The following is a 283715-nucleotide window of genomic DNA, read 5'->3' on the forward strand; positions in this document are numbered from 1 at the left end:
ACTAGATAACGAGCATCGTTTCACTCACAGGAAATAGGAAATGGTGAGTTGTGTTTGGTTTTGAAGCGATACACAAGAAACATTCTTGTGAACGTGGGTGCATTTAAACCCGGAGGAAAACAACAGCAGGCCGGGACCATGCTGGGGCACGGAGCGGGGCCGCCGGTGCTGGGGGCTGCAGCAGAGGGGGCTCCGGCCCCACACTATGGGACAGCAGGGGGTCAGCTGTGTCCCGGGGGGCAGCCGGTGACTTAGTTTGGAGTGGTATTTCCATCCTTGTTGGTCCTGACCTGACCCCAGAGGCCGCTGGCAGCAAAAGTGAATCGGGCGCCAGGGTGTGCGGGTGCTTGGGCCTGCTTCTGTCACGTAGAGCTGTGCCCGTGCCACTGCTCTTACTATTAAACCTTTTTTTTTAATATGCAAAGAAACATAAGATGAGTAAATGTCCTAGCTGTTGCACCTTCCCAAGCAAGTGAAAACAAGAAGGATGACCCAGGTGGGGCTCCTGTGCCGGCGCAGCTGCCCGGACAGCGCTGCTCCGTGGGGGGAGCCCAGCCGCTGCTGCCCCCTGTGTGCCCAGGAACCTGCCAGCACCTTGCAAACACAGAGGGGGACGAAAAGTTTAAATTATTGCACCAGCTCTGCAAATAAAACCAGGGCTGTGTGAAAGCTGGGGCCTGGCAGCAGCACTTCCTTTCTTGCTTGCCTTCCCTCTGCACTGCTGAAAATGTATGCGAAGAAATTCCAGTGGGGCCTTTTGGTTTGTGGCTTCACAAAACCTCATATTTCATCCCCAAGGTGTTGTTTCAATAAGAATAAATTACGGGCACATAAAGACTGTAAGTTTTTAAACTTCTAAATCAAGATTTGCTGCTTTTGTGCACTGCCACCTCTTTGCTTGGAGTCCCCTTCTCTGAACCAGAAGGGAAAAGCTGCAAGATGCAGTCCTGGCAAAAAGAGACGTCCTTCTGGGTATTTGTGTGCCCCACTTGCAGAAGTGTGCAGCTGCTGAGGTGGAGAAATGCTGACCTAGGTGCCACAGGACCAGGACTTGGGCTGCACCATGTTTTCATCAGGGGCTCCCTGGACACCGGGGGTGGCTGCTCTGCAGGGCGAGCACCCAGCAGTGCCCTCAGCAGTGGGACCTCTGCTGTGGGGATGCTTGTGCCACTTCTGTCCGCTTTAGTCCCACAAACCCTTCCACGCCTACGAGCAGCTCCGGGATGTGTACGGGTGTTTGCATGATGAAGGTTTGCCTTTGTTCTGAAATGTCAGTCAATAAAAGAATTAGAGAACAGTTGGGAGGAAATGCTCTAATGATTAAAAGCCATTTTTAGCTCATACCTGGGAAACCACAAGCTCGTAGCTTCACACAGACCAGAAGCTGCTTACAAATCATCTTTGCAATCAGTGCCTCTTTCCCTTCACTTGATGCTCATCTCCTGTCAGTGCACGGCCATGGCTGCGGTTGCACTTTGTTTGATGTGTTTCAGAAACAGCAGCTCTGAGTTCACAAAGTCAGAAGTCTGCCTTACGCCGAGCTGGGAGATTCGATTAAAAAAACAAAAACAAAAACAAAAACAAAAACAAAAAAACTAAGCCCCATCTGCCTGCAGCAGGGCTGGCACACCCTGAAGCGCTACGCTCCCTGCAGCACTCCTGGCTCCTGTAGTTCAAGTTGTTGCTGCTGCCAGCCTGGGCTTCGGCTCTCCCAGGGCCTTGCAGCAGCTTCCAGCAGCACGGCGAGCACCACGTCCCCAGGATGGGCCGGATCCAGCGCTTCCTGGCGAGGCTGAAGCTGTCAGAGCCCCAGGTGACTTGTGAGCGCCTTCTCTCCCTTCGGACCAGGCGTCACACCTGGGGCTGTGGTGAGCGGTGCTGCTGCTCAGCCTGTGAGCACATCGTTTTCTCCGGCTCCACGGCAGGTTGGTGACAGCTGCCTGGTTTCCACCAGCGTGAGCTCACACAGAAATCATCGCGAGAACTGAAAACAGGGGAAATGGCTGTGGAAGCGTTTGGTCTCTAGGAAATACTTCAGAAAGCCTGCTTGACTTGAGGTGGTGGTGTTCAGAGCAGCCACTGTCAGGGACTGGGTGTTCTTGAAGCGCTGGCTCGATGCACAGATAGAGGCAACCGCATCTCCCGCCCCATCGGCTGGGCTGGGCGAGCTCAGCACTGCTCAGCACCAGGACCAGGTGCACGGAGCAGAGCAGGGCTGCGGTTGGGTTGGTTCTGTAACCAAGCTCAGGGGCTGAGCAGCTCTGTTCCCCACTGGAGGCTCTGGGGCTCAGCCCTGCAAAGCACCCGGGCTTCCTTCGGCAGTGCTGTGTCCGTTCCACCTTTCTCCTACACATTTGGAAGATCAAACTCTTCATGTGTCTCTGAGGAGATGGCCAAGATATCTATGTGCTCAAAATAAGGATTTTCAAACCCATGCTGGTGTTGTAAGAAAAACGCCCTGGGCTGTTAATCTGTAGGTAACGTTGCCGGTTAGTCAAACACTTGACCCATGTATTTTCTGAATGTAAAGTCGCACTGGTCTGCAATTTGGCTTTAATTTTTCTCACGTCATTATTCACTGATCTCTTCCTTTGTAGTTGGTTCTTTGCAGGTTATTTCCCGTGCAACACTTTTCCATTTCTACCACACCAGGCCAAACTTTGAGGACAGACACGTTAAGTGCTGGGCACGGGGGCAGCCTCTGTAAGCAAAGTGACACAAACATTTTCTGGTGCCAAAAAGAAACAAAGCAGAGAGGCTACACCCACAACAGCCAGAAAGGACACAAACCCATTTTTTTGCTGCTGCCTCAACCGCTTCAGCTCGCCAGGGTCCCCAGCAGCGAGCATCCCCTGCAAGCAGCAGTGTCGTGGGCAGGTGCTGAGGGTGCCGCGGGGGGAGCCGGGTCTGATGGCATCCAGCTGGGCGAGCCGGGCATCAGCTGCAGCCCACAGCCCGAGAAGGCTGAGGAAGAGCATTGAGTGCTCGACAGGGAGGGGTTGTTTCCTCGAAAACAGCTTGCCTTTATTTAAAACGCTTTTATTAAAAAATGTACGTGTTAAAATACCCCGAGTGAAATTGAAAACAGAGTCCGTGTTTTCGCTGCTGCACAGTGAGCTGATGGGATGTCCTTGTGAGGGGGGCAGAAAAATAGAAGTGCCCTCGTCTCCTTGGCTTGTTACTCGTGGTAAGTACAAGTTATTTCAGCCACTTTTATAACCGGGGGCAGAGGGACCCCGTGGCTCCCCATCCTGACCTTGCAGCCCCTTTGCCACCGTGCCTTGCGAGAGGTGGAGGGCCCGGCAGCACCGCCTGCTCCCTGCTGCACCCCGGCCCCAGGACAAATGCTGCACGTGGAGGGGCTGGGCTGAGCAGGGCCCCAGATGCCCAGAGCTTGAGGGATGTTGGAACGACTGCCCCCAAAGTGTGAGAAAGAAAAACCTGCGGATGTTCTTCATGCAAAGGGAAGTCACAGAGCTCTTCTCTGAGCTGGCAGAAGACCAGCGTCTGAAGGGCAAGGAGACCTTTGCAAATGAAAGGTCACTGAGGAGAGGAAAAAGAGAGAGAGCTGATTCTTGCTGCTGCTGCTGTTTGCACGGCAGCTCTGGGAGCAGCGAGCAGCGAGCACCCAGCAGCCGGAGCCTCCTGAGGGTGGCTGAGCAGCATCGAGAGCGGCTCTGGGGGAAAGGGGCAGCACGGGGCAGGACTGGTGCACTTCAAGCCCCGGGTGATTCAGTGTGTTTGGGAACAAGGTCTGTACAAACCCTTATTTTAACCCAAAGATACTTTGTGGGGATCCTGTGCCCTGGGGCTGCTCTGAGTCACCCTGCGGTGCCCGCACACCCGAAACATGGGGAGTGCAGCACATCAAGGCAAGTCGTTGCTGACTTCCATTCTTAGCAACGTTTTCCCCTGGAAGCCACCAGCATCGCTCACCTGCGTCCCTGTGTTCCTGGAATACGCGGGCAGCGAGGACCTGGGGGTCTGGCTGGGGGCTTCCCGTGGAGGCAGCGGGCAATCCCTGCTCATTCCCAAGGGATTGATCCCATTCTTTTCCAGCTGCTTGTTGCAGGCCTGCAGCTCAATGTCTGAGCCTGGCTGGGATTTGCATGTAGAAGCCAGTATCAAAATCCCATTAAAATGAGGTGGCAACGAAGGTGGGATTTTACTGTCAAGAGCTATTTTTTGTTGTCGTAACAGAGATCTGCCCCGGCAGCGAAGCAGTGCTTGTAGAAACCATTTGGAGCTGGCAATGATGCTTTTTTAAACAGTGTCTTCCACTAGAGGTGTTCTGTGGTGAAGCAGCCACCACTTCTGCGAGTGTCAGGCATGAGCAGAACCTTTCATGTGATGTGGATTGTTTCTAAACTCCTGAGATGTTGCATTATTATATCGACCAAGTGTAACTTGAACAGCTTTCCATATAAGTAATGGCCACAGTGCAAATAGTTAATACCTAACATTGCATTTTAATGCATTTTAATTCAAATAAGGAAATGCTGTCGTTATTGGGGAGCTGCAGAAACAGAAGGGGGCCTCGTAAGGACGTGTTCTGCAGAACTGAGAGGTTCGGCTGAGTAACAATGGGACAAGGGACGTTTCCGATGAGTGATTTGAGTCCTGGCTAGATCACAGAACAAAGAAGTCGCTCGAACTTCTGGAAACTGCACTCTGCTTTCTGCTGGATTTCCAGCCCGCAGAGCAGAGCCGGCAGCACGGGACAGCCCCGCGGGGACAGGGAGCAGGCGCCGCGCTGAGACCCTCCGGCCGCGGCGTGGTGTGGGGACGCTGCACGGCCACGTCCTGCTGCTGGTCCCTGCTGCAGCATGGCATTCAGCTGGGAAACTGCGGTAAGTTCATCTTTGTTGCATTTTATGAGCCTTTTCTGGGAGGGAAGACTGGACTGCACAGGAAGCTGAGGCAAGGCAATGACCACTGCGTGCGCTCTCAGCTCCTGCTGCTCTGCCACCGCAGCCTCACCGCAGGTTTTTATCAGAGGGAGGTCTCTCTCTCGCTGCATCACACCTCTCTCTTTTCTATTTTCTAGCTAATAAGCCTTCCTTTATAACTTCTCAAAAGCTAAAATACTTTGTAAACGCCTCTCAGCCTAGACTGTAAGTGACTGCTCCATGTAGCACCTTGTCACCAAAGCAAAGCCAACAGGTAAGTGTATTTCCACTACACCACTCGGAGATTGCCAGGGGCATTGAGGCGGCCTTCCTTCTGGCCGGTGGGGATGCGATTTGCACCAGCCACGAGGTTTTTTCACCGTTCAGTTGAAATACGCGATTTTTGGAAGGCAGCGTTTAAGCTGAGGAAGAACCACTGGTTTTACACAGTGAAATCGCAGGGGGACGGTGGCTTTGCCAAGAGCACGCTGCCTGGATTTACGGAGGGGATGCAGGTGTGCAGCACCCACAGGTGTGGGCTGGGGCTGAGCACCGCTGATCCGCTGGGACGCCTCGTGTGTCCCCAGGAGAGCGGCCGGGAGGTGACAGGGGTGGCATTTTCACAGAGAGCCGAGGGGGAGGGAGGCAGGGACAGGACGCTCCCACCCCTCTGCTCCGTCTGTGCGCCCGGCCAGGCCCCACAGGCGGGGAGGGCCCTGCTGGGCGCTGTCCTGCACGGAGCATTCAGGCCCCGTCGTGAGGGCGGGGAAGAAACGTTCATAACGAGCTATAAAACGTTAAAAACCTCGCATGCGAAGCGTATCACAGATCAAATATGCTTCAGGACACGAGAGCCCAGCACTTATGGAAGTTGTTAGAATTAAGATTGTGCTGCTGCCAAGAACATTAGATCCAGATTTTTTTTTATTATTTTTTTTTTATTTTTTTCCATCGCCTTTGAGAATACTCAGAGCGTTGTGCTTGAAAAGCCTCAAAGTCTGGATGAAGATTCAAATAACTTAGGAAATTGGATATGGAGAAATGGGGCGATTTCAGGATTGTTTCTGAGCGGAATTAGGCGGGGTTTCTGCAGAGCCCAAGTCTTCTGAAAATGAATTCTTTTATACCTTTCGCACGTGGTTACTGCCAATGGCAGCCATGGTTCTAGTCTGCGGATTACTGATGGAGCGTTAACGCAGACAAATGATTTAATGCTTGACATTTCTGCCCTTGACTTTTTTTTTTTAGTAAGGTATTTTTTAATGATTTTTCCGTTCTGTATGGTGGTTACTATTGCTATTGTTAGAGAAAGGTATGGTGCCTTTTAATAAGAACATGCTCGTTGCCCACTGCAGCTCATTGCATTCATGACTCAAGGATGTGGCTAACAGCTCTATCTTTAAAGGGGAAAAAAAAAGCTTAAAATATTTCAGCTGTGATAAATAGGTACTTTAACCTCAGTGTCTGTCCTGTTTCCTCACTCTTTGATAAAGTCATGGGAAAGAAGAAATAATTTCAGTGCTGAAGGTGTCTGGCTGTGCCTTTGGGTAAAATCCCGTGGGTTAGGTGTGTGCAAGTCTTCTCCCTACCATCACTTCAGCAGGTACTTTCAGATGGCCACGGTGGTAAATGGTTTTGACAATCATTCTAAAACAGGCCTCTTCATTTTTCCATAGAATCAGTGACCTTAAGAGCAACCTGCATCAGAGTCTTCGTTTTTAGCATCTCTGCCCAGCTTTGGTTGTTTTATTATGGGATACATTCTCCAATTAAGACGTTAAATCCAGACGCGGCGCGGTGGGGCAGAATTAATTTTTTGCTTGGTTAAATGCTTCTTGGTTCTTTTACCCTGTAGAAGCCTGTGGGATGCCGGGCACGGCCCTGATCTTGAGGGTTTGTGGCTGGCCGGAGGCTGGGGCCATCTCTGTCCCCAGGGACCTTTCCCTCACCCCAAGTGTGAGGCCAGCCCTGCTCAGTGGGTGCGAACCACAGGCAGCCTCAGTGAAAGTCCTCCTCGGTTATAGTTCTATCTAATGGGTTTTAGATGACATGAGAAAGAAAACGAAGGCCCAGTTTTCCTGCTAAATCCCATGGTTTGTGCGTCTACGCAAATGCCGGGTCTGAGTCCCTTCGGTTTGCTGTTTGCTCCGCTCTCGGCTGACCACTGTGAGATGGTGATGTGGGGTGCCCAGAGCAAGTGTAGGGACAGCAGGAAGGGAGGGCTGGGCTGCTCGTATAATTTGCACCAGAAGTCTGATTCATCTGTTGGAACAGAAACTTGCAGTATTACTTCTTTCCACTTAAAGTTCCTGGGAGGGATGTGAGAGCTCTCTGCAGTGCTTCATGAGTGTTACGTGTTTCAGCTGCTGTCGTGCACTGCTTGTAGGGGTTGATAATGCAAGGCAGGAGCTGGGGTAGGACAGGAACTACTGGGATAAAAGTGCTGAACAGGGATAAAAAGTGCACGGGATGCCCAGAAAGGTGGTGGAGCCTCCGTCCTTGGGGATCTCCCAAACCTGCGTGTCCCAACACCTGCCACAGCAGGGGTGAGAGGGGAGAGCAGCCCGGCCTTTGCACTTGCCCTGGTCCAACTTCATGAGGTCCCTCTCGGCCCAACCCTCCAGCCTGTGCAGGTCCCTCTGAACGGCAGCACAGCCCCCTGGGGTGTCAGCCACTCCGTCCCATTGTCCAGGTGACTGATGAATAAGATGAACGGGAAAATTCGGATGACACACACTTCCCACGTGTGATCTGGAAATCACACACAGAATTTCTCTGGAAATAAGGTGGTGCTGAAACAGAATGTGAAACTACTGCAAATTACGGGGTAGGTCACCTTAAATTTCTCCTCTGCAATTCTGAATGAAATTTTATTAGTTTGCAAGTTGAGGTTAAGTCGCTGAGTGTTGTCCTTGAGTAATGAGCTGGGATTTCACTGCTTTCCCTATCCGGAGTCACGGAGCTTTTCTGTGCTTTGCAGCTTGGATGGTCTACGAGCAAAGCAAGGCCCAGTTCTCACAAAGAAGTAGTCATTTCCACTATACAAATCACTCTTGTTCATGGGGGAAGAAGTCAAATACTGACTGTCATGAGCTAGAGCTACCCTAGGCTGTGTCAGACCCTGGTGGATGGGAAGGTTTGCGTGCAGGAAGCACCCACGTGCATCATGCAAGGCAGAACAAATGCTTCCATAAAGAAGGAACTGCTGCTACGTACCCAATATAAATGGTTAAGGTTTAATTCTGGCTTGTTTTCCCTTTCTTGGTGCAGGGGCTGCAGGTGTATGCATTGAGAAGTAAATATCTGTACAGAGATAATGAGTTCGAGCTATGAGTGGGCAGTGGGTGCCTGTGGTTTTACCTCTTTACAAACTTAAAACAAAAATGAGTCATGCTGGGGATGCTATGGGACTTTCTGATAAGGTCAATGGAATATCATAATACTATCGTTTCAGAGGTAAGCCCAAGCACCATGTCCAGAATTTTGAAAATTAAATTAAATTAAGTTAAAACTAATGTCTTGGAGGAGCTGCTGGGGCAGGCTGGGTGCTCTGAGGAAAAACCCAGACCTAGCTCAGCAAACCTGACCATAGGAGATAATAAATTTACGGTCTCCACTATGAACTCCTTAAAATCGTGGACTCCCCCAGAATAAATGTCTTACTGATAAAAACAAGTTTCTTCTGTCATCCATGGTTCATACATTGACTGGTGCACACTGTCTGTGTTTCTGTCAGGTTTGTGATTCTTAGAAAAGGACTTGGAAATTAATGCCAACAGATTCTGCTAATATGGATCACTGAGTGTGAAATGGGTATGAACCAGTGAAAAGTATTTGAACAGACTGGCTCCAGGCGCTTTTGAGGATTCATTCTGTTTTTTCTCATGGTGTTGGACAGGAATATTTATTTCATCTCTAGGGTTTGTGAAGCTAAACTAAGTGCTCTTCAATTGCTTTTTTTTTTTTTTTTAACAGTTATTGTCAATGTACAGTTCAATTTCAGCTTCCAAACATCACTGTGATGTGGGTGTTCCCAAAGTGCTCATCTTGCATTGGATGCAGAAGGATGCAGACAGCTAAACTGAGACCCTCCAATCCCATCCCAAACATTTTAACCTGGAGATGCCTGATGGTTCGAGGTTTTCCAAGCACACTAGAAAAATACTTATGTTTGGAATGAAGCCTGGCAATTCAACAGGTTCTCTGTCCGTGTACAATACACGCTGTGTCTGTCCTTCTCACCATCACTCAGTAAGCTACAAAAATCAGTTCTGACATCCCCCTCTAGACTAGATACTGGTTAGTGATTAAGGCTTTATGGGAAATGGTGTAAACCTTCTGGTTTGTGTCTGCATATGAATTTTCTATATTTTTACATGTGTGATAAATCCTACTTCCATTATGAGTCATTTCCATCATTGTTAGTGACTTGAACACATATCCTTGTCCAAAACTCATAGAAGCTGGGTAGGCCATGAGTGCCAGAGGGGTGAAGCATGTTCGATGGCAGCAAACGTCTAAGCACCAAGATAAGCTTTACCTAGCCAACAGGTATTTGCACTGTTTCTGGGTTAGAAGACCATTCAGTGACTCAGTCACGTTTTGTCGCAGTAATTCTGAATCCTACCTCAGCCTTTTGTTAGAAGAGCTGCGGGTTATTAACTGATGCCAGCTAGCTCCTCTACGGTACGTGCCAGTTGTCTTTTGGCTCGTTGTCATGGCAAACTGCGTTTCTACCCAGATTTAGAGATGTCAGCAGTCTGGGTTCCCCGTGTTCCTCAAGTCTTGAGGACAAAACCCTTAAGCTCTGGTGTCTGCAGTTCGCACTGGTTCAGTGCTGCCTGTGTGCTCAGGAACAGAGGCATCAGGCAAGCAGCCTTCGAGAGACCGATGCCATTCACAGCCTCTTCTGTCTGGTGTCTTCCCATTGGTATTGCAGTCAGGGAGCGCTGATACTGCTGCGAGCAGAACTGCTCCTTGCCACTTGTTTGAGCCTAGGTAGCCTGCATTTTATTTTATTGTTTAAAATTCTGTTTTATGTCTCTTCCTAAGACTTTGCTATCGGCAGAGAAACAAATATCTCTGTCAGAAAAACAGCATCTGGCACCTGATTTGTACTGAGTTACGCAGAGCTATGCAAGGACTCATGCATGGGATATCATGCTCTGTCTTTCCAAAGCATGTGAGTCATCACAGTTCTGGATCTAGTCATAAACCGTATGAACGCTGCATACTGAAGAGATGTGAAAAATCCTAAGCAAAATCTATTCGGTATGCAGATGACACATGAAGCCGCTACACGTATCTGGTCAGATTCACGTTAAAGCGTATTGTAAAGAACAATTAAAAGTGATTACTTCAGTGCTGGGTGAGGTCTAGCAGGTTGTGTCCGTACCGGGTGCCGTGTCCCTTCCCTCCTGGGCACCCCCTGGATGAGTTTGCAAAGCCCCCGCTCTCCGCGGGACTGCCCTGCGGGGCTGTGCTGGGTCCCATCAATCCCCGCTGGGCACCACAGACCCGAACCCCCCACACCCGCTGTGGGATCGCTTCCCAGCCCTGGCTAAAGCGTGTGAACACTTCTTCTGTCCCTACGTGCCGAAACCCACGAGCCTCATGCCTTTCTCTGCATCCCTGGTGACACAACTCAATTGCATGTTTGGTGACCGAATGATACAAATGACGACACTGGGCTGAGCTTGGCATGAAAGGTTTTTATTGCTATGTACAATTTAAAATCACCCACTCGCATTAACACTTACTATGGATTCTAGTTTGTAAGAGGCATCTCTTGCTCCCCATCCCCAGCTGGCCCCAGCGCTGCCCAGGGGACCCTCTCCTCGGGCCACCCCTTGCGGTACCTCCGCAGGCGAGGGCAGGTGCAGTTCTTGGTGTACAGATCCACCTCGTTTCTCACAGTGCTGGTGCAATTGACCGCCTCGTTGACCCATTGCAAGAATTCTTTCATATTACATTTAAATTTTGAGAAATCTGCTTCCATATCTGCGCAGTCATTTTCATGGTTTGTTTTTTTCTAAGGAAAAAGAGTAGATGCTGGTTGATACAAGAGTTACGGAACAGTTCCACCCAAATGCTGCACGTTCTCCAGGACCTCCCCAACTCCCTGGTACAGAGCTAGAAGCAGGCCAGCTGTCGTTCACTGGCCTCAGATAATTTCACCTTGCAGATTTAAGACAGGTCAGAGCATTTCACCCGTAATATCCAATTTCCCTTATAATATCCAAATCCTGGAGACACAAAGGGAGCCCAGGATGCGCTGTGTGGTCCCAGCAGCATCCCAGCCTGCTTGTTCTTACCACAGAGGTTTCAGCTGCAGCAGTGTGGAGTTCAGCATCTGGGTATCGGTTTCATCTGCAACTTGCAGGCATTAAGCAAACTGATGCATATCTGTTTTTCTTCCAAAAAGAAGCCTGTGGCTCTGTTTCAGGTCAGCAATTACAGCCACTTTGAGAACACATGTGAAATCTATTTTCCATCACCTTATTTTCTCTGTCTTTCTCTCTTTTTGCACCTAATAAATCATCATCATTACTGCAGGTCTAAATATTAATATTATCTGTATAAGAATGAGTTTGTGCGTGATAGACAAACCTTGATATCCTTCCATGGAGCTACAGCTGGTCCAAAATTAAAAAGGAAGAACAATTTCTTGGCTACCAGACCTCAAAATATTGAGTTAGAGTTTACCAAAAAGTGAGCAAGAAATTATGTGACAGGTGACATGTTACTGAAAAACTTCCGCTAATTCTCTCTAATTCCTTCAGGGGAAGTAACTTTTGGGGAACGTTGGTGGCAATGTCTTCTCAGCATATCCATAGACTTAACTAAAGGCCTTATCCGCCATCATATGTGAAAACTGGTGCAATCCAAGGGCTGCGGCAGCCTTGCCTGGCTGGGAAAGATCCGCTGTTTGCAGTGGCTGGGATTGCTTTGCAAGTGTCCAAGAGAACTAACGAGACGTTGAAAAAAATCCCCAAGTGGATAAATCCCCAACCTGGATAAACTGATAACTGCAGGAAAATGTTTGAAACTAAAATCAAATAAATAGCGAAAGCTTACCTTCAGAATTGAACAGATTTTTTCAAGCTCGCTCATATCTCTTTGAACTATGGTCATACACACAGATATGTTCAGTCTGTTTAGCTCGTGAATGAACTTGTCGATGTTCCGGTGTGCACAGTTTTTGCTCTAGGAGAAAAAGGGAGAGTAAATGGTGTTCTAGTTTACAGAAAGAAGAAGAAAGGAACAGTTAATAAACCATATTAAATAAATCAACTATAATTTTCTCTGGAAATCTTAACTTATTCTATCTGATTTCTTTTTCGTACCTTTTTAAGAAGTCATATTATATGTGCAGTATTCGTAACTATTACAACCACAAACTTTGCAATAAAAGTGCTCCAGTTTCTGCTAGTGGTGAATTTGACAACATTTCAAATTTGATCCAATTCCATTGAAATCAGAGAGAGTTTTTTGTTTGTTTGTTTTCCTTAGATATAGGATGTTTACAGATAGCTGTTTTGAGCATTTTCCCTTGTATTGCATCAGTTAGTGAACAGATCTTACAAACATCAACAGAAATTTCTCCTGAAAAGCATTACAAAGAACTTAGAAAACTGAGGAAAGGCATACCATTTGTAACTGAGAGCAGTTAGGACTAGCCACATTCAAGCAATCTTTTAAAAATAGGACGTGGTGTGTTCAGAAAGCAAGAGGAGAGCTGCTGACTTGAAGAGGAAAGGCTGTCCCCTGAGCCAGCCGGGGCTCTTCCCATCAACGGCGGCTCTGTGCCCCTCTTAGAACAAATTTTTGGGTTCAGATCCCCCTTCCCATTCCCTCACGGCTCCCAGAACCACGGCTCTTTGCCAGCCCAGCAATCCCTCTCTTAGCTGCTATTTTACATGTTGCCTTTAAATGTCCTCAGACCTCTCCGCTCAGCGGTTATACTTTAAGCTTATAATCCATGAGTCTCTTTGGAGATTCCAACTGAAAATAACAGAATAAGAAACAGCAGCTTCTTACCTTTAAGCTAGTCGGCGTGGTGAGATATCCCTGAAAAAGACAGAAATCAGTGTGTTACGAATTTTAAATCATCTCAAAAAGCAAGCCTGGTGTGGGGGAAGCAGAAAATGATTTACATTTAAAGATGTTTTTTCAGCATCCAGTAAGCAAATTATTTCCTCAATTATTGAAGTTTTATTGATCTTCTGCAGAAATGGCATTGCCTTCGGAGGAATAAAGTAACTGGATGCCCTACAGCTGAGTAGTAACAAGACCATGTAAAAATACATTTTAAAGGTGTTGTATCTGGGAGCTCAAGTTTGGTCTGAAATGTGCCTCGAGTTCAAGCTCCTCTCCCTTGGCAGATGCTAAGCTCACTTATATAGAGAAGCTTAGTTAAGGGCAGGATGTGATTACTATCTTATCTCAGTTATGAATCAATAAAATAGGAAATAGACAACAACTTGAGCTGTCGAATTAGCGACATATCTCATTTGAGAAGCATTTATGATTAGTGTTCCAGCAAACTTCCTAAAGGCTCTAACTCCAGGGCAACGTTTCCATGCAAGGAAGAGCGATGTACAAGGGCACTAATGACGTGCAAGGGCACTAACGATGTGCAAGTTAGTGTAAAACTTACTAACGTCTGAGGAAGCTGGAGTAACACAGCCATAAAGACCATCGTTTCTTGTCGGAGGAGACTGCGTCCTATATTGCCGTGAATTACTGCAGCTTACTTCTTTCAGTGCCCCCGTGGTTAGCATCTGCTGAGGATGGAGCCCACAGGAGCGAGGTGATCCCTGCATCTCTCAGCATGACCCTGTCGGGAGTGTGGGAGCAAGGGTGCACACTGATGTACAGCACTGCCTTGCAAAACATTTTCTGTGGGAAATATCTTTTCTGTGACCTGACAACAAAGCAGAAGGTGGTTTGTTCATCATAATTACTAAGAGTGATGACTGGACCTTATCCTGACGTCATTAATTTTTTTTGACAGTGCCGCATAAATCTTCATTCTCAGCTGTCAACTGCAGCTTATCGTTCTGGGGGAAACCTTCATCGCTTCTCTCATCGCACTTGGGCCCTTCGCAGGAGCAGTGAGGTGCTTGTTTTTATGTGAATATGTGAGCGAGGGGGGGGAAAGGGACCAAAACCCAAGCGGAACACCACAGGCACCCGCCCAGGGGCGCTTGGGGTGGGATGCAGCAGGAGGGGGACGAGCTCTCCCCGCTCCCCTGTGGGCTGCGGCTCCTCAGCACAGCCAGCTAAGGGTGGGGTAACCACATGAGAGAGGGCACTTCCAGATAACTTGGTGTTTGAGGAGCAATATCATGAGAGCAATTGCAGAAGCAGGGCTTAGATAACACTGAGATAATGCGACTCTAAAGTAAAAAAAATAAACAAAAAAAAATAAATCTAATTGTTCCATGATGGGTTGCAATGAATATGGTTCATACAAGAAGTATCACCCGAGGGAGGTCTCGGTGAGGAATCACTTCTGGCCGTCAGGAAGCAGTGTGAAAAGTGAAATTATTAACCACCAGATTTTGGGCCAAGCGTACCTGGTGGTCTGGTAGTCTGCGTCTGCCTGGGGACACCGCGCGGCTCGTGCTGCCCCACCTTCTTGTTTGCTTGTTAGCAGCTCTGACTTCAGCAGAAAGCTGCAAGGAAGGCATTTGACAATGCCAGAAAGAAATAGGCTTGGCAAGTGCTGCTTGGACGGGGTTAGCAAGGAGCCAGGCTCTCAGCTGCAGCGCATCAGCCCAGAGCTTTGCAAATATCCGCATCAGCCTGTGCCAGCTGAAGGTCTGGCCCAAATATTTCCCACATGTTCCAGTTTCTTCTCTAAATCTGTTTGATTTTCAGAGATGGTATTTCACGTAAAGTGCCTGATGATGTGCAGAAGTGGCAGGTTGGTTTTACCGGGTTTCATTAGGCAAAACTTTTCTGTTGGGCGAGGCACACGTTTCATTTTGAAGTCCTATGAATGCAATACGAAAGTTTGGGACAGGGTGGTGTTTCGAGTCCTTTGTCGGGACGTTTTGCAGTGCCCCTACTATAAACACGCACCTGCGTGTTACCTTTGTCCCCGTTGCTTCGCCGCTCGCTTAAGGTGCCTGGTTTGCAGAGCAGGCCGTCCCCCGCTTCCAGCACTGTGTGGAAGGCTCTTGTACAAACACCCACCTGGGGGACAATCGCCAGAGCTGCGCTGCCCAGTCCTGCTTGGCTTCCCCTCTCTAACAAAGACCCTGATTCATTCTCTTAAAATGTAAGCTTTTAGGATTGAACTGCTCGTGCAACGGCTCCCTGGTGTCCAGGCCCCTCGCTCCCCAGTGGTGCTGGTGGGACACCAGGGAGCCTTTGGGACCGGCAGGCTCTTGTCCAACAGCACGTAGAGGTGGTTAAAGTGAGTCAAGGAAAGCAACGTTTAAACGCGCTAAACCGGCACGTAAAACCAGTGAAACCAGTATCTCCTTTTCTCCGACGTGAGGCTCAGCATCTCCCGGGGCTGCAGGCAGGGAGCCCACCCCCGTTTTGTCCCGCGGGGGGTGTCCCAGCCCGGCCCGGAGCCGCCCCCCCGCGCCGGGCCGCCTGGCCGGGGCTGCCCCCTAGGGGCGGCCGGGGGCAAGGAAGGAGCCGCCCGAAGGGGGGGGGGGGGCCGGGTTCGGGGCCCCCCGCCAGCCCCAGCACCGCCCGGAGCCCCCGGGGCCGCGGCTTTATCGCAGGTGAGTGCGAGCCCGTGCAAAGGCTGGGGAACAGGCTGAGCTCTTGGCCGTGTCCCCCCCCGCATCCCGCGGGGTGCTGGCCCCTCTCGGAGCAGCCTCTCCCTCCCTGGAAGGCTGGAAATATTATATATATATTTTTTTGCATGCAATTGTAAAAAACATCTTTTTGCAACCATGGCTCTTTGCACCCAATTGTAAAAATCAGATCGCCTTTTTGCAACCCGGTGTCTTTGCTAATGCTTATGTAGTCTGTGATCTCCCCCCCCCCAGCCTCTCCCACGGCACCGCTGCTAAGATTTATTCCTCGTTTAGCCCCGGTGCATTTGGCTGCTCCCTGAAGACAGCACCCCAGCAAACAGCGAGGTGCTGGGCTGTGAGCCGGCCACGCAGAGCGTGCAGCCTGTCCGGCTCCTCAGCCGGCTGCACGCCTAAACTGGGGCTGGGGGACAAGTCCCCCCGGGGCTGCTCTTGGGCACCATCCCATACACCCATATACCCGCTGTCTGACTCCCCCTCACAGGCTGTAAAGCCACTGACACCTTGAGCCTCTTTTTCTAAGCATACAGGATTTTTGTGGGTACTGGTTAATGATTTATCCTTAAATATTTGGGGGAGGCAGGGTGATGATGACTGAACCTACTGTTTTCACCCTGTTCACACAATGAATACCGTGTCTGCCCTTCCCCAGCCCCGAAGGAACTTCTCTCCAGGTGTTATTAAAAATACTAGCTAATTCCTCAAACATGTCAGCTCCCTTAAGTGACTGCTGCGGGTTCTGGCGGGGACTCCCCTGCCCCTCCAACCTGCCCTTTGCTGAGGTCTGCATGGGATCGGGGATCCCGCAGGCACAGCACGGCTCCTACAGTCGCTGCTGTGGGCTAAATCCTCTGTGAATCAGGGCTCCTAGGGGAACTTTCTTCCAGGTGCACGGCGAAACCTGCAGAAGCAGGTGGTGATGACGGGCCAGGATCGTGAAATTCCAGCCGGAGAATCCCCTCGGAGGGGAAGGCTGCCTGGGGATGCGGGCACAGCCGCGGGCTGGTGCTGTGCCTCCCTTCCCACCCTGCCCCAAACGAGGTCTGCGCTGCCCCTTCGCTTCCTTCTGCGTGGGCGAATCTCCCTGCGATCGGAATATCCACCGGAGGGGAAAGGCGAGGTGCTGCAGTGAGCTGTCTGCCACGAAGTGAGAGCAAAGGAAGGAAGAACCAAAACCACGACCCACTATTTAGGCGCTACGTTTACCCTGATTTGAAAACAAAAGTGGTGTTACGTGGTGTCTGGACCTCCTCGTAAGCTGCTACACAGAGCAATTAATCATCTCTACAGTTTCTGTGTAGTTTTGGGTATAATACCCTCCCGAAACTGCCAGAACCTCACCATTAGAAGACCCCGATCAGACCAGTCTAACATGTTTGGACTGAATCTTCCTTAAATCACCATAAAACATCACAAATGAAATGATGATAGTTACACAGTTGTGCAAGAGTTTTATTTTGCATAGATTCTCTTAGAGTTCGATTACATTCATAGAGTTCTGCATAAAAATTTCCCAATTTTTTAACTGCGTGCTGTCTTGGCAGCACACAGGTCTGTTCAAACAGCCATATCTCCACAATTTGCACCTCTCATTTTTTTACATTTTAAAGCGATTGTCACTGCCTTGGTAACAGTAATGTTCCTCACTTTGGTTAAGATAAACACTTTAGCATAATTTAAGGAGTAAAAGTTGCATCCTTGCACAAGACTCTCCCCTGACTATTACCATAGACTCTTCTAAAAAGATGCAAAACCGCACTGAAGGCATCTGGAAACATCGGGCTTCCCTTCGGCAGCTTATACCATCCTCACAAGACTCAGCAGAAATCACCTTTGTGTTCACAAGGCGAGAGGGGCTGAGCCTGGAGGTGGAAATCCAACTTCGTGAGGGTCTGCTGGGGCCAGACGGCTCCGAGAGCACTCGGATGCAGCTGGGAAAGGTGCAAAAGAAATAAAGGTGCGAGGGAAAGGAGGCGGTGCCCACGGAGCCCTCCGCACACACCAATAAATAAGGGTTTCCTGAGTTAAATAATTATTGCATTTCTGCATTACAAAAATAAATAACGGGACATTTCTGCAAATAAATAGAATAAATAAATATGAATAGATACAGGAATAAATAACGGCTCCCAGTAGCCTTGCTCACTAGAGTGAGGATACTCAAACGAGGACACGCAAAGCTGGGGTCTCCCACCAGGCTGGACCAGGGGCACTTCAATCCTCTTTGAAGACTGTGCTGGTTTCTCCTAGTGGCCATAGTGGTTCAGGAACCTCAATAAATATTCCAAATTACTGTAAAAGTCCTTTTCTTCTGGCTCCCACTCATGTTCCTGGGGGGAAAAGAGAGGAAGAAGAGTTTAAGAAACATAATTTGGGCACACAAGATGCATTTTGTTTCTTGACTGTAGTTTTTTTAAATACTTTTTGAAAAAATAATTTTAAGTCCATGAAAGCACCGAACCTGGAGGCAGCTGCATGCTTTAACCATGCACACATTTCACTGCAACTTGGACAAACACTGGGATATCTTTTACAGTAATCTAAGCACCATAAAACAGTGAGCAGAAAGTCCATCCCAAGCGTACCATCCGCCCGTAGCATGTCTTCCCGGCAGCGTGGATGCTCCGCAGTTCCTGAGCAATTTGTCTCTCCATCGGCGTCTCTCTGCGGCTTTCCAGGACTTTAATAAATTCCTCCAGATAGGTGATGGCGCTCCCTTCCCACTCCTCCCTGGGAGTTATGTTGTTCTGCAATAACAAACCTCGGTCATTCCTGCTCTTTCTTTACTGTATCACTGGTGCAAGAAGCATCCCACTAATGGAGCTGAAATGCTGATTACATGAAATGACGTAACCCAGCGGGACGCCTCTTTTGATGGCAGAAGAGCCTGCCAAAGGATGGGCTTTGACAACCACCGGATCCCCCTTCTGTCTCAAAAAGCACACAAGCCACACCACCAGCGACCGGCACTGCAACGTGAGCCGAAAAGCAATCTTACCGGAGGCGAGATTTCTCTGTTGCCCTGCAAGAGATTGATAAAAACCACATTAGCAGATGCGCTACCAGAACAAAAAGCCGGCCGTGCGGCGAAAAGCAAGCGGAACGGAGGTAACCTGTAGCTTCTCAACGTTGCTGATGGTTTCCAGCAGGAGGGAGCTGGCAACGCAGGCTGGCCCCGTGGCCGGCGGCACGGGGACCGAGGCACCCAGCGCCCAGCAGCTCAGCACCAGGCAGAGCAGCGGCAGCATTGTGGTGAGGCGCCGTGCTCCCCGTCTTGGCTGGGGACGGCTGGCTCCTGGCTTCCTTTTATACGTGCACCGTGCGAGGAAATGATTAATAGCTCACCGCAAATATGCTCAAACCGAAGGCGAGAAGTCACCTGTAGAGTGGAAGTTGTTACTTTCTTATCTGACGGGGGAAACTACATGTTTCTAAAATAAAGATCCCCCGTAATTCAGTGGGCACTATGTAGTTCAGAAGTTTGAGGCTAATATGGTTTCAGATACTGGAAAAGCCTTATGATGCTAGAAGGATTAGTAGCAGATAAACCAGGGCTACCTAGACACCACCCAGATCTTCACATTTACATTTTCTCTCCTTGATGTTATAGCTCATCTTCACTTTTACCTTAATAAATGCTTCTGCCTCGTTCGGTATCGTTGTCCTAAGGAACCCGTGGCTGACCCAGTGGTGCCACGCTCACATCCAAATGACAAAATGAGAGCCCTCCAGAGACCCTGCGGCTGCTCTGTGAGCCAGGTGCTCTCCGGAGGATGTGAATCCATCCGGCTGGCACTTCCCTGTGCCCTGTCCACAGGAGGTTTGGGCGAGGGTCACCCCGTGTTGATGTGCCCGGCACTGCGTGCCCCCGCTCAGGGCGCACGGGTCCTGCATGTCAGTCCCGCAGCAGTTTTTCCACCTAACTGGCAACTTTTTTAGCGTGTGTTTGGTTGGATGCTTCAGGTCCTTCTGTCATTTTGCTGGTTGTTTTCTGGGGAAAGCAAGCGGTTGTCCCTGCCGCTGCCCACTGCAGAGCACTGCCAAGCCCGCGGCCGGGAGCTGGAGGAGCCCTTCTGGAGGCAGAGGCGTGGTGCGGAGCAGACTCTGCTCCCCTCCCGCACGCCCTGCCTCTGCTGGCACAGGGATCGTGGCAGTTTTCCTGCCTTGCCGGACTCCCCCCGATGTTCCCGGCTTTCCCTGCAGTCAGCAGAGCAGTCTTACCCCAGAGCTGAGGCCGGGCCACCGTGCGTTATTGCGGTGGTGACCGGAGGAAGGCCAGCTGTGCCTTGTGCTGTCAGTGAACGAGCATCAATTCAGTCCAATTGCAGGTGCACAGGGGGGAACACCTGTCCCCACTGTTCTTATCTGGTTTCTTAAAGAAAACCCCGTTCCTCTGATTTTATTGAATTTGGGGATAAGATGAGCACAGCGTCCTGGGCCCCTGAGTACCACACTCAGTGGAAACCAGAACTGCCCCCGGGGCTCAGACCCTCGCCCCCGTCTGTTCCCTTCCTAGAGAGCGGGTGGCCCAGGGCTCCGCGCATCCCTGGCCCTGCTGAGGCCGGGGAGAGAAAGCAGAGTAAGGAGTGCTTTAAAGGGGCCTAACGGGTCGCAGGTATTGCGTGGACGAGTGCACTTTCTGGTGCTGTACATCGCAGCCAGTTTCAAATCACGCGGAAAAAAATCTCATCCCTTGGAAGAGGCGGGGGGAATCAGGGCTGAGGCTAAACTTCCTATCAGTGAGCACCAGCGAATTAGTTTTTTTCTCACAGCTGGCTGAAGAAATGAGAATCTCTGTAGGAAGAGCAGAAGGGAAAGGAGTAGGCAGTATGGACTTTTACCGCTGGAAAAAAAACAGAACTGCTGCGTTGGAACCCCACCTTGTTCTCTTTATTCTTTTTATAGCAGCTAATGACAGGCAAATGTGTTCTTAGATTGCAGCCAGGATGGAAAAAAAAAAAAAAAAGCTGATAAAATCAGAAAGGAGGATGGAACTTGTGGTGTGCTCATGTACGTACGCTGATCAGTTGGTCTCTAACACACTGACTCATTTGCAACCAGTCAGAACTGAAACCGCTGTGACCACTCTGCTCATCTCATGGCAGGATCGGCGCTGACCTTTCTTTCCTTTCCTGCAGCGAGGGGATAGCTGCGGTGGGATGCCGCCGGGGCCCGGGGAGTTCCCGGGCGCACCTCTGGCCGCCTCCGCCAAAAAATCCGAGGAAGACTTGCGCGAGCGAGATGTGAGCTCCGATATGACTCCGCTGACATGATTTCACTGGGAAGAGCCATCCGAAGTATCCCCGTCCTCGTCGGACACCGAATTGAATTGACGAGCAGAAAATGGGTTGGCCCGTTAAGGAGTAACTGAAAGCCTAACAGAAAACTAACCGAGCAAATTTAAAAAAATAAAAAATTACAAAGAAATTAACTGAAAGCTAACGGGAGTTGTCAGGTTTCTGAGTGTGCAGGGATGGTGGCCTCCATTTTTGTGAGCCGGGCTCTGTGCGACTGGCGTGCAGTGTCAGGGCGGTGACGGTGCAGGCTGCTCCTCCGAGCAAAATTCACCCTGCGAAGGGTTTGCTGGAGAGCCTCCGGGTCAGCACCACGTGTGTGGTCGTTATGTGCTCGGCACCACGTATAGACTGCTCCAGTAGGAGTTAAGCCAGCTGAAGGGTGATGGATTGTCATACCAGGGGAAAGCAGCCTTTTTGAAGTGATTTTACTCATTTATGCCACTTCATCTCAAAATGATTTTCTTGCTCTCCCTGCTCGATGAGAAGATTGATCAATGGCCCCTTTCAGTCCTCTGACTATCCTCTTCGCGCTTGTGTCAAGCTTGTGCCTATGCATCCTTGCGCAACCTGGAAATGTTTTTATTTCTCCCCAAATCCTCGCCCCTGCAATATTTATAGCCTTCAGTGGCTCTCGTGCATAGCTAGGCAGAGCAAACCAACAGCTCCTCAGTCATGATGCGCTCCCCATTCCCTTCCTTTGCCCGTTCCTGTGTCTCTTCCAGACTGAACTAATCCTGAATGTGGGAGGCTGAAATACATTTTTAACATTTGTAGAGCTCTTTGCGGACCAGCATCAACACCTCCTCGTCTCAGCACTGGAAGGAGTTAAGAGTGTTACATCTCTGTGGTCTGCCTCTGCAGAAGGAAGGAAACCGTGCTTCTCCAAGCAGTGCGGGGCAGTACCAAACGCTGCTCAGAAGCAGCAGAAAGGAAAGTTGCTGCTGCTGGGGGCTGCGCTCAGCCAGTGCATCTGCAGCAGATGCGCAGCTCTGCTCCCCGGCCCCAGGACATTCCTTTCACATTTCGTACTCTGGCTGTGGTCGCTGGTTCACGTCCAGCCGTCTGGACAGTGGGCTGCTGTCCCTGGAAAGCGGCCCTCGGAGCGCGGGTCCGAGCTGGGCTGATCACCGAGCAGGGGCCGTGCATTTGGGAACAGTCCCTGGGCACAGGAGGACCGTTTGGTTAATTAAAAAAAGATCTCCACGGGTTTTATTACTTCCTCTGCAGTTACTCAAAAAAATACCTGTGAGTCACAGTGGCATGTCCTTCCTTCACAGGGCCAGCAGAGTATTATACAGATGAATGGGCTCAGAAATGAGTCCCAGGCCAGCTCACTGGTCACATCGCAGCCTCCAGACCCCCTGCCTCTGTTCTTTGCAGGCTCTGCCAGGGCAGACTCTGTCTTAAGGGGGATTTAGCAGGCTCGGCTGCTCTCGGACTCATGGGCTTTTTTGTAGCTCACCAACTTTGGGAAAGCAAGGAAAACCTCCCTGCTCGCTCGAAGAGGTGTTGTACCAGAGAGCCACGGTGATTTCCTTACTTTTCAAGCAAAACTAGAGGTAAGTTCTGAGTTTCATAGGATCCTAGAACGACAGAATTGTTCGGGTTGGCAGGGACCTTGAAGCCACCCAGTGCCACCCCCTGCCCTGGTCGCGCCCCCTGCCCCCAGCCCCCCCCAGCCTGGCCGTGGGCACTGCCAGGGACGGGGCAGCCCCAGCTCCCGGGGGCAGCCTGTTCGGTGCCTCGTCACCCTCGATCATTTCTCTGTGAAATTCCAAAAAAAAACCAAACAGCTGTCTTTTCTGCCACAAGAGATTTCCTGGGCATTCCCTGTGCCTGTCCAGCCCTGGGACTGTGGGGTGCTGCACGTGGGCCGACAGACATTAGTGCATGCATGCGTCCGCCCCCGGCCCTGACAGCAGAAGCCGGGGCACACCCCTCTCGAGCAAGCCAAAACCCAAAAACCTCAGCCATCAACACAAAATACCCGCTCCTATTTTCTGTTAGGAAACGCGCCTGCGATTTCTAAAATCCTCCATCCACGGAGAAGTAATTAAGGGACGTCCCTGAGCTTGAGTTCACGGTGTCAGTCCTCCCGAGCTCCCCAAGACCCCGTGTGCGTCGGGGGAGCAGCCGTGGCCCCACGCCTCCCGCATCCTTTTAGCTGCTGCCTATCAGATGTGTGCGGTGGCTTTGGCAGCTGCCGGAGAGCAGGCAAACAGCCAGGCCGTGCTCAGCAGCGGTGATTCACTGCCTGAGAAGGCACCCGTCTGAAACCGTGCGCGGCCGAGAGAAATGCAGATGATCAATCCAAACAATTTGTAATGGGTGTTTTCAGGCGCATCGTCCCACCCGCTGACCATCTCAGATTTGGCGCTGGGGAGCGGGTCACCAGGAAGGGACGATTAGTTTTTCGGTTGCAAAACCACCTCATATTACTGAGAAAGGAATTGTGTTCCGAACGCGGCTGTTTGCGTGAAAGCACGATCGTGTTCTGCAGAAAATAAAAACAGTTTGCGAATCCCGATAAATGACTAATGAGAACTGAAGAACAAAAATAAAGCTAGTTAATGAGGGAAAATGAGTAATCCACCAAATACTTCAAGAAAAAAAGCGGGGAAATTACCCTTGAAGAGTATTAATCCAGATTTAGCTGCTGACTACAACTTGACGGAGTGCAGGCTGCCTTCACCTCGCCATGAATGCATCACCGCCATCTCCACTGGGACAGTGATGCCACTTCTCACGTCCATCTGGCTTATCCTTGGGGCGAAGAAATGATGTCCCTCGAAGCGGTGCTCAAACAGGAGAGGAGAGAGGAGAGGGAAGGAGCACGGGAGCAGCGGATCCATGTGCAAGGTGCTTTCCGACGGCTCTGTGCCCGGGGAGCCTCTGGCAGGAGCACGCTTGCACTGCCCCGGGCGATGGGGATCTGCTCCTGCCTGGGGAATTGGGGAACCCGGGTCCCGAGCTGCAAAGTGTGGCCTCGAGGTTGTGCCTGGGTCGGGACCCTGCAAGGAACGGCACTGCCGTGAGTAATTTCTTGCTTATCAGAGAGTGCCCCACATCGCTCACACCTACAAATCCTAAAAGTCGAGTGTGCCTCTGCTCATGCGGCCTGCCCCACTGCCCCGCTCTCTTCCCCACCGGAGCACAGGCACTCGCCTTTCCTGCTGCTGATGGGAGTAAGCGGCAAAAGTTGTACAATAAAAGACTGCTTCCTCTGTGAGCAAGTCTGCAGCTGCTTAGCTAAGATTTGGAGCTCCGCAGCAGCTTAGCTAAGGTTTGAAGGCATGTGTGTTTTATTGTGCTGCGATGATGCAAGATTCTTATCAGCGTGTTAAAACAATGATGCAGCAGTCGTGGTAACCAAGCGCCGGTGCCAGTGCCAGCACTGTCGTGCCAGGGACGTGAGTGTGCCACCGTCTTGAACCTGGGCATTCCCTGCACCCCTGTTTGCACACCGCTCCGCTGGTAGGCTCAGCCGTATTCGGGTTATTTACGAGCTGCGGTGTGGGATCAGAGATAAGGGCAGGGCTCTCGGAAATGACCGCAAAATCGGCCTTTCCCTCAGGCTGCCGAGGGGCTGGGGCGCCTCTGAGCCCAGCGGGGCAGCGAGGAGGACGCTGAGCACCCCGGGGAGCACCGCAGGCCCCAGAGGAGCGCCCACCGCTGGGTACGGCCGCGGCGCTGCCCCGGCTGTCTGCTGGCTCTGCTTTGTCTGGAGCCAGCCCAGCACTGGCGCTGTTATTAACGCTTCGCTTTTCCCTTTTGTGTTTGTCAGAGTTTCCTGGACTGCTGTGCTGAGAAAGCTGAGCGTTAGTAATGTTTTCTGCTTCGAACACTGACTTTTTCCTCCTTTTCATGCTCCTGCGATTCCGTGACTTCCCATTTGTCTGAAAAGTGAATTTAAGGTTTAACGTAAAATAAGTAAGTGTAATTTCAGATAACGTATGTCAACGATTAAACACTTCATTGCTAGCAAAAACCGATGACACCTGGTAGCAGCAGGACTCTCTTCAGGGCACCTCTCGCTATCCCCTGAACTTCTGTGGCACCGGCAAGGCCCCCGAGGGCCGGGGCGTCTGCTGTGGGTGGGGGGCTCGGGGAGGAGGCTGGGGCTGGGGCCGCCCTGCAGCTCCTGCGGGAAAAGCCCGGCACCAGCACCAGCACCAGCACCAGCACCCTGGACATGGGGCTTGCCTGGGGGGCTGCAGGGGGTGTGTGTGCGGGGGTGTGTTCCCCATGGCCACCACGCAGAGCTGTCAGCGGGGAAAAATAGTAATAAAAAATTGAAATAATAATAATAATGATATATATATATAATATTAAAGGTTATATATACCATATATCATATAGCATATATAGTATATTATATATCATATATAATATATTATGTATTATATATTATATATTATATATTATATATTGTGCATTATGCATTATACATTACTTATATATATATAAAACATATATATATATATAATTTATTCTTATTTATTTATTTATTTTTTCTGCGCTTGCTTCCGCCGCGGTGGCTGTGGTTCTGAGGCTTTGGGGGAGTTTTCTGGCCTCTCAGCCCCCCCGTGGCCACGGAAAGCTCCCTCCCCCCTGCCAGCTGCGGGCCCGGCTTTGCGGAGCACCCGGCGGGTGGCCGCAGCCCCGGGGAGCCCCCGGCCCTTGTCCGCTCCCCGGCGCTGTTCAGGAAGAAAGGCAACGGCACAGGTGCTGAGTTCTGGAAGGTTTATTTCTGTAAAGATCCACCAGCTTTCATGAAGGGTTACAAACAGTTAGTGAAGGTGAAGGCAACGCATGCAACGCGTGGCGCGCGTCCTCACAGCCCAGCCGGAGCAGTGGCATTCCTCTCGAATATCATTTTATTAAATATTAACTTGTAGAACCTAAACACAGCGCACACACCTTTTAAGTACTTCCCATAGCCATGGATACTCAAACAATTTGAAAAACAGGTATTACCAAATTCTTCTCAATAGTCAGCTCACAGGGGATGTGGGAAACACCTCGTGTCAGCCGGACAGCTGCTGAGGAACAGCAACCAAGGCTGCCGGAGAAGTGTTTCCATTTGTATTGTCCAGAATGTGGTTAGATTTGGGTGACACCACTTGCTTAGTCAAAAATAAACCACGCAGTAGTTTAAGCCATCGGGTCAAAATGTCAAGGGAGGAGCAGGTGGGGGCGCAAACCTCGGCCTCCTCCAGTCCGGGGCTGCTGCAGGGGTCCGGAGGCCCCTGGGGGTCTGTCCCCATCCCCGTCCCCATCCCACAGGGTGGCTTTGCCCTGGCTCCGAGAGCACTTGGGCGATGCTGAGCCCAGGGGATGCGGCTGGGGATGGTGTGACAGAGAAATAGGGTGAGAGGGAAAGGAAGGGGCATCCACAGAGCCCTCCTCACACACTGATAACAAATAGGTTCCTAAAGAATGTACTTAAATACATCAACATCACAATAAATATATCAAAATATCCGCAAATTATAAATAAATAAATAAATAAATAGATAAGCAAACAAACAAGTTTTTCCTTATGGACCAACACAATGTCAGTTAAACTATTAGGACTATATAAAATATTTAAGTCTTATTTAAAATACCTCAGTCTTTTAACTGAGCAACCCGTTTCATCATTAGAGAGAACATCTGCTCTCATAATGTCATTTATATATATAAAAATATATAAATATACATACGATGTATACCTCTGTCTATAAACATTCCATAGGCATATTCCTGAGAATAAGTTAATAATAGAATCACATTTTCATTTGCTGTAGAGTTATGGGTCTTCATTTCTTCTTGGGTTTGGTGTAGTCCTTCTGGTCCGGCTCACTTTAAATTTTCCCGTTGAGGTGTAGCAAGAAATCTTCAAGTGTTTTCACGAATTTATGTCTTAGTACTTTTGCAGTCTTGCATTTTTCATTAATATCCTTAAAAATAAAAATAAAATAAGAGCACAATTTAGTAACCTGAATAGGAGCATCACATTTAACTCTGTGCTGTTTGATGCATCCATTTCTTTCAAACGCTCACAGAGTGCATTTCGGGGGCTCAGGGAGCCAGCCCCTGGAGCTCAGGGCCCCACGACGTCGTGCAGGTGACAGCCGATCGGGCACCTGCTAAGGATGCCCCGAGCTGCTGCAGTTACCATTCACATCTGGTTGTTTTTCATATCATTATCTTTCATACAATTAAGATTATAGAGGTGAAAATAGCGGCATATGCTTCCTTAGGGGAGAGTGCTTTAAGGAAGAAAGCAGACATCTTTACACCCTTCCTCTTAATTATCAGGTGAGATTCCCAGCGCCTACTGCAGCCAAAGCAGTGCCCGTCCCAGAAGCTGCGTCCCCCAGGGGTGCTCTTACTGGGAGCCATAACTGAATGCTCTGCTGTTGGGTAGCACTAAGTCAAACTTACTTCGGAGAAGAAGATTTTGCACTCGTAAAGTCTGGACAGTTGGGTGATGGTGTTTTTGTTCTTCGTCTCATTTTCTTTCAAGGACACCATGAATACATTCAGGCTGTCGTGCACGCATTTCTGCATTTGAAAGAATTGCACATGGTTATCTTCAACAGCCGTGTGATAAGTCAGTACCACATACGTAACACATCATATCCTGGGGATTTAGATACCCAAGAAAAATGCTAACCTACCGAAATTAAAAGCTGCATTTTCAAACACAACCCCTGATTTTCTATTCAGCAATTTAATGGACACCAAACTTAGAAAACCAAAGTAAAAGCTATAACTTTTGTTTGAAAAGTGTTAAATAAAAAAATGTAATAGTAATAATAATAATAATAAAAAAACCACGCTGCCTTCGGCAGGAGCTGCAGGTGCCATTGCAACCTGGACATGTGAAACCTGCAAGTGTCCAACAGGGTGAATATGCCTCAGGGGAAAGGAAAGGAAAGTCAACCCTGAGTTAGGAACGTATTTCTTGCTATCATATCTCCTTGAAAATTAAATGGAATTGTCTCAATGAAATACAAATAATTATTGCTACTGGTCAGTATTTTAAACCTTTCTCCCTGAAAGCCAGAGGGATGCTCTTTGCCTCCTGTTAAATTAAATTAGGAGGTGGGCTCCTTCCTCACACTTGTGCTGCTCGTCTCCTCTGTAAAAAGCTCCTTTCCATGAGACTGCAGGAGAACACAGCTCAGGGAATTAATGGGTCTGTATGGGGTACAGACCAAATAGTAACTTCGAACTAAGATGATGGGTTCAGAGCAGAGAGGAGGCCAGTGCCCACTGCGAGCCATCTGAAGGACAGTAGCAGGGGCAGCAGCTTTCTGTAAGCTCTTGCAGCCACTTTGCGCTTCCCTGGATTTCTGGAGCAATCTCGGTGCTATCACAGTTGTGAAGTGGAAAAGAAACTTGGGGATTTGAGACAAAAATTTTAAATAGAAGAGATGTATGCAGGTTCTTACCTTAGGATCCGTAGGTCCAACAGAGAAATCCTGACCAAGAGAAAATGAAAATTAGCAACTTTCAAACAAATCGTGGAATAGAAAGCAGCCGGGTGCAAGCCACTAGGTGTAACTTACTGTTACTTCTATCTCTGTTCCATTCTTCACGCTATCGAGAAGTTCTTTGATGATGGATCCGCTGGAGCAGTGGTCCGGCTGCGAGGGTGCTGCGGTGCTGGTGGACCTGGTTATCGGCATCGGTGCAGAGCTGCAGAGCACCCCCAGAGTCAGCAGAGCCACGAGCTGGGCCAGCATTGCGAAGTCAGTTCTGCACTTCGGCTTGGTGAACTGTGTGTGGCTCTGCCCTTGGCTTCCCTTATATACACAGTGCTGGCTGGAGGAAATGATTAATATCTCACCACAAACATGCTCATGCTAAAGGGGAGGCGGGGAAGATTTACCTGAAGAATGGAATCTGCTGGTTATTCAAATGATTAAGTCTGCGTACTTTCTTTATCAGGAGCAATCTTGGTGTAGAAATCTGTATCTGAGCCCCTTCTGTACTTCCAAGGCGAGCTGTACAACAACTCGAATGTAGATGAAGTAGATATTTGTATACTGGTGTGAAGTTAGGAGAGGATCTGCTCACAGATCGCAGATAGACATGTATACACACAAGTGCAGGTGGTGGAGAACTAAAACTCATGCTATGTTAAATCTTCAGCACTTTTAGAAGTTTGAAGCTGAAGTAAAGAAAATACACAGATTCTCCCAGAAAGCTAGGGTTATAGTGCTCAACCCTGCAATGTTTATGTTTTTTAAGATGCCTCTTAAAACTACCACAACTGTTCAGTGCAGTTTCTACAGGGAATTCTGTGAACGAAGTCTGGAATATATTAGCAACTGGAAGCATTTTCAAAATCGGGAGTATAAGTTCAGCTTGACTCTGCATCAGGCTGCCCACCAGCCAGAGGTACCGAGGTTCGCAGGGTTCTTAGGAAAGGCACCGCAGCATCAGGGCAGGTTTCACAGCTGGCTGAGCTGACAGAGCAACCGGGAAAGTCTGCGTAAGTAAAGGTTGTTACCTGATACCAAAATCCCAGCTCCTTCTGACACGTGCGATCCTACCATCCAGATCCCGCTGCCAGGACCCAGTGCCCCCTTCAGCCAGGCAGGCAGGGAGCTTTTCCCTGACACTGCAGGGAAAGCGGCAAGCAGATCCCATTAAATATGGGCAGAGCTGCCAACGCACCGGACAAGCTAATTGTGAATCTCACAGGGAGAAACTTGATAAACAATGATTCAGAAGCCTTCTGGACTGTGAACACAAAACAACCGTCTTTTGTAAGAACAGCTGTCCCCGAGGTCGACTTTAAAGGAGGATCTGCCATGGGCGCAGCAGTCCTGGCAAGGACCTGATCTGGTCCTGGGCTCCGTGGGACAACGGGCAGCAAGCAGTAGCTGTCCGCGTGTCACTGAAGGTCTGGAAATGCAGTCTCTGTATCAGAGTGTTATCAGGATATTTTTTACTTCCTGGGCTATTGAAAATGTACTTGCGGGTGCTGGGTGAGGTTATGGACTTCTCCTGGGAAGGCAACGCAGTCCCGTGGTGTTTTCCCTGTCCTGAGCTCACATCCAGAGCAAGAAGCAGGAGTACGCGCTCTGACATCCACTTTTTTCTTTAGGGTGTACTTTGCTCTTTCATCTGGTACTGCTAATTAAAATCATGATGAGTGCAAGAGCCAGAGCAGAGTCCTAGAGCAGGGGCTGTGCAGAGACTTGCAAGCTGATGGGGAATTGTTGCATATCTCCTGTTTTGAGAACTTATGTATATGTATGCCTAATACTGGAGTTTCACTTATTTTCCCCTGGTTTGCTTATGAGAGTATGATGTAGTCTTGAGCAACAATTTCAATATTTATTTTTTTTCTACTAACCAAAGGAAAATCCAAAGAGTGTACTGTTTTTCTCAAACATTATAATTTGACATGATCTGCTTTGCCCTTTTTTCTTTATTACCCTCCAGAAACCGAAAGAGGTTTTAAAATCAGCTTGTCCCATGGACAAGCTGTGGTGTTATTCCGGATGGACCATAAGGAAGGGGATCTTTGGGGTGAGCAATGCTCGCTTCTTAGCCTATGTGTGGGTACTTTGTTGACCTGCAGGTCAGGTAACTGAATGCTCCCTCTTGGTGTAGCTCCTGTGTTACCTGGTATGTTCAAGTCACACATAAATTTTGCATTTTTCAGTTTCTAAGATGTATTTTGTTAACATCATTAAATACATTTATCTCCTGAGGTGTCAACCCTGCTGTAACAATCTGCTTTTCTCCCTTTGTAGCATGAAAAAAATTACACCAGGACAAGCACTTTGTAGGCAACACTGGGACATTGCACAGCCTTTAAAAATGTAAAATTAGAAGGAAAAGGAGAGAGCATGTCTCCCAGGGCAGCACATTATCAAATCACAGTGTCAGTACACTTTCTTCCATCCACCTCAGAATTCCATCATATCTATAGGGTTTCAACTAAGGGGTAGTTTCCAGCAGTGAGCAATGGATTCCTCATAATTTTATTAATATTTTGGCCTCGACAATTCTTTCCACATTCCTGCCATAAACAATGACACTCCTCTGGTAATTCCCCAGCTTTTTAGTGCAGCTGTCAGGGTCATGAATATTTCAGGATTTTTTTTTGGTGTTCTGGACATTTTTTCAGGCAGAGGCAGTGGCTCCTGTGTGCAGGCGAGGGCTGAGGGCTGGCTGAAAGCTTGGGTAGGATAAAGGGATCATGCAGAGGTAAATGAATGGTTTGGGAAGAAAACCAGCAGGTGTAAACTGTATTGGTAAAATACATAAAATGCATCAAGTGATTTACAGCAGGCCAGCATAAAGCAGTTACTCGCACTGTCCTGCAATCAAGACACTTGCCAGAAAAAAAACATAAACCAGTGTTAAACTCCGGGATTAAAATCTGAGATAAATACCAGGACTATGAGTTTGATGATTACTATATTGGACTCAATCTAGATTATTAGAGTAAGCAAATAGCTGCGATGAAGAGGTTATGGAAAAGCAGTGTCGCCGTCTGGCGTCACCATCATCATTCTGAAGGAAGTGCTTCATCAGGAAAAGGCTTTTGCGTTACAGGAGTGAGACACTTAGGTTTCCAGGGAAATGAAGGACAGAATAAATCTCTGTCATGGCTTACTTCTGTGCAGCCTGCTGATATGTCCCAGAGGGAGCACGTGCACATTTACAAAATGTAAAACATGAAACAAACAAAACGCACACAGGAACACAACAGGCAAGCATTGCTGATATTTGCAATCCTTTGGTGCTGCTTGGCCATTATGTATTTGTTCTTTTGATCATTTGCTTCTGTAGGTGTCACACCTCATGCCTTGCTGCTCTGCAAGCTCCTTGCCATTCTCCTGTCCCCATCCTGTGTTTACCTTTCTCCACTCCCAGGAATATCCACAGTTCTCCGGGTTTTCCAGGTTTGTTGGCAACCAGCCGCTGTCATTGCAGAGAGCCTTAGGAACTAAAATAAGGAATTGCACCACCTCTCGCAGACCAAGCTATGGCAATCTTATCTAAATATTTTTTTTCCTACAAAAGACAAAGACAACTAGTGTATTTTCTTGACCAAATCTCCTACGTACATCCTGGTTTACAGAATCTTTGCTCCAAATTCTGCAATAGATGAGTAAGAACAGCCGTGTGTTGGTGGTAAAGGAAGAGCCTCAAAAAACATAACCCAGTTACAGAGGGCTACATGGTCAACATATAGATTATCACCTACAAATAAATCTGATAGGTTGTCCTGTGAGATGTGTAGTATTTGTAGTTAAAGCCTTTAACTTCAAACAGCAATAATGTTTTGTAAAATAGTGAGCATCCGACCACGGTACGAACTTTTGCTATGTATGAAGCTACAGATTCCTTACAAAATAACGTACCAGTCTGTTCTGTGAAACCTGCTAAAAAAAAAATCCTTTCTAGGAAATAACAAACCTGTGGCAAACTTCTGGTATTGACCTATACTGGGGAGGGGGGCAGAGGAGGATTTATGCACAGTCATCGTTGGACTTGACGTCAGTACCTGCGCTTTTTCTGCGTGCTCAGCCAGAGGTGCCTGCAGACGGGGAGGACATTCAATGGACTGCGGCAGCACAGGCTGGGGATGCTGCGGGGGCAGCAGTGGGTGCAGGGGGCCAGCACCCACTGCAGCCTGGGGACGGGGGTGCAGCGGGACTGGGACTGTCACTTTGTGCCACAAACCACAACTGATGAGCAAAGTCAGAAGGGCTTTTCCGGTCCTGCAGTGGTGCCAGACGACACAGGGGAAGGAAAGATGGCCTCTCTTCTGACTCCAAACTGAATTTCATGCTTACAAGATGAAATTAATTTCTCTGAAATTAGCATATTGAACTAGTTCCATGCTATCAGTATAGCATGAGCAGAGTATATACTGAAGAAAACCCTAATGTTTCAGTACATAACCCAAGTCCCAGGTGGGGCCTCCCCACAGCTGTCATCATTCTCCATGACAAGCAATCATGTAGGAAGGTGTTTGCTTTCCTCTGTGGTGATGGTGTGACTGGAAACTAGATGACAAAACAGATGAATTAAGGGGTAATGTACTGCACCCACTGCAGCACAGATCTTCTGAGAGATTGAATTACCCTGACATTCAGCATCCCATTAAGGTGAGCTGAAGATTTAATTGGCTTTTTGGGTGCTGTCTTTCTGGAGTGAGCTTCTGCAAGAGGGTAGATTTCTCCCATGCTCAGTAATCTCAATTCTATTGCTCTTCTTCCAATGACTTTTTTCAAAATGTACATATTTTGCACATTTTGCAAATAGCAAATGTATGTTTTCTCCTGGAACTGTCAAGACCTGCTATTGGGTGATCTCGATTAAATAATCCTGTTAATTATGTTTGACCAACCAAACTCCCGAGGGAATAAAAGAGTACCAGAAATATCCATGTTGGAAAACTGATTTATGTTACACAGATTTTGTTCCCAGTCCTCTACGGAAGGTTTACAGAGGCCTCGTCACAAAAACCACAGGTGCGGTTAGCAAGTGCTTTTCTGTACCCTCCGCAAAATCTTTGCGAGGTCTTATCTGTGTATTGCAACGCGTTGATGAGTGCTTTAACAGTCAGTTCTGGTGGGTCCCCAGATTCCCATCTCTGAAGTGGGCCTTTGGGAACGGGCCCTTCCGAGCCGTGTGGCAGCCTGCAGGCTGCGGCGGCTGCAAGGCCGCGGGCCGAGCCAGCCTCCCGCTGGGCCGCAGCCTCTCGCGCTCCTGCGCTGGCCGTCAGACCGTCAGCTGGTTTGGGGCGAGGGTAGGCACATTTATTCAGCGCCTAAAAATACAAAACACAGCCTCAGGTGTGGTAGATGGGTTGGTGTGGGTCTCCCAAAGCCCAGAGGAGGTTTTCAACATTTTGAAAGTAGTTATATGCAGGGGGTACAGTGAGGGCTTCTGTTTATAAATACTTTCCGTGACACGAGTTTGAGATGGCTGCATTGGCACTACCTGCATGCAAGGCATTTCCCATAGAACTGGGGAAAAATATAAGCCCCTCATCATGATAAGCCCCCAAACACGAATCAGTGAAGCTCCATGAGCTAGATCTGGCAGACAAGACTGATTTTACTGTAGCAAGTTGTCTGGGCAAAAACATTGGGATATTTTACGTAATAAACATGAAAAAACCCAAACTGACGATGAGAGTCTGATGATCATCAGACCAGTGTCAACAATTTTTTTCCAAATCCATCCTGATGTTGAAGGAAGTAGCCTCAGGCGCACCGGGCCTCAAGTGGCAGTGGGAAGGGAATGGAAACTCCTCGTTCCCGGCGGTGGTGAGCCGATGATTCTGGGCTGATGGCAGGAGGCAGCTGGTGGTTTCTGTTTCCAAGGAAGGATGCCGCCTATGCACAGTAACTGCAAAGAGAATGGAACTTCATTTTTTTTTCTACAAAACTAAGAAAGAAACTATTGTCATAAATCCAAATTTGATGATTTGATCCTTGCTGCCAAGGGTTTTACCTATGTATCTTTCACAATTTCGTAACAGTCTGGGATACAGCTGATCTGGTAACTGTTTAAACAAATATTACCTTTTCCTGTTGTCTGTGTAATGAATCCTTTACTGGATGACCACTTTTTATACATTATTGCTAATAAGAACTAAGTTAAACACTTAAAAACAAGGAAATGCTAAAATGAAATTTGCTTTTGCAGCCCTGAATTGGTCTCATTATGTCAGGCTTTCTAACTTTCTTCAGTTCTATTTCATACAATTTTTCCCATGAAAGGTTTGTTCGGCCTCATGTTTGCTCAGGCTGGACTTATTGGCCTGCAGCAATTGTCCTGTCTTAGCATTTTCTAACTTTTAAGTGGTTGCTTTGCAACCTTAATAATCCTTTTAGGCAGCTTTTCCCTAACTAATTTTGAGGGTTTTATCAAGTAAAACAGAAATCCCAGGCACAAAACCTTGCTGAGTCACAGTTCACTCTATGGTTAGGAACTGGGTGAACTGCACTATATAAGGTCATAGAGACTTCAAACGAAAGGTCGTTTTTATGTTTTCAGTCTTACTAAGCAACTTTTTTTTTTCCTTAGGCCTATTTTTAGAAACAACTACCTTGTCTGACATCTTTAAGATAACCACTCAGTCAAGGTGGAAAATTTCAGCCTGGAGGTTACATGTTGGTAAATCTACCGGCAAAGAAGTAACAGGCAGCGCATGAGGCTCACCGAAAAAGGGAAAAGGTGCATCTTTTGAAATTGTGTTATGAGAGATCTTCACACATGCTAAAACCGGTGGGATTCAGTACCTTGGAAAAAATGCCTCTGGTTGCGTGGGAGCTGGTGACATGCACCTAGCACGTAGGCTGATGCGTCCCCATCCCTCCTGGGGCACCTGCTGCTCTTGGGCATGGTGCAGGTGCACGGCTGCACACAAACCAACTGAGTTTGGCACACGTTGCAGAAAAGGGCAGGGTATGGGAGTTTAGTCCTTAAAATAAATGATATCTTTAATGTGTTATTTTTTGTTATTTTATTGTTATTTTTAGATATAGTTCTAGGCTAAATTATGAAAGAAATATCACTTTTCAAGCTATATCACATAAGTTTCTTACTTTTTATCCATCTTTTTCATGGAAATCTCTGGCAAAATCAAAATAACTTTCTGGAACACAGATCCTATAAGGAGCGGCTGAGGGAACTGGGGTTGTTTAGTCTGGAGAAGAGGAGGCTCAGAGGAGACCTTATTGCTCTCTACAACTACCTGAAAGGAAGTTGTGGGGAGCTGTGGGTCGGCCTCTTCTCACAGATAACTAGTGATAGGACTAGAGAGAATGGCCTCAAGTTGCACCAGGGGAGGTTTAGGTTGGAAATTACGAGATGTTTCTTCTCAGAAAGAGCAGTCAGGCATTGGAACGGGTTGCCCAGGGAGGTGGTGGCGTCACTGTCCCTGTTCAAGGAAAGGTTGGACGTGGTGCCTGGGGACATGGTTTAGTGGGTGACATTGGTGGTAGGGGGTGGTTGGAGCAGATGATCTAGGAGGTCTTTTCCAACCTTAATTATTCTCTGATTCTGTGATTTTATGATTCTTCTCACTTAAAGGTAGCCTCCAGAGAATGACAAACATCTTCAGACCTGTATTTCCCTGGTTTTAATTAAATTAAGGTAACTTAGCTACTATTTCCAACTTTGTGAACTGGTCAGTATACAATGAGAGTCCCATTTACTTTAATATTTTCCCTTTTCTGACTGCTAGAAAATAGAAATCACATTTGTCTAATTCAAGCAGCTAACTGAAAAGCAGCATAAGTTATACGGGGTAAATCATCATGGTTCCACCACTGTTTTGTATTGCAGTTGTCAAAACCATGAGTGAAACCAAAAACAGAAGTCGCTGTGAGGCAGCAAAACCCAATCTCATCCCCCGGGTCACGTTTCGCCGTCCCACCTGGAGCGAGGCTGCGGTGGCTGCACTCCGGCTGCTGCGCGGCTGCGGGCAGAACCCTCTTGGGCAGGAGTTTCTCCACGATCGGCGATGCCTCACCAAGAAAAACACCGGGAGCCAGACGTTAGAGAACCCTGAATGAAGTTTGTGGAGCAAAGCGTCTCAAATTGCCCCCTGGATCCACAGTAGCTGCAAGATCCTTCCTGTGAGTTTAATCACATCCTGACATACCCGTATCAGCTGAGAGCAACGTCACTGTTTAGAGTCGCTGTGCTATTTTTAGGCAATGAAGGGACAATTTGTCTGTCACCACTTCAAACAACATTTTTTCTCTGTGACTCTGATATTGTTTGTCCCACCGAGCCATGGAGACGGTCGCACACAGCCTGTGCCCGTGGCAGAGCGCTGGAGAGTCCACGCTGCGTGGCAGCACCCCGCAGCCGCCAGCGGGCTGACGGCAACGGCACAGTGCTGAGAAATCAAAGCCAGTCATGCTCAGGGCATTCAAAGGAGAAAGAAAGGGGAGATTTGACGCTGCTGTGAGGATTTCAGCCTGTTTTTCCCCACCTGGGTGCGGAGAAATAGGTATCTCACTCGATCGTCTAATAAAATACAGCGTTTCATTTTTTTCCACCTGTGGGAAAAGAGATTTAGGTTGGGGCTGTAACGGTGTCATTTGAAAGCAAGCAGCAGGCAGTGCCTTTATCACCGTTGGCCAGAAGTGTCATAGGAAACACAACATCCTTCCTGCTGCTGTGCCGCTTGTTGGCAGCTCCAGCTGCTTTCCCTTTCGTCTGGGGAGAGAGGAAAACATCTCCCTGTAGGGAAAGCCTTGTCCTGGCTTAGGAGAAGGTCTCGAGGTCTCTAGCGTGCCTGAAGACAGCTGCTTTAGCATCCAGGAGGTGTTTTCAGAACACTAACATAAATGGAAATCAAAGCCTTCTATGCATTTCTTAGACCACTTGATTTTCCAGCACACCTATATCATCCGTCCTTAAACTCAGCACTGCAATGTTTCCCTTATGCTCAACCACACAAACGCAGCTCAGGCATGTTTCTACTTGCTGACTATGAAAGCCCCAAAAATCTGTATCAATAGCTACATCATAACATCGTCATGTATTTGTGCAGGCATGTGAAAATAGAAATACTATCTGAAACTCTCTGGGCCACCTGGGAGAAAGGCGTAATCCCAGAATTTACCTGCTCGTGTTTCTGCTTTTCTTTCATAGAGAGTAGACAAAAATAACTCTTTTTTTTTTTTCCCCCTGTTAATTTTGTCCATTTTCATTTCACTAACCAACTTCCTCCTTTTGGTTCCGTTATTTCAAACTCTGCTCAAATCGGCCTAATGCTGTATCGCTATTTCCTCTTCCAAGAAAATCATCACCAATAAGTGTGTGGATAAGCACAGCCCCGTGGGATAATTTAGGTCACTGCTGAAGCCCAAGAAACGGGAGCGGAGAAGAGCTTAATTTTGAGGTTTCTCACAACTCCACAGTCAGTTCAGTGTCCACGTAGGTACCAGTCTGTTCGTGTTTCCACTCTCTGAGCCCATGGTTTTCAGAAATGATTACTACTGCTTCTGCAGTGGTCTCCAGTTTGGGAGGTATAACCTGAGACACTTTCTGAAATTACGGATTATACTGAAACTGACACAAGCAATATCTGAGTGCCTGCAACTCTGCTTTCACTTAGAGCATCACTGTATTTGTGCTTACAGACTTGCAGGTGGACAGCCAGGTTTCAGAAATGTGACCATGCATTTTGGAGCTCTACACAAAATAGCTGTTTCATTTTAAAATGACTCGATGATGGGCTATTGGCTCACGTCTTACTGGCTCACTGACCACTGTGAATTTCTGTGTGGTTGTAACTTCACTATGCTCACCAGCTCAACAGAAATATTCCTGAGGTCATTAATGAAGTGAATTAAGTGTCTGTTGTATATAGTAAATGCAATAGCTTCTTGCATGTAATTCAATATGAATGTCTAAATGTAATTAATGAGCATGAGATGGCTCTCAGCTTTTTGAGCTACTACTATAGAACATACTAACTTTACCAAAGAACATAAAAGACTAGATGAACCAGGCAGATCAAAGGTCAATCATGACCCAGTGTGCTATGAGCAGCAGTGGATATTTAAGGAAAATGGTGTGAGATACAGAGTGCACAGAAAGGTCTTTCCTCATGATGTCTTCCTGACAGATGGCCCTTGGTGATATAAGAAGACTCTGAGACAAATATTACACCTGATCGTTGTATTTAATGCCACAAACAATGTTATTTTCTGAAAATTTAACACTTTTTTGAACCTAAGCATAGATTTTCTTCCCAAGATCGTGGGCAGAGTAAGACTTATGTAGAGCCCCTTGCTGTTTTTAGTGAGGCTGTGTTCCCACGTCCATGTCTATGCTTACCAAGACTGAGATTTCTGTGCTGCTTGCTTCCCCAGTCACTCATCATCGCTTAGATGGCTGGACTTGATGATCTGATGGCTAGACTTGATCTTGAAGATCTTTTCCAACCTGGGTGATTCGGTGATTCGAACATAGCAAAATCGTCCTAGAACATTTCCTACTCAGCTTCAGAGAGTATTTGATATCACTGCATGCTTTCTGACATTACATCCAGATGACATTACGCAATGCAGGTCCTTTGTACTGTTAATTCTGGCTTTAAATCCTGCTGATGACACATGCTGCTGTGAGTAGTTCTTCTAAAGTAATTATATCATACAATGACATTTTCCCTTTAGTTTGACTGAAGTCAGTCAAACTCGTTATCTCTGGTTTTGTTTATGTTCTCTTTTTACACATTCAGTTCTCCATCCATGCATTGAGGTAAGGATTCATTTCTATTACATTTGTATTGTTAGACCATACAGTGCATTTTATTCCACTGCAAGATATATTCTTTGATTCCAAACAGTAACGAAAGATTTCACAGCCATTTTTGCTGTTATGTTGCTAACAGTGATCTGTTCTTTCCAGGTGGCACAAATGGACTCCATGCTGATGCTCTTACAGTGCTTCTAGAGTGACCACCAAGTTCAGATTCAGCCTTGATATTCATATCTCATTTATCTTCAATTTTGAACAGGTTTCTAAGTTCTTAACCTTGTTATTACAAAGCTTATGTGACCTATCCCTTCTATCATCTAATTAAACCAACATAAACAAACAGCTGGCAGTCACTCGTAGCAAGTAGAGAAACAGCACAAAAAGCCCCAGTAAATATCTCGTTGTCTGCAATGAAAATGCTACGGGCTCTTGTTTAAAAGATGCTCCATTTCGGTACAACCTAAATATATTAAATCGTGAATAAATGTGTGAAAGAAATAGTAATAAGAAGTCATATAAAAAGCATTTCAGCCTGCACCTTCAGTGGGCTATTTCTGCAGCGCTTTTGACTTCTGCTGCTTTTACTGGCATTGGCTCAGTCCCCAGCGCTGTGTGTCTGCTTGAGCTCTAACAGCAGATGGCAGCTTACTCAAAAATAGAGGGGCAAAAAGGATTACTACAGGAGAAAACAAAGCAGAAAGATCACTGGCACGCTCTGCCAGCTTGCTGCTGTTGGCAAGGTCACATCATTGATCAACAGCAAAATTCAGCCATGAGGGATCTCTGTGCTTGCCTAGGCTGGGGAAGTAAAGTGCTTTGCTTCTCTGTGTAGCATTTACAGCATAAAAGGAGCCTGGTCGCTTTTTAAATAATACGATCGACACTTCATCGAGTCACCAGCGTATATGACCTGTCACTTTACAGTCACAGCACAAGCTCATTGCCTGCACAATGCTGCAAACACTGATGTCAACAGATCTGCCTCAGCTCCCTGTTCACCCTCCTCTTGAGATTCCTCCATGGCCTGATGAAGAAGGGAAAGAGAAGCAAGGGTAATTTAACAGTTAGAATAAAATTGTTATACTCCTATGAGTCCTTCACCTTAAACCTGTGACAAAATAAATAAATAAATAAATATGTAAATATTATTCTTTAAAACTCCACTTCAACTTGAGTTACAATACTGTCAGAAGGTGGCACTTTCACATGGGCTAAGGCATTAGATTTGTCATTTCTTTACTCAAGAGGTGCGACCCATTAGCCACAACCCAAATCACCATATCTGTGTTTCTCCATTATCCAAATCCAAGGAGAATTAATCTAACAGAGGCACAAAGGTCATTGCAATGTATGTTTGTATTTGTACAAGGGAGTTGATGCTTTACTGCCAGACAGAGGTGTAACATAATTTGCTTCAAGAGAATTAATCCTTACTGACCACAGCAAAAGTGAGATAAAAGTGTGTTCCTGTTCATTGACAGGAGTCTTCTGGATTCAAGCTGTAAGTATGTCCTCTAAGCCAGAAGAAGTTAAGCTGAATATCTCTTTTTTTGCCTTATGTGATTGCAGCATAGCTGGCACGAAGGGTTACGAGATTAAACAACTGTTCTGTCCAACTCTGATATCTTAATTTGTTCCGGAAAACCCACAATAGTACTACTTGTTTTCTCATTTCTCACTGTAATGTAGGAAGAGCAGGACTAGAATGTATTGTTCTCAAAAAGCTCTTGTAAGTTTTGACTTTGTTTTTGTAGCTGGAGCCCTCTGAATGGGCATCTGCTCTCTCCTTGCATAACCCTACCAGAAGTAGCTCAGAGAGTTCATGATAATGAAGGCATGTGAACAGAAACAAATCAATAAAGGAGGGCATTGCATCACTTCTAGTCTGATACCTGCTGGTGTTTTTGTGTCCTCAGAATGAAATAATCTATTTTTCTTAGTTTGCATAGACAATCCACTGACTTTTCCTGTGAATAGTTAAGTAGTGGTTTTGTCTCTAGCCTTTTTCTTGCAGCCAGGAAGATTTTTGTCACTACAGTCATCCATCTCAGCTAACAGTTGTGCATAGGTTAAAGAAAATGAAATTGAGGAGAGATATTAGAAATTGTCCCTTGGTAAATTGCTTCAGAGTCCAAGAATTACAATTTGTGTGCATACGTGTATTTACCAAATTAAATGTCTTTACTGTGAAAGTTTAACAGATAAAAGTCAGTTAATTAACGCTGTTACAATATCAGGTGGGACCCTCATTATACCAAGCAGAGCCAAAGGTTTAGAGACAGCCTTTTTCTGCAGAAAGTTCGTACCCGTCACAGCCGCAGGGGCACTAACAGGCTTTGATGGCCCTGACCAGCCTCAGCTGGGCCTCTGCCCACACCCTACCCATGGACCCAGCCCATTTAAGCTCAGCCTTGGGGTCTTCACGGTTTCTGCTTGTGTTGCAGAAGCGCTGCTCTCCAGCTCAGCTGCAGCCATACCTCTTCCTGACCGTGCATCTTGGTGATTTGGACCCTAACCTGTGGATGGACTTCCTGACTTGGCCTCAGACCTGCTTCATCACCCTGGCTGCTGAGGCCCCTGCCCTTCAGCTGCGTTGAGTGTGGCTCCTGGCTTGTAGGGAGCAGCTCCCCCTTGCTCTATTCTGACAGTAAGTCTGCTCTTGCCATTGAGACTGCTTCTGTTGGTGTGCATCATAGCTTAAGCAAAAGCTGTCAACAAATCCAAAAGTTTTCAATCAAAATTGTTAATAAAAAGCTTGGGGGCGCTTTGGATATCTATGTAGCGTGTAGAGGAAGTCTTTGCTCTGTTGACTTGGGGGATGATTTACATTTGAGTTCAAGGGGCTGATCTTATCTCTTCATCTAGCAAAAATGCTCTTCTTAAATGTTCAAGGTCACAAAAATAAGGGCAGTGGGCACCATACAGTGTGGTTATATAGCTTTTAGCAGCACTTTGTGCTGTTCTTTTGGCTATGGTATACAAAACAGAGTTACTGCTCTGTCAATCCCATCGCTTCTCCCTGACTCGGGCTGCCAACTAGCACAGCTCCGCGTGCTGTGCCCGTAGCAAACGCACCATCTGCCCGCCCCAACCCTGTGCCGCTCTCCAGCTCTGCCCAAATTCCTCCCTACGAGGTGACCGCGGGTCAACACAGCAGGGGCTCAGCCGTACTCCCTTCCACAGGTGGGAAGGAAAACCGGCTGGAGAAGGGCCGGGCCCAGGAGCGGGAGCAGCAGAGGGGGGCAGAGCCGAGCCCCGGGGTGGGCGCGGGGCCGGGCGCTGCCGCTGTCCGTGGTGCTGCAGCGGCGGGGGGCGGCTCCTGCGCCGCGGGGGGAGCCGAAGCTGTCGGCGATTCAGCGAGCCCAGCAGGAAAGTGCTGTAGCCCTTTCCACAGGTACGTGTATTGTTTTTTGTTTTTTCCCCCAGAAAGTCTGAGAGGCGTAGTTCTAGAAAGCGGAAGCCAAGCAACGGGCTCGGATGAGGTCCTGAGCCAGCCGATGTAGACTCACCCGTGTCATTGGTAGCAGGTGGAGGTAAAGCAAATATCTCAACTTCAAGAAAAGACATGATGAGATGGTTCACACCTTTCTAGCTCTGGGAGGAGGTGATCATAAGATGGAAAGCTACAGGCTTTTCGGGTTCCCCTGTTAACAAAATGACTTGTTCCTGAATTGACTCACAAAAGCCTTCTCATGCTTTTAGATATGGCAAAATTGGGTGATGTTGTGGATTCCTCTTCTCCACAGTTTGCTTTAAGGTATAGATTAAAATCTGTGGCTTCCCTCTTCATGTGAGCAGTAGCCCTGCCAGTAATAATGTGAACTGGCTGACCAGTTCACCAATAAAAAACAGACAATGGATCAAGGTGAAAACAAGGTGTAAAAACCACCTTGCAAACCAAGGTAAATGAAGGGGGAGGGAAAAAAAGTCCCTGCCCAGGAACAGAAAGCAGGGAGGTCCGAACAGCAACATAAGGAGAGGGAGTTTCTACTTAATAAATCTGGGACATTTTGGAGCAGGGCATCTTATGGTTTGATATTAGACTAGCTTGCTTGGCAAGGGGTGATATAAAGCTCCAGAGAAACACTGAGACATGATCGGAATACCGTCAAACATCTTTTGAACCAACAGAAAAGGGAAGCTGAAATAGCATCCTGAATAGCATCTTTACTTAGCAGATTCTTGCATTGATTGCCTCAACGAATGTTGAATTATACAAGGGCAACATGATCTCATAATTCTGCAATGATACAGAAAAGAGGGCATGATTACCATCACAAGAAACCAGAAGGGCAGACAGCTGATACTGAAATGTGGGGGAGTGCTGAGTCACTGCATTAGGTGCTGCCATAGTAACTATTTACCAGCTGGTTGGGGATGAGGAGAGACTGAAAAACCTGAAATAGAAATTTAACAAGTTGCAGCTTGAAATATTACACGTCTTTAAAAACAAAACTTATCAGAATGGAACACTTTCTAAGAAACTTTTTTGTATTAACTTTACTTGGGGGCAACTAAATTACATCAGATTATTGAACGGGCACAGAAGAGTATCAAAAAATAAGAAATAGATGATATCTTCTCTTTTAGACTACTGTTGTTGCACCTAATTGTGTGAACAAGTAGGAAGCACTTTGAATTTGTTTATTCACAGGGATTTGGCATAGTTTATATTTTCTACAACCCAGACCAAGCTGTGATGGAACAGAGTAGAAGTATCTTCTGGTAGCGACAGGTTTTGGAATGAATTTGAAAACTTAACATAGTTTAGGGAGGAATGTAAGCACAAAGGCCCTGGTTGATCTTTTCTGATGTTGCTCTCTGGTGTGGATATTAAGAAGATTGTTGTTGGTCTGTTACTGGTTTAAATCTCCTGATGGTGTAAGGTATGGCCTCTGCTGCAGAGAGACGGCTCTGTGGTGTTGTAGCAATTTTGAACACTTCTGTGACTCATGAGTTCTGAGTAAGATTGAGTGACTTCTCACTGCGGAAAATTTCGGCATCATGACAGGTGTCTGTCACTGACACCTCTAGAAACAAAATCTCCATTGCTATCATCCCAATGAGGGACACGATGAGTGAGAGCACTAAAATGGGCTGCTACGGGGGTGTGAGCAACTTCTGAAAATGACCTCAGATAGACCTTGTGATCAGTTGGGCTAAGTTTGCCCTGGGATCTAGTGTACAGAGAAGCAGAAATCTACTAAAGGCTTAAAATATAAGTCAAGAATTAGAAGAGGGTTTACGCGCACAGAGGCAGGAAGCTTGTGGTGAAACACAGGATGTCACCAGTTTTTTTTAAATCTACATAGAGATCGGAGGAGCTGCTGCGGGAACTGATGAGGTCAGGAAAGCTCTTCCTTGCTTGCAGGGCACAGGCGGACACCCTGTGGGTGCCCGGAGGTCCAGGTGGTAGCTGTTGTGTCAGTGATCCTCACTTCTCTGCTAGGAGGAGGAAAGGAGTTTTCAGGACCCAGTGTACGACTGTATGCGCAAATCTCTTTGCTGTGAAGCTTAGCGGAGTTCTGGGAGCTGGTGGACTTCAACCAGTTCCTACTGCTCCCTCCACTTCCCTAAAGTAGTAGTATTTAAAAGATTCAATTGCCTGAAAAGCCAAAGGATCCCATGGGATTAGGATGACTTAATTTGTCCTATCCATCAGCTCCAGTGTTGCCATTTCTGGGCTCCTGCAAACTTCCATTAGCTAGAAGCAGGGCTCAGCAAATGACACTGGTGGTTTGGGGGAAGTCTGGGCTTTTTCAGACATAGTGGCTGTGAGATTTTGGTTGCTTGCTGAAAACAAGATGTGCTGTCAGTCTTCAAGCACACAAAACTTGCTGCAGGGAGGAAGGTACAAAGTGGGGTAGAAAACGTTCTTCCTTATCTAGAAATAAGATATCAGCAAGAGGCTAGACAAAAGCTCTTAACTAAAATAGACTGTTTAGCAGTAGAGATGATTTTCCAAGTCCAGTTTTATAGCTGTTTTGTTTGATTTTGACACCAGGTGTAACTGAAGTCACAACTGTTGCAGTCTGCAGCAATGTTTACCATGAGACCTGTAGTCTGAGGAAACAGATACAGTTGTCTTCAGTTCCCAATGCACTTGTTAGCACACTTAATGATGTCTTTTTGCTTTGAGACCAAAGATCTTGGAAGCCCACTTTACTTGAGCAATTGGATGTAGCAATTTCCTAACAGGTTTCAAGAGTGGGCAGCGGTGACACCAATGCAAGTGACATCAGTTTAGTCTTTCGTATGCAGGATTTTTTTTAAAGTCCTTTTCACAGTGAATCAGAAACCACCCTTGAAAAGTGTCTTCTCCCTTCAAATGGAAATTCTTCACTTTTGTCAGCTCCATTCTCACCTTAAAGAAAATCAAAGGTTTTTATCTTCAAAAGGAAGTGTCTGCCCTGGACAGCTATAATCAGTGCTGAACAAGTGCTAATTCCTCATACGTGCAGGGATTTCCTTGGTGTACCTTGCTACGTGCTCACAAAGAGTTAAGCAGCTGCACATCACAGCTTTGAGCAAGCAGTTCTGCCTGCCTTGCAGATCTGCCATGTTAGGCTCTCAGAAGGCCGAAGAACAAGGCTATGGTGCCTGTTCTTCTCCGTGCCGTTCCTGACCCACTTTTACCCCCCTGGTGCTGTGATTACCGGGGGACGTAACATTGGAGTCACTGCTGGCGCAGCCGTTGTAAAGCCTTTTTCTACAAAGCCTTTCTACCATGGAGCCCAGATTAATTTTCTACTACCAGCTTGTTGGGGAAAAGGTGGAATCCATAAGAACATAAATCTGCTGTCTCCCCGCACCCCCCTCGCGTTATTTGCCATCACTAGTGCGTTTTATCTCCGTTCGTGCACAGCCGTTCCCTGCGTTTTAAGGCGTTAGAATATCTGGGGCGATGCTCAGCCGTCTCCTAGGCACTGGAGCTGGAGGTATTTCGCTCTTTCTGCTGGGCAGGGCTTTCAGGACCGCTCCTGTGCAGCAGAGATTCCCTCGGCCCAGGAAGGGGAAGCACCAGCCATGGCGAAATTTCCCCCCCCCTTCCTCTCCCCTCCCCTGATGCTCTTTGCGCGTTCGGGCAGGGAAGGGATGCTCCGGCCCGGCAGCCTCAGCCTTGGCAAGACGAAGCCGGAGGGTTCGCCGGGATGGGGAGAGGAGGAGGAGGAGAAGGAGGGGGGGGCTGCTAAAAATACCGCCCTGTGCCGGGGGAGCGCGCCGGGCCGGGCTGCGCTGCGCAGTGAGCGCGCCGCAGTGCGCGGAGCGGGGAGCGCCGCAGGCATGCTCGGCCCGCTGCTGGGCTCCGCCGGCTCCGGCTGCCTGCTGCTGGGTGAGTGCCCCCGCCGCTATCGCGACAGGGCCGGGCTGTCGCGACATCCTCGCGGGGGGCTGCGCGCTGCTTGGGGGGGGGGGGATGGCTCCGGGGATGGGGAAGCGCGATGGGGGCTCGGCCGGGCTCCCTGCTTCATCCCCCCCCCAGCAGCCCCCAGGTTTATGTCCCTGGGCTGCCTGCAGAGGGGTGCTCGGTCCGGTGATTTATTTGGAGTGGGGCTGGGAAATAGGGCAGCGTGCGTGGGTGTGCTCCCGTGGGTGCGTGTGCTCGTGGCTGTGTCCGTGTGCTCGTGGATGCGCGTGCATGCTCGTGCGCTGTACCCGCTGGGCAAGGGGGCTGGATTCAAATCCCATTGTCTGTGGGCAGGCAACGGTGCTTCGAAGCGTGTCTGGGCTAGAAAACGACTGCTGGTCTGAGATAGGTGCTTCTCTGTCAGGCGTTAAGGGGTTCGGCTTTAAGCGGTCTGCTGCACTCGTTCAGGTTTGGGTGCTTTGAATCTGGGAGTGCCTTTTCCAAGGGAAGGTGAGGTTCAATGCCCGTGCTGTTTCCCCTTTGTCCAACAGCTTTCCTCTAAACAAGCAGACTACCAAGGGGAAGAAGTACAAAAGGGAAAATGATTTTTAAAGACAGCGTCTTCGCATTATTAGGTAAATATTCTGCTGGGTAGCACCAAGAATGGAAAACATACAGCGATTGTTTATGTGCATGTCTGCTTGCTGCTTCTGACTCTGAAAAGGGATGTTTCACCCTGGAAAAAATAGGGACCCTAGTATCGCTGGCCTGCATTTTGTCTTTGAAAATATCCTGGCAGCTCCCATAAAGTCGGTGGGCTTACAGCTGCTTATATCAGCAGCTTGAATCAGCTGCTTTCGAGCTGTGGCAAAACTCATGCAGCGCTAATTTTGCCCAAAGGGAATTAGATGGGTGAATCAGAAAGCAGGACTCGGCTGGGAGGCTGCAAGGCAAGTGTTTGTTACAGTATTTTGGGCCCAGGGCCCCAGGGACTGTTCGGAGCTCCATTACCAGCTCCGGCAGGCTTGTTTATGACAACAGGAGGAGAGCGGGGCGGGCTGGGGACGCGTCTCGTGGGCCAGCACCTGCTCCCAGGCCTCCGCGTGCACCCTGCGGCATTGATCCCAGCGTGTCCCCGTGCCTCCCGTCTCGGTGCTCGCTCTGCTGCATCCCAACGCGTCTCCCTCACGTCTCCTGCTGTCCCAAAGCGTTCGTCCATTCGGGCACTGCCCTGGCTCATGGCCTCCCTTAATTCTTTTCCCATTTGATTTTAGTGTGGGTGGGGACTTCAGCCTAATGTTGTGATCTACAGAATAGGTGTCTTTGGAAGACAGGTGCGTTGCTATTGCCTCTGGTAGACACAGCACAAGTCACCTAAGGGAGACGGATCCCGTTGGCCCAGGGGGGCCCCATCCGACCCGGCAGTGCCACGTTTGCTCAGCTGCATGCTCTGGCTGCTGCTCTTGCTCGTGGTCCTGGTCTTCTGGTGGCTCCATCCCGTAGGCACCGCTCCGTGCTGCCAAGGAAACGTGGTGGCTGTGCCGATTTGCTGAGTGAGGTGCTCTTGGGTGGCCATCACAGCCCAGCCCAGCACTCTGGGTTATTTTAAGTGAATTTCTTGCATCTTTACAAGGCTTTTGAGTAGTTGAGGATGGGTCTGTAATGCTCACCTCAGTGAAATAATGGTGTAAGTCTGAGAAGGACAAAGACAGCTGTTTCCTAATGCGCAGACGAGCTCTGTTACCTGGCTTGGCAAAAGAGCAAACAAACCCAACAACAACCTCTGCCCCAGGGAGCTGCACCTGGGGCTGGTTTGGCTGAAGCATGACGAGGTTACAGCTGAGTCCCCTGCTCCTCTCCCCTTGAGTAAAAATAGGGAATCCCAGAGACTTCCCCGCTCTTTTCTTCCCTCCACACTTCATGCGACTGCATCCCTGCGCCAGCCCCGCCGCTCAGCATGAAGGGGGGCCCTGTGCTCCCCTGGCTCCTGCTGGTCAAGCGGGACCTGCGGAGGCACGAGGAGGAGGCTCTGCCCCGCCACCGCCGCTACATCCCAAAATATTTGTCAGTGCGTGTTTGCGAAGGAAGCAGAAGGTTGATGTGGTGCTGCAAGAGACTTGTACGGTCCCGCTTCTAAATCCGGTTCTTGCACTGTGACTCCGGAGTCCTTGAGGATGCCCTGAAATGTAGGTCCTGGGGTAAGGAATGTTTCCTGCTCTGCTTTGTGTGGGAAACGGAGCAGATGCCCAGGGCTGCTCAGACCAACCCATGGAGTGCTGGCTGCTACAGGGGAGGCAAACCCTCTGTTATTTGATGGGATATATTTAGTTGCTTTTATTCTCCATCTCTCTATTACTTTTCCATTTGAAGAGTTGCTAGATACCATCAAAAGGAAAGAGGAAATGTTTCTGGATTTCTCTGCCTGCTTGCGGGGGGAAGGCAGCGCACAGCAATTTTTCTCTGCTGCTCTGGACTAATCTGGACATTGATTTGATTTTTGTCTGCACTCTACCATGGATATAACAAATATTTCCAAGTAATGAAAAGAGGAGGAAAGCTTTGAAGACAGATGGTAAGCTGAATTAACTGAATACCCGTGGATGTAGGAAAGCTGACTTGGGAGCAAGCCAGGGACAAAGAAATACCACATCGCACCAGTAAGGGTACAACTGCCGTGGTTTTCGCGTCACTAAACGCTGCAAAGCACCACTGGGTTTAAACCTTTCCTGTTTATTACATTTCCATGAGGAATTTGAGAGGAATATCAGCATCTTCCTTCCTCCACAGTACACCATTTCAAGCAGTGCCTGCAGCGACCTGGCGGCAGGTCAGGGCAAGAGAGAGAAGTGGCAGGACACAGGCACACACCTCTGCGCTGGCTGCATGGCACCGAGCACGGCTCTGTTCCCGTGGCTTTCATCTCGGCTTTGCTAGATTAGTCCTCCACGCAGACCCAAACAAAACGATTGGCTTAATCACCTTCTTTTTTTATCATCAAGGAAGAAGAAAGAAGAGCATCTATTAATACAATTTTTATTTTTAAGTGCTCTGCATGCGCTCCTTTGGCGGTGGATCAATACAAGTAATGAGGTTTTCTCATGGCTGCTCTTTATGTCCCTCGCGCTGCTGAGCGAAGCCAAAGCCCTGCAGGCCCCTGGAGCCAGGGCCCGAGCTGTCCCCGCTGCCGTTTGTGCAGGGCTGCAGGCAGCGGGCGCATGGGGAGCGATGTGCTCTGTGCTCTGCTGCTGCCCTCGGCCCTCCGGAGAAGGTCCTGGTGTCCAAACTGCTTCGGCCTCTCTCCTCCCCTCCCTCTGAACAAGGGCTGGCAGTGCCTGTGAACCCAGATGCTCTCTGACCCTGGGAGTAGGTCAGATGCAGCGGAGTAAGGTGTGCCAGAGAGCACCTGGCTTTGTGCTGTGGATTAATAGGCTCGAATTTTATCTCTCAGATCCACAAAACCCCACCTTAAGAGTTGGATTCCTCACGCTTCTTTCTGAGCTGTCCTGTAGCTTGCTGTGAGCCCAGCCTGGCTCCCAAGGGACTTTTCTTTCCAGACGTGCTGATTCCGAGTCCTTGCAAATCCTTCTTCTGGAGCCTCCGAGGAACTGAGCGTTGTTTCCCTACAGCGTGACACAGGTAGATGTTTTGCTGGGCTCGGATTGATTGCCATCGCGTGCTATCAGCGCTTACTGATGACAAGTCGCTCACTGTGTCGAATCCTCCTCTCACTGTAAACATTGTCACAGAGCCTTCAAGGTGACCCGCGGCCGGTGGGGAAGGAGGTGAGGCCAGGGGAGGCCAGAGGAAGGAGGAATTCTGGCTTTTTGTTTGTTTCATACGCTCTGTATATAGATAAAATTGTTTAACCTTTGGACTGGAGACTGCGCGATGGAAATCTTGGTGGCTGGTGATGAGGAGGGTAAGGCAGGGAGGACGAGTGGGGATTTTTAGCCCGGAGAGAACTTCGGAGCCGCGTGGGCAGCCGTGCCCCTGCTCATCCCGCAGGGCCCGGTGCTGGTCACCGAGCTCCGGGGCCGCGCTTTGCCCACCCGCGGGGTTTTACGGGCAGTGATGCTGCTGCGGGGTGTAGCAGGTGCCTTGGAAAATCCAGTCCGTCTCAAAACGCAACCCCTGCTTGGTGGGGGCTGTTAGCCAGCAGGGTGCTTGTCAGTCTTGCCCCCTGTGTGGTGCACCGCTTTCCGAAATGTGGAAAGAAGATAAATCCAACCATCTTGTCCAAGCCCATCTTCCTTTGCACCACAGGAAGCTTCTCAAAGAGACGTATCGTTCAGTGGAAAACACCATCTCATCGGGAAAACCCCAGCGAAGGGAAGAAAAGTTTTTTTACATCTAGATCTCTGTGCGATGGTGTTGCAAGAATGCAGCTCACATTTCCATTTGCTCAACCGTGTGGCTGCTGTGGTGTAGATACAATCTGAAGACAGGCCACACCACAGGGAAGCAGTTTCCACTTCACTACTGCTAAGTAACACTGCAAAATCAGTGTAAGGTGGGTTGGCCTCGGTGAGGTCAAGGCGACCCAGGGATGTCTGGGTTTCATTATTTGGCTTTTCTCCCCCGGGCCAGCGGTGTCGTTCGGCACAGGGACCAACAGTCCCTGCCCAGCAGAGCAACTGTTCTAGGCACTGAAATCTAAGCTTCAACCCAGTTTTGCTTGTGACCAGTCCAGATGCTGCCTCACTGGGTGCCAGAGCAGCAGCTGATCCGTTTGTTTTCCCCGGTGTTTCCTTCCCAGCCAACAGCCCAACCTCCTCTCTGACACCATTGCCCCTGTGGCAGCTCTGTCCCCATCCTGCCGGCTCCTGGGGCTGGGCCCCCTCCTCCGGACAGCTTTACCCTTTGGAAAGGATGGGGTTTGTTGGATGGAAAGCCTCGCAGCCTTTCTTCCCTGGGCTGGGCGAGCCAAGCCACTGTGCTTTTTCCTGGCTGAGAGAAGGGGCTGAAGTGGCCTTTGCTTCCCCTGGGGAGCCGTGGGGGGCCGAATTGCCCCAGGGGAGGATGCGCCAGGGTCTCCCCGTGGCCTCCAGAGCAATGGCCAGCTCCTCTCCCAGGCTGCCGAACCCTTCGGATCGGCTCCACTGGCAGGGCGGGTGTTGCTGCTGCTAAGCGGGGAGTCGAGACCAATGACTGCGGGGGTCTTGCAGCCCTAGCAGCGCTCCTGTTTGGAAAATTCGAAAAAAAATATCAAACCCTTGATGCGGTTGGGGATGGAGGCCCTGCCTGGGATGGGATGGGACAGCCACATCGTGTCGCCCGTGGCTGCTAGGTGGCACCACGCGAGAGCTGCCGTACATCCATTTGGCTGGCGTGCTGACATGACCAAGCTGATTAATGCCTTTTTTCTTTTTTTTCCTCTCCTTTGGAAACATATCTGGGAAGAGAGCAAACCATTATTTTGTTGATTTAAATGACTTAGTCTGAGCTATGTTTGCACTGAAATAACAAATGATGTGAATGATCGTCTTTTTTTTGCAGAATTTTGTATAGACCAGTATTTAGGTATAACAAGTGGAATGAACATTATTTAGATATCTTTTGAAGATTGTTTTTAATGATGGAGGAAAAAAAGACATATCAGAATCCCTCTTGAAATTCTAAATATGTTTTAGCTTGTATGTCCAGTAAAGTTCAGTTTTAGGCAAAACCGTTATTTGTAACTGGAGATGAGCTCATGCAAGGTCGCTTTTATTCTGCAAAATGTTCTCCTAACTCCTGCTGGCTGCTTGTGAAGGGTCGCCTGCCTTGTACCGGCAGCCTGACGAACACGAAACCTTCACGAAGCGACTTCCATTGCGCCCATTTGGCGCTGTTGGAGGGCCCCTCCCCGGCACACCCCACGTCGCCGCCGTGGGCGCTGGGGCGGTTTTATGAAATAATTTCATTTTTGGCCCCGGCCTCTGCTTGGCCGTGGTGGGACGGGGTCAGGGGCCAGTTGGGGACGCGGGGTGAGCGATCCCCAGTGACCTCGGCGCTGCGTGGTGCCCCGGCCTTCGTCTGGAGCTGCCTCAAAGCGGGGTTTGTGCGCGGCCTCCTCCTGGCTGCCGCTCCCGGCGGCCGCAGAGGCCAAGCAAATCCCTTCAGCTGAGAGGCTGCTGAGGGTGGTGTGATGCTGTGACCTGCCAGCAACAATTCAGGCCTGTGTTTCGCTTGGGAAAAAGCATTTGCATATCCTCTATTCACTTTATTTGGTTAAACACATTTGAAAAGGCAAAAGCTCCCAGCCATTGAGACGGAGGAAGGGGCTGAGGGTGAGGCCCCCCCCCTCCGCCTTAACTCTTTGAAGCCTTGCTCTGGGCAGAGCAAGGAGGGCAAGAAACAGCGATGTCAGAGAGAGAGACATCTTAAAACATCCAGAAAGGAGGCTGTGAAGGCTGGAAAGGGGAAAGTGCTGGTGAAGGGGAAGAGCCCGGCAGCAAGGAGGTTGCAGAACTCCCCCGTGTCTCTGAATTGTAAATTCGCCTGTGTGCATCTGTAGAGATTTGGGGAGAGTCTGCCGAAATCGGCACGAACTGAAATGTCTTCGGAATGACTTGAAAATATCTGTGAAAATAGGAGCGTTTGGATAAAAGCAAGTTGCACTCATATCAGGAAGGCAAACCTAGGGCATGCTCTGGGGTGTGAAAATCGGAAAGCAGAACTGACTAGAAACAAAACCACAGCTAGACTAATTGCTGTTTAAATTAAAGTTTAAATAATCTCCCCAAACTAAATCAACAGCAAAGATCCTGAAATGTAAACCGAGAGTTTTAAAACATTCAAACAGTAAAACCGCCTGCTATTACTACCAAAAGAAAAGCGATCATTTCAGCGAAGTATTTAATTTTGGGTATCCAGGAACACCTCCGAGCACAGCCCAGCCACAGATTTCTCAAAAGCCTCCCTTGTGGTGATGGCCACGCACCCTTTTCCCTCACCTCCCGGTGCGGTGCTGGGCAGCAGCCCCGTGCACCAGGGCAGGATCCGTGCCGTGCCCACCGTGCTCAGCCACAAAATGGAGGCTCCACTTCTGGGTGCCTGGAAGATTTTCCTTGGGTGGCAGCTGGGGAGAGCTGCATCAGCAACCAAACCGTCATCGTGGGTTTATTTTTTTCCCTTGCCACTCGTCAGCACCGTTGCAGTGTAAGGAAACTGAGGGCTGGTAGGAGAAGAGTCAGAAACACTGGTCTGGTAGGCTCATGTTAGTACCCCTCATTATTGAATTGATCCTCTGTTCATACAGCATTTCTCCTTCTTGCTGCTCTTTGTAAGTGGTCAGAAATACATACTGCACAATCAATATGAGCATAACGTCTGACCAGAAGTCATAGGAAGGAAAAAGAGTCTGCAAAATAGCAAAATATAAAGTTGCAGTCTCCCAGTTGGACATGACTGTCATTATTATAATCAGCAGCTGTTTTCTGCACTTACTTCATGGTCAGGGCAGCATTTTCCATGGATGGGCCTTAAGGAATCTCCAGTGCTGTTGGCAGGTTTGTGCTCAGGAACCGAAGCTATTGCTCTGGGCTAGAGGAACGTCCTGAAAGACCAAGTAGCAGATATTGGGGGGTTATCCTCATCGTCTCAAAGTGCTGTGTGGGATGAAAGGAGCAGCGGCTGCAACTCTGGCTGTGGTTTCCTGGTGTGCAGCCTCGGTTAGCTGCTCGGTCGGCGCTGCATCCTCCTGGCCATAAGCATCGCTTGGTTCAAAACTCAACCTTAATCTGTATTTCCCATTAACTTTGATAAAGTGTAAAAACGTAGAGAAATTCAATAAGTTTCTCTTCGACAATACTTCTCTTTCATGTTGTGTTCAGTCACAAGCACTAAAAGCACTGGGACTTAATGATATCACTTTTTTTTTATTTTTTTTCTGGACAGGTCGGGTGTCAGCCAAAACACATAACAGTCCTTTGAAGCCTTTCCATTGATTTTACTGGTAGTTGGATCTCTCTGAGCTTTACCCTGAGCAGTAATCAGCACAAGAGGTGAAGTCTTATTTCCTTTGTACCTGCAGAGTACAGACACCCCTGCTACTTAACTTGCTAAGGTGACGGCCAGCTTTTGGCAGCTTCTACAGGAGCAGAAGCTGCCTGGCTCCTGGTTTGAAGCTCCAAGCACTCTGCAGCTCCAGCTGCCTGGCTGGGGCTGGGAGCTCAGCCCCAGTGCTCAGCACCCAGCTCAACTGGGCCCCGCTAACGTGCCTACAGCAGGCCCTTGGCCTCTGAGCTGCAGCACCATCAGCTCCCACAGCAAACCCCGCGTTTGGGTGAACTGCGAGCTTTCCTCAGTGGCCCATCCGAAAAAGGGAAGACAACCGTATTGCCCTAAAACACTCTCCTGATTGCTCTGCTCCATAAATCGCTTGGTGGAAAACGATGGGGCTGCTCACAGCCTGAGCTGTTTGACTACAAACTCCTGTCCGGCTGTAGCTCATAAGGAACGAGGGGCAAGGACCGGAGCTGGTGAAAATTGCTGAGCTCCCATGAAGGCAGCGATGTGATGCTGATTTACACCAGCAGGCCATTTAGGCTGGCACTCCCAGCCTTGCTCTGGCAATTTGATAAATTAAGCCTGATTGCAGAATAGCCACAGCCGAACCGAACGCATGATGTTTGACTTGCTTGCCCAAAATCTCATTAAATATCTGTGCCCCTTCATTCATGAATGCTTGGAGTTCTTTGAGAACTCTGCAGAGAGGCAGTCTTGGTGAATTGTGAAGCTTTTCTTTTGTTATCAGCGTAACATAACAGAACCTGTTTGGGTCTCAGATGCTGTTTTTTGCTTTGTGCTTAATATGTTGGCCATAGTTTTATTCCCTTACTGTTTTATTGATTCATGTGGTTCACATTTATTCTACTATGGCTCTGAAGTCTTTAATTTAGTGGACTAGGACTGGCAGCACAGACTTCAACATTGTCAGGCACTGTAAAAATTCATTTTGTGATGGGATTTCTCAGAGAAACTAAAAAAAAAAAAAAAAGGATGCTGCTTTTCATTTTAAACCAAGCACTCGCAGGAAGGCTTTGTAGTTTTATACCCAAAAACCTTGCCTGGATTCCGCTAGGAGCCGTAAAGCTTTTGGGAGGTCTGACAAATGGACGTGTCCAAACCCCGCAGCCCCCAGCACCGGGGGGGAGCCTTGCAGCGGGCGAGCTCCGCGCACCCTCCCGCAGCCGGGCTGAGGATCCCAGCTCCAGACCTCCAGTGCCTCAAGGGTTACAGGCGGGCGCTGCCGCCGCGCTAATACGGACTAAGCTGATATTAGCCAAGCTTAACTTCTTTCGGCAGTTTGCAGATGGGAAGGGGGTGGGACGTCCTGGAGTCAGCAGTTCTTCAACAAGTACGTGTACGGGCGCGCTGGCGGCGGCAGCCCCAACCATGAGCTGACTGCCTGGGAAGGGAGCGAAGGACGGCCGGCCTGCTGCCGCTGGTGAGTCTGCTGTTGTTGCTGCTGCTGCTGCTTGGTCGCGACGTGTCGGCTCTACGTGCAGCTGGCTCCGGCCCTGCGAGCACCCCGAGGGGCTGCAAGCAGCATGGGGGAAGCCCCTGCTTGGTTTGGGGTGCGCGGAGCTCTGGGTGCTGAGCAAAACAAAACCACAAAAATGGGGCTGAGCAAAACAAAAAATGGGCTGCGGAGAGGGAGCGGGCGCTGCTGCTGCTGGAAGCGGTGCTTTGGGCTGCGCTGCTCGGGGCTGCTCCGGGGGAGAGCCCGGTGGTGCTGCCAGCAGGATGGGGATGAAGCACAAGTGGCCAAAAGGGTTTGTGGCTTTTGCAGCTTCCTGTTTTCTCAGATGTTCCGAAGAGCCTTAGAGGGGGAAAAAGCTGCAGCCCCAGCCCTGGCTGAATTTCACAGCCCCGTGCGGGCTGGGAGCTGCAGCCACAGGAGCGGCGGTGGCTTCTCCATCCAGCCCGGGGCTCCAGCCCTGCGCCTCAGAGCACCTCGTGGGTGCAGCGCTGCCCCGGCCACGTGCTGGGGACAAGGTCATTTAACGCGGGGGTGCTGGTTCCTGGGGCTGCCTGGGAGGGCTCAGCTGGAGCCATCGGTTTGGGCTTTATTCCCCAAAGCTCCTGGCCCCAGCGCGGGCGTCAGGGCTTGCTTTGAATAGCAGGAGACCAGCGAGCTTGTTTCATTGTGTCTGACACCCTGCGTGTTTCTAGGCTATGTGTGCATTGAGTTGTTACCACCCTGAGTTCAAGGCAGGCTCTCTGTGTCGCTCGTTGCTGGCTGTGGGTCTGTCCGTGCTGCCCTGGCTGTGGGGGAAGCTGGCCGGGATCTCCTGGTGCAGGCGGCGATGTGTGTCTTTGCCAAAGCTTTGTAGGGACCGCGGGTTGAAAGTGTTAAATTTATGCACGATCCATAACAAAATGCTGAGGCTTCACACTGCCTTCAAGCACACAAACGTGTGAGCGCCCCATCTGAGAAGCCTGCCAACGTGTGGGGTCATTGGGGTGCTCCCTGGAGGTTAAGCACAGAACGTGCAAACCTTACCTGTGGAGGAGATACCCCTTGCTGCGTTGCTTTGGTGTGTGCCTGCCCCTGGTGCCTGCCATTGATGTGGCGATGGGGACGGGCTGGGGATGTGAGGAGGCTGCTGCCAGGGGCTTGGGGATGTTCCTGGAGGGCAGAGGGCCCCCCCTGCTCCTGGAGGATTACAGCGTGGCGGGACGGTACCACTGCCGTGCCTGTGTGCAGCTGCAGGGCATCCTCAAAACCTGCCCAGACCCGGTTATTTGCCGTTTTATGGCGCAGTGAGATCACTACCTAACGCAGTGGCAATTTCTACAGAGAACGGCCAGTTTTTACTGACCTCGCGCGCAAGAGAGGAACCAAGGCAATGTTCCTTTAATGGCACCGTGATACCCTCCTGTGCAGAAACCATGCAGAGATTATTTCGAGAAGCTCTGGCTGGTTGCAGGCACTGTGTGGTGGTGATGCCCGCGGGGGCTGGCGAGGGGCCCAGGCAGGCGGGCAGGATGCAGCAGCTCCGTGCAGCAGGCGAGGCCGTGCCGTGCCGTGCCCGCTCCTCCTGCCTGCCCCAGCCGTGGTGGTGCAAAGCCTCCCCGTCTGCCAGTTGCTTGCCTTCGGGTCTTTTGGCAAGTGACTCCCTTAAGCCTTGTTCTCTTGCCCCTTCCTCCACTGCCGGGTTGCCAGAGGAGGTCTGCGTGACTTGCAAAGCCACCTCCAGCTGCTGGTTGGTTCGGGATAAAGCTGGCATGGTTCCGGCACTCCTGTTGCACAAGCAGGGGGGCAGGATGCAACCCTCCTCTCTTTGGGTGCGCTTTGGGGTCTTTGCTCCTTCCCCTGTGCACACACAGGGCCCTTCAGAAAGCTCTGCAATTTGCAGGGCACTTGGTTGGTAATTAACCTGTTCTAATTATAGACGGCTTACTGGGAAGGATACAACTGTATTTATTATAGTTGGATCATGACACGACTGTTACTTTTTTAAGCTGCCATTTTCAGTGTAGTTTTCTAGCTTCAGGTTCCAGTGACAGCCACGGCGCTGGCTTCGGGGGTGCCTGCTTGGCACAACACGCGGGGGCTTTCGGTCTGTCCATGTGCGTCTGTCCTTACTGTGTTGGCAGGTCGGTCAGTTCGGGAGCTCTTGTAGCTGTAATATTGGCTTAAAGAGCATTGCTACTGATAATAAGCGCTGTGCTGAGCTATTATATGGCAGGTCTCCTGCAGCAGCAGGTGCAGCTCTGTGGCACAGTGGGCGCGGGCAGCATCCTACGGGCAGCCCCAAGCCCAGCTCCGGGAGCACGCAGCGTGCAGGTGACCGCGCTTCACGGCTGCAGCTCAGCTGAGCCCTTCTGCACGGGCTTCCTACAGGACTTTCAGTATTACAGAAGGAGACACGAAATTAGGAGTCAGTTTCAGTGCAGACTGAGCTGACAGTGAGGCTCACGCCTTGCTGAGAAGCGCTGTACAAAACACTTCTGCCTGTCTCCATCCCCTGCAGGACTAACGCCGAGCATGCCATTGCGCTCCCTTCAGCGTCACAGAAGGTCTTTTGTTGGAAGCCTGTTTAGGTTTCTGCGTCACTTTGGGTGCTGTGCTGCCAGGGCTGCCATACTTGCCCAAATATAGCGTGGTGGCCATGCAGGGCACTTATTTTGGGATTCAGAAAATGCTGTCAGCTGGTGCCTGGGGGGCAGGAGGATGTCTCTGTAAGGCGGAGGAGAGCACCCACCTGTGGGGGGGGAGCCCCGTGGCACATCCAGCAGGTTTGGATCCCCCAGCCCCTGTGCAAGCAGAGCACACGCCAGGAGAGCAGCCCGAGCCAGCTCCTGCCTCCTGGCCTCCCTTCACCCCTCGTGTCACTGCTGCCAGCCTCGCACACGTCGATCGTGAGGGTCCGGCCACGGGGAGCGGGGTCTGCAGGAGCACAGAAGTGATGCCCCTGGGTTAGGCTTGGAAATGTGGGTGCGGCTGAGGTAAACAGCACTGCTGCAAATTACAGCCTCCACCCAGCAATTAAAGGTGAGCTCTTCATTAAAAACAAAGAAACCAGAGCACTGAAGTAGGAATTAGCAAGGTCTGGAGCTGAACGTCCCCAGGGCAGCCGCGTGATGGGTGCTGCAGCTGGAGCCCGTGAGCCTGTGCAGTGCCCTGCGCCGTGCTGGGAAACAATTTGGCTTACTGAGGTCCTTAGCTGGAACGGGGCCTCTAAAGGCAGCGCTAAGGTTTGCTTAAATCCAGTCGATGTTTGCAGGCGAATAGCAAAACTTCTCCTGGCAGTGAGCCGTCAGGCTGTGTGCAGAGAGCCACCTCCGTCTTCCCTGCTCTGCAGAGCTGCCTGCCGCGGGTGCAGAAGGCTTTTCCCTCCCTATTCAGTGCTTCTCTTTGTGCTCTGCCCCAGATAACTATTTTTATGCAATTATTTAAGCTGTTTGTTCTCTGCCTGCCACGCGGCATCCAAGCACCATGTAGCATGCAGGACAATCAAGCATCAATGCCACTCAAAAATAAAAAGCAAAACAAGTCTCCTTCACAAGAAACAGGATTTACAAACAACCGGGGTGCTCAGGGAGGGTTTGCAGACTCTCTGGAACCGGCTTCCAGGACTGAAGGCCAGCCCTGGCAGGAGCAGCACGCGGTGCGGTGCCGGGACAGGAGACAGCCCTGCACCAAACAGGGGCTGCAGGCAGGGCGCAGCGGCGCGAGCCCCAGCAAACCCCCACGGAACCCGTTGGCACCGCCAGCTCTTCCAGGTGCCCCTGCCCCTGGCACCTCCACGGTGCTGAGAGGGAGCAGGTGGGCTATGGGGTGCAATTTCACCCAGTGAAATTACGGGTGAGGATTTCTGGTGTTTGCCCCGAGCGCAGGCAGGAGACCAAGGAGCCAGAAACACACCCAGCTTTTGGGCTTGTGTTTGTCCTGGCCGGATTGGGGGGAGCCGCCTGAGCCCGCATGGGGTGAGCGCGCAGCCGCCGCGCTGGCACAAGAGGGTCAGGACATTGTGATGGGGACAGAAACAGGCCAGGCACCGCTGAGCTTTGTCCCCTGAAAGCCCAGGCTGGGGCTCTCGGCCTGGCCGGCAGAGCCCTGTGGCTGCAGCACGTCGCCGCGCGACGAGGCGGAGGGCACTTCAGCAGGGAGGCAAGCTGCTTCCTCGCCATGCCTTCGGGTCTGGTAGGCTTGAGAGGCAAGAGCTCTGAGCCGATGAGCTTTCCCCTTCTGGTGGGAATCTTGAAATATTCGCAGGGCTTCCTAGCGCTTCCCCGTCAGAGCGGTGGCGGATTGGGACCAGCATCGCGGCCTCAGCCTTCCTGTACGCGTCAGTCGCGGTGGCTCCAGAGCACCGCTGCGCCGGGCTGCTCGCGGTGCCAGACGTATTTTTAGGCCGGTTCCCATCTGTGAGCTGTTCCCGAGCGCGGCGGGGAGGTGAGCAGTGGAGGACGAAGCTTTCCGGGGTGGGTTTGGCGTTGGTGGCAAATAGGTGGCACGGACACAGAGGGACGAGGCCGCGGGGCGCTGCTGGCTGGCGGTGGGCTTTGCTCTCTGCGGCGTTACGGGCGTGTAAAGTAAGATCTCCACACAGCCTCTGAATTATTCATCGAGTAATTTCTCTTGGCAAGTGACTGGTATGCTGTAGATATTTTAGATACTTTAAATACTTCTGTTTATGCTGTGATTATTGTGCTCCTTCTGTAAAATTGGCCTGTCAGGACATTGAGCCCCTTGTTAGCATTTTTCCCTTTTTAGCGGATGGTTGCAAGGACCTTGTGTCTTGCAAATGCGTTTCAATGCAAATGCATTTCTCAGCAGGGCCGGGAGCGGGAGGCCAGTGCCGCTCCTGCGGGTTGCCTGGAGATTTGTGTCCTTTGTCTGCGCCTGTCCTTTGGCGCTGGGTGCGAGGAGGCTGGTGGCACGGCGGGACTGGGCGCTGCCACCGGCGACGTCCCCAGCAGCGCGGTGCTGCGCGGGGTGCTGCGGAGGAGCTGTGCCGCTCGGGCACCAGGTCCTTGGTGAGGAGGAGTTTGCTCAGGAACACAGTGCAGGAGCGTGAGACGTCTCTGCAGGAGCACCAGCAGCACTAGCGTGAAGCATCACTCCCCCAAAGTGATATATGTGATACACGTGTGTATGTGCGTATATATACATACAAACGCATCCATATGTGCATTAGAAAGTCCTTTGGAAGCCCTGTGTTGGAAGCAGGCTTTCTGCACGCAGCGTGTTCCTGCCCACCTCCCCTAGGAACCTGCCCCCTGACACCACCAGCCCGGACTCACGCCCGGCCCCGTGCTGCCCCGCTCCCCTTCGTCCGTCCGCGTCCTCTCCCCGCAGTAACCAAAGGTCACGCGAAAGCATCGCCGGTTCCCTCGCCGTGAACTTTATTTGCCTTATTCCTCTCAGCAGACCAAGGAGGCTTGGCCTGGATGCGACGCCCCCTTTCCGAGGCAGATAACTGCTGTGCTGGCTGCGGGCTGGCCCCGTGGCTCCCCCAGCCCCGCTCCATCCATCTGGCCCCCGGGGTGCAGCGAGTCCCCGCCGGCTCTGCGGCACGAAAGCGATTGGGGCTGAAGAGGCTTGCGTACCATCGAAACGTCAGTCTTTAATAGTCCTGCTGGCAGGAGGCCAGCCGAGCAGATTGGACGTGTCTGATTCCCAAAGGGAGGGGAGAGGGACGTTTTTCATCTAGTAAAAATAAGACTTGCATCTTGCTTCTCTTTCATTTCTTGCTCTCTGGGTGCTGCTCCAGTGTCCCTGGAGAGATGCTGCACCTCGCCAGCACTGCATCCCTCTCCTCCTTTGTTCGCTAGCAATGGAAATAGGTGTCCAAAGCAAATCCGTACTCTGCATCAGTTGCCTCTTGCTTCTTATGCTGAGTCCCAGTGTAATAATCCCCCCCCACACACCCCCAAATTGACTTTTTTCCATTTTGAATCTTGACTCAATGAGCTGTAATGCAACCATGAGGGCTGGTACTTTTGCTTTGATTCTGGAAAGAAATATATCTTTGTGATTTGACCCTGCAAAGAATTAGGTGTAGCCTAAGTAAAACATGGTAATTGTGTTTTATGTATCTGGGAGTCAACAGTTTTGCTCACAGTTGGAAAAATCACGTGCACAGTTGGAAAAGCACGTGCAAGAGCTTGTTTTGATCTGGTTTTGGCGGGTTGGAGGCATTTTTTTTAACAGAAAGCACAGTTTTGATGATAATATAGAGTCCCAAGGATCAAAGCAATGGTACATCACGAGGAAGCCACAAGGAGCTGGCTTCAGTGTGATCTGTCTGAAGGCGAGGCAGAAGCCTTGCAGTGGAACATGCCGCTGCCCAGGAGCAGAAGCAGGTAACATCTAAGGAAGTTTTAGGTAGTATTAACCTTGCACTGGCTGATAATCCCACTCAGCTTCTGCTGCGTGCCTCCTTGTTCAGAGCTTTTGCCGCTGACCCTGTTTTGGGATCAGAAATCTCAGTCTGGGGCCCGTGGAGCCGGAACGAGGGGCAAGGCAGCTTTCAGAGCACAGAAATCTTGTGCCGCTCCACTGGAGGGAGGTTCCTCTACGTCTGCCTCCTGGGACTGGGACAGCTGAGATCCTGGAGACTCCGTGTCCTCGGAGAAAGAGGGCAGCTGCTGGTGCCACGGCCCCAGGCAGCTCCCGGGGAGGGAGCAGCTGAGCCGCAGCCAGCCCCGGCCGGTCCTGTGCAGCCGCGTGCAAATGGCCTTTTATTTGTGCTCGGATAGAGGGAGAGCCATAGAAGCTTTGTCTGGTTTCCAGCACAAAACAGGTCATCCCGCCCCCGTTCCCACCTGCTGGGGATGCGTGGTGGGCCGGCAGGTGAGGGCATCTTGTGAGGAGCTCTCCTTCCCAAGCAGGCAGCGGGGTGATGGCACAGCCTGCACGGGTGCGGGCGCTCGGCTGCGTGGGGTGAGCAAAGCTTCCCCGTGTGCACGCTGTGCACGCCGCGGGGGTCTGAGCCTGTTCCCACGCGGGTTCGTGCCGCTAAATCTCCGGTTACAGAATCGCTTCCAGCAGGAACGGGATCAAAACCGAATCGCACAATGGTGCCGTTTGTATCTTGCATGCCAGAAAAATATTTCGGAATCGCCGCCGTGGTGCCTGCCGCTCACAAAGCCGGCTGGCAGTTCGGAGCACAGCGCCTCTTCTAGCTGGCCGGAGACTCGCTGCAGGAGCCCTTTTCACCCCGACCCACGCGCTGCTCTGGAGGTGTCAGGCACGCCGTGCAGTCTGGCCAGCCCCAATCAGGCACAGCGCTTAACTCCTAGCAAGTAACCCGCGTTTTTCCCATTTCAAAACCTTTTTTTTTTTTTCCCATGTTTGTGTCTCTTTTCTCTGCCCTGGGGCTGTTCCACAAGCCCAGTGGTGATGCGGTATGGGGCAAATGTCCGCGTTGGTGCTTCCATGTGCCACTTTGACGCTCCCGGGGCTGCTTTCCGTAGCTCCCCGGTGGGTGAGAGGCGCCAGCACACAGCCCAAGCAGCCAGGGCTCGTTGCAGGGCGGGGGATTCACCGCAGGTGACAGAAATGGGGCAGAACTGCCAGGGAGGGGGTGCGGAGGGCATCCTGCTGCGGAGACCAGGGTGACTGCAGAGGCTGTTCGCGGTGCGCTCGGGTGTGTGATGCTACCTTGCTGGTGGGAAACCAGACCCAGGGTCCGTGCTGATTTTTTCATTAATATTTTTTTTACTACTATTTTTAATTACATGATTTATAGGAGAAATACAAGCGGGGGAGGCACAACCTGCCCTGGCAGCAGGGTGCCCCAGCAGCGCGGCTCCTCTCAGACATGCCCGGGCCCCTCTCCTGGCCCCGTCCCGAGGCAGGTTCGCTGCCTCGAGCCCATCAAGTACGGGCTCATCGTGAGGCACCTGGGGATGGAAAATCAAGATTAACTGTTGCAAAAGCCAAGCTGGGTGAGCTTTGTAGTGCCAAAATCAGCTGTGTTTGGAAACTGGGGTCAGTGCATGAAGCTACAGGTCTCAGGCTGGATGGGAGGAACCAGAGGTACGGGGGTCTCCCCTGGACAGCTTAAGCTTTCTCCTAGGAGCAGGGTCCTGCCTTCAGTTTCTGTATTTAGTCTTCACTGAACTTAGATTATTAAATGAAAATAGGAGAATACAAGCAGACGACTTTGTGGCCCTACTTGCCACACTAACATCTCTATTTAGCTCTCCCAGGGATCCTAGCACTCTTGCTGCTGCATTAGGAAGAAAACAAAGTGAATATCTGCATTCACGTGTATTTTCTGTTAATTCCTGTTAGTGGCATCTCCATCACTGTGGCGTCCTCTGAGATGCCCTGCAGTGAACTTAGTGAGTCCCTAACAAGACGCACTTACCCATTTTTTTAGCCGGGAAGGTTCTACAAATCCTTGCAGACATTGTGGCTGCAGGAATTCCTGTGCTCCCAGGGAAAATGGGCCAGCAGCATCCTTCAGCAGGGAGAAACAAACTTCTGTCTCGCAGTCAAATTTATTTATTAAATCTAGCCGATATGGTTATGAATGAGGAACTCTGGCATGTGTGTGATTTGCTGTGCAACAAAAACTTGGGGTCAGCAGGAAATAATGGCCCAAGTAGGGACTGAGCAGAAGGCAGCAGAGTCTGGCACAAGCGGGCAGAAAAAATAAACGCACCGCGAGCGTTTGGCTGAGGTAAACGTGCTGATTTTCCCCCGTAGCTCCCGGCAGTGGGTGGAAGGAGCGCAGCTGAGGTGCTGTCCCCGTGGGCCACGAGCAGCTTTGGCTGCTGCAGCACGATTTATGGCACCGCGGGGCAGGTGCTGCCAGCAGCGCCCTGCTTGTGGCACACGTGGGGCTGCGCTGTCCCTACCACCGCCTCTAAGGGAGAGAGAACAGGATCACAGGGTGGGATGGGTTGGCAGGAACCTTAAAGAGCACCTAATTCCTTCCCCAGCCCAGGCTGCCCAAGCCCCATCCAGCCTGGCTGTGGGCACTGCCAGGAATGGGGCAGCCACAGCTCCTCTGGGCAGCCTGTTCAGTGCCTCGTCACCCTCACGGTGAATATTTTTTTTCCTTACGTTTAATCCAAGTCTCCCCTCATTTCGTTTAAAGCCCTTTTATGTTCTGTGCAAACCCCGACTGCGCTGTGCCCTTCTCTTTGCTCAAGCCGAATACCTGCCGGTAATCGTAAGTGATTCTTGTTTCTGTATTAAAGCATCCTGTCTTTTCCAGAGCTGAAAAGCACATTTCTGATGTCTTTAGATATCTTTTTTTCCCAAATCCAGGTACTGATGTAAATCTCACCCTAACATATGTCAGAGGGGTGCGAAGTTGGTGAGGGAAGGTGTGATCACACGTCCTCCATTACCCGTATTATAACAGAAATACTTGTGTTCTGGTGTGCTACCAGATCTGGCTGCCAACACTTGTTCTTTTTACTACAACCCTGGCTCTCACGATGCTCTTGCCGGTGCTGTGAGCTCCCAGTGTCCGTCGGTGCCCTGTACTGGGATGGATGTGCAGGAGGGCCTGGCCCTGGTGCACCCCATCGCCCCCGTGCTGCCACTGCTTCCCCATTCCCCGGAGCTTTCCACCTTTAGCTTGGCTGCACAGGTGCTTGCAAATCACCGCTCCCAGGCTGGTGCGGATGGAGTCTTCTCAAGATTTCAGCGTAACCAGCAACCGTGGCAAACTGGGCGGCTAACTTTGGTGGGAGAGATTGTGTTTCTGGGAGCAGGCAGTTTTAAGTGGGACTGGCCGAAATGCTTTTGCACAAATGGCTGATTCATTAGTAAATGAAGAGCTCCCTCACTTTTTGTAGCCTGCTAGCGATGTTGTGTTTTGCAAGCTGCTTTTCATAACCTGGTGTGGAGAAGTACCGTGAGGGGAGAGACCGGCGCTCCACCTCGGTTCATCCTGCTGTTGTTGCAGCCAGGTTGATTTGTACCAGATGAGCAGATTTCTGGAGAGATGCTCAAAGCTCGGGAGAAAATGACACCCTGGGTGTAACAGAAACATCACTGAGATGCTGCTTTATCTGCTGTGATCATTGCAATTGGTCCTGGAGGGGCTGGGGGGGGAGCTGGGCAGCTGCAGGATCTGGCCCGTGGGGAGGACTGGGCCAGAGCCCACAGAAGGGAGAGATGCTGCTCCCACCTTTAGCCCAATTGGCAAGGTTAGCTGTTCTCTCTGTCTTTTTGCTCTACAAAATTGAAAACTTCCCCCACAGCCCGGTGCAGGGGGGGCCCATTTGCGGGCTGGCACAAGGCAGCCTCCGGAGCTCACTCGGCATGAATACGGGGAAGGGCTGCGAGCGGGTAGTCCTGACCTTCAGCATGTCCCAGACACTGTTCCCAGGAGGAAAAAAGCTGGTTTGTGTTAACGTCAGTGGTGCTTTTGTGCGGGGGGCCCCGGGCCCCGTGGGGGCGAAGCCCCTCCATTCATCACTCGGTGTCTCTGCGAGCTGGAGCGAGACCAGAGGGCGAGGGGAAGGGGCTGCCCGGGTTCCCGTGGCAGAAAAGCTTTTTCTTTAAGATCTTGACTGCTGGTAAAGTCATAAATAGCGCTGTGGGGCTTAACAGGAAACCTTAACTGTTTGGATCCCCCCCCCCCCGCAGCATCTGCTTGGCTTGTCTCTCGCAGGGCTGGCAGTTGCTACAGGCTCCCTGGCAGGGAGCTGATACAGGGCTGTTACTGCACATACAAGTTATTTAAAATGCCTCGTGTTTACCCAGCACCCCACCACCAGTCCCCGGAGCACGGCCTCGCCCGGCCGAGCCGCCCTCCTTGTACCCGCAGCAAAGCCACACGGGCAGGTACGAAGGGAGCAGGCGGGGGACAGCAAAGTACTGCTGTCCTGTGCCCCAAAACTTGTCCCCTCGCCTGCCTGCCACCAGCTGAGGTGTGATCCTCTCCCATGCCAGGGCTGTGCCCGAGGGGGGGCCCTGGCATGGGCCCCCCAGTCCCTGCGGAGCAGCCGGGGCGGTGCAGGGTGGAACCCGGCGGTGCCTGGGCCCAGCCTGATACCCGGCGCTCCCTTATCCCCAGCCGGCACTCCCGGGTGGTTTTTTTTCCAGGAAACTTTGAAGCGATGCTGTGAAACTCTCTTTGGCTCGAATCACCTATAATTTAGCCTGACATAAACCATAAGGAGCTCGAAGCTGAGAATGCGAAGCTGGCACAAACGAAGAAAGCGGTGTTTGGGAGCGTGTCTGCACAGCGTTTTGTGCTCCGAGGCGCGCTGGCTGTGCCCTGCTCTGCGTGTGCCGGTGGCTGGAGGTGGCACCGCATGGCCCGACCCCAACGTCCTGTGCAGGACGGCTCGGCTCCCCGAGCTACGCTCCTAGCTGGGTCCTGCTGCAGTAACCACGTGGCTGTGCTGCCGGTGCTCAGGTGTCCTTTAGAGATCTCGCAGGGATGTTCCCTCTCCTCTCGCACCTCTTCCGTGGACGCTGTTCTCCTCACGTTAATTATTTTCTGGCGGGCAGCCCCACGAGGCGGCAGAGCGGTGCGTTGGCAGCGCCTGAAGAGGCTCCCCTCTTGGCTCTTGCAGAGTTTGCCGTGTCGCTCGTGGAGAAGATGCAAGCTCAGGAAATCCTGCGGAGCCTGCGGCTCCCCGAGTTCGACGACCTCAGCCAGTTTTTCCGCAACCTGCCCACCACAGCGCTGGTGGGCATCGGTGCCTTCGCGGCCGTCGTGGCCTACTGGTTCGCCAGCCGGCCCAAGGCCGTGAAGCCGCCCTGCGACCTGCGGATGCAGTCGGAGGAGGTCGAGGTGAGGCTGGGGCGGCACGGGGGAGGCTGGATTTCACCCGGGGTTTGCAAGGGGGGACGTCCAGGCAGCACTTCTGTGCTCTGCGGGCGATGGAGCCCTGGCACAGTACCCAGAGGGGTGCTGGGGTTTTCTCCTCGGCCTCCAGCAGCCTTCTGGCCGTGGGTTGGGGGAATGGGGCCAGGCCAGAGGCACCCAGAGGTGCCTCCAGCCTCCACCAGGCCCGGGGCTGGGACCCCAGCGGGTGCTGGGAGGTGCTTTTGTTCATTTTGAGCTCTCCAACCTCATCCAGAAATCAGCAGCGTTGTGTGCTGGGCCAAGGATTATTTCACTCCTTAATTCACCTTTTTCTGTAAAGTGAAAAACTAGAATCCAGCCCACTAATCTATTCACTTAAATTTTCAGTAACATTTTGATCTTAACTTTGCTTTACCTCCAATGACTGAAAATTACAGCAGCACATTTACAGGGACACATCCACAACCCGTTGTCCCTACAAGAGTGTTAAGAGCTCTCGGTCAGCTCCTCTTCTTGTGCTGGCTGCTCTGAGTTCTGCAATAATGAGAAGATATACCCAGATCCATGGGTGAGGCTGAGGAGTTATTAATTTTCATGCTTTTAAGAGGCTTTAAAGTTTAATGAAGCTGCTCCGTTTTAAGGAGGAGAAATATTTCTGAAAATTGTTTCAACTTAAATTCATGTCTGAAACTCTAAGATAATTCAAAGTCTTCTCCTGTGTCCCCTGTGAAACCTTACTGTCTTTAATTCCATCAACTTTTTAAAAGGGCAGGAGGAATTTAGATTCTCCCAGAAAGTTTACCCTTGTGGATGGGTCTTTACCGAGCCTCCCTTCCTACTCGCAGCGCTGTCCCTGTTCAATTGCTGTCTGACAGCGATGGTGGCATCTGTTCGTCCGTCCTGCCCCACCTCTGGGAGTCACTAGGAACTGCTCCCTGTCTTTTCCCTCCTTATCTGGCTGCCTGTGGCGTCAGCCCTGGTTTTATCTTCCTGCCGTTATCTCCTGGTGGCCTGAGCTTGCTTTATGTCCTTCCTTTTGGTCTGGATGTCCTTGACAAGGTGCCCGTGGTTCTGGGGACCTGCAGAGCCTGGAGCGATCGCTCCCCCCAGGGTGTCCCCACTCCATCATCCTCACCAGCCCAAACGTCTCAGCCCCATCCAGCATAATTTGAGCCAATAGTTTTTATTTTATTTTATTTTATTTATTTTTTAATTTTAATTTTAATTTTTTTATTTTTTATTTTTATTTTATTATTTTTTATTTTTATTTAATTTTATTTTCCCCCATGTTATCTGGAGATTTAGAACTCCTCCTTGGATCTCTTTGGGAAATAGCAGCCACCTCCTCTGGTGATGAGCAGGGTCGTGTTCTCGTCCCTGGGATGCGGTTCCCCATGTTACATGGGTGCTGTGGTTCACGTTACACCTCTCTGGCACCCTTGGGTGCCAGGGCAGGAACACAGCAATGGATGCAGAGGCACCGTCAGGCGGTGCTGAGGGCTGTGTCGTGTCGTGGTGCCATGTCGTCTGTCACGCAGGGCCTGGACGGGGCGCGCCGGTCGGTGATCGGGGACAGCCCGCAGCTGCTGACGCACTACTACGACGATGCCAGGACCATGTACGAGGTCTTCAGGAGGGGATTCAGCATCTCCGGTGAGAGTATGGTGGTGGGGAGGCAGGGAAAGGGGGGGAGCCTCAGAGCTTGTGGGAGGCCCAAAAAGGCTAGAGGCCTAATGAGAGTATGAGGCCCCAACGTTTTGGTCACTGAAAGACTACAGAGGCCCAAAACGTGGGAGGCCAAGAATGATTTTAAAGCCCAAATAGTGTAGGAAGGGGAAAAATTGTGGGAGGCCCACGGAGACTGTTGGAGGCTAGAAGAGTGTAGAGTCCCGAGGAGCTGGAGGTGTAAAAGGTCAGAAGGGTGCCCCCACATCTGGGTGCAGTTTTGCTCCTATCCCACTCCTCCCTGCCTTTTGCAGCACTGTTATCCGTGGGAGCTGGGCCACGAGGGCCGCAGCGCTTACCTGGCCCTAGGTGCCCAAGGAGCTTCAATGTCTCTTCTACCGATAACTGAATAACTGATTTACAAAGTAATCATTAGGGATCTGTAATCAGGGTTACTGTCTGCAACGTGCGTTATTTTGCATTTAACGCCATTGAATTTCACTGTTCAGTCTCACGAGGTCTTTTTGCTGCCACTGGCAGACAACTTAATGCCCTGAGTTTTGCTCCGTCAGCAAAGCTCATCATACATGATTAATTTCCAGAACGTTTCTGGATATATTAAATGAGACAGATCTAGGTGTAGATCTGTGGACCCCAACAGAGCTCAGCTGCAAAAGCTGCCATTTATTTCTGCCCGTTGCTGCCCTTTCATCAATTATCCATCCAGGTTACATGTCACTCCACAATGGGGCAGGGCAAGGGGCTGTGCCCAAAGCTCTTGGGAAAGCGGGCTGTGGTGTTTCGGTCCATCACACCTTGCCATGAGCGATGGTACCACCAGAGAGCTCTCACACAGAGGGGGGATGAATTTCCCACTCCAAAAAGCCAGGAGGACTTCACTGCTATATCATAACCACTCGTGTCTGCTGCTTGCGATGTCCCGCCTTGCTGAACACACCGGTGTCATTACCGCATTGTTATTTTTGGTACCACCGAAAACCTCAGCAGAACGCAAATATTCCACCCCATGAGACAGAGGTAAATCAGTAACTCAGTAGGTGCACAGAGGGGTGGATTTTGTGCAGAAAGTACAGTCAGCCGATGAATTAAACTTCTCAAGTACTCCTCCTGTCACATAGCGCCGTGTATTGTCTTGCCCGTCTTCCAGAGTGGCTGTGTTAAAAATAGCAGTTTTCACTTTGAAGCCATGATATCAAAAGGCAACGAAAGCTTCAGGAGCTGGCATTCGGGCCGATGGTGCTCACTGTGAGCTTTGTCCCAGCAGCGAGAGCCGAGCCCGGTACCGATGGCTTTGTTCTCCCAGGGCTCTGCTGCAGCCCCACGACACTGGGCACCAGCTCCAGCTCTGTCCCCTAACTCCGCCGTCTCTGCTTGTGTCTTGCAGAAAACGGCCCCTGCCTGGGGTTCAGGAAGCCCAAGCAGCCGTACCAGTGGCTGTCATACAGAGAGGTGAGCTGGAAGTGAGCCCCCCCTGGAGCCTCGTCCCCTGGCACTCTCGCCCTTCGCGGCAGAGGAACGGGTGAACAGGCGCCGCAGGCTAGCAATAAAGTAAAAAATTGGGCTTTTAGACAGCCAATGCAGTAATGTGAGAGCCTGCCCGCACAGCTAAGCCTTCTCTTCAATTGCTGCTGCTTGTGTTCCTCTTTTTTGTGTACCTTTTTCTCTCCAACTTCCAGGTGGCAGAAAGAGCAGAAGCTCTGGGCTCGGGGCTGCTGCAGCAGGGCTGCAAGCCATCCACCAAGCAGTTCATCGGGGTCTTTGCTCAAAACCGCCCAGAGGTGAGATTTGTTTTAACTCGATGCTGTTTTACTAATGTTCTTGTCTTGTGAGCTTGCTTTATGTCTGAAGCTCACTCTCAAGTGTGTTAAGTCTGCTCCCACTGCCCCCTTCTCACCTCTGTGCTTTGATGCCCTTCGGCAGTGGATCATTTCCGAGCTGGCTTGCTACACCTACTCCATGGTGGTGGTTCCCCTCTATGACACCTTGGGTCCCGGAGCCATTCGTTACATCGTCAACACAGGTAAAAACAAAATTAACGTAATCTTCTCAGAAACCGGCTTTGTTGCTTGGAATGGTCCGTTTCCTTCTGCTTTCCGAAAGATGGGTGGTTTCACTCACCAAGTATTTTGAAGTCACTTGGAGAGGTTTTGGGGGGGCCGCCGTGCCCCCACACCAGGTCAGGGCTGCTCCCCATGCTTCCCATGCCTGGTTGTGCTCAGCTGTGGGGGGAATCGCTGTGGGGCTCCCCACTGCTGCACTTCCTCACGTTTTGCCTCCTGGATTTCCTAGCCCACATGGTGTGCAATTTTGGCATTTTGAACTGAATCCCAGAATACTCCTTGGTGTCAGCTACAGCTTCGGCTTTGATTTATGTTAGCTAAAATTGCAATGGTTTTCTAAGAGAAATATGTTATATTCTGGGAGCTCTGATGTGAACCTAAAGTGAGTACTAACGTTGACATGATGTTAGCTATGAGGAAGCAGCCAGTCTTGTGTTAAAAAAAGATTTACCGAAAACAACTTGTTTGGCTGCTTTCCTTCCAGCTGACATTTCCACAGTCATTTGTGACAAACCTGAAAAAGCCAGAACGCTCCTCGACCACGTGGAGAGGAGAGAAACGCCGGGTCTCAGCTCCATCATCCTGATGGACCCATTCGAGAAGGAGCTGATGGAGAGGGGAAGGCGCTGTGGGGTCCGCATCCAGACCATGCAGGAGGTGGAGGTAAGCCTGGTTTCCCACTCCTTCTCATACACTTTGTATTTTCTGCACAGAGGCAGTAAAAAATGCTGGGACTTGTGAACTGCATGAGAGGTTAAGCAGCTGGGGCTCGTGGCTGTTAATATTGATGCGTGGCTCAGTGCAGTTCCTCATAGTATTATCCCTTATTGACAGGATAGCCAATATTTTAAACTTCTCTACTCAAATAAGACATCAGCTGCTCCTTGAGCCTGGTTGAGACACAGTCCTCCTCCATGTAGGCCTACATCCTCACACTTCTTATGAAACAGCCTGGCTCCAGCTCAACCAGCCCAAGCACTGCTTGAATCCAGGGATATCTTTGCAGTTAACGCAAGAAACTTTGGACACAAAGGGTGACCTAAGTGCTAGCCACAAAGATTTCTGCTCTGGCTCACGCTCTCCCTTAGTGGTTTGCAGATTATTAGCTAGTGGGTTACACCACATGAATTGTAGTGGAAATCATTTTTGTTACTGTAATCTCTTTCAGGACTGCGGCCGGGAGAGTCGACATGCGCCTGTGGTGAGTGCTCTCATGCTGGCTTTCCCACTCAGGATTGCACTGGCCATGGCAAACTCATTTCACCTAACAAACGAGGGGCAAGCTTGCTCTGGGCAGACGCAGGCGTGCGTGGGTCAGGGCAGTGTGCTGTAACCCCCCCTTTGCAGAGGCAGCCGGGGAGCTCAGGGGCTGGCAGTGCTGTACACTGGAGATGTGCGGTGTTTGCTTCATATGCTCCGTCTGGGACTCTTAAATGAGATAATTCATCCTTGCTGAACCTGTTAGCAGGACAGTAATTAAATGCCAGTGTTAAGCCACGCTAATTCCACTGCCTTACCCCGGTGGCACCGGTGGGACGTGTTTGCAGCACTGGCTTTGTGGCGAGGTGCCTTTCACTCAGAAACAGTACTTGGCAATATTTCTGCGGGATCTTTTTGGAAAACTGCATTGATATTTTCACCGAGGGTGCTCACACTCTTACAAAGCTTTCAGAAGAGGCTTCTAATTTTCAGGCCATTTATTTAATCATTGGTGACCCAAAATGGCACGCACGGTGGTGCTGAGAACGCAGAGATGCTACTGGGAATGTGAGCCCTCAGCGGCTTCAGCTAGCTGTCCCCTCTTGTGGCTAACCACACTTTTCCAGCATTTATCTGGAAGTCGGTGAACTAAATTTTCCCAGACACCCACGGGTATTGACAGTGCCTTTAAAAATGCTAGTGGCAGGGTGGAGATGGTGGCTAGATGATCACAAGTAGGAAAAAAAAAAAAAGAAAAAGAAAAAAAAAAGCACATTTTTAGAATGCTGAAATATCAGTTATGGCTGATATCAAAACCCTAGGAATAGCAAACACTGTTACTGTCTCCTGTGTGACCGTATTTCTAACAAATACTCTTACTGACATCAGGCACAATACAGATACCTCAGCTTTTTAAGGAGGTGGAATTTTTGCGCTAAGAAGTATTGGTGCGTATTCTGAGATGCAAACCTTCCATCGAAGTCTTGTTATGCTAAAGCACAACCTTAAAGCAGATGGAGCAAATCATCAGGGAGGAATGGGGTCTGTGTCAATTGAAGATACCTGATAAAAGAGATTTGCCAAGGGCAAGGAAAGCATTTTATGGCAGAGCTGAAGTATAATTGGTTTGATCTTTATGTTTATACAATGACAACATTCTAGCACTGTCCCTTGCGCATTTGATTGATATGATTTTCTTTTTTTTCTCATGTTTCTAGCCTCCTCGACCAGAAGATCTATCAATTGTCTGTTTTACTAGCGGCACTACAGGTAAGGAATGGGCATTCTATTCATGAAATAATAGATCATTAAATTCGTTATTAATACCACATTAATATGTGCAAACATGCTACTATACTGACATGACAATGATATTTGTATGTATTTTAATATTTGAGAATATCTACGCTTCCATAGATTGCAGCTGGAATTCCCTGACATACACTTGGGCAGTACGATTTTGCGGTTGTCCGCAAATCTGCCCATGTTTCTGCCTCCCGTTTTGCAGTGCAGATACGAGGCACTTGGCTGGAGGATATTTATCTTCTGCAGACATTGAAAAAGAGAAATGCTCGTCCAGAGCTTTCCGTTTTTCTCCTAAACACACTGTCATCCCTGGCCAAGCCCTGGTGCTGGTGTGCTGCCGGCCCGTCCTGGCGGAGGACAAGCAGCTCGTTCTCCTGCTCAGGGCAGACGCGGGACTTTCTCCTCTCTCCACACCCCGGTTTTCTTGCAGCTTGCAGGAACTTCCTTCTCTCAAGAAGTCAAACTCGTTAACACCCACCAACAAGTTACACAGGCAGACAGAGGGACAGCAGAGCTCAGATACACGAGGCGTGAGCGCTTGGGAGAGCGCGTTTCCATTACCCGCAGGGAAGGACTGGGCTCTAGGGACTCAGGAGCAGCTCTTCCAGGTTCCCTGGGATCTCAGGACTGCCTGGTGCTTGGTCCTGCCGCAGAGCACCCTGGATTTGGCCCCGCTGGTTTAGGAGGCGGGAGGTGCTGTTTGACACCTGCAGAGCCCGAAGCATTGCCTACCTCTGGGAGAAGATCAGTATCGCAGTCAGGTAAGTGGCCTTTATCAAGTACAACCCCTTGCTGCTCAGTTTGTGTTAAAAAGCTGTGTTTGCTTTTGCATTCATACATCATTTTCAGTTTACTTGGAGGGTTTTTGAGATCTGTGCATTTCGGGCTGCACAATGCAGTGCACGGTGCGAAAGGAGCCTGACTGCCCAGCCTCGGCTGTGGGAACCTAACAAGAGAGGGCTGATGTTAAAGTCCAGATGAATTACTTTTTCAAGTTGCATCTTTTTATTGATATTTTATTTTCTAAGTTAGACTTTATTCTAATTAAATTTAAAAAACAAAACCCCTTTTCTAGTTGCAGTACAGTCATGGGCCAGTTTCTGGCTTTGTGCTTTTCCTAGGACTGTGCCTGAGGTTACAGAAATGGGACAGCCAGGGAGCCCCTTGCTTTCTCGCACCCAAACCCCAGTTTGCAGGCCATCTGCAGACTAAACTCTCCCAGAGCAATGGGAAGCTTTGTGAAGCACCACCCCATCCCCTGCTGCTGGAAGGCTTTGCACGTCACCTTCTGTTTTTTTCCAGGGCTTGTATCAATGCTCTGACCCATTTTCCATGCTATGTTTTGGTTGTAAAATGCCTGGCTTTTATATAGACCATGTTAGGACATTTTTAATGACCAGATTTAGAATTTTATTCCAAGAAACATGTTCCCAAGGTCTTTTTCAATGCTGAAGGGTTCCAAGTATACTTGTGTGACATGAAACCAATCTTTGTTGTAGAGTTTGTAATGTGGACATTGTGGAGTTGGGAACAATTTTAGCTGTTTATCAAAAAATAAAAATAAAAGTAAAATAAAATACCAGAAGTGGATTTGAACGCATGCTTTTCTTTCATTGCTAGGCCCATCTGGCCACACGCCTCCTCACGGAGAAGGGAGACACTGAGACCTCCGAGCTGGGAGCACAAGATGGACTCTCATTGTTGCACCAAAAAATCATTGGCACTCACAGACAGACCAAAGGTGCACAGATGCCCCCAAAACACCAGGATACAATTTTGCATGCCGGCTGCTCCAGAAAAGCCATTTCCACAAGGACTTTCCTGTAACTGGTTGGATAAAAATTGCTTCCCAGCTACGCTGCCTGGCAGTGGAGGGTCCCTGGGGGAGGAAGGCGCCTGCGTCCCAAGATGCTGATGGAGCACAGCACCGAGACAGTGCTGGAGGTGCTATTGGAAAAGACCCATTTAGCAATGTGGAAAAAGTTTCTTCATTGTCAAATTGGCAAAGCAGCTTGGCACTGAGATAAAGAGAAGCTGCCATACCGACCATTACCCGACCGGGATCGCCGTGCTCCCATTTCCATCACAGGACGGACAAGCTGTGTCTTTATGAGGAAGCTCAAGCTTAAGAGCAGTGTCAGAGATGGGGCTTGGACTTTTAAGAAAGAACAAGCAGTGCCATTAAGTCTTTTCTTCCAGAAGTGGTCATTCTGGGAAAAGGCTCGTGGCAAGGGGCGCCTATTCTCTTAACTCCCAAACAGCCAGAGGAACTAAAGAGGGTGAAAATTCACAGGAATCCCCTGGCCCAGAAGGCTCCCCCTCCCTGGCGGCAGCACAGTCTGCTCTGGATTTCTCCTGATGAAGAGCCCGGGGTCTCAAGCACCCGAGGAATCTCCCAAGGAGCCTGCGGAGCTGTGTCAGGGCGCAGGAGGGCCGAACTGCCAGAGTTGCAGTTTGTGACCGCCCGTTAGCAAAACCAGAGAAATTCCCACAGCAGCGCTGAGCGCGCCTGCGGGCAAAGAGATGCTTGCACCCACTGGGGCTGAGCAAGCACAGACGCAGCCAGAACACCACGAGCAATTTCTGGGCGGTCAGCGTGCATGTACAACGGGCGCTTGGTTCGAGGAGTTTTGAGGGCTGCTGGACCCCCGCGTGCACCCAGCTGTGAAAATGAGAGCCTCAAAGCCCAACCTGGCGAGCCTGTGTGCAGGGCGCTGGGGTGGGAGCTGTTGGCAGAAACGCCGGCTCCAGCTCCTCCTGGGAGCGTTGGAGGAAGACGGATGTACGCGAGACCAAACAGCCTCCTGTGCGCTGTGTTCAGCTGTAAGGATCCGGGACTGAATTATTCAAAGGCACTTGGAACACCGAGTACGGATTTTTTGTAAACTGTATTGTGTTCAAAATGCCCTGCAATAAATGTGTGCAATAATCATTATTTTCCCTTGGGTCTTTATTTAACTATTGCAGTGCCGGGTGTGAAGCAGCGTCAGTGAGGCTGCGGGGCACAGGGCTCAGCGCTGCCAGGAGCCAGACGCAAATTCTGGCTGACTTACAGTTTTCCGAGGCTGCTGTATCCGTCATTAGCAGCATCGCAAAGCTCCTGGCACGCGTCCCCGTGCGCGCCGTGCCGGGGCCACGCAGGGTGCCTGCAGCTGAAGCTCCTCGCTCTGCTTCCGCCCGGTGCAGCAGGAGCTGGGCTGCAGCAGCGCGATCAAATTAAAGCAATCTGCTTAAAAACACGCTGCAGAGGGAGGGTGATTCTGTAATCTTTATTTAAGCTGAGCTATTCCTTCTTTTCTGAAGTAAACCCTTTGAGGGTGATGCAAAGCGACAGTGCTGGGACAGGAGGGCACAGTGCTGCGGGCAGGGCCCTGTGGATGGAGCCCTCGCTCGTGTGCGCACCTCGCTTCTGAGACACCTTGTTCGGTGTCTCCAATAGAAATATTCATGTTACGCTGTGTTTGCAGTATCACGTTAATAATTTCTGAATCTTGCAATAATTGCCTTTGGTAAATGTTACTGCACATGAATGACTGAAAATTACACAAGTTTTAAAGTCCATTTAAAATTAATATTTTAACAATTTCCTTTTTTTATTTTTTTAAAGCTTTTGGAAATGAACTGCTGGCTTTTAAAATCACCCTCTCTGTTTCCTTTCAGGAAACCCCAAAGGTGCTATGCTGACTCATGGGAACGTGGTTGCCGATTTTTCGGGCTTTTTGAAAGTGACGGAGGTGAATACCCTGACTTAGAGAATGTCGCCGTGTGCGGAGCGTGGGGGTTGAGCGGTGTCCCTGCAAGGGCTGGGAATGTGCCCCTGCGGATAACAGGCCAAATTTCCCTTACTTGGGGCCAAATTCACAGCAGTGGGAGCACGTCTGAGCTTGCAGTGCTGACGGGCATTACATCGCCATGCTACCAGCACGGGCTCCCTGGGGCTGCACGGTGCAAAGTGCTGCAGAGGAGCAATGCTGGCTCCTGCAAATCCTGCACAGCTGTGACCGCTGCCTGAGAGAGCAGCGTCCACTTCTGGGGATGCCCGTGCAATGTCCCAGTCTTTATTTGAAAGCTTTCTGCATATTGTGTATGTGTATGGGAACTTAAATATTTATTGATTTATTTATTTTTACCAGAATGGTCAATTTAATATTAAAGTATACTTTAGTTTTAGATATACATTTAAAAACAAAAACAAAAAACAAAACAGCACTGGTCAAGTACATGTATAATACGGTTCATGCAACATGTAAAGTTCTGTTTAGAAACAGTATATGAAGCACATTTGCTTTAGCAAAACATATAAAGAATTATATGCAGCTTGTACCTATCAAATATAAAGAATCTAGTTTTTCATAGTAAACAGGCAGTTCTGTAAAGCAGCAGGGCACACGTGGGATGCACAATTTATCACAGCGTACCCCTTGTTTGTTTTATGGTTGCTGCTAGAAATACTGCAGCCTGATTATCTTAATCCTCGAGTTTTCTGAGATTTCCAGGCCACCGCTGTAAGGAAACTTGGACACATGACATGAAAAATCCCCCTGAGCTCCCATGTTCGAGCACTCGCAGGGCGGTGACTCCGGTAACTTGTCGTACGAAATGTCACTGTGTTCGCTGCAGCGAGCCCTCGGGGTTCGCAGTGCGGAGCTTTGGCTGGCTTCGGAGGCAGCGAGATGCACAAGTGGAAGCTGATGCCTGGATGTCTCTGAGACTCAAAGGGCAGGAGCGTTTATTTTGGAAGATAACCACTTTACAGGGAGCTGAGGGAACTTGGCGTCTTCCAGGACTGGCTCACAGAGATGGATTCAGTGTTCAGTGACGGCAGTGGGTTTCTTTGATTAATCTCGAAGGTATCAGATTCAGACGTAAGTCTGGTGTGTGTGGCTGTCAACCCAAAGCTTCGGGCACCAGGGCATTGCTGGCCTCGGTGCAAACGCCCGCAGCCAACCCGCACGGGAAGGGCAATTTCTGACCGCAGCAACGAAGTCGAGAGAAGTGCTAAACACTTGACAGCGGTATCAGGTAGTGAAATACGGATACCAAAAGCTAAGGGGCTTACATATTTTTGTGCTGATTTTGCTTAGTACAGCGGTTTTCATAAATGGGGGGAAAAAAAAAAAGTGAAGTTAGAGCTTTATTGTAACGCTACCCTCAAAAGCCATGAAGCTGTTTTCATTTTATCTGTTTAACTGGACAGCTGTGCCAACTGTGAAATACTAGTAAATGTCATCGTTTCGGTCCAATTTCAAAACAAACCATTTATTGTCTGGGCACTTAAAGCAGTGCAAAAAGAGCAGCATAGCTAGTGATGCTAATGGTTTTACATTACTGCGCGTGCAGAAAATGAGGCCAATTTGAAATAACGTATAAATAGATCTGCAGGTCAGATTGACACACAATACAAATCGGGATGCTGAAAACACCCAGGTGGTCAATCCTGTTTGACTCCACTAGGTAATGGTCGGGAGAGCGTACCCAAAGCTGACTTGCCCAGATTTAACCTCAGTAAAACATCTCCCGAGGAAGGAAGTGGTGCTCCTCCGTCCACCGCCGTGTCCCAGGCCACGGAGTATCGATTCCGTCACAGCAGGGGAGATGCAAAGTGGGTATAAACTGCTAATACCAGGAGCCAAAAGCTTTTATACCCATTTTCCACTAACCACTGGCCTTGGTGCAAGTCAGTGGGTAATCAAGCTTTCAGTTTTTCTAATCCATAATGTTATGGCAAGCGTTAGCCTTGGAAATGCAGGCAGACAGGTTGCTTTCCTTCGGGGCATGGACCAAGTAAGGCTCTTGTGGCCACTGCTTAGTCCAGCCTCTGAGACAGAATTAAAACCTTGGCAAACCAAAGGCTTTGGTTACGTTTTTTTTTTTACTGCATAACTTTTTTGCCTTCCTTTTCCCTACTGCACCTGTCTGTGGGGCAGTGATAATGCACTTAAAATCACATTTCAATCGATAAAATGAAGAGAAACACTAACAGAAATCGTTAATTTCTGCAGCTAAGTGATCCAACATATCCTGCCTCAAATCAATGATTAACCTAAGGCGGGGTGGGGGGGGTGGAGAATCTTTTCTCTTTGACTGTAATAATGCTGGGAATCTCTGACGGGCTCTGTGCCACGTGGAAATATGGTGTGTCCACGGAGCCCTGCTGATTTCGGGGAGGCTCCAGCAGGTCTGCACACAGCCGAGAGTGCAAACCGTGGCCTGGGCACCTCGTGGCAGACAGCGAGCTGTGTGGACACGGTGTGCCTTCGCCGTGGAGAGCCTCTCCGCTGCCCTCTGTGTACATCTCCGTGCTCTGTACTCCTCCCGCTAACGTAGCTCACTGACGCTGTGGCTTTAACGCTTCACTTCGTGCGCTGCTCCCTTCCTCTCTCGATGATCTGTACCCTTTTGCTCCTCTGGTGCCATTTTTCTTTTTACCGTTTTATGACTTTCTTGTTGTCTTCCTGTCAGTGTTTCTTTCCTTTCTGTCTCCCATGCCCTTCACCTGCAGAAAGTGATCTTTCCGAGACAGGACGATGTGCTCATCTCCTTCCTGCCTCTGGCTCACATGTTTGAAAGAGTTATACAGGTAAGAAACTGCCTGAACTGACGAGGCCTCGTGGGGCTCCTTGTGCTTTCTTCCAGAGTCAGTGGTCTCCCACTTGTGAGGATGTACACATTTCCTATTTGCCTTTAGCACACATGTTTGAGAGAATGGTACAGGTAAGGTCCTAGCGTCAGTGGAAATCGCCTTTTTCCACACCAAAAAGTAAATAAAATACTAAATAACCAGCGATATCTCATAGCACTAAAAAAGCTTGTACTCCAGAAGTGCCACGTGGTAACGCCGGGGCCGGAGCGGTGCCGGGAGCGTTTCCCAAGCTTTGGGTTTGGGAAACGGCCCTTTGTCAGCGGGCAGCAGCCGCCTGCAGCCTGGCAAAGCGCTCTAGGGTCAGCGATGGTGGGAGCAAAACCAATTCTGCACCATCATTTTCGCCAGCCTGCAGAACTGGCTTCTTGCATCTCTTTCTGAAAAGACAAGTGAAATTTGTGCTGTGGTTGGTGTGCTGCGCAGGTCAGATGAGAGGAGCACATCAGCCCTACAGCCTGAAAAGCTGGGGGCTGAAAACCGATGCAGTGTGTGAGCAGGGGACTGGATTCAGCTGCGGCTCTGTATTTTCTTAGGGAGGGCTGTTCTGGGCTGGAAGCATGCTTTCTAGTCAGACAGGCATCCGAATATGAGCCTTCCGCTTCTTAGTAATGTGCCAGAAATAATATATTCTGCCATGTTAACACACCTGCAAATTGGAACTGAAAGCCCACGAAAGATTTGGGGAATTACAGCCGGCATATTTTTGCTTGAAAGCCTAATTTTAAGAGGCAAGTTGGTCAGTATGCCACCGCTACTCAGGCAAACCTCGTTGCCAGCTAATAAGAATGTAATTATTAAAAAGTCATCTGATGGGGTAAAAAAATAAAAACCTTTGAAATCACCTACCTTCACAGGATGCTGCCAGATGGAAAGGGGCAGCCCTGCAAAGCATGCAGCTCAAAGGAGAAACAAGGAAGGTTTATCCTCTCTGCTGAAAAAGCTCATTAATATAAAGATTTTTCAGAAGGGCTAAGAAATTATTCCCAAAATTATTCCGCACAACAAACACCATATCAGCTTCCCTGGTTTTAGCCAGCATTATTAGTTCGTGGAACTTACAGTTAAAATTAGACAGATCTGTTCGTTAGAGGTTTCTGCTAGTCATCTCGTCACTCACAATTCCCAGTGAGCCCGCAGTGATGTTATAATCCTTTTTTTTTTATTTTTATTCACATGCCTGTGCAGTGTAGTACGCGATTTGGCAGCGCGATGCCTGTTAAACCCACATCACACGTACGAAATTCCTGTGGTTTGGGTCCGCGGGGAGGGAGCCTCTCGCTGGCTGACAGCGCAGCGAGAGCACTCCGCTCAGCGTGGCAGGCTGTTGGGCGCAGCACAGAAAAACTGAGGTGTCTCTTAAGGCACGTTTAGCCACTTTGGCTGCCTGGGGAGCGGAGCGCTCCAGCGGGAGCTGATGCTCTCACCGTGCCCTTCCAGCCTCGTGGGATGGTGCACAGCTCAGTGGGGCTGGGCTCAGCTCCCGGCACCGTGGGTGCCTGGCCGAGGACGTACAAGCAGGACAGGGATGCTCATCCCTAAATGCACTCGAGTGGGTGCACAAGCCGTGTCCTTCCAGTTTTAGCAAGGCAGTTACTGGCTACCAGGGCTGCCCTTCCGCTGCCAGCTGGCTCATCACAGCTCTACTGCCCGTCCAGCTCTTCTCTCATCTGATGAAAAAGTGGCCTCTTTTCTTGCCAAATACGAAACTTCTGGATCTATGCGAGCAAAGCACCTTTTAAGAAGTGGGCGCCTATTTCTGGGATACAGGATCAGGCACTGTATTGCTAACGTAGTCTATATCGTTATGTTTAAACAAAACTAAAGCATTAACATCTAAAATCCGTCTGCTGCTCACTATGTTTCACAATGTTTCTTAATAATTTCTTTACCGACATTAGGTCTTCGTGCTGTGAGCTGCAGGGGTAGGTCCAGGCTTCAGGGGTGAAGTCCGGACCCGGGTCTGACCCTACCTCAGGCTGCTCCAGGGAAAACCCCTTTCCCAAAGCTTCGGCTCCTTGCTCTTCCAGACAGTGGCAAATTTGGTGGATGCCGAAATTCTGATAAGTGCCCAGAACTGTGTGTACATTTCCATTCAGTGCAAAATTGTCTGTAAAGTTTATATATGCTTCTAAAGCACCATTTTTGCCACGCTGGAGAGCAGAATTTCAGGAAGGGCATTTCTACGTTTGGGAGGGATGCTGTACCACGGGAAGTAAAAGCAAAGAGGTTACATGGGGTCTTTTTTCTTCCCGTCACAGTCCGTAGTGTACTGCCACGGGGGGCGGATTGGGTTCTTCCAAGGAGACATCCGCCTCTTATCTGACGACATGAAAGCTCTGCGTCCCACCATCTTCCCCGTCGTGCCGCGGCTGTTAAACAGGATGTACGACAAGGTGAGCTTAATTTTGTTCTTCTTGTAATAACGAAGTTTATGTCCCTCTAGGGCATATCTGAAAGAATTCCCTCGGTCCTGGGGATATCCTGAGCAGGTTATGCCGTTCCTGCCTTATTGCAAACAGGTTCTTACCTCGTGTAAGTGATAGAGCTGCTCCGATCTGTGGGTCTGTGTTATGTGGTGTGGCACAGACTGCAGACGTGTCGATAAGAAACCCCTCTGTGTTAGACCCTTGCCCTGCTCTCTCTGAGGTTGCCAGTGGCACTGACAGAGAAGAGGCGATTTCTGGGCAGGGCAACACCAGTCAAACCTGCACGCACTAAGACGCTTCGTGCCTGTCGACAGGCTTTGGAACTAGAATCTTTCTGGTGGCAACGACAGCTTAGAATTGGGAACTGCAAAATGATGAGGAGGATTTAGGCAGTGTAAACATGAGGTTGGCTTCTGGATCCAGAATTTCTTTAAAACAAAGAGATGGTCTTGAAAACTCTGTTAGAAAGATGTCTGGTTATCATCTTCTCTGTTTGAGCAGCAGGGAATATTTCTTCCTCGGAAGATTTATCCTTTAAAGATGGGCTTAAAGCACAAGCTACTGGGCTGACTTTCCCCCACAGTCAGGCATGTTAGATCAGAGTTCGGGTACCTCCTTCCCTACCCCCAGCAAAGCCACAGTGCCATCTTATTTAACCGTATTTCTGACGTTCCTGTACCCTGCTGGCACCAGCAGAGCCGTGTAGCTGTAACTGTGCGAGCAGGTGCTGATGGCACTGAGGGACGTGGTTTAGTGACGGGACTCAGTAGGTCAGGTTGGTGCTGGGCCCCCTGACCCTGAAGGTCTTGTCCTACCTTGATGGCCCTGTCATGCTTTCTCCCTCCCGCCGCCCAGATCTTCAGCCAGGCAGACACCTCTCTGAAGCGCTGGATTCTGGAGTTTGCCGCCAAGCGGAAAAAAGCAGAAGTCCGAAATGGGATCATCAGAAACGACAGCCTGTGGGACAAGCTGTTCTTCAACAAAATACAGGTGAGGAATTTCCAAAGTAATTCTTAAGTCAAAGAACTGTCATTTCTTCTGGCAACGACTGGCTTTCCTTGAAGTTGGTGTGATCTTCTTGTCTGCAGCAAGCTGGGGCCAATTGCTGCTCGCTGGCAAATTGCAGACTGAAAATTTGAGTAGAAAAAGGACGCGAAGCATAGTTTGTTGTTCCGTTAACTTTTGCTACGTTTCTGTTTTTGCTTATATATTTATTCTGAAGTCTGAAGCTGTGTTTAAGGCACAGCATGATGCCAGAGCCTGCATTCGGACAGGCGATGGACTCAGTAGCGCTGCTCTCGGGGCGTTTTGCTCTTCCTTCTTTATTTGGGCTCTGCCCGTGCCCCAAAGGTGAAGGGTTTCTCCCCTCTCACACCCTACAAGGGGTGGGGGGGACGATGGCATTCAGCTGCTCCTGTCTCCTCCCAGAGGGGACGAAACTCAGGGAGGTGGTCAGGAGGGGGAAGGAGGAGTGACTGATCAAAGGGATGTGGCTCCAAAGACCTCTGTGAATTCTTTACAGATAACAATTGGATTTAGGGATGGGTTTCAGCTGGGCATATTGATAACGGCTTGTTTTCCTAGGAAAACAAGAATAAGGGTGTAGAGAAAAATGCACGTGTAAATCTTGATTTAACAAGAGGGGAAAGAAATCAGACTGCCCTGCTGCATGCCATACACCCCCTTGGTAATTAAGATAAAATAAAATAGCTTTAAACCAGGTTTTCCAGGCCCTGTACTGCTCTGGGAGGCTCTGATTACTTCATTTTTAATTGGATAACTTATCTGAAGATACGCCACTTTATTTTTAACTGCAGAAACTGACTGTGTCTTTCATCTGCGGATTAGATGACGGCAGCTTGCAGAGAACAGGGCTCATGGTGCTGAGGGCAGTGGGGCCGCAGGGTGCTCTGGGAGCTGGGGAGCCCCGGCACCAGTCCAGAGCTGCGTTGTCTTGTGCTTGCTTCGTTTTACTCTTAGAAAAAGAAAAGGAAATGAAGTGGGGGGGAGAAGTAAAAGTTGACATGGGAGTGGGTGTAGTAACCTTCACAAGGATTGGAAAGTCACCTGCCTTAAAAAGGGAGAGCGTTATTTTAAATGGCTCGAGAGCCTGCCTGTTTGCCATGGTGGGGTGTAAATAAGCAAAGAAAAGCATCGTGGGGCAGAGCCTGCTCTTTGCCCCGGGGTTACCCGGAGCCAGAGGCGTTCCCAGGGCAGGAGCAGCTCCTGTGAGGGCACAAGGGATGCTCGTCCCCAGCACTGGACGGATTTGACAGAGCAAGAGCTGTGTCTTTGGCATTATTTCTGCCTGAAGGGCAAAGTTACTGCTTTTAAGATTTAGCCGGCTTTTTATTCCTGAGGCAAGATTCAGGGTCAGTTCACATTTCCATAGCGCGGCTGAATCTGGTCTAGAGGGAGCAGAAGTGGGGCCATTGTGTGCAAGCTCTGCATGAGAAATATGCCCAGTTTTTGCCATCTGTACTGATCTGTGATGTATTTCTGATTTCATTGTCTGGTGTTGAGCAGGCGAGCCTCGGCGGCTGTGTCCGCATGATAGTGACCGGCGCTGCCCCTGCCTCTCCCACCGTCCTGGGCTTCCTGCGGGCGGCCCTCGGGTGCCAGGTGAGCCGGGGGTGCCCGTGGGGAGCTGGGTTGGGACCTCAGGACTGCCAGCATCTGTCACGACAGCAGGGTTTGCAGCCTCAACAGCCTGGTGTCCCTGCGGCGGCGGGGCAGCAGGGGACAGCCGGTGGCCTCAGGCAGGCAGGCGCTGCTGTCACTGCAGGCAGCTGCCAGCACAAAGCATCAAGTCATCCCACCTGTCCCAGCATTTGGTTGACTGTGCAATTAAGCAGGCCCGTGCATGTGCTAGGAACTTCATGAGGTTTGTTCTATATATAAACGGGGAATGGTAATCTTCAGGTGGCCATGTAACCCAGTTCAGATCTCCTCTGCACTATTTCTCTCTGACTGGGAAGCCCCAGGCAACTAAAAGGCCTCATTCAAGAGCCTAAAACCAAGTGTAAAAAAATTAAAAGGTGTATTTTCAAAATGTCCCAGAAACATAGCACTTTATTCCCCATCAACAGCTCCCTCTTGCAGAGTAACATCCTTCTTGGCTTAAAAGCTAATTGCTGAACTTGTCTTCACGCTATTTTCAGCTCTACGCAGCCATGGTGATTGATAGTAAAGTAGAGGTAATTTTGTATTCAGTAGGGGCCAGGGAAAGCATCCGTGTGTTAAAGCTGTGCCTGTGCATTGCAGCGGGCAGGGCTGGTTCACAGGACAGTTCCTAGCACTGTTCTGCAGCAGCGCAACCGCACACGCTACTTCAAAGGTGCCTGTTTCTTTGCCAGGTCTATGAAGGTTACGGCCAAACAGAGTGCACAGCTGGGTGCACCTTCACCACCCCAGGTGACTGGACGTCAGGTAGCTATTTTCTTCCACCTTTTCCAAATTATTTCTGCATACAGATGCAATTCCTGCAAGAAAATCAAGTGTATCTACAACCATGCAAGCAACTACTAATGAAATGCAAATAAAACATATGTAAGAGAGCTGACAAGTGACTTGCAGTCTTTGATTTTCAGGTCACGTAGGAGCCCCTTTGCCCTGCAACTTAATCAGACTGAAGGATGTGGAAGAGCTGAATTATTTTGCTTCCAAAGGAGAAGGAGAGGTAGCAACTCACATTTTTCTATAAAATTCTCACTAGTTAACCCCTTATTAAGTCACAGTGTGGTTACAGAAGCATTTTACCTTTTCAAGGTGTACGGTTGCAGATTTATTGCATGTTACATGAGGGTAGGAAAACATCAATTCACCAGCAGAGCAGCAAAGCATTCATTAGCAAAGGGCCACAACAGTACTTGCAGCCAATGTCATGCCTGATTACTTTAAAAGCTAAGACTGAATTAATTAGTTCAGCTAGGAAGAGCTGAATTGCTGTGATTTCTACATTGCTGTTGTTTTTATATATTGCATAGAAATTAAATTTAATGTTTTTTGTTTGTTTTTAACTGCAAGCCGAGTGAAAATAAACTTTAAACAAATCAGTTTTGCATTCCTTGCTTCATATATCCACTAGTCTGAAAAACATTCATAGGTAATTTTATAACTCAATATATTTTAGTTTCATGGAGCGCAGACATTAAATCGACCTTTAAAATATTTCAATATCAGTGAATTACTATTTAGCTTGTTAGCAATTACAGCAGAATAATAAAATAATTTATTAGCATCTCTGACTGTTTCGCAGATATGTGTGAAAGGACCGAATGTTTTCAAGGGTTATCTGAAAGATGAGGAGAAGACGACTGAAGCACTGGACCAGGAGGGCTGGCTTCACACTGGAGACATTGGGAAATGGTTACCTGTGCGTACTGACCAGCTGCTTGTTCTCATGTCAATCTTACTATCCCACATAAATTTTCAAGTACTGAAGTTTCCAAGTAGATCTGTCTTTACAAAGGATTAAGCTTATTTTTTCAGAATAATTTCAATGCATCAGTGAAGCATTTTCTGATAATTTAAACAGCACTGTTTAGAGCAAACTGTTTACCAGTTACTGGGAGCTGTCATTTCTTTCTCCTAACAGAATGGGACTCTTAAAATTATTGACCGGAAAAAGCATATATTTAAACTTGCTCAGGGAGAATATATTGCACCGGAGAAGATAGAGAATATCTATATCCGTAGTGACCCTGTTGCCCAGATCTATGTCCATGGAGACAGCCTGCAGGTAAAAACGAGTTTTTCGGAAAATCTTACTTTATTCCTTGTAAATATTAGTCAGAGGGCTGGGCGTGAATGGGGGGACAGCGTGGGTGTGTTACACCACACTTCTGCCCTGATGTCTCTTCAGTCCTGGGGCTGAACAGGAGCTGAGCTGCTGGCGTTACCCTAAGCAGCTCGGGGGATGTTGTGGCCAAAAATCACACCCTTAAATTAGCTTTGGTGTCACCTTTCGGGTCTCTAAAGCCCTTCTTTGCCATGCTGAGGATGGTAAGCCAGATGAAGACTAAGCCACCACTGCCTGCCTGTTTTGACCAATCTCATCCCAAGACTGGCCAATTTGTGGCCAATCTTTTTTGTTCCCTCCTTCCAAATTACATTCCTGTCCGCTGGTTACAGCTGCATATGCAGCAAAGATGGCTTATGTGCGTATTTGTACAAACATGTACAGCCCCTGAAACCATCACAACTCATCCCTCTGGACAGATTGCCCTCAGAGGTGAGGCCTCCCTTGGCCTCGCAGGTTGCCCGAGACTCCCGGGCCCACCAAGTGCCTGTGTACAAATGGCATGGGCTATATTCTGCTCTGACTTATGTGTGAAAAGTGTCAGTAATTTAATTAATGTCCAAGTAGAACACAAACCCAAGTGAAGGTGTTAATTTTTTTTGGCAAATACAGGAACAGTCACGGAGAACCATTCTACCTGAGAAAAAGACACAGACATCAAAATGCACCTCACTACAACATGACAGCAAATTACTGATGTAATTGGTCAAGAAGTGATACACACTCAGCAAATTTAACCCGTTTATGTATTCACTTCAGCATGGTGCCTTAAATGTGGCTCAGCCTTTGCCTGAAACTGCTGCTCTCTTTCACCTGCAGGCCTTTCTGGTGGGAATTGTGGTGCCAGACTCTGAAGTTATGCCAGGCTGGGCAAAGAAAAGAGGGTTTGATGGAACATACTCAGAACTCTGTAAAAACAAGGTTTGTTTTTGTATCTGTCTGCAGTCCGGCCTTGTGCCGCTGTGTGTAACCTCGTCAGAGGTGGTCTCTGCTACTGGTGGTGGCAGTAGCCAGAACTGTCCTGTCACGGGAAGCCAGCCCTGAGGGAGCCATCTTCTAGGCAGGGCTGACCCGGACGCAGTGCTGTGGGCCTGGGGGGAGCCCAGTGTCTGCCTGGCAGGGAGCAGTACAGCAGCCCGAGAAGCTGTGCTTGTGTAGATGTTAACGAAGGATCCCAGCCTTGCTCCAATACTGGCTCACCGAGCCAGGTCACAGCACCGAACACCGGTGCTGCTGGGTCACCCCACACGTGTCCGTGGGGAGTAATTCTGCCTCCGAATCTGGCAAGTGGCTGTAGGATTGCAGATTTAACGTCCACCCCTCAGCCCTTCTCTGTGGGGAAGTACTAGCCAGACATTTCCTACTGAGGAAGGAGTTAACATCGCCGCACTTAGTTTTGTTTGTACCTTGCTTTATTAGAGTATTCGCTAATTATGTGCTGTCAGTAAGGCACTTAACTTTTCTCAGAAACATGTTTAATGATGAACAATGGCGTTAACTGCGTGTAAGGTTGTTTCTGATATTTCATGGGGAATTTGTGTGTTTTAACCCAGGAACTGAAGCAAGCAATAATGGAAGACATGGTACGGTTAGGTAAGGAGAGTGGACTTCACTCCTTTGAGCAGGTAAAATGAAACAATTAATACATTATTCACTGTGGTCAGACAGGCGATTGATTGGTCTATGTATGTTGAACAGGAGATTTGTTAGCATTTGTTGTGTTATTGCATATTCTTCCTGTAGCTGGCACACAAGGTCTTTTGAAAAAGAGGTTTAACGCTGACAAGCTGTATTTGTTCCCTTGAAAAATATATGTGCCACGGTTCTGACTTCTACTCATGCTTGACATTTGAATTAAATTTAGAGAAAGTTGTGGGTGCAGAGGTAAAAATCCAACCCAGGTACATGGGTCATGTCTCCAGTCTGATAGGCGGGATTCAAGATGAATACCTGGAGGACTCTGATTCTTCTCCCACTGTAAGAAAATGGGGCTGTAATTGCCTTTTTTATAATTGCCATAGGAAATGCTGCTGTTTTGTTTATTTTCAGCCTGTGCACTAATCGTTTTCTGATGCTTGTGTAAATATTCCTGCAAAAGAGCCACAAACACTTCAGGAGAGATGTGAAATCAATAATGAAATATATAGCATTAAAAATACAGTAAAAAGAAAATAAAATAAATGTAAATAACATATTTCTGTTAAAATAATGAATATCTTAATCAATACATATAAGTAGCAAGGGGCTTTTTGCTTTTGTGTAGTCTTTTTCTGGGTGGTGACTCCAATGAGTAATTCACCATATCTGAGTGAAGCAGAAGCAACATTAAACATAAACTTGTTATTCTTCATTTCCCTGTTACACACGAAAATGAAATGATATTAAAAAGAAATGAATTCTAAAAGGAAATTCAATATAAACATGGTTTACAGCGCACATTTGTCTGTGGCAATAAGTCTGGTTTGCTCCTGCTGTGGCATTCACAGTACGAAATATTCTCAAGCCATCTACTCTATCAGCATTTTGCAGCTCATAAAGTAGTGGGGAAAGCCTGGCCATCTTTCCTAAAATTAAGAAGAAATGTTGCGCACTTCAAAACTAAAGGGCTTCAAAATTAGATCTTTGTTGCTATAGGTAATTTTAAAACCCACCCTTGAGCCAGATAGTATGGCCAGTGATCTTGTACGAGGGGATCCCCTACATGTAGAAGAGCCACTCTCTTCTCTCTGTCCGCAGCACCGGGGTCCTGAGCTGGGACCTTGGGCTGTGAAAGGACAGCTCTGGCTTCTGTAGCCAGCCATCTCCAGGGTGCAGGCTCTCTGAAATTGGTTGCAGCAAACGGAAGAAGCACTAATTGTATCAACGCTGATTATGGGAAGGATGTCCCTGGGGAAGGCACTGGTCAACAAAGCTTACAGGGGAAAAAATGAATCACGTAACCTAAAAGGGATTTTAAAACCGATCCTCAATCTATATTCCTGCAACTCCCAAGCTATCAAAATGCAAGACAGCCCAGTTGGGAAATCAACAAAGCAGCAGATGGCTGGGGAATTTGTCTGAACTCAGTGGCTTGTGACCAGCCACGCAGCAGCTTTCTGCTTGCTCCCACGAGCTGGATCCTACCAGCACTGCAGGCTCCCTGCTGAACTCAGCCACCGAGGGCAGCCCTGTGGCATTGTTTGCCTGGGAAGGGAGACTTCACATCGCTTTAATTAGCCTGTAGGACACCATCAATTCGTTTCCTTTGGAGACAATCCTCATGCACACTCCTTGTGCCTGCAAAGCTGCGCAGTAATTTTGCAAGACCACATCAGTGGTGCTTGCTTTCTTTGCAGTTTGCTTTGCTCTTCAGAAAGGTGATGTTCCTTAGCATGACGTTTCTTCTCCTTCCCTCTCCTTTCTTGCGTAGTTTTTCAGCTGAGTGAAGCTGCAGTCACGATGTCACGTGTGGCAATGCTGTCCCTGGTGCTCTGCCTCCCCAAGTTTTGGCTTTGGTTTCATGCAGAAAAGAGGTTTATGTGCTCCATTTTTCAGTGCGTCCCTTCCAGGGGGCAGGCCAGTGCAGGCACAGGCCAGGTGTGGTGGCAGGATTGGGTGTCCCCACCTGGGCACTTGAGGGAAATCCTGGGGGCCTGTCGAAGTGTCCTGGGAATGCAGGAGGGGTGGAGGTGACCTCTGCAAGGCTGCTGCAGGCAGCCACGTTCACCGAGTGTGGTGCCTGGGATCTCTGCTACAAATATATCCCTTTTTTTGTTCCAGGTAAAAGCCATTTACATTCACTCTGATATGTTCTCAGTACAAAACGGTTTGTTGACACCAACGTTAAAGGCTAAGAGACCAGAACTGAGAGATTACTTCAAAAAACAAATAGAAGAGCTATATTCCAGCATCTCCATCTGAAACCACAGGAAGAATCTTCTGAATAATGGACTTTGTAGCAATATTAGAGTAATACTGAAAAGTACAGAGCCAGAATGACACAGCCGAAACGGATAAGCATCTGAATCTTACATTTGAGCCTTTTGTTTTAGGATTTCACCACTAACCATATTTTCCCTTTTCCTTCTTTTTTTCATCAGGTGTGATACAATTTTTACTCTATGTACACAGTAGGGCACTACCAAGAATTATGCTAAGTTGTCACAAAATATACAGCAATTTCAATCCATGACCAAGTAAATTATGGAAACTTATCATATTAATAACTACAAATATTTCAAATTAAACTAGGGAAAACTTCAGGTATGTCTGTTGATATTTGATTGTATATAACCTAACACGTTAGAGACTAAAATTGTGCATAATTCAATAATGTGGTCTACCTCAAGCTGTCAGTGATTGATGGTGAAAGCCTGTTTTCCCTGATCTGGAACTTCAAGCTGGATATTGGTTTATATATTAAGTGATAGTTTTTATATTTTCCAGGATGTAAATTACATCGATTTGATTTAATCATTAATGATCTAACAACCAGAATAGAAATAGGAACAAATCTCCTGGTATTTGTACTTAGCAGGCCTATTAGTATATTACACCTAAGGGATTAATATTACCTTGAGATTATAAGAACACTCTAGCAAGCGGTAGGGTAGAAGTCCCCCTGTTCCTCTCCATCCGAACCCAGCCCACCAACGGCATGCTGACTTCTCCCCAGGGCCTCCTCCAGCTCAGCCCTCGTGGGCATCCCAGCGACTCAAAGGATGCTGGAGCGCCGCTGGCTCTGCGGAGCTGAACAAAGCAAAAAAGCCTGCACAAGGGCCAGCGCAGTGAGCTCACATTAACCCATGTGCTCTCGGTCCCTAATTTATTACTTTACATGCTGCTAATACTGCATAGTCTGGTCGGGCCAGCTGCCTTTCAGAACAGCACTACAGAAATGGAGCGCGAGGCAAGAGCTGCGATCCTGAGCGGGGCTGAGCAAAGCAGGTTTGTTCGGGAGAACGGCCAGCTGGGGGTGTAGCCGTGGAGGGCATCCTCCGGCACGCTGGGGATGAGGAACACTGCTGCAAGAGCCATTTTGGTTGCAAAGTGATGCGGCGTGGTAGAGCCCTGGATGTGGCTGCAGAAAGGGCTGCTAGGAAAACATCCCCACATTCTGATGCCTCAGTTCCCATTGACATCGCTGCCAGTGGCCTCTCTGGAAAAGGCAGCCAATTTCGGGATGAAGCCTTGGATTCACCACCAGCCGCAGCCTTTGGAAGGTCCCCATGGAACAGGAATGGATGCTGGAGCTCTCTTCTGGTGTAAAGCACAGTACAAAGCAGTCAGAAAAGCGTAACGTCAGGTACTGTGAATATTGGGACTGTTGACGGCTTCCTCCTGTGACAGGGTCCTACACATATCCGTGTATGTTAATAGCTGCTGTTTGTTGCACCAGAGCGTGCTAGCATGGAGCTGTGCCTGCTAGATCTTCCTTGCTAGGACAGTGAGAGCGCACATTTTTTCTCTTAGACTGGAATCCATTGTAGGCTTTTGAAGCTAAAAGATTAAATTATTAATCTGAATTATCTCATTTTCCCTCTGAAATTCCATTGCATGCTTTAAAAATTAACTAAATTGAGTTAATGAGTTAGTTTTACACAAAGACTGATTTATTGCAGTAATTTCGGAACAAAGTGATACGAAGGAAGTTGTATCTGTTAGCATAATCACTCACACACAGAACAAGGCAATTTGAACTATCAAATGTGGAAGTGTTTGTCTGAGTCCCTTTTGTGCCCGATTCCTCATTTGATTCCAGTGTAATGATTCACATCAGTCCAAGGCAAGTAAGAAATATCACTGCTGTGACCAGATGGTATTGTACGTTCATTTTTTTCCAATATACACAGCAACAGCATCCCTAGGGAGTTTGGGTGTGTGCCATGAATTACTGTACAAAATCTGGCCCTTTAGATCAGGTCACACAGGAGTTTCATCTCTGAGGAGTCTGGTCCATCTCCTGTCTGTATCAGCCAAAAGACAGCAGTCGCATGCTTCAGAGCAACGAAGAACTAAACTCAGTTCAATTTCCTCCCTTCTAAGGCAACATACCTTTTGAATTAAAATAAGGGTAACTAGTCATCGAAGAAAGCATAGAAAAGCTGTTTTCCACTGACCTTTTTCTACCACCTAAATTGATTTACTTTTCTCCTAAGGTGATTTCAGTTTACCAGACTCTTCCGGACCACTGAACTCTGTATGAGCAGGGAAGCTCCGCATACGAGTTTACTTAAGGCTTGGATGGCTGTTATCTGTAAGCGTATAATGCTGCTTTGGTACTCAATAATAAAAGAAAAAAATACGGACCACAATAGGATGAAGCAAAATTTGAGAGAAATATGAGAGAAATTCACTTCTGAAGTGTGAATATTTTCAGAGCTTGTGGAAAGCTCTTTGAATAAACTAAGAGCTGTCTCTGTTACTTTCTTGTGTAATCAGATTTTCCTCTGCCGATGACTCTCTCACCATAACCATAACAAATGTTGCAAGGGATTAAAACTTGCCATGAGCGCATGCGCAAAGCATGTGCTAGGCATAAACATGCTTCTCTTCAAATTCCAGGAATGTTTGTTTTTCTTTGAGCTCTCTTAAACTAATGGACTTCTTGTGACCACCAAGGAAACCCCCGGGGTTGTCCAGCAACCAGTTTATTTTTTTTTCTCAAGATAACCAATTACAAAATTAATTTCTAATCCACTTCTTATTTAAGGAGTTGAGACTCAAGAGCCATTGCATAAACAGCAATGCATGTTACGCTTTTCTGTAAACAGCATTATTCTTGATGGATTAAAGATGACCATTTTTAACTACTGTCGTTGCGGCATTCATTCTGCAACCAAGTACGTGAGAAAACAGAATGAGCCCACTGAAATCAGCACGGCTCTGCTCTGGTACTGCAGGTGGGATTCATGCAAGAACACCTTTGCCTTGAGCAGTCAAGTGTGACAAAGTAATTTTACAGCCCCTTTCCCCAGAAGGCTTTGTAGTATGTGCTGCAGATTGCGACTTTCTGTATTCTCTTATTAAAAATGGGAGGTTCTTCCTGGGCCTGGTGCTATGCCTGTGAAATCACTGGAAGACTGCCTCCAGTGCTTGTATATGAAAATCAGAGTAACGTACTTTTTCCAGGAAGAGAATATTGTTTAGTTATATATTTTGTATGTTCTTTGCTCAATATGTTGCACAGACAAAATACCATTCTGCCACAAAAATGGTCAAAGACACACAAAAGTGTGCACAGAAACCATGAGACAGTCTTAATGCCACGTTGGCAGAAATGCACAGAATTCTTCTGTCCTGAAAGGCACATTTACAGGTTCAAATAGTTGATATAGATCAGGTAAGAGAGAAATGGTGAGTTGTTTATTGCTAAAGTACTTTTTTGCAATCTGTCATCACTATTGGTAAGTATCCGCATCAGTAAAGTCCAATGTCATTTTTTGCCATGGATATGATTTTTTTGCTTATAACAAAATAATCTGACTTACACAATCTTCTGGAATGAAACAAATCAACTAATTTTATTATTATTATAATTATTTTCCATGTGTTAAAAGCACAAACTGGTGATCTATATGTAAATAAATTGCTACAAGATGAATGTAAACTGGGAAATAATATACTATTTTTGCATGGTAATGGATTACTTAAAGACCTCTTGATGCCTTACATAAAATTTGGCAAAGCATTTTATTTAGAGGCAATTCTATCTGCATACTCTTTGTTTCTATATCTCATTTTGGTTTTGTCTGTGGAAAGAGAAAAAAAAAAGTTGACACCAGAATTAGATTTTTGTTTCTTCATGGAATTAACATTCTTCAGTACTTTGCACATTTAATGGTTTCTACTCGATACTTTCTCCTGTTAAATGAAGAAGCTGAACCTATTCTTTTTGGAGGAGAGATCTGGATACCTGTAATAACTGGGAGGAATACAACTTTAGATCTGTGGAATTGTTCCAAAATAAAATGTTTTCTGAGGCATCTAGAGCCCCTTTAAGCCCTTCACTTCACTTCAGCTTTTGTTATATATTTTAGCAAAGTACAAGCAGCAAACAAATGAGGCATTTTCCTAAGTGTTGCCTATTCTATTTTCAACTGAAAGTGAAGGGAACGAAATATAACATATACATTTGTGTAAAAAAAATAATCAACTGTAAATTTTTCCGTTTTGGTATATTAGCATGTATATCAAAAAGTCATCTATGGAAACTTTTGTAAAGAATTAAACTGTCACATTTCTCAGAACTGCTCCTAAGATTTTCTCATTGACTGACCTACAATAAAATCTCTTTTTTAAAATCTGTTGTTACTCCAGCACTCTGTCCTCTCTATGAAGTAATTCAGAATGTGTGCCTATATGAAACGCGTTGTAAAAAAAAATAAATGACCAAAGGAATATTGGAACCTGAGATTGATTTTAGCAATCTTCTGCAAAAAAAAAAAAATAGTTGCAAAGTCCTCTGAAGATGCAGCAGTCTTTCTGTAATGGTTTCATTTTTTTTATTTTAAATCAATAATAATATAACAAAATGTATATGCTTGTTTAATATGAATTGACAATTGGGAATGCATAGTATTTTTTCAGACTATGTGTCTAAAACAATAAACTTTGAAAGCACTCAGTCTCTATTCCAGTTTTTGCGTGCAGTTGCATCTATCCCTTTGCTGGTCATCCAGTAACGCCAAGGAATTATCTTATTTCGCCTTGTTAAAGAAGCAACGAGATTCCTCTTCTCTATAAACACAAGCTGAAGCATCTGGTCTGATCACCAAAGGGAATATAACGTACACGCTTCTGGCTGCAAGGCGTGTCTCAGGCCTCAATGTACCTGCAGATTTCTTAGTCACGGTCAGGGGAGCTGAGCAGCAGCAGCAGCACACAAGCCAAAGCCACCAGACGGAAGAGTGGGATGGGGCTGGAAGTTTCATGGGGAATGGTACTTTCTGGTGATTCATTTTTCGCCAGAAACCAGGGCCTGGCGCTCGCCTTACGGAAGGCAGCCACCGCAGCTGCGGCCTGCCAACACCTCCCAGGTGTCCCAAGCCTGAGGGCCCCAGGGCTGATCCCACGGGCGCGCCCAGCCGCGGGCGGTTCCCCTCGGCTTCCATTTCTCCCTTCCATCCTCGCAACCGCCCGAGACGTTGATTTATCACCCGCCCGGCGCAAATCCCCTCAGGCCCGATGTTTATCGATGTAACGCCCAGGAAAATCCAACCCTCCCCATTCCCCCGCAGCCGCCTCAGCCCGGGCGGAGCCGAGCCCGGCGCCCACCCGGCCCCGGCCGAGCATCGCCGGGCTGCGGGCCCCGGGGCTGCCCTCACGGAGGACCGGAGGGGCCGGGCCGGACCGGGGGGGCTCCGGGCTCCGCGCATGCGAGACGCGCCCCGGCTGTCCCGGCCCAACGGCGCCCGGGGGCGGTTGGAGGTGGCCGGGTGCCTCGGGAGAGGGCGGCCCCTCGCCGCCCCGGAGGGGAATGGAGCGGTGCCGGTGGCGGGGCGGCAAGGCGCCGCGGAAGAAGCGCTGCTCGTCCCCGCTGCCCGGCGGGGCGGCTGCCCCGGGCTGCCCCAGCCCGCTGCAGCCCTGCCGGCGGCGGCTGTTCGGGAGCGCGGCGCCCCGCGGGCCGCAGCCCGGCCGTAAGCGCCGCTCCTTCCCCGCCGCCATGTCGGGGGGCGCTGGGGAGGGGAGCCGGGGGCGGTGTTTGACCCAAAATTGAGGTTTTTGCGGCAGTTTTGGAGGCGGGTAGGGGAGCTGTGCGGGCTGGGCCGGCCGCCGGGGGAGGGCGATGGAAGGCCCCCGCGGCCGGGGGCGCTTGGGTTGGGTTCTCGCTGGTTGTGGCCCGAGCTGCCTGTGGCTCGCGGCCTGGGAAGAGCAGGTCAGGAGTCAGGGCCCTGTGCTCTGTCCTAGCCATTAGTGAGTAATAAAAAGGAGTTTTCTGTTTCGTAAGGTACTTCTTTTTTCTTTTTTTTTTTTCTGGCCAGCAAACCACTTCCTCTGGAAACAGCGTGACAAAACCCCTGCCCGCCTCTGGAAGGCTTTAAAAATTTGCTTAAAGCCGTTCCTCGAAAGGAACGGCCTCAGAATAGTATACAAGTTTGTCAATCTCCTGTTAAGAATTGGAGGCTTTAAGGAAAAAAAATGTGGTCAGAACGGGGTTTAAAAACTGATGGTAGTCTTGGGACTTGCTAACGTAAATGGGGAAGGTAACGTAACGTAAACGTGGGAGGTCTCAGTTGTCTATGGGTAGGAGTTTAAAGAGTTTAAAGGGTGCAGTGAGCATCGCTTCTGGTCTTGGCCATGCTCTGCTGGCTCGTGCTCGTGGAGGCGTTTGGTTCTCTCGCGCAGCTGGCCACGTACAGCAGGCAGCCGCTGAGGTCTCTTCGCTTATACTTGTGTGTATGGGGAAGAAAGAGGGCAAGGGGTGAGTCCTGATCGTACGTTGGCCAGCCCCGAAGCCTGAGGAGTTTTAGCTAAAGGGCCCTGTACGATGCTAGGGCAAGGCAGCACGTCAGACCTGTTGCTCAGCATGGAGATGCTTTTTTAACTTGATGTCCTAAAAGAGCGACTCTAGAAAAGTTAGGCCATTTCAAACTCTAGGCTACTGAAAATAAAACGTAAAGCTCTGAAACCTCTAAAACTAGCTTGAAGATATTAAAATGTGTCTCTGATATTTATCGGAGAATTACAGAATGGCTTGGGTTGGAAGGGACCATAAAGATCATCTAATTCAAACCCCCTGCTGCTGTCAGGGATACCTCCCACTAGAGCAGGTTGCTCAAAGCCCCATCCAGCCTGGCCTGTTTCTGAAGTAATTTGCTCTTTCTTAAGTAAGCGTGTCATCGCCTTTGGATTATATACAGTGAGGACCAATTTTTATGTAGAAGTGATTGATTATGATGTTACTAATGAACTCCATTTAAAGCCAGGTTAGACTCAAAGTTCTTTTAGGCTTGGTATAGCAAAGGTCACGTCCAAGGTGTCTGTTTTCCTTTTAATTAACAGATTTCTAAAACACCTGCAGCTGTTCTTGGTCTTGTTGATATACTGATGAAAAAAAAATGCTTGGGTAGAAATGATAAACCAAATCTAGACTTTGCTGTATTTGTGAAAAAATAGGGTCAAAAATTGTTGTGAGCATGGACAAGAGAGATTAAGATGCTTAAAGGTGTTGTAGTTAGAAATATTCAGTTGAATTCTAACATTAAAACTAAAATTGCCAAACTAAATACTTCTTGTTCCCTAGGCCTGAGGGGAAAATCCAGTGTGAAAACCTTACCAAAAATTAAAGAAAATTTTGAAGTCACCGAAGTGAGCCATTCATCCAACCAAAGGTCTGTTAGAATACATTTAAATGCACCGTAATTAACGCTAGCTAATAATTTATATTGTCTTGCCTCTTGGAGATGCACAGACTGAATTCCTGGCACACTGATATTTCTCAGGCTATTTGTTGACAGCTCGTAAACACATTTTGTAGTTTTTGTCAGCTTCCTCTAGCTCCATGTATTGAGCTGAACTCTGTTCTGTTTTTCCAAATGCAGCATACAAGTGAATGTCAAAGAAATACCAGGCTTGGAAAAAAATGAGGAGAATATAGAAGACAGCACTGTACCGCTGAAGGTGAGAATGCTGTTTTACTATTTACCTAACACTGAAAAGTGACGTAAATTCTTTCTCTACTCAAGCAGAGCTTCTTGTGAGTTGTATTTTTCAGACATAACGTGGTCCTCTAGTTTGGTGGTATTTTCCTGTGGTTTTGGCCAGCACAGAAGCTGTTGGTGCTGTTGGTAGCATGGCAAAACACCAGTGCAAATTGTCTTTGGCAAGTCACTGCTGCGCTATTCCCCACATTTGTACAACTGGAACAAAGAATTTTGAGATGACTGAGCGGAACTGTTCCAGGACAGTTAACGCTGCAGTTGCATAAAAAATAGGTCATCACATGTGTTTGAACTGAAATCTTCTACAAGGGCCTGAAGTGATAGTGATTTTTTCTTAAAAAAAAAAAAAAAAAAGGCTCTCACTTAGAGTCCACCAATTTACATGACCTGCAGACGCTTAGTTTCATAGAATATGTTGTGTAAACCATGTAAAGTTGTCTGTGTTTATAGGAACAGTCTGGGATTCTGAAAACGTGCAGCATGAGTTCTGCCTAACTAAAAATCAAGACAAGGAAAGTCATTACTCCACTGCTCTTATGTATAACTTCAGCTGATGTCAGTATGTCACTGGAATTCTCACCCAGCAAAGACTGTAGGATCAAATTAATGGATGTTGGTTATGGATTTTAGAACTGTAAGTCAGCTTGCAGATTTGTTGATGGCATGTGAAAACAGTGCTACAAATCATGCTCTGAATAGCGAGTTTAGGTGATAAAGTACCAGACAGTATGTTTCTTATTGTCTGTTAATGCAGGAATACGTGTAACTGCATTTATTTGTCTATATCCAGTTTTCTTAGGTTGTTTGTATTGGTCATTTAATTTTAGGAATCTCTGATAATCAACTTTGAAAGTAGAGACAGTCTGAAAAATGCTGATGTTACTTCGGGTGAGTATGGTGATACTAGGTAATTTTACAGAATACATTGTATCTGCATAAAACTAAATGTAAAAAATCATTATTGAATTTTAATATTTCTGTAAAAGTACTGGTGTGCGGTTCTTGTATGTTATGAGACAGTAAAGGTGTCGTGATCTTTGGCTAGACTTCTGCCTCTTATTTCAGCATGTGCTTGGTTCACATGACTTGGCTGTAGGCAGCCCAAACAGCACAGGAAATACTCCAGGCAGGTGAGTGTACCTTGTACTTAAAGTCTTTTGCATGGCCGGCATACTTCTAGCAATTAAACAAGCTACTGATCTCAAACTTCCTGTGCCTGTGTTTATTTTAAAATCTTCTGAGAGAACTGTCTAGCTTATTCATTTAGGAAAAAAGGGAGGAGGGAGGGGAAGGCTACAACACCTGAGACAGTCTTGAGTCCAGCCTGTTGAAACCACATGATCTTGGTTTTATTGTTGACAGAACTACTTGTTGACATGAGTTCTTCAATTTACTCAAACATTCGTTTTTAAAAGCTTGTTTCTAAATGGTTCTTCAGGAAATAAATCTGGCTGAGGTTTATTACCTTATCAGAGGCTAAATTCTTCAGGTATTTCTGGTGAGCCTTGGATAAGGAAGGTGTCTTCTGGTAGCTTATGGTAGTATAAAGCAGGCGTCAGGATGTCCTTTGTTTTTAACTGTATTATGAACCAGTATAAAAATATTGAATTGATAATATTTAACTTATCACGGGAGTGGAATTTAGCTAAGGAAACCATGATGGTTTGTACAAGACTTGGAATCCCTCTTTTTTTTGCCTCTCCAGATACAGGAATGACTCTTCCCACAGGCGTTTCAACATTTCTCCTGGAGTGTTTAGATACAGATTCAACTGAAGATTATAACACAGGTGTAAGTGAAAGCCTGAACAGTTGTCCATCCCCTGAAACATTCAGAGATGAGGCAGGTTTAGGTGAGACTTCTGGTTTTTTTTTGAACTGTTTGATGCCATAAAAATTCAGGGAACTAACTACAATAGAAAGACTAGCGGTCTCTGTTGGTGTGATGCACCAGGTCAGATCTTTGCCATGAGCCAACTTGTGCTTAATATGAAAAATGTATATCTGGTCTTCCAATCCAGAGCGAATCAGGACCTGATATAATTTGAATTGTACTGTAAGCTTAGAAGTGTTTGCTGTTAATACAAGCTGTTTGTAGGGAATGACCAGCTAATCTGCCTTCAGCCAACCTTTGAGACAAATTTCTCCCAAACTTTTCTGCATCTGTTTGAACCAAGACAATGCTTTCACTTTGCTTTAAGGTTATTGTCTTGCAAATGAGAGTTCTGTCAGTTTGGTCAAAATGTTAGTAACTCACTCAGTTCTAGTATGGGAAGCTTGCACTTATATCTTCTATGTCCAGAGAGAAGTAATCTGTACTTTGAGGACTTCGTTAAATACAAGAACTCCACGCTCCTGGACTCCAGCAAAGCGGTGGCCATAGATAAGATACCACAGATCTCAAATCTTTCAGCAATATTAGGTAATTATTTTCTACAATACTGAATAATATATACAGAAACAAATTTCGCTGTAATACAAGGAACCTGTATAAAATGTGTATTGATCATTTTATTTAAGACATGTCTGAGGAATGGGGAATAGCTTCTTGTTGGAATTCTACGTTTGCTTTTAATATTTTGCTTTATAATTTATAAAGTATTAGCATACACACTGTCTGGCTTGCTTAGCTTTTTCTTTTAAAGTTTAGATTTTGTGTTTTTCAGAACCTGTATTGGAAGATTTTCAAGACCAATACACAAGGTAATCTGCAAAGCAGACTCTTTGATGCACCTGAATGCTTAGGTTTTTCCTCTTTTCAATGATATTTTGGGCAGTATGATGTGATCCTGCAAACACTTCTGGTGAGTTTCAACTGCCTGTGTCCCCAACTTTCAAATTGATGCATTAAGACAAGCAAGTATGAGTTTGCTTTATGGACTTCCTCTTTCAATGCTACAGCTGTAGGGAAACTGGTGAAAGAAAACCCAGTGCGGGCTTTTATGGAAGTGGATGTTTATCTGCAAAATCCCTAAATAAGTTGCTTTTACCCACTTATACTCCCTTTGTCAGATTTCATTCAGTTGCAAACACAAGATGTGTATGCCCAGGTGGTCTGGTCAGGATTACCTGTGCAGTACAGACTATGAGGAGCACCTGTTGTCAGCTCCTTATTTTCGGTGCTTGCCCAGGACAAAATTAGTTTTTGGTAGATCTTTTATTTTCTGTAGCAGTCATTAGCTAACATGGGGGCCCACCTTTGCTTCAGGATCTTGCTGAGTTCAGCCTTCAGAAATCTTAGGAAAGGTTGCTGCCCGCTATTTTTTGTTTTATTGGGGATATATTTTTCCCTAACAGGAACGGTATATGTGATGTGCTGCAACCCTGTTGCTGTCCTCCTGTTGTTAGGATGCCAGGTTTGCTTTTGGCAAATCAGCTGTGCTGTGGTTTTATCACAATGCATGGTCTTCACAGAGTCTTCTGTACGCTGGCTTTGCCACAGTGCAGGCCTTGTGGTTCTGGCATAGACTCGCGTTCCTCATATTTGTTTCTAGGAATGATATCCTTTCTTATAATGCTTGTGCTGCTGTTTCCAGTCTTACACACAGACATTTCCATTCATATGTTGTGTAAATGATCTTGATATAGTCTTGCCGTGTTGCAGATCTCTACACAACTCAATCTGAATTTTATTGTGATCCTAAATTTTCCCCTGCATCCTCCTTAAATACGTTCTGTCCTAGCGTGTTACAACGCTGAGTACTTTTCTTCAGTGACTGTCTTCTGTAGCTTTTAAATAGCAAGTGTCTTCAGAATAAGCTGTTACTTGATGATAGATCATAACCTATCAAATAACTGTGAAGGGTGTTTAGTAATTTTAAAGACCCCTTTCACTCATTCTATATTTTTCTACGATTTCCTTGTATCTTGTTTTATGAACATTAACATTTATTCAGAACAGTTCACTTTTTTCTCTTCCCCTAGAAAGAGACCATCAAAATGCTGTGATGGTTCTTCAGAATTAAGTGTTTCAACTACTCTGGCAGGTAAAGTATCACAGGGTAAGCTCAACAGTAGCTAGAAGGGAAAGTGTGAGTTGAAAATCTCAAGCAGATAAGATGCGGTTCTAACTAACTTGTTAGGGGGTGACAAAAAAATGAAACTGCATTTTTATATTTAATCGCCTGTGATGCTCAGTGAAAATTCATTTTCTTATTTAACTTATCCAGCAACAAAACTCTTAGAGTCATACTACTTACTTCAACTTAGCTCCTATTAGCCTTCACAAACAGGGTGAGGAGTCCCTCCTGTAACTACAGTTCAGAAAGGTGACTGATGCAGTTCTGGCTCTGGCCCAGGCACCACATAATTTTCCTCTGCTTAATTTGGACTATAATAGCAGCAGAAGTTGCCACTGGCAAAGACTGCAGTGATTATGCAATTCCTCTGCTCCCATAGTAAGTGTGTGTAGCAGTAAATAACCACGTGAGCATACAATTAATAAGCAACCTTATTTCCTCAAGGAAAGAGAGAGTAAAGGAGTAAAGCTGCCCTGTTGGGGGGAGGGAGAAAGGCAGATACGAATTATATTGAAGTAAGTATTTGTATGGGTGGCTTTGGAACAATCCCTATTTAAAAACCATCCTGTAAGACATGGGTTGAAGAGTAGCTGTGGTCTTTGTTTCAAAATTAATTTGTTTGTTGGAAATTTATCACAGGAAAAAAAGTCTGTAAAATTACAACTGCAAGAGAGAGAACTCCAGACCGAAAAGCTGGTGTGCGTTGTTCTTCACCAATAGGACCGGAAAGAAAGGTGAAAGATGTTCGGTAAATCACTAGGTTGTAACACAAACGACTTGCCCCTTCCTTGTACAGGTGGAAGTCCCCACCTAAAATTGTTGATGTGCATTCAAGCATAGTTCCCGTGCAAGGAGTGCTTGCAGACAATGGCAGAGTGAAGACATAGCTTGTGGTTTGCCTGTACCTCGGGATAGCTCCAGTAGCGCCCCCTGGGCTCACTGTTTTTCAGACTGATTGTGTCACTGCTACCAGCCCAGATGTGCAGAGCTCGAGTGTGACACTAAGATTCTTTTTGTTAGTGCTTACCAGGCTTTAGAGATTTGCTTTAGAACATGAAATATAACCGTTTCATCCTTTAGCCTGGCATTCAGACTGCTGAACCCAAAGGGGTGAAGTGCAAGAGAAATGAAGAGCTTTCTAATCCGTTAGAAGATGATGCATCATCACTCAGTCAGCTTGAAAATGTCCCAGTAAATGTTTCAGCCAAATCAGTGGGGGTGACAGCAGAAGCACTGCCATCCAGACAGACAGATGCTGTGGTGGTAGGTATTTCCATTGTGCTCTGCTGATGAATAAAGGCATAAAATTGAAGTGAGAATTCCGAATCGTGGCAAAAGTAGCAATTAAATAGGAAAAGTGTTAGGAAGTGTTTTATCCCCTAGTTTTAAGGGGACCTCAAAAGTATTTTTTCTGGGCTGCACTGAACTGGTTCTCTGTCTTAATTCTGGAGTGCATGAGACAAAAAGCAAATAGCTGGAATTCAGTACTTAAATGCTAAGAACTGTTAGTAATTTTTAATGTAGCTGCTATAAAGCAGTATAGTCTACTAAGGGAATACTGTAGGAATAATAATGAGTAGACAAGAATTTTGTATTTAATTCTTCTCTGTTTTTGTTTAGCAAATGAATTCTACTGTGCTGATCATGGAGGAAAAAAAAGCCCTAGAAAACACTGATTATGCTCAGCGTGCAAAGCTAGATGTGAGTGTGTATCCTGCTATACCTTTTTTTAATGATTAAAGACAAAATGGTCTTTGGCACAATCCAATTCTTGCTATGCTGATGGTACGATACAAACTACACAACAAACTGTTAAATACAATCAGCTGAACAGTTTAAAAGAAAAGAAAAAATCTTAGGTATCTTTTTTTTTCGCATTTTTATAACATCTTCTAACGGAAAAACAGCACTTAGCCTTACTTCCATTACCTCTTCTTTCCAAACAAACTTGCTATTTAAATGCCAGTTTGGATTCTTTGTCAGTAAAAGTAGTGCTACCACTTCTGTCAATATGGGAGTAGAAGTAATGTCTCTGTTATTTCATGCCATAGCTCCCACCAAGTCAGCAAACTGTGATTTTTGTAGAAAAAGGGAAACTTTAAAGAGAAAGATAAATTTATTTTGCACCAGGTGATTTGGAAGGATTTAAGTTGTAGAACTTAATATACTGTTGCAAATGAGCTTCAGTTTATGGGCACTAGATTAACAGATAGAGAAGATCAGGGTCTTGTTACAGGCTGAAAACAAAAACTAGGAGGCTGGAATCCTAAATCACATTTTTGAAGCAATAGAACATCTTTCACATGAGCCAACAAATGTTATCTAATTGGAATTGTTGTCTGTTCTTTAATTGGGCAGCTATTGCTGCATGTTTTGTATTTTGGTGGGGCTATAGCTTAGCTTGTCACCAGCCTCATCAGGGGAAAAGTTATTCCTGAATACCCCGTCCATATGTAAATTCAGAAGAAATTATTTGTGCATCTCTGAGCTCAGAAAAAGAAAATGATCTTCAGAGTCCAGAAGAAAAGAGTTCTAATGTTACGGCACTCCATAAATCCAGTCTTTACATGGTAATATGTACAGTACTATTAAATGGTTGTGTGACTGAAATGTCGTTATTTTTTCAGCCTTTGTGTTCCGGAAAAGAAATCTGCTCCATTGTCAGAACTTCACCAGGTGGTAGGTCTTCCAGGCATCACCGAATTCCAGTTAACACAAAAAAGTTCCGCCTTCCTGAAGGAGTGCCTGAAGGTAATGGAATACAGAATTGATTCACTGTGTGAATGATAACAATCTATTTGTGTTTAAAGGCTTTTTTAAAAATCTGAATATTTGGAAGAATCACAGGGTTAAAAGTTAAAACGCCATGAAAACTTCAAATCCTGACTTAACACTGTTTTCGCATAGTGGTACTTACAGACAAACTACACTAACGCTTTCTGCTTGAAGGGTGTTTGATATATCAGTGCAGACAGTCTTAGAAGTACAAAGGCTACACCTGCCAGTGTAACAGTGGGAAGAGCTCACAAACTGTCCATCTGCCTGCATCTCACTACAGTCGGTTGACTCTTTCCCCAGCTGGCCTGTAGAAGTGTCACAGTATGGACTGGAAAGTAACACTAAAATAAGATCTTTTGTCTTCACAAGCCAATAACTTTCTGTCTGTCTTGATCATCTGTTTATCTTTTAAGTACCTAAAGCTGCTTCTCCTGCTGCCCAGTCAATAAGATGATACAGAACCTGTTTTGCTAAATACTTAGTTGGCATCTCAACTTCTTTATAAAACTGTCGTGTTTTCTGTTTCATTATCATGGGAGGAACCTTTAGTTGGCATTGTTAAGATATCAGCTGGTTGACAATTTTCTGCTGAACAAATTCTATTTGAACAACCCCCCTGTCCTGCCTGTAATGTTAGCTTCACTCTCCGTGTTGTTAGACAAGATATTCCAAAACTTCTGCTAAGCGTTTTCTTGTAGCAGGTGACACGTGCTATAAAATATTTGCCTTTACAGGGCTCAGCAAAACTGGGCTCTTGGCCGCTAAGGGGGCACTACGCATTAAGTTACTGATTAAGGTACAGGACAAGTTGAAGGTGAATTCTTCTGAAGAAAACTAGAGCTTTGCACTTCAATATGGCTAATTTAAACTAACGTATAAGCTTTTGGAAAGAGAGATTTGTATAGAAAGACTGTCCCTCGAGGGTATTTAAGAAAAGCTGCTTTTGTCTGATCTGTCTTCAAAGCTGTGATGAAACTTCCAGAACAAGACATGGTGTTGCACATCTCCAGTTTACTTTCTGCTTTTTTGACTTAGCTTCAGTTCATTCAGATCTGTTAGCAGTGTTTCCATTTCATAGGCTAGATCATTAGAGACAGGAGGTGCTAGTAGGTAACACTGGGAATATCTGCGCCTCTTCAAGGTGCTCCTAAACACAACTCTGAGCTTCATTGCTTTGAGCTTCATATGGAGACTCCCTAGAAAAGAAACCAACTTGTTTAGTAAGTTCTTATCCTTTATCTTATTTCTAAGGTGAAGATGTCTGACTTCAGCGTTCAGCCACTGGCAGGTTTTATGGCTTTCTCAGCTAAACTGAGCTCTTTAGCATCCACATTTTTTCTCTGGAAGTAGTTCCTATAATAGGGTATGTTTTTCTTTAAGGATTGTCTATTTCTTTCTAAAGGTTTCTGTTCTTTCTCTGAGACCCTCAGCGTAGGGGGAAGCTCCTTTCTTCACTTCCTAGATTTTTTTTAAAACAAGAATGAGAACTGTGTACAGAATTGTCTCATTGCTACCACAGAGTTAAAATTCTCTCCCTTTCTGATCTCTCGTGAAGTTTCTCAGTGTGCCGCTGGATGGCATATGTCTTCCTAAATTTAAAACGGTTCTTTACAGACAGTGTCTGCAAGCTGTATTCATGTGTCATATATGCTGTTTTAATCCAGTGTAGTGATGCTGTATAAGCATAATAGTGTTCAGAAATGCTGAATATGCACAAGTTTTCGATGGAATTGCAGGTTCCTAGCTCCAGATATTCTCCTGCTTTAACACAGCTTGAGTGTATGCAGCATCTAGAAGGCAGGGAAGTGCTTTCAGTGTGTGTGTTAACTAATGGCAATCATGTGATGCTTCCGTACAGATCAAGGAACTCAGTGTGACAAGGATGTAAGGTCATGTGCCTGAGAGAATTGTGGCAATACTGAACATAGGTCATACTTGGTAGGCCAGTGGGTCTTAGGAAGTGTTGCTATCAGAACAAAACTTGTTCTTTTGTTACTGCTTCTCTAGAAGAGTCTGGGAGTCGGAATTAACTTCCACTGATTAAGGGTGGGGGGATTTTTGTATGCTGGTTCTTTCCATCTCTCCTTGAGGAGTCTTTTGTGTGATACTCTTTTTTCGTTAGGAATGGGCGTACGCTCAAAACTGTTTTTCTCTTCTCACTGACAACTGACTTAGAAGATTTAGGTTACTCCAAACAAGTTATAAATAAATTTTCTTAAACATTTCAACAGCTTGTCAGAGTAATAAGCTTTCTCTTACACTTGAAAATAGCATCTAACTTATCATTCTTGTTCCCAGATATTATTACAAGTACCAAAAATTGGATCCACTGTAAACGCAGATGAGGCTTCTGGGTTTCAGCAGGAGTCAACGGAAGAAGCAAAGGGAGGTGAAACGGAAGTACTAATAAGTAATTAATGGCCACATTTTTTGGCATATACATTATCTGAAACTTAGTATACTGTTTGCAGAAAGTTTGTAAATCCCTTACTTGAACACTTTAATATTAAATTTTTTGTACAAGCAACTAGATCTTGTTCTGGGCATTGTTCTTTGAAAACTCCATAAAGATGCTTTTTTAGTTCATTTAGATTTTTTAAAAGCGTGACTCAAGGACAGCAGACCAAATTCCATTAATGGATCTATTTTTGGCTCTTGCTGTGCCAAGACTTCTAGATTTTTTTTAGTGCTATTGGCATTTAAAGATGTGACCTCTGCTTGAGGTAGGAATACCCAATTTTGGGATGCTTACATGAGTCATCTGTAGCTTCTTAAAATTTCTTGCCTCCTGTCCCCATCATGTTCCCAGGTTGCTCTCTACTTCCCTACTTATTCCTCTTTTTTTTTTTTCCAATCAAGAAGTAGAGAATGCAAGTCTCCCATGATGGCAGTTCTTTATGCTCTTGGCTTAACTTTGTATTATATCTGCAGTCTGGAACTGCTTTGTATTAAGTATCAGTGGACCTGATCCTTTATTTTGTGGTGCACATTTGGGGCTGATACTGATGGATTTCCACGGTGAAACAATGACATCGTATTGTCATAAGTCTATTGAGCCCTGTTTGTGTGGTGGGTAATCTCAACACCGAATTTACGCTGTGATACAATATAATTTCTTGGCAGAGAGGTTGATCTGATGCCCTGTGGATAAGGAGCTATATGCTCTGTGGATAAAGGCTCAGAAGGCCTATCTGATCGTCGAAGATGAACAGCTCTTTGTGTCTTTTAGTAGCTTCAGACTTGTGCAGAGCAAGCAGGTGCCTTACATGAATACAAGAATTCAAAACAACAACAACAAAAAACCTTCATAGGTGAATTGTCAAGCACTGGCTGTTGGTGTTCTGGATTTTGCGGTTATGCTCATGCTACTTGGCACATAGGTTAGATTGCCAGTGCTTCCAGTTCAGTTTGTGGATTGTTAATCTGTAGAAGTCATTCTTCAGCATGCCGAACGCCTCAAACACTGACAAGAACACAGCTCTTCTCCACTTGCATGTACTGCACGTTAAAGTAAGTTGGATCCCTACAAAGTTCTCACTAACAACACCCCTTGCTCAGGCTCTTTTGTAGAAATAAAAGAAGTTTTTTCATGTTTTAAAATAATAGTTTATCTTCCTAGACGTCTTGAAATCTCTTTCTCAGTATTATCATCCCGAACTTGCATGCCCCAGAAGATATTTCCACGTTTCCAGGAAGCATGTCGAGAAGACATAAAATCCCCAACTTTAATTGGTTTGACAACTTCTGAAAATACCTGTGCAAGTTCAGACCTCAAGCCTTATTGCTCTGGGCCAGAAACAAGTATGGATAGATGCTTATAGGTTTAGTCTATAAACAAATACTGTATAAACATATTGTATGGCTCAAGGTTAGAAATGATGCCATTAAATTATTTTTCCTTTAAGCATTAGTAGAGAGGAGTAACTTGCCAGTAACTTGTTGGAGCCCTCTCAGGAAAGCTTCTAATTATCGATATCCTTGTTCTTACAAATGCTAAGCTGCTGATAATTAGGTATGCAAGAATTTAGGGCCCCTAGGAGATGCAGGTTAGCTCCCTGGTGCAGCTTTAAGGAAAATTAAGTAATGTATCTAATTAGTTGTGATTATGATGATTGTTCAAGTAAAGGATGATCCAGAGTAAAAAAAGCGTCTATTGTAAGGGTTATTCTCGGAGTCCTAGGAAAAAACGTATTTTGTCCCCAAAGCAGTTTTAGTTTCTGTTCAGGAAATAGACTGACAAACTAATTGGAGAATGCAAGAAGAAAAAGTAAGTGTGTAACTGTGGAGTTGGCTGGAACAGCCTGAAAATTGCCGAGTTCTGCTTTTGTTTTTTCTCAGTGTGATAGGACTATGTAGGAAGACAGAAATATCACGAACCGCGATCTCTCTTGTCCTTCCCTTCAGTTACGAAAGTGCTGCTTCTTATTTTCATCTTCTGTCTGCCTCTTAGAGAAAGTATAATTAATTGCAAGGCTAGCGCTCTGCCCGAGGGAAGGAAATTTTAATCATTTTGAGGCTACAACAATATCCCCTCTTGTTCCCCTTTTCTGAAAGGGTAGGCATTTTCCCATGTTTTGGTTTCAAACCGAAGAATGACTACATAAAATTTCATTCACAGTGGAAACTGGCTCTTCCATGTTAGTGGATAAAAGTTACGGGTCACAGCCAGTTAATGGACGGTAAGAGCTTATTTATGCAGTGATTCAGGAAAGAAGTCCGCTCGATATCAATAGGGCTGCTCTGTCACAGACCTAGATATGATGAAGTCTTAATGGCTTGAAAGGAATTGCAGTGAGTCAGTCTGTGCAAGAGCTGTGATAGTGCTTTGTCACTAGAAAATGAGCATTGTAGATGAATGTTTCGGAAATGTTTTATACAAAAAAAAAAACCCTCTCAGAAGGTTTTCATTAATACTTTTCAGTTACTTTTGATCCTAATGGTACTTACGGGAGGCAAAGTGCTCGGAGATGATGAAAGATGTTTTTTCTCTTTCATTGAAATGCTACGGGAGTATGTGTGCCTGCTGTTGGAGAGTAAAGCCATTAATATGCAAGAGGCTCTATATCTTGGTCCGTAATCTCTGTAAAGACAGGCCAGGCCCGATGCCCAAGGCGATGCAGACTGGACAGATAAATTGAAACTCATGTTTTTTGTGTAGGTATAAGGATTTGTCCGTGGGGAGGTTTTTACAGGAAAATGGATGGTTAATCACATATTTATCTCACTTTCTCTTACTGTCCATCATCTCTGCTACCTTGATTAACGTATGTTAACCAAGCTTCAGAATGCCTTGCTGTTAATTTAGGAGCTTTGGGAACAGATTAATATTTTAAAGGGATGCTGTCAACTTGAGTTTTAATGCACTTGAGATTAGCTGAATCTTCAGTGCTGTAAATTATGAAACTGTTGAAAGCTCAGTTGCATTTCCTGGCCAAATTCTATGATTCTGTATTATTCCCTACTTGAAGGTTTTATTTGAAACCGTATTTCTATGCTGACTTTGAAGGTATTATATTCTTTCACCATGTGAAAGCCTAAAGATCAGTCGTCTGTATATCTGCAGCAGGCAGGTGTATCCTGCATACAGAACAAAGGGGAAAAGATGCATCTGAACGTTAATTCCTAGTTTCTATTATAATCATCATCAACTTCTAGCAGGTGAAAAGCAAGAGTTCCTCCAGGTGGCTGGTTACATCTATCTACAGAACGATCCCCTGCACGTGTTACCCACTACACTATCCTTGTTTAAAAGTATTTTAATTTAATGTTACATCATAGTAACATTATGTCTTAGTTTAATTCCATTTTCCAGGGAAAGCAATGAATCACTTCTGTTTACCCAGTTCTTAATTAATTAGCTTTCTGCTGGTCTTGTGTCTACAGAGGGAGACAGTGAAGGAGGCTGTTAACTGTATCCAGTGTTGCCATTTCCTTTAAAGCTGTATTAATAAACAGTTCTGCTAAATAAATAAATAAATAAAATCTGCAATTCCTTTTGATTTTATAAAATCTATCAAACTCTTTTTTTTTTTTTTTTTTGCTTATGTTTGTTCTGGCTTCAACCGCAGCGCATCACGTCCCCGATGCCGCTCTGCAGACGGATGTTTTATTTGTTATGATGGCTTCCTCTGCATGCAAATGCCTGCGGTCCACCTTCCTTCCCGTCGCCTGACTCGCGGAGGGCTGGGGCTGAGCGCCCTGCTATTTCTGTCGGGGCTGCGGTGCGGGAGAGGCCCCTCGGGCTGCGCCCCACGCCGGGGCCGGCCGAGAAGAAAGGGGGCAGGAGCTGGGGTCCCGCAGCTCCGGGCTTTAAGGGAGGAGACGAGAACGCAGGGAAGCAGCAGAAGGCTGCTCCGACGGCCTCTGCGGGGCTGAGAGGGGCTCGGAAGCGGGGCTCCCGGCCGCGTCTCCCCGGGCGGGAGGCGGCGGGGCCGCGCCTCGCCCTGCCCCGCGCTGCCCCCGCCGGAGCCCCGGGGCTCCCCCGCGCGTTCCCGGCCTGGCTCCGCGTTCCCCCCCCCGCCGGGCGCTCCCGGGCTCGGGGGCCGCGGCTCCTTCCCCGTCCCGCCCCTGGCGGCCGCGGCGGGTGACTAATGGCCGTCATATGACTGTGACACCGAATGGAGGCGGGCGGGCGGAACCAGCCGCGAGGGGACGGCGCTCAGCGCAGCTCGGCGGCGGGCGGCGGCGGCGAGCGGCGGCGGCCGGGGGGCAGCGGCGGCGGCCCCAAGATGCCGCCCACCCTGTTCCAGAAGCTCTTCAACAAGAAGCACGGGCTCGTCTCCCCCGCCAGGGACGCGAGGGACGACTGCGTCTTCAGGTGAGCGGGCCGGGGCCCCCCCCCGCCCCCGAAGTTCTGCGCCCGCTGAGGGGCTGAGGAGGAGGAGGAGGAGGAGGAGGGGAGGAAGAAGGGCGGCAGCGCCCCTTCCCCCGCAGCCCTCCTTCCCCCGCAGCCCTCTCCCGGCAGCGCGGGGCCCCTCCTGGCGCCGCTCCCCGGCTCCCCTCAGCCTCCCCGCCCGCTCCGTTGGCCCCGGGGCTCCGTCCCCCGCCGCCGGGGGCGCCGAGCCGGAGCCCCCCTCCCGTGCCCCGCCGCCGCCCAGCCGCCTGCAGCACCCCCCCCCGGGCCGCTGTGAGGCCCCCGGAGCCGGTGTGGGGCCCTCGGTGGCTTCCCCAGGGGATGCTCGGGGCCCGGGGGGGGGGGGAGGCGAGGAGGCGCCATGCCGCTTGTCACGGGCGGGCGGCTGGCGATCCGCAGGGAGCAACCTGAAAAATGTGCGGGAGGGGAGGGTTTGGGAACGCCGAGTTTTCCCCTACAGCCAAGCCAAGCGTAGGGGTTACGGGTGAGGTTCGTCGTGATCTAACCGCAACACAACTGGATCCACCGAAAGGTGCCAAGCACAACACCGGCAGGCAAAAAAAAAAATAAAAAAAAAGGGAGTATTTTCTCCAGGAGAGCCCGTCCCGCTGCCCCGAGCCCCAGGGGCTGCTCGGGATCTGCCCCCATCTCAGCGGCCTGAACCTTGGTGGCCTTGCCAGGGACAGCCTGGGTTCCGGTGGTCCCCCAAAATTCCTCGTGTGCAGGGGGACGTTTCCCTCGGCACCCCTGCGCCAGGGCCTAGCCGTCGCCCAGGGCTCGGTGCAGAGGTTAGGGCAGGGACTGGAGCTTTTTGTGGCTGCGAAATGAAGTGCTGCTGTTGCACAGCCAGGTAATTGCTGCGCTGGAAGGCGACGCGGTCCCGGTCTTGGCTGGAGTGGCCAAAAGGTAGCCTGCAAAATCGTTTTAAAGTGCAAAGTTTGCGACTCGAATGCAAATCAAACGCGCTTCGCTAGTAAGAGTTGTGCGCGTCTCGAAACTCTTCTACCAATGTCATAAAGCACTCCTCCATCCCGTCCTGACATTTATTACCCACCAGGCTCAGAGATGACCAGCCCTTGGGTTGCCCTGTAAGGGGAGATACCTGGCTGATGCGCTCAGCTTACGTGGTGGCATGCGTAGCTGCCCTGATAGAATTTCAGACGGCAGTTCAGGTGGTCAGGAGCATAACTTCAGTAACCGAAGCATCCCGGTATCGACGGGTCCGTGGTGTCCTTACACAGGCAGGAAACGTGGCTGGACGCTGCGTGAGGTCTGGTGCTGTAACGACGACAGCGTGCCTTCCACAGCCACTGGTCACAGCTGCTCCCACGCCTCCCTGCCGTTTACTGGAAGGTGGTCCCTTTTTTTTTTTCTTCTTTTTTGTATTATTTTTTAAGAGACAAAACTCTGCAATTATGTCCATGTCATCCAGTTTTCTAAATCAGCTTAATACTGGGCTCAGGACCCTTGATGGGGAGGGTCACTAGGGCTGGTCTCTATAATTGCCGTGCCTTTTCCACCCTGTTAAGACTTCTGGTAGCGATGAATTTGTATGGAGACTGGCGGTTAATTCAACAGCTGCAATGCAGACCCTGGGGCAGAAGTGTGGGGATCACGCCTGTGTTGAAAGAAGCGAAAGTGAGTACTCTGCAAGGAGGCGTCTCTTCTTCCCTCTTTAACATGCACCGTTCTGTGCCAAACTGGATGTGAATTTTCAAAAAGATATGTCACGCTGTCTGCCTCACCCTCCTCCGCTTGCGTAGTGCCGTTTTGCCTTGTGATATGATCTGTCAACCAGTAACCAGTGAATTTGCAGTTGTTATTTATTTTTTGGCAGACCTGTGTAAAATCCCAAGAGGAGGCTGATGGTTCTCCTGGCGGAGACAGGGGGGAGTGCGAGACCTGGCTCTTTCTGACAGGAGCCAAGTATTATATTTCGAGGACTAATACAGATGCCCTCTAGGCATGTTGCCTAATGGCTTCTTTTGTTTTCCAAATGGGGATAAGTCTTGAGTTAATCCTCACTATATATGGCCTTATCAGTTGCTGGTGAAACTTTTGGATAATGCACAAAACACAGACCATTACTTATTACGGCTGTGAATTCAGAGACGGGAAGCAAGCGCTCTGGATTTTTAGTCTGTTCCTGTGTCTCCAGCAAACCTGAGGGCAACACGCTCATCAATTTCAGTGGTACAAGATTGTGTTGGTATATTATTATTGCTTATGTTTTAAATAACAGAACTTTTTTCCAAATATTGTGAACTTGGTTATTGTTGTTTGCCTTCACTGTGAAAGCTTGGTCCTCTTATTGAGGAGGCTGTAGAATACCCATAAAAAATGCATGAATTCACTTAATATATTTAGGGATTAATATGTTAAAGAGAGAAATCTAGCTACTCTGGCATGGTATCAGTATAGCAAAACATATAAGGATGATTTTGATGCTTTTTTTTTTTTGTCTGTGAATATACTTTGCATTTCATTCAGGCTTATTGTGAAAATTTACTAGGGCATAAATTCTACTTACCTGAACTTACTTACGTTATTTCAGAAATAACATAATGCTTTTCAGGGGCAAAGTATTTTCTTTACTATCTTTTTTCCTGCTTAGAATCTTTCTGTCCGTGATGGGTGTTGAGAGAGAGTCCAGCCAAACCGGAGGTCCTTCAGAGCTAGGTGCTGGAGCGGTTAACAGCTCCGTGATGGGACCAGTGAGTTAGCAACTGTGAAGTATTTGGTGATGTCCCAGTTTGTGGTCTTTTTTCCCCACATGCACGAGCCATTTATGTTACGGAAGCGCTGTCAGGAAGTCACAACAGATCCACTGCATGTTGGTAGTTCAGCCCTTCAGCTTGGCTGAGGACAGTTGGCAGACTTGGTCCATACACTGAAATGTCTCTGCACAGTGAGGCACTCACAGGAAGAGCAAAAACATTCAAAGTTTTAGTAGTAAAATATGTTTACAAGGAACACCTGCAAGTGTTCTAGAGAAGAGACAACCCCTTAAGCTGTAAGGTGTAGAGTACCAGCTGTCTACTGCAAATAATACTCACGTGAGTGGATTTTCCCCGAGGGCAACTTCTGCTATAAATAGGATCCCGTGGCCGTGTTGTAGCATCTGGCAGTGGCCGCTGCTGGTGACAGGAGACGGGACTAGCTGAGCCCAGGCTTGGGCTGTTACGGTCATTAGGAACTTGAGATTGCAGGTATGCTGTTCTCTAGAATTTCAGGTGCAAAGTATTCATGTTATAAAAATACATAAAGCTGTTTGTGTGAATCGTGTGCTGTACAAGTGTCTCAAATGTGTATACATTTTTAAATACCAATTAAATGAACCCTATTAGAAACTCTGTTTCTAATCAATCTCCCCAGTAAAGTGGACACAATCTTTCAAAAACTTCCTTAAACTAAGCAGAAGCAGCCACACGTTTCTGCTGAGTATTGTGTGTGCGCACACGGTGTTCCACTGGGCGCTTGGATTCCTGACTGCCACAGAAGCTGCTTACAAGCTGGTATTTCTTTTTTGGCTTCCTCGCGGTGCACTTCAGTGCTTTGGAGAGGAGGGAGCTGCAAAAGCACTGATACCTTGACCATCGTTTTGGTCTTCAAAACGCACTCGGTAGAATGAGCCCAAAGCTCAGGAAGTTGCTGAGAGGTCTCCGTTTATGTCTTTGTTGTTAAGATACGTTTCTTCCTAACTTGTGAAATTTGTGGACGGTATTTCCGATGGTAAATAGAGCTGTAAGGGCTGCAGCAGAATTTTTGTGTGAGGGTGAGTCTGTTGAGACAGTAATTGGGGTTGCAGCACTATTAACCTCTTGCAGAGGGGGAAGGATGCTCCTGTAATAAGGAATCACAGTACTGGAACATTTTGGGGTTATGGGTGGGTGGAGATGCAGTGCTTCTTTCCATCCTGTGCATCAAGTTTAAGTGCTTGTTCTCTTGGATATCTAGACATCCTTCCCACCTAGCGAGAGGTTAGCGGGATTATTAATTAGGAGTTCTTTTTACACTGAACCTCAATAAAAGTTTGTATCTTTTTTTTTTTTTTAACCTAGGGAGCTCTAAAGAACCATCTCACCCCGAGGGGCATTCCACTGATGTTTGCAAACTCTGTTTTGCTCTTGTTGAAGCACCTGTTGTAGAGGTACAGCTGTGTGGTAATTGTTCAAGCTTGAAAGAACCCCTTCTAGTTTCGAGTCTTACCAACCGTATGGAGTTTTTTTGGGCACGTTCTTCCTTTAGGGGTTTGCTTTGGTTTTCTGGGTATTTCTGAGGACAAGAGCAGCTTTCCAGGTGGGAAAATACAGGAGTAAATAATTTTAAATGTTACTTTCTTTCTACATGGAGAAGGCCATTTCCAGTCATTCTGGAACAGTGCTTTCAGGGGGTCTTTCTGGAAGAGGTGCTGTTCCTTTATTGGTGGTGCTTTGCCTGGTTCATGAGAGATGAAAGGCCTGAGGCTGGCTGCGAGGTAGTGTTACCTGAGGTCTGTCTAGGCAAGTATCCCCCATCAGGCCAGACTCCTTTTATTTCTCTGTGGCAGTGACTTTAAATGGTATCCTGAGAATTGTTTCATTTCACATAATTTTTGGCAGCTGGATTCATCAAGGGAATTGCAATAAACCTAGAGCTGGAAGTGGGTAGTGTGACACCGGGGTGCCTCACCAGGCAGTTCCTCTGCAGAGCTGTCAGCCTTGCACAGTAAGAATGCTGTGCGCTTTCTTACAACGGCATAACTGCTTCTCGAGCCGGGAGCTGCTTTCTTCTAGAGTGATCTACACTGCGAAGGGATTTGGAGACAGCTAGCAACATGTTACGGTGGACTTTTCATGAGGGAGACTGGAGTAAGGTAAAGGAGGAACATGAAAGTTGTCTTTACGTTCTTTTTCCAGTCAAAGTTTTACCCACAGAACTTCTTGGTAAGTGCTCGCATTGTTTCTGAAGGTAGCTAGCACTGACGTAAATGGTGTGGTATCGTTGCAGGGACTACTTTGCGTTTGTTCCTCCTGTGCTCAGAGCAGGGGTAACCAGCAGAGATTACTGTGTTGCTCTGCAATTTTTAGGTACCGCTTTATTAGAAGCCTCAGGAGTTCAGAGCTAACAGCGTCTGGACACCGTGGTGTCATCAGAGCCAAAGTCTGAGAGACAGCTTGGAGTTTTGGCTTGGTTAAACCACTGCCAGAGCTCCTACTGAATTTACCTCCTCCAGCAAACCAGGTATCCCACTCCACCCAGTGAGGGGCTTTTCTGCTGCACCAGAGCCTGCCGAAGCCTGGGGAGTCAAGTCTCTTACACAGCCACGTTAGTTCTACACAGCCTGCAAATTTATTAGCCTAACAGCACCTCACGAGGCTTTTTCAAGCTGTTCCGTGGCAGCCAGTCTGACCAACAACTGCTATTAGTGAAATGCTGTGTTTTGATATTTGTTCACTTCTGGCATTCCACAAATTTTTCACCGGGGCTGTAAAATTACTGGAATATTACCACCTCAAAGTCTTAACACCTCCAAAAAGAGCTTTAGCTGGACTTCACTTTATAACAGCTCCTGCTTTTCATCATTTCCAGTTATCTGGTGAATTTGAAAAGCTTTTGTCCCATAATTTTTAAGATGATTCAAATCCAGAAATTTTCTTGTGTTTTTATTAAGCCCATTTCTGCCTTTTAATGTCCCTTAAGTTTTTTTAAGTCCTTCTTTTCTGTAATATCTCTGAAAGAGTTTTTGGCTTTTTGGTTGCGTTCATTAGCTTGAGTGCAGCTAGTTTTTAATAGATGCTTGATTTATGCACAGTTCTCTCTTGCTACGATGACTTTGGCCTGTATTTTGAAATACATCGCTGTTTTCCAAAGGACTTCTTGTTGCCAAATTCTGTTTTGCATTTCCTGTCATCTGGGCTTTTACATACCTTCCAGTGCTTTCAGTCGAGTTTCGTCGAGGAAGGAGAAAGATGCAAATGAATCGCTGCCAGTAAGCTCCTCTGGAGACAGGCGGGGTTTTGACGCTTTCTGGTGAAGGTCTCCAAGCCAGAAGGAGGTCTGTAGGTCTCCTGGTGCTTCTCCAGGTGGGCATGGGCTGCGTGAATCCGGTGTGCAGAGAAATGTCTGTCAGAAATGTCTGTCAGAAATGTCTGTCAGAAATGTCTGTCAGAAATGTCTGTCAGAAATGTCTGTCAGGCCTGGAGCTGGGGCTGTGCGGTCCCTGGGGGAGCAGTGTTGCCCCATGAGACAGGGGCAGGTTTTCAGTGGCCCAGTGGGTGATGGCCATCTCTCTTGTGTTACTGTGTGGTGCCGGGAGTTAATTTGGACCAGCACCCTGTCGTGTGAGGGGTGTGTGACCGCAGAACTCGCGGGGACCGAACGCTTTGGGGACGGCTGGGTGCCAGGCCCTGCCTGAGCTCGCCTTAGCGCCCTTCATGTCGGTTCCTCCCATGCCGGCTGGGCCTGGCGCTGCCTCCAGAGCCCTGGGAGGACGTGGCGAGGCCGCTTCCTCACCATGGATGGCACGAGGTGCTGGAGGCCGGCCGGCTGCGCTGCTCCCAGAGCGGCGGCGTTCTCTGTTCCCCTTCCAGCGCCTCAGCTCCTTCCTCTAAGTGAGAAATGGTTCTGAGGAGAGGCTGCAGCGGGTGGGCCGTGCGGTGCCTTCCAGCGCTGGGATCTCCGCTGGTTGGGGCGTGCCCCTGTCATCTGAAGGGGGCCCCGCTGCCAAAAAACAAAGCAGAGGTCTCGTGAGATGGGCTCGGCTCCTGTGCTCAGCCGCAGAGCCGAGGTGAGCTGGCACCTGATCGCCACAGTGGGAGGCTTCTTGTCACGGTCCCTGTGCGTACGTGTAGCTGTACTGGAATAAAAATGCTCCTTTATGTGTGCGTTACAGTAGGCTTGGCAAGCGTTGAAAGAAGGTGTTTCTGCAGAGCTACAGGTGCCGATTTTTCCTTCCTCCTCTAGATGAGGTCGCGGGGGCATAAAGAGGTGTCTGTGCCGGTTTGTCCACTGCGAGCTCTTCCTTCTCTTCTGAAGCAGTTCCACCATTTGTCTTCTGGTGACTGAAGGTGTTTTGACCTGACCCAGGTCCCAGACCTTGCTCTCCTGCAATGGTCAGCTCCTTTGGTGACTGACAGGTTGCCCTCCCTGTATTTTCATAGGGGTTTATCCTTTGCTGTGTGCACACTTCAGAGTAAGCGTATGCTCCTAGTGACAGCTTGGGCAAGTTCAGGCTCCTGTTCTGGAATAAACCGGCCCGATGTGACTCGGAGCCTGAAACTTCTGCTGTAATTTTGGCTTAATGCAAGAGGCGACCGCTGTAGAGACGTGCTGTACAAGTGGAAAGTAACGCGCACGGTGGTTTCATGCTCGGAGGCTGTGCGCTCTCCTCTTGCTACATCTGGAGCAGAATGTCTGCAAGATCACATGTTTGTGAGTAACGTCAGGAAAAATGCAGAGCTCAGTCGCGCTAGCACATCCAGGGTGGCTGCGGTGGACTTCCAGAATCAGCTGAGAGCACAGCTCGTCTCCGAGCACTTGACAAAAGTCTGAGCGCGTGGTGTGCATAGAAAACCTTATTCTGTATAGTATTTGCTGGAGGGGGGAAAAAAGGTTATGCCCATTAAAAACAGGAAGTAATTTTAGTCGTTTGTAAATGACTTGCTAATGCACCAGCTGCTCCACCTTGTACCGAGTAGTAACAGAATTCACAAAGGGGAAATACTCTGGAGAAACTTGCACAAAATGCACGCGATGTTGCTGTGCTTAAGGAATTTCTCCATAAAGATCCCATTCAAGAGGGGCAGTCCTTTCTGCAGGGTTACTCGCTTATTTCTAAAAATATATGCTCAACTGTGTTCTGCTCTGGTAGAAGTGTGAACAGTTACTATGTAGTCTTTGTATCAAAAATGATTTATTTATTTTTGCAACAATGCATTGTGCTGTTGCTTGGTGCTCTACCAAAGCTTTTAATTGAGGTAATTCTGCACGTTTACGTAAGAAGTTCAACCTTTTCCTCTTCTGAAACTGATAGCTTCTGTAGATATTATTATTCAGAATACAATGCACTACAGAGAAACTTGTTCAAACATGTGAATTATACAAAATGCTACACAAACTGCATATAGAATATTAACAGTGTGTGTGCAGCACGTGGCCGCAAGTACAGCGGAATTTTTACTCTGGAATTTTTCTGTCTTTTCTGAAAGAAGTAATTTTGTAGCCGATATCAAATGTTTAAGCTTTGGGACTTAAGTAGCCTGACTACACCAAAAGCTCTTTATTTTAAACAGCCTTGCCTGATGTCTTTGGGGCGATAGCCTGGGTAACCTCAGCCTTTTGTCCATTCTCTCTCTTTGAAACTACGGCCTTGGAAGAAACCCTTGTTTTGTACATGCGAGGGGCTTTTTGCAGTGCTGTCTGTGTCCGTTAGTAGCAACGAGCTCTGCTGCAGACACCTTCTGTCCACTTCAGCCTGAGCAGGTGAGTGAACCAGCAGCAGCCCCGCATCAGTAGCTTGAGCCCTGGGCTTTGCTGAAAGCAGCTGTCTCGACGCATGGAAATGATCCTCACACCCCGCTGATCGGCTCTGTTTCTCCAGGATACTTCCACAACATCGTCACTGGGGATTTTGACCTGAAATGTGTAAAATCCATCAGAGAAACGGTCTTATTTCTTGTAATACAGGTACTGTTTGTGCCCTGCCCCTTCATGGTATTTGACGCAAATCCAGATGTGTGCTTCGTTAGCAGTGTCTTTCCCTCGGCCCAGCTAAAACGTCAACAAAACTTAACACTTTTTATTATATCACAAACCTTCTACCCTTTCAGTCTATGTGATATATAACTGGAAAGAAACAGGAGCCAAGTTGCAGTTCTCTGCCATCTGTTTTAGTAGATAAATGAAGAAACTTCGAGCTCTGTTCAGCCCTGACTTAAGATCCTGGCATTGCGCCTGTTCAAGCCAGAGCAGTATCTTTGCCCAAATTCCTGTGTCATTTTCCGTTTTAACAGAGAAAGTGTCTTGTCTGAGCATCGCCCCCAGGAGCTGTCGCCTTGCTGTACACTTTTGTTGTTTTTGTTTTTAGCCTCGGTACTTATGGAAGCGGTGGCTTATGCAGTGCTGCTGCTGCTGCCCTCTTAGCGATTTCTGAACCTTTTGGTCGCTTTCGGTCATGTGTGATGGAGGTTGTGAGAACAGAAGTGCGAGCCAGCTCGGTTTCTGTACCTTTACTGAAAATCGTGCGTGTGCCGTTGGGTATCCCCTCGGGCACCTGGTGGCCGCGGCGCTCCGGTGGGCGATGCGCTGCGGCGGGCACGTTGGGAGGGACGTGGGGACTGGAGTCTGGGCGGCTTGGGAGGTGACACCCGATGTGTGGCTTTGTGGACAGCCACCAGAAAGGCCACTCCCGGGTTACTGTGAACACTGGAATATCAAGATCTCCATTTGCTGGGTGGTTCTGCTTTCTGCCTAGAACTAAAATACACACCGTCTACCCAGATTTCTCTTGCCTGCTGCACCTTCCTTGCACAGCTTTATCCCAAGGCAAAAACAGGCCTCCAGAGGCTGTGGGCTCAGCACAGTGTGCTGTGATTTGGGCAGCTGTGAGAGAGGATGGTAAGTCATAAGAAAGCATTTGAGCTGTTAGCAAATGAATTATCCAGTAGAAATGAGATTATTTTTAAAAATTTTATTGGCTGCGATGCCCCCAAGAAGACCTACCTGGAAGATGTTCTTTCAATTTGGAGAGTTCAGCTGAATGGTTTATTTACCCCTCGTCTACTAGGAATTGGTAGGAAAGTGGTATTACTTAGGTGTTAATGGAAAGTAGGTACAGACGATGAACTGTGGGTGGTTGTGTGCACGGGGAACATAAGTTGCAAAACACAGGGTGAGCGCTCTCTCCTCAGAAGCTTGTTCTGGTTGAATGACGTTATCTGAACATCAGAATCTGTAAGGCAGTTTTTCTGCCAGAATTTTCCTGTTGCTACAGGAAAAAGAGCAGCATTACCCCCTTAAAGACAGACTGAAAGAAACGCATCAAGTCTTCGGCCAGTGAATTGGCTTGCAGTGCTGCCTGCCTACTATTTCAAGGCAGTCCCAGCTCTGACATAAAACTGAAGTAGTCAGAGAAAGGTGCTGTGTTGACTTGTGTGTGTGTGTTTTTTTTCCTTCAGTACCTAAACATATTTCAGTTGCTATGAGTTACTGGAAATTACTTTCTTGGTAGAAAAGGAAATTGTTCTACTGACAGCGTGGAGGGTTAAGAGGCTGTGAAAACAAGCACGTTGGTTTCTTAACTGCGTGCATCTCCCAGGCATGCAGGAGGCACCAGTCATGAACTGATGGCCTCTTTTTTCTTCTCTCCAAAACAGACATAGTGGCAAGGTATGGGATTGATAGAGCAAAAAATTAAAACAGCTTAAAGTAAATTCTTACGATGTTATAACAAAATTATACTTCTTATGTGAACAAAATTTTTAGTAAGCTTTCTTTTTCAGATAAGCAAAAATACCGATTTGGTATAAGGCTAACTTTAATTTACCTGCTTCAAATTCTAGTGTTTTTTTTTCATAGTATCTTATTTACAGTTGTCTCCAAATCGGTTATTTTGGTTAGTCTGAAAGCATATCTATTTAAAACGTGTCATCACATTACCTTTTCGATGAAAGCAGTCACAGAGCTGCTTGGTGGCTTCTGGTTGTGTGTTGCGTAAGCCTTTTTTCCACGCTGGGGTCAGACGGTAAGGTTTCCGGAGCTAAGCATGTGCTAAACGCCGTTTTCCCTTTAACACCACGTCTTAAGTGGTTTTTATTTAGTTACTCACTTGGATTTGGTATACGCTTGTTTAAAGACTGGTCTTTTCTGTACGTAGCCACCAGAGAAATCGGCTAAACTGCACCTAGGAGGTGACATCGGTGACGCCCGCGCTGGAGGAAAAGCTGTGCCAGAGGAGGGGACTTCGTGAGTGGAGTTGTTCTCAGCCGTGTGCACGGAGAGGGAACAGGCAGTCTGACAAGGGGCTAGCTTCTATTTAACATATTTTAAAAGAGGAGCAAATAGAAATTAACACAAATACAAAAAGGCCCAGTCCTCTAAGGGGCTGAGCGTCCTCAGTTTCGGCATAACTCGGTGAGGTTTGAAGGCTTTCGGTGTCACAGACTTGAGCTTAGCAAGAGGAGATGTAGGCTGGAAGGAAAGAGATCCCAGAGAGCAAGAAAGACCCTGTCTTCAGATCTCTGTCTCGTGTGTGTGTACATATGCATGTGTGCTTCAGAACACTCCCCGGTATCTTTGCTTTCTGCCTGCGGCCAGAGCATGCGTGTGCCCGCAGCGACACGACGCAGAGGGCTGAGCAGCGAGAGCCTTGGCCAGCAGAGCGCCCGCTGGTTTGTAGTAAGGCCTTGTGCGTTCCCCCAGGCGGTGAGAGAGCTAAATCGGGTGTATGTGTACACTGCAGATAGGCCTAAATTGTCTAATATCATGCTGGACGGACTCGTTCGCTCCTTAGATCAGAAGAGCATTGTTGTGAGACTTCAGTGTGAGGATTTATGGCGGTAATAGGTGCTGAATAAACATGAGCTAAGATGTTGGCAGCAGAAGAGATGGGAAGACTTTTTGAAAACTAATCTTTATTTTCGATCGCTTTCTCTTGTCCACCAGCCAAGAAGCGACGGTGCCCTGCCTGCTCGGTGCAGCGCTCGCTGCCCGGCAGCAGCTGGAGCCCACCGCGGGGGTCTGCTGATGGAGAGGGTCCGGCGGGTGCTGGCCATGGCCCGGGCTCCTTCCACGTCTGGGCAGCAGCACCGAGAGGTGCAGGGGGCACGGGGGAAGGTGCGACACGAGCAGTGGCAGCTGCTGAGCATAACAGAGAAAAGTCAGGAAAAAAAATTTCAGGTGGAAATGCTGAGGTGGGTGTAACGAGTATAAAGCGGTGGCGTTTTGGAGTTGCCCTGCGCTCAGAAGGATCTGTGGGAGCGTAGCTGGAAGCAGCTGGAGGGCGCTGCCATGACTTGGTGCACACGTTTGATGGGCTTGGTATTCCCTGATCCTTGTGGTGCTCTCCCTGACCATGCCGCTGACCTTCCTGGGTCCTCTGCTTTGGGAACTGGTATTCACACGCAGAGGAATAAAAGGGTTAAAGGCCAGATCGCTTTCTTTTCCATTTTTCTGTTCTTTTCTTAGTTTTGTCCTGTCCGAGACCTGCCGTGCTGCCTCTCCTCTCCGAAGGTTTCCCCTGGGCGCTGTAGCGTCCCCTCCTCCTCCTGCCACAAGCAGTTGGGTGCATCCTGTTTGGGGTCACTGCTGTGTCACTTTAAATGACACGCACTGGAATGAGAAGGGAAAAGAGAAAGGAAGAGCCAAGTGAGCGATTACTTTGCCAACAGCTCCTTTCCAAAACAAAAAAAAAACAACCCGGGCTGAAATATCCCGGTGGCACTGACAGCTATTGCTGTCCAGCACGTGATCTTTCTTTCCTGTTGATGCAGCAGAATAAATAGCTTCATGCGGTGCTGTTACCGCTTCGCAGCGGGGTACCCGCAGCGCCAGGTTTCTTCGAGTTCCCACATCTCACAGATGCTCGTGTGGATGGGCCGAGTCAGGAGAGCAGAGATGAGGCAAGAAAACGCTTTGGGGTGAGAGCGCAGAGTGGACGTGCCGCTCCGTAGGGGTGAGAGGAGAGAATAGCTGGTCTTGCTCGTGTCAGGCTGAGGTATGTGAACCACAGAAGATGCACGCGCTGATGCTGAGCTGATCGCAGCTCGCCTGGGAGTGGCTTGGTTTGCTGCAGCCCCAGGGGAGCCCCTCCGGGAGGCTGGAGCTGCTCCCCCTGTGCTTGCTGGCTGGATGTGCTGCGTCAGGGTGCCTTGCATCTCCCCAAAGCTGTCAAAAAGGGGGTTCCTGAACTCGGTGGACGTGTTGATGAAGTGCAGCCTCTCCCGGTGGCACGATGTTGGCTTTATCAGGCGTTCCTGTTGACTCTGTGAGGCAGAGCTGGCTCGGAGCACGTGCACAGCAGGATCCTGTGACGAGGAAGGGGTGCGCTTAGCCTCAGTGCTGATACTCAGGGAGGGCACGTGGATCTCAAACTGCCATTTCTTTATCGCAGACCAAGACTTTAGGAGTCAGAAAAGCCATGTGGGCGTGCGGGGACTGTTTCCAGAAGATGCTCAGAGCCTGCACGGATCTGTCAAGTGGAATTTTCAGTAAGACTTGGCCAGTTGAGCTGTTCTGCGCCGGAAAGTCCCCCTAGATGGACAGGTGTGTGTTTGAAGGCTTCAAACACCTAGAATTTCCTGCCCATTGGAGTCTATTAAAATGTCACTGGAGGCCCTTCCTCGTGAAGAAATACAGAACGGGCATCCAACTGATGAAAGTGCTTTTGAGACATGCATAAGTGCTAAACACCAGCCTAGTTTATAAAACCGTGCGGTGCATTCGATTCAAGACACCTGTAAAGGAGGTGAATTTTGTTCGGGGGCTGGATGCTCAGCTGGCTGACGCTGGATATCAGCCCTTACTCAGGTGTCTCAGGTTTGCTAAGTTTTTGAAAATCTTACTACACGGTATTTTTTTCAAGTCCATTTTTTCTGGTTTTGATCTTTTAAACTATTTTAAAGCATAATACGTGTTCTTTGAGTAGTCTTCCTTTTACTGTGGTGGTGTGCAGAGCATAGTTAGAAGTTCAAGGCAGAAAGCACCCGTCCAACCCAGCTGTTTTCCAGGTCTGGCGGTAGTGCGTAGCGCTCTCCTGTTGGACTTTTCATTGACCCCAGCCAAGTGCACGGATCACATGCAAGGGACAAAAGAGCCGTTGAATACCTCTCAGGGTGGATTGGGACCACAGTGTGATTCCTTAAAACGCGTTGCGTAAAGCCCATTCTGGCCGTGCTCCGCACTTGCTCAGCATGTTTGACATTCAAGTCTATTTTTGTATAGTACTGACCTGAAGAGCCTGGATCTGGATTAGATTTGGATTAGGGTTTGGGATAAATAGCACTGGAATCTCACGTGAGTTCTTTTGCAATTTTTGCCCCGAAGGAACCTCCTGAGTTAAAAACTCGCTGTCTGTTTCATCATGAAAATTAGGCCCTTTATCTATTTTGAATAAATGCTATCTAAAAAAGAGTGACAGTGTATTTTGTATGTAATCTATCTGCTCTAAATACTTCGGTCCCTTAACTTGAAGGGCTCATCTTAGGGCTGGTAGAACAGCGGATCCCGTATGGGTAGCTAATTTGGTAGTTGCTGTGTCCCTCCTAAACTGTGTGTAATTACAAAAAGGCAGATGTAGGGCTGAGAAGCCCTGAGCTGGTCCCACCTCCCGATGTGCTAGAGGCTGCAATTCTTCCCTTTCTTTTTTCTTTAAAAAATCACAAGACAGTGGGCAGTCCTGTACTGTCCTGCCGTTCTTAGAAACCCAAGGCTGTGAGCACAGAGCAAGACCTAGAAAACCGAAGGGGACACCAGGAAGGTAGGGTACAGGACTGCGAGCGGCAGTGAGCGCTGGCCTGCAGACCCAGCAGAGGACTTTGTTCAGCTCGCTTTGGTGATGGAGCAGCTCCTGTAAAACCAGCGGGACCCCCACCGGTGGGACCCCCAGCTGCAAGCATGCTCAAAAGCTCTTCTGCTTCAGGGCACCAAAACCTCCCGGTCCTAGCGCGTGTGCGCCGGGTGCCAGGCTGGGCCGTTTGCCTGGCAGGCTGTTTTTTTGCTAACGTTAAATGAAGTTGTGTGGCTGGGTGGCTTGTTTGAGCATCTGCTTTATATTTGTCCTCATGTCCTTACGAGTTACATAAAAGCGAAGTCAAGCAGTGCCTTCAGTGTCTGTCTGCTCTATATAGCTCTACCTGAAATAGTTTCAGGTCACCTTTGCCTGCTTAATTTGGAAAACGACCGAGCAGCATGACTCTCGCCTTGGAGAGCCGAGCAGTCTCGGCTCCTCGCAGCTGTCTTAGGGCTCTTGCAAGAGCCACGCAAACCAAGATCTCAGCCCTTCCACAAGTGCAGCAGGCGCCCGCTCGACTCGTAGAGCCAGTAGGGGAGCGGTGCTCCGGCCACGAGCGGGAGCCGAGCCAGAGCAGGCTCCTCTCCCGGAGAGCAGCACATCTCCTGCAGGACGATGCCCTCCGTGTGGCTGCTCCCTGCCCCTCCTGGGCGTGAAGGTGTTCCCGCTGTCCTGCTTGGTTGCCTCTGCGTCGGCCTGGCACTCGCCTTGAAGTGCGGCGGGGTTAGCAGAGGAGCCTGGCTAAGGGCTCCCCGGCGCGGAGCTGTCCCTGGAGCAAGAAACTGGAGCTGCAGGCCTGGGCCAGGCATCGCGACGGGCTTTCTGTCGGTGTTCGAGGATGCCTGGGTCACCAGCGGCACGGCTGTCCCGGTGGTGTCCCAGTGCCTGGCTCCCGGGAGTGGCACAGGCTAGCACTGGTGGCTTTACCCAGCTCTAGGTAATGGTGCGCCACGTAAACACACTGGGATTTCCTTCCACAAGCACTGGTTTGTTACGCTGCTTTGTACAGTTACCCTCTGCCTCCTTTTTGCAGTTGTTCCCGTGTAACCGAGATGGGGTTTTGGTGAAATCCGAGGGGGGAGTAGGACTGAGTCAGCGCTCCGCTCCAGCCATGTGCTTTGCTTTAAGTACGTGAGGAGTTTCGTTGCTCCCAACGCAGCCGCTCATGTGCTTAGCATTAGGCATGTGTTTTAAATAAGTTGCTGATCCAGGGCCTAATTTTTATTTTTTTTTGGAGAAAGATCTACCCAAGTGAGGGTAAGACTGCGAACACAACATTGAAAATGTTCCAGACTGAAGGGTTAATGTCATGTTCTTTGGGAGGAAAGCTTCTGGCATTTAACGCGTTTTGGTGACACACCGAGTTGATGAAAGGTAGCCTTTGCTGGAAAAATGATCATCTTTGATGATTTTATGTGACTCTGTTAGCGACCTGGTAACATAACAAGCCGAAGTCCAACGTGCAAACCCAGGCTTTAGGCTGAAAGCAGTATTTGGGGATTATCCGTACATCAAGCTTCAGTTGGACTGAGTTCATATAAATAATTGTCCTCCAGCTTTTCCTATTACAAATACACGGAGTTTGAGAAATTGGTTTACCATGTGCTGAAAATTTCTTTGATATTTTTAAAAGCCTGTTGCTGTGGCAACCGGACCCCATAACAGAAAAGCTCTTTGGTAATAAGAAATAGTGTTGCAGCTGGGAAGGAAGGCACAGCAAAATGGCTAATATTCCTTTAAAAAAAAAAAAAAAAAAAAAGGCAGGCATTGTGTCCCGAAGCTTGGACCTGGATCACCAGACAAGGGCGCACCCTGCTTGCAGGGCTTGCTCAGCTCCAAGCTTGTAGCGCAGGCGTTCAGCCTGGTCTCGGCTCTCCTGGGGGGGAAAAATGGGGGCTCTGCAAGCAGCTTCCTCCAGCGTAGCTCAGTGTATTTTCTTTTTCATGCGGAAGGGTTGAAGTGATTCGATGGTTTGGCATATGGGCAAGGAAACATGAGTTTTGCTTTTCAGAACTGGATGTCCCCTTTGTGCTTTGCTAATACAGAAACTGGCAGAACAGGCATTACTTTTCCTTTGACGTTAGGGCTTGCAGCCCTGTTTCCTTGTGTCTCATGACTGAGTGAATCAACACCTAATTAAACAGTCACATGAGGGACAGAGTAAAATGCTGCTCATGCACTGATCGTTGTGAATCCGTGGAGAATAACTACTCACATCTGTCTGCCTTCTTCTCTGAGGAACCCTGAACAGCTGCAGCTTTTTGCTTTTTTCTTTTTCTTCTTTTTTAAAGAAAAAAAGCTCACATAAACCTTAGAGAAAGCGGTGCTGTCTGTGCAGATAAATGAGAGCTGGCGTAGGGGAAAGAGAACACTTGGAAGCACTGGACAAAATTTCTGAGAAATGCGAATGATTCGAGTTTGGGCTGGGGATGACTGAGCTGAAGGCTTAGAATTGAGGTCCTTGCACGTTTCACGCTCCTGCTGCTGTATCTGAAAACGCGATTGCTGCACGAGGGAGTGCAGTAAGCTGTCCTGAGTGGTCGGGGAGGTTTCTGGATGTTTTCAACATCAGTTGTAATTCCTCTGTTTGCAGCAAGTTACAAAGGGTCCTTAAGAGTCGCTTTCCACATCTGAGCAGCAAATACTTATCTGGAGATTTATTGGGCTCTCAATTCTCACTCAGTCACAAGTGCAGCCGCCTTAATCAATTACGCGGAGGTGGACTACCGCCAAGGAGCGCTCCAAGCCCCGCGCTGCCTGTTCAGGCTCTATTACTTTCACCACCGAGGCGATGCTTCCCCGTAAAAGCTCAGGCAACAAGTACAGCAGGGTGCCCTAAGCACCACGAGCAGAGGGCCACCGCCACCCCGACCCCGTAGTGGGCTTCTGGGCTTCTGTATGGGGCTGGCTGGGCCGTGCCACCCACACCCTGGTCCACAGTGGAGTTATTGCCGTTGTGCCCTGGCACCGAGGCAGCGGTGGCTGCTTGGGTGTTTGTGGGGTGCCGTATTCCCAGCTGAAGCTATCCACCAGGGGTCATCCCGGCCTGCGAGGCCGGGGGGCTCGGGGCTGTCCTGGGGCCAGCGGGAGCCGGGAGCTGCCCTGGGGACCGTGGGCACAGCAGCACCCGGCCCCGCTCGCCCACCTGGGCACAGCTGCCCAGCCCCTGGCTTGAAAAGCATCGAGAAAATAAAATAAAAAGCGGCCGTTTGAAGGCTAAAAAGCTAGAATGCAGAAGTCCCTTATTTCTTGAGACATCTGTCTGATTTTAAAAACGGCCGTTTAAACGTGTTAAATTAAACTCAGCGTTGGAGCAGGAACCGCGTGGTGTGTCAGGCATAGCTGGAGCACGTCAGTAATTTGTGTGTGCACCTTAGAGCTTTGTGTTGTGTCTCATTCTGAAATAACGCAGTGAGAACCTCAAGTTTTCATGTGTGTAAAAAGAAACAAAAACTGCCATAGTCCTTACAGTTGCTAGGAAGAAAATACAAGCCTTAAAGACTTCGGGCTGAAGATAAATACAGAGAATTCAATGTTTGTGTATTAAAAATGGGAATATTAGGATTGTTAACCAAGGTGCTCTTGTTGCATCAGGTGTCTCGTGCGGCACAGAGGCAGGTTTTCTTGCGTGACGCGCGCCTCGTTGTCTGCTGGAAACTCCCACGTGTCAGGCAAAGCTAGGTGCTGCGCGTCACCCGGTGTCGTGCTGTCATCTGTGTTTTGAAGAGGGGGTAGAAAACAAAAGTTAGTTTTATGTCTGGATTTAAAGACTGAAAAACCTATTTTGACATCTCCAGAATCCCACAGCACAGCTAGGGGAGGAAGGGGGGACTTCCCCCAGAGCCCTCCTCTGCTAGCCCGGGCAACGCTGGGAGATTTCAGAAAATTATTTATTTCCAACAGCTACTTGTGTGCATCAGGAGAAATGTGTATTGCGTCTATTTTCTCCCCGGCTTTTCATTAGACACACACAATGCTGAACTATTTATTTTTAATAGCTGCAGTGAAAGATTATTCTGCTCTGCGCACCCGAGGGTGCACAATACCAGATCTGTTCGGCGGGGGGAAAATGCCCTGTTGTCTTGCAGTACCAGTTGGTATTATGGAGGTTTGTTTGGTGTCTTATTTATAGGAGATGGCAATTGGAAATGTGATACAAAACAAACACCAATGTTCCAGTAGCTTAACCGTGCATCAGGTTTTTACTCTGCTAGTTATTTTTATTTTAAGCATCTTTTATCATGACTTGAAAAATTACAACAGTAAAGGGACGGTCAAGCTGCTGAGGTCTCAGTATCCACATTCTTAAAAGAAAGAACTGTTCCGTATCGCACCCTCCAGGAATGCTCCGAGACAGATCTGTATTTATGCTGATGCTCCTTTATGCCTCCCGTAAAGACAGTTTATCCCAGTCATGAGACCTGATGCTAGTGAGAATCCTGCGGGTAGAGAGTTTATAAGCTTTGCTCCGGTGTTGTGTGTGTGCTTGTTTGCTTGTTTTTAAATCGCATATCAAAAGCACTTCGTTTCTTTAAAATCTGATTTGCTTTAAAGAGAATCATGTCTAGATTTTGAAAAACCTATGGACTACTTGCAGTGCTCTTTGTTGTCGTATTGGCTCTTACTGACCTTTGCCTGGGCTTGTGTTTGTGTGTGCCTATCTGTGGTATGTGCAGGTACGTATACAGAGGGGTTGTGCTTTAATGCTGGCCACTCTTCTTCCTCTCCGGTGCTGAGGAATTCAGTGGAATTTTATTTTTTTTGCAGGGATACAAAAATGCACAGAAAGCACATTTTTTTAAAGTCTAGCTCAGTGGTAATTCTACTAAGGCAAATATTTGTAGAGAAATGGTATCCAAGTATTTCTAGTCAGATTTCAAATAAACTCCTAATTGGTTTTCTCTCTTTTTGTCTGGTGTGGCTTCTAGCTCCTATCTTCATGCATTACTAAGCAATAAACATTTCTTGGCTTAGTTACTGGTTCTTTGTTGTGTGCTTTTACAACATGTGTGAGGGAAGCCTTCTTTCAGGAGAAAGACTAAGAAAACTTGTTAAGGCAGCAGAGAACAAAAATGAATCATTTCATTACTTTTTTAGCCTGTGGTTGGAGCAAACTGTTGCCTGCTGACTTTAAAAACAGTTGATTTATACCCAAAAGTTGCATATGAGCCTTTGCTGTAGTTTTAAATTAAGTTTTCAGAAATGCCTGTGGATAAAATGAAGAAAGTAACTTTTTTTTTTTCTTCCGTGCAGTTTTGAGGATTTTGGCTTATGTTTAATAAGGAGCCACCACCTCAGATCCTAGTCTAGGATCTGAGTGCAGGCTTGGACGCAGCTTTGAAATACTTTACGTACCTCCAGGTGTGCCCAGAAAATCTCCCTGTCCTCAGAGACTTAGCATCAGGTGTTTCTGAGCAGGTCTCTCCCCTGGTCCAGCTCGGCGACCAGGAGGTTTGCTCTGCCTGGGCGCTCACCTGGAGGAGCGCGTGGTGCACATCTGGTCTTAAAAAGGGCTGCCTATTTTTTGGGTGCGGGGGTGGAGCAGCTCTGAGCAGCACCAGTCCTTCCCCCAGCGATAAATGTTCGCTGATGTGGCTGAGGCTGAAGCCCTGCTCGCTGCCCGTCGGCCTTGCGGCTGGGTTGGAGCAGGAATTCCTTCCAACAATTTTTCTTGGTCAGTTGTTGGATGGAGGCTGGGTCTGCTTTCAAAGCACTTGTCTTCAGTGCGCATCGGGTTACCCTGAGGTAAAATGGAAACTTTAGATGTTACTCCTGTAAATAAATGTTTACATAATATATCACACTGAACTTCTCACTATTGCATCCCTAAGAAAAAGGTCACTTTTGACATCAGTAACCTTTAGAGCGCAGTGCGCTTGCCACACAGGTAAAGGAGGCTTCTGTGTACAGCGCATTCCTTTCGCTGCACCAAGGAGGTAGCAGACGGAGGTCAAATGCTATTGCTTCCAGGTCCCAAGGCTTGGCATTTTAAGCTTTAAAGGCAAGGCTTGGCTTTAAGGCATGGGTCCTGCAGTCACGCACATGCTTAGCCCTACTCATGTGAGTAATCCCAGTGAATTCCCTGGCACTACTCACACACGAAAAGCCAAGTCTGTGGTGTCCGTCCTTGTGGGATCAAGGTCTCCACACTTTGTTTCTAAACAAGGAATTTCCCCTGAAACACCTGTGCTCGCAGCAGATCATAGTTCTGGCTTTGGAACCAAGTCTCCATGTCGTAGTTTCACTGCTTTTGTGTCAAAACCCTCGCACAGCACCAAAGACAAAAATATTACCGCCACGGAAAAGGCAAGGGCAAGACTCCCGTGGTGCCGGTAGGTTAGGGACCTCTCACAGCCTGAGCCCAGGGGATGTGCAGCAGGAGAGGAGCTCGGTGGCCGGGGGGACAGCACCTGGGGTGCTGGCATTGCTGGGTTTTGGGGCCGGAGTGTATGGCCCAGGGCATCGGCTCAGCCGCTGCGTGCCGTCCGTAGCCCCACACTTAGCGTTGGGAACAGGAGAGCCGTGGGTCTCTCGCTGCCCCTGTGTCTGCAGCGCTGGTGAAGCCGGTGGGGCGTCAGATGCTGAGAAGGAAGGGAAGCGGGAGCTGTGGTGCTGGTCGCCTGCCTGTATCCATTTGTCGGTCGTCGTCTGAAGAGGACACAGAAGGCGTAAGGCGGGCGGTTAGCCCCACGTACGCCCGAGATGGGCGCTGCCCGCTTTGACGCACATGGCTTTTCACACGCCCTGCTCCTTCCCCGCTGCCCACACCGTGAGGAGAAAGGCCGCGGGCTGGCAGCGGGCCCAGGGGAGGCCTCGCGTGCAGCCCTGGAGGGCCGGGAGCCCCCTCTGGGCGCTATCGCCCCGCTCCCTCGGCTCACCGAGCCCCCCCCTCCACCTTGGCCCGCAGCAGCCGCGGGGCCCCTGAGGGGCCGGGCCGGGCCGGGCGGGGCGGGGCGGGGCGGGGCGGCTGCCGGGAGGCTGCCTGAGGGCCGCCGGCCCCGCGGCGCCGGGAGCCCGGCCGGGGCTGGCGGCCGCTGCTGGCCGGGCTCGGCACGGCTCGGATCGGCTCGGCACGGCTCGGCAGGACGCGGCACGGCACTGCCCCGAGCGGCGGGGACCCAGGGGGTACAGCGATGCTGCCCAGGTACGGTCGCCGCGCGGCTCTTTGGAGGGTTCGTGGCTTGGTGGGGAGGAAAGAGCGAGGCTTTTCCCGAGGTGTGAGGCTGCGGGAGCCTGGGGGATTAGTGCTGCTGCCCACAGCTGCGTGCCCAGTGCCCCGAGGGGGGGTTATTGCCCTCAGTGGGTTCTTGCCTTGCAGTTCTGCAGAAGGGAGCGCGATGAATAACGTAAAACCCGGTGTGTAACGCTAGTGCATTTAACCGAAAGGAAGTGTTTCTCGTTTGTCTTCTACTAAAATAATTTTACTGAAATTTATACTGAATTTCAGGAGAGCAAGAGCCTGTGTTTGCGTACGTGCGTATGTTTGCACACGTGTATGTGCCTAAATCATCTGGAAACCGGACAGGTGCTTTTTGAACGACACGCATGAAATAGTCCCCGAAATCTTTTATCGAGTTACTAAGATTGACTGTCAGTTCTGAAGCCGTGTAAGTTGCAGAGTTCCTGAACGTGTTACACACCTTTAACAAAACTTCCAGCCTACTTATTTTCGATATCACGCTGCAGGTTATGATTAATGTGTTGACTAGACTGCACCTAACCTGTATATATTGTGCCTTTTTGCTTGTGGAAAGACATCTGGCTCGTGTATTAGACTTTAGAGTATAAATTAAGTATCTTAATGAGAGCCGAGTGACTTAGTAGAGGGGGAGAAAAAATGAAAACAAACTGAAGTCGGCTTCATATACAGCTACAGGACTGGACAGAGCCAGGGACCATGGAAGCCAGTTGCCGTTTAGGTCCAAGTTTCTTACACCGAGTGTGAAATATCTGGCTGACTGACTGTGCCTAGTGTACAAAGGGTGCTTAGCACAAGCAGCAGAAGTTTCCTGGATCTCAAGTAGTGCAGCTATTCAAGGTGAGGATTGCTAAGCTGGTAACTGAATGAGACAGATTTATAGACGTTAGCATAGAGCTGACCTCTGCAGTGCGACGATGCCTGTGGACGCCTCACCCTTCCTTCAAGAAATGGCAAGGAGGTGGCTTGGATTCTTTTTTCTTTTTTCTTTTTTAATTTTTCATAGAAACATTATTTCCTTGTGCTAAACCGTAAAAACATCCTCAATGAAAGCAGGCACTAGTGGTGAGCGGTTGTCCCTGAGGCGATCCTCTGTCTGTCAGCTCTCCCAGGCTACCCAGAGACAGATCCTTTGACTTTTGCGAAACCCCGGCTGAGGTCAGAGTGATAGAGGGCAGCGTCACCCGAAGTGCTCGGTAAGCTCCTTCACAATCAGTTGTCACAGGCTCCCGCAGTGGCCTTGGTCAAGTCACAAACACCAGCTTTCCCTGCAGAATCAGCAGGCATTCACCACAACACCCTGGAGTGACCTCAGCTCTTATAAAGACAATTATCTTGCAAAATTTTTTTCTAAGTATACGCCCGCGGTTTCTCTAGCGTAGGGATCTCCTTCCTCCTCCCAGCCTTATGGCCATGTTATGTCACTAGCAATTACATGGAATCTCTCACTGAAAATGCCAGCTTTGCAAATTAGCGATGCAGTCTGGATCGTCCTTATCACGTGAATCCTGATAATGTTCTTCTGCATCTCAGGTGCTCCTATTAAAAAATAAATAACTTGCCCATGCCTCTTTAAAAAAAACACTCTGTTGATGAATGGTCTTCCAAAGCTGGAAGCATCGTTAACTTGCCATACATTGCTGTTCTCTTTGGTTTCAATCTAGTTGCACTCTTTCAGAAAGATCTACACTGTTGTCTTTGTTTAATCATGGTCAAATAATAAGGGAATTATTGAAATGCATAAGAAGGTATTAAATTGTATAGAATACCCTCCCTGCGTGTCCTATAGACTCAACTTTCATTGCATCTTCTCAAAGAAAAAATTCCAGTAGCAGATACTAGCAATGTGCGGAGGAATTTGGGCAGAAGAAGGGAATCCCTTGCAGAAGGCATCTCAGAGGTGAGAGTTGTATGGTGCGGTGGTTGGGCTAGACAAGGGCCGTTTGCCTCATGCTTCCATTCACCTTCCCTTTAACAAAGCAGCCGCAGGATCCTATACGCTACCAGGCCGTATACGTGCGAGTGAGCGTGCTTCTGTGTGTGTAAGCATCTGCGGAACTCGCGGATAATCTGCATCTGAAGTGTCCCAGTGCACGTCTTGGAGCAGGCTCCTGTTTCCAGTGGAAGCTCTTCAACACAAGGGTGCTTATGTGGAAGTTGCCTGGGTCTAAGCACCGCCGTAACAGCAGAGGTGAAGACCATCATGTGCAGGTGTTCCAGATAAGCTCTCAGATCCCTGGACCTCTCTTCGGCTGCTCATCGGAGAGGAGTGAAGGAAAGCATTTCCTTCCACATAGTGTTTTACTATTGCTGGTTTGCTGGGCCCAGCCCACGAGGGGGGCGCGGACAAGGTAGACCTGCTGTCCGCTCTGCCATGGCCGTCCCTGTCAGCCTTTTAAAAAGGTGCTAACATGAAAAACATGCAGAACAGATAAGCTAGCATAAACTATAAATATCATTTGCGTAGATGCGTTTAAAAATAGTTTGAAGTGATTCATCACCAGGCAATTTTTATAACTATGGGTAACATGATGTAGGAAAACAATAGTTAGATAGTTGCAACTTACTTTTTCAATGATTAGTCAGGGTCTTGTTTTGAGCAATTTTACTTTTTAGAAAACTCTTCTACAATTCCTGTCTGATTAATATTTTGATCAGTTTGCTTCAGTTGTTCTTTCAGCATTCTAAAATATCTGTGTTAATTGTTAAAGAAGTAATCAGATACTACCTAAGTTGTGTTAATATGAAATAGCTTCAAAAGTTAAGTCTTGAGCAGAAGGAGAAATAGTATTAAACTACACCCTTATTTTAATGAAAAAGCGCTGTTCATGTTGTAGTGGAGGCAAGGAGGAAGGAATGTACTTGTTTTCCATTACAGGCAAAAACCTCGTATTTTAATTGGTGGCGTGGTAACGAGGGATTTCTGTGTCTGCTTTTTCATCTATTAAAACTTGCCCGGAGTGTAGTAGTATCAGTTTAAAGCCATTCAGTTACCTCTTGCTGACAAATGTCTATGGCAGTAATAAATTCCAGGAACTGGATGCATCAAAAAATCCATCCTTGGGGAGAACTGGCAGTTGGATTGCCGTGCGACTCGTGGAGATGTCGCGGAACGTGTAAAGGATCTGCTCATGTAATCTGCAGACACTCCTGGAGGTTAGGTGCAAAAAGACAGGAGAGCAAAGCGGGGCCAAAGAGAGATAAGAGCTGACCAATAGTAGGGCATAAGCGTGAGCGGGCATTAAAATAGCATTTTTTAGGCCTTGGTTTCATTATTGTTAGTTTCTAATAATTTCCTTGCTAGTCCCGTGGAAGTTTGCTCTCCTGTCCCCAGTTATTCCTCTCCCTCCGTGCTTTGTGCTTGCGTTAGTGTCTGTGCAGCCGTGACATGGGAGGGAAGGGGCCCTGGCCTTCCAGTTTTTTTGTGATCCATTTTAGCTACATACATGACTTGATTACAGCAGTTTCCAGCCAAACTCACTCTGTTGGTGTGACATCTCTCGGCAGAGCCAAGTATTCAACCCAGAATCCAACCAGCCTTGGGTAATTCTCTGAATTTAGTCTCCTTTGCATTTTTTTTTCAGATGTTAAGAGATTCTATGGATCCATACAAATACATGAGGGGAGGGGATGCAGAAGACAAAGCCAGGCCCGTCTCAGGGTGCCCAGAGCCAGGACAGGAGGGCACAGACCGGAGCACAGGGGGTTCCCCAAACACCAGGCAGCGCTTCTGTGCTCTGCGGGTGCCGGAGCCCCGGTGCAGTACCCAGAGAGGTGCCGGGGTCCCCTCCTCGGGGTCTCCAGCAGCCGCGTGGACGCGGGCTGGGCAAACGGGGCTGGGCAAGGGGCACCCAGAGGTGCCTCCAACCTCCACCACGCCTGGGGCTGGGACATCTGGTTTCTACATGATCAGCTTCTGAAACATCCCACCCAACATTTACATGTTATTGATTCGTACCCCGTTCTATTCATATAGGTATTTCTGAATATCTATATGGGCCTGCTCAGAAATGATTTATTGCAATTTCTGCCCTCACAGCGCTAACTTTGTGGCAAAGGCACTGGTGAAAAGGGTGAAATTTATTTTTTTGGATGTAGTCAGTTCCAAGGAAAGACCACGCAACAACAGGCAGGTGATGCAGGAAAAGCTCCTCGTTAAGACAGCTGTTATATCCAGAACAGCACGGGAGGTGGAGGCTCACCTTTCCTTAGCATTACTGGAACATTTGATTCTCCAGCTCCTAGATTTCTGCAAGAATCTCGAGAAAACATCAGCTAAATGTCAAAGTTAGTTTCCATTTATAAACACAACTAATTATATTCAGAAGATGTAGGTCAGTTTCCATCAGGCTGAAGAGCAGCGCTGGAGTTTTGCCCTGTTCTATTTGTTTTGAGAACGTGCCCTGCGTATTGCACGCAGGAATCTGTACGTTTCTGGGGATAATCTGTCCAGATAGCGAGCTTAACGGTGCTTTCAGGCTGCTGACAGCCAAAGCAAAGCTGCTCCGTGTTCCGTTTCCTCCCAAAATGTGCCTCGCCGCGAGGTGGTCGGGGCGAGTCGGAGGTGCCAGGCTGCCCGTGTTTACCGTCTGTCTGAATGAACTTTCCCCCAGCTCTCTCAAAGTTTCTGCTGCTTTGGGAAGTGGCCCACTATTGCCAGGGAATGTTTTTGCAAGGCTGCAATGTGCTTGAGGGCCGTGTTATGTAACAGAGATAGCGGCGATTTGGAATTATCACAAATTGTGATTTAAAATATCTGCTAAATACTTGTCTAGAGAAAGTTGAAATGTCATGTGAAGAAGCTGAGAAGTAAACAAGCTCTTGTTACCTTGATCAAATATGTTTCCGAATACAGCAAGGGTTTTATATTTAGCTTTCTCTCCTCTTGGTGTGTAATCTGCTCTTGGAGCTTTTTATAAGTAGACTTCCCTAAGATCTGGAACAGCTACTGCCCTTCTTTGCCAGTAATTTCAAAGTCAAATATCAGAAGTACGAGGTAATGGAAGACAGGCCTTTGTCCGAGGGTGAAGGAAACTCAAATGTTCTGCAAGGGTGGAGCAAGTGGCAGTACCTTTTTGGCAAGCGGTTTGTTATTGCTGTCGTGTACCGCTTCTTTATAGGACCCCCGGTGGCTTATCTCGAGCGATGAGTTTCCAGGCCTCTTAATTTCAGCCGAATAGGAGGAGATGGCTCCCCCGGGAAGCCAGGTTAGCCGGCAGCCTCATGCGCCTCCGTCTCAGGCTCTCCGAGGAGCCCTCCCCAGCTCTGCTGCCATCCAGCCGCTCAAGTACGCCTCACGCAGCGTGGAGTTGGTTTTTCTTACGTTTGCTGAAATGCAAGGTGGGGCTCGCTAGCAGGGGTCCCTGCTAAACGTAAGCTCTGCTCTGAGCACGCCATCGTGCTTGGGTTTTGGTTCAGTTTGCTCGGATCGTGGCGGTCAGCTCTTCGTGCGGCCGTGTCCCTCTGCAGACAGTGCTTTCGGTGCCCAGGCAGAGGGTGCAGGGCTCTTTGCCCCCAAAGCTAAACAGAGTTATTTCAGTTTCCAGTTGCTCAAGCATTTTTCTTGTAATAAGTTGCTTTGGACATTTGTTGCACACTGTCTTCTCTGCAGCTTCTGTTTTTTTCTCTTCTGTTGCTAAATGGTGGGGCTGAGAGGATTAGGAAATGGATTTCCTCTCTCGGGGCTGAGTAACTGTATGTAGTGGTGCTTAGTTTCACCTAGCCGGGACTACTCTAGTTGTAAGGCCTGTGAATTTATCTCGGGCAGTCTTAAAAACTTCTGATGGGCATCTGTGGCTTTGGCAGTCAGATTGATTCTCTGCTGTGACCTATTGTAGAAGTTGTTGGCTATAAATCATCATTAGCGTAGTGATGACGTGAGGCATGGGCGCAGAGAACAAAACTTTGCTTGGTGAATTAGAAGGACAGAGGAGAGTAAATTTACCGTGGTCTTGGAGTCTAGGATCCCAAGATTACTTTACTCTGTATTCTCATTAACGGGAGTCTTTTTGCTGAAAGTCTTTTGCTCCTTCTTGTAAACTTGGAGCCGGTATCCTTCGTTAGTGGCTGGAAAGTTCCAGGTTCTCATTTCTCACTTCTTGGTGTTTCGTGCTAGCGCTGCTTGCCTAAAAGCCAAGGATAAGCAAGATAGAATTTCACTTGATCTAGGAAATTGCTCGTAAGTAGCTGAAAGGTGATTCCGCCTGGTTTCGTGGACAGAGCAGGCATCTTGTTTCCTGTCTGCCAAGCACCGAGCAGGTAGGAGTGAAAATGAATTCCCAGGCCCAAGCGTAATAACACTTGCTGGGCTGGTTGGCAATATTTGGGGGATGATTATTTTTTTTTTTACTATTACTGTTTTTGTTGTTTGTTTGTAAACATACCCTCTGGTGTCACAACGCGTGTCCTTTTCCGTTCTGCTTAGAATAGAAGGCCATTTGTTCTGGACCTTAGAAATTGAAGATGATGGCTACAGTGCAGCTATAAAAGTGAGCGTATGCCGCGCTAGCTAAGCCTGAGCCCTGCCAGTTCTCCCTTTGCAGAGCTCCTCCAAAGTCAGCGGCATGAGGGAAGGCAGAGGCTCGGGAGAGCCCCGCTCCACGTTACTGGCTGCGGAGCGGTTTGGGAATAGGTGTGTTAGAAGAGGGCTGCTGCGGGTGTTCTGCTGACCCGGGCAGTAACACGGCCTTGAATCACGGTGGCTTAAGTGGAGATTATTTCTGACTCTGAATATAGCAAGGACCTGAGCGTAGTCAGGTCCAAGCTATGCGTGGTTGTCTGTTCATGCATCGTGACAGATATATCCTGGTCTCAGTGTCGTTTATAACTCTTCAGTTAGTTCCATACGTGTGTGTTACTGCAGTTCTCCTATGGCTTTGGCTTTGACTTCAGGAACCTGGAACTTGAGGAAAACGTTAAGTACCACAAGACAGAGCACGAGAGCTATAACGCTGCATGCGTCGTCGTGCAGTGGCTGTAGCAGAGTGGTGCCCTTTATGCCACTGTAATTTGGCTACTTGCAAGTGTAGGGGAAAAAAAATCAAAAAGGCACAATTCTGGCTACAGGATCAAAGCGTTTGATGAAATGACATTGCACTTGCCGGATATTATGTTTTAATAAAGTTGGATATAGAAATAATGTAGAAAGAACAGTGTATTGAAGAGCTGTAGTAATTTGATCTTTCTGGTGTTCTGTTTTTTAATTAAAGCTGGCCTTTGCCGGAGTTTGACCCAAGTCAGATCCGACTGATTGTGTATCAGGACTGCGAGAGAAGAGGACGGAATGTCTTGTTTGACTCGAGTGCTAAAAGAAAAATCGAGGACGTTTCGGTGTCGGTGAGTATTGCGATTTACGTGGCTGTATTCTGTATTTTTTAATATTAGACTGATAAAGTACAAATGTTCTGGTTTAGCCATATTAACATCGGTTTTATGCAGGGCTATATTTAAATGCCTGTGAAGTTGCAAATTATTCAGGCTTCACTGATTTCACTCTTAACAGCTTTAGATACTGAAGTGATCTTCTTCTTCCTGTGCTCTCTACTTTCTGCTCTTTCCAAGAGGAGGATTCTTCCGCGGGGCTGCAACAGGCAATGCTAGGAGGCAGAGGCAGGGCATAACCCGATGTTTATTGACAAGCTTTTATGACATGGACGCTTTCCGCTGCGGGATCTGTGTTCTGAGTCAGAAAGTCCTCCCGGTCCCGTGTCCTCATGTCCTGTTTGGTCAGCTTTTGCCAACTGTTGTTCCCATGCTTTGCTGACAGCTCTCACACAAAGTTACTTGAAAACTTTTTTTTTTTTTTTGGCATGGTTTGCATGGTAATCTATTAATTGAAACTGTAATGGATGCAGTCAGAGGAGGATACTTCCTTCTAAGGGCTCTGGCCAGAGGATTAATTTCTAGCCACAGTGCTATTGTAAGTGGTTGTGTGAGGTTGGACAACTTATTTCACTGCTTTGAACTTCCCTTTCACCATCTCTACAAACATTTGCAAAGCATTTTAAGTTCTGCAAGCAGAGAGCACTGTGTGAAATGGAATTTATGATCACAGCTGCTTTTAACCCTAGGACCTACTGGGTTCCATAAGCAGGAGAACACAAAATAACGCGTTACCTGCAAGCCCTGGTTTTCGTGTTGGGTATTGGATTACAGCCAGAAGAAGGTTCTTCATCCTGCTTTGTAAACTCCCCCAGCCCGTTGCTGGATGCTGCCAGCCTTGTGCTTCCCATTGTGATTCTGAGCTTTCTCCTTCCACATATCCTAACCTCAGGGAGCCGATTTGTGTGTCATAAGACACCAGCTTCCAGGCTTCCACAGTGCCTGTGCTAGCACAGTTATACCATGAATTGAGGTCCTGATTTCCTAGTTCTGTTTAAGAATGTGTGACGTAAGGCAAGTCGAACAAATGTTCAAGAAGATCTTTAAAGAGGTTTATTGCGATGAATTGCTGGCTTTGCTTATTACCATTTCTTCATTAATAAAAGTGGCATTGTGCAGTATGAACCCTCTTGCTATATTTCAATTGATTTCTTGAAAGCCCAAAGCCTCTGTAAGATAGATCTGTACTTGCACAGTTAACTTGCAAACTTCATTGTTGCGTGTTATTTCACAGTTAGTTGTCTGTGGCAGCTCAGTAGCAACAGAACAAACAGCGGATAATGAAGCTAATATCCGTATTATCTCCTCTTTATTTTCTTCATTAAGGGGAAGGCAGGGAGGGGGAATAAATTATGTTCACGTTCCCTTTGATATGAGTATGTGAGGCTGGTGGAGGAAGACTGTTCCCAGAGTATTTGAAGCGCCCCTAGTTGTGTCTGGTAAGTTGGTACGTTTTCATTCTTTGTTGTGCTACTAAGAGACTTGGAAAGAAAGTATACTGAAAACCTTTACTTGCTATGGTATGTGCCTTCTGCAGCATTCCGATAATGTAATGTTAGGCAAAACTTTCCTCAAGAAACAAAACTGTCAATAGTGGAAATGTTATACAGGTGAAAACGTGCACGAGTCCTGGGCTCAGCTCGCTGCAAGCTGAGTACAGCCTTGCACAGCTAGCAGTACACACTGGCCATTTTCAAGGAATCGCATTGTTTATTTTTCTCGTTCTTTATCATGATTTTCATTAGCAAAGACACACCCTGCCTATACAAAGCCCGATCTTGGCTCTAAGCACATTCCAAGGCACTCTTGCCCTTTTGCAGCAAGACGTGTGTGGGCCGGGCGCTCTCCCTTGTGAAAGGCTATCTGTTAGCGGCTCACAAAGGGCAGCGCTTTCTGCATCTTCTCCCCCCGCCCCCCATTTCCTACCGTGATTTATACCTCTGGATTTACAAACACACCCAGGGGGAGGTTGTGAGAGTGCTCAGCGGTGGCCAGGCTGTTCTGGTTAAAGTCTGACCAGTTTGTCTAGAGCACAGAGCTGAGCGGATGCCATTTTGCTCCGTGCTGGCAGCTGGGCTCTTCAGTTCCTATCCTCTGTTGTTTCTGAGATCTGTAACAAGTGTCTGATTGAAAGCGATTATATGCCTGCAGCAACATCCGATACACTTTTCTCTATTGTATATTTTACATATCAAAACTCAGTGTGTGTCAGGAGGTGTGTGCAGTGCACCAAGGCTCGGTCATTTGAATTCCGTAAGGGGAGGTCTGGTTATAAAACTCAAGGAGCATTAGAGCAAACTTGTCCAGAGGCAGACGTTTAAAGAAATAAAACTAGCCTTCAACTTCTTGAGGAGTAAAAACCACAGAGTTTGTGCTCACGCCAAGCTAGGCTTTAATTAATAAAGCATTACTGAGTCTAGATTTTCTGTGAGGGACGTGTGATTATAACACAAATAAGGATTTTGTGTTTTCATTGGACATTAAATCAGCCTCCTCTTGTCTTCAATAAAGCTAAATATTAGGTAAACAAGAATTTGGCGAGAGCTTATTGTGCAGAGACAGACAGAAGGCAGCTGAGAGGTTCCTGGTATTGCTGTTACAATATTTTAATAGTTCTAGAAGATTGCAAATTTGCTGGAGTTTTGATTTTAGAATCTCTGTAGCAGCAGTAAAATACATCTCTTTCCAGGACTTCAGGACTGGAGAGAGAATGACAAGTAAATAACCCTGCTTCCCAGTGGGCTCGTTAAGCACTCTTCTCATTTCGGGGACGCTGATACAACAGGTGCCCATGCTCTGCCGCGCGCTGCAGAGACGTGATGTTTTCCCTGGGTCCCGATAGAGTTAAGCTTGACGAGCAAAGCTGCGAAGCCGCCTGGTGACTCGGCACCGGGAATGTTGGCCCAGGGCTGTGCCAGGCATTTCCACCCAGACGGAGCCGCGCTCGGCAGCTGTGGGCACTTGGCATGTGGAGGGAGGCAGATTCCCCTCTGCGAGCCCCACACCTTTTTTGGTACGAAGCACAAGAGGTTCTTCCCCCACTTTTCAGGGGATGGCCAATGATGAGCCGGGCTCTGCAAGCAGATACCTGCTGCAGCGCCTGGACAGCTGCGTCTTTCCTCACAAACAACCGAAAATTAGCTAACCCTCCTGTTTTAGCTTTGTCAGGGGATCCCGTAAGAGATCGACGGCCTTTTTCAGCCCTGTGACACTAGATCATGAGCAGATGTCTCAGCACAGGCGTTTGCATGCTGAGTGTACGAGGGCAGCATGTGACAGGAGAAGTGGGCGCTGCTGCCGCCCTTGCTCACAGCCGTGGTCCCCACCCAGACATCCACGTCCCCGGGGCTGCCTCGCTGGATGGGGATGCACCTCTGCTGCAAGCCGGTGGGTTTGTTCCAAATCCTCCGCTAGGGAACTGCGGCCGTGTCTGTTCCTCGTGCTGCCAAGTGTCTGGTTCCTAAGGAGACTGCATTACTTGGTTCGCAGGTGACAGTACTGCGGCCTGTGACTGGTCTCTGCTGGGAGACTCACTTCTGTTTGTCTGTTCTTTTTCCTGTGACGTCTCCCCGCCTGCCTCCTGCTCACACGTACCCCCTCGCCCGTCTCGCCTCCCTGCTCGCTTCCCCGTGTCCGTGCAAGGGCCGGCCCAGACCTCCCTGCACACGTGCGTCCCTCTTGGGCCGTGCTCAGCTTTCAGGCCCATGGCAGGCGTGAACACAGGTACTCCGAGGGCCGAATTTCAGGCCAAGCGTGACAGCCAACTCCTTTGGGGTGCAGGCACCAGGTGGCCCAGCCAGTGCTGAGCTTTCAGCCCTCACCCTGCGTTTCCTGGCCCTTGCCTGAGTGCTTGGCTTCTCAACCAAGAAGCCAACCACTGCTCACGCGAACCCATGCGAAGGCTGTTAGTGTACTTCGCTGCGCTGCTGCTGCTGCGTGCACGGGTCATGTCATAGAAATGGTGCAAAGACAGCTGAAACAAAGGGCTGCCACTCAGACGGGATAAGGATGCCCCAGGAATGGTCCGCACGGGAGAGGTGCGGAGTAAATAACGAAGCTGGGAGGGGAGCCTTGCCTTGGTGTTTTCCTTAAACTGAATGAGTTTGAGGACGGGGTTGGTTTCTAGCTGTCCGGTGTAACTGCTTGTTTTCCTTTTGTGTTGTCCACAACAAGGTGGCTTTACTGCCAGGGATCTGACTGAAGAGAGGTGCCGGTTGACATGTAAGGAGCTGAAAGATCTCCTATGTCTAAAGATCAGCCTAGAGGAAAGTGTGGAAGAAGGGGTTCAGAGGGACCATGAGGAAGGGGAAGAGGAGGGAGAAAAGAAAGCAAGAGGCAAGCTGTGCACTGTGCTGAGTTCACATCCAGAGCTGGAGTGGTTTGGCTGGGAAGGGGGAAAGACAATGAATCGGAAAAGGGCCGTGGCTTGTTTCCAGGATGCAGCGACAGAAGACGATTTTCAGAAGCTGTTTGTTTGGAAGAAGTGAAAGTGAGAGAGCGAGAGAGAGGGCCAGGGGTGCACGCTTTGAGATCTGGAGGTACAACCATAAAAAAAAGTGGGTTTGGATTTGGAGAGCAAAAAGTTCGTTTTGCCATGTAACCTAGTTGTCTTTATCTTTGGGATAATATAACTGAAAGGTCATATGATATTTGATCTCCTACTGCGGCAATTTCTTTCACTCCAAATGTCACATTTATCCCAAAGCAGAAAAATGGCATGCTGTTTTAAACAAGCGGGGATTAGCCACGTGTTCTAATACACTCCAGTGCTGGATAAATGGTGAGCAGTAAATTGCTTTGAGGGATTAGTAATCGGATAGCCAGCCCTTTGCTTTTAGGTGAGTTGTGTGAAATCAAGACTCCGGTCTCTATCTCGCTCCCTGTGGACAGGTTTCCAGCGAGTCAGGGCCAGCAGACAAAGCCCCCAGCTGTAAGCAGCGGAGACGGAGCCCTGCCACCTTAGCTCTGCCTGTTCTCTGCACAGAAACAGAACACCAGTGGGGGAGCAGCAGCTTGTCCTTCTACTTCTTTCACTCACCGGTGACAAATAGAGGAACTTGGCAGCTCTGGAAATAGTGAGAAAGCAGCGCTTGAGAGCTGCCTTTAAGAAAGATACCTGGATTTTTACAGCAGGACTCAAAGGGAAAGAATGAGCGCCTGTTCAGGCTACTCTCTTGTCCTAGACAGAAGCACACATTTAACTACACATTTAGACCAAAAAAATAAAGCAAAGGAGTTAACTTATCAATTTTGGAGTAATTTTTCAGCTTTGTGAAGTTCCCTTTGCTGAGTAATGTGCTCTAGAAATGGGGTACAGAGTTCCCGAAGAATGGTGGCTTTATTTGAATACATGGATTTCTCTGTCGCCACCACCACAGTGGTATTTGAGCACCGGTTGTTGCAGAGAGGTAGAGGAGTGTAAAACATACGATGACATTTCTCTTTCCTTCTGTCACTCACAGCCCCTAACACACATGCATGCAGCCTGGTTTTAGTTCAGTGCACCAGGCTCCTTTTCACTGTCTTATTATCCCCAAACCAGAACTTGTTTGGTGGAAATTCCTCTGCCTCCTCCTCCTGTGCACAGCACCATGCATGTTCTTTCCACTCACTGGGGAATTTATAGACACGGTGGCAAGGAGTTAAAGGTCTTTGCTGATAGAGGTGCAGAAAAGAGATTCCAGAAGCAGAACCGTGGAAGAAACCTATTCCGTACCCTGCCTTACTATAAAGGCAATTTGCTGTACGTTACCTTCAGTACTACCTGGTAGGTCTCCAAGACTCTCAGCAAATTATGACCTCTAATGTAAGAACTGTGCCTGTCGGGAAGTCTTTGGAGCTGTCGGTATCTGCAGAGAGTTGGCAGAGAAGGAACAAAGAGCACGGCCGCAGCGGGGAAGGCAGCGTGGCAGCCGGGAGCGGCAGCTGCCCGCAGCATCCTTCCAGCAGATGTGCTGCTCTCCAGCAAAATGTGCATTTCGGAGCACTCCAGCAGCACTGTGCCTAGAGAGCTGCTTTGCTGCAACTATATATTTGGAAAGAAAATCCAGAGTTTTGAAATTTTTCCTTATACAGTTCTTAAATAATTAGGTTGCCGCTTTGTTTTTGGAAACCTGGCTTGAATATGTTTCAGATATTATGCTGGAATGCAAGTAACCCCACTCCTTTGTTGCGTACTAGCCTGAGATTGGTTGCACCTAAAGTTGCATTGACCTTTGGAGTCAGTGACAGTGGAGGAGAGGGGCAGTGCAGGTACTTGATCTCACTGTCCAACAGGTTATTCTTGAGCACATGGTAAGTTTTTAACAGCACAACAACCAAAGTTTGCCAGTGGTTTGCATTTTAGGAGGGGTTTACTGTTTGAGAGGTTCCATAAAGTTAAGTATCTGATAGATCCTGACCTTTACAGACTCCTCACAGGAGTCTTGGTTCAATAAATACCACTGCAGATACCAAGTGACTATTCTCCTGGTTCCTATTTAGATTAGGCAGCTGTTACCTCAAGATACCAGACTCCCCAGTGGATCTGGGGAAAGCTGCAGTGCAGAAAAATGCAGTGGAAAGGAAAAGAAATCAGTTAAATGTCAGTAATTTGCAAACTAAGCCTGTTCTTGTAGTGCACAGAACATTTGTCACTTGTAGAAATGCACTTACTGGCTTCACAGTCTCAAGGAAGCTCACTCACAATAGGAGCTTTTTAGAGGGAACTTTCAACATCTGATGGAAAATGCAAGCTGAAATGTGGTTTGCCTGCAAAAGCTTCTGTAACCCTGTGGATCTTATGTGGTTTTATCACATGATGCTTGCCTAGCCTAGGACATTGTTGTTTGTGTCAGAGATAAAATGCAATTCTAGTTCACGAGTTCCTACTGCAGTCATATGATTATCATTCACATGTTCCAGCCATTGTGCACTGTGCTCCAGCCACAGATACTTGCCATTAGCAAATCCGCATATTGCAGGAATTCAACGTACTCGCAGCGTGTTGTAATGAGAGGATACTACTGTGGGGGGTGTATGTGGCAGTAAAACACAGAACTCGGTGGCTGGTGGACGCTTCCTTCCCCTCTGCCACCGATCTGCTGATCTGTCTGCACATTTCTCCTCCAGGCTCTCTGCGGCAGCAGCTCTATAATTGGAGCAGCAGTGCAGTGGGGAGCTCGATAATCCCGGACATTTTCCGCTGCTTTGCCTAAATCTTCCCATGGTTAGGGCCAAGTAAAAGCCACCTGGTGTCTAAGGTGTTCCACGCAGAAGGGGAAAAGACAAACGGACAGAGCAGTAACCTGCACAGCCTGGGCTGGACTTGTGGGATCCTCATCCTGTCCCTGATCAAAATCTGCCAGCCCTCCCCAGCAGTCAGGGCAGTCTTCTTCTTGTACACGTGTGGCCGATTGTGGAGCAGAGACACGAAGCTAACACCCTTATGAGCTGGGTGTTTCACACTTTCCCTATTCTGCCCTTTTTTTTCTAGCTATTAAAGACTGAGACATGCTTATGTTTTTGCCTGAAGTGGGAGCTCGTGATGAAAACTTGCGAGCCTGGAGATGAAGCTATGCCCCATAATGGCACATCAGTGTTTCCGTCAATCCTTTGAACCTTGCTTGCGGTGTTCTTTGCTTCCAGCGTGCTCTTACCGGTTGGGAGATTGTATCGGAAATGTTAATTGAGAAAGTCTCAGGGCAGAGTTACTATGTAATTTTAAGCGGTGTGGACTATTTCTGTCTCTCAGTGCTGCACACTAGCAAATGTAAATAATGTCAACCTTGCGTGGGTGTTTCCAAGTTTAATGAGTATACGAACAGTCCTTTGAGATCTCTGGGTGCAGAGGGCTGCCTAATACTGCTGTAAATGGCATTAACGTGGGCTGATTCTGCTCGGGCTGCTGGGATTCACAGGTGAAATCATAAAGGTTTTTGAATCTCGAACAAAACATTGGCGGAGCATCTCCAGTGCCAGTATTGATAAAGTTTTGTGTGTAGGGTCACACTCCTACACCCGGATGATCCCACGTTTCAGTTCCAGCTCCATCCGAGCCCTTCTAGCTCCCTTTTTTGCTGTGCTTTCTGTCTGAATCACGCATCAGAAATCACCCCTTGGACCATTTCTCCATCATTTTGTGGAACTCCTCTGGCTTCTCTGTAACACCAGCTGTGGTTTTCAGCTCTGTCGTGTTCAGCCTCACAGAGCACTCATACTGAAAACAAAGGGAAGGGAACGGGTCTCCTCCGTGCTACTGCTCTGAAAGACACGGGGACGTGGACACAGCAAGGAAGAGATCCGTAAAGTAACGCCTTTTCTTCCCACTTAGCCCTGTCACACGAATCTCTCCCGAATTCTGTGTTGCTCTGGCTCGACCGTTCCCAGTCTGGGCGTTTTTCTGTACATCGGGAGCTGCGTCGTGGCGTGGTCTGGCTGGCATCGTCGCGGTGCGGGCCGTGCATGTCACACCGCTGCCACCTCTGCCCCAGTGGGCACAGGCAGTGGGGTGCAACAGGTGGAGCCTATTGTTGCCGTCCTCTGAGCACTTTGGTGCCCTCCTTTCCCCTAATCCTGGGCCTGAAAAAGAGATGGGTAAAGCTTCAGAGAGGGACATCGGCTTAGGAAAATGGGGTTGGAGTGATGTGCTGGCTCCTGGCTAACTGGAAGTAAACCAGCTCAGCTCTCTTTCCTACAGCCAGGCTGCGAGAGATGCTAATAAATACTTTGTTAACTGTTTTCTTGGTGCATAAACCATTCTGCTGTTAAATGTCTTGCCCAGACAGGTAAGTGCAATAAACATTGCACTAATCAGTGGTTTTGTGGCTGGGGGTCTCAGTGTGGCACATGTTGTGTGTTTCAGAAACTCTGCAGCGATGCTCAGGTGCGAGTTTTTGGGAAGTGTTGCCAACTGAAGCCCGGAGGAGATAGCTCTTCTTCCTTGGATAGTTCAATCAATTCGTCCTCCTCATTCTCTGATGCAAAAGAACAATGCCCAAAATATCAGGTGAGTTCCCTTCCTTTTTTTTTTTTTGTCTAACTATGTCAAATACATACAACAGGTGAGGTACCGAATGTTTTTAAATGCTTGAAATTAAATGCTGGCTGGGAAGAGCAATTTCTAGTCAAACTTGGACTTGGTTCTGGCTGATTCTTATTTAATTCTATAGCCTTGGGTTTGAATAAGTTTAAAACCAATCAGCTGGGTCTCTGAGGACCGTTCTTCAATAGCAGAAGCTTCTCCGTGACGTTTGTTCTTTGTTATGACCTAGGTGATAACAGTCAGTGTGATCAGACTTGGCACAAATATCCCATCTGGGTATCAGTGGGGTAGTTTATTTCACTTGATAGCTAAATGCCAGGGAAGCAACACAGAAATATGCTGTGTGAAGGGATTGTCTGTGTAACAGCTTTATAACGAGGGTTTCAGCACACTTGAGTTACATTTTACATAAGAGATTTTGGCTCTGGGAGTAGCTAGAGTCATCTGACACGGATATATTTCTGTCATCTCCCCTTCCATGGATCACAAGTGTTTTATATTAAGCCATCCTAAAATAGAACTGAGCCCTTCCACTCTTTGTAATGAAGTAATTGTGTGTTTGAGGGAAGCTGCTATCTCCACGACGTATTCTGAAGTACAGTACTACTGATGTCTTCATCTACTGTAGATCGAAGTGAAGAAGCTTTCGGTGCTGACTTTCCCACTGTCGTGCTAGCTCTCGCTATGTTTGGCGAGCTGCAGATTTTTCTTGTTTTCTCTTTCACATCACATTCTTTTCTACAGTTTCAAAAGGTGGCTGAAGGTCTGTTTTCCATTCCTCCCTTCCTGGAAGGGCATTTAGCCGCGGTCATGGAAGGAAGAGACGTTTCTGTCTGCAGCTTCCTTCCAGCACGGGGCGACCTCCCTCGTGCATTGTGCGACCAAGAGAAGTGACGTCCCCCCACTAGCCAGAAATCCTCTCTCCTGCTGGGCAGCCTCTCTACAAACAACATTCAACGTTATTAAAGGAAATTAATTTTAGTGGTTAGCACGGCAGCATATTTTAAAGTTGCGGAAAGTTTTCCCTTTTAAGTCCTCACTTCCTCATGCATATCTCCCAGTCAAAATCTTACCGAAGTGAACTGATGTGTGGCCATGTGTCTGGCTCGGAAAGTGTGCGAGAATCTTCCAGCTTAAATTGGTCTTCCACAGAGTATTTGCTGTAAATTATTTACTGCGTTGCCAGTACTCCTTCCAGGCCTCCTCAGCAAGCGAGCAGAGGTCCATAAATACAAGAGTTCTTTACTGCATGATAAAATCTGTATCGTAATTTATCATGTATATGAAAGGGCCCTAGTAAGTTTGTCCAGGCGTCCGTCAGCCTGGTATTTCCTGTCTTCTAACTACTCTATTTTGTACCCTCGGAAGCTACTTAATGGGTTTGCAGTATTTATAAGTTCTTCTGTTGCTTTTTTTAATGGTATAAAATGGAAGTCCAAGTAATACAATGTTAATAGGACGTTTACGTAGTTCTTCGTTTCCTTGTTTTGGTACACTTTGACAAGGGATGGGCAATTCTGATAGTTCTTCAGAAGGTGAAATCTAAGGTTTTGGACATTATTACGTTAGCGTTACTTCTGGACTGAAAGTCTTCCAGAATTGTTGATCACAGCATTTGAGATTTATCTCTGTATTGCATATTTAATTTATATATGTACTTAGCTATTAATAGGACAATATGCACAGCAAATGGAATAGTAAATGCTTGAGGTGTTATATTAAGAAAAGTAATTTCCAAATAATGCAAATGTTACTACCTCCAATATGCTAATGTGCAGTAACAAACACTTACTGGTGTTTTATGATCTTTTTTAATGTGAGCTCGTAAATACGACCTAGGGAATTGGTTTATGTTCAAGCTGTCAATGCTGGAGGTTCTGCCCTTTTTTACCAGATGCTCCTTGGCTATTTTTCATTTGAGTTTTTAATATTTAACCTCTTTCCTCAGCTGATTGCACTCTACTTTGGTCTCAAGTGACCTTTATTTTGCAGATCTAAAGGCAAGGATTTGAGCTGGAGCGGTGTTTCCATCCTGAGTGCATTAAAGATGTGCGTCTTCTGTTATGCATAGCTTAATAGTTGCCATGAAGTGTAGATGAAATGCCAGACAGAAAGAGACCATGGGTGCATCTTACCACGCTCTTTGCCTTCAGCATTGCTTGCCTCTGTCTTTCAGAGGGAAGGGGAACCCCTATAATTAAATTTGAAAGCAGCAGATTTTCACTTGCTTTTTTTAATTTGGTTTCTTGACAAGGAAAATCAATAATTTACTTTCAAGCATTTCTTTCCTCAGCTGTAGAAATAGATTTTTCACACTAGCAGAAAGTAGAAACCAAAACTGACCCATCAAGGGCGTGACATTTATTCAGAACAAGCCCTTCAATTGGAGATCTGCAACAGATTTAAAAAATAGCAATCAGAATATTTGGCTGTAATAACTGGTAGTTTCCTCGCGTCAAGGTTTCGTGATGCTGATAGACCCATCATTTCCCAGAGCCATTAACATTCATTCTTGTACTTCCCCGGAGCTTCTGGGTTGGGGTAGACTTATTCAAGTCTAGTTTTTCCAGTACTGCCTACAGTGCACCTAGACAGTTAGGCAGTAAGGCATCTTGGAAAGTAAGGGTGGAAATTTCTGTGTGACTCAGCTAACAATCAGATTTTGCCTTGTCATATGAACACGAGCAAACCTTGCAATTACATCCTCATTTTTATAACTCTGATTGCTCCTTTCAGGTCTCCCCTATCTTTCTTGCAGTGATAGCAGACTTCAGAGGTTAATAGTATGTCTGTTAAAGGACTGTCATCTTAATTGAGAGTGCTTGAGAAGAGCTGGAAATTAGGGAGCGTTACAAGTGTGCTGCCTTTTGGTCGATTAGCATTTCCTTGTTCTTGCCCTTGTTCTGCGGGCTAGCATTGAGTGGTCATCTCCATATCACTCCTTATTCCTGGTAGGAATCCGTGGTGTGGACACCCTGTCCTTGATTGTGCTATGAGCTCACTGTCTGACGCTGGGCAAACATCGAGATATATTCCAAGCCTATTTAGGAATCCAAGTGAGGATCCCGCGCGTTCAGAGCTTTGATAAGGGGTACGGAGATACGTCACCTAGCATTTTCCAAGAACAAAGTTATTTCCATGGCTGGTTTTAAGAACATTTTTTGGAAAGATTGCTCTGAGGAAGTGTTCTGAGTTATCACACACCTCAGAGCTCTCTTGCATAGTAGCAAAGTATCTCGTCTATGAGCTGCCTGAGCTCTGTGAGTGCGTGACCACAATATTTTGAATTAACAAGGGCAAGGCACAAATGGAGAGCCAGTTATAGCATGCTGCTAGCCTAGAGAAGAAACAGCCCTGGATAAAGAGACGGTAATCTCAGGCATTGACAGCATACAAATAAGATGACTGTCATCTGAGCAGTCATCTGCAGTTGATTGCCCTGAGTAACATTGTAATTTTAGGGTTTTGTCTGCGGCGTTTGATCTAGCCTGTGATCCTGTGCGGTGGCGTTCCTCCTTTGTAGTCGGCCAGCGTGCCTTACAGCAGGCTCTGGCCAGCCAGCTAGCAGGAAATGCTCATCTCGAGCACGGCATGTAGCTCGGAGAGCTGCAGCTCTTCCCTGGTACCATTGCAGGAGAAGGTACCAGGAACCATGAGAGAAAGATGTTTCAAGCACAAAACATCATCCATGGCTGAGTTACTGAGTGGGCAGTCTGCGTAAGATCACCGGTGAACTTGTGCCGCCTCTTGTCCCCCAGTTACGAGGTTTAGGCTTACTGGTTCTGTGTCATCCACGTGTGTAATCACACCCTTTAAGCTTCTTAGTCCCCTGACTCAATGCAGCTTGAATCTGCCCCGCTGCCCTGGATTGGGTAGGTGTGTTGGATGATTTTAGTGGTTTACTGCACAGCCCATTTGAAGATCACTTTCTGTTCTAGCTTTGTCTTTACTGAACTGTTCAACTTCATGTGTTCGACAGTGTTAGAGAGAGATTTTGCGTGTTCATCGTTTACATAAGGCCTATTTTACTTCAGTTTATGTTGCCTTAAATGGAAATGTGCTTCTAAAATGCCTAAAAAAAAGTGGATTTTTTTTTTCAGGGTTCTCGGTGCTCTTCAGATGCTAACATGCTCGGAGAGATGATGTTTGGCTCTGTGGCCATGAGCTATAAGGGCTCCACATTGAAAATTCACCAGATCCGGTAAGTTTCATTTTTTTCCTGCTGGTCATTTCAGAAGATTTAATCCTCAGTGCTAATTTAGAACGAACTGAATGCTGCAAGTGTAGAGCAAAAGGAATTTCTGGTTTGCTTTAAAGCTATTCTGATGTCACTTTGGACACAAAAGGTTGTTAAGTTGTGTTTAGGTCTATAAAATCTGGAGGGTTGTGAAATGGAAATGAAAAGCCTGTCTTGGCACTGCTTCTGACTGACATCTTCCGTTTTGACCTCTAGCTCACCTCCTCAGCTCATGCTCAGCAAAGTTTTCACAGCTCGCACTGGAAGCAGCATCTATGGAAGTCTGAATACGTGAGTCCGTTAGAAATCCTATCTATTGCTTATGACCAGATGAATGTAAAAAACATGGAAGACCTTTTTTGGAAAAATAGCCATCTGTTATATCCTGCCACTGGTCTCCTCACCTTTCCCTTGTGGTTGTCTTCACCTCAGTTTGCTTTAAGCGAATGAATGAGCCATTCCCTTGGAGCTTGCTATTGTGAGGCACAGAGGAGACGGGATGAGAACAGAACAGTGGAGTTGGGGAATTCAGTCCAAGATGAAGAAAAAGATGTTACAAAAACATCAGGCTTTGGACTGTTTGATATTTTGCTTTCTGTGTGTTAATTGACCCACCCCAGAATGTGGCTTGTTCTAGTGTAAGTCTGCATTCTTACCTTGTCTGTTCCATTTGAGCCATAATGAAGTGACGCTGTATTAAACTGAAACACAAATCACAGGTTTTGCTGTATGTTTTATTTTCTGGATTTTTTAGGTTGCAGGACAGTCTTGAGTTCATTAATCAAGACAGCAATACATTAAAGCCTGACCACAGTACGATTATGAATGGACTTCTTGGGAATATAGGTAATTACAAAATGATTTTATTTCCTATTATCTTTGAGTAATCACAGGTTCTAGAATATGAAAGTCTTCTAAGTAGAATCAAATAAAAAAATCAGGGAAGCTAAGAACTTTACAGAAAAATAATGTTGATGAGGTTGGGAGGAGAATAAATTAATTCAAGGAACTGACAGCGGATTAATATATGCAGCTAAGCATATGTATGTGAAAATACATAGAGAAATATGTTGGAAAATAACAGTCTGTAGAACTTCTAAGCAGCACATCTTAGATGAGGCAGGATTGATTCTTCCTGGCTTAGTTCCCCAATTTTGTTTTTGTTAATAATTTCCATTCTGTTCTGTACTCTGGCCACCTTAGCACATGTGGCTGCATATTCCGTACAAAGTTAACCTTGCACAGTTGCACTTTAGTTTTTGATCAGATTAGATGGATGGTGGTGGTTTTTTTTTTTTTTTTTGGTCTGATCTTTGAAGCTGAGCAGTCTTGAAAAATGATTTGGAACCTTTGATTCTCAGCCATCATGGAAGTGCTGTGGGTGAAGGCTTCACAAGCTTTAGATAACAGAGTGGAAGATGTTGGCTTTTCCCCATGCAGGCAGTAGAGCTGATAGTAAAGATACTGTACTTGAATGCTCAGGTGGAAGCACGTCTTCCCTTTCCCTTGGTTTAGATGATCCGCTTTCCAAACAAAGTGTCTTTTATGGTAGGTGGAATAAGACAAAGTGTCTTTTATGGTAGGTGGAATAAGGGACTTCTTTTTACACTTCATAGAGTATTGCTGTCTGTAAAATATACTGTTCTAGGGTTGGAGGTATGGAGTGAATTTGTTGATTTTGTTACCCTAACTGGGTCTCTGGCTCTTCCATGGCCCTAATTCTTGTTGGATGCAAGTGTCTACTTCTCTCCTTCCCATTGACTTCAATGCACGGTGTAGAATTATTGAAGCTAAGCCTGAGCTTAAATGCTCTTCAAACTGAAGAGCTCGTATGCCTCATTAAAATCATTCCCAATTGTCCGTTTTTGAAGGAAGCCAGTGTAAGAAGCTATTAGCTATTAGATGCTTCCTGAATTTACGAAGTCAGAAAAGTTTAAAATATATATATATGCATTCTTCTTCTTTTAATATTCAGCATTCCTTTCGGACTTCAGTTGTGATTTCCCACTAGTGCAGGTGTGGGTGAGGTGCCCCATCTATGACAGAAGGGAACCTGTCCATTTCTAAGGTTTTATTTGGGGTTTGTGCTGGCAGAAGTGTCCGTTGTATGACCAGAGTGCCATAAACTGCAAACTCAAACCGGGGCCCCGCAGCTCAGGCGCAGACCGAAGCTGGTTTCGGTGCCTGCTGTGCGCTCCCAGGAGGAGCACCGCGGGGCTCAGCCGCTGGGCACCCCGCGAGAAGCGACGAGGGGGCTGCTGGAGGAGGATGCTGAAATGTCTGTAATGGAGCCGCGCGGTTCTCAGGCTGTCGGAGAGCGTTTGTTTACAGTTCCCATTTCGGCGCGGAGGGAGCCTTGGGTAAGGCAGGCACCGAGGTTAATCTGTAACTGCAGCGTTTCTGACAACTCTGCTAAATACCAGAGGCTGCTCCTGACTCGCCGACTCTTGCCAGGCTGTGATAGGAGAAGGCTCTATGTGTTTTGGTTGGGAACTATTTACAAGCTGCTTTTTTTAGATAGGCTAGTTTAAAAAAAAAAAAAAAAAAAAAGGGAGCTAGTCATGGCCTTTCCTCTAATGAGGAGTGAAGACCCAGGAGGACGGAAGGGAGCTTTGTGGGAGTGCAGCCTTCGCGTCTTCTGTAGTCAGTAAACTTTGAGCAGGAGCTTCGAATCTGGGAGAGGGACTGGCAATTAACTCATTAAAACTACCCGTTTATTTCTTCCAGCTCTGTGTACAGTAAATACACTCTGCCCCTTGTATATATACGGTCCAGTGTTACTTTTAATCCAAACCGCTAGGACTGCTAACATTTTATTTTGTATACAGTCGTTTCACTACCCCGATGTACTGTCTCTGTTCTCAGAACAGCTACTTCGGCCTGTAATTTTCTCTTGGTTCCACCAAGACGAATTTATGCCTGCCTTCCCTCCCTTCCTCCCCCATCGCCTTCAGCCACGGCGTTCCTCAGACACCCCCCCAGTGTGGATGTTAAAACAAACATTGTGCTCCGAGATGAATCTCCTGTTTGTGATCAAGTTCGGCTTCGAGCCTGCATAAATTAATCATTTTCAACACAGAAAAATAAAATAAATAAAAGCCCATGGACAGAAGCCCATCCTTATACGGGAGACAGTGTAAAGCTGGCTCTATTATTTTTATTCTATACGTACTGTGCATTTCAACTCTAAGCCATACTCCTTGACTCAACGTTCTTGTTAAGCGTAAGACCTATTTTCCTGCATACGTTAGTCTGCATTTATGTTGGCTTATATCTTCTCCCTGCCCTGGCCCCCTCCCTACAGACTGTTCTGCTTTACTAACCTCATTCTTTCATGTGTATTTTACGTTTTGCCATGTAGGTCTTTCACAGCTTTGCAGCCCTAGGCGGGCATTCTCTGAACAAGGTCCGCTCCGCCTGATCCGGAGCGCCTCTTTCTTTGCAGGTTTGCAGTGTGCTGTGTGCTGTGCTGTGTGGCTAGTCTAGCTGGGGTGACAAAACGTGGATTTGTAGTGCAGCCCTGGAAATAAGATTATTATTTTTTTAATACAAAATGGAGTGATTTCTGCTCTCTTATCTGTTTGGATGCATGCTTTAAATCCTGAGGACAGCAGGTATTTAAATAGTCCTCTTTGGGGCTGCTTGGTTGCTTTTTTGCTTTGTTTTGTTTGGAAAACTTACACAGATTTAATACAGGATTTCATCTTTCTAGAAATAATATTTCACAATAGTGTCAAGCTATTTTGATCTGGACTTGTTTCAAACAAACTGTAAAAGCCAAAAGTAACCTAGGTTGATACAAAGTGGATTTTTCCTGCTTTTAGTGTCTGGGTCTTATTTCCATGGCTGAGTAGCTTCTATTTCACAGGCATATTTGTAAAATACATCACGTTTAAGTCTGTTAAGCCTGATACACTTTTGATCTTCTGTATATGCAGATTGTGAATCTGGATAGCTTATGGCTTAGATGAACAGCCAATACACTGCTCACAATTTCAAAGTATTTATTTTCTTCAGGACATCGTTGTAAAATCCTTTTAAAATTATATACATAGTAGCTGAGAAGGCCGGTATATGAATGAAATCTTGTTGATATTGGTTTGTGGGTTTTTTTTTTTTGGTCTATACACTGAATGCTACCTATGTGGCTAACATCTTTTTGGTAGACTACAATTTTATCAAAAAATACCCATTTAAAGAAATAGTGAAAGTGAGCCTGGTTCAGTTTGTACTGAAGTAGGTGTATGGACTGCAGAAAATTACACATGAGCTTTTCAAATAAGTGCTTTGGCTTGTTCAGCTAAGCAGCCTTTCTTGGTGATGGCCTTGTGCAGTGCTGTTGATCTGAATTAATGAGCATGTTTTTGTTTCAATAATTACACGGAGATCTGCAAACAAGAAAGGAACTGTATATTCCCCTGCTAATTGGTGTTCCTTCTTTTACAGTTCACAGCAACCCTATGGATATGCCTGGGAGGGAGCAGAATGAGGACAGAGACAGTGGTATAGCGAGATCTGGTAATGTCAGTTCTGTGTATTAACCCTGTAGACTCTGAAAATATTAAGTACTATCGACTAGGTAGTCATCTATCTTGTTACTGAGACATCTAGATGTCATCAAATAGCTTTCCTGAAATGTGACCATTGTTTTTTGTTATATGTAAGCATTAATGTGTACATAATATGTATGGACAAATACCTTAGGCATCCAGGGTATTCCATTAGGAACGTCACAGAGCTAATCTGAACAGCAGTGCAGTTTATTAAAGCATACTGCAAATAAACAAGCCAAATTAAATATTGAAATGAGATTGCAGTATTTTTATACAACACTTGTTATGCCTTTACCAAATTGAGGAGGATAGTAATGCTAAAACATGAGTTTGCCTTCACAGTACCTCTCCCTGCCCTCATTCAGGATATTGGGCACTGAGGGTGGAAAGGCCTTTAAAAGATGTGATTAATGTTACTCCTGTCTACAAAGAATTTATTTCCCAATGCTGGGGGTTGATGAGCAAGGTGCAGCCTGTATGTTGCTTATCATATAAAACTGCAGGACTGTCCCACCCTTGTAGTGCTTGTATAGCTTGTTAATGTTGTTATAAACTGGTTATTTTTAGATAAGAAGCATTGATAAGCAAAAGAGAAGGCTCTTGATGAGCAACGCCAGTTTATATTCAGGGTCATAGTTGAGTTGCTGGTATTATTTTCCAAATATTCTTTCTCCTGGAGAGATTTTTATTTACTGCTCTTATTCTTGCAGCGTCTCTTAGCAGTCTGCTCATCACTCCGTTTCCATCTCCGGGCTCTTCATTTAACAAAAGCTGTGCTAGCAGCTACCAGCGGCGGTGGCGTCGCAGCCAGACTACCAGCTTGGAGAATGGGGTCTTCCCTCGATGGTGAGCTGGGCGTGATACTGCTGGTTGCTTCCCATAATTTTCCACCATTGTCAGCTTGATTCTGCTCTTGCATATATACACCTGTTCTTGCTGTTGCTTTCTGTGGCCTTACAAAGGTGTAAGTCAGGCTGCAGTTCAGTACCTGACCTTTTCAGTATCCATTTTCTTCATGCCAGTCATTGTTTTGCACTAATGGGAAAACCTTTAGCAAAACATAAACCTGTAGGCTGTACTTTTGAGGATGAGAAGCCCTAAAATCCTACTCAAATTCTTGGCAGAGGTAAGAGAGAACTAGGATGCCATATTCTAATCCCACAAATGCTTTGAACCTGGTTCCAAATTTTGTGATTGCGGGGTTAATTAATGATTGCTTTTAAAGAATTCCAAAATGGGTGTTATTGAAGGGTGTTATTGCTTTGACAACACGTGCAAACAAATGGTGTTCATTGGAGTTAAGTGTTCTAGAATTTAATTGCACAGGAAACCAAGGTACAACTTTAAACAGTGGATTACATTAACTTTCTGTTTTTTCCATGCTTCAAGGTCCATGGATGAAAGCTTTAACTTGTCAGATGACAGCTCTGGTCCTAGCCCAGGAATTGTTAGGAAGAAAAAGATAGCAATTGGAGTTATTTTTTCACTCTCAAGAGATGAAGATGAGAACAACAAATTTAATGAATTCTTCTTCTCACATTTTCCACTTTTTGAGAGTCACATGAACAAACTGAAGAGTGCAATAGAACAGGTAAACACAGTCTCTCTTGATTCTTGCACTTGCGTTGCTATACGTTCCCCCTCAGCCCTTTCAGATTTAATTTCTGACTCTTGTTACTGGTTTACAAAAGAGGGATCAATTTGCTGCCTGCTATTGGAACTGCACCAGAAAGGAACTTTGCTCCACGACATCTTTGATGTTTCTTATTGCTAGCAAAAGCAAAGCACGGAGTGAGCACAGAACGTGTTGCATTGTGCTACAGGGATTGCTGAAAGCTACAACAGTCATTAGGCTGTGTTGGCTCCCAGCAAGCCCAGGATCAGCCATGGGGGAAAGGTGCTTTTAAGGCCACCTTTACCTCCCTGCTTCAGCTGTATCTGAGCATTGTGGATTACAGGATAAGAGCCTATCTCTAGGATATTCCAGAGTAAATAAATATCAGCTTCTCACTTTCCCTTTGCTTTTTTTTTCCTTTTTGTTTTAAGCCCCTGATTCTGATGTGTAGGAAACTTTCAAACATGTGGTTAGATTTGCTTCAAATCTTTCTTCTAGGAAATACTTAGTGGTTACTTCACCACTGCAATAAAAACTTTGACCTCTTTTATGCCTCGAATGATGAAAAGCACTGAAGAATCAGAGGCTGCAAATGCATGTGCCTCACCTATCTTCCCTCAGATATGAAAGTTGGCACTTGTACCATCATTTTATCACTTAAGAAAAAATTATTTGCATGACTGGTTCCATGAAAGATAAAGTCAAGCACATGACTTTGTTTTCCATTTTCTGTGCTTCTGTAACTATGTCTGGTGTTACTTATCTGTTTAATGATTGTTTTCAAGGCTATGAAAATGAGTCGTAGATCAGCTGATGCCAGTCAGCGGAGTTTGGCATATAACAGAATTGTTGATGCCCTTAATGAATTCAGGTGAGCAGTTTGTCTTGTATCTTTTGCGTCTGTTTCTTCAAAAGCACTGAAGTGGTTTAGAATGACCTCCTCCTTAGTGCAGGATTTTTTAGCCCTTAGAGTTCTTATCTGAAAAGGAAAATGTTCTTGACACCTTCTAGAAAAGTACGATGTCCAATGTCTTCTGTTAAAGTTAAGTGCCATAAATGTATTGGCGATAGCAAGCCATTCTATTCTGTTTGTGGTTTTAGATTTTGTCAAGTGCTTGTGTCCGTAAGGGCTGAGCATGAGCAGGGCACAAGTGACCAAGGTTTCGTGTGCATTAGGTGGTAATGAAGCTCCCAGCAACCTCTTAAACTGAGACCCAGTGAGAGGGCTATAACTGCAAGCCCACGTTAGGGAAATCCTCCTCTAGTTGATATTTTCTTGATGTATGAACAAAACAAGACCTTTACCCCGCTCTAAGTTTTGCTCTAAATGAGTTTCAGATAACCAGCTACTAAGAAGGAGGACTATCATCTTCACACAGCAAAATGCACTACTGTAATCGCTTGCTATCAGTACCTGCAGAGAGTCTCTGTTCAGCAGTTAATATACAAAGTAATGCAGATAAGCACATCCCTGGCATTTAACTGTGTGTTCTTTCCATAGTTTAAGTAATGGGGAGGGAAATAAAATGAAATCCGTCTGTTTCAAGTGATTCATCTCCTCTCAGATGGGAGTGGCAGCGTGCCTCCTTTTACAACCAGCATCGAGCTACTTCTTAAAGACATGACACAAGACAAGGCTCTGATGCTTTACAAAGAAAATTGCCATCAGGATGCATTTTACTTAACGTTCTCACTCATTTTTCTGTAGTGCTGCATGCTACCTGGATGCCATGAAATAGGTGGTGTTGCAGGAGGAAGGCACAGTGTTTTTTTTCTTATTTTTAGAACCTCCCCCCAGGGAAGTGTGGAGGGAGGGCACAGGATGTGTTCGGCAGGGACAGGAGGCAAGGCAGAGAGCACGTGGGCCCGCAGCAAGAACGGGATGGGATGAGCTGTGCCAAGAACCAGAGCAGAGGGAGCTCGAGACTTTTTGAGAGCCGCAGACTCTGCCCAGGGGGCCTGGGACGGGTTAAGCAACTCTGAGCAGCCACGGGCTTCTCTGCTGCCCCTCCCGGTTCTCTTCTTCCTCTCCTCCCCCTTCTCACCCCGAGCAATTTCTTTGCATTCCCATCCCCTGATAACACCATCTGCCCAGCTGTTTTCCCAAAACTTCCCCCAGATCATCCCCCCCCCCCCCCCCAGATACATTCGGTGGACTTTGTCCCTTCTTTTCCTTCCCAGCTAAGCGCTCTCGGGGTGGTGGAGGGGGCATTGTGTCCAGAGTCAAAAGCAGGAAAAATGAGTCTGAAAACACCGTGCTGGCTTTTTCCTCCTCGAAGGGAGGTTCACGGGGCTGTGCCCTGCAGGGCAGGGAGGTAACGTCCCGTGTGCTGTCCCATCCATGCCCTCCAGGGCCCAGGGTCGGCTGTCTTGTCTCGCCGAGCGTTGTAGGATGCGGTCCCGCGCATGACCCGGCCGTTGCGTAACCCGCGCTGGGAGCACGTGTGTAACTGCCACTTGGTGCAGAGGTTTCCATGGCTATACAAATATTACTCTTTAATAGCGTAGTGAGGTAAATTAAACCCGGTTTAATTTTGTATAAATGGATTTCCCGGGGCGGCGGACTTGGGCGATTCTGTTTTTTGACGGAGCGCGCTGGGAGGCGGGCAGGCAGCCGGTGCCCCCGGCTGGTCCCGCAGGCTGATACGGCCCCGAGCCCTGCTCGCCGAGAGGAAAGCCTTCTCGTACCGATAGGAAAGCCTTCCTGTACCGTGCAGGAGCCTTTCAAAGCAAAGCAATATGCCTATAGTAAGAAAAAAAGGCGTATTTAAATACCAGAGGCTGGATGCGAAGTTGTTTTGGCACGGGTTCAGCAAACCCATTTAGGCCACTATTATCTCTTTAGGCGTCTGCGTTCCCACTGAAGTCACGGGGAAGTCAGGAGCCCGAGTCCTTTGGTGAACCTGAGACTTGTGTTGATTTCTACCCTCTTAAGCAAATTCCGCTGGAGGGAAGAAGGGTGCTGACTGCAGTGGGTTGGTGTTTCTAAAACATAATCCTGTGCTGCTTTAACTCCTTGCAGGTGTTCTGTTTTTTTTTTTTCCCCTTTGGAAGGAGAACTTTTTTTTTTTGAAAATGGAATTTCAAAGGAAAAAGGAAAACACAGCTGCTTTCCCTGAAAGGCCTAGGCTGCTTCCACAAATCGATGCTATCGCCACGTTTGCCATCAGCGCGGTGCCCGGCCCCAGGCCCACCCTTGCGCCATGAGTCGTTTTGCGACACTTTTCACTTTGTAAAGCAGCGATGGATTTAGCTAGTAACACTTGACTTAAAGGCTTAAAACTCTTTGGATGTCAGATGTGCAGACACATGACTGATGAAATAAATATTGCAGCTCCCCTGGTCCCTGAGCCCAGTGCCACACTCCGATAACACTGTGCGTGCAGCAGGCTCATACCTGCGTGGCAGAGACGCAGACTGGCAAGGAAGCCCTGAACGCAGGCCTAGGGAAACACCTTTCTCCACTTTCTGGCAGCCACGTTTGATCTTATTTTATGCCAGTAATTTTTAAGCAGCTTATGGTGCTGCGAACAGTGGTGGGTTTTGCTGGGCAGCGCTGGCAGCAGAGCCCTTAGGGGTAGCCCTGTTCCTGTGCTCCATGTTGGCTTCATTTTTGAGAGGGGGAAAAAAAAAGGGGGAGAAAATCGAGGGCAGGAGGGTAGCGAGCAAATTCACAGCCGGTCTATGTTATAAACCACCGTTGTGTTTTCGCTTTGGAAGCAATACCCAAAGCGATGCTTGGCTTTGTCACGACGTCGCAAGCGGTAGGTAGCAGAGCAGCTCTCAGCACCGTGCCGGGGGCAGCAGCGCTGTGCTGGTGGGGACGGGGAGCTGCAGAGAGCCACCGGCCACCGCATCCACCGGCTCCTGCCTCGTGGGTCCTACAGCACCGGCAGGGCCGTCCCGCACCAGCGGGCGCAGCAGGAAGCCGAGCGGCAGCAGCTGACCCGCGCCTGGCAGCAGGGCTGGGCTGGGCTGGGCTGTGCCGCTCGCCTCCCAGCCATCTGCACCCGCAGGGCATGTGAAACCCCAGGGGGCTGCCGGGAGGAGGTTCTTTAGGCCTTGTTTTCATTCGGCCGGTTGGTGCTGAGCTGCGAGGTCTGCTAGGTGTAGCGGTGCTTCCTGAGGAGCCCCCCGGCCCCTGCGCGCCACCAGCCCTCGCTCCTGCCCGTGCTGGGTTCAGCCTCCCTGAAGCATGTCCAAATTTCAACCGTTCTTAATGCGCCGCAGCCCCCGCGAGAGCAGGGTCTCCTGTGTGCACGGGGACGGGGGGTGCTGGAGCACGGCTGGGGGAGGGGGCTGCTGCTGCAGATGGTCGGGGGGGTCGGCTTCAGTTTTAATTGCTAGCGGGTTTTAATCTGGTTAGCGTCCCTGCAGTGTGGTTTTTTATTTTATTTGTTTTTTTTTTTTTGTATTTTTCTGTTTTGTTTGTTGTTTGGGTTTTTTTTGCCTTTTTTTTTTTTTTTTAACAGCCGAAGGAGAGCGTTTCCCTGCGTGCTCGCGGAGCTGGAAGGCATTAATCCTTGCCCTTGGTGTGTGCCGAGGCTGCTCGGCAGCGAGGGTTCCCTGCGCTGCAGTCACATGCCTGCTGGCCGCCCGCCAGTGCAATCTGATCTCGCGCTGAGGAAACACTATCAGCTGCAGATGCAGCCAGGGTTACCAGAATAGTAAATAACGAATCACAAGACCCGGTCTATCTTTTCAACGAAAACAAATATTTTAATATGTTGGGTTTAGTTTAGAAGTAGTTTCTTTTTTTCCAAACAGCGGAGCTGCCTGCTGCAAGAGGCTCGGCGCGGTTAGTTTGCATAGGAAGCAGAAACGAGCTTTATTTTAGGTTGAGTTGTTTCATTTATCTTCAGCTTCTCTGGTCAGCTGCGTCTGCAGTGTACATTTTGATACTTGTCTGGGGCTTTGAAACTCGTCCAGCTCTGAAATTCCCAGTCTTGGGGTTTCTCCCTTTATTAGGGCCTCCTTACCCTCCGCTCCAGTTAATGGGCTGTGAACAGAAAGCTTTCTCTCGGTAATCCCATCTCCAGCCCCAGCTCTCTGCTACCAAGGCGCTGCGTTCCCAGCCCGTGCCCGGTGCTGAGCCGGGTGCTGGGGGGCTGCTGGATGCGACCCTGGCCTCGGCTTCCCCCTCCCCAGCCAGCCCAGGGGGTTCCCTGCCTCTCCTCCTGCTCCGGTGGGAAGCTGTCAGAAAATCCGGCTTGTAAGGAAGACCGGGCTGATTTTGACTGTTGTCAGCACGTAGTGTGGTGATGTTTTTAACGAAAAATGCTAAAAAAAAAAAAGAAGGCAGAGAAGGGCCCAGCCTCTCTCTCCCCGAGCAGGCAGGGGCCGCCTGCCCTCCTCGCGCTGTCCCGTCCTGCCGCAGCCTCGGTGCGCGGGGCTCTGCTTCCTGCAGGCTTTCACTTTAAGCGCTCAGCCACCGAAGGTTTGGCAGCTGCTGCTCGAGAGTGTTTGCCTGCCTGCCGTGCACAGCCATTGCTTCGGTTCTGGAAGTGTCTGTGAGTTTTAGGCCAGCATGTCCAGAGAGGATCTGTATAAATCAGGGGTGTTCCTAGACATAAACCCATGTCCTGTAAAGCAAAAGTCTCTCCTCCAGAAAAAGCAGTACATGAGGTGGGCAGAAACCTGAATCGATCAGCCATTTCCTTTGGTGGATTTTTTTTTTTGAGGCTTATATTTTTAGTGTGATGAAAACCTAGCTCCGCGTAGTGTCGTAATGCAGGCGTTGTGCTTAGAGCAAAACCATAATTTGGTTTAGATCAGGAGTTTAGCAGTAATCTGAGGGGGTTTAACCTGGTATTTCGCTGCAAAACCAGAGTTTTAATCATACATTTACTGTTTTCTCTGAAGTCAAAAAGGATGTGGGTAGGTGCATAATCCCTGAAGCCGTGGGGTAACTGATTCTGATGCATTTGAAGTTATAGCAGAGACCTGGGCCCCTTCCCTGCAAAGCCACGTGTCGGTAGGTTTGGCGTGGAGAGGCACCGGTTGTTAAAGCAGGGGGGAAGTTTTTATAAAGCATTTGTAAGGCATTTTTATAAAGCAGATGCACATAAATTCGCACTAGTCACCAATCAGCTATGGAGGAGTTCTGTGTTTTGAATGAAACGTAGTGAAAGCAGGGAAGCAACCACAACAAGCAGTCATTCATCTCCGTCCATTCAGAGCAGGGCAGCCGCTGACTTTTGTCAGTGCCCGCCGCTGTGCTCGAGGTGGGCCCGGTCAGATGCACCACGTACCTGGGAGGTGTCGCTCTCCCAGGGGGAAAGAGCGTGAATTTGTTGAGTATGAATTGTCTGAGTAGGGATCTCTGCCTGTCACTGTTTGGTTTAATTCCAGATTTATTTATTTCTTCCTAGAACGACCATTTGCAACCTCTACACTATGCCGCGGATCGGGGAGCCCGTCTGGCTTACTATGATGTCGGGGACACCGGAGAAGAACCAGCTGTGCCATCGCTTCATGAAGGAATTCACTTTCTTGATGGAAAACGCTGCTAAAAACCAGTATGGTGGATTTTAGTTTTTACATGTATATGTGTTTACGCCTTTTTTTTTTTTAACAATTTTTAGATCAATTTTTAAATCTTGGTAGTAAGTGAGAAAGAATCAAAAGGCCATCCATAAATGCATTAGTTTTTAAACAGAAATATAGTAAGCAAGTACCTCCATTAAATGCCTCCTTCCATAATCCTCTAAATCCGGGTAAAGGCTAAACATTTGAAACGCGTCCATAGGAAGCGCGTGATGGGTGTGTATGTCTGGAAGGGGATGAACATACCTTGGGAAATGCATTCATCTACCTTTCAAAATCGGTTATCATATGATGAGCAAGGTTAGACATTCAGTAAGAGAGAGCCACGTGTGTAATGCTGTCTGACCGCAAATTGCTATTAAACCCGACTTCTGTAAAATGTCCCTAAAGAAATAGTTTGCTTCGTTAGCATTCACCTTTCTGCCCTCTGGACAAAGCCCTGAGCAGTTGTTAAAAACTGAGAAGGAGAACGCTCTTGGTAAACTCAGCAGAATCTGATAAATTTACTCTTTTGTCAACAGTTCATCCTCTTTCCCCAGGGCATGAATAGGGGAAGTTTTTTAAGTGTTTGGCTGTACTGAAAATCCTAAAACGAGCACAAACATGTGGAGCTCAGTGGGGATGAGCAGAGAGCCCAGCTGTTAGCTCAGGGGAACGTGCTGTGGTGCGATGGGGAAGGCGCAGCTGCAGGGGAGGTGGCACCCGCTGCTCCTCACAGCCTTCAGCTTTGCCACCCGGGGTAATGCTGTCATCTTTTCCCTCCCCCAGACTGGGAGGTCACAGTTAGTGGGCAGTGTGTGCACTTTCTCCTGCCTCAGTGCGAGGGAGAAACCGTAGGGGTTTATGAGGGGCTCAAATGTGCCTTCCTAAAACAAGTTCCCGCTGCACTGGAAGCTTTTCCCCGGGATTAGCCTCTTTCAGTCCCTGTCACTCTGAGCCCTGTGCTTCTTATTTACATTTAAACGGTCATTTGTTTGGGTTTGTTTGGTTTATTTTCAATATAGCGAGATTTACACCGATGGAAGCCAGAGGAAAATCAAGCCCTGTACCGTTTGCAATCTGGTTTTAAGTCTGCTTTCCTCTTCTGGCTGTCTCTGCTCAGGAAACAGGGCTAAATTTAAGCCGTAGGGATTGTGATAGTTGTCAAATATTCAAACAGCATTATTTTGAGGCTTAGTGTCTGTTTTCCTCCCTGGGCACTGGAGCTGCTGCAGCGGCCGCCAGCACCATCTGTCGGTGCGCGGGAGGATCTTGGGCTGAGCTGCCACACGCTCGTCCTGCAGGGAAGGGGGACTGGGAGGGAAAGGCTGTCCTGTCCTCCTTGGCAGCAGAAACCGTGCTCTATTGCTACAGTAAATCACATAATCAACACTTTTCTGAAAGCTTTTTTGCCTAGCTGGTGACAACTGATTTGCCTGTGTAAGGACAGAGCCTTTCAGGCTGAGCTCTTTCTTTTACTGATGGTATTAGGGAACCTGGGGGGTGGTGGTTCTGAAAAGGAGCAGCCATACATGCTTAAATTGCATCACAGTTTTATAGAACAACACAGTACCTAGCTACTTTACAGATATGACAGCAACTATCATAGCCTTCCTCCTCATTTAATAGTCCCAGACCTTAAGGATGTGGGATCTGCACCTTGGAGCGCTCGTGTCACAGCGGCCACAGAGTGCCACCGTCTTCCTACAGTGAACAACAGAAGTCGGTTTTGAGGTGTTTTACAACACAGAGCTTTCAAAATAGGAAGTCTCATAATTATTGCCAAAGAGAGGAACTGGGTTGCCACAAGTTTAAAATGTTTCATTTTACTTTAGATGTCTGTTCTAAAAAAGAGCTCTGCAGGTGTGGGAGAGGACCAAAAGTAAGTCCTCTGCCTTTGTTAGGCTGTTTCTGCCATCCATGACCCATGCAGACCATGGAAGTGCTGTCAGTTTAACATGTTTAACCTGGGAAACATGCTGTTCAACATCTTACTTTCAGGTTTTTACCAGCCTTACTGACTGCGGTCCTGACTAACCACCTGGCCTGGGTCCCTACGGTCATGCCGAACGGCCAGCCGCCTATACGAATCTTCCTGGAAAAGCATTCTTCCCAGAGCGTGGACATGCTGGCCAAAACTCACCCGTACAACCCGCTGTGGGCACAGCTCGGTACGTGGCAAACATCTCTAAACCGTGTAACAGCGCTGTGTAAATGGGTCCGAGCGGGGTGATTTTTATGGATGCTTGTTTCTTTTCCCCCAACACGTTAAAACTTTTTTGTTTCCTACTCAAAACAAAAGTATGTATTTCAGGCTCAAAGGAATTCACTGTATTTTTTTTATACATGCTGTATGTTTTTGCAATATCAATTGTAAAATGGCACCCAAAAAGTAAAGCCCTCTTTAGTCATCTATGACAGGTCTCTTAAGGTCACCTGCCCTGGTGATGATGAAGGATTCTGGTCCTTCTCTTGTCCTCTCTCCATAAAGAAACCACGTTTTGGTATTTTGGGATGCTGCTATTAATAAGCCTGATTCTAGAAAGAATAAATCGAAGAAATTCATCTTTTGAGGAGAAGTGGCCATACTGTCAGTACAACAGGCAGAGGTGAACCTGGAGCCCAGTCTTCCAAGCTGTCAAAAAATCCGTATGACCCATCGGAGGGCTCAAGGGGAAGGAAAAGAAGAAGGCTTCAGCTATGCAGCTGCCACTGACACTTTTTGCCTTCGTTCTTGGCATAGGTTTGTGTCTACTGACAGCTTTCTTTTGGTAGGGAAAAGTTCAGCCCAGTTTCCAGACTATCCAGGGTAATTCGGAGCAGATGCCTCCTCTCTTCCCTAGCTATATAAGGAACCTGGGAGACCAGCCTCCAGAGCCAGGCACTGAAGTTAGGTGGTGCAAATACTCCCTAATAGATGAGATCAGATGTCTCCCTACCAGCGTGTCATCTTACATAAAACACCAGCAGCTTCATTAGAATTCTCTGTATTAAAACCAAAATACTGGCATAGCTGCCCTCTTCTGATTCAGTATTTTTCTGCTGTGGGCTTGGCCATTGAAAGATGGACAACTGTTGTCCGTTAGAGGAATCATTTGTTTTAAAGATGCAAAACATTTGTCTGTTTTATTTCCTGTTCTAGGTGACTTGTATGGGGCTATTGGATCACCTGTGAGATTAGCAAAAACAGTTGTGGTTGGCAAAAGGCATGACCTGGTACAGAGATTGCTTTACTTCCTCACTTACTTCATCAGGTGCTCAGAACTTCAAGAGACACATCTTCTAGAAAATGGGGAAGATGAAGCCATAGTCATGCCTGGAACTGTTATAACTACCACGCTGGAGAAAGGGGAAGTAGAAGAATCCGAGTATGTGCTTGTCACCATGCACAAGAACAGGGGCAACTTGCTACCGAGGGAGTCTGAAGAAATGAGAACTCCCAACTGTAGCTGTAAATATTGCAAATGTCCGATTTCCCTTGCACAAAACATAGAAGGTGTTTCACAGCAAGAGAGAGAAGACACGCAGAACACTCCTAAGGTAGAGCTGGAAACGTCTTCAGACGAGAGCAGAACTATTGTTCCTGATGATTGCCAGGAAGATGCTGTTGATGTTAAGCCATCGAGAACCTGCCTGGACACTAACCTGGAGAGCGTGGCGTGCGCAGGGGCGGCTTCACCAGAAAAACGTGTATCGACAGAATCTGGTTTAGAGCCAACAGCAAATGTGTGGAGGGATGAAGACCCGCTGGAATCGGGCAACCAGGCAGTCAGTGCAACAAGGTCACCCGGTATAGCTGTGGAAAAGAAGCCTCCAGATAAGCTCTTCTGCGATACGTTTCCTTGCGGTGCTGCTGAAGCTCAGACAAAGGTGACTTTCCTCATCGGAGACTCCATGTCACCTGATTCAGACATCGAGCTCAGAAGTCAGGCAGTAGTGGAACAAATTGCGAGGCATCACAGCCCGCCAGCAGCGGAGGAAGGAGTGTCTGCTGATCAGAACTGTGAAGCTAAACAAACTGGTGAGGACCAAAATAGAGACTGTGGGACAACTGAACCCTTTCCTCAAGTTGCTAGCGAGCATCAGAGCTGGAATCCAAACCCATACAACGCTGAGAGCATGAGTCTGTTTGATGAATATTTTACTGATGACAGTTCAATTGAAACCCGGACTATTGATGATATTCCAGGGCAAGCAGCTACGGACCTTCTTGCTCACAGCAGTAGTTTAGAGTTTTCTAAAAACCTGTGTACAAAGACTAGCAAACCACCTAGCGAATTTTGTAAATTTATGGACTCCGTTCAACAGGAGACATACAAAATCTGCTTTGCTGAGCAGGACCAAAGAGAGAAAATCTCTATTCGTGTCCCCCATGGGGACAGAGAAAACACAGAGAAAAAGGTCGCCCCAGGAATTGATTGGGACATTCCAAGAAATGAGAGTTCAGATAGTGCCCTGGGTGACAGTGAAAGCGAGGATGCTGGTCATGATCTAACCAGACCAAGCAGTAACTATTACGGAGGAGAGCAAGAAGATTGGGCAGAAGAATATGAGATTCCTTTTCCTGGGTAAGTACTATTCAGCAGAAATAGAGACCAAAAAAGATGCAGCCTCTTATGTCACATGTTGGGAGGAATGCAGGCTAACTTGGCATCGGTGGTTGGAAAAGTGTCTCTTGAGCTTGCTGGTTGTAAAAGAATATGGAGAGATCAGTGGTCTGGAAAAAAATATTAATCGTGCATTGTGATCTTGGCTCGTATCCTTTTCTTCCACAATGGCTGACTGCAAAAGCTGACTTTAAAATGTTTCTTCTTAAAAATTGCTTGAATGGAAGTTAAAATAGATATGATAAATGTGCGAATGCAGCCTCTTTGAAAGCTGAATTTGGTATATATGATTGTACATCTCCTTGATATGCCTTTCTTGCAGGTCAAAATTAGTTGAAGTGAACTCTGTCCAGCCCAGTATTGCCAATTTTGGAAGATCCTTACTGGGTGGCTACTGTTCGTCGTATGTCCCTGACTTCGTTTTGCAAGGAATAGGAAGTGATGAAAAGCTGAGACACTGTTTGGTGTCAGATTTGTCTCATGCTGTGCAGGTAATTAGGCTATATTTGGTAAATGTGTTTGTCGCAGTAGGAAAGGTAAATGTTTTCAAACCCACAGATCTGCAGGAAGGGGAAACGCTTACTGGCACAGCTCTCTTCAGGCGTCTCCGCTCCCAGATCACCATTTTTTTTTCTCGTTTCTCAATTAATGTATTTGAGAAACATTGTTATTTCCCTGCAAATCTGGAGCACAAAAACTTAAATTCATGCTGAAGAAGCCACCCGAGAGGCCTGTGGCCTTGGGAAGATGGATCTCTGTGCTGAGCCTTAGGGAAATTGGAGTCTTGCAGACATTGCAGCCCGCTGACAGCCGAGTGCCCACGGGATGCAATGCTGCTGAGCAAGATTAAACGCGGAGGCTGCTGTGTGGCCCTTCCCAGGCACGGAGTCGTGCTGCAGTGGTTGTGCTGGACTCCCTGTGCCCCCCCAGGACATCCCCCTTCTGTGCACGTCTGGCCACCGTGCTGCTGCTGCTCGTGGGGCACGACGTGTTCCCGCGGTGAGGCCACCAGCAGCGCTCGGTCCTGCAGGGACACCAGCTCCTTTCGCACTTGTCACAGCTTCTGAGGGTGCTGGCTTTGTGGGGAGAGGGGAGACCGATATCAAACGGGAGTCCTGGGGGGGCTTGCTGAGCCAACAAGCCGCACTGGGGCTCCATGTGCTCCGTTCTTGAAACCTCCCTGGCTCCTCCTCTGAAGAGGAGGCGAAACGTGCTGGAAGGAGGCGAGCTGAGCGCAGGCTTAGCTGGGTGCTCCCTCTGCTGGCCCTCCTGTGGCAGCAAACCAGTGCCAAGTGGGAAGAGAGCTGACCCCGTGAACACTGCCGTGTTCAAAAGCAAGTTGGGTTTCGGGTGCTTTCAGTTTTAGGGGTTTAAAATACAAACAGTATACTTGGAAATATGCTTTAAACATGTGCTCATTTTTACCTATATTCAGTCAGAACTCTGTATCAAATACCCAAAGATAAAATTATCAGCCAGTGCCACACTCACAAGCCTGGAATAAAATGTTTGATAAGGACTATCCTTCCAAGACCATGCCTAGCTTACAATAAAGCTCTGTTTTTAATGGATGGAGCACAATTTTTAGCACGTTACCGTGCTTTAGGTGAGGCGGGGTCTGGGATGCTGCCCCTGCTGTCCAGGGTAGCGATGCTTTGTGAAGAAGCCAGTGTCAGTTGCTGTTCTCAGAGGTCTGCTATTCTTTTTTTGTTTCTAGCATCCTGTTCTGGATGAGCCGATTGCGGAAGCCGTCTGCATTATTGCAGACACGGACAAATGGACGGTGCAAGTGGCCAGTAGCCAGAGACGGATGATCGATAACAAGCTGGGAAAAGAAGTGTTAGTCTCCAGTCTTGTCTCTAACCTGCTTCATTCCACTCTTCAGCTTTACAAGCATAATTTGTCTCCAAACTTTGTAAGTATGAATGAAAATCGAGGGGGTGATGTTCTTAAAGCATCCTTTCACTTCAGAGGTTAAAGATGTTGTAAGGTTCTGCTCAGTTTACTTGTGCATAGCCACAATTTCAGTAGCCAGCACATCCCCTGATGTAGCTGCCTGAGCTGTCTATTTAAACCCTGCTCTGTATTCAAGACAGCTGTCTCATTAATTCTGATTTAGAAAACGATCAAAAACTTCTGCTCAAAAGTGGGAGTCTTGCCAGTAAAGAAAGATCTGCTAATGTGTTACTAATTATTCACCTAGACACGGGCAAAGAAAAGGCAGTAGATGTGTGGAGTCTGGGGTGTTCTGCTTGGAGGCTGTGTGCGGTTTGACCACGGCGCTGTGCTGTCCCTGACACGTCTTTCTTTGCTTTCTAGTGTGTTATGCACCTGGAAGATCGGCTGCAGGAGCTCTATTTCAAGAGCAAGATGCTGTCTGAATATCTCAAGGGCCAGATGAGAGTTCACGTCAAAGAGCTGGGTGTTGTGCTGGGGTACGATCACTAACTTCCTGGTGCCAAATCCTCCGCCTGGGTTTGTTCTAAGCACAGAAAAATGGATTCCTAAATGGGACTGGAACCGTGGTGTGGCATAAATCACCCATGGCTGCAGGCTTCTCCTTAGCCATTGCTTGATCCCGAGGACCCCCCAGCCTCTCTCTCTTCCCTCCGGGCAGGAAGCTGGGCTTAGCACTCCAGAGCTTATCGGGCTCGTTCCTTAGTTGGTCAGTGAGCACTGAGCAACGTGGGGCACCCGAGTCCTCCAGGCTGACTTTCCCTGCATGGCAGAAAACACCCTCCGTGTCATGTAAGGCACATAATATGTCTCCGTGGGCGTGGGGCACAGGCAGAGGAGCTATTTACAGGGTGTTTATAGGAAAGCTCTGAATATCTCTGTGCAGGAGAACAGGGTGAGCAGCGAGGCACATGGAGCTGGAGACGGGGAGGAGCTGCAGCGCCGTGCCAGGGCTCCCTGGTAGCGGCAGGAGTTGAGCCTGGCCCTCTGCTCCCGTGCTTTGTTCCCCAGCTGCTGCCGCCCTTACTTGGAGGGCAGGAGGGGATGTGCTGGTTCTCCTCCCTCCATCTGCCGTCTCACCTCTTTGTTGCCCCTGTGAGAAACGAGGCAGGTAGGAGCGCGGCGCAGGCCTGTCACCTGTCAGTCTGAGCAGGCACGTCTGGAGTGGATGCTAAAACCACCCGGTGGCTGGAGTTCATAACCCAGCTGGCAGTACCGCGTTAGGAGAGAAGCACGATTGGCTTGAATTCTACTTGGGGAATGTCCTGCCACTCAGAGCTGTGCACGCTCACAGCCCAAGTACAAACACTCGGGCTTGAGCGGGCAACAGAGTTCCTAATGCACTTGTTCAGCCCAGCTGTGTTTTGGGTCAGATTAAACGTGACTCTTTTGCTTCCTTTCAGGATTGAATCCAGCGACCTCCCTTTACTGGCAGCTGTAGCAAGCACTCACTCTCCGTATGTTGCCCAGATACTGCTCTGAAATGCCAGAGGGCACAGACGTTTACCTTTTCCCCCTGGAAACAAAGTGGAAGACAACTTGTTCTGGATCCTTTCTCTTTGCAGCAGCTGAAACAGCCTGCTCGCTGAGCTGCACCATCTCCATATATGACTGCACATCGTGCAAACACTTGGAGACTGTTCCTCTCCCACTTGGTCTTTTGTAAAAAAAAAAAAAAAAAAAAAAAAAAAGGGATAAAGAAAGGAAAAAAGGAAAATGAGTAAGCCCAAGAGTTCAACCACGGAAAAGTGAAGATCTTAGCGAAAGCTGAAGATCTGCATTTTTTTTTATCAGTTTCTGCCACAATGGCTAACTGTAATTTATACTGGGGAACGCAAGGAAGAACTGCTTTGAGAAATATTTGATGCTATTGCCAATTATAAACTTAACAAGAGAAGGCAGCAGCTGTCTTCAGACTGGCTTATATCGGTTAGGATCGTGTTCAGATCTGTAATTCTCAAGCTACAATGATTTGTAAACAACTTCTACTTTTTCACCTAGTAGGCAAGTTCTGGATACTTCCCAGAGGAAGAACAAGGGTTGGAGGGGGACTGTTTTGTTTTGTAAAAAGCTTATTAATGAATGACACTCAGCTCCAAAATTTATTTATGATCTTTCTCCTGAGGAGAGGGAATAGTGGGGGGGACAGGGAGGAGGCAGGGAGAGGCCAACGGGCAAGCTAAAGGTGGAGATTCTCTTTCTTGGCTGGATGTCGTAACCAGTATTAAATGTTTATAATGTTTAAATGTTGCTTTATATTAAGTGATGCTTTTTTTGACAACATAATCAAAATGTTAGGGAAAAAAAAAAAAGAACATTGGCTGAAGTTTCCCCATGGGGCCCCCAGGATGACATGACTATTACCTCTAACTTTTTTATGGTCTGTAATGTTCTTGCAACATCATATTATTTTTACAGCAGTCAGCCAGCTATTGAAATAATGAGCTAGAAGTAATTGTACCAAAGCATTGGGGAAAAAATGAACAGACTCTTACCCTTAATTGCTCAGGTAACTAATTGATATATTTTTTAAAACCATTCTACAAAAAATGAACATTGATTACACCATAGAGTAGTAATACCAAAATTATTTTTGGACAAAGTATACCCTCGATGCAGATGGCTCTAATCCCTTTTCTACTCGCTTGTGTAATTACCAGCAGGAAATGTTGTTTATTTTATTCTCAGCATTTCTCCTTTACTCAGCCATCACCGTTTTGTCATTGTATATACAATAGTTGTAAGAATAGCTGATGGAACCAATCTGGTGTAAGTAATGTAAATATCCAGTGGTAGGTGGATTATGTTTTCAAAGGCTCTACTACCTCAGTTTAACTGGACACTTCATTATGGGCTTTTCTTTGCTTATTTGTCCTAGCAGCCAATTCATGTTGCTGATGTTTGGTTCTGTTTCCATTGATTACGTTCAGTATATTGGGCTTCATGGATTATCCACAGAAGTAGGAGATACGTGGTCACTTGGTCACTAAGCTGCATAAATGATTCTACAAATATGTCATTCTGTAATCATATTTTCAATAGCATAGCGCGCCTTCTATTGTTGTTTGCAGAGTTATTTTAAATACAATCTATTTTAACCATTTTATAAACTTGAAAACAATAGGAGAGATCCCTGCCCCACTGCTCTCAATGACAAAACTCTCCTTCCTTCCTTTGCTGGGGCCAGATTGCACCCACCGTGGTTTTTCAGTGATATTTAAAATCTGTAACTTAAGACTCTGTTCCAGGAAAGACCTACATGGGCAAACCCGCACCAATTTCCACGCAGGACAGAGTCGACGTTAGCGAGCAAACCCAACTTTAATACAGGCAGTGTCATCTGAAACTCTTTTGTATATAAAATCTAATGCTGACTGCTGCAGGGAAGAAACTTGTGTTTATTGTGTGATCTAAGGAAATGTTTCTCCCCTATTCTTTAAGCGTCCTCTCTTCGCCACACAATTGTATTACATCTGGCTTTTGGAATGAGCACAAAATGCAGGGGCCCAGTTGTGTAAACACATTTTTAAGGAAATACAGGATTGCGCTCAGAATCCGAATTTTTAACTCTTTGCTCTGACACATGGCGTTAGCGCATGGATGCGCTGCTGCTGCTGCCTGCGGTGCGTTCTCGGACGTGTTCAACCTGAGCGCGTGGTTTGGGAGCTCCACGCCATCGTCGTGGCACCTCGCAGTTGTGCTTACAGCGCGTTGGGACAGGACACACCATGCTCTCCATTTAACCTTCAGTAGGCAAATCGCGGGTAGCGCTTTGAAGCGGATTTGACTCTGGAGCACGAGAAGCCCTTGCACAGCTTGAGATTAGCGTTAACGTGAGAAGGAGAAGAGAGTTGGTGGTCAGTGGCATCCTTCTCTGCTGCCTTCTGCCGGACACAAGCCATTAACATCGGCGTAAGGATTTGTTTGGTCACTCCAAGGCGAAGAGGCCACGGATGCGGCTTCCTCGCCACGTGCCCAGGGGTGCCGGCTCCCCGCGGCCCCGCGCGGCGCTCCCGGCAGTGTTTTTTTATTGCCATTGTGGTGAAAACACGAACGAAGCTGTCGTGTGCCGGGGAGGTTTTCTGGAAGTGAACTTCTAGGGTACGTGAACAACGTGGTACGTGTGTCAATTTGGTAAATAATACAAAAAGGGATCTTTTACAGGACTGTAGCGTTGGCTTTTAAAAAGTATATCACGGTTGTTTATGTGAATAGACGACTAATGCGTTTGGTTTCTTTTGTTCCACTATTATCAATCTCCATTAACATGTCTTAATTTTCTGGCTGAAAACTAAGTACTAGGCACGCAAATTGGCAAACGTTTTTTGTTTCAATTGGCAAACACTGGGCTGCTAAGAACAAAAAATATTTCAAAGAAAGGATTTTACAAAACCTTGCCTCTGTTTTCCCTATGAGATATTATAGATGTTTTATGACAATTTTTTTGCTTTCTCTAAATTATTTAGATGGTGGTACTTGTAAAATGCTGGGTAAAATGTACATACTTGTTCTCTCTTCTGTTTTTGTATATATTTCCCAAGATGTGCACTTGTATTATAATAACCATTCCCAATTTTAGGGGAAATTTGTGCAATAAATACAGTATGTCAATTTATTTCTGGAACGTTCTGTGTATTTTTTTTATACTTGCAGTAAGAGTGTGCTGGTGACACTAAAAGCTCTAACCATCTCAGGCTTGACATCTGCGCGCCTCTTACCACACGTCCCTTTCTGGGTCTGCTTCGTGGTGCTGCAGCCGTTTTCTTCGGGGTCTCTGAAGGAACTGGTCATTTCGGATGGAGGTTTGTGCTCGCTGTCCCTTCGGTTGTGAATGGCAGTGGTGCAGAAAGGGGCAATCAGACAGGAAGGCGGTCCTCAGCGTCTTCGCTGGTGCTGGAAGAGATGTGTGCATAAAGCAGCGCTCCTCTCTCTGGGCTGTACATCGTTCGGAAATTTGCCTGCGAAGCGGATTGTCCCGCTAGCAGGGTGTTTGTAATTACTGCCCTACAAGAGAAGAGAATTTTTGCACGGAGAATTTTGTGTTACCAGAGCAGATGATCATGAGGTGTCCTCCTGACAGGGGATGCGCGAGGTTAGAGGGGATCATGCATCTCCGCGTGGGTGTTTGGCCAGAGATTATGTTAGCAGTAAATTCAGCAATAGAATCACTGCAGCATCCAGAAAATGCTGATGGTAATGCCCAGAACTGATTTCCCTCTTATATCCCCAGCCAGACAGGGATACAGCACTCGCTAGCCACTAGCTTTTCACGCATTACTCCTTTTCTGGAATTCCCTTCATTTTCCTGATACAAAGGAGAAGTTAACTAACTGCTGCCTAGCCAAAAGCCGGCGTGCAAGTGCCGCAGCACCTTTCATCCCCTGTGCGATTCCCCGCGACTCCGCAGAGGAGCAGGTGGCTTTGTCCTGGGCGGCGTAGGGCGGTGTAACAGCGGCACTGCTCCGGGGGCGCAGGGTGGGAGGCAGCTCTGCACGAGCTGCGGTCTGCACGAGCACAGCGCTCGTCCTGAACCCTTCGTGTGTTCTCTCTGCGAATGTGATGCTCAAAGTTGAGCGTTTACCATTACAAACAGTGGCCTTGTAACCGGAGTTAAATGCAAACACACACCCTGGGGATGCGCGTGTCTTTCCGAGGCTGTGTGCTGAAAGTAACGCCTCTGTTTATGCTCTGCAGTGTGCACATTCTGTTCCAGCCATCCCCTGACTTTTTTCATGTGGTACAATAACAGCTACAGGCTTCGTACACCAGCTGCGTATTCTTCTTGTCTTGCCTGTGTACAACAAAATCATCTTTGCTATTGCTACAGGCAATTCGAACTGCATCACTGCTTGGATTTGGGAAGTGTCGCTAGCTCGCTGGAGATGCTGTTTTCCCAGAATCGCTGCTTTTCAGCTTTGACAAAGAACCACGAGTTCAGATCCTGGTAGGATCTCTGCAGGCTTTTAGAACAGCAGCTGATTCCCCAGCAACGTGGGCTCTGCTCGGAGACCTCTGCTGGCACAGAAGGTGCCGGGCGAACGCCCCGACCCTGTTGATGCCCCTGGAGATCGGCGCTCGGTGCCGAAGCTGGCGGCGCGAGCCCCTGCCCCTGGCACGCAGGCGGTGCCACCACGGAGCCTCCCGAGGGGCTGCGGATGCCCCTGGGACGTGGGCCGGGAGCAGCAGTGAGGGACGGCGTGTTGGGGAGGTGCTGCGGCTCTCCTTGCCCCGGCAGGGCTCAAGGCACCGCGGCTGGGCAGCATTTTCTGCCATGGCACCGTCTGCTGACCGTCCCGCATGGCCGGGTGCATCCCACGGGCTGCGTTAATGCCCCTGGAAAGGAGCAGCTCCCGGGGAGCCTTCGGCCTCGTGCCACCCCCTTGGGTCTGGCACGGGTCTTCTGCTCTCTTGCAGCCCATCTCCGCCTTGGAAGCTTAGTAGCACAAGGACCCGTGTCACGCCCCCTTCTTTGTTTATTTTCATTACCAAAAATATTTGTACAGCAGCGGAGTTGTACTTTAAACCTCCGTCCGTTCCAGCTGTTTGTTCCCAGCTGGAGCTGAAGACATCTGCTCGGCGGGGCGGGCGCCACCGCGCACATTTCGGCTCCAGCTGCGCTCCGGGGCAGCCGGCCTCGGCAGGGCACGGGGCGCTCCCAGCACCCGTAACTACTGCACACCAGAAAAACGTCCAGAAATGAGACCATGTCAGCACGGAGCTCCTCCTGTGCTTGGAGACGTTACCGGTGAGGTGCACGTGGCCTGAAGAGCTCCACAAGCCCTTTGCAGGCCGGCTCCTGGCTCGCCTCGGCCCGTTACCAGCCGAGCGCCCATGGGATCAGGGGCAGCCACCAGCACAGCCCTCCCACTCTGGCCGCACCAGCAGGGCCCTGCTCGGTGCTGGGGGCTTTGTTTCCAGGCTTCACCCATCCGGCACTTTCCAAAGCGCTGAGAGAGGGGAACTTTCCCCAGCCGCCCGCCCTTGGCTGCTCTCGTTCGGTTTCCAACCGCCGTAACCAGAAGCTTGCTTCAGCTGGGGCTTGTTTCGCTCCTCAACTCCCCAGCGCGAGCTTTGGTGCCGAGCAGCCCCTGCGCGGGCAGCGCCGTGCTACAGAGGTGCTTGTGAAGGGTGAGCTGGGGAAGAGGGTGCAAACAGGGCTGTGAGCTCGATTTTTTTCCTGCCAGAGCCACTTCTCACTTTGGAGAGTTTAGATTCATTCGAAAAGAATAGACGCGGTAATTCTTCTATAATTACTTCAAAATCACAGCCACGGGCAATTACGTTTTTCAATAGCTTATTGAGTGCACTGAATCCTAAGAAATTAAGCACCAAATTTTCAAGGAGTAGATTTATTAATAGCAGCTGTAACTAGAAATCCTGCCTAATTTTGATCGCTACCAAAAGAGCAGAAAGAACAAGGGCTCCTGTTTGCATGCATTACCAGGAAGCCTGATAAAACTGGAGGGAGATATTCTCGGCGAACAAGATAATTACAGCTGTGCTGCTTGTGCTGCAATAATTAATGATCCTGCACTTTATTCCACAGGCTTGTTTTTCTTGTGCAGCTCAAACAGTTTAATAAAGGTCTTGATCTCTGTCGTTTCACATGACATTGTTCTGATGCTGGTGAGGCTGCAAAAGCCATCAGCCTGCGGGCAAATTTATTTTTCAAAATAGGGTTTAAATCTGCAAACCATTTCTTAAATTATAGGTTAGTATAAACCAGGCTCTTCCCATGGAAACAGAGTTTTTTAAGAACTAAGGCTTGAAGTGATCTGGTATTAAAATCTGAGACCCCCATCCTCAGCTCGAGAGATCTGCGCTGCATCTGGCCGACTGCATCCCTTCGCAGCCGTGAATTCCCATTCCCATTTTTGTGGGGGGGGGGGGTGGTGGAAACAATCCTTAACCCAAACACAGCTTTTCAAAGACGTCGTAGCGGGCTGTCACATCCCCGCCTGTGTTTTCCCAGGCTTGCTCGCTGGGAAACTGCTGACCCCGCTGCGCGCGGCTTCCTGGGGCAGGTTGCCCCCCGCCCCGCCGAGGAGCCGCGGCTTTTGGCAGCGCTCCTGGGAGCCCGCACGTACACGGGAGAAGGCCCTGGGCTTGTAACCACGCTCAGCTGGGGCAGTCGGAGGGGAAACGTCCTCCGTCAGCGGTGTCTGCCCTCCGCCTTCACCGCCGGCAGGCAGAGCACGGGAGCTCGTTAGGCATCTCTAATTAATTTGTGACTTGGCTGTTTCCTGTTCGGACCATCCAGTGGGGAGGCAGCTGAGCATCATTACTGGAGCACGTGGCGGTCTTGGTGCCACAGGGAGGAAATTACTTTCTCCAACAGGATTGCATCCCCCTCCTTGCCGAAGCGTGCCCGTGCTCTCACCAAGGATTTCCGGACCGCTTTTCCCGGAGGGATGTGGGGCTGTCGCCTCCCCTCTCGTGCTGCCGCTGGCACCCGTCGCCGCTCACCGTCGGCGGTGCCAGGCCCCAGGAGCTGCCCCGGCCCCGCTGGCGGTTCCCATCCGTCCCTCCTCTGCCTCCTGGGCGCAGGCTCCTGTTGAGCTTTGCTTTCTTCAGTTTCCTATTGAATTACTCTCGCTGCTGTTCTCGGTCGCAGATCCTTTACCATTTGTGTGCATCCCGCTTTTAGACCGCAACTGGAAAAATCTCCGGGGTGGTTCCTGCTACCTCAAGGTCTCCTTAACTACAAGCCCACAAATTGTTTCCATTTCTCTCGGTCTCTTCTTAAAAAGTGCAGCTCGTTTGTAATTCTCTCCTGGAGACAGAGTCAATTAGCAGTTCACAAAATAGCAACTGCTACTGCGAGTGTTTATGTAAAAGGAAACACTTCTGCTGCAGAGGCAGCTCTGCCCTGGACAAAGCCAGCAGTGAAACCCAACTGTTTAAACGCAGCGCAGACATCTGTGGAAAGAATCTGCCCACTGGCCAAGACTCCGAGAAGAATATCAGTCACTAGAACAGTTTGAAGAATTCAGCTGCTGGGATGCGTGCTGGTAACAGCCCCGGCTTTCAGCGCGCTGGGATGCCACTGAGCGAGTCCCTGGGGGCCGGGGGGAGCTGGGGCGCCCGCAGGGCAGCTCCTCCGCGCGGCGTCGAAGCGCAGGGAGCCCGACTCCACGGCCCAGGAGAGTCAGAGTTTGCTGGTTCGGTTGCAGTCGTTGCACTCGCGATTATTAAAATCACCTCTTTCCTTGACACTACTGCTCTTGGTGCCACAGTGCTTCTGGAAGTGAGTGTCCGCAGGCCAGGCAGATCTCTGCATGAATTTCATCGCGTTCCCCTTTTTGATGGAAACAGCAAAGACCTCTCCAGCCGTAGCTCTGCCGACGCCCAGGTAGCAGCCTCCATCACTGCTTCAGTATTTCAGGCCAGGGAACAGCTGCATCTCGGCTTTCACCTAGGTGGCGTGCTTAAAAATCGAAATAAATTCCTTCTGCCTCGGTGTCGCCGCTGTTGTCCCACCCGACAGACCCACCCGGCGCACGCTGCGGGTGCTGCCTCTTGTCGCTCGCAGCTCTGCTCCCAGGTGAAGCCCCCGAGCGAGGCAGGGCCCTGTGCGGCGCTGGGGTCATTAAATACCAGCGAACAGATCAGAGGGGATGACCAGGAGGTCTGCCATCGTGCGGAGAGGTGATAAAAGCAGCTGCCGCTGACGAGGGCTGCCTCAGTGCTGGGGACCCGATTTAGCAGCGTGCAGGAGCCGAGCGCTTGTGAGCTCACTCATGTCAGTGGGAGCCGTTTTCAAGACCCCGCTCATCAGAAAGATCAGGCCAGCAGCATCGAGATGTGACTGAAACCAGAGGACGATAGAGGGAATTTTGGCCTACATAGCTTCGCAGTGAGTTCACAGCGCATTCCTGGCTCCCAGGCCCACTCTCAGTCTCCTAAACCATGCAACGTTTCTTCGTAATCAAATTATAGTTTGTACGCACGGGCAGGGACACAAACACCCGGCCACGTCTCTTCCTACGGATGTACAAGACCCGGGCCAGCCACGAGGGCACCACCGCGGCTGCGAGGGGCTCGTGGCTGCTGGCACCAGCAGCGAGGAAAGGCCGAGGGTCTTCCCTGGCGCGGGGCGCTGTTCGGGCAGGGTAATGGCTCTCGTAGCGTTTCACCAAGAACGAGCGCGTTTTCTGTTGCACAAAGCGGAGAAATCGCTTGTCGGGCAGTCATTAGCAATTTCTTAATCGAGCTGATTGCCAGTTGAGAAAAAGTCTAGACTGCTGGCCTGTTATTTGGCAGCGCAGAGGTTGTTTATTGTTCTTCCACATGCTCGGAGAATTACTCCGTTTGCTTAAAAGGGGGGGAGGACTGAAATCCTATTTACTCTACTCTTTATCGTATTTAAACTGGCTGCCCTCCGTAGGCAAGCCATGTTTTCTGCGGGCTCAGTGTTGTCAGCCAAAGCGTTGTCCACTTGCAAATGTCAGAGATACATGGAAGGATAATACTGAGTTATGCAAGCGTTTGGCTTTTTGCCTCTGAAAATAGCTACTCGGGAGAAAAATACAAATAACATTACATGTTCTCTCCGGGTTACAACAGGTCACAGTCGCAAAATCGCCAGTGTTTGTGAAACCGTCTTGCAACCTTTAAATGTACAACTCTAAGCAGAACCCAGAAATTAATTAAGGTTATTTTTCATTAATTAAGGAAGTAACGAAAGATTTTGGAGTCAGATGTGTTGAACTGGCCACTGATTGCTGGCGCGGGGTTATCCCTGGAAGGAATCAGTTCTTCTTTTGATTTTTGGTGTTCAGCTCTGTCGATGCCCGGCCTGTTCTCTCGCCCACCCTTCCTTTTCTAGTGGCTCTTGGCACGGGGCTTCCTATAAATGAGGAATATCTTTCAGCTAGGGTTTTAACTTGATTATAACAACAAAGGAAATGCAAATGTGGAGTCACTGGCTCCAGATTGCTTCCTGTCAGGGCAGGTTTTCCCCCTCCTCCCCCGTCTTTGCTTTTTTCAGCCTAGAGCTTGGACATCTGTACGCTGTTGCTGGATGCCTCAAATATCCAGACAGGTCCATATGCTCTTTCAGCTTTTGCCAACAAAGTGCTGAGGCTGGAATCCAATACGTCCAGGTTTTGTGCAGAAAGAGTGAAACGGCAGGAGACAGACAGGCCGTTCGGTAAAAGCGCCTGCTTCAGACAGAAGGAAACGGAGCCGTTCCACGACGGTGTGCGTGTCTCTGGTGGGGTAAAAACTTCTGGCTCGGAGCAAATCAGCTGGTTTTATCTCAGACGGTGTTTTACAGCAACTTTGAATGGTTTTGTCAGTTCTTGCTCTGCTTTACGGGGCAGATGGGAGGGCCTGGTGCCCTGGCTGCTGCCCTTGGCACGCGGCCCTTTGGCCGCACGGCGGGCACCCGGCCGTCCCCCTCTGACTTGCAGCCCAACCTTTCGAGGGACTCGCCAGAGGGCAACGCACCTCTCGACGGTGGCTCTTCACATTTGGACGTGGAAATGTCAGAGGCAGGTGAGGAGCTGCATGCTAGCAAGCGCTGCTGGCCACGGGACAGCCGGCACGGCTTTGATACAAGCAGCGCTCCCTGTCCTCGCTGGCAGATTTCAGGCTCCGTGTCAATGGGCATCTTTGTTTTCAAGGAAACGTTAGCAGGCCAACAGCAAATAACCTCAGTCGCTGTTTGCTTTAGCAGGCTGTGCCTAGCACGGGACTGCGGTCCCAAAGGCACGACCGAGTAGGCGCTGCCCGAAACAACACCCAGAGCGAGGGGCTCTGGAGCGCGGCCGCTCGCTGGCTCCCATCCCCGCCGCAAAGCCCTGCCCACGGAGATGCCCCCGGCTGCCCTCAGCCAGAAGAAATGCCCGAAGCTGGCCAGAACCGAGGCACAGTGACCGGCCACCGTCTCCACAGGACGCGTTCACCCACAGCAGCTCCGGCTCCAGCTCCCCATCCCCGTCCCCGTGCCCGCCGGCAGCGCTCAGCTCCTGGGGAACAGCAGGGACCGGGGAGCGTGAAAAGTGAGGGAAATTGTCACCAGAGGCAAAGCATAAGCAGAGAAACATCGTGTGCCCCGTATTTAAAAATTGTTAGGTTTCCCATTTGTTCCTGTCTCGATGATTAGGGCTGAAAAGCAAAGGTTTGGCTGTAACGACCTCTGTAGCTGCTGGCATGTAAGTGGCCTTCCAGTTTCAGCCTTTGGGGAAAATGCGTGTGGGAAAGGAAACCTGTGCTAGCGTTGAGTTAAGGAGAAGAGGAAAGATGGGTTTTTAGGTTTAAATTTTTTGTTATCGTACAGCAGAAAGGTGAAGTTAAAGACCTCATAATTCTATGCATTTTGACATTTTACCTTTACCCTTTGCACTGAAACTGGGGAGCTGTGCCTCGGAAGGGGCAAAGTAAGTGGTAGAATACGAAATGACCGATTCATACTCACTTCTCATTTTGCATAAAATGATGTGTAAGCTTGCAATTTCTGGGACGTAATTTCAGAAATTGAAATTTTGAGTGGCAAAAGGCTTTTTTAGAAAGGAGCTCAGTATTCTTATCTGTGCAGGTAGGTGGTCAGTGTCACAACATTGCAAAAATGTAACTGCCCTGCAAAAAGTGCCCTCGCACGAAATTCCCAACTGTCTCTGTGCATTCACCATTTCAGGCACTTTTAGCGAGCCATAACAAACACAGAAAATTAATCATCAGAATAAGCAAATATGGTAAAACAGTCTGAATAGTGTCTTTCCATTGGGGGATCCCAGAACATTTTGCTTTTCCTCTGGTCAGGCAGAGAACTAGTTTGTATTTTCGTTGCAGTGTGGTGAACACATACTTAACCAGCCTTTTGTCAATGATGTGAATGAATCTCTGAAGGGGATTTTTTTTTTTTTTTTTTAAAGCTGAGAAATCAAAACTGATAGCCTAAAAGCCATATTGGAGAGCAAAGAAGGAAATCGGCGGACTATAATAGATCTCATGGGAACGAGAATTGTATAGAATACTTGAAAATACAAGAAAAAATATCTTGGTGTATGATGATTGTGTATTTTTCCCACTGGGAGAGGTGAGGAAATTAAATTTTACCCTGAAGACTCTGGGACGTGTGCATGACGGTGAAAGGTGTGAGGTGAAAAGACAACTTTGCAAGTGGCGGTGAAGTCGAACAACTGAAGGCACACACCAGCACAAGGCCACGCACTACGTAATTTGGCTGATCTTTTCAAAGTCACAGACATTTGAAGTAGAAACATTTAATCTCCTTAGATTGCGATTCATCTGTATAAATAGCAGCACACCTTTGCTTCTTACATGTAAGGCTACACATATTATTTTTTTTTTGATAAATAAAATATGATGTGGTGATGCTTAATTAGGGTAGTGATACAATCCAGACAAAAGGGAAGCAGATTTTCCCTTCCACACAGACAACAGGCATCCTGCTTGACCACATCCTTTAATCCCAGCCCTGAAATTACTCACTTGTGAAAGCTTCTTAATTGTATTTAAATACATAGGCTTTACCATGTGGAGACATTAGCTGTAACACCAGTAAGCAGTTAGGATCAAGACACTCATTTCCATTGTTCTCGAGATATTTGGGAAAATAAACCTGACAGCTGAAACAGCCCCTGGAATAATTGCAGCTATTACAGCCATTACATATCCAAATTCAGGTATTTTTGGAGTGAGGAAAGTCTTGTTTCATGAGCCAGTTGAGCCGAGCAATTAAATGGGAATAGAAGGTTTTGATCCTGTTTGGTACCTCTATATACACTGCTCGATACGTGTCCATTGGCTGGTGTACAAAAAGTAAGAGAATTTGTGGGAAAAAGAGAAAGGGATTCTTTGGCCGTTAAATTTATTCCCACGTCGAGTACCCATTTCTGCATTATTTTGGTTGCAGAAATGCCAAACAGCTAGAATAGCTGGTAGAATGAGTTAATTTCTAACAACCAGGATTAGGATTTAAATTATTACAGATCCATGAGAACTTCCACGGCATAGATTTCAGTTACACATTTCGTTCTGTCTTCCATTACGTTTTTTTCTTAGTCAATTGCGCTTGGGGAATATTAACTAATCTTTTACATGACACCTAACTATAAACTGAGCTGATAAAGAAACATTACTCGATTTGCTCTTAGATCTCTGGTTAAAGAAAAAGAAAGCATGAAGGGGAAAAAAAATTGTTTAATAAAGAAGGCTTCATGCTCCAATTCTTTTCCACTTGCTTCTCCTCGATTTGGATTTCTGGCAGGGGATCTCGGAAGATTCCCACACTACCGGAAATAACATTTTATGTAGTAAAGTTGAAAAAGGATAACATGTTCTGCCAAAGAACTTGTACAAACTTCTGACCTTTGGAACAATAATAGGCATGGTATTTGGGAATGTTAATTTTATTACTGCAGTTCAAAATTAACTAAAAAAAATACAGTCTCGGTAGACTTCATGAGAGTGAGACCCTGTCCTTACCTGACGGTCAACCTAGAGAGCACCTTACATTGTCTGTCCCTAGCGGAAACAGCGTAATGCCTTTGTGATCTTATGAATACTTGCTTTTAAGACCAGGGCCATCCATTCAACTGTCGTTGTGCCTGCAGTGGTACTAGGCACAACACCAAAAAGGTCTACAGTTAAGGAAATGTCAAATTTCCTCAGATTTGTCTTTGAAGGAAACACTAGAAATATTATAAATCAGCTTGGAATGGCCATTGAAGTCCTTCAGTACAACAAAGACAATTGTGCCATAAAGGGCAAGCGGTAAAGAGAACTGGAAGAAATACTGGAGAAAGGGAAGAAACAAGAACACTCTTGTTTATTCGGAAGGAAAGAGGAAAAAAAAAAAAGGGCATTGAAGTACAAACACAAGCTGTGTGCCTGCACGGCTTTCATCTCATGGCTTTACAAAACTTGGCGTGAGGAAGGAAGTCTTCCAGGGCTGCGGTCCCCAGGGGCAGCCCTCTCTGGAGATGCAGGCCTTCAGGGGACGTAGAAATGGGCCTGTACCCACTGCTGCCAACCCAGGGGACTTATGAGCAATTTAAGTGCCTTTTTTAGGGCTGAAACACGGATCCCGGGAGCGCCTTTTGTGGCACCGCCCAACCTGTGCCACGCAGGGGTTGAGGCTCTGGTGTCATGCAAGGCCTGCCCTGAGGTCTCAGCGCCTGAACCCATAGCCGTAAAGGTCAGAATCAAGATTTTATTAAATGTGTAACGATTTTATTAAATGTGTTAACTTTTTTATTAAATGTGGTTGTGGAACATGCTGCGGGCAGGAGCACGGGATTGAAGACACCGTGCTAGTGAGGAGAACGGGACCCCTGCCCAGAAATACTGCGTGACTGGGAGAAGCGTGTTTTATTTGACGCCCAAACGGGACTAACGCAGAAAAGGGGCCATTCCAGGCGGCCAGGTACGGCTGCAGGGATCCCAGCCCCGAGCCGCCCAGTCGCGCCCCACAGCTCTGTCCCGGAGCCCCTCAGCCCCCGCTGGGCGGGAACCCCCCGGCACCGCCCCGCGCATGCGCCGCGCCCCTCCCAACCCTCGCGAGCCTTCCCTCCGCGCCTCTCCCCGCCCCGCCCCGCGGCGGGCGAGGGGAGGGGCCCGCCTGAGCCCCGCCCCTCCCTCTCGCCCCGCCCCTCGGCCTTCCTGCTGATTGCTTTGGTTAAAGGGCCCGCTCTCGCGTTTTTTTCCCCCTGGCCGGGGGGGAGTGGGGGGAGCGGCGCCGGGAACCGAGGCGGCGGCAGCGGTCCGCGGAGGCGGCGGGGCTGAACCGAGCCGAGGCGGGCTCCGCACACGAGCCGGGAGCCGGAGGAAAGTCGGAGCTCGGCGGCGCCGCCGCCAACTTCCCCGCCCGCCCGCGTGGCTTTGTGCGCGGCCGGCGGGCGGAGCCGCGGGGCTCGGGCGGGGCGCGGGGAGTCCCGCTCGGGCCGGTAACTTCCCGCGGCTCGGCTCGGCTCGGCACGGCCCGGCCGCCGCTGGGGCCGCGCGATGGGCAGCGGCGGCGGCGGCCGGCGGAGGGCGGCGGGAGCCGGGGCCACCTGCCCCGAGCCCCGCTGCTGAGCCGGGAGCCGGGAGCCGCGGCCTCCGCCCTCCGGTCCCCGCCGCCGCGATGAGCGCGGCCGTGGAGCCCCGGGCCAAGCAGGCGCTGCGGAAGAAGCCGGCGGAGAGGACGGCGGAGGTGAGCGAGCCGCGGAGCCGCCCCCCGGGCCGGTGCTCACCTGCGGGGCTCGGAGCGGGGCCGTGTCCCCCTGTCCCCCCCCCCCCCCCGCCCCGCGTTGCTTTCCTCGGGCACCGGCAGCGCCCCGGGGGTGGGGTGGGGGGGGGTGGGGGGGGGTGGGGGGGGGGCTGCCGGCTCCGGGGTCCGGGGGGGGGTTGGCGGGTCTGGGGGCGGTCTGAGAAATTGTCTTTCTCGGCGTGATTTTGCGATGTGTGCAGGAATTGGGGGTGCGAAGCGCTCCGCGGGGTGGCCCTGTGGGGCGGGGAGGCGGCTGTTGCCCCGTGGTGCTGGTGGGAGAGCGGGGCACCCGGCCCTACAAACCCGGGGCAGAGCCCCTTGGGCACCCCCTTGTGGGATGGGGACCCCCCCCCCCCCCAGCACCCCCTTGCCTCGGGACACCTGATAGTTCCTGCTCGGGTGTCTGCTCCCTACATTAATGATGAGAGCGCTCTTCCACGCCTGCCTCTCTTCTTTCTGTCTTATCCCTATCGGCCCCCTCTTGCCCCAGACCTCTTCTCCCCGTTGCTCGGCTCTGCGCCTCGCCCGGCAGCGTTCCCCCCGCTGCATGGCTTGTGGCTGTTCCCCCTCCGTCCGTCGTGACCCGGCACCGGGTGGCTCGGCCGGCGTGGCCGCAGGTTGCTGCTGCTGCTGCTCCCCGTGTCCGGGCCTCCTGGCTGGGAAGGATTTTTTTTGTGGTAGGCATCCCTGATCTTCCGCTCCAGCTATTGTCGTGGAATTCTGTAGAAACGCCGCCTTCTTTGGGGTAAAACTGCCTTAAAATATAAGTTTTGCGTAGCCGTGTAACTCTGAGCTGCCGGATACCGCGGTGTCCAGCGCCTTGGTGCTGTGCTCGGGGCTCGCGTGGCTTTGTGTGGGTTCCCCTGGGCTCTGACACCAGAGGTGTGTGCAGGTCTGAATTTGCTGAGGTATCTCAATTGGGGAAATCCTAGGAGAATAAAAGCCCTTTGCTAATCTGACTAATAGCACCTCTAAAAATGATTTAAAAAAATCTTAATTCCCTCGCTAATCTGGCCCCTTTTTTTGGCAGGCACTTAGAGACACTAACCAGCGAGCCTACTCGTGATTAAAGTTAAACACGTACTTAAAACTTGGCAGGGCTGGGGCCTCTGCTCTCGCTGCCTGTTGCTGAGCGGGTAATTACGGTCCCATCGCTTGTTTTCTTGGGGTACTTTCTGTTTACGTGGGTTTAGAAACTCCCCTGGTCCCAAGGAAAGCTTTTCCCTTTGGGTCCGGGAGTCCCTCTGCGGGCACAGGGCGCTGCCCGACCCCGCTGCCGCCTTGCTGGGTGCGATGGCAGATGGGTACGGGGCGATAAGGGAACGAGAGGAAGCAATTGCAACAGTATTTTATTTTTTTTTTATTTTTTTAAATTTTACTTCTCAAGTTGTGCCGAGCACCCTGACCTGTCGCTTCCTCCCGGAGGCACGCAGAGCCGGCGCGGGCCTGGCAGGGGTGCGCCAGGCGGTGACTCCTGCCTGGAAGCATCCTGCGGTGCGCGGGCAAAGAGCCTGACTTCGCCTCTCCCTCCTCCTCCTCCTCCTCCCGGGGAGAGGTGTCATCAGCGCCTCCCACGTGAATTCAGCTGTGAATTCAGCTGCGTGGGGCTGCTCCTGTCCTTCCACCCCCTTGTTGTACAGGGGGAAAAAATAATTCCCAAACCGTGACTGAGATGTTACGGTGAACCAAAGCTCCTGGTCTGGATGAGTTCCAGTCGCTTGCAGTCCCTCTCTGCTCCCCCTCTCTGTCTCTGCCCCTGCCGTTTATAGGAGCAGCTCACCTGGGTGTTACAAATTACAGGGCTGGGGCGGCACTGATTAGTAGCGTGGTCTGGTGCTTCCTAACTATCAGCTCTGTGGCAGTCTCTGGAGAAATACAGGTAAATAATACCCTTGTCAATTTGCGCTTGTGAGTGGTGTGATTATGGATGTGACTGTGATTTTCAGGACTCTTTCTTGACAAAGTGTTTTAATTTGTAAGCACTAAGGAGCTAAGCAGGGAGATATTAAAATATTTTAATAACTTGCTTATTTTGGAGCATTATCTAGATGGCTTGCTTAAGTAAAAAATTTTTAATTCTTGCTGCTATAAATATTTTTGTTTGGAAAATCTCTGTTAGGGCAAGTTTTCAGTGTTGTGGTAACATTCCGATGTTTGTTAATTGTTAAAGTGGGTAACTTATGCATATTAGACATGTACACACTTGATTTTTTTCTTTGGTAGCTGTTGCTCAGATACCTGGTGTGCTCTAATTGTTAATTTCTTGGGGAGGGATTTTGAACTCCTGGAGGTTAGCTAGCATTGAACAATACAATGCATCTGTATGTAATGGCTATTCTGTTACTCTATTTAGTAACTTTTTTTGGAATTACCTAAATCTGGGAAATCTATGAGCAGCTTCCCCCTCCCCTGGCTCACTGTAAACTCGTATAGGTGCGTGGTGCGAGCTGGCTGTGCTCGTGGAAAGTCTTTTAAAGTGTTTGCTTGTAGGCTGATAGCTGTGTGCGTGTGAGATTGGCTGCCCAGGATTCCAGTCCCACGTTCCTAAAACGTGTGATTCAGAGGTTACAAAGAACCGACTGTGACAGCGTGCTGAGGCTGCCTACCAGCCTGTCTGTCTCGAGGGTTCAGCCTCAAAGCGCAGAACGTGCGGGGATTGTGCCAGATGTTGGTTTTGATACCAGATTATCCCAACAAATAATCCTTCAGCGCGCACTGTCCTGTCAGATGGAGGAAACTTTTTTGCTAGTTGAACACTTGTTCACCTAAAAAAAAAAAAAAAAAAAAAGAAAAATTCAACATCAACAAAAAACTTGTTTAATGTTTGAATACCTGCATTTGTCTTCCAGGGTTATGCTGATGTCTGTGTGGTGTTAAATGTGGGAGTACTTACACATGTAGATCCTCTCGATCTTGCAGGCTGGGAATTTGGGATTTGTGTACTTCCATGCGCGGCTTTAGCTTTGTCTTGTACATCTTTGTGCCTGTTCCGTATGTCACAAGTGGGGATATTAAATTAGTAATTTGGGAGTATTTTAATAGAAGGAAATTGTTTGTTCAAAGCGGTAGGAGGGAAAGACAAATGTTTATGCCACCATGTGTGCTCTCTCATTAAAGGCTTAATTTTTCGAGGCCCAGAATTGCTTATCTGATCCATACAAAGGCTGTGATGTTAGTCTGTTGGGGAGTGGTTTAATGCCTACAGCAGATAAGGTCTCTAAGGCTGATAGGGCAAAATAGCAAATGCTTATGCTCCTTTTTTTCTCCTTTAACTCCTGTGAGCGTGCTGTCTTCATCTTTATTGGAACCCTTTCCCAATGTCATCTCCTCTCAGTTCTTCGTGACTTTGTTCTAGGCAATATTCCCTATCCGTGGTGAAAAAGCTTTGCTTTTACTGGACTTCAAAGAGTTAGCTTATTTTTATACTGTAAGCTCTCGTATTTTCCTAACTTTGTACCATGTCTTGTTTCAGCAATTCTCGATTAATGTTAATTCAACTTTATTTGGCAATACTAACTCCTCCTCCTCTTCCTGTTCCCTTTTTATTAATACAGTGGAAAGGGAAAAAAAACTAATTTGCACAATTGTGTCATAACGGAGTCTGCTATTTGGAGTGTGTATGTGATGCTTCTTGATGGCTTATAAATAGAGAAATATATCTGCACGAATCTAAATCACGCGCAAATAGTACATTGATGGGCATTATAAAATGGTTGTAATAAATAAAATAAATTATTGCTGACAGCGTAACAAAGGCACTCTTGTACTGTAGCACAGCTGAGCCAAACAGAGGAGAACATCTGCTTCTTGTTTCCAGAAATAACTGGTATTTTGAAGTGTTTTTTCATCCTTTTTAATAATTTTCTGTAAACTCAGTAGGTGAAATGGGATTAGCCTTTGTTAAAATTCATTGTTTCTGCAGTTCATGCTGAGCTTTTAGCATTGTAATGTAACAACAGTGTTGTTTTTGAATAGCCATTTAACGTAATCAGAATTGTAGACTCTCTGCAAAATCTAGATGCTTGCAATTATCTTAAACCCGAAAAGAGACTTGAATTAAATGAAGTTGCAGATGCTGCTTTGTATTTAATAAAAATTCCTTACTGTTAGGATGTGGGCCTCCAAAACTGGGAAAGAGTAATGATGGAAACCTGACTCCTGCCGTAATTTTCTACTACCTAACCTCTGTCTTACATTTTCTTTCTCATTTTTTGTTAGTGATATGTTCTTTTATAGCTGGTGCTTTCTAAAACTTTGTCATGCAAGTAGCAATTTCAGAGCTCAAACTGAAGACGCTCAGTAGTTACGCAGTGTAAAATATTGGAGTTTTTTTTGTGGCTCTGTTTTTGGTGCATTTTTAAGAGGGACTCCCAGCCTGTGCATCAAGATGTGACCGGTGCTGTGTTACCTCTGTCACTTACCTTGCAGAGACCTGGTGTGCTCTTGGCGTGTGACTGTGTGTGGAAGTTGGAAGAAACCTCTAAAATGAACACGTTGGTTATCTCTGGGTCAGGAAGGAGATTGCGAATGCATACGGATATGCCTGTAGTTAACTACTAATAAATTCCTGGCTGGCGAGTTCCGTACCACATGCAGATTGCCTTTCTGTACTCATACGACAACAATTATTATTTACAGTTACAAGAACATAAAGCCTTGTAATATAATTATGAGTACTTTACAGGCAGCCTTGTGAAGGTGACAGATACAGTTTTGATTTTCTAGTCGCACAGAGTGAAAATAAACACACAAAAATAACTTATTTCATCAGCCAAACTGTTGAGTAGCTGCAGCTTAAGAGAGGCTTGAGAGTGCTTCACCCCAGCCCTGGGCTCTGCCTAGGTGACACCAGATTTTTCTTTGGTTTTATGTCGCTTATTTAAAGTTCAGAGCAGTCATACCTGAGAAGTGACACTGTGGATATCATGTTGGCGGCAGATGGATCTTAAGACTGAGGTTTTCCTCACAAGAAGGGTGCAGTTTCCTAGTCCATGAAGCAGGTCCTGAAGTTCTTTATTACTTTAATGAAATGGCAATAAACCTCTCTTCCTCCTTAACTTCCTTGCTGTGTAGTTTTCGGCTGTAAGTAAAACAAAAATGCAGTTTTTCTTTCCAGGCTGCTCGTTAAATGAACACGGTTAAGCTCACAATAAATGCAGCACTGACAGTCCTGCAGACTGTGCATAGCCCGGTAACGCTGCCTCGGAGCTTTGGGAGACCTGGGTCTTAGCCACCAGCTCCGTGTGTTAGGAAGTTGCACCTTGACATCCGAGTTGATCAAGAATGATGCTCTTTGATGGACCCTGCTCAGCCCTTTATTCCAAAAATTCACGCAGACCAGCTGATGCAGGTATGCCAGTAGTCAGACGTGCAGGTGATGCGTGGTGTCCCCCCTTCCTGGGAATGGCAAGGACAAATCTCTCTTGTGGATAATTAAAATTAACCCTGCATTGTTAATCTGTCGTGGCTGAGCGTAGGACTGACTTGGAATTCACCAGAATGGAAAGCAAAGTCTTACTTAAATTTAGGGGAATTTTTCTGTGTTTCTTCAGTTGTTTTCCTCGCTTGGGACATACAGTTGGTTTGTCTGCTTCTTGGCCAGAAATGCTTCTCAATCTGGCGTATGTTTCAATACCCAAATAATTCAGATTATCACTAGTTGGAACTTCAAGTACGACACACTTTCTGAAGCTGAAATCAGCCCTAAATTAGTTGCACTTAAGTAAAATCCATCTGTTGTTTCAAGTGAACCGAAGTACAATATTGGAGCATCTACCAGTTTTTAACCAAATGTCAATATGTGTAAATACTCAGCTGTAAGAGGTTGAATGTCTCTTAGGGTTTTTGTTTATTTCTGACAATTTTTTGAGCTTATTTTTGTTGCTCGTTCAGCAGCAAGACTGAAGCGTTGCTCATATTAGTCTTTTGATTATTTGTCTCAGACACAAATAACGCCACGCCGAGCTTTGGACAAAGCGCCGTCGGTGTTCGCAGACGAGGGCTTCTTGTTTGGGAGCTGCGCAGATGTTGTGTGTTGGCAGTACCTGCGCAGGAACTGCACTACTGCTTTGCAGAAATAAATATTTCTTCCAACTTTCTTAACAGTTAAGGCCTGTTGAGTTGGGTCAAATTTAGGTTCGAGGTTCCAGCCAAATAGATCATTTTTCAGGATTCTGTTTTAGGGCTGAGTACATACAGTGGCTTCACTGAAGTGTCATTATGGCATTAATGAATAGATGCTGCTTAAATTTAGACTTTGTCCAACAAAGTTCCCTTGTTCAAAGAACTTAATATTAAACAAGTAAGTAATGTGAAGGTTTGTTGGGTGGTGAATTTCTCGTGTTTAGCGTCAGTTTCCATATTAACCCGTCTTGTGGGTGAGGGTGTAGAAAACTGTCCTGGAGAAGAATACTAGGGCAGGAGTGAAAGGAATAAACTCAGATGGAAACTTTGTGATTTGTAAACTGCCCTGAAGCAGGTGTGTGAGTTCTTGATTAGTTATTTTCACAACAATTTTACAATTTTATGAACCAAAATTGCTTTAAAAGGTGTGCATGGGGGGAAGCGTGTTATCCAGAATAGAACTGCATGTTTTTATTGTCATGTCTCAGGTTGGGTGAAATGCTAGAGAAGGTAAACCTGTAATAAAAACTTGGAGAAGTAGATCCACCTGAACGGTTGTTATCAGCACCACCTTGGGTGATGAATAACCTGGGAACGCTCTTGTGTCCTCCCGTCGGAGGCTGGGACCTGGCAGGAGGCCCTGTCGGGGCGTTCTCAGCTCTCGGGTGCTTACGTGGGGTTTGTGGCCGTCGGTGTGCTCCTGGAAGTGCCGTGGCTGTCGGCGTGGTGTGACGCATCGGCCCTGACTGCGGTCACGCCGATTTCCAAAGAGTTTCCTGTACGTTAAAGGGCTGTGTGGTGCCACCTTCCCTGCTGTGCAGAGCCTTTGGCTGCTCGGACCTGACTTGCTGAGCCCAGCCCTTGTGCATGGATCTTGCTGGTTTGTAACTGCTGCTTTTCCCAATCCAGAGCATCTCCACCTCTGGCCTGGTAAGAGTGGAAGGGCACAGATGTTGCTTCTGCGTTGGGTGATGCTTTTGGGTTTCACGTGCAGAATTTGAAGGGTTATTTAGCCTAAGTCAGCTCCTTGGCGCTTCCTTCCAACCCGTTTCAGCCTGCTCAGTGGTCAGCCAGAACCAGTTGGGTTTGCTGCTCAGCGCTGGGTTCCTGACTGCTGCCCGTGTGCCGTGACTCATGCGAATTCCTGCGTGGAATGGGAAGGCTGCTGTAGGGAGCATGTACGTGTTCAAGGGGAGATCAAATTACAGCGCCCTAATAACTCTGCGGACAATGGCTCATGAGTGTCAGCATTGTTTGCAGAATGCTCAGGGTTTGTGCTCGGTGAGTCAGGGAGTTACACATGACAAGGTGGAAAGCCTCTTCACTGTCCTTGTTTGTCTCCTGGACATAATTTCCAGCTCTGATTTGTGGAAATGAGCTGCTGAGTAAGAGTGTGGTCCTGGTACCAGCGAAAGGGTGTCTTCGAGCGTTGGCTTGTGTCTCGGCTCAGCTCCCTGCCTGAGGTGGAGCCGTGAGGCTGAGCAGTGGTGTTGGTAAGGCCAGAGAGCGCAGGCTGCTTGTTGCCAGTTGGGCTTGTGGCTTCCAGCATCCCTCGTGTCCAAAACTTGATGGAATTGTGGAGTCTGAGCATCCTGGTCAAGTGTAACGAGAACACAGTTATTTGTCTGGCGTGTAGTTATGCAAAAACGTGACTGGCTATGGCCTCACCTTCCTGTGCTCCTGCTTGTTGGGATTCATTTGGAGGATGCAAGGCCACAACAAAAGCAGTAAGGAAAATGTTCCGGCTTTGTAATCGGTGACTTTGTGCAACTGTGCTGAGTACGTACAGGCAGGTACCTATCACATGCCATGTGTATGGCTTTTAGGTACCTTTTCAGGAATATGGATATAAAACAAGGATTTTAAAGGAAATTTATGTTTTAGGGTGCTCTTGCAGCAGGTGTGACTGTGTGGCAGGAGGAAGGATGGTGGCTGTGGGCATGGGCTGTGCTCCAGCCCTCAGGGGCCTTGCTGAGCCCCACAGGGCCGGCTGCGGAAACCTCCCTCGGCCTAGCAGCAATGCTCCTGAGTGCTTTGTGTCAAGCCTTAACGTGCCCGTGTCTGGCACCTGTAGGGACAGATTTGTCTGAAAGTCCTATACCACATGTGATTTGATCTCTCTTTTTGTCATTGCTGTATTTTTTAAGCCCTACATTCTGTTACCATCCAAATACAGGGAGATACTTTAGCTCCACTTCATTAGCATTGTGCCTGTTGATTCAGTGCTGGTTGTTGGTTAAAGGAATTTGAGAAACTGGTGTGGGTGTTGGTAAGAATACTTAATTAAATATCTCCAGAATACATCAAGCTCTCACTCTTCCTGTGAAACGACTTGCGGAGCACTGTCTTCCCTCTCGTCCTTCACTCCTCTTCCCTTCACCCTCTGATGTTCTGATGCACATCCATCCGATTCTTTTTGTTTATTTTTTGTTCCAAGAAGCTGGCTTTGGAAGGCCCTCTCAGTGGTTCTGGGGTTTTCTGGCCTCACGGTATAGTTGTCAGCACGGCTTTTGTGTCTGGGAGGTTACTGTAAAACAGAACCTCACTGTTTTCACTGCGTGATTGTCAGAGCGTGCTGGAAGCTCACGCAGAGAATATTTGTGGATCTTTTTCAAGCTGTTGGCCAAAGCGACAATTTGGATCCCAAAACTCCTGACTGCGAAGAACAGAGATGACAGCAGCTTGCTTTGTGATCGTCTTCCCAGCAAACAGGGATTTGGGGGCTCAACAGACGTGATTTTGCAGACTAGGTCAGAAGTCATTATTGATTAAAATATTGCAAGGCCCATTTCTCTAAGCTATGATGATAGGATGGTTGTAAACTTAGCTTGTAGGAGGTTGAAAATGACTCCCTCTTTCTGAATATTGCTGTCAGTGAAAACTTGTGATGATGGGGCTCTCTTGCTGGTGAGTGGGCAGTGGTACGGATTTGGCTGCCGATCTGCTGAGGCCAGGCCGATGACCAGGTAACCTGGTGCCAGTAAATTCCCAGCGGGAAGCTCCTCTTGGTTCTTTTCGGAAGGTAATACGACTTCTACATCATCCAAACCTTACGCATTGCTAAAGGAGCAAATGAAGCCAGAGTGCGTCAGGGCAGCTCAGTTTCCCAGTGATTTCCCAGGGAGCACTGGAAGTGGTGTTGCCCTAAGATTACTTTTCCTATCCCTGCTTCCAGTCACTGTTCCTGAAAAACTGGTTTTTCATTTCTAATGGCAGCTATGACAGCTCTGGGAGTGAAACCAGAAATTATCATGCGGTCCTGGAATTCTTTCTTGAACTTATTTCCTTTAATGCCTATCTTTCCCCATGTTGTGGGGTCATGTGCTTGGTTACAGCTGCAGAGTAATAATTCAACCAAAAGCTGGCAGTGATGGATTTAAATTTGAATGTGTAATGTAACGTTTTTCTAAAAAGAAAAATAAAAATACTTTCTATTGTATTGTCTGAATTCAAACAATGATTTTTAGGGACTTTGGAGTAGGGTGTGTTTTACAAAACTGTTCATCTGAGCTAAAAGACAAGCCCAGTGCCTCATGATTAACCTTGCAATAGGAACTCCTTGGAGATGCTAGAATAGTAAGGAAGGGCGAGAAAAGGGTGTGGAAGGAGGTGGGAAAGAACTGCAAGTACTGTTGGCATTCAGAGAAGTTGCCAAATGGAAGAAAAATACATTTCTGTTCTGCTTTTGTTCTCTAAAAATGCAAAGGGTGGAGGGCAAGCAGTCAAGATGTGTAGGTGTTTAATTCCTTGTAGAGGCAGTATTAAAGCCCTTAAAACACCATACTAAATACAAGTCATCATAAAAAAAAATATAATTATCTTTTTAAAAACAATCTCTTCAAGTAGTATACCAAAACTCACTTTGTGTAGGCTTTACAGAGGAGCCTTTCCATAACACTTATAGGAGAATTAGTTTTGCCAAAATCACTTTATATAAGGACATCTGGGTGTCTGTAGCACAAATAAAGAATGAGATGATAATGCTCAGTCCTAAAAAACTTGGATGTGTGCTTTTGGAGGACGCTGGGGTGAAAGTGGCCAGGCGTAGTCCACTTGTGCCCAGGCACTTTTTTTGAGGAGGGGAAGGAGAGAAGCCAAATATCTTCAGGCAGTCATCCAAGCAGCTATGGATGCTGCTGTTTCAAGCACAGATAATGCTCGTAGTGCCAGCTAATAACGCTGCGTGCAAGTGTGCTTGTACTCACGTTCTACGAGTGCAAAGAGCTGGTAATGGCCAGGTGGAAACGAGTCTCTTGGCATTAAGAGGTGGCTTGTGGTGGTCTTGTCAATGGCAAAGAAGCTGAATGCTGTCTTGGGCCGTACGTTCTGGGTAAGATTCCAGTTTGCAGGGTTTCTCTTCCCACCCTCTAAAGCACGTGCAAAAATTTGTTTTCATTGGGAAGTATATTAAAGAACTGATCTATAAAGGATGTCAGGAATGCTGATGTCCTTTCTTGTAAGAGGCTGGTCGTTGCCATAACAGTGTTTTGCTAATGCTCCTGTTGCCAGACAAGCTATTTTCTAAAACTAGGAGGTCTTTTTGTTCCAATGACCTCAGGCTTAAAATATAGAGGGTTTTCCTTTTGTTTGATGAAACTGATACACCCTTCTTCCCCTTTTGATGATTTCAGTGCAGTATTTTGGAAATACCCTTAATTCAAGGAAGCATGCAGAAATTATTTAGCATTCTGCATCTGGTTTCTCTAGGTTCCTTAGCTCTGCTAATTATTAGTTATCTTTTAGCTTGTCAAGAGGGTCTAGAAAATTCTCTCATAGAATAGGGGGGAAAAAACACCGTAACGAAGGGATTCTCTTTTTTTATAATCTTTTTGTGCCCGATTAAAGTGTTGACATTTAAACAATCCAATTCTCCAAAGACTGATGAATACTGAGCCTCAAACGTTGGTCCTTTTGGTCCGAAGGGAAAGAGTTCTTACATTGTGTTGCGTTGCAGGCCTGCAGAAATTGGCTTTTTGGTCAGATATGAATCTCTACAAAGAAAGAGTTCCAGAGCTGTCATAATACTTCTCACCTTGACAATTTGCGTTTACGAGAGCTGGGGAGCGAGGTCTGCCCTTGTAATGTGTGTTGTGTGTTTAGAGTTAAAAGGTCTTGGGATTGCATTGGCTGCTGAACGTCGACTCTGGGAGGATTTTTATGCTCTTGTCACAAATGGCTGTGCTTGTCCATGGCTGCTTGATATTGTGGGTTATCTGGGGATGATATTTACTGGGCTATTTTCAGGGTTCTGTGTGTCATTATCTAGCCTAGCGGTAGACTGCCGTGATTTGGCAAAGTAGAAGTGGTTTTTTCCAACTTGTTGCAGAAGGAGTTTCTGTTCCTGTTTCCCATTTGAAGTAGGAAGGAAGCTGGCAGCCCTAGGTTAGACTACTGACCTCCTGTCCAGTAAACTCTGCTTCCATTTGTGCCGGGCAGCAATGCTTCCTTCAGCAAACTCTTCTGTAGATAACGTAACGCTACATGTGACTCACAAGGTGGCTGGTGGAGGCTTCAGACTGCGCTGAACTGATGTATGCCATGGTCTGTTGGTGCTGGAAGAGATGGTCCTTCTCTGCTCCTTTGGCAGCCCAGGTTTGCTGGCTAACACAACTGAAAGCTGCTCGCTGTCCTGGTGGGTGAGTTTTCTGCCCGCTTACCAAAGTAAACTGGGTCACTGACAGTGCTGCTCTAGAGGAGGAAATGGGAAAATACGACGAGAGTGAGCTGAGGTGGGATTAGTAGGCTTGCCCTTTAGCATGACAGTGACCCGTAAACACCATTTCAACTATACTCTGATTTCTTTAGTTATTCCTGGGTCCATCTCACATGAGAGATCTCTGCCATAGCCAAGGCTTTGCTATGAGCTTAGAGTCTGAATTTTCAGGTGCTGTAAGGTGCAGGGGGCTTATTAACAAAGTAAGAGCTGCATGGAAGCATTTTTTTGAGATAGGAACATTCAGACAGCTAAATTATCACACTTACTTTCTTAGTAGTATGTGTCACTGTGATATCAAGTACTTGGCCAGTAATTATTTTGTCTCTGAGACTCAGGTCGGTAATTATTTTTGAATCTCTGTTCCTCATCCAGCTAAATCAGGAGTTTGGAAGAACACACTCTTATGTCTATCTGCTATCTGAACCTTTTTCTATGTGAGATTTCCCTGTGCTTTGGTGTCCTGTGAATTAATTGCATTGTGCCTTGCCTCCCTGAAACAGGATTTTTAATTGCATTTTTTTCTAGCCTTAATAACAAAACAAACAAAACTAAAAAAAAACAACACACAAACATACAAGCTAAAGCTTTAAGCTGTAGGAGAAGATATGTTTTTGGATCACTGCTCTACCTATAAAATTAAGGCTTCTGAGACAGAAGCAACAGTGTACGTACATGACACCATCTGCCCAGAAAACCTCACTTGTGGAACTTGGCCGTCTGTCTGTAACTTCTTTTTCCTTTATACAAGACAGCATTATGTCAGCGAGCACTGCCCAAGGAAAGGGAGGCTGCTCAAATTTCTGGGTCCTTGTGCTGTGAATTTCTAGAAGCCTCATTTAGTCCTCGGTTCAGGAACGCGCACACCTGAATTAAAGGCACAATGGTCCTTGCTAATCGGTGGGCGATCTCCGTACAGATGTTCAGGGGCACAGTCCAGCTGGTGTGAGTGCTGGGGAGCATTTCTTAGCTGGCGTGTCTGTGCTAGCCTCCCGGCAGGCTGTCTCCTGTGCCATGGGGCTGCTCTCATGGGTGGAGCTCACAGCTCAGCAGGGCTGTGTTGTTTTTTATTTTTTTTTTTTCCCCTGTATGCATTGGCTAGAGGGGGATTTACGGAGTGCAGCAGACCTACAGCAAACAGCTCGGGCTCTGTGGTGCTGCACAACCACGGCTGGTCACAACCGTGGCCTTAACAACAGCTGAAAGCTTCCCCTCTGCCTCGCTTAGGTCTCGCACGTGCTGCAACTGTGGCGACGTGGGATGTGGAGGTGGCAGAGTTCAGCGTTTAGTGTTGTGACCAGTAACGCTGCTTTCATTTTTTTTTCCAAGCTCTAGCCAAGCATTTTGCAGCTATGAGTGCTTGTGTGACCAAGAGGAGCACTGCAGGTGACAGGTTTGTTGGTCATCCTGGCAGGCACGGGGTGCCCAAGGAAGCGCTGCTGTGGGCCAGCTGCTCGAGCAAGGGGCTCGTGCACTGTAAGGAAATGCTCCCCAAGATAACTGGTGCCTGACTTTCAGTAGTATTGAATATATAAAATGTCTGAACTACAATGAGGGTCCTTCTGGTTCTTTTGGAGGCGAGAGGGAAAGCAGGATGTGTTCTCCTTTTCTGCTGTCACGAGCATGACTGCTCAGTTATCATCGTGTTGTAATCTCTTAGCTGCTGCTTCCAGCTTTGCTTTTCATCGCCCCGCACCTAACTTCTCCAGGGTGAGCTGATGAGTCAAAGTGCAAACCTGCCTGGTGCTCAAAGTAAGCTAGTGTTGGGTATTTTTTAATCTTTAGCGAATAATGGCAGTTTTGCAAACAGAAGGCATCTTTTTAGCACTGCGTTCAGATACTGAGGTGTATCTAAAGGTGGGTTTTGAGGTGATACTAAAGGTGGGTTTATTACACCTCCATAGGTATTCACTTTGTATGCATAAATAATCAACTGTAATTACCAGGGAAGATACCTCTACCTCTGATAATTGTGTTCATTTGGTTTCAAACTTAAAACTTGATGTAGATACGTGAGTATCACCTCCGTTTGGATCCTTAAGCTTCTTTGTGGTTTCTGACCCGGGTATTGCTGAGAAACCACAAAAGCAGATCCTATAGCAGTGCCTCAGAGTCAATTTTGAGAGTTTTGCTGTGGTGGCTTGCGTTGAGGTGTAGCGGCTGGGGAAGTCTGGTGGATTTTTTTTTTTTTGCTACAGGCAAAGGTGCCAAGAGCTACTGACTGCACTCTTTGGTTTGGTGAAGGGTGTGTGTGTCTATCTGCCAATGCATGCATACACATACACAGGTGTGTTAGCACTTCGGTGTAAGTGAGAGGAAGCTGTAGCTGTAGCAGTACTAGAATTTAATTGTAGGGATCTGCGTTCAGGTAACTTACAGCTTCTCGAAGGGACGGATTGCTGAGGATTGCAGCAGCTTTCCTGGACTGCTGTGTTGGGCACTGCCTGGTGTGCCCTTGTACTGGGACCGAGGAGGAGTTGCTGCTAAACATCTTAAACATCCTAATGTTGTCCTCTTCAGGAATTCTTTCATTGTTCGTGATGGTAGTGTTATGGGAATAAAGGAGCTGGAGTTTGATCATTCTTTTTATTCCTCCAGTGGTTTTATTGAAAGAAGAAGGAGAGTTTCATTTTTCATGCGATATTTTATTCTGCAATTATTCTTCTCAGTCTTTTTTTTTTTTTACAACTTGCTGGTGTGTTATCATTGATGCTGAATGAAAACAAAGTATTTTAGTCAGAACCAGCGTGGTGAATTTAATATTTTACTGTTGCACAGAACTGTTTTGAGACAGTTCCTAGGGCCGTATTCATCTCCGATACCTACATCTGCGAGGGTGACTCAAGCTGCTATTGGTAAGAGATCTTATTTTGACTTGTGTTATTCATTAAGCAAGACTTAATTTCCTGACAGGCATGATCTTTGCTTGCTTTCGCAAAGAAATACGAAATGATATATTGCAAAAACGATAAAGGTGCCATTGTAAAAACTGCGGAGTGTTCTTATCCATTTGTATAAAAATCCTAGGATTAACACAGTGGAGACAAGCAGCAGTAAAATATTGTTCCGTCTGTTAGTCTTCCTATGTGCTTGAGATACCTGTTGAACAGAGCTTAGCTATGGAAATTTGCTGGTGAGGTTTGCTGCCGAGGTCCTGCCCAGCAGGGAGGAAGGGAGCCAAGAGCAGCGCTGTGCCGCACGAGCACGGCCGCGTGCACACCCCCAGCCCAGATTCTCACGGGAGCGAGCTGCACGCAGACGTATTCCCGAGTCGTCGGGACCGTCAGCATGGAATCGGACCTTTGGATTTCATCCTCCACCTCCTTTCTCATCTTCCCCAGGCTTCCGTGCCAAACTTCTTGTGAGAATCAACTTTCTCCTTTCCCTACCCGATCCTTTCATTTTTCTTAAAAGGAAAAAGGAGATTTTTAGGTGCTGGAACTTTTTTTACCTCCTTCTCTTAAAGGAGTAGAGAATGTCTGTGAACCAGGTGAGCTGATGTCCTTGGAATTAAGACAAAAAAGGTTTAACCCAAGCACTGTTACTTGGGGGATGCTTGCCCTCTGGCAGGGAGGTTGTGGATCCCGACACGGAGTTAGCTGCTCACCTAGCGGGGTGTTGATTGAAGCCTGAAATTGCTTGTTTTGCTTTGCTGATTTTGTGCTGCTCTTAGGGTCTTTGAGCTCTTAGTCAAAAACACTTGATAGAAAAATCTGTTTGATATATGTGAGCATCGCGACCACTTTTGGATCTCCCGAGCTTCCCATCTTACTGAACTGTGAGCTCTGTTCTCAAGGCAGCCTGCTCTTGGTTTTCTAGTATCAACACACAAATCTGCGAGATGTATTAAAACCGAAGTAATGAGCGTCTGGGAACTTTATGGTAATGCTTTTCTTAAAGGTAGTTTTTCATAACTGTACTTTTGTTCTGAGCCACGATAAGGGCTGCATGCGCTTCAGATATTCAAAGCGCTCCGCAAGCTGCTGGCTTTGAAGCGCTGCCGTTTGATGTTCCCGTCTCTCCAGTTTGGGGCCTTTGGTATTTGCTCTGAAAAATCCAAAGGAAGTTTTTTTTTTTTTCTCGGGCAAAGTCAGGGCTCCAGAAATGCTGACTCAGTGTGATGAAACAGCAGTAAAAATAATAATAAAAGAGAAATTCCCTCCCTCATTCCTTCGAGTGTTTGTCTTTCTACCAGAGTCTTATATCAACACAGTCCAGGGTCCTTAGGTGGAGGGTGTTTATCTGCGTTGGGTGTGGGAGCTATTGGGAGCAGAGAAACTTTTTGTTTTATTTTCGTGTAGGAGTACTTTGCTTTTTTTCTTTTCTTTCCTGGAAATATGTTGTTGAATGGAGGTACTTCGAGTCTATAAATAAACTGTAATAGTGGGTTTAGGGCCTCTGTTCTCAAACCAGATCTGGCCTTTTCAACTTTTATTGAGGATACTTCTATTCCTTGGGGGTGAAATGTAGTTCTGAAGTCTGTGCCTGTAGCCATGTGTGCATGCTGTAAGGAAATGCATTTAAGACATAAACTGTTTTAGCCCCTTGGAGAAACTTGCTACATTTGCAGGAAAAAAAAAATAAAAATCCAAGCCTGAAAATGTTATTTCTGACAGTCTGAGAAACAAAAGCCAGATTTTTAGTTTCCTGCTTGTGGCTATGTTGGTAACTGATGCTGTCAGTTGTAAGTGCTTCCTGGATTTACAACAGAGAAATGAGGTCCCTTTTTATTTTTCTGCTGTATAAAGATAGCAGGCTGACATCTCCTCAGCTGGGCACTGAGGATGCCTCTGAAATCCCTATAGTGGGTAGCCTGGTAATCGAGGCCAGAAAAGCATCACCTGTTACGTTCCATACAGGAGTTTCTTTACAGAATATATGCTATTTTTTTGGCTGATTAATAGCGTATGGCTCTGAAGTGGCTGGGCCTGTTTCCTTTATACAAATGATACTTGAGTGCAGTCTGAGTGTGACCCAAGACCGCGCAGGAGTCTGCTGTTAGTGAGTTTTGGCTTGTTGAATTTTTGGTATTTCTTACATTAAGTTGTGTGGCGTGGTTACGCTCTGTTCCTTAGTAGCGCTACTTAAACGGTGTTTTTCTCTGCAAAACACTATGGTAAAAACACTAAGTTAAAGTCTCCTGGTAACACTTTCATTCGTGTTATTGATTAAATGATCTGTTCTCCCTTATAATTCCTCAATGTTTGTGTTTAAATTTCTTAAAAGGCCTCCAGCCAAACAGAGTTACGGCTCCCTTCAAAGTATCCTAAGTGTGCTGCGCAGCTCTCAACGAAGGCCCCTGGAGCTGGTGTTTTTACCGCTTCTCTTGACTTCTAATACAAGTTTGTTTGTGCCACTGAGCAGGCAGAGCCTTCCCAGGTCATCTCGTCTCCTTCCATCCAGCCCACAGATGGGGACGGGGAGGGATTGTGCCCGGCACGGGGCTCCGGAGCCGCATCGCCGCAGTCGGTGCGTTTGCGACAGCCGTCTCTGAATATATGGAACGTGGGCTGGACAACTCCGGCGTGTTTCTGTATTTTTGTTTCGAGTATTACATTATCAGGAAAGAATTTGGGAGGACTATTTTTACAATTGGCCTTAAACAGAGGATAAAGGAAACAGCGCAGATCCCAGCCTTCGGTGAAGTAACAGGAAGGGAAGCAATGAAAACCATAAACCGTGCTGAGTAACATTTCCTCTCTTCTGCTACGCCCCCCTACGGGTGACAGAGTCTTTATTGAGGCTGACAGGATTCCCAATAAAAGCTGCATTCCCTCTATGTAAGGAGCCTGCTGAATCACTAACGCCAGTCAAGGCGGCAGGCTGGAGGGGAGCCGGCTGTTTGCAGCTTGCTGTCCCTTTTCCAAGAACTACTTCAGTTTGCTTTACTGAAATGTAGGCATTCTAATTAATGATTTTAATATAGAGACTTTCAGCCGCTGTTCCAGAGGGTGTTAAAATCCTTATCCCGATACTGAATGCATGTTGGATCCTGCTGAAGTTTCTTTCCAGCCTCCTTTCCCATGGTACTTGGTGCTCAGCGCGGAGGCTGGGGCAGCTTGCAGCCATGCAGCCTCCTGCCCCCCGAACTGCCGTACCTGGGGCTTCTCTCCAACGTCAGTGGAATGCGTCTTACAGCTGCTACCAGATGGTTTATCTGTCCTTTCAAAGGCAGAATTTTTTTTTAATATGTTGTCTGTGATACAGATGAATCTGTAACACCTTCAGAAAACACTAATGCTTTTGTTTGCTCTGAAGCATATAAAATAAGCATCCTGGCAGCTGTCTTTTCTTGCCCCGGCAGAAATACGGATGCAGCACCCCGTCAGCCATGCCGTGTGCTTCAAGAAGCAGGTTGTTGTGCGGGCGGGGAGCCCTGGTGGCTCGTCAGCACAGCCAGACCGGGCATCAGGAGCCACAAGTGAGCCAAGCGTGCGTTCCTGCAGCAGGAACTGAACGTGCTGCGGTGGGGCGGAGGGATGGGTTTTGTGCCATGCTGCGGGACAGGTCTGCCTGTGAGAGCCGTCAGCCTGGGACTTGCTGATCGAAGCATCGCATGTGGGAGCTGGAAGAAATCCACTGGATCGCTGAGCCCTGGCTCTGTGGCAGTGCTGCGTGGTCCCGGTGTCCCCTTGCAAGTGACACGAAGCATGTAACGTGCGGGAGGGGTTGTGGAGGGATTTATGGCTTCCTTGGCTCCTTGATAGCTCGGTGCAACTGCTGAGGATGGCTCTTCGTGAGATTTATCAGAACTCGCAACAGTGAGCTCATTTTGGAACAATTTACTCCATTTTCCTTAGAAATAGAACAGATTTCCTGCTTAGTGTTTTAATGTAATCATGTGTTACTAGCACACCTGGCTGGGGTCACATCATTTAAAGCATCAGGTTTTCATTTTTATGTTTGCTTTTGATGCAATAATTTCGTTCTCATTCCAAAGTGCCCACTCTTAACGCTGCAGGAGAGTTCGTCTTGGAAGCCTTACTTCTGCCTTACAGCGAAGAAATGTGGTTCATGCAAATTGCAGTTGCTCTGGCTGGATTTTTTTTTATTGTTCAGAAAACTTTGTGTTCAGAACGCTGTAGTTGAGACCACCCTCATTCCTCTGGATCTTCCATCCCAAGCGCTGTAAAGCTGCTCCCAGGATTTAAGGGAAAAGACTGGGAGAGAAAAGGGTGAAGCAGGGAAGTGACACAGACTGCTCGGGTGGCAGAGAGGCAGGGATACCCTCCTTGTTGGGGGCTGTTCTGTGCTAAGCAGAATGGTAATTGTTATATTTACCTGGTTTGCTCTTATGTGATGAGTTTTCAATGCATGCTGCTGGTGATTCTTAAATTTTTCCTCGCACTACAGTTGCGGCGTCTTGTAGCAATTATGTGAGCAGGCGTCTGGCGGGGAAAAGGAGAAGTGGGCAAGTATTCACTCCCTTCAGAGTGCTTTGGGACAAGGACATTGCTGTAAAAGAAGGCTGATCTACACAACATCACGCTGCTGCTGAAATCTCCCTGTTTTTCTCTGGCTTAGCGGCCGGCCCAGCTTTGTGCCGGGAGGATGCGTGTGTCGGGCGATAACAGCTGCCGCCGACGGAAGCCGGGCGATAGCAGTGCCCCCGGCAGAGCCCTCCCTTGATTTCTGCCCTCCTGCCTAGGCGCACGCTGTTCCCCACACAGCCCAACGCTGCACGTGATGGGTGTGAAGGCGTCGTGCCCTCTGCTCTGCAGACGTAGCAGTTGTTTCGCCACTTCCTGGCTCTCCGGGCCTTCTCGTGGCTTTGCCTGGCGTCTGTCCGGCGGGCGGGCATCTGTCCTGCTCCCAACGAGGGCACTCAGCTGCTGAGCTCTGCACTGAGAGCAGGAGGTGAGGAAGATGAGTCCTGTGGGGCTGCTGTGCATGCAGCGACCACGTCCCAGCTCCTGTCGGTCTCCAACAGCAGCTGCTTGCTCCCCTCTGCTCTTTGCCCAGCTCCCCGCCTTCCCGTGGCTCGCTGGAGCTGTAATTTTAGCTGGGCGGACAGAAAACGTGAGCTGGCTCCTCCAGAAATACACCGGACAAGGTGTAGTTGTCCGCTGAACACTGAGGAGTACGTCTGGCTGTACTATGTCAAGGCAGATACTGTGCGTAGTTTCAGGGTGATAAATGCACTGAAAATAAAGATTACAAAATAATAATAAAAAAATGAACTTTGACCTTGATCCCTAGTTTTGTGCGTGTGGAAATACTGTTTTTTTGTCAATAATTGCTCTTCAGATGGGTTTTGGCAGAAAGATGTAAAGAGATTGTATGGAAAGGTTCTGTAATTTCTCAGCGAGATCTTTGAGTTCTGCTCCCGTCCCATTTATTGTTGCACTTTGGTACCGTCCTTTTTTATAGCACTTTCTCTCTGTAACGGATAGATACCTGCAGAAGTAATCTCTGCCCTTTGTACTGTGGTTGTGTGTTTGTCTGGCGTTTGTAACCGGTGCCGCAGTGTAGATCAGATGTTTAAAATAACAGTTTCTAATCCTATTTTTGGCTTGGTAAGATGGATTTGGTGAAAGGAGCACTGCGGGCTGTGGTTAAGGACTTCTCGTGTGCGGTACGTGCCGTGCAGCTGGGCTGGCAGCGTCCAGGTGGGTGTGCAAGGGTACGAACCCTGCCTGGCATGTGGGCTTGCAAATGCTGTGCCAGTGCTGTTGGTGCCATAGAATTGTTCACATTGGAGTGGATGATCTTGGAGGCCTTTTCCAGCCTTTAACCTAGTGTTAAAGTCCACCACTGAACCATGCTACTAAGTTCTCCATCTACGCATTTCTGGAAGACCTTCAGGGATGGTGATGGGCAGCCTGGGTGGATGCCACACACCCCTTTCAGTTAGGAAATATCTCCTGCTGCCCAACCTAAACCTCTCATGCTGCAACTTGAGGCCGTTTCCCCACATCTTATCATTTGGTGCTCGGGAGAAGATCCCAATCCCCCCCCACTACAGCTTTCTTTAAGGTAATGGTAGAGCGTGATGAGGTCTGCCCTGAGCCTCCTCTTCTCCAGGCTGAACAACCCCAGCTCCCTCAGCTGCTCCTCATAAGACCTGTTCTCTGGACCCTTCACCAGCTTTGTTGCCTTTTGTTGGACATGAAAATAATTAAATGAGATGGGAGCAATGGAGGAAACCCCCCCCATGTGTGACTGGTGTGAAATTTTTACATTATCTGGAAAAACGGAGCTGCGGGTAAACCTCCCTCGTTAGATTTTACAGGGGCGTGTGAGGAGAAGGAAGAACTCCCCTGGCTGTCTGTGAAGGATCTTTTTTAAAACAAACAGGCGAACAAAGCTTTGTCAGCATGACATTTAAAGCACGTTGCATGGGTGCACGCTGTGCCGGAGCGGAGATGACACAACCTGGGGGAGATGTGCTCCCATGCAGGTCTGGTGCTGCTGGCACCCAGCGGAGCTGACGGTGGGGATGGCTCTTCCAAAATCCCTTGCTCTGATTTTATTTTTTTCCATCTTTGCTGTGGACTGGATGTCCCTGAGATGAGGGATGCTTTCTGGGCAGGAATCCCTTTATGCTGAGGCCGCTTTGTGCCACGGCCAGGGCGTGCTGGAGTAACCTGCTCTGTGGAGGTGTGAGGAATAATCCTCGAGGATGCGGTCACTTTTTGTATGTGCAGCCTGAACTTTGTTGTGAAGCGTGAATACGAGCTTTTATTCCGCTTACAGTGCTGTGTAACTCATGACAATAGGACTGCTAATGTAACGCATTTAAAAGACATCATTATAACTGTGTCTCAACTGAATTATTCAGAAGGAAATGTAGGCAAGCGTGTGTAGACACAACACGTAGGAATGAGTGAAAAATTCTGGTCATAACCCTGCTGCTGCCTGTGGCCGGGCCTGGCCGGAGCTGGAGCATCCCCAGCCGGGCAAGCAGGGCCCAGGTGGAGGAGGAAGAGCCGGCCATGGGGGCTTTGCTTTTCCCTTGTTGCATTCAGGTTTTAACTAGCAAGATGCTGCTAACTACCGGGGTGCTCTGTGGTCGGAGGATACCTCTGCCACGGCTCGGTGCTGGACGTTTTCTGTCAGGGAAGCTGGTGCGGCTCCTGCTCAACAGCCTGTCAGGGGCTCGAGCGGCCCCGGGCTGCCCACAGGCCCTGGTGGTCGCGTTTGGGGTCTCACCCCAAGAAGCGTTGTGTTTGGGATCTGTTTCGGGGATCTGTTTCGGAGCTGGCGCTCGTGGGCGTTTCACTACAAAAAAATCGAGTACGTGGTAACTCACAGCTGAGGGTTAATACGAGACTGGGCGGTGTGAAACGGATGCTTTATAGATGGAGCATTAAACATTCAGGCCTTCTGTTTAATTTTCATGGGTTTGGTAATGACATTTAGAAAAAAAAATCAGTTTTATTGGTTTTACGTGGCCTGCAATTACATCTGACCTTTCCCTTGGTATAACAGTCTGTGTCCGCTATATTTCTAAACATTGACTATTAAACCAACGAACTTTTCTAAAGTAAATCTATTGTAAACTTTGAGGCTAGCATTGGTATTGATTTATCTTTTGTAAACACCGTATAAATGCAGTACTTGAAAATTCAGAGCATGTTTTCCGAGGCCAAGCTGGAGAGACTGCTGCGTGGCGTATAATGATTTTGTTGTGCATGTATTTAATGCTAACAGCCCACCTGTTCGGGATAGTAAATTAAGTGATGAATAGCCCTAGTGAGCTTTTTCTTAGCATGTGGCCTGCACCATCAGCACAGATATTTTTGTGACTAAAGAGAATTCTGTGTAGTGAGAAGTTTAAACAGCTGCTTCTCCTAATTGCCACTTCTATATAAAGTCCAATCTTTAAAGTGAAATCATCTGCAAGTTTTAATATTGTTGCTTCAGAAAAGTTGCATTTTTCCGTGGTTGCTATCGGGTGGCTCTGATGCGATGCCGAGTCTTCATAGTAGGAGGTGGGGGACAAATCTAACTCCACGTTGTCTTCGCCTTTGCCGAAGAGTATTTTGGAGTGACTTTTAACGCGAACTTCCAGTTAGAGGCAGTAGGATGGAGCAGAGTTTGTAATGGGGATACCAGCTGGGTCTCAGATAGGGAAAATATTTCATGTCCGCACCTAATGTTCTTATTATGAGAAGGTACTGTAGTTCTCTGCACTATGAATTGTAGTGAGACTACGTGGCTTAGGTTTTCTCCAGTGTTCTTTGCTATTAGCAAGGTAACTTTGCAAGATTGTAATGACTCTTCTAAATAGGGGAAAAAATGGCAATGTTTCAATGATTTTTGATCCTGGAGGAATAGGACTGTGCTGTTGGGTTTACGCTGTATGTCGTTTGCTGCAGTATCCATTCATATAAATCATTTTCAGAGAGGTTTCTAATAAGTCTGCTTCAAAATCTATTTCGGGTAACTCTTTTTGCATCAACTGAACTTTGCCCTTTTTGCTTCAGCAGCTTAAGTGTGAGCAGGGTTCTCCAAGCCTGTGCATGTCCCAGCCTAGCTACTGATCCAGGCCTTGTTCCTCTCTAAAATTGTTTTGTAAGGCTGTGGAACATGTTTTGGAACCTTAGAAAGTAGCACAGAAGTGATTAGATGCTGTGAATGAAGTTGCTCATGTCTTTTCTTTTTTCTTCCCTTGTTTTCTTTTTAGGACTTAAATACAATCTACTCTTTCCTTCATGGACTGGACATACTGTCACACTTCAGGGAACACCAGCTAAGGTAAAGTACAACGGAGCTAGCTAGCATCGCATAACACAGCCAGCATGCAGACAGTTTTTGTGGAGATGAGCAAGGTTTTTCCTCGGCCTGCACTTCGGGGTGGCAGGACATTATCCGAGTCCATTGCTGAGCTAAGTCACTGCAGCGATGTGGCATCGAATCCAAACTAATTAGCTTTGCTAACAATGAAGGCAGGGCTTACTGCCATATGTCTGCAAAGGACTTTGTAGAAAGTACCCTGTGTTAACTGGATTGCAAATGCTTTTTAATGCCGCAGACACTCAGATGATCTCAGAACAAAAAATGGAAGGCCAACAAAGCACAAAAAGTGCGTTGGAAGTATTTTAGTTCCTTCAGTTCTGTTGCTATGGGTAATTCCAATGTGTAGGAGTGATTTAAACACTTAGAGAACAAGTTGTATGTTATCTATTTGGGTAATGAAGAACACCGTAATAATTTGAATTTTATGGTTAAGCACATCCTTTGTTTAGAACAAAAAAGAGTGGAATTTGAGGTCTCAAAGCCTTAAAGTGATTCTGCTGAAATGTGATCATTAATGGCTTATGATCTTTGGGGATTAAAATTGAAATTAAATTTCTTCTTCCTCAGAATAATGTCATCAAGTGCCCGCTATGAGAGGTACAAGGGCAACCAAGTTCTCTTTTGGTAAGTACATATCGCTGATGGGAGTTCTCCAGCAGAAGTGTAAGCAAAACCACTGTTTTACATGTTTTAATATCACTTAGTAATTGTAAATACAAGACTTTACAATGCTTAAGCTTGGCCGGGCCAGTTAAAAGCTTTGACGAGAGGTGATTGTCATGGCAGTAGGATGCTGACGATTGAGAGGTGCCCACGAATTAACAGCGCAGCTCCACGGGCAGCACAGGGGTGCCTGTGCCCACACCAGATCAATTAAAAAAGCAATCAGTGCTGCCTCGGGTGGCTGGTGGGAGCGGTGGCGATGGCTCAGTAGGTGGCACTCTTCCCCTGGCGCTGGCCGCCGAGTGGGAACCTGGTGCTAGCATTGTCCTGTAGCAGAGAATGGAGCTCAAACACTTTAAAAAACCTATTTTTTTAAGCTTAAATTACTAGAACTAGTATTTTAGCTTCTTTTTAGGTTCCTGGTGGGAGTCAAATACGCTTGTTCGTCACATTTTAGCATTGGCTGTGGTGTATTTAACAACTCACAGCTAATCCTAGTTTCAGTGTGAAGCACGCCCTCCAGCACACCTGATCTAAGTTAAAGAGCTGCCACGTACTGGTTCTCGTGATGGGTGTGCGCGCCACAAAACCCTTCCCAGCACCAGGTCGTGGTGTAGATGCAGAGTTGCATGCTGTAAATGAAGGTGGCGTGAGGCTGTAGCTGGGAAGCGTCGGTGCAGCGCCCCACGAAGAGACAAAATCCCCCGCAGTAAAGCACAGCAGCGTCTGTGTGGGTCTGCAGCTCGCGGCTGTGGGGTGCGAGGGTTGGTAAGGCCCCTGTCCCCCATCTAGGACCGAGGGACGCAGCGGGAGGCCACGCTGTGTGGGCACACAATGCGAGTGTGGAGGAGAGCAAAGCAGGAGCCGAATGTATGAGTCTTGTGCTTTACCCACACGGCCTGACAGGTCGATTTAAAGTAACTGTCCGTGGTGACATGCTAATCAACTTTCCCATGGAATGAAAATATTCCTGTGTTTGTACTTCTGTGAACACCTTCAGTGTAACTAAGTGTTCTCACTAAAATATAACAGTTTTGTTTTTGCTAAAAATTGACATTTATGTCACTTAGAAATCTAACTGTAAGGCATAAGAAACATTCTGGATGTAGATCTGTTTAGAAAATAAAAATTAGTTCCTGGTAGTGTTCCTTCAAATCTCTTAAGTTTCTGGTCCGCGTACCTAAATTTGCAAGGTGGCCGATACTTACTTTACTACAGTAACATTTTTGGTAATCTATTGTTGAGTTGCTTTAAAGAGAAAGTAGATGTCACTGAGTTTTGGTACCTTTTCTTACAGCTCAGAAACTATTGCAAGATGCTGGTATATACTGCTTTCCGGTTCTGTGCTCATGAAGGACTCCATGTTTTTACCACCTTGCAGGTATATAGAGCTGTTTATTATTATTGTTTAAAGTAATCCAAGATCTTATTTTAATTGAATGTTCATGTTACTGTAACATTTTCCATTTAAAATTTTTTTCATTTTTTTTTCTAAAGTTGAGTAGTGGAAAAAAGCGTTCTGCTAATTTCATTTAAATTCCCTTCCACTTTTCCTGCATGCAGTACTGCACTTGATGGCTTTTAAGTCTTGCTTGGCTGGATTTTTTGGTTTGAGAGAATTTGTATTAGGCTTTTTAACTTGGGGGCCCTTTATACAAAGCAGCCACACAACAGGAGTTACTCAGAGTTCCTTGTCTGAAAAACACCAATGCAGATCACACAGCTTCTGCCCCTGCTTTGAGATTGTTTTTAATGACATACGTGATTTTTTTGTATGAAGCAAGAGAATAGAGGCCAGTGGTGTTGGCTCCAGAGAGCATATGACAGAAATCTGACTGCATCTTACAGCTGAAGCACAGTGAGAGTTGTGGCGTGCTTTAACTGAAGCATGGTTTTTGTCCTGAGCTGGACTTTGCTGCACTGTGGTGCTCTGCTTAACCTTGTACCTCACTCAGAATTTTTACTTCACTGTATCTCAAAGCTTCGTGTTGCTTATTTGCATTCAAGCTGCACTTCTAGGCAAGGCAGGGGTGTGTTTTTTTTTTGTTAAGTTGACTTATCTTGGTACCCAATTTGGGCACTTTTTCATGAGATTAATAAAAAGTGTTGCTACCTCCATCAGACAAGAGAAAGGCTTTCCCTCCGGGGCCGTGGTTCTGTGGTGGGCTCCATCTCCTGCGGGCACTGGGCAGCTTCATCTGCAGCCACATCCGCTGGTGTGCTCGCTGGTGTGCTCTCATCTCCTGCTCCAGCCCTGCAGAAACAGCACAGTGGGGGGAAAAATGGAGCTTTGGTGTGCTAAAGGTTTGGAGTAGAAATGCAGACGTGTACAATTAGATAAGCTAGAATTATAGTTAGCTAGTGAAGAGTCAAGGTGGGCAGAAGGATGCTGAAACCAAACCTTTTTGTTTCCCCCAATGTTTTTGGCTCTGGTCTTGCCACCAGCAAACCAGTCCCAGTCCCCCTTCGCCTTCCCTGGGGCCCGGAACACAGATGGGGAAGGGGAAGTGCTGCTTGGATGTGAAAACAGGGGAAGGAAGAGCACAGCTTGCTTTCTACTTTGCTAAATTGCATACTTGCACTGTCCAACTTCAACTTATAACTTAAAATAAATAAAAAAATAAATAAAAATTAAATAAAGAATCATTATAGTGCCATGTAACAATGTGATAAAGTTTGGTTACTTTTCCTGGTCTAAATACCTCAAATTACTCTTTTGTAGTTGAGGGAGCTGCAGTCACCAATCCTTTATGGGTTATTTTCATATGAAACAGTGCCTTGGATAATTTAGGAGTGTTCTTTTCATAACTGTAATTAGCACTGTTTAATTACATTTAAAGTAACACTTATGCATTATTCCTTGTCCCCAACCAAATCATTCTGAAAGGAAGCTTAAATATGCATCTGTAAGAAAACACAGCATTGCCTTCATTCTCATCCCCTTGGGTATTATAGGAAACAAAAGTAACTTTTTTTGCTTGTTTGTTTCTATTATTTTTTCCTTTTGCTTAGCAGTGAGAGCGGAAAGGTGAGTGGAAATGACCTGCAGTGTATCATTAGGTGTAAAGCATCTTTGAAATATTTTTTTTAATTGATTTTTTTTAAATTCAAATTTGATAACATAGTAGGAATAATTAAATTACCTGAATTGATTGTAGTGGAGCTGATTTGTGGTCTTCCCCCCTCTTACCCCAGATCTTTTTCTGTATTTTAGTATTGCTCTGTGCATTGATTTCTAGAAAATAACGTTTAACCACCTCTGGCAATATTATTTACCCTAATGGAAAGGGGAAAAATATGGCTTTAAAAAATAATATGAAGAACATTTGTCCATTCAAACAATCTTTGGGTAAAGAACTCGATGCTGTGCTCTTCATGCCTAAGGAGCATGTCGTGCTACATACCTGTCTGATCTTAGTGACATAAACTGTATGGAAGAGAAAATTGTTTACGATACTGATTTATCTGTGGTTTTTTATTCCTCCTACAACAGTAAAGTGATCGGAAGCGTAGGAAGTCAAAAACAAAATCACGCTTGAAGTGTTCTGAGGCTGCTGAGGGGAGTGGAGGCATCCTTCCAGCCAGGGCGTTTTTGGTAGGCTTCCTGCGTGGCTTCCAGCTCAGACAGGCATCAGCTAAAGCCCAGCTATTGGATTTGTTGAATGTGGTATAAATGTGTCAACACGTGAGCAAAGGCGAGAGAGGTTAGAGATGGGTGTCATCTGCACTGAAGTGATGCGGGAGACTGATGATGGCTTTGAGACATCCCTGGGGAAAATAGGTGAGGACCAAAATAGAGCTCTTAACGTGAGGCAGGTTATAAATACCAGCAATGAGAATTTAGGCTTTATGGAGACTGCCTAGGGCTTTGAAAAGGTCACGAGCCTGGTTTGAATAATTCTCAGTCTGGAGGACCTGGGTAGGCAGAGGCACTTTCTGTAACAGATACTAGTTAGCAAATGGATTCTAGTTTGAAACTCAATCCTTGTCTGTAGTTCATAACTTCCCTCCCTTCCAATTACGTTTGTAACATTGGCACGGCAATTTCAATTTTATTTTTCCTCTGGAGCATTTGACAAACTTCATGTTTAAGGAACTCCTGTACGTTTCAGGGTTCTTTTGCTCGGAATGTTGGAGCAATTTTTCATAAGCCTTAAGAAACAAGATACTGGTGTGTGTCAGTTAAAGGCATCGAATTTCCTGGGAACAGGGGGTTTAAAGGCCCCTTTTTCTAACAGTTATTGTTTTCATCTGTTTTATTGGGTTATCATTGTTCAAAATCAGGGTTGTACTGTCGATTAACTGCTTGGTAACTTTTATTTAATAATTGTTTGAGAAACTGCTGGTAGAGTTGGTTATCAGTGAGGTACTTGTGGTCTCCAGAAGTAGGACTGGAAGAGGGTGATTGACCATTTCCTGGTACCTTCTCGTAACACTTGTGCCTGTTCTATAATGTACCCAGAAGTTACCTTGATGGATGGGAGGAGATTTTGGTAGACCACCGTTAGCTTAACTAGCTAACACGCTGGTTAAGCTCCCCTATTTTTCCAGGCTTGGTTTTATCTAACATTTTTGGTTATTTCTGAGTCAGTAGAGCTCAGAAAAACCTTCCTGTTCTTCTACAGATCTTTAAAAGGTAAGATATGTAGATTCAAACCTGCACGAGGCACAGCCCAGGTGAGGCATAAGAAGGTGGGCAGCCACTGCTTTATCGACTCGTTGTAGGCTCTTGAATGAGTAGGGACGTGCACTTGAGAAAGGCTTTCTGTTCAAATGGAAGAATTACTGTGCAAGTTGTAATTCAGAAATTGGCTTGAAAATTGGAGGACTAAGACCTGCATGCGGGTAGGATAAAATCTGGTAATTATTTTGACACTGATAATGATGATAAGAGAAGCTCTGTAAGTTATTTATTTTTACATAAGAAGCAGATCGATCATTAATACCAGGTACAAAGATGACACAGCCTTGATTTACCCTATTGCCTGGAGAACGGGTTTGTCAATAGGTGTGGTACAGCAGGAAAAGAATGTGCTTCTAACACGAGAACGATGGCCAGACCAAAAGAACGGGAGTGGGGGGTTCTGTGCAAGGAAAATCATGTCAGCAAGCTAGAGTTTTTGTGTTAACCTTGCTTGTTAATCAAGATAATTCATTTGAGCAGGATATTTGAAGGAGATTACTCACAGCAAGATTAGCCATAGGAAATGTATCAAGGACCTGGAGGAACTTTTGAAGCCAATTATGTGGATGACAGCCTCCTACAGCTGTGAGAATTGAACCTTGAAGAGAAAAAGACAAAGTCTTGAAACATTCAAGATGTTACTGAAAACAAACACTTCTCTTTTCCCAGCTTTTCCAAGAAATTTGTGAACAGCCTTTCTGAAACCTCACAAGTGGAGTAAATCAGTGTTGTTGTCCTAAATTCAGGTAGTGCGTTTGTTGGTTAAAAACAAGTGTTGTTGTTCTTTTTTCTTCCCAAATCTAATTAATTATAAAAGGGATTGTTTTGGAAAGATGATGGTTCAAGGATGCCTAGCAGGGGAAAAGGAGGTTGAAGCAGACTGATTTTTAAGGAGATGAGGTAGCTGGCGTTTGGAGCAAGCGGGCCACAGGCAGTGAATAAAGAGCTGAGGAGAGGGCTGGCTGGCTGCGCTGGGCCCTCCTGCAGCCAGCAGGGAGGTGTCAGCAGCATCTGAGAAACTCGGAGCTGCCTGGAAGTCACCCAGCCGAGCTGAGACCAGGGCTGGGGCATGCTCGTGCTCTGCTCATGGCATGGCGTCTTCCCGGGAGCTGTGGATGTGCCAGGGACTGAGCAAGCCATTGCTTTTTTTTCTTCTGGGGTAAAATTAGAAGGCACAAATGCTTGAATCAAGAGAAATTGTCATAATGAAAGAGGAACTCGGGTTTTGCCTTATGAATAGTGGCTTGGGTTGAAATTATTTTAGCTTATTTTTTATGAAGTTAATATTTGCGGATAACAATCTTATAATAAACAGCCACTGCGAGTTGCAGAATAAAGTTTTTCAGACTCTTTATGTGACAGTACCAGCAGCACAGAAAATCCCGTGCTTTTACAGGACCATCAGTGCTGGTGAATAGGAATAGAGGATTAAGGACTTGCAACTTGCACATCTTATATTTCTTGGTTTTTAGAAATCTTAACTTTTGAGGTTTGTAACTTTGCTTTCAAATGTATTATACCTCAAATGTATCATCTAAAACCAATCAGTTTTACTTGTAAAACCTATGTTACTATTATTTGTGCCTTTCAGTGAAAAAATGAGAAGCTCAGAGCTCCTGTGTTGCCAGCTTCTGACATGGAAACATATTTTGGCATTTTTCTGCCACCGGTCCTTCCTTCTAGGCTTCCTGCTCAGGGTGTGCCTGCTGTGTCCATGCTCTGTCTGTGGCTGTAGGCGAGGGGCTGGGGACGTGTGTCCTGCTCTCTGAAGCATGTGCATCTTACTGGAAGTGCTCCTCTCGTTACAAAGCAAGGAGAGTACATGGTGCATCTCTTCTGGCATTGAATAATCTTCTGTGAAAGTCTCAAAAGTATGTAGTGAAGAAGGACTACATTCAGACTTCTCAACAACTAAATGATCCCATCGTCTTGTCCCCCACTCCAGTCGCTTCCTTTTGTTTTATTTGTAGTTTCTTCCAGCAGGTGTTCTATGGAGGTTTCACAAAGTGCTGGAGATGATAATTGCACCACAGAAATGTTTTTATTTTACTTTTTTTAATACCCAAACTTTTAAATACCAAGAGACGTGAAAGTGGAAGCAAAGGGCAATGTGCAACATTTTAATATCCAAAACATATTTTTATCAAGGCTATCTAGTCACATGGCCTGGGATAGTTGCACAGCTTCACAGAAAGCGGTAGGTAAGATACTGGCTGCCTCAGAGCATCAGCATGTTCAGAGTACAAGGTAATTAGGACAGACATCTTGAGCTCGCAGCCTGCATATCGCGGAGTGTGTTCTACAGCCTCCAAAATCATTCCCAATTAAAACTTCCAGCAAGCTTAAGAGAGAAACCTGCTAAATGTTGCTGTTGTTGACAGCTAATGCAGAAATGCTTTTTGATGACCGAGCATTAATTGAAATCGGTATTTTGCATTCAGCCGCACATCTTGTGGTTTCAGGTTTCCTTTAGACCATTTTCTGATGAAGTTAAGTATTGTAATATTTTTATAATTAAGTTACTTTGAAATGCTCAGGACTTGCACAGCATATGGTATCTCTGAAAACCCTGCACCTACATTTGCCAATTTAAAAAGCAGTAACACAAATGAGGAAAACACACTTGTGTTAACCCTTTATTGACTTTAGCTCATCTATTACCCATTCTGAATTATCCATTAAAAGTGAAGGATTTCAATCCCTACGTGTTGCTTCATTTTTCTTTTTCCCCCCTTTGGAAAGAGTGCAGACAATAAGAAGTCTGTTTCTTTAATGTAACTTCTGAGCCATGCTACTCTAACTTCTTTCCCCGTCTACTTAATTCTGCAAACCGAGGGCATTTGGGGCTGTTCCTTGGTTGGAAACCAAGGGGCAGTGCTGACAGCTCACTGCTGCAGAGCGCCGATGGGATCCCTGCCCAGTACTGCCCTGCCTGCAGCGAGCCTCAGCTGCAGCACAGCCTCGCGGGTGGCAGTCGACCTGAGAACCACTGAGGGAGAGTAAGCCTTCCCTGCAGATGCCCTGAAAAAACAGTAATTCCCGTGAGGGCTGGTGTCTGACACCGTGACCGCAGGATGAGATGGGAGGATTCTGCCTCCTCCGTGCACACACCGCAGCTCTGCTATTGCGTACCTTGAGGCTAGGCAGGCTCTCCCCTCTTTGATTATTTCCTGGCCAATGACAAGGAAATTAAGCTTAAAATTACTGCGTGAGAGTATTTAAATTGGGGTTCAATAATACCAATGGTTGTTCCACGCCATTTGCAGTGCATCGTGTAGGACACGCAGCAGTAGCTGAGGAAGGTGATGGGGGATTTGCCTTGGGGCTGAGCAGCAGCTACCTTGCAGGAGCTGTCCTGGATGTCGGCTGGAACAGCTGCCTCGCATAGAGGCACTCTGAGGAGAGGAAAAATGAAATGCTTTTCAAATCAAGAATGAGCTCTGACTTGTGAAAAAGCACTTCTATTTCTATATATTAAAAAACAAACAGAAAAACCAACCCAGACAACGCTTCCTTTTCTTATGCAACTCGTCTCTTCCGGGCCAAAGCGTGTACTCGGTGAGAAATGTTTGTGCATTGCAGAAACCCAGCCAGGTTGCGGAGCGAGATGACTTGACGCGTGAGGTCGCTGGGTTCTCTTCGCAGTGGCAAAAAGTACAATTTGTCTTCTCGCTGTGTTCCCGAAAGCTGTTTGACAGGCAGTTTGAGAGGAGAATATTCATTAAAAACAAAATATCTGCAGACAATTACAAACACGTTTCTTGGCATAGCTGTGCACTGGTGTATCAGTGTCCTAGCCCGGTCCTACGCCTAATACAGCGCAGTGTTTGTTGCTGCAGGTAACTTTATTGACAATCACCAATAATTACATGCAGTATTAATATCAACTCAAACAGCCAGGATAACTTAGGATTTTCTAGTTCCTGGACAATACAGAACAAATTCTCAAGTGCCTGACATCTCTATATTGAAGGCTTTGCTATGGGAAAGATCTGAAAACATTGTTTCAGGATGCAGCAGAATACTTTAAATCTGGAGATGCCTGCTAATTAGTGTTCAAACAAATAATACGGCATTCAGTCTCAATCTCCATCTGTGTTTGTAGGCTGAAAACCCGTCAGGACAGGCTGTGTTTGTACCTTTAAAGTATCTGCTGTATTTTGAGCATTGCATAATGAAAAACCATCAGTAATGAATAACTCCAGTGTACTGAAGTCAAGCAATTTTCAAGTTAAATGTGGTTACTGCTCCTTAAACTTGTAAGTCTTGAAATTCCACATGTTTCAGCACCAAATACTCAGGTCACTTAACAGCTGGATATTAAGCGTTTTTAGACATTTGTGCTTAGAAAACTAAGTATTTTTGTACAACCTATTTAAAGAAATACTTTGTTATATTCAAGATACGTCGTTTTGTAGGGTTTTTGAGTAGGTTGCAGTGTTGAAGCAAGGCATGTTATAACAGCTCTTGTGCCTTAAGGAAGCTTTGAAGCGTCCTTGTTGTGAATTGTTAGGTTGCGTTAAAATGCCGGTGCTCCTGGGAGTGGGCACGAGACTGAAAATCAGCGTTCTCCGGTAGCAAAGGCTCCGTCCAGCGAGCAGTTCTGGTCCGTCCCCTTACCGCAGTAAAGCTGAGCAGATGCTCAAGTGCTTGCAGGTTTAGGATTGTAGAGTTGAGCTTCAGTCACGGGTGGCTTTATCTGTATTATTATCTGTATTAGCAAGTCGTGCAGTGGGGAAGGGACAGCTGGACGGGGTGAAACAGCTGATGCTAAGAGCCGTGTTATTTGGTGTGCTGGGCTCGTATGTTTTGGTAGCTCCGGTCTGATCCCATGGCCTGAACGCCCATTAGTGGTTGATGCACGATACCCTGCCAGCTTAACTTGCATTCCTCTCTCCTGTGATGCCATTGCTTAAGCATTTTTAATTATGAATAGCAGTGAATCAGGAGGAAAACAAGGTTTCTTGTTAATGAGGCACACATAAATCAGGCATAAACAAAGCTGCCTTTGATATGTGGAAGACGTTTTTCCTATGACCGTGTTGCAAGCCAGTGAGTGAGTGTCTGAGAATTAACGATGCAGATGTAATGGATGAATATTAAGTGACAGAGGCATACAATAAGATTATAAATAAAAACTGTGATGTAATTTATATGCCCAGCTTTTTGGGCTTCTGACAGTGGGAAGCTATAGAATAATGTTTAAATTTAAGAATCCATAAAAATACATTTGGTTAAATATTTTTATAATATATTTTAAAATAATTTATTATTTTATTAAAAAACTTAATAATCAGGCCATTAGAAGGTTTAATAGTTTTACCTTTGGTGTATGTGCTTTGACATAGGTATTTACTGTATCGTAAGGAAAGCTTGATTTCCATTGGTTTCATGTTTTCTTCCACTTGGAGTGTTTGTGTTAGTCAGGGCTTAGTTTCTGTTTATTCTACACATTTTGCAGTGTAATTACATAAGACAAGTAGGAATGAACATTATTCTTGAGCATTGTTTAAAATTGGCAGATTAGTGAAATGGCTTCTCTATCAATTAAGAGGTTTGCTGACGTCGCTTTCATACTAGTCAAGATATGGAATAAGTAATTTAGAAAGTTAAAATCCATGTTTCCCAAACATGGTGGTTACGTTCATTACAGAGAGTGTTAAAAATTGGTATTTTTAAAACATGGTGATTATGGCTGGGGAAAAACCATCGCCATGCCTCCTCTTGCTGAGAGCTGTGTTGTGGTGCAATCAATAAAACGTCACACGATGCGCACTTGGAAGTAATTAAACTTGACCTATTGACTTGTGAATATGAGTAGTTTGTTCTTTAGGATTAGGAGGGTGGGTTTTGTCTTTGGAACATAATCCTTTTCTGAGTGTCCAGTTGTTGTAAAGTGCTTGATGGACCAGAAATGATAGTGCCAAGAGCTTGACCTTTGATCTGAGCAGTGTTCTTTTTCCTATATCGTTTTTGTGTACCCTCATTACTTAATTAACAAATGATGCAACAGAAACAGAGGGGAATTTGACAGTACCTGAATTACATGGACGTGTTTATGTAAAATAAACTGCAACCCTTCCAAACCTCTAGTAGTCTGATAAAGTGTTTTGTATACAACAAAAATGCTTTGCTTGAAGAATATTCAGTGGAAAACTGTCCTAACTGCGGGGAATGTGAAAAAAGTAGCAATCAGTTTTGTCATAAAACTGATAATTATTAAAAATACAGAAATCAAATCTTCTGGTTGCATGCAGTCCTTTTCAGATTTTTGTTTGAAGAACTGTTGTCTCAAATTTTCTATTGTATGAAGTAGAACTAAAGCTGTAACTTTTTTAATGCAAATGATACTCGCGGAAGGTTGTTTTCACTTTTTTTTTTTTTGTGGATAAATAATAACATGAGTTTTGATCTACTGCAACTATTCAAAAACCGTAATGCTTGTATCATGTCTGTGCAGGAAAAGCAAGAATGAAGTCGTGAAAAATTCCCCTCCCAGCTGCTTGCTGTAGACACGTAGCACGTACCAAGTTTCAATGTGGAACTTGTGTTCCTCTGGCCTTCTGCAGCAAGGGGCAAGAAAATTCCAGTTGTCATTTATGACTTCATAGCAGGCATTTCATTTAGGGATTATTTTTTTTCAGTAGACCATTAATAAAATCAAAACTTGACAGCTTAAACTGGTGTTCTCCTGCTAATTGCAGCGCTCTGTCCTGACAGCTGTTAGGATTACACTGATAATTTATTTGCTGGAATAATACGAAGCTTCGCTTGAATGACTTCACAGTTTAGTTCCACGGCTTAACTTCCTTTCCTGAAAATGCATGCATCCTAGAAAAGTTTTTGTATGATCCTGTAATGTAAAGCTTAGAAGCAGAAGTCTTTTAAGTTTTCTGCTCAGTGATAGTGTTTCAGGGGATATTTTCTGTACCGATGGCTGTGTAACTCGAATGCTTTATGTGGCTGAAGTTTCAGATGAACTTTCCAAATGTAACCTTAGTAAAAACTGATGGAGCTGATCCGCTTGTTAGGATTTGTCTCCAGATTTGTTTTAGCCTTGTTTTAATTCACACATTAATCTCTACTTCAAGTTAACTGATTCTTCAGTCATTTCTTCTGATAAGTGTTAAATGTTGATTGCTGTTGACAGCCTGAGTTCCTAACACAGCAGCTCTAACTAGAGAACTGCTAATCTGATTGGGATGCTGTTAATCACGTATTTTTTTCTAGCTTGAAGTCTGCATGGGATAGCTTTCATTTTTGCAAAGCTGTGTGGGGTAGGTCAAGCATACCTAGCTCGAGCTGATAGCTCTGTAATGAAGACAAACGGGCTGAGTACGTGACGCCAGATGCTATTACAGCCACAAATTATGTGAGTTAAGAGGCTTTTGGTCAGTGCCCCCAAGTACCAGCCCAGCAGCATCCAGCTGCTATCAGCTCCTTTTGCTGCTGGTTCCAGCACCCCCGTGTCTGCCGGCATCGTGCCTTCTCCAGAGCTGATCCTCCTGAAGCCACCTCTGGTAGCCAAAGCGATTTCTTGGCTTCTGTTTTTAATCGAATGTCTCTTTTACAGACAAGATTGAGGGACACCCACTGTGTGGTTGTGGTCTTGTGGCAGGGGCACTGCGTGATGGTCTTCAGGTGTCCTGATGGTAGCAGCTTTTTGGAGTGATCAGCTGAAGCGCATTGCGTTGCTTTTAGCCTCTCTCCTGAGTTGCTGTATTACACTGCCCATCACGTTGTGGCATTTGTGCTTTTTTGTGTTTCTCAAATAGCACCCATCACGGTGGTTCAAGAAGCAACGTGAGTGCGGAGATCGCAGGTTGGGGCTCGGATTTGAGCAGAGGCTCTGTCCTGTTGTTTGCTGCGAGGATGAAGAGGGGGATGTGGAATTGAGGGAACTCTGATTAAAGATGCTATGTACTTCTGAGTTCTTCAGTTTTATATATATTTGTTTTTACAAGGCCTGTTTAATGCTTAATTAACATTTACTAATGTGTTCCTGTCAACACTGAAATGCATGGTGAGTGGTTTTGTGCATCTCCAGTAATAATGATCTTATGAAAGAATGTTCTTTATATTTAGGCTTACATAACAGGCTGTGATGAGAGGTACTGAGTAAATTAAAAAATATATAATGGTACTATATTGTTAGAATTTTTCATACAATAATTTCATCATTTTTTCAGATTTTGAAGGGTAGCATAAGGTGCACCATTGCCAATTCATTTTATAATGAAAAGGTAAAATAGGCTGTTTGTCTCATTTTGTCTCATTCCTTTTCTTTTTTTCCATCCCTCTGTAGTTTTGGCAAGCAGTCTGGAGGAAAACGAGGATGCGAATGTATCATCCTGGAGCCTTCAGAAATGATTGTGGTAAGGCAAATTTTTCAAATGTATTTAAATCTATTGCTGGTTTCAGCAAATTCTTTCTGTGTCTTATAGCAGGAAGCTTATTGTAAAGTATTCTAAAAAATTGCAGTAAAATTGCCTTGATTTCAATTATACCTAGGGCTGCTATCGTAACAGCAATGGCTATGTACATTTAATCTAGATGGGTAAATGATGGTGATGATTAGGATGATTGTGTCATTCTTCCTAAGATTATGTTTACTTGAGTTCCAAAAGCTTACCAGTTATGTCTGACTTGAGCATTCCTGAATCAGGCAACAATACTCTATCCTGAATATTTTATTTCTATCCCTACTCCGCCCCCGTTTCGTTGCTTTTTACTGGCCAGGCCAGCAGTACTGTGTCTGGTAGGAAAAGCGCTCTTAGTCCCGGCTGTGCAGTTCCACGCAGTGTGAAGTCTTTTGGGTAAGAGGAGAAGGAATGTAGGAGTGCTTAGCCAAGCTCGGAGGAGAAGGCTTTCAGCGTAGTTGTCATCAACCTTTTCTGCATCCAGCTTGCTTTTTGCTACTCCAGAATCCTTACACACACTGCCAAGTTCATACGTACTTACAGATTCAGTTCGCGGGTCGATGTATGCACGCTGTTGGCAGAGGGAATGTTAGGGTTGCTTTTCCGTGGTGCAGACCCACGTTGTACCCTAGCAGTGTGGCTGGGACGCAGGAAGGTCTCCTTCAGCTTTGAGTTTGAGATGCTGCTACCAGAGCTGGAACAAAAACGCCTGTTGTACCAAGGGGCTGTGTGTCTGTAAGCAGGCTGAGATCTTCAGGCTGCTACTGATTTAGCTCCCTTATGTCTGGGTATGATGACATTAAAACTAATATTTGTTGATGTGTTACTCATTGAGTATGTCAATATTCAGCTTCTATGAGAAATTCAGTTCTCACAGTATACTTAAAGCCGTGGACGTCACAGACATCCTGTACGGAGAGCTCTTGGTGCCCTTTGTGCCTTTCTCTCTGCGCAGTGTCGGTCTGATTCTGCCCGAAGGCCTTGATAGCATCAGCAATGTTCTTTGCTGCAGACAGTTGTAAGCTGCAGCCTGCCACCTCGCGAAGTGAGCACAGGTGAGAGTGCAAGTAGCCTCCTTCAGTCTTCTGAAGTGAAATTGTCACTTGCTTATTGAAATTACCCAGTCCTGGTCTGGGACCAGCTTACGCCTTGAGGGGTGCCACAGAACCGCGTGGATGCGATCTGTGCAGCCGTGCTACATGAATGCCCTGGGAACTTGGGTTCCTTGCTGCCTCTTTGCTTTCTTGCCTGATAAGAGCAGCTGCTGAGGACTTGGTGTGCTGAGCACGCGGGTGTCCACTGCCGCTGGTGAGCGTAGCCCCGTGCCTTGGTGCTGCTCGCCTGCCCCCTGGGAACCCTGCGTGTCTGTGGCCCTTCAGGCTGGGGCAGCCGACCGAGGAATTTGGCCTGTTTCTAAACAAATCAACAGCTCAGACTAATTTCACTAACAAACGAGTTGCACAACTCTTTGCTTACAGAACTGGCGCTCCAGACGTTGATCGAGCTGGTGCGCCGCTTCCTGCGAAAATCCCGTAGACTGTGGTGCAGGCGCTGTTTGAAGTGGGGAGGCTGCAGCACGGAAAGTATGCGGCTGCTCCCAGGGCTGCCCGGTGACTCACCCACCCGCTGCAAGTGGAGTTGCCGCTTTACATGAAATATTTTCCATGGGCAAAATACATGTTACTGCTACTGTTGTATTTAAAGAGAAAAAAACACAACAAAAAATACGAGCGAAAACCCAACCAACAGAGGAAAAAACAAAATACAAACAAACATGAAGGGGTACATAAAAGAGTAGCTTCTGCATAGAGCATACTACAGGAAAGAAAATGACCTTATTAAAGTATTTTAATGAAGAAATCGGAGAGTTTTGTGTGTGTAGCTTGGGGGAGCTAAAACTGCGATGAGGTTTTTCATAGGAGTGCCCTGTCACGGTCATGGAGAAGCTGGCGTTGTCCGTGTCAGCATTGCCAAACCCTGCCAGTTGTTCCTGGAGAGAAATGCACAACCTGGACAACTGTCCTCTCTCAAAACTCTTTCTTGAATTTTCTGTAACTGTAGCTAAATTCCAGTGAGAGCATAGAGACGCTTGAAAGTACCTTAAATTCTTTTCTGGAACCCAGCACATTTTTCTGTAGGAAAATCAGTGAACTGGAAGTCTCTAGTCATTCATATTTTATAGGTAAATCTAGCTAAAGGAACTAATAACTTCCATTTTTCTATGTAGGCCTTCCAGTGGGGTGAGAAAAGAGCATCAGCGTGGTGGCACGCACCTTGCTAATGGTCTGCACCGACAGAAAGTGCGCTTGAGTTTCATTTCCCTGATTAATTCTTACTGCTTTCTCTTAATTCTTTTTATTTTGCCAGGAGTTTTTCCTTTTTAATATGCATTGCACCTCAAATTGTATGTTGCATAACAAATATTTATCTTCAAGCAAGAGCATCAGGGGTTTAACCTACCTAAAGAACACCCTTCTCAGCTTTTGCTGCTGACTGATTTTTCCTGTTCTTTCTTTCTAGAGTGTAAATCAGTTGAAATGGGAATCCTTTGGGAACTGACCCATTTTAAAGGCCATAAAATGTGGTCATCTTAAGTTAATGAGGATAACAGATAGTGTGTGAATAGGCATTGTAGCTCATATTTTGGAGGCTGAACAATCTATTGAATTAATAATAGGGCCATTTATCACTTCAGAAAATGGCCCAGAATTGCAGCATATTTCCATGTACTGAAGTCACTGAAGTCTCCCTTCTGTGGAACAACAGTTCCTTGGTGTCTTCATTTCCTTCTTTAGATTCAAATGTAAGATTTCAGAAGAGCTGAAATTTGGAGGTGAAATTATTTCAGTGCTAGCACCAACTGCGGAGTGAAGTTGAGGATAATCAATTTGTTTTTCTATTTTTTTTTTTCATGGCAGCATGCGTTGTGGGTGAAGCTGTTTGCGTGGAAGCATCCCGCAGCTGCCAGAATTCAAGGATAATGAAACAACACCCTTGATTAGAAACTAGCCAGTTAGCATGCTGTTCCAGACTCTTTATTACGTGTTGGAAATGAAATAATCCCCAGAAGTGTGCTAGGGCAGCAGCCACCAGCAGCACTGGTGCCCCGGTCCTTCATGCTGCCCGTGTCCCTCAGCTCCAGTGCTGGGGCCCCAGCGCGCAGCATCCGCAGAGATGCAGAACCCTTCCGTAGGAGTCGTCACCCTTCTCAGGGCAGTGTGAGGAAGCTGAATGTGAGCTCTAGCAGCAGAATTCTTTGGTTTTAAGCAGGTGAAGGCATGGCTGAGTGACGCACAGCAAACGGGAACCCTGCCCTGCACCGCCTGCTGCCAGCGCTGCTAACGTGCAGCAGCCCAGCACCAGCTGTGTGCATGCCTATGGATCGCGAGCATAAACGGTCTGGTGGTTGGCTGGGCTCAAAATGCTGATTTTGCTGGTGGTACTCAATTGGAAGCTGTGTGGTGTAAAGGTCTTTCCTGGTGCTCTGATTTTTGTTTTGCTTTTGTCGGTTGCAGCCGTGGTATTAACCGAAGGAAGCAGGTGGTCTCAGTTCTGAGTTTCCACTGGCAGTTGGTTGTTTTGCCCTTACGCTAACAAATCACGTATTTATGTTCGCTTCTTAGCTTTCAGTTAGAACTATGGAAGAAAAATAGCTTCATCTTGCAGTAAGTGTTCACTTTAGTCTTAAAAATACTCAGTTTGGGGCTTTAGTATAATAAAGGTCTGCGGTGTTGGGCTGGTCGTCGTCCTGCAGCTTCGGGAAGCCTCCGCTGCCCAGGTCAGCGTGCTGCGCTGGAGGAGGCCTTGCTGTAGTCTGCATGATCCTGGAAGACTGAACCCAGAAGAAAAGGGAAGTAATGTGTTTATGGAAGTAGTTTCTGTAGCACATACAAAATTCAGAACAAAATCAACGTGATTTTGGTTACTTAATAGAGTAACCGTAGGAAACCAAACTTCATTACTTTGGGAAGCCTTCTGCGTAATTTGAGCAATGGTATTGCTGACTAGAAATCAGGGTTTTCTGCTACATGAAGAAGGGCTGCAGTATCCACAGTCATAACACTTTTTTTGAAGATGCTAGAAGGCCCGTGTGAAGTTGTGTTGTCTGTCTGTATGCCTTCCTTTTTTTCACTTTTTTCACTTTTTGATAAAATGTGGTGTGAGGCTAGGTGTTTTGTTTTGCTTTTTTAAAAACAGTGTATCTTTATATTATATTGTTAGTGTATATTTTTCTCTGGAATTAAAAATAACCCACAAAGCAAGCCCTGTCACTTGCACCTTCCTTTGACCTTACGTAGACCTGGCTGTTTGGAAAAAGCAAGGTGGAAACTAGATACGATGTTGCTTTGGTGAATGGTTCAGATATTTTCAGTTTCTTACTACCTGTTAATTATTTCTAATTTTCATTCCTTTGTACCTTTTGAATTTTAATTGAGCTAACTTACACAAGTGTGCAAAGGGAGGGCTGCATAAGCCAACATGAAGGTTCTTCTTCTTTTCCAGTGCTGAGTCTTACGCTTAGGAAAGCACGTTAAAAAAAAAAGAAAAAAATCATTTAAGCCAGCAGAAACTTCTACAGAGTAACTGTATTGTAGAGGAGCTTCTTGCCTCGCTGCAGCCTATTTGCATGCATGTCTGCTCTGTTTCCTGCTAGGATGTATTTTTCCAAAACATCAGAAGGAAATGAGGAGGGATGGAACTGCTTTTTATAGAAAAAAGGAATCGTAACTAGTAAGATAAAAAGCTCCCATGTTGGCTTTTACTAAGAAGATAAATTTAGCTTATTCTTAATGTTGAGTCGCAAATAAAATTTATCATCAAGATATAAATGAAGATCCAGTTAATTCTTCATAATCTGTTGGAAATGATTAGAAATGAGAATGGGATAGGGAAAGTAGGACCGAGGGCTATTTCCAAAACAACAACAACAAAACCACACAAAAAACAACAAACACTTGGAATGTTTTAAGTTTTTTATCTGTGATTGGTACTAAAAATAAGTTACGTTTGGAAAAAATACCAATAAAAATAGAATGGCAGTCAGTGGCTTTAAGCAGATTGTAAATATGCAAAGGATTTAACTTCTGTGTTGAAGACATCCTTGAAATAAGCAATGTTTATAAGTCAGGTTGTATAATATGTGTGGGTGCACAAGAGTTTCTGCTGGTGAGTGACATTGTTCAGAGGATACGTGTACTTTTTTTTTTTTTTCAAACTGTTTCCTGGAAGGAAACTGTGGCCTCCGGCTCATTGTAATAACGTCGCTCTGAGACATGCAGCACTGGTTCTTCAAAGTGTCTGCAGTCGTTTTCTTGAGAAAAGTTTAACTGTTCCGAACTTATGTTAGTTCCTTCCTCATGAGCTTGCTACGACTCCATCGGCTCTCGGTGCTATGGAAGAACTGGATGTTTAACCAGGAGCCTGAACGTGTGTTTCAGGTGGAGAACTCCAAAGACAATGAGGAAAACATCCTGCAAAGAGAAGTCCCGCTCAGGCAGTCCCGTCGAAGGTTTAGGAAGATCAACCAGAGGGGCGAGCGCCAGACCATCACGGACAACGTGGATGCCAGCAGTTACATCTCGGTGAGTCTGGTCTCCGTCTGCTTGGCGTTGTGCTGTTGGGTTTCCGTGTGCTGAGGAAAGCTGGTGAGGTGAGATGAGATGGTTCGCGTTTGTCGTATTTGTTAACGCGTTTCTCTTGTTGGGGAACAGTTGAGTACTTTGGATTTGAGCACTCCAGGTGGTAGCTGAAGATTCAGGCAGTAGTTTGAAAAGAGTTTGTTTGCTTTATGGGTCTTCTGTTGAGCGTTGCAAATAAATCTTAATGTTTCTGCTGGACGGAGAAACGGTCGTTCTTGCTTTTTGTTGGCTGTAACTGGAGTTCTTCTGGTAAGATGTAGCAGCTGGTGGTTTTCTTTTTGTCCCTAATAATTTAGGCTATGTTTTGGAATTGAGTCAATCACAAATATGCAGTTCAATAAAGTAATAACACTATCGTGATACTCTGTCACATTTACGTGATCAAAAATAGCATAATGGTAATTCAGGCATCAGAGTAATGGCAACTCGTTTGCTACTCTTTAAAAAAAAAAAAACGCATCACAGACTACATAATCTGTTCTGTGTGAAGGCACGTACAGCTGTGGTTTCGAGGTCACAATGCTTTTATGAAGGTTTCTCTTTACCATTATTTTTCACGTACAAACTTCCTGCTACTAGCAGGATTTATATGTGATCTAGACAAATTATTTCATTGGAAATAGTTGTTCTGGATAGTTTGATTTTTCTTTGAACATCAAAAGTTGAAAAACAATACTAAAATTGAAATTCACTAACTTTGATTAGTCTTCAAGCGCAAAAGAAAAAAAAATCAGTTTCTCCCCCTTTCTCCTGTCTTTTCATCTCCCTATGTGGTGCAAAACCTTTCTTAGTTGTTAAAATTCAAAATATCTAAAGTGTGCAGTTAGCGAGAAACTTAAGACATCTTTCTGTTTCAGAGTAAACTGCTGGTTTTTTTGCATGTTGCTAGCTGTTGTAATGCAGGTGGGTGATTTTTAGACTTTCCACAGCTTTAGCTTTTCTGTGGGTAAAGGTTACTTCGGCATTTGTCAGCTAAGCAGAAAAGCTCTCATTGCTGTGACAGGAAAAGAACATGCTACTTGAAGTTTAACATCCTCTGCCATCTCATTTCAAGAACTGTTGCATGTTTTTTATCACTGCTAATTAATCTGAATTAGTTATTGATGAAAGGAGATGTTGAATCCTCAGGTTCTGGGCTGAATGACTTATATAAGGCTTTATTAGGAATTGAGTCTGTTCTGTATATGAAAATCTCCCTCTTTTGCTGCGTGGTGTTTCTGTAACATTGAATAAGCACACAAAAAATAGTTGTTAGGCTTAAGTGCCAGGAGGAAGAGAACCTCAGGAGTAGCTGACGCTGACGCTTGCTATGCTGCTTGCCTGGAAGGGTGCATGAGAAGGGACTCGTCTGAGAACTACGAAATTACACGCCTCCTTAAATGATTTCAGAGACTGTCAGTTACTGATGCAAGGAGTCAGTGTGCTGCTCTTGCAGGATTGTGATTAGTCAACAAATGATGACCCTGTTAGGGTTCTTCTTTGTGTTGATTTATTTCTTATGTTAACAACCACGTGGAGTACGTGTCTGTCTTTGCACATACAGGTTCTTGTTGTAAATCTGGTGGCTCAGATTTATGAAAATATATATTTTGATCACTGTTTGATGGGAAACATTATAAACTTCATAAATGAGCAGCATACTCCTAAATCTGATTTTGGCACTTAATTAGGAATATTATAAAAGAGTCCTGTTAACACTGCTAGGTGTTTTCCTGGATGACTGAGTGCTAAGTGGCAGGAGACCACCTTTCTGAAACAAAATCTGCTAGCTGTTGGGTTTCGGCAGCCTGCACTGAAATACCAAGCCTTGCTTCCTAGCCTATAAACTCCTAATTGGGAAGCGTCATAGTCACAGTACTTGGTGTAGTGAAAAGTAATTTGTAACTCAACAGATGACTAAGAAATCAAACCCAGCTGCCTGTTTGACAAGTAAACAAAACAAAGGATGCCTGTATTTTTTCCATATTCTGTTTTAATCTGGTAAAATGTTTTTTTCCTGAGGTATATGGTTTGTTCTGTGCCTGGGTTTAACTCTTACCTATAGGAGTCTGCTAATACGTGTCCATTGGTTCCCACTGATTTTGAAAAACAGGGTTTATAAGGTAACTGTGTGTTTCAACCTGTTGGAGTATGGGCAGGATGAGGAGGAGGGTTTTTGAATGAAACTCCTATTTGACAAGAACTTACAATAACATTTCTGCCAGAGTGGGGAAACTGTTTACAAACTTGCCAGCACATTTCCTCTCTGGCATAATACTAATGAATAAATGCAGCATTTTATTTCACTCTCCAGCCTGTTGCTAAATGCTCTGTGACAGATGCTGAATGTGGCTTGATGGACCTTTTGTGAACCCTGCTTGATCAGAGGGCTTGGTACTTTATGCGCAGTCCGCAAGGAGTTTGTGTGGGCTCCAGTGGTACAATGCTACAGAGTACACAACATGCTGCTGGTTAAGTTTTGAAGCTCCTAATTGCTCAAGCACAGGTGGTTTTCTGCTTTCTGAAGAAAACACACATCCTATAGGTATTGATGTTTGGTGTTGCTTTATCCCAGCTCAGAATTTTTCCTTTGACAATTAAAAGCAAATACAAGAAATCTTCTGTTTAGGGGCAATTATCTGTGCAATCTCCATTAACTCCTTTAAATGTAAATCTCTGCTCATTAAATATAGTACGGTTAATATTTATAAAAACAAGGATTCACCTTAATCGTGAAATGTTACCCATTAGTTTGTGACATGAGCTTGCATTGACTTCTCACATGGAGCTCCCTGCTACTACTTGTTGGAACGAGTTCTGTAGAAATCCCTGTGGTTGGCCATGAGATAAATATTTGTGTGCAGATTCTTTAATATTTTCAATTATTATTACCATATTTGAAGCTTTTCCTCCTATGCCTCTTACTTAAGTGAAAGAGCCCAGATACCCAGTTTAACTGTATACCTTCAGGGTAGTTGACATTCAAATTATTACTGGTATCTTCATTTTTTTTTCTTTTGCTTGACTCAGTGTTAAAAGTCGATCATCTGGTTGGTTTCTTTGATGAAGGAGTTACTCTTTAGACTCCTTTACTATGTTTTTATGGTTCGTACAACAATGGTGTTTCACAAGAACACTGGTTGCCTCCTGAGTAAGTTTTTTTTTAAAGTTCTTTTTCTTGGAGGAAAATACAGCAAATGTACACTAACAATGTTCTCTTTCTTCTCACTCATACTGAACAGGTTTATATTTCTGCTTCTATCTTTAAAGTGCAAAATGGCATGAGTTTCTTCGTACAGTACGCATGCAAATGATGCTCAACCTGCTCTCATTAAGCAGGTGAACTGGCCACGGGCTGGTTTCTGCTCTCAGGGGTTCCCAGTAGCTGTGGCAGGGTTTTTCCTGCTACTGCGTTGCCAGCAGTGCCCTGGGGATAAATGTGAGTTTGGTGAAAGGCTTCCCAAGTGCCTTTCCCAGGACGTGAAATAGCACTGCTGCCTGGGGTGATGGCAGCAGTGGCTGTCTACCCGAGGCCGGCTGAGCATCCGCTGCGGTGACGTGGGATCTCTTTGCCCCTGTCTTTTTTGCTTTCATCACTTGATGAGCATCCGCATGTTGTATGTCACCGTGGGTGACGTCCTGGCTGTGGGGTAAAGTGAGGTTGGAGTCACAGAATCACAGAATGGTTCGGGTTGAAAATGACCTTAAAGATCACCTCATTCCAACCCCCCTGCTATGGGCAGGGCCACCTCCCACTAGAAGGTGCCCAGTAGTTGGAGTCATCTGGAGAAAAGTCCTGTCAGACTTAGTGAATTACGTATAAATGTGCCATTGGTCTTAATTATGCCTGCTCTTGCTTATTTGTTAGTGTGGTTGCATATCTTCTTGGAGATAGGCACTCTTTGTGCATGTGACTGTCTCCAACATAGATAAGAATCCAGACAGTAACCAGGGTCATGCAGCAGGGCATTATCACAGCTACAATGAATATTTAGTCATTCCTACTTCTGAGTCTAGCTCTCAAGCCAATAAATAATGCAGCTACGTTTTTTCATTACAAAAGAAAAAGAAGTAATTATGATCGTCTTCGTTCAGCTCTGTTCCAAACTTTAGTGAACATACAGAAGGTACACAAAAACCTACAGCCAGACTAAAAACAGACGACTTTTTACATTAACAGTTCTAGGAAGAAATGTTTAATGTTAGCTCTGGTGCTGTTAAGAAGTTAAATTGCTTTTTTCATCTTGGATCAAATATTGAGAATGTAAAGATAAATATTTGAAACATTTACTGTTACAAAATAAAACCTGAGTTACAGTAAATTCTGTGTTTATATTTCTTGCAGTGAGCAAAACCAAATGGGGTTTAACAATCTGATACAAATTTCTCCATGACCATCAAACCTGTAAACTTGTATCTTTTAAAAGTTTAAAATCTTTGCACACATTTTTGACGGTTTCTCTTCTCTGTGATTTTTGAGAAGAATATTTGTATTTCTAAAAATAGTGCATAAAAGATATAATACACATTTCCATTGAGTTGTGACCACAATATGATTTATTTTTTTCATCGTAGAACAAAATAAATTACTAGCAAACTTTTATTAGTAATTCCCTTTCTCAGACATGAAAACTTACATTTTTTTTTTTTAAACTCTTGTAAGAGGACGGTGAGGTTTAAGAGATTTATTATAATACCAAGTTTTGAGGACAGTATCTTAATACCACATCATGTAAAATTTTTCCAGGGACCTTGTAGAAGCATTTATCTTCAGAGCAGTCTGTCACCCGAGGACTGCTTGAGTGGCAAGTTTCTTGTTCTGTGATCATTACTTAATGTAATCCTGTCAGAGGCTGCGGTTAGTGTAGGGTATCTCACAATTGTAGGGGGTTAATCACATTTTTATATATTGCGGCAAACCCATTAGGTTCTTTCCCATCACTGATCCTTTCCCTTTTAAATGCTATGGGTGTTTTATAATCTATTTCTAACTGCCAGGTAGATTTGCTGAAATAGTACCTTTTATTGATCTAAACCAACTAATACTGACTTGCAGCATGCCTCCAGATGCCTTTTGTTAAACCTTGAGCAGCATCAGCTAACATGCGTTTACTTGGAACATCAGCAGTTAATTTCTGTGAGGCTGTGGCTAATCTGCAAGTGGCTGAAATCACTTCTGGAGCTGTTTTAGAGCTGGATGATTCCAGCTCATTGTTTTTTTAATGTGTTTTTATCCCCTCCCACTTCCTCTTTTTGTCACTTTTTTGTTGTTGTTGTTTGACGATTTGGGCTTTATTATCTAACGAGTCGGAAAGAAACTTCAATCCTGCTGAAATCCACGGGTCTTGCTGTGTACTTGGTGGGTACCGAAACCCCTGCAGTTGGCAGCTTCTCTGGAAGTGTTGTGCAATGCACAGAGATCGTGCAGGTTCCTTCCTCCTGCCCTGTTCCTATGATGGAGGTTTTTCTCTCTTCCAGTTTGCCTTAGGTTTTCGGTGGCGTATGTCGTGTCCCAGCTCACAGGCCGCAGCGTGTGCGGGTGCTCCCCGGGCCAGGCCGGCCACAGCCTCTGTGAGAACCTCGCCCCCCGTAACTGCTGCCGGCAGCCCTGCTGTGCTCCTGCCATTTTGTGTTCCTCTTCCTCCTGCGATAAAAAGAAGCTGCAGCCGCAGCGTGCTCGCTTCTGTAGCAGCCTGCTCCAGCTTTGTGGTGGCCCACGTCTAAATAAAGCCATCTGCTCGGCCGTTGCTGCTCGGAGCAGGCCGGTGGGGCTACGACCGCAGCGTGGGGCTAGGAGGGGACGAGGCCCAGCTTTCTGGAAAGGGAAATCGGAGCTGCTCTGGGGGCGAGGCTGTAAATGACGTCTCAGAGGGGCAGCTCTGAGGTGCAATGACATCAGGGCAGCCGCTTCCTCGGCCCGCTGGTTACCGGTGCTCAGCGACAGCACTCGCCCCACCGTGGTGCTCATCTGTCCCCTTCTGTAAGCAGGAGGGAGTCACCAAAAGCACGTTGGCTCGGGTTTTGTTTCATGTGTGGATTCTGCCGGCTCGTGGTGTCGGCCCTGTTACCGCCAAGGGCGCCTTGTGTGCCCGTCGCTGGTTGTGGCGGTCGTTACAAAAACACCGGCCCTGTGTGCCCTGTGTTCAAACGTTTTCTGGTAACTTCCATAGGCCCCTGGTGGTTCCCCAGCCAGTTAACGAGTGTCTGAAGGTTTCTGAAGAATAATGACTTTGATGTGCTATGCATGAAATAAGTAAATACATACTAAAAATATTGCCCTTCTGTTAAAATCGGCGTTCTCGAGTTCTTTCTTTAAATAGCATATGCAGTATGTAAACCCCAATTTATCCATAACGAGGTGGATTGTAATTATTCAAAACTTATATTCAGGAGTTTCCCTGAAGATTTTACAGACGTGACAACCAGATTATACATAAACTGTGAATTACAGAAATCACCTCAATTCTGAGGTGACACGTGCAGCTGTGAACAACACTGAAGAGTGCTGCAAAAATGAAACTAGCTTAGACTGAAACGAAGGAGGGTTTATTTTAGGCAAGCACCTGTATTTTCTCAGGTCTGGCTGCGTTGCTGGCGGTGGTGTGCAGCGTGTCTTGCTGTGAGCCAGGATGTTGCAGGACAGACAGACAGCTTTGTGGTTTGCCACGCCGAGAGCCTTGCTTCTTGAACGAGATACTAAAAATTGATAGGGAAACTGATCCTGAGCGTAGTCTGTCCTCAGGGAAACCTCCCCATGCCTTTGGGATGGAAGCAGGGAGCTGCTCAGACCTTGCCCTAAGCTGGTGCTGGGATTTGCTGTTGTGCCTGGTTTTGTTCCATGGCAGCTTGTGGCTGAAGAATCTTTAAATATATCAATGAATAAAAATAAAATCTAGATATCTTGCAAATTAGCATGCATAACAAATAAAAAGTAATGTAATTACTAAAGTGCTCTCCACACAGTAATCGGCTATCTGTTTCTTTCTTATCCTTTCACCACATAGACAAATTTACACCATCATGGAAATTAACTTAGTTCCTTGGAAAATGCCTAAGAAAATATTTTATGTAGCATGTTCAGAGAGTTAATCTCTGTTTTGATGGACCCTAAGGGGTTGGGTGGCAGTTCCAAAGACATTAATTCTTTATAAGCAGCCTGTTATGCAAAATAGATTGAGAATGATGTGCAAGTGTTGTGGCCGCTGCTCATAGCTGTGTAATGTCATTCTGGTGGTTAATGGTAGAAGGCAGTGCTATGTACCTGATAAGGCATTGTCAGGGACTTCAAAACCTTTTGTATATGAGTTGCAGTGCTGTCAGATCCTTCTTTTGAACATTACTTTATTATTTCAGTGTTTTGAAATGACATGCGAGTGGTGTCTTGTAGAAACTGATGGGGGAGTAGGCAGCAAGCTGGTAGCCTGTGTGCAGATGGATGGGAGCAGGCACGAATCTTTGTTTCCTGCCGTCCACCTGGGCTGTTTCTGTTCAATGTGCTGTAATGAAGTAAGCAGCCTGCTTATGTGCTCATTTATAGCCAAGTCAGCCTTTCACTTGTTTGTGGGCTTATGCCTTAGAGAGGAACAGCTTTGTGAAAAGTCATTTTGTATTTTATCCTGAGGAGTTGGGAGTTTGAGTTGTTGGGTTGAATATCACGTACACTAAAGGACTTCATTAAAGCACTGTGATACTGTTGTCTTCAACTTTAAGTTAAAATGTTCTTCTAATTTAGAATATGGAAATTTACGTCAACTTACAAATGTTCTGCGGAAGCTCTCTGGCCCAAAGCTGGGGACTTGAGAATATTCGGAACAATTTTCAGTTAAAATCATCATCAGAAAATGTCGGTCCATAGTGCAAGCATTTGGATACCGTTTTCCTTGAAAAACTTGGCATGAAACCACTGTATGAGAGAACAGCTAGAAGAATCTGTCTGGTTTTGGCTTAGAACTGACTGCTATTTCTAATGACTCTTAACAGCATTTGTAATTTTACATTTGATATGTAGAAACTTTTGTTAATGGGGAAATATTTGACAGATGAAATAATTGAAATAGCTGATTAAATGAAGCCTCTGACTAAATGGGTCAATCAGCGTAGCTTTAATTCCTTCTTGGAACTTTGTTCTTGCAAGTCAGAGTTGCCTTCTGTTGCTGACTGTTAAAGCTTTTGGTTTTTTTTTTGTTTGTTTGTTTGAGGTATTGTAGCCACAACAAACTAGACACTTGTATTTATGATTTTGAGTTTGTGTCCTTTAAAATTTGTTTAACAGCTGTGATGAAATGCATGGTGGTTTGTCAACTTGCAGTGTAGGTATGTCCTCTGGCCAAGCCCTTGCTGTATCTGCTGAGATCAGTTTTGTGGCTCTGGTGAGAATAGCTGCGATTCTCCTGCTCTTTTGTTCTCAGTGGCAGAAGGGAACCTGAATGATGCTAAGGAAAAATTTCCACAAGTGTAGTCAGCTTTCATGGAATCACAGAACGGCTTGTGTTGGAAGGGACCTTACGGGTCACCTAGTCCCAACCCACTAGATGAGGTTGCCCAGGGCCCCATCCAGCCTGGCCTTGAACGCCTCCAGGGATGGGGCACCCACCGCTTCTCTGAGCGGCCTGGTCAGTGCCTCACCGCCCTCTAAGTGAAGAATTTCCTCCCAACCTCTAATCTAAATCTCCCATCTTTTAGGTTAAAACCATTCCTCCTTGTCCTGTCGTTATCTGACTGAGCTTTCCATTTGTGAAGGCAATAAACGGGGGCTCAATCATGCCAGGTACTGAGAAAGCTTGGAAATCACCGTGCCGTGAAGCAACTCGTGTGGTAAAGGGTCTGGGCTGTGCTTCCCCTACACGTTGGGTTTCAGGAGAGCCGGACTGTAACCGGGCCCGTGCTTGGTGCTATGGGCACCCTGTGCATAAACCTGCTGGTAAGGGCCAGCAGGTTGTGAGGCAGCCCTGCCACGGGCAGCTCGCTTCTCTTCCTCCCAGGCTGGGGAACACCGTGCTGGCCCAGCCCCAGGCCAGGAACCCCCATGTTCCCCCTGCCTGGGGTCAGCTGGAGCCCAGGAGCAGCTTGGGACAGAGGCTGCACGCAGAGAGCACCACGCTGCCTCCGGACACGGCTCTGCCCCTGGCTAGAAGCGCCTGTGAGGTGCCGTGCCTGAGATAATATTCACGTCACATGCAATCTGCAGGCTGGGTACCCTGTCTGCTAAGAAATGAAAGCTGACTGTTTAAAATCAGCCTCGCGTAGAGAGAGATCCCCAAATTTCTCTGGTAGTGGTAGGAGGAGTCAAACCCTTCCTGCCCTCTCCTGCTCTCAGGCCTTCAGTTTGGTGTTAATCCTCCAGAAAAATGACAGAAAAAACATTGGAAGCGGCATTTTAATGATTATAACCTCATCTGTGGAGTTAATGCATTGTTCTCAAGGTCATTTAATCAGAAGCCTTTTCCTTGCGGGAGGGGTGCTGGTACCTCGTGGTCTGAATGGCCTTACCCTGATCATTTAACTTGAGATGTAGCTTTATAAATGTGGGAAGAAAGAGTGATGCTTCATGTTTGAATTCATATCAACTGCAAAACGTAGGTGACTTCCAGGATGAAAACGAGAATATACGTTGGTGGGATTTTCAGTTCCCAAATCTGAAACTCTGTCCGACTTCCCGGTAAGGTGTCAGCTGAACAAACACGATGTGTTCAGGTCGGCGTTAGGTTTGGGCTCTGATTTCAGTTTGGAGGCTAGATCAGGGGAATGTTTTAATGAGCAAAACTGCAAAAGTGCTTGTGAAAATTTGGTGTGGGATATTAGAGATTTTGTACTTCTGGTATCTCTGGGCGGTTCAGCCCCACAAACCGACCCATCTGCTTTCGGGGCTGGTGTCCACTCATTCTCATCACCAGGGAATTTTGGGCTGTGTACCTTCCCCAACCTCCCCACCCCCTGCCGAAATGAGGTGTCAGGAAGGAAGGGGGGGAGCGTGATATGAATCACCTCTGTTCAAACTGTAGCAAGGAACTTTTTATTTGAGCCTGTGGCGGAGGGGGCTTCCCCCTTCTCTACGTGCCGACATTGCCCTCGCTTGCTATGCTGATCATGCCGCCTGGCTCTGCGGAGACTGCACGAGCAGAGATCTGCAGGGGAGAGCTGTAATTTATAAACATATTTAAGAAAGTATTATAAAACGTATAAATCTGAATTTCTGCAAATAGGAGATGACCTTTCCATGCTTAACACAACAGCTGAAAAAGGATGGCTGGGGTGGTACGACAGCGATGGAGAAATTGAATCCATGGTGCCTTTTTATTGTTCCTTCTGTATTGCTGGCTCTATATTTAGAAGCTTACATCACTTTAGTTATGATGACAGTCTCTCCTCCCGCTCCGCTCCCTCCCTCTCCCCCTCCCTCCTTCCCCTAGGATGGATCGGATTTTCATACCACTTATGAATCCTACAGATCTTTCAGCAGGATTTTTCTACGGCGTGTTCATAAGTGCTGCTGCGGAAAGTGATGTACAGAAGGAAGCAGTTGCAGCACGTAATGTCACCCTGAAGGAGGAATGGAGCTCGCAGCACCGCTCTCGCTGCCTCCATTTGTGTAAAAGGGTCAAGAACAGGGTGGAGAGCTGTATTTTTTTTCTTATTATTTTTTTCCTTTAAACAGGAATTCCTGAGAAGCCCCAACGAGGGGCTAACCTTGCCACAAAGTACAGTGATTCATTTAAGATGCCGAAGTTAAATGGTGGGGAAAAATCAGAGAAGCATGCCGGTGACACTAAATCAAGCAAGCTTTGCCAGCGTAGCATGGGGACGCATCCAGCTCATGCCGCAGCTGGCACTGCGCACAGCGCTCCCCGCTCGCCATCGCCTGCCTTTTCAAAGAGATTTAAAGTACTCAAATATATTGGAATAACCTCTTGATGCAGGTGCCACTAATGCCTAAAATATTTCTGCATTAGGCTGCTGTGTTTGGCAATTCCCGCTCGCAAAAACTGTATCAGAATGAATTATTTTAGCCCGAAACATCTTTGCCTGAGCGTGCGGGGTGACAGATTGCTTTCCAAGCAGCTGGGCTCCCTCCCCAGCCCCCTCCGCGGGCCCGCAGTCAGGGCGCTGCGCTCGCCGCTGCCCTCGGAAAAGGGGGGGAAGAGGTGGGGGAGCAGACGGGGGGCCTGCTGCTGCTGGGGGACACGCAGGGACAGCGTCCCGGCGGGCGGCTCGCTCGGAGGACAAAGGGACAGAAGTCGGCAAGGCGGTCGGCACGCCGGCAGCCTGTGCATCCCCAGCCAGCGCTGCGATGGCTGTTGGATCGGCGCTCGCCTTCGCCGCGGGCTTGGCACAACGGGCTTGTGTTTTGTGATTGATCAGGGGAAAGTGCTGTCCGATGCGGGTCCGCTGCTGCCAGCCACGAGCACTTCCTGATTTGTGGAACTTTGGTTTGTGGTCTTTTTAAATGAGAGGAGACTCTAATCCTGTTTAACCGAACGTGAGTTTAAGTTATGGAAGGCCTTCCTGCCCTTCTAAAAACAACCCATTTTTCAGTGACTTAGCCTTGTTAGACAATTGGAACATGCAGATTTATTTAACAGTCGGGAGGATTCAGATAGTATTATGGGAGGATAAAGGGAATGTGATGCATAGAAACATATGGAGTGATGCTTCAAGCATGAAAAGAAACCAGTGTTAAGAGACAAAGACCTTTTTTAATTCGGAGACTGCATACCAAAGATTTTTTTCCCTTAAGATTCTCTGAAAACCTGGAATCCTGCTTAAAATGAGAAAGGCGATTTACTGCCTGGGATTCTGCCTGTTCCTCACAAGCATTTTGATTGCGATCACCATGGAGCAGCCTTTGTATCTGCCTTTTCCCACCTCCAAGTTGCTTTAGGTTTGAGATTTATCATATAGCAGATCATATATCCATAAACGCAGAGCGTCGTGCTGCGGGCAGCCGGGGGCTGCGGGGATGCATGCATTAAAACCCAGAAATTAGTGGGGGGATGCCCCAAAAGCTCCAGCCTGGAATTAGGTCAGGTTTTCCCCGGCGCGGGCGGGCTGGGCTGCGCAGGAGCTGGCTGCATCCCCGGGGACGCAGCCGCCGCGCTCATTGGCGGCGCGGGCAGAGGGATGATGTCATCCTCACTTAAAGGCAAAACTAGAAGGAAATAGAATTTTGTTCCCATTATTGAGCTCGTGTTTACAGTAGTTGTAAAATATGGCATCCACGCCAAAACCTTCGGTGGATTGAATTCCATGCACAATGCAGTGGGTTTAAAATGCAGCCGGGAGATGAATATCTGCCCGGGTTAGTTCAGGGGGAGAGTTTGTGTGCTATCGGTGTGCGTGCAGGCAGGGAGAGGTTTCCTTTGGCTGGCTTTTTTTTTTTTTTTTCCTTGATATAAATTGTGATGGTGGTAACTGTAATAATACAGGTAACACTGCGTGGAAGTATTTGGACGTTCATTGCTACTGAAAATTTGTCAGCGTGGCTTTATATTTGATGCTTAAGATGCTTTTGATTTAGGAAAAAATGTGAATTATTAGGAAAGATGCAATACAGTTGTATGTGAGTTGAAGCTGATAGCTGGGCTATTGTTTAGTATCGAAGGAACAGTAAAGGAAACAGCTATTTATGTAGCTGGTGTAATGCCTTTCAAAAGCTAAAGGAATGATCTGAAAATCTTTCGGCTTTTAAAAACAGATATTGGCTTTGCAAATTTTGCAAGAGCAGGACTAAAGTTCGATTTTTCCTTTATGTTTTGATATAAATTAAACCCCATTACTTTTATGAAGCCTGGCTGCATCCATTACCGTTTCATTGCTGGGCAGTGGTTAGGTGAATTCAGACAGCAGTGCTCATTTTTGTCCTTTAAGGCAGCTGCGGAAGGTGCCAGGGGAGGGGTTTCCCTTGGGCTAAGGCCCAGCTCTGGTCACAACTTGGGTCGTACGCCTGGAAGAATTCAACTGCTGGCTGCCTGCTGAATGGAGCCTTTGGTTTGGGACGGGGTGGGGTGTCCTGGTGCTGGAACTTGGCTTCTGCAGTGTGGGGATCTTCTTCCACGTGTCCGTCCGTTGGAATAGCTGTCTGTGGATCGCCTCAAATGGTCCAACTCCGTATTCGAGAGCAAGCAAACAAAACCAAAAGAAGGATTTTTGGCCCTTGCTGCCACCAGGCCACTCTCTGAAGATGCTCTTCTGCGTGGAAGGTATGGCCTTCGAGCTGTCATTCGGTTTTGGAGAATTAACCTCGAGTCTGGTGCAAACGGGGAATAGGAAGACATGGCGATGAAAATTCTTTCCAAAGAGAAGAAAACGGAAACAGTGAGTGCCCCTTCTTGCAGGTGAAATAAACGATCCTGAGAACTAAATACCGGCTCTAACAGAGCCAGCACCCTCTGCTCCTGCTCCTGTCCTCTCCCGTCCTCCCCTCCCCTCGCGCAGCAGCAGCAGACATTTGCCTTCTAGGAATTGAAAGCATCGCGGCAGTCCCAGCTCAAAGGTGTGGGATCTCGTAGGTGCTTCCTCGGAGCAGCTCTCCAGCAGGCTGGGCTGCCATCCAAGGCACTGAGCTGCTGACAAATTTTCCGGTTTTTAGTTGCAAAAAGAAATGATAAAACTAAATTGACTGCTGCAGAATTAAGGCAGTTCTGTTATAAACGGAATTGGTCTTGATTGGAAGAAAGAAAACATAACTTTTAGCATGTTTCAAACCCACTAAAAATTATGAATATTAGAAACGTCACCTTTCAGTGAGGAATTTACTTCTCATTCTAGATAAAGATCTGCTGATGGGTGTATAGGATGAGACAGAAATGTTGAGATTCCTGTATGACATGTATATAAAAGCAGAAATTGTTTGATTATGGGTGTATCTGTGCATGCATGCACACATGTGAGTGTCTGCAGATTTTTTTTTCTACCTTTTCTTATTTCTAAATTTGGATGCAGAGATGAGAAATGATTCACCTAAATGCTGCTGAAAGCCTTAACAGATACATGAGCTTCAGGGTTTTTGAGCCGATTTAGAAAAAGAAGAATATTCAGAGCTTACAGCATATGCATTTGTAGATCCTAAAACGATATAAAATGTAATGTAGAGCAGGGGTGTTTTGCTGAGCAGTTGTTGTACCGATATGTGTGTTTATATTAGGTCAATAAAGATGCTCTGCTGGCTGCATCTGCAGATACAGTAGCCAATTGATCTAATGCAGTTTCTAAAGGCTTTCTATACAGGTGATGTCATCCTTTTAGCTCGGTTCCCCTCCCACTCTCTTTCCTCCTTATTAGATATTTCATCTTGCTGCGGAGCATCCAATCGATGGGAGCTTCTCCTGAGGGAGCTGCTGAGAAGCAAGCAAAGATAGTAGGAATTAGGACTCCAGCAGTCAGTCTTGCTGTAAGCCATGGACGTACTGTTTTGTCGTGCATTACAGAAGTGTTTTAATTGGAAAAGCTAGGCGTGGATTAACCGTAGTATCTGGCTGATGCATTAGAATACTAAGCAACACTGCGGAGTTGTAAACTGCATTAAAAAAAAAGGAGGGGGGGGCAAAAGAGAAAAGGGTTTGTATTGCAGAGGCTTTTAATACATTCCACAGTGCAAACCTGTTAGAGCATATATCCTGGAGCTACAGTCTGGACACTAATTCAATTTTGCAGTTATGATGGACAAGAGTATAAAGAAGAAACTTTAATATTCAGGGCGTGGGATTCCTGAATTGCCTAGGATGTTGAAGAACCTTTGCAAAATTTGATCTACAATATGAACGTGAAGTTTCCGAAAAGTGAACCTGAAGATAAGCCACTCGTAAAGGCATTTCAGTGAAGAGAAAAAAGGAATTTGAAGAATTCTTATCTCACCTTTTTATGTATTGTTGCTCTAACCTGCAATTCTAATCCATTTCAGAATTAATTCAACCTCAGCAGCACTTTTTGGGTACGCGCCTCGTGCCTGGGGGAACCTATGGATATTTGTGTTTGAAAAGCTAGGAAACACTTTGACTTGAATTTATGTGCGTGTTAAAACTGGAACATTTTTATAGGAATTGCTGCTGCTGCTAACTCACTGCAACACTGAAAACTACTCTGACACAGGAGAAGCTGTAATCGAATTCAGTGTGAAATTCAAGCCTGACAAGTTGCATACATGTATATTTGCTGCTTTGGTTTATGATTTTTAAAGAGAATCCAGAGAGGATTTTACTAAATATTTTTCGTCTGAGACTTTTATTTGAGAAAGGAAACTTTTTTTTCTCAGCCTAAGAGATGGCTTTTCTTGTTCGATGTTATGCCAACTGCCTGCAACCGTGGGCCTCCAAAGTAAGTACGATTTTGTCTGTGATGCATTTCTCTGAAATGTATTGACAGCCGTGGTGCTGTCTGTGCAAATGCTCACTTCTCCAAAGCCGAGCGCTGCTCGGATGAAATGCTGGGCTCTGGCTGTGCATGGACTGTTCTGGCAGAATAATTTCTGAACGGGAAGGGGGGACCTTGAAATCTTGAAATTGTTTTATACGCTAAGAGCTTACAGATGAACAGGAAGTGTAAAAATGCCATTTTGTTACGAAATGTGTAAAGCTTGCTTTTTAGCCTATTAATATATAAACAAGTGTAATGGAAGTATAACATTTTTATGACTGTTTGTCTTTATGGCTAACTTGAAAATATTGATATAGAAACCTGATTTTTCAAGCTGTATGAAACTGTACTGCTTGCTTCCTTTGTGCATCATTATGGAATCGGTTAATTATTTAGCCAAACTATGTAATTACAATTAGCTTTAGAGGACACGAATTGTCTGTTTGAAGATGCAGTATTTTTGTCAAGCTGGGGGGGGAATAGTGTTTCTTTTTAAAGAAGGTAATGAAATCTAGAACGTTCGAGCAAACCAACTCACTGATATAAAAGCCTTTAAATTAAGAATATATATGTATGTATAGATATATGTATACTGTTAGTCAGACTCTTGCAGTTTGGTATGCTTTCTCAGAAAATTACTGGAGTGACTGGTGTTTTATTAAGACTGCTACTAGTACAGTAACCCAAGACACAAGAATTGACTTATAATGCTGAGGCCAGTGAAATATACCTTTTCTCTTACAGTTTTTGTATTTATGTCGCAGAAGCTCATGCAGGCTAGAATAAGGATTGTGCAACTTTCTCGTGTGTTAAAGCCAGCAGTGCTCGGAGGCAGTGGGTTGGGATCGTGAGATTCGTCGGTGACTTTGGAGCAAGAAATTTGCTCTTGACTTCGGTCCCAAAAGTTTGAGGTCCCTTCAGCTTTAGGGACCAAGCGCTGCAGCGGCCTGGAGAGGCACAAGACAAGTCCAGCTGGGTGCATGAAGTTCACGGACATAATGGTTTTTCCCTGCTTATTTTTTTTTTACATCTGACGATGTAAATGGAAGCTCACTGTTTACAGGGAGGGAGGGTGGGAAATGCTGGGATTTGGGGTTTCCAAGTGCAGTTGCCACCATTAATATCTGAATACGGGTCCATGTTTGTGGCCCATCTGGGCTGTTGTGCGCGTTTCAGCAGCGAAAGCCGAGGGGAGCAGCCGGGACTGGGAAGGCAGAGGGACTTGGTGTGCTCATGACGGCTCCTAGCCTCAGTGGTCACGTTGGCAGATTTTGGCCTGTTTGTGTCATCGTTTGAGTCTCCAGTATACGTGTAGATTCCTTTACTTCCTTCCCAGTCTGTAGACATTAAATACGAAGGGATTGGTTTCCTGAAGCTCGTCTAGCCCGCACCGCCCTTGTTGAGAAGGTCTGGACGGGTAATATTGCTTAAAAACTGGGAATGCTTAGTCACGTTTGTGCTTCAGCTGAGGCTGCTCTTTCAGGAGAGTTTGGGCCTAAGTGAGAAACCACAAGAAAAGAAACCCTGTGGTCAAAGAAGGGTTTGTGGAGGGTGGGAAATAACAATAATTGGAAGGGCTTTTGACCCCTGTGTCAGCACAATACCCGGTGGATTGCTGCCATTTATTCACTCATTTGCTATTCAGAAATGAAATGCTATAAAACGTTGGGGAGAAAGATGTATGTTTGGTTTTGTTCATTTCTCTTTCTTTCTTTCTTTCTTTCTTTCTTTCTTTCTTTCTTTCTTTCTTTCGGCTGATGCAAACTTACTAGCTGGTTTAGCATCCCAGTCCACAGATAAAAGTTGTTCATCTTTGAAACCACCACAGAAGAACCCCTTGTAGCCCTGTTCTGCAAAACCATACAAAGCTCCCCAAAATTCCTGCAACCCCTCCCAAGACTTTTAGGACTCATCAATTCTTGACGCTCTGCAACTCTGAAAAGTATGCATAGGATTAAACACACTGATTATCTGAGTTATATCTGAGTTCATTCTGTTTAGTTTTTGATCTAAGCTCTGTTCCATAAATCTGTTTCTGTGATGGGTGCTTTATAATAATACGTATTTTAGTAAAATAACTTGACTTCAGAATTTCTAAAATACGCAAGCTTGTAACTTTTAACTTGTAAATGTCAAGTAATTTATAATCCCATTCTGTAGCTGGAACTGTTTCTTGCTGTAGAGCAGTGACCATCTGATCTTCCATTTGTTTTCTCAGTGATTAAATTCAGAATTCTGTAGACTTGCATAGGTATCTGTCCCAGATTTTTTAACTGAGTTGCCTTTAAAGTGAGGTATAAGACAGCAGTTTGAGAACGGACTGTTGACTCAGTTGTAATTATAGCTGTTCTGAATGTGCCAGTAGCATTACCTCTGTTTAATCAGAGCAAAGTGAAGTCACACTCCTTGTGACTAATCAGAAAGGTAAGCTTTTGTGAAGGTGCATAAAGGAGAACATGAGGATAATTTTTTATGGCTACCCATCGGTGCAGGGGAAGCTGCCTTTTGGAGATGGCACCCCTGGGAAGAGGAGCTCTGGGGACAAGGGGTGTCCATGCCCGCTAGTGTTGTGTGTACCCCTGGGAGCGGGGTCTGTGCCTTTTGGCTTCCAAAAGTGAAAGGGATGCAGTAGACATCTGTAAAATAACCAATGCAGTCTATTTTCCTGCATAAAATGCTGCCAAGAGGAGGATAAACCAAGAAAAAAAACTTTGAGGAGGATGAATTTCTGCAGTGCACCTGAAGGTTGGTTGCCGAGCCATCCAGCCCTGCTGCGCAGAGCCTTGTGGAGGTGAATGGTATTTCTCGGGGCTGCACCGATATTTGGAAAGGTGTCCAACAATGCTCACTGGCTGCTGCAGGAAGATGTCGGCTCTTCCTTCTGTCGGTTGTCTGGAGGTACCAGCGCAGGAGCAGAGCCCCACGTCGGAAGCACATCATGAGAAATGGTCTCTGCCCTAGGTCTCTGCCCTAGGGACCGTGTGCTCCCTGGGGTGATAGGCTGTGGAAGACAAAACGCAGAGAGACGCAGGCATCCTTCGGCAAACGTGGTGAATGCGATGAGCAGTGAGGAGTGTGGCAAAGCTGTCCCAGCTGTCAAGCCACTGACTTTGGAGGGACATAAAGGAAAGTAGAAGACTGCTTCCACAGACAGTATATTTGCAAATGAGGCACTCAACTTATGCTAAGCAGGATTCCTATGATACAAACACATTATTTTAATGCAAACAAAGATTTTGATTGTCTTTATAATTCTGATTGTAACTTTCTCAGTGTTTGCTAAATTGACTGTAGTGCACTCTCTGATATCAGACTCTTAAACACAGGCACGTTATGAAGTTGGCATTAAAGAGTTCTAAGCCTAAAGATTTAGATGTGTGGGGTTCTCCAGCGACAGAAATTTCATGCACAGCCTAAAATTCCCAAGACTAGAACGCGTACATAGCTACCCTATCTGTGTGTCAGGAGGGTCTGATAGGGGAAATAGGAAGTGATCGGATAACATTTCTATGCAGGATATTTTAAAAGGGATGCTTTTTGTGATAATGTACTTTTTACAGAAAATGATTTTTGACTTAATTTCTCAGCTTCTAAAGTGTTCGGTTCTGAAGGGTAACAGTTTCATTTAAGATCCCAGGTGCACATTAAAATTGTCTAACAACAGTAGACAGCAGCTTATTTTCTCCTTTATCTAGGTTATCTAGGCTTCTGAGTTCTCTTTCTGCTGTTCAAATAAAATCTGTTAATGCTAAACATAATAACAAAAGGTAAGTTTGCTCCCTAGAAGTTTGTGTTGGGGTTAGAGCAGAAAACTGGAAGTCATTTTGCAGTCCCATTCCTATTTCTGCTGCTGTCTTGCAGGGGTGTGATGCAGGCTTTAGTTAACCATAAATAAAAGCAGTCTAACATCATCTTCCGACTTCAAAGGGCATCAGTTTGATCTCTGAGATCCTGAGCTGAAACCTTCACGCAATTAAAGATTATTTTCAGCTCATCAGAAGAAAAACAGAGCTTGGATAGTGGCTCCTTGATTTGATTCGATGTCATCCTCGTCTTTGCTAATGCACTCATGTGAAACGTAGCCCCGGCAGCATGAATTTTAAATGTTTTCGGTGCAAACAGAGTAACTGACCCTTTGCTTTGTTTTTTCGGTTGATTTTGACAGCATCTTTCTCTTCCTCTTGACCTCACCTCTCCCCTGCGCCTCCTCTGTGCCCGCAGCTCGCAGCTCAGCTTTCAGCAATGCCGAGCCCCCCGCTGTCACTTGGGGTGGGTGCCACCCATGGGTGCTCATCACCCCTCTGCCTGAGCTCCTGGGCACAGGCACGCAGCCTCTGACAGCCCTGTGAGCTCAGCTCTTCAATCACTGATGGTTCTTTCACCTCCTAGCCGCTTGGTTTGTATGGTTTGGTCCTGTTTTGAGGTTTTTGGAGTTCCAGCCAGCTCCTCAAAACATTTATGGCCTCTCCTTTTCCATACTTCCAGATCTTTTCCCTCTCCACCCCCTGCAACGGCAGGATTGCCTCGTTTCTGTGCTGTAACTGATCTGCAGGAGCACAGCCTCTGGGTTACTCGTGGGGCAATCTGAGAGCTGAGGGCTCGCAGAGACCTTCGAGGGCCTGGGCTGACACGTGGCAATCCGTTACACTTAGGTTTTTAGCTATGCTTTCATAAACAACTTGCATGACATTTTAAGTAAAACTTTTTCATGCACTTTTTGCTTGACAATTTATGAAGACTAAAAAAAAGGTTTAATATGAGCAACGAGGCCACTTACTCTAAAAACTTGCATTTTCTCATACTCCAGTGTACAATGAGTTTGATGTTAAATGCAAGCACGCATCTTCCTACTTTCAACAGAAACAGCCTTTTCCTGAAGGATTGTTTTTATCGGAAGTTGGCTCTTAATATGCAAACAAACATCTATCTTTTCATTTATTTCCTCCTGGGCTTTGTTTTTAAACCGGCTTTGTTGCAGTGCTGCGTACAGCCAGGAGCTCACTCGGGACCACCCCGTTGTGCCCCTCTCGCTTCCACGAATGCCTTTCTGTACGAATGCGGAGACGATGGGGACGGAAGGTTGGTGCTTCTTTGTTCTCTGGAGGGGCTGGGGGCCTGGATAGCGAGGGATGCAGCCCCCAGCCGGAGCTGAATTGGCACGTCCATGGCGTGCTGCGTGCTGGTTGCATGGGCCATGCCTCCCATGGCTGGTGCTTGCCTGGCCCTACAGCGAGGAGAGCACGGATCAGCCCCAGGGTGCGCGAGGAGGGACCAGCCTTGGTATTTTACCAATCGGTGCATATAGAAGTTCATAAATTATTAGGCAAAGACAAAGCTCAGTGTAGGTGCGGAGCTCCGCGTGCCCCGCAGCGCCTTCTCAGGAGGCGAGCTCCCCAGGCGTTGGGGCTGCCGGGGCTCTGAACCTCAGGCTCCTCGCACAGCTCATCGCCGTGCTGGCTGCTGCTGCAGCTTCTCTGCAGTAGTTATCCAGCCAACGCTGCTCTTCGTCCTGTAATGAGTTTTCAGTGGCAAGAACAAACAGCAAAATTTGAACTTGAGCAGTGAAAACGTCTTTTTGAGTTCTTATTGTAACATTTTCATAATAACAGAACATAATTCTTGGCGTTATACAAATGTTACGTTGTGATTAGGCCAGAAAATAGTTGCTCTGTATTAATTGGTGGTTGTAAAAACTGCAGCTTGTGTTTACATATTGGGTATTCCCAGTATTATGGGGTTTCATCGGCGCTTTTTCATACCGAGGAGCATCTTCACAGCCAAAGCCCCTCCTTCTCCAAAGCCAAGATATTTGCGTGGCAGATGCCGAGTATTATCGTGAGTTAAAGCGGAGCGGTGATCTATAATTCAAACATATGAAAACCAAATTAAAATTGCATTACGTATGTACTTTAAGGCAACACCAGAATTTACTTTGAAATTCTGTCCTCATGTCGCCTTATTGTTACTAAGGAAACGTAACACTTTTGAGGATTTTGTTTTCTTTGCATGGTATGAGCCATAAAGACCAAGACGTTCTTGGCTGCTGGGGGCATAGAGCAGCCTCTAGGGGGTTGTATTTTTTTTGTGTGTATTTTTTTGGTTTTTCTATTTTCTTTTGTAAGCCTGGGGTTATTTTAGGAAGACTACAAGGAATGCTTCTCAAGGCGCTGCAAGGCTGTTGTGAACGGCATTGGCTTGGTCGCTATTTCTTTGAGATGCTTGTGGGTAGTGCTTGGAGTGAGTACACACCGCAGCTAATGAGCTGAAACAAGGTCTGAAAAAAATCTGTCCGTAAGTGCATCCTGTGTGCGTTTTACAAAGGGGAACTCGGAAGCTGGGAGAGGCACCATTTTTCTTTGCGTGATGTTATTGAAGGTTACGGGCTTTCAGCTGAACCTGTTGGGCAAATATTTGATCCATGAGTTGGCGACCGCCACCCCCTGAGCTGAGCTCTCGGCAGGGCGGCTGTCATTCAAGGAGAAGGCTGGATGCTTCGGGAGTTTAACTTCAGGACTGATCATTGCCTTCGTGGAGCCAATAAATAAATAAAAATCAGTGCTGCTCTTTAGAAAATCATTGCTGCTCTTCAGAAATCTAAAGAAATCTTCTTTTGTGCCATTGGCGGAACATCTGTGGTCTTTGAGGAGATGCTTTTGTTTGCATTAAGTAAGTCGGTGAGTGATGTCAGCATCCGTAATTCAGCCGGGCTCGCCTTGCCCTCAGAGGAGCGACTTTCTCCTCTCCCATTAGCACAGCTCTGCATGTGTTTTATGCTTACACATGTCTAAACTGGAGCGGAACCGTGGCTTCTGTGCAAAAAGTGAGCACGTAAACCAGAGTTAATTTTACATAAAATTACCTAGAAAAAAGGGCTAATGAAAATATTGAAAAATAACTTCACTCTAGTGATCAGTGGTTTCTCATGATTTTACTCGTGAGATATATGAGATATTTGTCTTACTGATGCTAAGGAAAAAAAATACTGAGTGTTTGTTTTTCCCTTCAGATGGAATAAGTGGGATGGATGAGAACAAAAGTGGTGTATGGAGAGGTTTGCTTGGCAAGAGGCTGACAGCATGTGTGTGTGAGTGAACATCGGTGTTTTTTGGGTTAGTCTGTTGTGGAAAGAAAAACCAACTAACTAAAGAAATAAGTTAACTGGTGAAAATGAGCTAACTGGTTATTGAATTGCAGGCACTAAGTGAGACCACCAAAATACCTGGTGAATAAAATGCTAGAAAACAGGGTGTTTTACTGATGGTACAGCTAGGAAGGCATCTGAACAGAGAAATTAGAGAAGCACCTGTGCCTACCAGAAATCCAGAGCAGTGCTCTGGTGCTGGCCAGAGCCAGTCAGCTGCTGCTTCAAAGCTGGTACGGACCAAGGGAAGCTGATTGCCAGTTCCAGGGAGTTTTTTCTACATGGAGCTTATTTAACGTGATCGAGTCTTTGATCACAAGGTATTTAAAATAACCAGATTTGGGTTGTGATGACCGTGATGTGGGAGGAACGCAACTCATCGCATCGGTGGCTCTTGTCACAGTTTTTCTGCAGTAGTTATTTAGCCAAGGCTGCTCGTAGTCTTGTTATGTCTTAGCTTTCAGCGGTGAGAACAAATGGCAAACTTCGGTGATGGATATCCGAAGACTGAAAGCGCAAATGGGAATGAAAATGAAGAAATGTGGGCAGAACTATTTCGTTCTAATGGTAACTCTACGAAAGACTTTGAGTCAAGGGCATCAATGAAAAAAAAAAAAGGCATGCGAAGGGATGGGAGGAGGCTTTTTTTAACTGGCAGGTTGTAACAGCCTGAACTTTCTGCATCAGCCAAGAAAGGGAAATTGCTGCCCTTGAAACACTTGGCTGTGATGGAGCTCAAGTGGGAGCATTTCCTAAATCTCAGGGGTTACCGAGTGCAATCACAGTTAATGCCCTAAGGGTGTGTTAATGGGTTCCGACTTAAAACAGTGAAAACCTTTTAATGGAAAATCACAAACGGTAAGCAAAATAATAAACGTGTGCCTTAAAATTGGGATTGCTAGGCGGCGTAGGGGTGCAGGGGAGAGGTGGGCGCGCAGCACCGTGCGATGCGGGGCCGCGCAGCTCGTCTGGGGCTGTTCTGGGGGAATCAGCGCCCTGTTTCTGGATATTCCTCGTGCTGGCAATGTTTCAGGGAACTTCAGAAAAAGAAAATAAGGTGTAAGGTTACTGACAGCCTGTAAAACCAAGGACAGAAGATTTGCTTACGCAGCCTGTAAAAGGACAGTGTGTTCCCTCTGCGTCTGAGGCTGGTGCTTCTCCTGTGTCCAGCCGGGATCGATCCGTGGTGAGCTCAGAGACAGCGGCCTCGGAGAACTGGTGAAACACTTCGCTATCAAGGAGTATCAAATAAAGGGCAAGCTGAAACTCTTGCTTCCTTACTGTCAGTTTTTTCTTCCAGTATTTTCCATTTTTAATGGATGCTATACAGCAGGAGAATTTTACAGAGACTGCGCTTCCTGTAGCAGTTCTTTTCTGGTGGTGAGTCCTTTGGTCAGTGCCCTCGCTGCAGGATGTTTCTGAGCACGTTTCTTAAACATGCCACTTAATGCAGCATGAAACACGATGGATGAGGCTTCTTTTACATGTAGCAAAAGGTAATTCATAGGTCCTTTGTCCTTCTTTTCAAGGCTATTTTGCCATTTTTTGTATACGCCCTTCCAACCTGTGTTTTAAGGTTACTCGAACTGTTTCAGGAGATGCTGTTACTTATTTTCAAAACTTGCAGAGCAAACTCACAGAAGCAGCTTTTCAGTAGGAAAGGTACCGGCAGACTCTGACGTCAGCCCCCCAGGAACTGCAGCGTGCGGAGCGCGGAGCCCTGCTCTGAAGGAGGCTCTCAGCCCTTTCCCTGTAAAGAATGGGGAACAGAGGGACAAAACTCTCACTTTACCCCCCTACGTGTTAACTTCTGCCCAGTAGTAACTTACAACTTACGTGCCTGCTTTCTCTCTGTATAAGCTCTGCAATGACTTTCTATAACCTTAATTTTTAGGCAGAGCCTTCCTTGGGAGCACGTAAAGGGAAGTTTATCCTCAGGCTAACATTCATCTTCAGCATGCTTCTGAAGGATGGATTGGTGGCCATCTCATAAAAGATCCCGTAATTTGTTCTGTTGTACAGGGCATGTGCGGTCTTAAAATCTGCCATACCAAAATTAGCTTTTAATTTAATTCCCAAGTATTCTGTGTGACTTCATTGCTGAGAGTAAATGGTGTTTACGTAGGAAGTGAATGTCACTGCAGACGCACTCCACTCGGGGCTGTAGAAGTGGTCTGCTAGCTTGTGAAATACAGCGTACGTCGGAATTTGTTCTCCAATTAATTTAAAAATTACAGACATGAGACTTGGAGAAAGTTGGCAGGTCACTTGTATAGCCTGTGTGACCGTAGGTATGGATATAAATATTAATGTGAAACTAAATTAATTACAAAGACTCATTTAGAAAATGAATTTTAGTTGGAAATCCTTGTTCAAACACAAACATCCCAGTAGTTTTTGCTGTCTTGCGTGCATCTTCGGCGATCAGATACCTCAGACTGGATGTCTGGAAAACGAGATACTTCAAATGTGATGCAGGGAGATGCAGCTCAGTACGGCGCTGGATAGCTGGAAAACAAAGTGGAAATGTGTACGTGTAAAAATTCAGTGTCGCCAAATTGCTGCAAAGCATTTGGTGGCAGTGGAGGAAAAGTACTGCGCCTTTGTAAATCTGGGGTGGTATTACTTCTGTCAGAACTAATTCTTTTTGTCTTTTTACAAGATAGAGCTGCAACCTCTTAGTTTTGGAAAATCTGGAATTGAATTGATATGTGGGTTTTGCTTCAATCATATTTTTTTTAATTTGTGGTTCTTTTTAGGGTAGTACTTCTCCATTCCTAGAAGTTGAACTAGAAACAGAGAAGCAACATTTTCCGAGGTATAGCAATTAAAGCACGCTTTTTGCTTTGTAGTTTCTATGTTGAAATTATTGTTTTACTTCGGCAAAGTAAGCTCAAGTAAACTTTTCAGGAAGATGCACAAAGTAAAAACTTGGATGTGACAACTACTTAATCGATTGACAGTGGCCTAATTCTTAATAAAAAATAGTTACTGTGGCTGACAGTATTGTACTGTAATATGTGAGTAGATATGCCCCAGAACAGCCAAAGACTTGTAACATTTTAGGAGGTTTCTATGTGATTCAGCCTCTCTGTCGAGAAGTTTGTGCAAGAAAGATGCAGAAGAGGATGCGTGCCTTGCTTGTGTGCTACCAAGTGCACAAGGTGCGGTACAGAGCATTGCTGCCATTTAAAATGCAATTGTAGACATAAGTGATCTGTCACACAAAATAATATAGGGATTTTTGCAATGTCTGTATATATACACGCATGCATATGGTCTTAATGGCTCTTCTCCTTCCACTGCTGACAAATGTTGCCTCTTATGTTAGCGCTTTGTCAGAGGAATACGTAGGGCTAAACGAATCTTAGAGATGAAGGCCCCAGTTCATACACCAAGCAATCACATGAAGTATCTCAGCTTTGAGATGAGATGGAAATGGGTCGTTTTACTGGTAAGACCAGAAATATCCAAATATCCACTGTCCAATGATGTACACAACGCTTGGTGTCATTGATTGCGTAAAAAACTGAAACCAAGTCCATTGAACGCACTGCTTCTCCACGTAGTTATTTTTCTTGCTGCTGTTGTGTCGTCTTCAATCAGTAGCTGGCAGATTCTGAGAAGTCTAAGGAGTATTTTGGGTGGGGAATGGAATTGCCAACACTTTCTTTTTTTTTTTCCCTGAGGAGTTCCCTGGTAGTGAATGTAATACTGCAAAAGCCTCTCTGTAAAAACACAGCCGGTGAGTCTTTGCTGGGTGGTGCCTGCTGTACAGGAAGGAATATGCAATTTTCTCTAATGTCTGGTGTCTGGTTGGGGTGTGTAGGCGTGATTCCATGTTGTGCGAGGTAGGTGACTCCATTTCTAGCCGAAGCGCAGCGTCTCTGGGCCTGGCTGGTGCAACAGCGCCGTGGCTCTTGGCTGGGGGCTGTCGGGAACCTCAGCAGTCCTGGGAGAAATCACGTATCAAACGAGCCTCTGCCCTCGTCATCAAACGAGGCTGAGGAAGTTGGTAATTCTGTATTAGATCAAGATGCCCTGCCTTGCCTGTTTAAACATAAAAAGTATACCTTTGGGAGTATACATTGCTGAAAAGCGAGAAGGCAGAGCTGGGCTCCGGGGAGCACCAGCCCACCGAACCTTCGCCCTCGGGCACAGTGCGGGGTCGCTGCGGCCCGTGGGGTGCTCCTTACTTCTTCTGTCTTTCATACTGCTTACGATAAACAAAGTGATTGAAATGCAGCACGTTTTGAATGGTTTATTAGGAGATGAATAATTTTGAAGCAGATTACGGGATATATAGGGTTGTTCTTGTGTGGGACTTTTTGGACAAAGTTACTGGCTGTTAAAGTTGCTCATGATTAACGTTTATAGTTTTTATGCTTGTATTACTAGGTTCTCACCAATTCTTTCATTCTTCTTTAATTTTCAACCATTTTCAGCGTGATTTTAGCAAACCAGCGAGCATCTGTGTAGGTCCACATAGCTCTGTTGCCGGTCCCCCAGTGTCACGCGTGGCACCGTGGAGCCGTTGCCCCAGGACACCTCACGCAGTGGTGGGTGCTGTCGGGTCCCTGTCCCCTCCTGGTTCCTCCCTTCCCGTTTCAATCCTGTCTCTCCCCACGCAACCTCCCTGGGTTTTGTCCATTGCCCTTGACATCAGTGGGTTTCTCCACACTTTTCCCCAGGACCACCCTTTTTACAAGGATGCCCAAGGACAGGAGCCCGCCAGAAGCCTCCTTCGCAGATGCTGAGGGAAAAGAAGCCCAGCCTGCTGTCGCCTCCGAGCCCGTGTGGCAAAACACGCTGCCGTTGGCACGGGCTTCTGAAGGACTCAGTGTTTATTTCCTTCTCAGCAGCTCGCATACGCCGCTTGCAATGTCTTAAAAACTGCCCCGTCGGTTCAGTTCTTCTGGAGCGCCGTCACTGACTGTACTTTGCTGGCCCCGTGGGAGGGCAGAGCTGGAGGTGGCTGTGCGGGCTGTGGCTTCTGGTCTCCTCCGCTTCTGGTCTCCTCGCTTCCTCTCCCTGCAGCTCGGAGCCGCAGTATGCCGTTTCGGTGGGGGGGTTGTGCTAAATGTCCCTCGCTGGGAAAGGTCAGGCTCAGAGACGTGCGGGGCGTCTGTGTCAGGACTGGCAGTGCCAGCAGCTCAGATTTGGGTTCCAGGCTGTAATTTCTTGGGGTAGAAGGCGGATAGTGATTGTTAGTAGCTCAAGCGGTATGTGAATAATCTTATTTTCTAAACCATTGTTCTTGAGAGTTTCACGGATATTCAGGGTTTTCCTGCCAGCGGGTACTGTGGCACACGACTAGCCAGAAGGTACCGGGGATATCTACACACCGCTTCTGAAAGTTTCTGATGTGGACATAGGTGAATGTTGCTGTTTTGACCTTGTTTCCATAACATACAATTTTTCAAGTTACTGATGCATTTGGAATAAGCTTCGAAGCTTCTCCCATGTGGAGATCGTAGTTGAATAAGTGAACGCTTTTTGCCGGTAGTTCAGACAATTTTAAAGCACTTCGAGCAACTTCATTACCACATCCACGAGTCCTTCCCGCGCCCGCTGTCATGTTGGTACAAACACATCCGATCCCCGTATTGCTGCTTAGCGAGCTCTGAAGGAAAGAACAATCGGTTTGGGTAATAAAAATGACATACAAAAGACAGAAGCTGTGATTTATTTTGGGAGATTGAGTAGAGTGGCAAGCAGCACTTTAAAGGTCACTCGTCTCAAATAAACCTTATATCTCTCTCCGATTTAAAGAGATATTGCAGCGTTTCCTTACATTAACCTGCACGAAATGTCTTTTACAGTCTCATTGTGAAGTCCAGCAGGAGCATCACAGACGCCCGCGTGCTGTGTAAGCAATGGGGACTGATGGCGGTGCTGGCCGGGGGAATGGAGATCAGTTATAAGTGATTAATGCCTTGATCAAAAATACTCCCTGGGGAACGGTGCTGGTGGTTTGAGCTGGTCTTCAGCGTGTACTTATGAAAAGTACAGACAAATTCCACGCACAACTCTCTTCTCATTGTGAGAGCTGCATTTTGGTCCAGCAGTCGCTCTCAGCCTTGCTGTATGAAACGGCCTTTGTCATGAGGATCTTAAATTGTACACAGAGTTAGAGAAGACAAACTGCTGGGGCAGTGCTGCTTGAGCCGTACTGAAAGTTTGTAAATCATTAGGAATCTGGATAGATAGTTTAATTTAAACTGCCTGGTGTCAAGTGGTGCTACCAGAGCCCGTGCGTGGCTGGACAGGCCTCTGGCAGAAGCCGCGCTGCGTCCGGCTGTTGGAGCAGGGAGATGGCGAGGACGGGGACCCCCGAGGAGCACACAGCAAAACCACGGTCACATTGAGGTAGGGGCAGTGAATCCACCCAGGCTGATTTGTTCCGCCACTTCCTAAAACTCCTGGGTTTCTCATTTATGCCAACCTACGGCAGGTCGGTGCCTGCCAGCAGCCCTGCCTCGTCGCGGGCTGGCTTGCTGCTGCCTTTCCTCCTCCCTGGCAGGCGACGCGCTGACCTCGCTCCTGGGCACTTTGCATCCTCCCAGGCCAGCAGCGGGGCAGCATCTGCCCGTGGCATGAACGGAGGCAGTGTCCTGAGGAGGTCCGGGGGAGCAGCCTCTGCCCGCACCGTGGCCTCCTCGGTGCCTTAGCTGATGCCCACAGCTCGGGGAGCTCTGGGGAGGCAGCGTAATGCCCGCTGCCTCCCGTCCGTTAGCAGGAGATGGATGGTGCTTTTCCAATTGTGGCACAAAAACGTGCGGTGTAAGAAGTACCCCCTGGATTTCAGGTGAGGCCAGCTGGCACTCCCTGCTAGAATTAATTCTCGGCTTGTCCCGCTTCGCTTCCGTGCCGCTGCCGGTCGCTGGAGAGGTCGCATCGCGGCGTACGTCAGCTCCTGCCGCGTGTGCTGGCGTGACGGGTGCTCCTTGCCCCGCCGCGCTGGGTTTCGTCAGCTGAGCGCTGTGACCTTTTTTCTGTTCTCGAGTCCTGAAAATAGATTTTTTTTTCAGTCTCTAAAACTTTTTGGTGGCTAAACATAGTCCTCAAAGCGTTGTGTTTCCTTTGTGCTTGGATGAAGTTCGCTGCTTTGTATCTACCGCTTGGAGTGGGTTTTTGTTTTGTTTTTAAATGGAGTTTATAAAAGTTTAGCAATGTTTTTCTTTTCAAACCTTTTAAACAAATTTCTCCTTTTCCAAATACACATGGATATAAACGTACTAATTTGAAGGATAAATATCTTGTACTTTTTGAAATTAAGATGCATTCAAAACAGGACTGTTGTAGATATTAGCGTATTGAAAACTAATTTTATAGTCTTTTTGTGTTTTCAGGTTTGAGTGACGATTGGCACTGGGAATGTACTGGGGGTTGACAGATGTCACAACATCCCCCGTGGGCTTCATGACAATTCAGAAAATCAAAATTACGGTGTGTGTGTCAGAGGCCTCTCTCAGCCTTTTGTTTTGGGCTGAGACCTACAGCACCAGTCATGGTTCCAAACAGATCTGTGAACGAGTGTTTATTAAAGTGCTCCTCTTACTTAAAAGTCACCATTTATAAGGATGGTATTGGATCAACAACAATTGTACAATACTGTCCTTTAATTAGTAGAACTGAATATTATATCTAGTGGCTGACGCTTCCGTGTGGAATTTCGTTTGTTTTACAGAAGCAGCCTTTTCCCTTTGATCAAGATAGTTGATGCTGCCAGAGTAATTCAGATTTTTTTTTCTGTATAAGAACGTTTTTTTAAAGGAATACAATACAAAAAATTCTTTTCATTCAGTTGAGCATAAACCAAATAATGTATATGTATACGATACAATGTGTTTACATATTTATATACATGTTCATTTATGGATAGGTAAAATAGAAGCACTATTGTATTTGCATGTACCAGAAATACACAATATCCCTGCTTTGTACTCATCTCATGAAAAAAAAAAGGCAGTTTATAGACCAAAACTTTATTTTAAATTACTTAACTCTTTGTTGTATATTGATGTTTTCTGAGGCTATTCTTGAATTAAAGGCTTGAATTTGTGAACAGGTATCCTTCTCCATATCGGATTGCAGGACAAGCTAATGGTAAAGTTGTAAGCTATTTGGCTGGCATTGTCTCATGTTTATCTTATGGGCTCTTAATTCTGTTGGTGTGTATCAGTGAGCTGTAAAGAAGCTAGACCTTTGCTTCATAGAAAGATGAATCATTATCAGTTATATAAGATAAGTATGATTGGGCAAGCTTAGTCTAAATTAACATTTTCTCAAAATACATGTCAACGTACAAGTGAATATTCAAACAGGTAACAAAGGTTTTGCAGATAACTTTGTCAACAAATCTGATTTACGTGTTTCTCTCTTTTTTTTTTCCTGCCTTTCCCCAAATCCATTTTACTTGCAGCTTCCAGCTGATCTTACCAAGATGCATCTTACAGACAATCCTCATCCTCAGGTGACTCACGTCCCTTCAAGCCAGTCTGGATGTAGCATTGCCAGTGATTCTGGGAGCAGCAGCCTGTCTGATATCTATCAGGTAAAATTGCATTTGTTTCTTATTTTTCCTTCTCCTCCCCCAGCTGGAAATTGCATTTTGCCTTTCCTAATTGCTCTGGGTAACATTTTGTGCTGCTGTGGTGTCGGCTGTTTATCAGAAAACACAAGGTCAGGCTTCCACTTCCGAAGTTTGTTTGTTATTTTTGCTGTTGGCTGGCAGGATGTGTCAGAAGCTGTTGCACAGAATTTGTAGAAGTGTATCTGTAATGATACGTGCATATTCTGCTTCTGATGGCAATTCATTCCTTGTTTTCCCTTGCCGTGAGTTTTGTTAGCACTGAGCTAGGTGACGGTGACTAGAAGAGGGTGGCGATTACAGTGTTCGCAGGTGAACATCAGTGTCAGTGTTTAACTTCATTATAGTTTTATTAAATGCTGGTTAATCACAATTTATACAGGTGATAAATTATAATGAAAAATTAGTGGAGTTGCAGTACAGAATGGAATAAAATAAATGTAGTAAATCCTTATACCATTTAGCATCGGACTTACACATGGAAAGAATTTGGTTCCAGTTCATTTCTTGCCTTATCACATGTAACAAAGACTTAGGCGTTGGTTTTGACTTGTCTTGTTAATATTGAGAATGTCTTGCTCCTATTAATTTTTTTCTGGAAGGAAGGAAATCGGAGTTAAACATTCCGTAAGCAAAACAGTGGCTGTTTATCTGCGGCTCCCCTTCCTGCTGCTGCTGCTGCTCGTGCCTGTGTCGCTGGGGCGAGGTGCCACCTCCGCAGCTGGGAGAGGTGAAGCGCTGCACGGGGAGATACTTTTCACATCTTTATATCCCAACAAGTGTGCTGTTGCTTTTAAAAGTCACATTTAATGATACGTGCTGGACTATGGTACAAATTTCATGAAACAGTTTGTGCCTGTCAAATACTTCCTTCCTTGATTATCTGTGTTTGTTGTCAATAAGATGTCCTGTTCTGCAAACAGAAGCATGGCCATAAACCTGCTCTCTGCACCAACTGACTGTAGAAATTCCAGTGTTGCTGCTTGTGAATAGAAGTTGAGGAAAATCCAGAGATAACTTAGCTGTGTTGTCTATAAAAGAACAAGAGCTACTGCCTCGTGTCAAATCGCAGAGCCAGGTTCATGGGTGTCTTTCATTCTGGTTGATGAGGGTGGTCATCTTGGGTTTGTCTTGGTAACTGCACAACTATTCCACTTTTAAGCTGAAAACTAACTACAATATCAAATCTTAGCAACTATTTAGCATTATGTAGGTGTAACTGGATCTTAGACACCTGTTCCCTTTTCATGGGTACTGTTTGAGTACTCTTTCCACACCAGAAACAGAGATTGATGTTGTATCTTATTTACAGCAAAGCATTCATAGTTAACTTTAAAGATAAAACATTAGAAGCAAAAATCCTTTTAGAGTATTAAGTAGGACAAAAATATAGAGAGACTAGACTGTTAATCTGTTATCTTTAGATTTGCTCACTGCCAGCTGGGGCAGCAATAGCTTGCATCGTAGATGATGGTTTCAAAATGCACCTTTGATTTCTGAGCAGCGGCGTAGGAAGATTTTATTCTACAGCTTGAATTTTGTTTTCCCTTGGAATCAAGTCTGTTGACTCAAAATAATTAGTCAAAATCAACAGAACTAGTCTGGGTATTGTACCCTAACATCTATATATTGAGGCTGATGGGCGATTTTCCTGACCGTCTTCTGTCTGCCTGCCTACCTGAGTGGTTTGGAAAGATTGTTGTAAGTGAAAAGCACTTGAAATATATTATTAATGAAGAAAATATCATTCCAGTAATGAGTGAATACTCTATCATGTGTGGTTAAATGCATTTGAAATGTTGCATGCCTATTCTTCAGAAAATGCCAAAAGATCATAATTGTTAAACAAATAAGAATTACATAAATAAAAGAAATAATAGAGTAGCATATTTATCTGCCCTATAACATAAACAGTGGTGAAATGTATTTTTGTCTCTGGAGGAGTTAGAAATTAGTTAATGTGAAACTGAGTGCAGATTTTATACGAACTGGAAGGAGTGAGGACCTTTCAGCAGGAATCTCCTTTTCAATGACATTCACCCACCTTTTTTTGCAGCTTGTAGGGAACACAGATCTCTGTAAATCCTGGTGGGAATTCCGAGTCAGTCTGAGGCAGGTCACCGCTGTCAGACTCACGTGAGATCTTCAAAGATGATCACAGCAATACATGATCTAGCTGCAGTGTCATTAATTTCTAAAGACGGCACTGGAGAATCAACACTGTAGATGAAGATAGGACGTGCAACAGACATGTCATGGGGGGGGAAAAGAAAAAGCTATGTTTTCCCCTGTTAAGTTTTTAAAGCATTTTTCATATCTTGTCCTATGTGTAACATGCAAATAGTAAGCTGTCACAGAATGCTGGGTATTTCACCGTGATTTATTGCAGTAACTTTAACAGTTAGTTTGGGATTAGTCCCCTATTGTTTGTTACCCGCTTTTAACTGCATGTTGTGTGATAAAGTCATGGCACAGCATTTAATTCAGCATTATGTGCAATGACACATCAATATAGGCAGATTTTGAAATCAGAAAGAAGGGTTTAAAAAAAAAAAAGTTCCCTCCAGGATTCATTATGGTATTATGAAGGTGGAGAAGCTCCCTGATATTCACAGCAATTTGTAGTGTACTGGCTTAGTAGCTGAAAATATTTTTGGTAGCTTAAAATACAGCTTGTCATAAACTGAAAAATGTTGCTTTACTTTTGCAGTCGGTTTCGTATCTATTGCATGCCAAACTCTCTAGGACTATCATTACTGTCAGCAGAGGAACAGTATTTTTTGAATAATATTTATTAATGTAGTCTTGATGTGACCTTTTGAATTAATGACATCTTAACATTAATTTTTACAGTAAATAGTGCAACCATAATTCCAGAATAGGAAACTGATTGGAGCCAAAGAATGAAACATTTTGTATTGAGATTTGGAAAGGTTTTCAGCTCATCTGTGTACACTTTATTCATTGATAGTGTTGAAATGAGGTTTCACTTGTTCCAGCTGCATCTCAGTTCAGGATGTTAAACAGGAAATGAATGTAAAGCTGAAGGTGAGATCGGCAGAAAATGAGTTCTGCCTGTAAGCACTGCTGTGAACATACTGTATTAAGCCCTTAGTTGCTTATGAAAATAAATTTATGAAGATATTTTCTCCCTTCTCCTGTACCATTACTTCTCCCTGTTGAAGCCTTCAGACTTTATGTGGCAAAATGTCCAAACGTGTATATTGCAAATTCCAGCTTGCTTGGAATACTGCGAAGCAGGTCTTTTTGTCAGACTGCAGACCTTTTGTTGGATGTGTATATTTGTGTGTATATGTATATTTAAAAGTTTTTTCCTACAATTTTTAGAACAGCTTAAATTTAATTTGCATATACAGTTTTTTCTTCTCCTTCATCTCATTTCTGACAATGTGCTCAGCCTCCAAGCTGGGTGCTTAGACAGAATTAGGGGAGGCTGCGTAGTTATGCATGTAACAGTTGAAATGAGGGATTATAACTTCTGCAGACAGCCCCTTTGACTCGTAACAGGTATCCTCAGGGAAAAGTCATCCTGCAGGTACTGCACAGAGCAAACGCTTCCCTTTACTCTTTCATGGAGTAGGCTTTAAGGAGACTGGCAGTGGTAACGTAGGTTGTCCAGATTGTACTGCTAGATGTTGGTGGGCATGGTCTCCCTTACAGTGTAATGAATTCGTTGCCTTTATCGATGGCTTGCGAAGCTGTTCTCCTACTGACTGACAAATTCTCATCTATTTTTCCTTATCTGTTTAGTTCTGCCAGTGGTCTGCGTAGTGGTTCTTTTCTCTCTCTTTTTCTGTCATCTCTCATTTGTCACTTTGGCAATATATATTACTTGTGGGCAGCACCGTTATTGCCCAGCAATAATTCTGGCTGTGGTTAAGGATTTGATATTAAAATGGATTATCTATAAAATATGCATCAGGGAGTGTCCTTTACTAAGGATTTCTCTATCAATTCTGTAAAAAGTCTTGGACACTTTTCCCATGAAAGAATTGACGTGAAGGGAAGGAAAGGGGGAGAAAAAAACAAGGAAACAAGCTCTTAATAGCAGGCTGTGTCGGGAGTTGTGAGCACTAAAATACTGTATCATACGGAGTTATCACAGAACAGGAAATCCTTCATGTGGTGTATTTAATACTTTTGTCTGTCAGTGTATGTTTCAGACACACTGTAGTGGAATATGTGTCATTATCACCAAAACGTTTTGAAGGCTGCTTCTGACATCTTTAGCTCCCAAACCAGTGTGTAGGGCATCTGTCTCCTTAAACACGTTAACTGGCAAAATCTGCAGTGGTGTATAAAGTAATAACGGTGTGATTTTTAAAAAAGCAAACAAGTGTTTTGACAGTAAGCCAGTATTAACTCCCCACTGCAGCACGTAACATGTCGTTGGAGTCTGTTCCTGCTGACTTGGCAACAGATTTTTTTTTTTGCCCTAGAGACCCAGTCCTGAAAATCTGTATTTGTGCGAAATTTGAAGTTTGGACCTTCTGGTTACACTTTATAAATTAGTTGTTCATAAGTTTTCTGGTAAGAATGATACTGATATTTGATAATGGAAGCAGCGGGAGCATCATGCCTGGGAAGCACAGCTACTGCTGCAGGCACTGCAAAGTTCTCCGCTTCCTTCCAGCGCTGCCTGGCCCGCCCCTGTTCCCTGGCCCATCTGTATATCATCTTTAAAACAACGGTTAAGGACCTGCTATTTTGTAGCTTGATCAAATTATAACTTATCTATCAGGAAAACAGAAGATTGGTTTCTTGTCCTATGTAGGATATAGAATGCAAATTTTGAAGTGTTGGTTTCCTGTAGAACCTATATCCTCAATTTTCTCACCTTAGTTTACAATAATTAAAATGGGAATCAGTATTGTACTTTCTCTTACTCTGCCTGGAAAAAAATAATATGAATTGTGGCTGTTTAGATGAAGAAATGCTAGAAAAGTCCTTGAATAAAATGCCGTACTGATCATGTGCTGCCAAGGCTCTCCAAGCACAATTTGCACTTCGGCTTAATTCCAAAGCTGTTAATGTGAGCTACATAAGCCAGTGAAGTGATGTAGTAAAAAAAAAAATAATAAAATAAAAGATTTAACCCTATTTATTGTTACCCTACTCTGAACGAAATAGTTAAATGATGTAATCCTTTTTTATTAGGTTTGATGGATAATTATTGAAATGAGGACACACTCAAAGATCTAACGATATATCTAAAACTCAATATTTTTCTGCCTAGAAAAGAAGGCAGTGCTGTTCCATCTGTCCAAGTACTGGGACTTGCATTAGGAGAGCAGCATGGAGCGTGTAGGAAGATGGAGGCAGTGCTGTCTGCTGGGATTTAATCAGACAGCGTTGGTTTTGATGATGCCGCTCAGTCTTCCCAAGCAGTTACCAGTGCTTCAGCACTCCAGCTACTTATGTCATGTCTAGAGCTTCAAGTGGTAGGCACGAGACAGGATTAGTAACCGTCACTGAGTTATTGATGAAATAATTCTAACTTGAGAAGAGCAAAGAGTGTTTTATCTCCGTTTTAATATTCAGCCATCAAAATGGGCTCGCAGTGGCCGTGGTTGTGCCAAATGGAGCACAGACTTGCAGCAGCTCCGGTTTGTGGTGTGATCATTTGCTGATAGCTCTCTCTCCAGCCATTCTCTTGAAGTGGATGGAAGTGAAATGTTGTAGGTACGTCAGGGAATTGGTGTTAATGAACGATGCTCTGACTTTTTTGTGGGGGAAGGTTCTAGTGGGACTCTGCCCCTAGTTGCAAAAATGACTGGCAATCAAGTATATGGGCATAGATACTTAGATATACACTTGTATATATAGATAGATATACACTTAGATACATAGATACATAGATACTGTGTTCGCTTAATAATAATAATGAATAAAGCAATTTCTGCAAGTCTGTGTATAATTGCCTTACACTTCCAAGTGAAACATCTTGTTCAAATTTTTGAATTTGAACAGAAAAATGAATTGCATGCTGGCTTAAATTAAACAGAAGTGATTGAAGGAGTATTCTGTGGAAATTGAAGTTTCGAAACTACTTTTTGTTTTTTTCCTTGCCTTCCATCTGTTTTGGAAGGCTATTTTCATTCCATTACATCATTTAAACTTTACATGAAAAAATACTGCAAACGATTCTTGTGTGATGCTGCTTTTTGGTGCCAGTATTGCTTTATCTTATACTGTTGCTTCATGTGTCTGCTCAGCGTGATGTCTATATTGCCATCTATTGATGACAGCAGAAATGTGTCTACAGACATTGAGTAACCAGCGTTGTTACTGAATTAAATGATTATTTGGTCAATATTAACTCCTGAATTTTGAAAAAACACTTGCTCTCATGAATTCACAAGAAAGACCAAATGCTATGAAGTAAGAGTCAGCCAACAGAGATGGGAGTAGTAATCCTTACTTCCTTTTTTTTTTTTTTTTCATATTTATATTCTCCACCTGACATACTGAACTGTATGCCAGGATGAAAGTCCATGTTACAATATGGAAATGAATAATCGATCAAATCCCTTTAATTTTATCCACTCACCCTGGGTTAGTTTTCTTCCATGTGACACTGTTGGTATCAATGGTCTTACATTGCCTGTAGTTCATTGGGAGCGTCATAAGTAAAGAGAGCAAATGCCCAGTATGCTAATTTTTTCAGAACTTGCGATCATAATTCCTGTACCATGGTGTTGCTATTTAACTGGAGACATTGAACTCTTTGTCTGATGGATGTCTTCTTTTTAGGCTACAGAAAGTGAGATGGGAGATGTTGATTTAACGGGTCTTCCAGAAGCACCTGTAGACTCTGAAGATGAAGAAGAAGAAGAAGATGAAGATATTGACAGAACTTCAGATCCACTTCTGGGGCGAGATGTTGTACGAGAGTGCCTTGAGAAAGAGCCCGCAGATAAAACTGATGATGATATTGGTGAGGAAAAAAAAAAATCTTTATATAAAACTGTATCATATAACATCAGTGAGAGAAGCATGTATGTAAGCCGTTTAATGAGTTGATGTTAAATGTATATCTTCATAATTATGGATGATGCTTTTAGGAGACTGCTTTGTTCTAGTGATGCTGTAAATGAAATGATCTTTCTCTTACTATCCGAGAGAGTATTTGTTCTGAGAAGCTAAGTATTTAAAAAACAAAAGAAAACAAAAAACTAGTCTTTGAGACTCGTAAGATGTTAAGTATCACAGTTACTGTGCCAGCTGATACAAGGGTAGCAATGTAATTTTGACTGCCTGTAACTATAGAGTTAATCACTGAATGTCAAAGAGAACGTACTAGTCCTGGAGTATAGATAAGTTAGATAAGCTTAATTGTGCAAAACACTTGAAATTAATTTATTGCAGTGTCTAACTAGAATTTGATGTTAGTTTAATGGTAAAATTTGGGTTATGCTATACTTCTGATTATTTCTCTAAACTCTAGAAAAGCATTTCATGCTCTTAACAAGCTTATAATTAGTGTACTGTAAGGATATTTTTGTTCTCCTAAATGTTTGTAGTTGAAGTGCTTGTACACTTAGCTAGATTGCTGCCCTAAGAGTCGAGCAGTGCCCGATCAGGACTGCCGAGCCAACAAAACGCATACTGGGCTCGTTCAGCTGCAGGCACTAAAAGGGATTGTAATACCACTGAGCAATTCCTTCCGTGAATTAAACTGAGGTTTAATATACCGGTGGGAGGGTAAGGTATCTGAGGAGCCCCAGGGCCTTGCAGTCTTCATACCAATGTTTCCTTTGTCTAACAGAGCAATTATTGGAATTTATGCATCAACTCCCGGCCTTTGCAAACATGACTATGTCTGTAAGAAGAGAACTTTGCTCAGTGATGATATTTGAAGTAGTAGAGCAAGCAGGAGCCATCATACTTGAAGACGGACAAGAAGTAAGTTTAAGTGCTAATATCTAAAAGAGTTTGTTTATAAGGGTTTTACCTGTAGCACAGAAGAATGCATCATTTCCATTGGTAAAATAACTCTTTTGTTATAATATAGTTTCTTTTACATACCAACATGGAGATGTATCCTTGAACAATGTATAACCGTAACATCTAAACAAATCAGGTCTAACAAATTATGACGTTAATGTCTAAATTAGAAGCAGTTTCCCTACACATTCAGATGTTCGAAGAAGTGGTCAGGCTCCCAATGTAGGTACTCTGAATCATTACCTTGAAGTCTTTCCCTGTCCTTTGTTCAAGAAACCTGGAATGTCTGTAGCAGTTCGTCACTCCACGAGGACTGTGTGGACTCTAATCTCTGTTAGTGACCAAGTGGGCATGTGGGGGAAGAGTGTTCATGCTCACTAAATAGTATGAATATACTGTAGCAATTAGCACACTAATTAAAAAGCAATCTATTCATCAGCATTGCTCCCTACTGAGTTAATACTGAAACGAATAAAGAATGCTGAAAAGCATTCTTGTTTCACTCAGCTTTATTGCTTGCCTTACAGTGCACATTTCTAGTGAATTAAACGTTGCAAAGCTGTGGTGGCAACAAACTGGAGACTGCAAGAATAAGGCTTTCTGAGATAGGAGTGTTGGAACAGCTTATGAAAGCTGTTGAATGAGCTTCACTTTTAAAATTTGCTTTTTTACTCCCTCTAGCTCGATTCTTGGTATGTTATTTTAAACGGCACAGTGGAAATCAGCTATCCTGATGGGAAGAGTGAGAGTCTCTGTATGGGAAATAGCTTTGGGATTACTCCCTCTCTGGAAAAACAGTATATGAATGGAGTGGTCAGAACCAAAGTCGATGATTGTCAGGTAAGATCACATTTCTATAGAACTACCTCATATTTTTAAACATCTAACAAAAGAAAGCAGACTAGTTGTATCTCAAGGCATGATCTTTATTCAGGAGCAGAAAAAAGGATGTTGGTATTTGATGGGTCACGAGCTCTGCTGCTGTTAGATTAGTTGTACCCTCTTTCAGTAGCTGAGATTTATTTCACGCTGCTATTGTGTGAGAAACAGGAACTTCTGCTTTGTGCTGAAATGTAATCTTAGTCCACCCTAGTCATGCTATGTATGTGATTGACGTGCAGTAAGAACAGATAAGCAGAAAATAGACATTTCCACTTTTTGCAGATTTTGTTCTCTATATGTTTAACCTATTGAGAATAACCTTTTGGAAATGTAAGATGGTGACCAGTTCCATTGTCTTCTATTTACAACTTTCTCATGTAATTGAGCAGAATAGACTGGGGCTGGTAACAAATGCTGTGCAATGGTGTTTCCATCAAAGCAAGCGCAGACATGGGGCAGGGGGTTACATGCATGTTTTAAACATTTATTAACAATCATGTGTTGCCTGGGGGCAGTTTGTGTGTATAGCCCAGCAAGACTACTGGAGAATTCTGAACCACGTGGAAAAAAACACTCACAAAGTCGAGGAAGAAGGAGAAATTGTTATGGTAAAGGAGCACAGGGAGCTGGACCGCAGTGGAACCAGAAAAGGACACATAGTTATCAAGGTGAATTTCTTCCCACGCTTTCTGTTAATGTTAATCTATTAAACCTTTAAAACCAAAATTGTATTTATTAATAAACTAGAACACATCATCAGTTCTGTCTGTCTTACGTCAAAGATTTAATTCAAAGGAATTTATATTATTCTACAAATCTACTTCCATCTCCCTTTTAATACAGCTAGACCTGTTCGTCAGATATATTGAGTTTTGTTTTGGGAGCACTCCCTGTGCGTCCTTTTGTATTGGTCCATTTTTTTGTAGTTTGGAAGAAGAACTGAAATTTTATTATAAACAGAGTTATGGGATGTTACTGATTGTTCTGGCCCATTATTAGCTATGCAAAACATTTGGTCTGGGAGAAGCTTGAAGACTCGATTTAAATATGTTAGTTTTTTTTTCCTTCATTTTTATAAAACTGAAAATTGAAAAAGACGTATACTGCTCACATGGTTTTATGCTGAGGTACTCTCTAGAGAGAGGTAGTGATGGGAGATATCAGCTTTATTTGCATTTAATTTTTAAGGCAACACCTGAGCGACTCATCATGCACTTAATAGAAGAACATTCTATTGTGGATCCAACTTACATTGAAGACTTCCTTCTAACGTACAGAACATTTCTAACAAGCCCCTTGGAAGTTGGAAATAAACTGTTGGAGTGGTTCACGGTGGACAGCCTCAGGGATAAGGTTGGTTTGAGACTAGAGATTAGTATTTGTAGTGAAAATTTCTCCAAATCGATTCCTTTTCGTATCACTAGTGTTATACTGCAGCTATTTTTAAATGAACTAATTTAAAGCCAAGTATTTTTTTTAGTAATATCAAGGAATAATCCTGCACTCTCCAAAGTTAGGTTTGTCACCGCTTTTCTTCTGCAGAATGGTAAATACTATTTTCTATTTAATTTTAAGATGTAAATGCCAGTCTCTCTGAAGTCCTTTTCCACCAGCAATTCAGAAATTGTGTTCGTGATCTCTTGAACTTACTACTTTTGTTCTCACAGCAGCATTATGCTTGTCTTCCATAATTTTCTTTTGTAGAGCTTTTCAGTGTATTGAGCCCATTTTATTAGAGCAGCTTATTACAAAGTGTACTTGAAGTAAACTGTGCTCAAGACAGATGAAGCTGATAAAAACACTTCTGTAAATAGAACCAGGTTCAACTCTGTGCAGCTGTACGTGCGTGAAAAATATACCTAACTTGGAACTTGTATTCATGTCCTATTTGTTGAAAATCACGGCAGTAAAATTCTTAGCCAGCAGTTTTGTATGTTCTAGATTTGAGCTGAAAGAAACTCAAACTATCAAAACAGCACTTTTTTTTTTTTTTTTATGGTGGAGAAAATTTGCTGGGATCCTTTCCTACGGTTACTGCTTCACCCCTTTTTTCATGCAGCACATTTTAGCAAATACTGTTTTTTAAGAACAGGAATTTAAAGAAGGAAAGTAAAGAAAAACTGTCTTAGCAAATAAAGGAGGAAGTCACTTGTTTTTAGAAGAGAAGCTGCTACAGATTAACTTTTTTTTTTTAAAATAGAATGGATGGATAAAATAGTTGTCAGACTGTCTTTATCATGAATGGTAGTAACTCTGTAGCACATAAAAAAAAAAAAAGCAACCCAAACATTTAACTTAAAAAAAAAAAAATTGGAAGAAAGGTCTCTGTTTGTTTGTTTGTTTTACTATTACAGCATACATCCTAGAAACTTCCTAGGAGAGGAGGTAATTAGGATGCTTTAAAAAGATACATTTAATAAATGGCATAAAGAAGAGATAACCGAAGATAGATTTTTGCACCAGTAAGTACTAGGTGATGTAATCAGCTAGATACAAAAATATTTGTTTCTTAGTTCTTCATTTGACTTCACAACTAAAGGAAATCAGGAAATGATTTCAAGTGCAAATGGTTTCTGCTTTTGTTAACGGATGCATTAATCTGTCATATGTTACTCTGTCATGTCCTTGTATTCTTCTTTGCTTATAGATTAAACCCTATAGGAGGAAACAAAAAACAAAAAACAAAACTTTATGCATCATTTTTTTCAGGTTACCAGAGTGGTCTTACTGTGGGTGAACAACCATTTTAATGACTTTGAAGGTGACCCTGCTATGACTCGGTTTCTGGAAGAATTCGAGAAGAACTTGGAAAATACGGTAGGAGCAAAAAAGAGTGACTGTCACACTTTCTGATGTTATGCATTTTCATTTTCCGATATGTTACCAGGGATTAACACATTTTAGTTTATATGAAAGCAGCTAATGTTGCTTTTAACATGTGTGTATTTTTTCTTAAATACAATTTTAGGTACAAAGCTCCTATAAAATAGTACATATGGCACTCATTTGTGCGTCTTTGTCCTCTTTTGCAGTAATGCAAAGTTTATTTAGTAAGATTTGAATACGTAGGATCATAATTTCTTTTTCTGGCACTTTTTATTTTTTTAAACAACTGTTTCTCCATTTCTAATAAAAGAAACATTACACTCCATTTTGTCTTCTATGTTACAGAAAATGAAAGGACATCTCAGATTGCTGAATATTGCTTGTGCTGCCAAGGCAAAATGGAGACAAATTACCTTGCAAAAGCCTTCTAGAGACTCACCTCTCTTTTTCAGCCTCCTTGGAGGAAGTGACAAGGGTTTTGGTATTTTTGTAGAGACCGTGGAAACGGGCAGTAAAGCAGCAGAAGCTGGACTTAAGCGTGGTGATCAGGTAAAAAGAACAAAGCTAATTTCAAACATCCACCTTTTGATTTAAAAAGAAAAAATCTGGTTCAAATGACTGTAAAAAGTAAAAAAAGAAAAAAAAAACAAACCACACAACCAAACAAGCAACCCCACCAGCAACAAAAGAACCCTCTCTCTATACATCATGCTATTTTGATACCACAGTTCAGCTCTAGGTTTGTGTATTAAGTATGTGTTTCTGTTAAATAGTTTTTTGAAATGTTTTGAAATATTTCAAATACAGAGTGGAAAAATAAACCAAGTTGTGGTTGTTTCAGGAAACTTTCTTAAAGGAGTTATAGTTAGGTTGAAGCCATCAAATTGTTTGGTTGGCTGGTTTCTCATCTAGCATGCAGCATCACGGTTTGAGGCTGGTGGAGCCTCAGGTCACAGCAGGTGCAGGTCTGCCCTTTGGTTATAACACCAGGTCTGCAGCTGGTGATCTGCTGCTTTTGTTAGAGTTGCAGTTCCTAACTGCAGGAACGGTGTGCCTGTCGCAGAAGATAAATTTGGTTACAGTAGTTGGCAGGTAGCGATGGAGGTCTTGGCTTGTTTACAGGATGCAGCGTTACTGAAGTGATCCAAATCGTGATTTTACAAGGAATATTTTCATGCTGCAACTACTGTAAATATGATATGATAACTTCTGGAAAGTTTATAATGTGCGTGGGTTATCGCATTTATATTTGCAACTGTTGTAACTCCATTATAGACAGCTGTTGTAATAGTTCATTTTGTATTTCTTCTTAAAGATAATGGAAGTAAATGGACAGAACTTTGAGAATATTACCTTTGTGAAAGCTCTGGAAATCTTGAGGAACAATACTCATCTCTCCATTACCGTAAAAACAAACATTTTTGGTGAGTAGACCTTACATGTTTTCCTGTGTATGTGACTAAAAATTCCAGTCCTTCTGGCTTCAGAAGTGCAATAGGATTTCAGCTTTCTTCCAACTTGCTCTAGAAGTGAAAGCGTGTGCAGGAGTCCCCTCATGGTGCCTCCGTTTGCTCGGATACGTTTTTGTGTGCCAAGGACTTGCACATTGGGTGGCGCAAGGCCAGCATAGCCAGCTCTCTGCGCCCTGAGAAATCCTCAAATGACTGCTTAAGCGGCTTTAGTGTCCCTTCATGTGATATGGCTGATGCAGAGCCAAGGGATCTGGGCCAAAATATTTTGCCAAGAAACAGCAAAAATGTAAAACTGGATTTTCATAAAACTTTTTATAATGGTTGTAAGAACGGTAGGACAAATTGCCTTTATATCTAGAATCGATAAGGGAATATAAAAAGTGGTATGGTATATAAATGTTAGCTTTTAATTGTCAGTGTGAGTATAAACATATTAAACCTCTTTTAAAATCTCAGTCAAACCATCTGTTCTTTTTCCATAATCCTGTTCAGGAAACAGAATAACCATAGCTACAGAAAGAACGAGACTATATGTACAAGACAGATTCTTCCTCTGTAGTTGTATCTGAGAGCTAATGATGGTTTCCTTCTCTTATTTTCTTCCTGTGGTCACCTGCCCTTGTTCTGTATGGATTTTCTTTTCTTTTTATGATTTTCTGGTTATCTCTGTGCAGGTTAAAAAGTTCTAAGATCTTAGCGGTTGCTTATTACCATAATTCTAAAAAAGCATAAGACTGCTGTAATCAGTGGTCTAGTCTAATATCAAACAACATAAAATAAAGCATTACTGCAACCAAGGCAGTGATAGTTACGTGCAAGTGGATTTTAACCTCTTCTCCTGCTAGCTGATAAAATTTCCAGATGATTTCTCTGATATGTTTTAATGAATTCACGTCTCGAAGCTTTTTTTTCAACTGCAGTACTTATTATTCTGTCCTTTTGAGTGCCTGGTGCTAACAATGAGCAATCACCATTCTTATATGTGAATTTATATAGTGAAGACTTACAGCCATAAATTGTGTTATGTAATAGAAATATGCAATTTGACTACGAGTATAGATAAAGACCTGTTTTTTGCCTTGTTCCCAGGGACCGTCTTGGAAATCAGCTCTGTACAGCCCTGCATTTTCCCAGTACCATGATTTCAACAGAAAATAACAAATTTCTGACAAAGATTTTAAAATAAACAAAACATTATGCATTAGTAAACCAATCTGAACAGTTTGTTTTTACCTTTTATTTGTGGGAAGAAACACAATAACAAAGACTATTTTTTTGCATAGAATTACATCTTCTAGGAATGTCAGTAATAGACTGGCTTAGCTTGATAAATGCAATAGGAAATTTGATGCGCCTTATGTATTACTTAAAACAAAAAGGTGTGGGGGGGGAGGAAACATCAGTCCATCCTGAAGTTGTTCTTGAGGAAGCGTCTGCATTCTGTTACCTAAAAGATGCAGACAAAAAAAAATCAATAAATATATAGAGCTGATTGATGTGAACGGAATGGTTCCTTGTTATTGATCTTACTGAAGGGTAGAATAGCTCTTAGATTTGCTGTGGTATGTCCTGATTTCAAAAGTAGCTGGGAGAATCCTGCTATGCAGAGTGGTTCATGATTTTGATTAAACATTTAGGGTTACACTTTCTGCCAAGGAACTCCAGAGCAAAACTTAAATGGGAAGAGAGCCACACCCTTAGAATCAAAACTAAATGTAATACAGAGCCTGGCTTGGCAATACATTACGTTTTTGGTTTTGGACTCTTTGGTTCACTTTTTCTGTGGGTACGTGGTTTGAGGAAAGAAGCATGTAATGTGAAAGTTTTAAGTGTGCAAAGGTAAATCACAATGTTTGTATCTCTTCTTACAGTGTTTAAAGAGCTGCTCTGCAGGATAGGGCAAGAGAAGAATGGAATTCCACATATTCCAAAAATTGCAGAAAAGAAAAACAACCGTTATTCCATCCCAGATATGCCTGGAGATGTGGAACAGATGTTTCCCCGTGAAAAAGGAAACAAAAAAATGAAAGCAAACACTGTATCTGGTGGGAGAAACAGAATCAGGAAAATTTTGGACAAGACTCGATTCAGCATCTTGCCTCCAAAACTGTTCAGGTGTGTCAAACTCTTCTGGTCAAATGGTAATTTTTCCTTAATAAAGCTGCTTAGTATCTTCACTCATGTCTACGCTGCTTTTCTTATATTTTAAATGCAGCAAATCTGACCCATAACTGCAGAACAAGGCCAAAATATCTTTTGTCTCCCAGTGAACAGTATCAGATATGCTTTCCTCTCTTTTTCGAAAGCCCATCTACGATGTGTAATTAAAACATGACTGCCGTTATCTTTTCAAAAATTCATTCATCCCGAGATGAATGTAAGGATCTTCACACATCTCATCGAAACAAACCTGTTTTGCAGTGACGGCAGCGTGAGCCAGTCGCAGGATGACAGCATTGTTGGGACTCGGCAGTGCCGGCACAGCCTGGCCATCATGCCTATTCCGGGCACGCTCTCTTCCAGTAGCCCCGACCTGTTGCAGCCTACAACTAGCATCCTGGATTTCTCTAATCCTTCAGGTAAAACAGCAGTGTTAGCTTGATTTATAGGATAATTATAAGGCAGCTGGTTTGCGGGGTGGAGTTGCATCTTTTTACCAGCTTCAAACACACTTAGTGCGGTTACCTCTTTATCTTGTGCTCCTAACAGGTCCAAACTGGTGATTCACTGAAAATGCAAACTGCCCAAACCCCACTTGCCTGCTTTTTTGTAATGTGAGGCCTAGCTTCTTTTTATAAAGAAATGTGTTTTGCCACCTATAAGTATCTTTGATTTACCAGAGCTCTGGTGGAAGCAGGTTGTCCTCTGCGCCTGTCTTGTTTTATCTTTGCCCAATATCAGCAGTCCTGGTGATTTGACTTCTCCATCCACCTTCTTTGAATATTTATTTCAAGCAGCATGGCAGGTAGAATAAAACAACTGCAGTACCAACACAGCATTATTAATTTTTAGTGTTTTACAGACATTAAGTTCATTCACTTGTATGTCTGAAAAACTGGCAAGTGTTTTGAGATTTGTAGTGTGGGCTTCCATTGCTGGTACTTGTAGGAACACAATTTATGGGGTGGCTGCAGGAGGTATTTGTTATATGCAGCTGCCTGTAAACATGTAAAGTCAGAATCATGTTTCCCTATTTCAGATGTAAGTTCTGTGCATAATTATGTATTTTGTAAAGTGCCTTCTGGCTACGACTTATGTTTATGTAAACTTGCAGATTTCCCCTTTAAAAGGGACAAATATATCCTATCAAACGCATAAATATCCATAGCAAATAAGTTCCTTTTTTTCCTGCAAATCCAGTTTCTTGCTGTCTGCATGAGTGAGCTACTCATGTGTGTTCTCTAAGAATATTCATTTAATGCTATACAAGTTACTGCATAATATGAGCTGTGGATAACTGGTCCTTACCTTTACTTCAAGTTTCCTAGAACAAGTATACAGTCATTTTTGAACAGCAGAGAAAACCAAATTATTTCTGACCATGTAATATATACTTGATAAGTTTTGTAAACATCTAAGTCTTGATTTGGTGTTGACACAATTTTTTTCTTCTTTTCTGCCTGCAGCTGTTGGGTTTTACTGTAAGTATCCTGATGTATGGCATCCTGAAGACCTTAATATTGCATGGCTTGCCTATTAGACCTAACATGTTGCATTGATGTAGTTATACTGTCAGGACATTAGGTAGTCATGTGCCCTGTAGCCTTCCCTTTAATAAAAGGAGTCTGTAGGTTCACCTTATGGGCACTGTAATCTCATGTCAGGCTGCTGGACTGAGGCTGTGAATACCTGCATTTTATTCCCATTTCTGCCACTGACCCACTGAATGACCTTTGGCAGGTTACCTCGCTGGGACCTTGCTTTACAAGAATGAAATTGCTACATCCCTTTTATAGAAATTGAAGTTTTGGATGATAATGTAGCTTGAGGTTTACTTTGTTGTTTTGTTGGACTCCGTATAACTAAAACTTTCTGCATGCAAACTGGAAATGTGTTTTGTATTGTAGCCATGACTTGAATCATGTGTAGAAAAGAAAGTTTTACTAATATTTACCTGCTTAAAAGAAAAGACCCTAAAGATGGGCACGTGATTGTCATACGAGTTTCTATAACCTGGTACTTATAAGATACTCTATGATTTGGTTGCATGGTGATTTCTTTATTTTTCTTTTTTTTTCTTTTTCCAAATTACGTATTATGTTGCAGTTTTGGCATTAAACTTGAGTGTGTTCTGATTTTTAGGTATTTTAATACCATGGTATACATGCTTTGGCTCTCTGTTAATTTTTGATGGTTTTTTACGAGTGCAGGCATTTCCCAAATTATTCAGTGTATCACTCTCCACTTTCACTCTGAAATGAGCGTGTAACGCTTGTTTTCCCCTTTTATTGCCCCCATTCACATCAGCTAACCCCAGACCATTAATGTGACTATTCTGGTATGACCATATGTGGTAGTCATAATAATGAAACAGTAGAATTAGTTTTCAGTCAGATATTTTTTTCAGTGTAAAGCTTGACACCAGCACAGGACAGTGTGCCCCAGGGTGCTGGTCCCCTCGGGCAGGGTCTGCCTTCCCATCGCCTTCCCCAAGGCCTCTGGTACCCTGCCTGGCTAGCCACAGTCTGTGGGCATGGCACTGAGGTTATTAAAGGCTGGTCAAATAACAGGGAGAAGGAAGGGCTGTTATTACAGCCAAGACCTCTACAATAGCCCTGGGCATCTCTGATACGGGACTTAATGACACGTTCCCCTCAGACATAGATTTTTGAATAGCTGCAAGCTTGGAGGATGTGGCTGAGGGCTTGGTGAGAGCCTTCCTCCTTTTCAGTTCTGCAGAAAACCCATGAATGTCTAGTTGTCAGATTTTATGGGGGGAAAAAATTGTGTTCCCATGAGCTTTTACTTAGCGTGCACCCTGACTTTTGACAACTTGTTCTCCCCTGGTCAGCTGGGTTTTGAGAATCAAATCTTCTGTAATAACTCTAATGGAGATAACTATTTCCAAGCATCGAGTTGTAAACTAAATGTGTGTTTCTTTAGATATTTGTTTCCTGATGTAGGATGCCCCAGATAAAGCTGTTCTCTGACGCATTTATAATTCATAAAATGTATTATAAATAAGTGCGCTAGCAAAAGAATTAACTGCTGGCAGCAGTTTAGTTTAGTTTCTTCAGGTTGAGAGAGCAAGTTTACAGCTGGATGCGAAAGCAACCAAATCTCCCTTCTCCTCCGCGTTCCCTTGCCCACAGCACACGTCTGTGCTCAACGGCTTCCCGATCCCAGGAGGAGCACTCGGGGCACTTGTGTCGGTCCTGGATCACACAAAGACAAAAGAGCCAAACAGGAACGGTGCTTCCAAATCTTCTGACACGCTGGGAGGGACAGCGTACAGGACAGTAATATGACATGTAGATGTCTTGCGTGTTGTGGTAATAAGCTAATATGTAAGT

General features: G+C 46.4%; 4 protein-coding genes and 2 long non-coding RNA genes across 18 annotated transcripts in view; all 6 read left to right on the top strand.

Moving 5' to 3' along the window:
- The first annotated feature begins 1615 nt into the window (after positions 1-1615).
- Positions 1616-20888, top strand: LOC136786360 (uncharacterized). Its single transcript, XR_010824865.1, has 3 exons — positions 1616-4850; positions 13906-14010; positions 20809-20888. It is a non-coding gene; the product is annotated as an uncharacterized lncRNA (long non-coding RNA).
- Positions 20889-24059: 3171 nt separating this feature from the next.
- LOC106032908 (uncharacterized) lies at positions 24060-31935 on the top strand. Of its 2 annotated transcripts, XR_001205108.3 has the most exons (4): positions 24060-24441; positions 24542-24643; positions 24752-24897; positions 28569-31935. It is a non-coding gene; the product is annotated as an uncharacterized lncRNA (long non-coding RNA). The 2 variants fall into 2 exon arrangements; XR_001205107.3 differs by lacking the exon at positions 28569-31935 and having other exon boundaries at positions 24752-25234.
- Positions 31936-46406: 14471 nt separating this feature from the next.
- On the top strand, positions 46407-96530 carry ACSL6 (acyl-CoA synthetase long chain family member 6). The gene is made up of 21 exons (XM_013175827.3): positions 46407-46558; positions 67562-67782; positions 69336-69450; positions 70868-70932; positions 71160-71261; positions 71404-71503; positions 72028-72206; positions 72712-72744; positions 73961-74012; positions 77709-77782; positions 80551-80628; positions 82950-83084; positions 83973-84107; positions 85644-85739; positions 86474-86546; positions 86708-86796; positions 87376-87492; positions 87715-87858; positions 88738-88839; positions 89472-89543; positions 91678-96530. The coding sequence occupies exons 1-21, from the start codon at positions 46510-46512 to the stop codon at positions 91816-91818; spliced, it is 2172 nt and encodes a 723-aa protein (XP_013031281.3). The 5' UTR covers positions 46407-46509; the 3' UTR covers positions 91819-96530.
- Positions 96531-97143: 613 nt separating this feature from the next.
- Positions 97144-108886, top strand: MEIKIN (meiotic kinetochore factor). The gene is made up of 13 exons (XM_066977040.1): positions 97144-97535; positions 99143-99230; positions 99441-99519; positions 100388-100448; positions 101266-101412; positions 101862-101981; positions 102226-102262; positions 103484-103545; positions 104218-104312; positions 104659-104841; positions 105199-105279; positions 106206-106329; positions 108655-108886. The coding sequence occupies exons 1-13, from the start codon at positions 97376-97378 to the stop codon at positions 108699-108701; spliced, it is 1284 nt and encodes a 427-aa protein (XP_066833141.1). The 5' UTR covers positions 97144-97375; the 3' UTR covers positions 108702-108886.
- Positions 108887-113003: 4117 nt separating this feature from the next.
- FNIP1 (folliculin interacting protein 1) lies at positions 113004-177105 on the top strand. 5 transcript variants are annotated; one of them, XM_066977036.1, is made up of 18 exons: positions 113004-113173; positions 142104-142230; positions 151118-151261; positions 155398-155498; positions 155751-155825; positions 156289-156380; positions 158896-158979; positions 159981-160052; positions 160798-160933; positions 161477-161678; positions 162488-162573; positions 168074-168220; positions 170229-170398; positions 171370-172795; positions 173157-173325; positions 174552-174749; positions 175154-175269; positions 176194-177105. In XM_066977036.1, the coding sequence occupies exons 1-18, from the start codon at positions 113085-113087 to the stop codon at positions 176270-176272; spliced, it is 3513 nt and encodes a 1170-aa protein (XP_066833137.1). In that variant the 5' UTR covers positions 113004-113084; the 3' UTR covers positions 176273-177105. The 5 variants fall into 5 exon arrangements, with proteins under 5 accessions (XP_066833137.1, XP_066833138.1, XP_013031286.2 ...); XM_013175832.3 differs by lacking the exon at positions 113004-113173 and adding an exon at positions 134690-134841; XM_066977038.1 differs by lacking the exon at positions 113004-113173 and adding an exon at positions 141410-141526.
- A 13364-nt stretch (positions 177106-190469) lies between these two features.
- RAPGEF6 (Rap guanine nucleotide exchange factor 6) overlaps positions 190470-283715 on the top strand; it is a 120654-nt gene continuing 27408 nt past the window's right edge. Inside the window, exons 1-18 of one of the 8 annotated variants that reach the window (XM_066977033.1) lie at positions 190470-190952; positions 214475-214545; positions 215155-215211; positions 216548-216631; positions 228240-228309; positions 233793-233936; positions 264887-265018; positions 271829-272012; positions 272844-272980; positions 273704-273862; positions 274420-274572; positions 275093-275257; positions 276614-276721; positions 277076-277279; positions 278046-278154; positions 280074-280317; positions 280624-280781; positions 281829-281843. In XM_066977033.1, the coding sequence (XP_066833134.1) occupies positions 190884-190952; positions 214475-214545; positions 215155-215211; positions 216548-216631; positions 228240-228309; positions 233793-233936; positions 264887-265018; positions 271829-272012; positions 272844-272980; positions 273704-273862; positions 274420-274572; positions 275093-275257; positions 276614-276721; positions 277076-277279; positions 278046-278154; positions 280074-280317; positions 280624-280781; positions 281829-281843 (2263 nt within the window). In that variant the 5' untranslated portion in view covers positions 190470-190883. Of the gene's footprint in view, positions 190953-214474; positions 214546-215154; positions 215212-216547; positions 216632-228239; positions 228310-233792; positions 233937-246794; positions 249282-264886; positions 265019-271828; positions 272013-272843; positions 272981-273703; positions 273863-274419; positions 274573-275092; positions 275258-276613; positions 276722-277075; positions 277280-278045; positions 278155-280073; positions 280318-280623; positions 280782-281828; positions 281844-283715 lie in introns of those variants that run through there. The other 7 variants (XM_066977030.1, XM_066977032.1, XM_066977035.1 and 4 more) reach the window with 7 other exon arrangements.

Source organism: Anser cygnoides, chromosome 14 (genome assembly GCF_040182565.1).
Source record: "Anser cygnoides isolate HZ-2024a breed goose chromosome 14, Taihu_goose_T2T_genome, whole genome shotgun sequence".
Taxonomy (NCBI): Eukaryota; Metazoa; Chordata; class Aves; order Anseriformes; family Anatidae; genus Anser; species Anser cygnoides.

What these genes read in the sequence shown, in the direction of transcription:
- FNIP1 (XM_066977036.1), top strand. Translation starts at nt 113,085, where the DNA reads ATGCCGCCCACCCTGTTCCAGAAGCTCTTCAACAAGAAGCACGGGCTC. An exon ending in TCGAGGACGTTTCGGTGTCG is followed by an intron (nt 142,231 to 151,117) that starts GTGAGTATTGCG and finishes TGTGTGTTTCAG; the next exon opens with AAACTCTGCAGCGATGCTCA. An exon ending in AATGGGGTCTTCCCTCGATG is followed by an intron (nt 160,934 to 161,476) that starts GTGAGCTGGGCG and finishes CCATGCTTCAAG; the next exon opens with GTCCATGGATGAAAGCTTTA.
- MEIKIN (XM_066977040.1), top strand. Translation starts at nt 97,376, where the DNA reads ATGGAGCGGTGCCGGTGGCGGGGCGGCAAGGCGCCGCGGAAGAAGCGC. An exon ending in AAATGCTGATGTTACTTCGG is followed by an intron (nt 100,449 to 101,265) that starts GTGAGTATGGTG and finishes TTGCCTCTCCAG; the next exon opens with ATACAGGAATGACTCTTCCC. An exon ending in TGTTTCAACTACTCTGGCAG is followed by an intron (nt 103,546 to 104,217) that starts GTAAAGTATCAC and finishes AATTTATCACAG; the next exon opens with GAAAAAAAGTCTGTAAAATT.
- ACSL6 (XM_013175827.3), top strand. Translation starts at nt 46,510, where the DNA reads ATGCTCGGCCCGCTGCTGGGCTCCGCCGGCTCCGGCTGCCTGCTGCTG. An exon ending in CCCAGGTGACTGGACGTCAG is followed by an intron (nt 86,547 to 86,707) that starts GTAGCTATTTTC and finishes TTTGATTTTCAG; the next exon opens with GTCACGTAGGAGCCCCTTTG. An exon ending in ACATTGGGAAATGGTTACCT is followed by an intron (nt 87,493 to 87,714) that starts GTGCGTACTGAC and finishes TTCTCCTAACAG; the next exon opens with AATGGGACTCTTAAAATTAT.